Below are 288,358 nucleotides of genomic sequence, written 5' to 3'. Positions count from 1 at the left end.
ACTTTTTTCTTTTTTCCCCAGGATGCAGTGATAACCATTATTTTGACATGTGCTGTTTTTCAAGTGTGGCTATTTCACACATTTTTTACAATCACCAAAATTTTTTCACAAAGAGTGAATTTTATTCTGTGTCATATTTCAATGTGTTACTTCTGATAGAGTTGTGATAGTGAGAGGCACTGTATAAATCAATCATGCATTTTGTATTTGGAGAACACTTTGTGACTATGTTTTTTTTTCCAGACTGTGTTTAATGACATATTGGCTCAAGAGCAGAATCTATCTCTCACAAAAAGCAAAGAGAAATATGATAGGAGGGCTAGGCTGTCACATTGACAACTATTTGTGTGGAATTGGATAGGAAATTTTTTTTTAAATGTAGATCACCTGTAAGTTATTCACAAGCTCTGAGATTCCCTTGATTCAGCTTCTAAAAGCAAGGGCTGCCATTGAAGATCTACTGGAGTATTTTCATTCGTGATTGACTCACATATATATGAGAGGAAGGTATATATATATATATATATGTACACATATGTATGTGTGTGTGTGTATCCCTCTTTTACCTAAAAGAACTTTAGAACTTCATTTTTAAGACTATCATATATATATGAGATATATATATATATGGTATCATATAGATAATGATACATATGATATATATGGTATATAGATAATTATACATATGATTATATATATATATATATAAAACACATAAAGTGAGGGAAAAAAGAAAATTATTTTCATCCATTCCAAAATAATCTATTTTGATATTCAAAATTTCCAAAATTAGTGCAAAGTCTGGATGTAAGGATGATCTGGCTGTTTCATCTGTCACCCCATTAATTGCAGGGTGGATCTGGCTATTTCATCTGTCACCCCATTAATTGCAGGGTGGATCTGGCTAATCTGGCTGGCCTAGGCAGGTGTCCCCCTTCCTCCCTCACTGCTCCATGTGTGTCCCTCTGGAAGCTGAGCACTCTGTTGAAGACGATGACTATCCCTGATAGAGGAGGACCGGTCTTTGGTCAAGGGTATATGAGTAGCTGTTCTCCCTCAAAATCTCCGAACAAATTCTCAAAATTAGTGCAAAGTCTGATGTCAACTCTTCTGGTCTTTCTCGAGTTTTCACAGCCTTCAAACCCAGCTCTTCATTCTGCTTTAATTTATCTAGGATATAAAGTAAATTTTAATCCACAGTTTACATATTTTATTTACTTTGCAACCTTATTTATATAATGCCCTCATAATATAGACTAGGCAGATATTATCAACTCAGTTTTTCAGATGGGAAAATTAAGGTATAGGATATTATAATTTTCCTAGACCAGTATTATGACAGCCCATTGCAAGCTGAGTTTAGAAGGCAGCTTGGTTTCTAGGCTTATATTCTTCTATGTCCCCTAAAGCTCAAGTGTCATAGGGTTTTCATAAACTAGGAAGCTGCCACCCAGAAGTCACACTGTATTTTCAATCCACATTTCTACACTGAAGATTTGTACATTTGATTGTATGAAAATTTTTCTTAAATGTAAGAACTATTAACAAATATTAAACTCTAGTTTATTATATGAAAAAAATCCATGAATTTATAAACTATTGAGCTAAGATAGACTTTGGGGTTTGAGATTTCTGCACTGAACTCAAAGAATATTTCTCCTATGGGCCTATTATGAATTGATGTTACTCAGAAAGAGCACATAACTGTTCTGTCAGACTTCACAGAGCTTAAAAAATATGAAAGATCAATCTCCAAGTGCATGTACAGTATGTACCATTTCTCAAACACTGTTGACTATAGAATGCTTTTTTTATGTTGGTCCTGCTGCAAGTTGAACAACATATTTTAGGAAATAGAGGTCTAGTCTAGCACAAATTTTTCACAAATTAAAAATACTCATACAACCTACAAGGAAATAGAGGTCTAGTCTAGCACAAATTTTTCACAAATTAAAAATACTCACGCAACCTACAATCACTTGAAGAAGTAGATTATTTCTATTTGTTCCCCCATAACTGAAGCTCTTCTTATTCTTCCTTCTATTCCCACCCCACCCTTACACAATGATATCTGCTACCCTAGCTGCTAACAGCATAGATGTTGTGTGTGTGTGGACGTCTGGTTTCATTTGCTCAATAATTTGTAGTTGTAGATTTGTCATTGTCACTGCTGCATGATATTCCATTGGATGAATGTACCACATATTATTCATACGTTCGGTTACGGTAGGCATTTGGGTAGTTCTAGATTTACTTTTGTTTTGTTTTGTTTTTTGCTATTATGAATAGTGCTTTTATAAACATTTTATTTCGTATGTTAATATATTAATAGATACATTTCTGCTGGCATATACCTAGAAGACTATTGCCAGATCATAAGGTACATATACATTTAGCTTTAGGAGTATTACAAAACAGTTTGTATCAGTTGCCTGTTTTTACAATAAGTTTATGTAATGAACAACTATAAAAATCTCAGTATCCCCAAATAAGCATGTATTGCTTAAATGCATTTGTTCAGCAGAGGTTCAGCTAGGTGATTCTACTCTTCCTGGATGAGCTGATTTATGTACGTAGCGTTAGACTGGCTGTTAGCTGATCTAGGATGGCCTTGGCTAGAACAAAGGTAAAGCAAATCTTTCCGTGTAACTTTCACCCTTCAGCAACCTAGTCCAGTCATGTTCTCATTACACAGGCAGAGACACTGGGGCATAAATGGAAATGGCAAATGCTTTCTATAAGATTCTGCTTGTATAACACTCACAAATACTGTCTGAAGCAAGTCAGGTAGATGAACAAATTGCTGAAAGGCAGGGGATCACACTTTGGTTCTCGCTGGCAAAGGACATTAGCACAAGGTGGGGTGCTGAAATGAGGCCAGCAATGCCATTGATCTCCTGTAGTTTTCCAAAGTGGGCATATCAATTTACACTGCCTTCGGTATTGTTTGTGAGTTATAGTTGCTTCAATCCTTACCAACTTGGTAGCTTTTGCTACTTAAAATTTTTCTTTCTTCTCCACTTCCCTTTTCTGTTTCTCTTCTTCCTCTCATTTTTCTTCTCCTCCAGCCCTTCCCCACCACCTTCTTCTATCAACTCTTCTTAAGAATATGCAAAGATTTTGCATTGTAATTTTGTTTAAATTTTCCTGATAATTCATGAGGCTGAGGAAGTTTTCATAGATTTAACTGTAATTTAGATACTGTCTTTTACATAATGCCCATAAAAGTTGGTTTTGGTGTTGTTTATTTGGGGTTCTACCCAGTATTTTTATTGGGTTGTCTTTTTTATTTATTGGGGTTTTGGGGGCTAAATACACATTCACACACACACACACGATCATATGTTGCTTTATGATGGAGATAAATTCTGAGAAATGCATAATTAGGTGATGTCCTCATTGTGTATATGTCACAGAGTGTACTAATGCAACCTGGAAGGTGTGGCTTACTACACACCTAGGCTACATGGTACAGTCTATCGCTTCTAGGCTACAAACCTATACAGCATGTTACTCTACTGAATACTTTGGCAACTGTAATGCAATGGTATTTATTTATCTAAACATAGAAAATGTACAGTAAAAATAATACATAAAAGATACAAAATGGTACACCTGCACAGGACACTTACCATAAATGGAGCTTGCAGGAGTGGAAGTTGCTCTGAGTGATTCAGTGACTGAGTGGTCCATGAATGCAAAGGCCTAGAACATTACCATACGTTACTGTAGACTTTATAAACACTGTACATGTCGGCTGTACTAAATTTATTTTTTAAACGTCTTTCTTCAATAATAAATTAACCTTGGTTTACTGTAACTTTTTAACTTTATAAACTTCTTAATTTTTTTTACTTTTTCAGTCTTTTGTAATAAAACTTAAGACATACATTGTGCAGCTGTACGAAAATATCGTATTGCTTTGTATGCTTGTTCTAGACTTTTTTCTATTTTTATTTAATATTTTTGTAAAAACTAAGACACAACACACACATATTAGCCTAGGTATACACAGGCCTAGTATCATCAATAACACTGTCTCTCACTTCCACATCGTATTCCACTAGAAAGTTTTATGGGGTGATAATACGCATGAAGTGGTCAACTCTTACAACAAGAAAGCCTTCTTCTGGAATTCCTCCTGAAGAACAGGCCTGAGGCTGTTTCATAGCTAAATTTTTTTTTTCCTTAAGTAGAAGTACACCCTAAAATAACAATAAAAAGTATAAGGTTGTAAATACATAAGCCAGTAACATAGTTGTTTATTATTATCAAGAATTATGGATTTTACATAATTATACAAGCTACAATTTTATACAACTGGCAGTGCAGTAGGTTTGTTTATGCCAGGATCATCATGAACACATGAGGAATGCATCATCACACTACAGGCACAGCTATGACATCACTATGTGATAGGAATTTTTCACCACCATTATAATCTTTTTCCTTTTTCTTTTTTTAAGAGACAGGGTCTTGCTCTGTCTCCTAGGCTGGAGTGGAGTGTGCAGTGGCGTGATTATAGTTCATGGCAGCCTCAACCTCCCAGGCTCAAGCGATACACTCACTTTAGCCTCCTTAGTAGCAGGACTATAGGCATGAGCCACCATGCCTGACTAATTTTTTTTTCTTTTTTTGTAGAGATAGGGTCTCACTATGTTTCCTAGGCTTGTCTGGAACTCCTGGGCTCAAGTGATCCTCCTGCCTGGGCCACACTCCCAAAGTGTTGGGAGTACAGATGTGAGACACTGTGCCCTGCCTCCATTATAATCTTATGGGACCACTATTGTATATGCGGATTGTCATTGACCAGAATGTAATTATGCAGCACTACTGAATATATATATATACACACACTATATATAGTGTATATATTACACAGTATATATTATATATACAGTATATATTACACAGTATATATTATATATACAGTATATATTACACAGTATAATATACGGTATATATTACACATACAGTATATATTATATATGCCATATATTATACATACAGTATAGATACCATATATATTATACATACAGTATAGATACCTATATATTATACATACAGTATAGATACCTTTATATTATACATACAGTATGGATACACAGTATATATTATACATACAGTATAGATGCCATATATATTATACATACAGTATAGATACCGTATATATTATACATACAGTATAGATACGCAGTATATATTATACATACAGTATAGATACACAGTATATAGACTTACAGTATAGATACACAGTATATAGACCTACAGTATAGATACAGTATATAGACATACAGTATATATACAGTATATAGACATACAGTATATATATGCAACTATTTCTCTTTCTGTCTCTCTCAGTTGCCTTTTCATTCTTTAATGACACCTTTGATGAGAGGATTATTAAACAAAAACATTCTGCAATGCATTAGGCATTGGCTATTAGTCTGCTCAGCCTTGTGCTAAGACATATTTACTCATAACCTTCGTAAGATAGCATCTTTCTCCACAAAGCATTTGTAGTCTAGAATAAGGATCAAGCAGAACACTCCTAAGGGGAACGAATATGAAACCAAATATAAATTTGAGCTACTGGGTAAGAGTGAGAGCATTAAAAGGCCTAATTAGAATCCTGGCTTTAGATGGATTCACCGTATGATTTTGTATAATTGATTCTTCCTTCCTGAGTTTCAAATTCCTTGAAAAAACTTTCAGGTCATTTCTCAGACCTAGCACAGTTTCAAGCAAAAGGGATCATAATTCTACTTAAGTCCTGTCCCAATTTTGGGGAAAAACTTCTCATCTGAAAAGCAAACAAAAACTCAAACAACAACAAAACAAACTGCTGGTGTGCAAGAGCAATATTTTCTATAATATCCTTTAATAGTTCAGAAAGAAATACATATAAATCTGTTTGGAGCCTAAACTACATGTTTTCACTTATTATTACAATTTCCCAAGAAATGACATTTAATATGTTAAAATTTACTGAGTTTTTGATGAATTTATGTTTATATGTATGTGTGTGTGTGTGTGTATATATATATATATATATATATGAATTTTATATACCTTCTTGTTCTGTACTGCAGAGCAAGGAGAAAAAAAATTTTTTTTACATGATGGCAATCTATCAGAAAAGACCAGTCCATATTAAGGGGAGTGGAATCTGTGAAGAATTGTTGCAAGTCAGTTTACCAGTTAAGGTGCTGTGCACGGAGGAGAGATTTGTAAACCATGAGCTCCTAGAAAGAGGAAAGTTCTAAATATATTCACATCCATCTAACCCTCAGGGTTTAGGCTTTGCTCCAGAGCCAGTTTCACAGTCTTATTTTGAATGAAAGTTGTATTCAATTTGTAATGCATTGAGACTGCAGCAGGTGGATCTCATAGAGAGAAATGTCTTCCTGCGATAAAATAGGATTCATTCATTAATGCCTCTGAGCTTTTTAAAGGAAATTCCTCTTGGGATTATAGTATTAATTTATTAATTTAAAACCACTCCATTTGTTTGGTCAATGTGTGTTTAAGTAATATAAAATTTATAATAAATATATATCTGTGGCTGTGAATGATAGCTCATGCCTATAATCCCAGTACTTTGGGAGGCCAAGGCGGGAAGATTACTTGAAGCTAGGTGTTCAAAACCAGCCTAGGTGACAAAGTGAGACCCCATCTCTACAAAAAATTTTTTAAAATTAGCCAGGTTTGGTGACTCAAGCCTGCTGTCCCAGCTACTCACAAGGCAGAGGTGGGAGGATCACTTGAGCCCAGGAGTTTGAGGCTGGTCTGGAGTGAGCTGATTGTGCCACTGTACTTTAACCTGGGTGACAGAGTGACACTCTATCTTAGATAGATAGATAGATAGATAAATGATAGATAGATAGATAGATGGATAGATAGATAGATAGATGATAGCTAGATAACAGTTTAATATTGTTGAATTTGAGACTTTAGAGAAATTTGCTTCTTTATATAGATGGTAAGCTGAATAAGCCCCCTAAGGATATCTATGTCTGAATTGCCAGAAGCTGTGACTGTGCTACCATACGTGGTAAAAAGGTCTTTGCTGATATATTTAAGAGTCTTCAAATGGTGGGATTTTCCTGGATTATCCAAGTGGGCCCGGTGTAATCACAAATGTCCTTTTAAGAGGAAGGCAGTAGCTTAGAGAGAGAAGAAAGCATGTGACAGTGCCAAGAGGTTGAAACAGCTCAACAGATTTGGAGATTTTTCACAATTACTGAGAAATCAAGCTACCAGATGTTGAAGATGAGCTATCCCACAGTTGTTCTATCAATAACATTTATAATTTTTGATTGCAAACTATCTTTCCCGGTTAGTAGCAGAATTGAGGTATAAAGTTTGCTCAGTTCTGAAGACAATGGCCTTTCCCCTGCCCCAACTTACCTCCCAAGTTCATCCTAAGGAAATCTACATTTTCTTTCTTCCAGGAATGTCATAATAGGTTCTGGACACCCTTAGGAACTTTGAATATAAGGGTCTCATTAATGCCTCTACTTTTCTTAAACTTGAGAGTGTTCCCATTGACCTTTGCCATTAAGAAAGAGCAATAGAGAGATATGGTACAGTACAGGAAAAGTTCCATGAAGGAAATAGGCTTTATCCTGTTTGTAAAAATGCATTTGTTACCTTTGAGTAATTATGAAGGAAATTGATGTTTAGTTTAGACAATAAAGCAACTGCATAATAAAAACACATAGAAGAAAGTAAAAATCATTATAACCTCATCACACAAACATGAACACCTTCTGATATAAATATTTTTGGCTCTGCATTTATGCATATAAAATAATAAGTAATGATACATAATGACATATAATACTACATAAATTCTCCAGCTAGCTATGTTTTTCAGAGAAAAAAGCAGCGTAACTTAAATTTTTAATATTTAATATTATAGCAATTACTTTGAATTCCATTGAAAATGATGTACCATAATTTATATACATATACATAGGTGAGTGTGTGTGTCTTTTTGGGGGGAAAATCCTAAACAATGGTGCTATTACTAATATCATACAATGATAATAAATGTTGGTATATAAGATATCTTAACATTGGTAAAAATTGGTATTTAATATATTTTCTTGTGCATATATTTTACATATTAAGCTATTTAATATTTATTTTTCCTCATTGACAGAAGCTTTTCATGTATTTAGTATAATAATTCTTTCTCATGTATAAATCCAATCTTTTTATCTGATTTTTTTATCTTTTGTGTTGTTAAAAGGTAGTCCTTCTATCTGTTTATGTATTTATTTTAGGGGTAAAGGGAAATAGAACCATTCTTTCCAAAATCAATATTTGCAACATGAAAATTCAAAGCTCACCTGCCCAAATCTACTATCTTACTACAGAATGAATTTCCACAGAATGGAGTTGGTGTTTGATTGTTTTTACCCTTCAATCAGGCTTACTTGTTCCACATTGTAAAGTTCTCTCTGTCCAACATTTAAAGAGGTTGATGTTCTTGCATGCCAAGCAGTATATCTACAGGAAAACTATCTATAACATCTCTTTCAAGGTGTTTAGTGAGATAGGCTTTGGAGAAATAGAAAATTTGACCTATATTGATTTTATGTCCTTTGAGAAATAGGCAGCTTGAGCTTGATTAATGAGCATTTCCCACCTCATTTATGTCCAAAATCTCTGCAATTGACATCTGAAAATTCTCATACATTGTTTCAAAGTAAATTATGTGGAGTGTCTTCTCTGGTTGTGATGTCTCTCTGCCTCCTAGGGCCAAGTGCTGCCTTCTTGGCTGTGCAGACAATAGCCAGTTTGAGGAAGAAGTAAAAGGTATAAACCCAAACAAAATAAAGCAAAGCAAACAAACAAACAAACAAAAAAAACTAAAATATGATCAATATGATCTGAATCTTAGACCACAGCTATCTTTAAATTATTTAAGTTTTTTTCTTGAATCCCTGGCCTTCTGAATAATGTTCTTCATATTTTAAATATAGTAAAGGTATAAGAATGACCATACTTACAGGAGAAGAGGAATATTGACTCATTACTCTAAGATTAAAGTTGCATGTGCTATTTTGTGATGTTATACTCCAATATAAACACTGATAACTAGAATTAAAGAATCTCAGAAATGTTAAGGATACTATAATATGTTAATGGAGTGGTTTCTACCCAGGCTATGCATTAGAATTATCTGGAAATACTATTTTATTCCAAAATATACTTATAAGGCTTATACCGTAGAAAGGGATTGATAAACTTTCTCTGCAAAGGGTCAGATATTTAATCTTTTAGGCTTTGTAGGCCATGAAGTCTCTATAGCAGTCACTCATCTCTGCTGTTCTAGCCCCAAAACATCCATTGATAATGCCTACACAAACAGCTGTGGCTGTGTTCCAATAAAACTTTGTTTACAAAAATAGATGATGGTTCAGATTTGGCTCAGGGTTATAGCTTACTAACCCCTGTTCTACATGAGGAGATTGATGTGCTAATATTTTAATTGGCTGATAGAAAAGCAAAATTGTTATTCTTTAGAGAGAGACTACAGAAGCCACACTCTCATTAATATATTACCCACAATGCCTTGAAAAAATTGAAAAGCCACCATACATGAAAACAAAATAGAAAATATTACCCAGAGTGAAGTAAAATTTTACTCTAAAGTAAAACATTTACAAATTACCCAGATGTTAAAAATTAGGAGACTTTAAGAAAACTTTAATAAGTAAACTCATAGTACATGGGAAATGATGAATCTATAGGAAAGAGATTAAGAGTTTCAGGAGAGAGAGAAAAAATAAGCAAATTTAATTAAGTAATACATAAAATAAACAATCAATGTAATGACCAAATAATAGGACACATAGAGTAACAAGTATATGGAGGAAAAAATAAAAAAATAAATCGAGCATCAGTGACCTGTGGGGCAATATTGAACATGTTTACATTCATTAAATTGAAACCCAAGAAAGACAGAAGGAAGACAACGGGGCAAAAACTAACTGAGCAAATGTTGGTCGACTTTTTTTTTTCCTCAAAATTTCATCAAGAACAGAGATCCAGAAAGATCTCTGAGATCCAGAAAGTTCAGTGGAACCCAAGCAGAATAAACAAACAAAAAAATCTGTTAACATATATCATAGTCAACTGCTGAACACTAAAGATGTAGAAAAATTCTTAAAGACAGAAAGAGAATGAAACACGTATTACATAGAAAATAATAAAAATAAGAACTCCAGCAACTTCCTCATCAGAAGCTGAGGGCCAACAGACAACAAATGGTATATTGAAAGTGCTAAAATGGCAGAAAAACACCCCGTGATTCAGAATTTTATACATTGAGTGCTTTATATGGCTAACTCTACCTGAAAAGATGTGAGGGCATGTATGAAAGATGATGTTTAAGTTAAAACTTCAAAGGAGAGAAAGAGCTTACCCAGTGGATCTTAGGGGAAAAGAAAGAGAGCATTCTTAGCAGAGGAAAGAGCTTAAGCAAAGCCATGGCGGCATTAAGTACAAATATATGTGAAACAAATTGCATAGACATGGAATACTGATATGTTTTGGCTGTGTCCCCACCCAGATCTCACCTTGAATTATAGCTCCCACAGTTTCCACGCGTTGTGGGAGGGACCCAGTGGAAGGTAATTGAATTACCTGTTGAGTGGGTCTTTCTCATGCTGTTCTCATGATAGTGAATAAGTCTCACAAGATCTGATGGTTTTAGTAAAGGGGAGTTCCCCTGCACAAGCTGTCTCTTGCCTGCCACCATGGAAGAGGTCCCTTACTCTTCTGCTATAATTATGGGGCCTCTCCCACCATGTGGAAATGTGAGTCAATTACACCTCTTTCCTTCACAAATTACCCAGTCTCATGTATGTCTTTCTTAGCAGCGTTGGAACAGACTAATACAAATGCCGTGTCCGATATTGTGCAAGGATTCAATGACAGAGTTTGTTTTCAAGTTTGGTGTTCTTTCCACGTCTTCCTCCCAACTTGTAAGAATCCAGGCTCTGCTTAACATTGCTGCAAGCATCTTGAATGCAATGCTGCCTGATCAATTGCCCTCCAAATGGGTACTCAGAGAACTTTGTCATCTTAATTTTATATTTACAGCCACACTTTCATTCTAAGGAAAGCTATCTATTCACACTAGCAAATTAAAACAGTTATGATCATGGTAATAACAGCACTTGAATAGAAAATGCACCAATTTAGGCTGGACTTGAGCTACCGCAATGTGCATTTCTGTTTAATGCTGTTTATGTTTCCCTGGTTACTATAATGGATTGGGTTGTGCAATTTAGTTTTATTGACAACCACCAACTCCATCCCTATCTTCGAAACGGAGGGAGAAGAAACGATATAAACTGCTTATAAATAAACTATGCTAGGGCTCAGGCAATGAAGGATGAATAATTATAATTGCATTCAAACTATTGTCACTGGCATAGCTACATTGAACTAGTCTAAGTAGAAGTAAAATAATCTTTAAAAATGAATTAGCAAAGCAAATATGTCTTTTTGTACATGTCCTGTCCTTTTTAAACTTCCTGTGATCTTTTGCATACTATAGTCTATTGCAAAGTGTGTATGGTTTCATTCTGGCTGCTCTATGAACTCTCATATTAGTTGGATATAGTGTCTGCTAAAATATTAAGGAGTTTTTTTGTACAACAAAGGGGCAATGTGCCTGGAAGCTGGGACTTTAAGACTTGTATTGAAGCTGCATTTGCACATCAGACATTGCTTTAATCTACATTGTATAATTAATTGAGGTAGTTTGGGACTGGAGAGGTGAGTGTGGCTTGTTGTAGTTACAGGTTTCCCAGGTCACCCCTTAGATGTTACCAGTTTTGGAGACCAGGTTACTCTTCTTTCAGCAGTAATTAAGATGAATCTGTAAACATACTCCTAATGATCAAACTAGGGATGACAGTTGTTTCTGTGACAGTTTACACCAACAAACAAGGACTGAATAACTCTTTTCCAGGCTTCCTTGTCTTGTATAGAAAAAATAAATAAAGTCCTTCTACATTTATTTTCCACTCATGACCTACTAGACATTTCAAAATAAGTGTCCCACAGCAACTAATTTTCTGTCCAACCATTTTACACAGAAGAAATACAGCTTGAGTATATTAGATTAACCTTTGCAAACTGAAGTTGTCTATTGAATTTATTTATAAACAATTGCTGAAAGTGTTGAGATGCTCTTAGCTAAAACAATTTATGGCTCGTAGACTCCTGAACAAGAGGTGCCCTGATGTGATCTGGCCACTGATGTGGGTGAACAGGAAGGACTGCTTTAGATTCCCATTGTGTAGTTTATGATATAAATAATGGAGTTAATCAGGTATACATTTTCCACAAATGTGTCCCCACATGTTCTATTCTCATCAACATTGGGCAGGTATTTTTCCTATCTGTTGGTTAACAGGAATGAAATAAGAATTGAGGCTTAAACATTAGGCATTTCATCTTTCTAGAAAATCCTGTGGAATAAAGTAATTGTTATGCCTGGGTTAATTGATAAACCGTTAAATTAACCCCCAAGTTCATAGTCAAGAGGGACAAAAGTGAAAAATAATTATTTTCAGTGTATGTTATTATGTACCTGGCACCAAGGTGAGCATCTAACTTACACACTTTTACGTAATTTTCACAATGCCCCTATTAGATGGTTATTATTATTCCCATTTTATAAAAAGATTAAAGCTTAGATTTGCTATTGAAAAAAATCAGTTGCCCAAGAAAGTAATGGAGACAGGGGCACCAAAATCAAAATCCATATTCTAAACAAGAGATGTGCAAACTACAGGCTGAGGGCCAAAATGACCCACTACCTATTTTTGGATGGCCTGAGAGCTACTTTTAAATGGTTGAAAAAAATAAAAAGAATATTTTCTAACCACACAAACTGATATTAAATAAAAATATCAATATCCGTACAAAATTTCGTTGCAACATAGCAATGCTGATTATGTAATGTCCATGTCTGTTTTCCTGCTATGATGGCAGAGTTGAGTAGTTGCAACAGAGACCGTATACGGTGCTCACATCACTTTGCACTGTTGCTTGGTGCACTACCACTTGGCAGGGATGCAGTTATAATTTAACTGTGTTTGGAGTGTGCTATATATGGCTATATCAAGATATATGTTTTTTATTAGTACTGCATACTTATGATGTCAAAACCACAACAAGAACAAAATTGACTTCTAATGTATTTTAAGGCACAGGAGAGTGTGAATTATTTTGTTATTGAATTGAATGTCAGAGCATTGTGTTTATGATGCAGTGGTATGTTAGCTATTCTAAACGAATAAAGCAGACATTAACATGATCAAAGTAAGCACTCAGCTTACCAAAATACTCCCACTCACTAGAAAGTGATGGTGAGAAAAATTAGAAAATTTAAAACAGAACATCTTTTCAGCAGAATTTCTTTACAAAAATAAAAATGAAACTGCAACTAATGAAAGTGTTTCTGTGACTCATTTGTTAGCCAAGCCAAAAATAAAATAAAAAATAATAAACCTCTTTATCAATGATGAGTTAATTAAGTCATGTTTGATTACAACAGCTGAAGAAATGTCTTGAGAAATAAAACTTGTTTGAAACCATAGTCTTTCTGTGAGAAAATTTAATTGAAGAACTGTGGACATTAGAAGCTATCTCAATAGCCAATTAAAAGTTAGCTGGGTGATTCTGAGATGTTTTTCTTGAATCTTGATGAGTGGACAGCTTTTGCCTTTTCAAGGAGTCACTATTAAGGTTGAAATGACTGAGGGATTGGCCTCTATATATACCCTATGTGGAGCAACTGCAGGCAAGATTTTTTTTTCTTTTTTTCTTTTTTTAATTTTTGAGCATTCATAGTAGGTACACATATTTAGTTCAGAAAACACAAATTCATTAAAACCTGAAGTGGAATCTGCCAAGATGTATCATAACTAATGGTGGTAAAAGTATGGGTGGAGCAGAAAAGATCTTATTTGAACAGATTTTAAAACCTTGTGAAAATGTAAGTTGCTTAAAACTTTACGTTTATTTATAATAATATCCATCAGCATGCACTATGTAGAAAGTATTTGAATCTTTAGTGTGGTATTGAACCAGCAGTATCAATGGTGAAGTTAATTTGCTCTAGTGGACTTAAACATTGCTGTTCCATGAATTTTTACTAGAAATAAAAGCTAAATATACTAATATTTATTCTTTACCACTTAGCAGGTCTATGATTTACTAGGCAGAAATTGTATTACTGTTTTTGAGCTCAGAGTCAAGATTGAAATTTTTCTAAATGAAAAGAACTGTCCTCAACCACTATCATTAAACACTGACTGGCTTTAGAAATTAGCTTCTATTCCAGTAGAATAGATAATAGTTCTTGGTGATTTCAACATAAAATTTCAAGACAAAACAAAGCTGATTCGTGAAACCTATGCTAGTTTAAAGCTGTTTCCAAAAACACTAATGATTGAAGCAAAAATAAAATAAACCACCTTATAAATGATCCATGCTAACAAGTTAAGACAAGAAGCAAGATCATCATTCTCACACAAATTTGTAGTCTAAATGTTCAGATTTTCAAGGTCAACCTACAGTTCCAACAGTGTGTTTCAGATTTCAATGCAAGTTCAGAAATAATATTCATATTTCAAAATCTATTTAACCATGTAATTGAATAGCTTCAATCTAACCTTGAATTGGAAGTGATTTTAGTCTGCAGTATTGTGCATACTAAGAGGTGAATATCAAGAAAAAATCCAATAGAATTGTATCAATGCCTCTGAACAATAAATGTGCTCAATTAAAATCATATGCTTATGGATTGGTATCAGTATTATGCAGTACCTAACTGTGTAATAAGACATTTTCAAAAATGAAATACAGAAGATCTCATTGCAGATCAGCATTAATAGATGAACATTTCCAATTAATTTTGATAGCAGAGAAAACTACTTCTGAACCCAAATTAAGTGAAACATTACCCCCCACCACATCCTTGAAAATGTCATTCTTCTGAAAAAAGAAACTTTTATTTCTAAATGTACTAAATTATTCTTATTATATTTTGACTGTCATCAAAAATGTGTAGAAATGTATTTTCTCTCTAGTTCTATAATACTTTCATAACATCCTCAATTTTGTCTCTTGACCCACAAAGCCTAAAATATTTACTATCTGGCCTTTTACTCAAAAAATTTTTGCCGACCCTTAATCTAGTGCCCAGGACCAAGAAATAGAATTATTACTGGCTTTTCTCCTTTGGTCTAATGCTAATGTTAGGATGGTGGGTTCCCGTTTACTTTTACTCTTCTAATGTTCATTCATGCTCAAAATTATTCACCCTAAGGGGTACTGTGTTGTGTGCAAGGCTCTGAAACTTTATGCAAGAAGCACATTTCGTGTCTGAGTCCTTAGAGTGCACGTTTCGAAACTAGTCTTTGTGTTTCTGAACAATGAGACAAAATATAACTCTATATTGTCAGATCCTGAATGAAATAAAATTAGATGCATTAATGATTGGTCAGCAGAACAGAATTACTAAGCCCACAGGGTTTAACATCACCCTTCTAGTCCAGAATTCCAGCAACACCACTAATTAGCTGCATAAACCAGGTAGCTACAAGAATGATACTAAGGACCACAGTCCCAGTCTGGTATTCAGGAAAAATTCAAGGTGAACTAAGAGTTAGCTGGGTGTAGAGTGGACACTGTCAATACAGGCAGAGAGAACAATGTGTGCAAGGGCAATGAGCAGATAAAAATAATGTGGCTAATTCAAGAGACAGAATGGAGATCATGGTGATTCAACATGGAACAGAAATGGATCAGATTGAGGCTGGAGTGATGGAATGGGAAAGGCAGACGTTGGGTGGCTTTGCAAGCCATAGTTAGCTTCTTTTCCTTTAAAATGTAATTGTTTACAAACAATTAAATATTATTCAGCCTTAAAAAGAAAAAAAGTCTGAAATATACTACAAAATGAATGAACCTTGAAGACATTATACTAAGTGAAATAACCCAGTCACAAAAGGCTGAGAAAGAAAGTGGGGGTGTGGGGAAGACAGAAAGAGAGGGCAGGAGACAAGGGCAGAGACAGAGATACACAGAGAAATAATGCAATCTTTCCACCTTAAGCCAATAGCATAGTTTTTTCATGGACTCAATAGATGAATGGGCCATTATCTAGAGTGTTTTAATGACAGTGAGAGCTCATTATTTCATACTATGGTCTGTTTCATACTGTGTAAGATTATGTGATATTCTAATATGTGATAAAGCATTGTTAATAAGAATCTTATCACATTTGTGCATTTAACTCTTACTGCATGGTTTACAAAATGAATGTTTGGACTACCACTTATTTATTATTGCTCTCTGCACTAAGGTTATTCTAATTAAGACTCTGAACATATTATTCTTAATTAAACTCTTCTTAAACTCAATTAACTGTCTCCTGAGAAAGAGTTTAGATTTCTCTAAATTCACTATACTAATGAATGCAAAAGAAACTTGTCCTTTTTCCCAGTTGAAACCCAACACAGCCTTTATTGTCCATTTTTCTGACAAAACCTCTTCCAACACCATCCTGCTTTCTCTGAACTGTAACTTCCTTATGGAAAGAAATACTGTCACCATTCATCCCTAAATCTTAAGATTTGTTATGTTCTTCTCCCTAGTTTGAATCTCTGTCCTCCAGCTGGCCTTAGCAATGCACCAAACACAGATCTTCTCTGAAGCTTTCTTTTTATTGCAGTCTTCATAACTGTTATATCAAGAAATAAATTTGAGGCTGGGCACGGTGGCTCATGCCTGTAATCCCAGCACTTCAGGAGGCTGAAGCAGATGGATCACCTGAGGTCAGGAGTTTGAGACCAGCCCGGCCAACATGGTGAAACCTAGTCTCTACTAAAAATACAAAAACTAGCCATGTATGGTGGCAGGCACCTGTAATCTCAGCTACTTGGGAGGCTGAGTCAGGAGAATTGCTTGAACCTGGGAAGTAGAGGTTGCAGTGAGCCAAGATCATGCCACTGCACTCCAGCCTGGGCGACACAGCGAGATGAAAGAAAGAAAGAGAGAAAGGGAGAAAGGAAGGGAAGGAAGAAGGAAGGGAAGGAAGGGAAGGGAGGGAGGGAGGGAGGAAGGAAGGAAGGAAGGAAGGAAGGAAGAGAAAAGAAAGAGAAAGAAAGAAAATTTGAAAGGGTTAGAATAGAAATTACTTTGTGGGAATGTGCTGTGATTGGGGGGCTATACCTCTGGACTCCTTCTAGATACCTCTGGAATAAACGAAGGCACAGAAATTAAATAACTCTCTGAAGTATGTACAGCAAGGAAGAAAGGAGGCAGAAATTCTGTCCAAGATTTGCAGAATCTGGAAGTTAAACTCTTAACTTCTAAAGAATCTATCCTTGATACTAAAGTGTGGAGGGCATGTTTTTAATCCTCTAATTGTCTCCATCAGAAGGAATTATGATTCCCAATAACTAACAGATCTTCAATTAAATTAGTACCTAATTCCACTTTTTCAGTTTTTATTGAGAGAAAGCAAAACTTCTCAATTTCAGCAATTTTAATAAAGAACAAATTTTATGTGCAAGGTCAAGAATATGAATTACATAGCTACTCTTGGATTACATAGCTACTTATTTCCAGCTGGGTTGTTTTCAAAACAATATATTTGAAAATAGCTTTTTATAATTTTACAAAAATCTTTCTTACCTTGGACTGCAAGTCTTTAGGAATTTTTTTGAAAATTTTATTTGTAGGAAAGGATGTGGCTCAACACTTCACACCTTCCTCTCTCTAAGAGAAATGCCTGAGACAAGTGTGGTAACCACTATCTCTTTATGTCAAGGGGATCAGTTATGGGAATGGCAGCAAGAGTTATTATTGCTTGCAGGAAAGACAAGTAAGTACAGTGGTCTCAGGATGGAGAGGCTCGCTGTGTGGGTAAGGCTGCTGGAGATACTGCAGGACTGATAACGCGCACCTCTTAGTGGAGGGTATTGTTTCTTCATTGGGGACCAAATATGTAGGAGACTGTGGGAAAAAGAAAAGAAGCAGGAAAATGAGAAGCCAGGAATAACATGTAGATATCATAGCTCACAATGTCGAGAGTACTGAGTAATAATTCCAGTAATACCAGGCTACATAAGTATGCTAGCCTCCTACTCGGGACTAATTAAAAATATTGACCAAATATCAAATAACACTACTCCCAAAAGATGATAATATTCTGGAAATAGTAATAAGCACCAGAAACTTTCACAGAAGTGGAGAGATGATCTAAGCCTTAAAAAATAAATGCATCTCCCAATCTCATGTTTTTAACATGGAAGCTACCGGAAGAGAAATTAGATGAGAGAAAAATTAGCTTACTGGCTCAAAGAGTTTTCCATTTCACAGATACAAGCAAGAAAGGAGACCTAGATCTGTCAAAATTCTGGGGAAATAATATGCAAATTTTCTATCTTATTAAGAATCTTTTATTAGAAAAAAGTCAGATAAAAATGTAATTGAGTTTGCTGAGCCAGTGTAGGGATTCTGAACTTGCAAATGCATCAATTGCCAAGAAGAAACCATGTGTGAAAGAAAAGTCTATATATTGCTATTTAATAAGTCAAGTGAGAGAATTTTGTGTATGTAATATCATTAAGTTTATCCCACACACACTCTAGATACTGAATCATTCCATTTTATTCAAAACATTTTCCTGTTTTGATTTCTCTGTAGGCAGTGATCACAAATCCATTAGCAAAATACAATTTAGAACATGTTTCAGCCTGACGTATTATGATAATTCTAGCAAACAGTCGATGTCACATAAAAACAAGAATAATTAACGTAAAACACTTTGTTATCAGCTCCTAACTTGTTTAAGGTTGAATTTCTTCCCTTTCAATATTCAAAGAAAATGTTTTCTTTTTGATAGCACAAATTATGATAACAATTATTGTCATCTGACTTTTTATCAACATAGCTTGATTAAATGAAATAAAGATGTAATTATAAGAATTGTGAAATTATCAAATTGATGGTAGAGGTTTTTGCTGAACTTCTGTGCATGAAATAGTGAAGGGAAGGATATATCATTTGGATAAAGAGAAAAATGGAATGTGGAAGTGGAATAGTTTTGAATTTCCCTCCCTAGCTTTGGTTGTATTGTGGAACATTTCAAACAAATGAGTGCTCATTTAATGCAATTTTAGAATAGCCATCTTAATTCCCATTGCATCTTGCATTTGCATAAGGTTTTTAAATTTTTAGAAATGTTCACACCTATTATTATTGTTATTATTTGAACTTCATGCTCACCTTATAGGAATACAGAGCAGATATTTATAAAAAAGTCAATTAAGGCAAAGAGAAATTAGGAAACTTGCAAAGGTCACACTATAAGTTAATGGTAAGGACTGCCACTGAATTTATCATTTATTCATTAATTCTTTTGAATAAACATTTTATAAGTTGGTAGTTCACCATTAATAAATTCAAGTCAGTTCAGCCTGTAATTTGCAGATATAAAAGTTAAGGATTACAGAAAAGATAACAGATCTTGAGCTGCAAGACAGTACTAGATCAAATATGAAAAGTCTAGATTTATTATATCACATTGTTCTTGAGAATGGACTCCTTAACTTTATAAATGATACTGAAATGAAATCCACAGTCAGTGTCTCTTACCACATCTACGCTTGTTTCCACAGGTGGACTTGCTGCAGAATAGCTTTCAATGCACAGACCTGGCTTAACTTTTCCTCTCTAGACTGGAATCAAAGAGTCAAGCTTCTTGTCTCAATGCATGTGAAGGCAGTAAGTTAATGAAGCATGACAGTGATTTTATGCTCATTTTTTGGCTATGGGATATTCTACACCCACTTTAGTCCCAAACCAGTGTTATATCAGAAATCAGAATATCCAACACAACTTATTAATCAAAACTCAATTTTATTTAGCATTGAAGTGGGAGCTAAACAACGAGAACATATGCACACATAGAAGGGAAAAACACTTAGCAGGGCCTTTCAGAAGGTGGGGAGTGGGAGGAGGGAGAGGATCAGGAAAACTAACTAATGGATACTAGGCTTAATACCTGGGTGATGAAATAATCTGTACCACAAACCCCCATGACACACATTTACCTATTCTTGTAACCCTGAACTTAAAATAAAATTTAAAAAGAAAAACACCTCTCTTTTCTCTCCGTGAGAACTTGCTTTAGAATGGAAGCCTGCAGTAGGGAAGGGGGCATGATCAGCTTCTTCTTAAATTTTTATCTGTGTTTTTCTACCCTAACCTCACCCTGCTGGGCACATTCTGACCCCTACAGAGCTGGGGCAGGCAGAGTATACAACAGTAAAGAAAAGCGAAACCTATTATTTGAATGGTATGGTAATAAGCTGTTTTTATAATCTCTGGGCCTCAGAGATGTTTTAAGCTGATTCTTTTTCTTTTTTTTTTTTATTCTTTGGTGTGGTATTGTCAGAGACTTGTTATGGCTTTCTTAACAGGACTCTCCCACTTTAGTTCACATGCCTTGGACAAGAAGATGAATCATTTTGTGGATGATATTTTTCCTTAAATTATGCAATGGCTAGAAATGCAAAGCCCCTTTAGTTTTTGCTACTGGGATTTGTGCATCTCTTGTGGTGACCTGATTTGGAAAAGATCCAATATGAACTCATATTGGTTCTCATTTTTGGTGATTCTCATCTCTTTGTAAGATACACCTACATATCCCTTGTCCTGACTAACTATTGGAGGTAGGCTGATTTTGCCCTGTCTTAGTCCATTTCTGCTGCTATAAAAAAGTATCACAGAGTAGAAAGTTTTTAAATAATAGAAATTTATTTCTCACTGTTCTGGAGGCTGGAAAGTCCAAGATCAAGGCACTGGCAGACTTGGTGTCTGGTGAGAGCTCTCTCTCTCTGCTTCCAAGATAGTGCCTTGTTGCTACCTCCCCTGGAGGAGATCAATGTTGTGTTCTCACCTGGTGAAAGGGATGGAAGGTGAAAAAAAAAAAAGAAGAACAAATGCTGTGTGAATCACCTTCTGCAGGTTCACTTCTTAATGCTCTTGCATTGTGAATTATATTTCAACATAAATTTTGAAGGAATGCGAACATTCAAACCATAGCAAGTCCTCATTTTGATGTCTCACGAAGTAGCACTGTTTGGATTGTTATTCCGTCTTTGGTAGGAGTCATGCCCACCACAGAGGATGCATTTATTCTGAGTAGACCCAGGATGACCTCTCTCACTGGGGATGAGGTGAAACAATTAGAACAGCAAGGTGGTGGGAGAATCAGAACACAACAGTCTTTTTAGGGAAAAACACTTCTCAAATATTTCTTTAAAAATACTCTTTTCTTTTCACTTACTAATTACTTATTGTTTTATTTAGTTGAGAGATACAAAAGTTGTAGAGTTTACTTACAAGATTGCTTTTTATCATTGACCTGTGATGATTTGAAACCTCACTATGAAAAACCTAATTTGTATATTGAATTGATGCCTGTTCGAAATTTTACTTTTAATACCTTTCAGTATGTGATTTATACTCAAGGATATGGCTATATGGATCTTAGGGAAGCAGTTCTTGTAGCAAAGTAGATATTGATAATAATCAATAATAATTTGTTATTTGTTTCAGTATTTAGAGCTCCTTTTAGCAGTTCTTGTAGTGCTGGCTTGGTAGTGGCAAATTCTTTCAGCATTTTTCTGAAAAATACTGTGTCTTTCCTTCATTTGTGAAGCTTAGTTTTGCTGGATACAAAATTCTTGGCTGATGATTGTTTTGTTTGAGGAGGCTGAAGATAGGGCCCCAATCTCTTCTAGCTTATAGTGTTTCTGCTGAGAAATCTGCTGTTAATCTTATAGGTTTTCCTTTATAGGTTACCTGGTGCTTTTGCCTCACAGCTCTTAAGATTCTTTCCTTTGTCTTAACTTTAGACAGCCTAATGACAATGTGCCTAGGCAATGATCTTTTTGCAATGAATTTCCCAGGTGCTCTTTGTGCTTCTTGTATTTGGATGTCTAGGTCGCTAGCAAGGCCACAGAAGTTTTCCTCAATTATTCCCCCAAATATATTTTCCAAATTTTTAGATTTCTCTTCTACCTCAGGAATGCTGATTATTCTTAGGTTTGGTCATTTAACATAATCCCAGACTTCTTGGAGGCTTTGTTCATATTTTCTTATTCTTTGTTCTTTGCCTTTGTTGGATTGGGTTAATTCGAAGACCTTGTCTTTGAGCTCTAAATTCCTTTCTTCTGCTTGTTGGATTCTACTACTGAGACTTTCTAGAGCATTTTGCATTTCTATACATGTATCCATTGTTTCCTAAAGTTTTTATTGTTTTTTATTTATGCTATTTCATTGAATAGTTCTCCCTTCACTTCTTGTATTATTTTTTTATTTCCTTAAGCTGAGTTTTGCCCTTCTCTGCTGCCTCCCTGATTAGCTTAATAACCAACCTTCTGAATTCTTTTTCAGGTAAATCAGGGATTTCTTCCTGGTTTGGATCCATTGCTGGTGAGCTAGATGATTTTTTGGGGGTGTTAAAAAACCTCATTTTGTCATATTACCAGAGTTGATTTTCTGCTTCCTTCTCATTTGTGTAGGCTCTGTCAGAGGGAAGGTCTAGGGCTCAAAGCTGTAGTTCAGATTCTTTTGTCCCACAGGGTGTTCCCTTGATGTAGTACCCTCCTGCTTTTCCTAGGGATGTGGCTTCCTGAGAGCCAAGCTGTAGTGATTGTTATGTTTCTTCTGGATCTAGCCAGCCAGCAAGACTGGACCCCTGTGAGGCAAGGCAGAAATGGCTTGCTAGTGGACCTAGTGAGCTCACAGGGCTTTTCCTGCTGCTTCCTCTACCCTGTATTACACTTGGCTCTCTACATGGACTCAGTTCCAGGTAAAGTAAGAATCTTCTCCCATAATCTAGACCTTTAGGTTCCCTAGTGTGGGTGTGTGTTCCTGGGCAGACAATCTCCCTTTCCCACTTCCACAGCTTGGGCTCTCACAGTATTTGGGTTGTCTTCCAGGTCCTGCAAGAGCAATCGGCTTCCTTCAGAGGGTCTGTGGGTTCTCTCAGCTTTCCTAATGTATTTCTGCAGTCATTCTGAAGCAAAAGTTCATGATGCGAGCCTCCATACTCTGCTGTGTCTGAGTGGGAGCTGCAGTCTAGTCCTGCCTCCTATCCACCATGATCCTGCACAATTATAATTTTTAATCAGGTGATACTCTCTACACTAAATTAAAAATTTAGGCATAAATGGTTGTTCTTTACATTAAAAAATGTTTAAAGAATATGTCCTTTATTTAAGTTAGAAACTCTTCATATTAATATGTATTTGCCCCATTATTTGCCAATTAGAAAAAAGGTAGTTTTTTAAAGCCTTTTTAAACCATCATTATTAATGAAAACTGAAAACACAGTTTACAGATCATTTCACTTGTAATCTTCCCTTCCACATCATTATTTCTTTTCCTCCATTAAGCTCTTCCAGAATCAAGTGAAGAAATATAGTGACAGTGATGGGCAAGGATATTTAGTGCTTTGTCAATTCAAATAACCCCCAAGCTAGTAAATGACAAGCTGTTTTATTAGCAAGGAGAAACATCCAGTGATATCTACAAAAAGGACCAGTGTATACATAATCACAAGTAGTGCTTTAGTACCTTAAAGAATACTCCTAAAAAAATCCTCTATTTGGCATGGTTTGAGCACATTGAGTGTCCTTTTTCTCCCCAGTTTTCTATGATTTTTTTTCTTAACTGATCTGAAATACAAGACACTTTTTCTCTTTGATACCCATTAGGAACCAATTATTTTGTTAATTTTAATAATAACATTGTTCTTATTAGAAGACATGTTATGTAATTAAGTGCAAGATGAAGCCAAATTACCCATCAAGTATAAAAAGTCTATACGAAGAGGAAGGAAAACAAAATGATAATGATGCTACCTAGTGCCCACACCATAGGGTTACAAGAACAGTGACCATGTTATTTATTTGATTATTGTCTTTTCAACACAAGGGCAAATTGATATGGCACTTTTCTTTTTCCTTTGAACACTTTGTACAACCAGATCTGTTTGTACGGAGTAACTAAATATGACACAAAATACTTATCAAAGGAATTAGAAATAATAACCAACCAATAGTTGTTATCTGATAATAATAGTTATATATGCATTGTGAGAAAGACTTCCAGGGTTCAAACGCTGCCTTCTTCACTAAGCAACTATGTGACCAGGGCAATTACTTAAATTAATAGTACATAAGTGCTATTATATGACTAATAATATTTTATAGTATTACTTAAACCATAATAATTTTTGGATTTTTATAAAAATGAATGAGATAATACATGTAGAATATGTAGCAAATTCCTGGTACATAGTGAACATGTGATAAATATTGTGTAGTAATGTTTAGATAGAACTGTTATAGAGCTATCACTTAGCCAGCCATTATTTAGTGACCACCACAGGGAGCCAGACACTGAGAGGGAATTTAAGATCAAGCAGTCCTGGTCTCTCTTCTCAAAAGATTTCCATCTGGATGGAAGACAAACAAAACACAGAGTCAAATAAAATAATTGCATATTTTAATAAAATCTATAAATAAGTAATAAGGTATTTACATAGAAAATAGTGATTTATATTATCTAGTTTGTTAGAAATGGTATCAATAAGAAGGGGACACTTACTATACATCTCTATACTATGTCTCTCATCTGTTATACTATGAGACTATACTATGTATCTCATCTGTTAAGTATGAGAGACTATACTATGTCTCTCATCTGTTAAGTGATCAGCTTAACAGATGAGAGACAGCTGTGTGAAGGATGTGGGTAAAAGCATCCAAGTAGGTGAACCATATGTGCAAACGTAATGAGAAGAGAAAAATGCTGGGCACGTTGAAGGAACTGATAGACCAGGGAGCCTAAGGTACACTGTGAGAGGAGGAAATATCATGTAAATGTCTTTGAAGATGTAATCAGGGTTCAGTCCATTCAATATCCCATAGACCATTGTAAGGTTCTTGGATTTCATTGTGTGGAATAGGAATTTATTGAAAGGTCTTCAGCAAAGCTGTAGCATGACACATTTTATGTTTAAAACATCTCTTTTGCTGCTTTATGGACACATATCTCTAAATGATTTTCTCCTAATAAGTTAGTGGAAGAGGAAAGCTTTGAACCTATGTAGTGTTTCTGACAATATGTGCTTAACCACTGTGCAATACTGCTTCTACAACTAATAACATAATTATTGGGGCGTTATGTCCAGACTCTCTGATATGCACTTTGAGTTATTTTAAATTGTGTTTTATAAACAAATCTGATTGCACAAAGTATCTAAAGGAAAAAATTACCATTTTAATTTGCTATTGTGTTGAAACAACAACGATCAAATAAGTAACATGGTCACTATTCATGTAATACCATACTACAGTGTGGGTACTAGGTACCCATAACTTTCCTTTTGTTTTTCTCTCCTTCTGATAATTCAGTCTATTCTTATTGAGTAAATTTAGCTTCATCTTGCACTAAATCATATATCCCATAATTAAGACAGTGTTTCTTCAGTAATTAACAAAATTATTGGTTTTTAATGGGTACTGGTGTGAGACAGTGTATTGTTTTTCAGATGAGTTTCAGATGAAACCAATGACAAAAACATTGGGGAGAGTAAAGACACTGAATGTGCTCAAACCATGTCAAAGAAATAATGGATTGTTTTAAAAGACTAATATTTAAAATATCATCAGCTCAGCTTGTGATTGTGTAGCATTTGTCTTTACTAGATGTTAATTCTTGCTAACAAAATACATTGTTATTTACTAGAGAGGAGTTTATTTGAATTGACAAACCACAAAATAATCTTGCACATCATTGTCACTATAGCTTTTTACTTGACTCTGGAAGAGCTCACTGGAGCATAAAGAATAATGATGGGGAAAGAAAGATTAAAAGTATAGTAACCCATAGGTTATATTTTCAGTTTCACATGAAAATGATGATATGAAAAGAATGGCTTCAGGAGAAAAAAGCACTTTTTAACCAATTGCTAAATAATATAGCAAATATATGTTTATATGCAGACATTCCAAGTTTAAAAATGTTGTAATTTTTATTTTGAAAATTGTAAAAAACAATTATATATGACGAAAACTTCAATTTGCTTTAGTTGGGACTATCTTATTAGAAGTAAGAAAAAACCATGACTGAGAAATCCTTATATAAAATTTGGGAGACATGTTTTCTCCCCAGATTATCTCCAATTAAAATGCTTCACTGAAATAGTAGATCTTCCATTTTTGCTTTAAACTATATATGAACTGTTAAAGAACCAAATTACAACAAATTGAGTTTAAATATCTAATTGGCTTTATTTGTGATGTGTGAATTGGGCAGTATCTCATCTATAAATTAGGCATTGTACTGGACATCGCAGAACATTTGGTTTTTGTAAGGTAGCTTGAACAGGAACAAGAAAACAGCTTAATACAAAGAAGTAGATTGGTTAACATCAGGTTATTTCAGGTTACCTTCCTTAGAAGGGTTAAAGCAGAGGGGACATCCTTATCATGCCTGCTCAGCTTGATTGGGCCCATTTTTGTTTGGTCTGTTGGGCCTAGTATGGAAGCTTGGTCCAAAACAATGGCTTCCAACAAATTTTACTCAAGAGTATTGAAGTCATTAAGTGAAATCATTAGGTAACAGAACATTAATAAGAGTAAATTTCTATTTTGTTTAGGGAAAAGTACGTATACATAACATTTCTGTTATTTTAATGCTGTGTCCATTGTCCTGTGGTGCTGCTGAGTTAATGAAACCCATGCTGGAGACGGTGTGGTAGAAAAGGAACTGGAGAGGAGTAATGGTGGAGGCAGGGGGTGCAGTGATAGGCAGCCCTGTGGTTGTCCAGATAGAAATAAATGACAGCGTCAACTAGAGTGCTGGCAATTCTGGTGGTAAAAAGGGAATGATTTTAAGAGAGAGGGAGAGAGACAGAGAGAGATATGTATATAAATGTTTATATAATATATATAAAATCTTTATATATAAAATATGTTTATATAAACATTTATATCAAATATTTATATATGATATATATTTTTAGTTTATATATAAACTTTATTAATTTATATATAAATGTTTATATATAAAATATATAAACAAATTTATGTATATATAAATTTATGTATTTTCCTCATGGAAATAAAAATAAGATATATAATATATAATCTCATTTATAATTGACAGATTTATTACAGAAATTACATGACTATGCTCACTTCCGGACTTATAACATCAATGGTTCTTCCACTTAATGCCTGTTCATTGAAGTTTATTGAGGGCACTTAGTAAACCAATGGATCAAAAACACATTTAATTAGACTAGCTCACTTTCTTCATGTTTGGCAATGGGATTGGTTTGGAGATTTTGTGATATTTTCACTTCTGCTCATTGACAGAGGTCAGTGGGTGGTAGAAACGCATAAAATTAAATGTAATGATGTAAAAAAATGAAGCCAATTTAATCGACATCCATGAACATTTCCCTCACATGTATAACTAGCATAAGGCATCAAAAATCTTTAGCTGTCAGTAAATTGACATTTAATTGATCTTAAAAACCCCATTTAAGAAATAATTGGGGAAAGTGTGTTTGGGAAATTAGGAGGTCTCATCTTTATGGAGAGACAAAAATTCATCTATGTTTTCACCAAGTTGTGCAGGAAATGTTTTATTTTGGAAAAACATTTCTAGCTTATGCAAGGTCAATAATAGCTTAGGATTAGATAATTAAGTGTTCATTCAAAATCAGCTTTGTTTCTCTGCTTTCAAATTCACTGTTTTTTTGTTTGTTTTTCATCGTGTCATTTTCAGCCATATATTTTGACAGATATCTCTTTAAATTTTGACTTTTTAATATATTTTCCTATCCTAGAGGAATTCCCACTCATTTATTCAGACCGTGAAAGGAGGTTAGCAGAACATGAAGAAAAAACCTTAAGCAAATAGTGCTGCAAATCTCTGAAACCCATTCAAAGAGGAAAGGGGAATGGCAGTCCTGGGCTTCCACAAAGAACTGTCATTAATTGTGATAGAGGGATGGGGAAAGATTTTCTGGTTCCACTTTCTTATTTAGAGACCACAGCTAGTCAGGTGGTAACAGTTTTATACTAGTGTGTAGGCCTAGGTTCCAAGAATAAGCCATTAGTCAAGGGTAACAAAGATGCTCACACACATCTCAGGCTCCTCTGATGACAGACATAACACTTTCTCATCCTTCCTTTCACCCAATATCAAAAGCTGAGAAGCCTCCTCTTCTTCCATTCACATTAGTTTTGGGTAAGAGAATTGTTGAAAAACACTACTTTGTGAAGGTGGGCGTAACGCAAAGTATATCAGTTTTTTATTAGTGTTACACTTCAGCTCCAAATTTAATGATTTAGAACAATAATTAATTTTGCTCAGGAATTTGCAATTTTGGCGGAACCTGACAGCAACAGCTCTGCTCTGTTTCACATGGCAACAATTGGGGCAGCTTTTCTAGGAACTGAGAATACGCATTTGGGATGGCTCAGTCACAGGACCGGCTAGTTGACACTGGCTGTCAGCTGGGAGCTCAGCCAGGGCCTAGGTTGTGTGGGCTTCAGTTCCTCTTCCTTGTGACAAGGTGACTGAATTCCAAAGTAAGTGTTCAAAGAAAATCAGATAGAACTTGTATTGTCTTAGGTCAGCCAACCTCGGGAGTTGCATAATGTCATAGCCTCAGCCTGCCCAGAACAACAACAACAAAAAGGAACATAGACCCAACCTGTCTATGGAAAGTATCAAAGTCATGCGATAGGTACAGCACTTAGAATGAATAAAATTGTTGCAGCCATTTTCAAAAAATACAATCTGTCATAACTAATTTTTTTAGACACCACCTGAAATTTGTCATTTTCAATAAGAAGCAATTACTTGATCTTCACGGTGCCACCGTTAAAGAAACAGGGATTAAATTTTCAGTGAGGTTACCGTGTAAGTACTAAGAAAAGACAAAGTTACGGAATATTAGAAATTGGAAGTGTTATTTTATTGTAATTGTTATTTGTATTTTTGGCATGATTCTTTCATTGATTAAATGGAGATATATTATGATTCTGAGAACTGAAAAGGAATTAGAAGTTTGCCACAGAAGCGCGCCCCCAGCACTCCCCCACACCCTGCCCCCAACCCGCCCCCGACACATAGAGGCACCCCCACCCCCACAGAGGTAGAAACCCTGGCTTGCATCTCTGGGGTGTTCTTCGGTTAGGACGCTCCAGATGGGACACTCAGACCATGCCCTAGGTCAGATCAAGGTGTCCATTTACAAAGACAAAAAGAAAAGAAGACGCCCCTCCTCCTTTACACTCCCTCCCCCACCCAACCTCCCCCGCCCGCCCCCCACCGCGACACACACCTATAACATTTTGAAAGTTCCTGGAGCCCTGGAAACAAGCCCTTGACAGAGAAAATGTGGGGTTGGGTGCGGGACCAGGTGGCGCTGGTAATTGGCAAACCTGGCGGGCGGGTCAGTGGGGACAGTGGCGCAGGCGATCCGCGCGCAGCCGGGGTCCCCACAGCGACTGGAAGGCCTGATGAGACTCCAGGAGTCCCCGCAGCTCCCTCAACTCCTGTGCTGCCCAGGCAGCCAGCCCGCAGCCCCCTCCGCCTGCGACTTGCTCCCATCTCCAAGCCCCGGTGGCTGTGGCTCCTGCTCTGTCAGCGGCCGCCGCCCACCCTAGAACTGTCTTCGCTGACCTCCCCCTTCATCTTGAAGTCAGTGTCCTGAGCTCCTTCCCTTACAATTGCCCAACTGAGATCCCCGGGGACCTCTCTTGGCTCCAATCGTGGGAAAAGCTGGGAAAGGCTGGCAGACAGCGGCGTCACCTCTCCAGCCAGGCGTGCGCGCGGTAAGCCGCCCACCTGCGCCGGGCTCCTGCGTTCCTTTGCACAGCGGGAGGGAGGTGTCTTGGTGGCCTCCTCCTCACCACCGCTCAGAAATGCTCACGGTCGGATTCCAGGAGGGAGGAATTTCAACCTGGATCCGCGGAGCCGGGCTCCTGCCACGCCCCTACTGCGCCCAGCGCGCCCTCTGTTGAGAGCAAGTGGAGAGGAAGAAGGGAGCAGGAGTCTGCGGAATGCCCTGGACGGAAGGAATAAGACACAGACAAAACTGCCCGCCTCCTAACGGAGTAGCTGAAGCGGACCATCTGCAGGGCTGCACCAACGGGAGGCTCAGCCCAGAAACGAGCCATGGTCTAATGGTCTGTTTAAAAACAAAATTAAATTAAAAAGGGAGAGCAATTAGAGGAAAGGTATTGGGGCTGTGTGCAAACAGATGAAAGGTGGAAAGGGTTCAAGCCCGCGGAGAATTAGAGGGAAGATGGGGCTGGATGGGAGCTTCTGGATTTAAGAGCTGCTGTGAATGAAATCCTTCACCTATTCCTTGGACTTAATATTAGCTGAGGATGAAACTATCTCCATTTCATTCAAAAGCCGTGTTCAGGAAACCTCCAAGGCGCAGACAAATTTAATCTCAGTCTACCCCCTCAAAACTGCGCAGATCATCCAGTCTGATATCTTCCCCTGTGATTTTAGTTGTAATGCAATTGCCAGAAACCTTTACAGAAAAAGTGCTACTTGAGTTAGTTGGACTCGTCTTTAGCTTTTTATTAAGAGTTGAATACGTTTCAAAATAACAGTCAGCTCATTTATTTCCTTGATACATAGATGTATATTGTATTAAGGAAAACCTTGATAATAGCATTTAGAATGAGATGATTTGCAGGAGTTGCCCTGCAATTCAGCCTTCATGTCAGAGGTTATGATTTTATATCTTTCCCGGCAGTAGTTTAATCAAATAATTGAATCAGAAATTCTTCCCATTCAGGTTTGAGAGACTTTTGTCTTCACTTCCTAACTCAATCACCATCTCTTTCCTATCATAACCCTGAAAATTAATCCTCCAATTTGAACTTGAATCTTCTTATATTAATTTAATAACTTTCCTACAGCTTTAGGCAATTAATTGAAGTTCTGCATTTAAGCAGAAAATTTATATTTGTGGAACAGGTAATACTTCAGAGCCAGGAATGAAAGAACTTTGGACTTGAATTAATTTTTCTTTTTAATGCTATCTAAGTTGGGAAATACCCTTGCTCCTTTGGCTTCTGTGTTTGTTCGTATCTTGAAAGAAAGATATTGGAAAGAATGAGGAGAAGAGAGCACATCTTTGGCAAATCCATAGCTCCAGTTAAGAAATGGCAGGAAAGACTGCCAGGCTTTTACCTAAAGTGCTCTAAATCTTCTAAATCACAGTGTTTGTTTGTTTGTTTGTTTGTTTGTTTGTTTTCTTGGCGGGAGTGGGGGGGAGGGAGTGGGGTCAGAACATCTGAAGAGAATGATAGGATGAGATTTCTGAGACAAAGAATAAATGGTAGCGGGACAGTATTTGTTAAACATTTGAGGAACCAAAGCATGTTTAACAGTGAAATCTCTTTTCTCTGAAACCACTCCAAACATATGAAGAGGTGGCTTTTTCAGGGTGTACATAGTTGTTGAGAAGTAAGAATTTATTTTCTTCCTCTAAATTAATATGCAAAATACTGTTTTTCCTTTTTGTGTTAGCTTAATTACTATATTATTTCTCTAGCTGAAAAATGAAGACAATGATTCTGTCTTTCCTGAAAAGGAGATACTGGCCAAATATCTCCAGCAACAACCAAAAGTAATAGAAAACCAGGGATGTGGTTCACGTGAACATAAGCCACACAAATACAAGATTAATGGTTTTCTTGGAGAAGCATGTGCTTCTCTTTACTTTGGGTGGGAAATGTATTCAAAATGTTTACATGAAGCAAAAGTGGAACCTACTATGTGATGTTTAATATGAAAGAATAGAATTTATTCCAAGGTCTAGGTAAAAAAAAAATAATATGGGAGTGTTCTGTAGGCCAACATTTTTATGTTTTATTAATTTTTTATTTTGAAATAACTTTAGTTTTACAGAAGAGTTGCAAAGATGGTGAGGAGAGTTTCTATATCCAATGACCCAGATTTCCCAAATGTTAATAACTTATAAAACCATAGTACATTTATCAAAAAGAAGAGGGTAACATTGGTACTGTCAAACTAAATAACAGACAGACTCTCTAAAACAAAGTGATATTTGCTTGGGGGTAACATGGCAGTTGGAATATGCAATATTATCATAGTAGACAATGTGTATATTCAAGGAGGTTGAGGCAAGGAGGAATATTTCCGGTAAAATGAGGAGGATTACATAAGTTATTTTGAGGTAATTATTCTGAGGTACAAAAATCAATAACAAGAGTGGCACCAGTGTGAGATTAGCTCGGCAGTTGTTGGGCAGACATCCTTGCAGAATTATTTTCTGTGTTAGGTTGGCTTTGTGCAAAGTCGTGGTTTTTGCAGCTTTTAGTGATAGCTCCTGTTTTCAGGCGTACATGCATGAGAATTCTCCATTTATGCCCTTCCTCAGCTCCATTTGTCAAGGTTTTCACACACGTGACTTCTTGTTGATTCTGGCAACTTTCATCGTGAAATAGTAGTAACTAGGCTACAAACCTTATTTTTTGTAGCTTTTTTCATTAATGTCTTCTTTCTATTCTAGGATTCGATCCAAGATCTCATGCTGCATTTAGATGTTATGACTCCCCAATCTCCTTCAATCTGTAACAGTTTTTTAATCTTGTTTTTCATGATACTGACACTTTTTGAAGAACATTGGTCCACTCTTTTGTAGAATGTCCCTCAACTGGTGTTTGATGTTTTCCCAGGAGTAAAGTGGGGTTATGATTTTTTAAAAATAATGTTTATTTTAGAGTAATTTTAGATTTGTAGAAAAATTGGGAAGATTTAGAGCTGGGGTTCCTATATATCCTACACTCAGCTGCTCCTATTATTAACATTTTACATTAGGATGTTGTACTTGTCACAATTAATGAAATGATGTTAAGTTACTATTAACTAAAGTTTGTACTTTATTCAGATTTCCTCAGTATTTACCCAATGCATCTTCTGTTCCGGGATTCCATCCAGGATATGATGCTGCATTTAGTTGGCGTGTCTTCTTTTACATTCCTTTTGGCTGTGACAGTTTTCTCTGGTTTTCATTACTTTTGAGGTCATTGGAATTTTGGAGTACTGATTAGGTATTTTATAAAATGTCCCTGAATTAGGAGTTATCTGATTTTTTTCCCATGATTATTTAGGTGTGTTGAGGAGAAGGCCACAAAGTATTATTTTCATCACCTGATATGGGTATGTACTATTTACATGAATCATTGCTGTCAATATTAATCTTGAGCACCTAGCTAAGGTAGTGTGTTAGGTTTCTCTACTGGAAATTTACTCTTTCCCCCTTTCCAAATTGTATTGTTTGTAAAGAAATCACTGTGCACAACCCACACCAAAGTACCAGGGAGTGGTGCTTTCCTTTTTTGAGAGATGTCACTGAATCTACTTTTGCACACAGCGTGTATTCTAACCTTTCATTCTTGCTTATTTGTAACTTCTTTCTTCCAACAGTGAAAAACTGGCTCCTGTTATATACTATGTATTTACTTATTGTTTCCTAAAATATACATGAATTAGTTTTAGCACTGCTAACCCACACCCCTAGGATAAACAAAATTGCCAACTAGGGTGTAGTGTTTTCATACAGGTAGTTTTGTATTTAGACTTAGAGTATCCAATCCAAAACAGTGTTTCCCAGAGTTACTTAGATCAGCTGTTTCTCCTCAACTCTCTGCAGTGAGATTATAACATACATTTGTAATATAATTAAATTGATTTATTAAAGACAAAGAACAACATGAGTTCCAGCTTAGAATCTACCACCCAGAAGGGCTTTCTGAGTCTCTGTTCCTTTATCTGTCCAGGGATATTGCAGGAATCTATGAAGATGCTGTGCATACAACATCCCACATGTGGTAAAGTCTATGCCATGTTGACCATGACCATAACTGCAACTGAGTTCATTCATCACGTTTTGAGCACAGCCAGCATGCCAAGCACTGTGTTGGTAGTGGTAGTGGAAACAAATAAGATTCCTGGTCTGATACAAGTATTTTATGGGAACAGTGTCTGAAAGAGGAGACACTTGTATGGTGACATAGGTGAGGAGACACAAGTGCGGTAGGAACACAACACACAGTGTAACAACTGTCTTCATTGTTCATGTTGGCTTAGCCATTAGATAGAGATGGGTGAGGCAAATATACAGATGTCAATCCTTAGATTAAGTGTGGTGTAGTGGAAAGAGCATGAGCTTTGGGCCAAAGAGAATAATTAGAATCTCATTATTCATATGGCGATTAAATTAGTCGATAGTCCTGGGCAAGTCAGTTCGCTTCTCTGAGCCATAGGGCATTGCAATTATTAATCAATGTAAGAGAGGTACTCGACCCATTCACTCATTCTTTTATTCAACAAATAATAACATTGTTTAATATAAGAGGTTAGTTAGACTGACAGGAGATAAACATAAAATACATGAAACGGATCATTTTTTATGATGCTAAATCATATAAAGATAATAAAATAGGATGATGTCATAAAGTGACAGAAAGGGATACGTTAGGTTGATTGGCTAAGAAACTACTTTCTAAAGAGAATTTTTTTTTTAGCTGAAATGTGAATTATGAAAGGGAGTGGCTATGCTCAGTGGACCGTTATGTGAATCTAACAAATGATTATTACAGAACCCATGTTTTTGCCTTGAAAAATACATATCAAATAACAGTTTGGGAAAGGACCCTAGAGATAATCATAAGCTGTGATTATGTTACACAGCTGTGATTATGTTAGAATGTGTCACAGTAATCTAAGGAGCTAGAAAGAACTGATGCTTATTTTATTTGCATACTTCATTATCGCATCCCATCATTCCTTCTTCTAAGTAGCTTAACAGATTCTTGAGATACTGTTTCAGTTGTCTTTTCCTGGGCTGGCTCTCCCTCTCTTCCTCTCAGCACCTGGGTTATGGAATTCTATCTACAAATCTTTAGTGATGATAGCATAAAAAAATTTGAAGCTGAATTTCAAAAAAGACAAGTGGAAGTCTGAAGCTAGGGTTTTTTTCCTGGATCATAAGAGGGACTGTCCCTAAGGAAATGTTCCCTGAGACACCTTCTCTATGTTTTCCTTCCTTTTGTTACCTCCATATAACTGTGGGAGATTATGTTAACAGCAATATTTAGAGAAGCCTCAAAAAAGTAAAATGTCAAATGTATCCAGTGTTAAGGTTTGATGTGCTTTTTATTATATTTACACAATTTTCTTCAAAAAGATATTATTATCATATATAAATTATTACAAGGTAGTATAATAGGCACTAATTCACTCAAGAAAACATCTTTATTAAAACTTGACATTTTGATATATTTTAGTTTTTTTCTTTGCTTATTCAAAAATATACACCCACAGTTAAGTTGGTTGGATTTCATCAGTTGATGAAATCAAACTGTTCTTATTGTTTCTAAACTTGTGTTTTTTATTCATTAATCAGTCATGTATTGTTTTTAAGTTAGTATGTAGAGGATAGTGTTGTTTGTCAACCTGTGATGTGCATTATATTCATTTGAGGATCTTTGAAAACAAGGCACACGTCCACACCCACACCTGTAGAGATTCTGATTCAATTAGGCTGGGGTTCAATTAGGTTGAAAGTACCCAGAGGGATCTGCAGGGCAGCTGGGCTTGGCGCTATCGATGTGGATGCCTCTTTTTTTTTAAAAAAAAAATTACTTCTGGATGTACCATAATTTACTCTACAACCTGTTTCTATTTTCACAAATGGATATTTAGGTTAGGTTAAGTTTAACCTAGTTTAGTTATCTTTTCTCATGTGTAGAATTTGCCTTGGATAGAAGCTGGCTCGTATTTAGAAGCCACAGTAAATGATACAAGCTTAGATTTTACCCCAGAAAAGGCAGATAACAACAACCCTGAGCAGGTGTTGCAGCTCAGGGCTAATCTGCAGGTTAATTTTTGGCATTCTGGTACTTTCTGATGATTCTTGCTCCTTTAATCTAATTAGCAAGCCACCTGGCACCCAAAAGACCCCATTAGTGAAACTGGCCATCTGACATGAGCGAGTGATAACTAGCTTTTCTGCTTCATGATTTCGATGTTTGGTTGCCTGCTTTTCTGCTGAAACATCTCATAGAAGGTCCTGAGGAAACTAAATAGAGGACAAATAAATCTTAAATCTTTCACTGGGCTGAGGCATACAAGGTAAGAGAAATTACTGAGTTAAACCATTCAGATTTGCAAAACTTGACATTGCATGCAGTGGTGACCGGATGTGCCCTTATTGTTCAAAATCTGTGCCTGTGCTTAAAAAATATTCTGAAAGAAATATGAGGAAGGGAACTTTAAGGGAATTATATTTAAACTTGGATTTTGGCTTCTATGAGAGGCTAGTCCTTGTAGACAAGAATTTGTTTGAAAAGAAACGTATTGCTATTGCATAAAGATAGTGCTGGCATGGTGTTTTTTGTTTTGAAGCTTTTGTTTGTTTGTTTTTCTTTTTGAGTGTTTCTCCCCTCCTGAGCCTTGGATCTCCCTTCTGCTGAGACTGGTTTAAAATTCCATCCTGTGATTTTTAAGAAAATTCAATACCGACAGATGCAATGGTTGTAATTGCTGGCAAAAATGTATTTGAGGCTAAATTTACCCTTCTCAGTCCATAGGAAAGACTGATTCTGCTAACTGTATTCATTTTTCAGCTTGTATTCATTGAGTGCCTGTTATGTGTCAGGCACTGTTCCAGGGCAGAAAGTCAGTGAACAAAGCACATACATGGTCTTCTCTTTCATGGAGCTAGCAGTCTGGTAGACAAACACATGAAAACATAACAGTTGGAATATAATTCAGGGAAAATCCCTCTTTTCTCTGTTTTTACTCTTCTGCTTTCTACCTCCTTTTCTGTCTTCCCTTAATTCCCTCCTCCTTTTCTCTGGCCTCGCAATGAGGAAGCCCATCTGAGGACCCCACTGCTGAACTCTGTGAACCTGTGGAAAAATCACACGCTGCATCCTCTTATGCAGCTGGGTGATAAGGTCTTACAGCCTGCAAGGAGGACACAATGAAATTGTCCCTAGTGAGAGACCAACAGCTGGGTCATGGGGAGGATCGGGGGAGGGTGGCCTAAACTAACACCCCAGGCTAGAAAGTGGATGCACCAAGTCAGCGGTGCTAGATTTAGATCTGTGAAATCATAAGCCATCTATATGGCTAAATGAAAGGCATAGTTATAGAGCTATGATTCTTTATTGAAGAAATAAAATGCAAGTGGTACAAACCATCCCTTAGATATAGTGAGTGCTTGGCTCAATTCATGAGTTGAACTGAAGAAACTTGATGACAAATGAGTCACTCCAGACAGGATGTGTGGGGTCATCATGGATTTTAAAATTGATGTAACGGAGCCAGTTATTCTGCCTCAAACCACCCCTTGAGCCATTATCAGAGGTGGACCTCTGGTTTAAAGGTTTTATAATGACCCTGAAGTGGGTGGCTGGGTGCACAGCAGCAATCAATACACTTTTTCTGTAAGAGGTCAGTTAGTAAATATTCCAGGTTATGTGAACCATGAAATGGTCTCTATAGTAATTACTTACTCAACTCGGCTGTTGTAGCTCTGAAGCAGCTGTAGACTGGCTGTGTTCCAATAAAATGTTACAAATGGAGGCTGTGGGCCAGATTTGGCCCAGGGCAGTAGTTTGCCTAACCCTGCTCTGATGAAAGAGCATAGATCAGAGAGGCAAGAGATCTAGGTGAGAATCCCAGCTTTCGCACTATCTCTTGGAGGAGCGACTTTGGGCAAGTGATATTGTATATTTCTGAGAACTATCTTTTTGAAGGAAAATTATGAAAGCTATTTTATTTCTCTGGGTTGTGGTGAGAATTATGTAACATCACACCTTTGGAAATTATTTGGGGAGAAATTTGTATTTTTTTTTTTTTTTGAGACAGAGTCTCTCTCTGTCACCCAGGCTGGAGTGTAATGGTGCGATCTCAGCTCACTGCAACCTCCGCCTCCTGGGTTCAAGCAATTCTATTGCCTCAGCCTCCCAAGTAGCTGAGATTACAGGTGCCTGCCACCACACCCAGCTATTTTTTTGTATTTTTAATAGAGACGGGGTTTCGCCATTTTGGCCAGGCTGGTCTCGAACTCCTGATCTCAGGTGATCCACCTGCCTCAGCCTCCCATAGTGCTGAGATTACAGGCATGGGCCACCACGCCTGGCCTGGGGAGAAATTTTTAAAACTGCATACAATCCTAAGGAGGTCATATCTTATCATCAGACTGGAATTAAAGCATACAGCTTTGCGTTTAATGGGAACAACTGCTCATCATCTTTAAATCTGAAGCACATTTTCCTTCTTCTGTTTCATTTGTTCCTACTGTTCCCTTCCTCACTTTTCTTCTTGTCCCTGATATTCCCGGTTTAGCTGTGGATGCAACATCAACTTACAGTAAGTGTATAAACTTTCCTGTAGCTCACTTTTGAGAATTGACTTTTAAGTCCCCTGAAGCACCCACTACTGACTTCTCCCTTCAAACTACAACACAGTTTTTTCTTGGTATTCACAAGGAATTTGTTCCAGAACCCCCATGAATAGCAAAATTCAAAGATGTTGAAGTCCCTGATATAAAATGGTGTAGTGCTTGTATATAACCTAGGCACATGCTCCCCTGTACTTTACGCCATGTCTAGGCTACTTATAGTACCGAGAATACAACATAAATGCAATGTAAATAGCTGTTATACTGTATTTTTATTTGTATTATCTTTTACTCTTCTTTTTTTTTGGTTTCTTTTTCCTGAATGTTTTTCTGTTTGAGACTTATTGAATCTGAGGATGCGGAACTTGTGAGTGCAGAGGCCCGACTGTATTTCCCGTTGACAGGAGCAAGCATTTTACACGATTTGATTGCAGCTGTTAGCGCAGAGTGGTTAAACTGCATTTAGAAATAAATGTTAAAATAACAGTTGACAGGGAAGCTTCTTAAAAATCACGTTTTCTTCATGTTTCATGTTTTTCCAGCTGTTAGGGAGCAGCCAGGGGTTTATTATGCATTGGAGGGCAGGCCTGGAAGCAACTTCTGCTCCCCTAATGCACATTTTCATTTTAAGTAAAGAGTCCTTCGGTCCTGGAGAGGCACGTGGCTGCCTTTGAAAGGGTCAATTCCTCCACGACCTTCTGCTCCATCAGTGTGATCTTCAGAGGTGGGGAGAAAGTGATTATATTGGTAGGAGAGTGGGAAGAGGCTGCTGTTTACTAGCTTCTGGCCTTAGGCAAGCCGTTTACACCTCCAAGTCTCTCTTTCAGAAGAAGTTTGAAACTGTAAGAAATTGAAACTGGAAGCAACTGAAATTGAAAGCAGTTGACACTGGAAGCAACTGAAATTGCTTCCAACTCTTCATTTTTCTTTGATTCTTATTCTGGCTACAGTGAGGAAACAACTAAGATTCCATCTCTGCTTCCTGCCAGAGATTGACCCTATTTCAAGCCTGGTGTGCAGATGGAGAGAAAGGGAAAGTTGATGTTTCCACTCATAAGTACAAGGGAGCCTGATGTCTTGGTGTCCCCAGGTTCTGACTGGGTGGTCCTATTCACTGGACCCTCCTGGCTGGAAGACTGAGTGGACAGCAGGACATCAAGGGCAACAGGGCCCTTGCTGTGTTCTTGGGGAACCATGAGAGAGCCTGAGCCAGGCCAGGAAAATCAAGCATCCAGGCCAGCACCCGCCCCTCACTGCGTGTTAGATAAACATTTGCCTATTTAAAAATATTTGCCTATTTATCTCTTGTCACCACAGCTGGGGGAGACCACACAGCAGAGATTCAAGCAAACTCTCCAGGGGGCTGTTTGCTGCTCCTTGGCCTCTTGGTCAGAGACTGCATGGTGGTCTCTGGTCTGAAGGAGTCAATACTTGGAAGATATTTATAATCAGCTACATTTCATTCATGTATTTTTTTCTTTTATTCCTTCATTTGGTAGTTATTGCTTTAATGTTGATGATTCAGTACTATACAAGGCAGTTGACCCTCATGGAATTTACATTGTTGCTGTATGGCTCAGCCTATCTGGACTCTCCAAACTGCATGACCTCCATAAAGCCTTTCCCGGACAGCTCAGATTTGTGCTGTGAGAGATTGCTATTGTTTTTGTTGTTGTGGAATAACACAGCAAGTGGCATTTTCCCATTTTAATGTGGGTCGGATGACGTGTGCTCCACATAACCCACCAGATGAATGTGAGATAAAATTCCATGCAATACATTCTAAATCACAAAATGGCATGCAAATTTAAAACTCACAAATCATCTCTTTTATCTGTATTTAATGTATTTTTGCTTTGTGCTTCAAATGAATGTTCCTCCACAGTTTCCACTCGTGATTTTAAAATGTCTTAAAGGGGCTCACCCTGTTGGGGTGCCTGGCACTATTTCCCCTCAGATAATATGCTTTCCTGGTTCTTTCCTGGTTATTTTTCACTGAGTTCCATACACTTTTATTTTATTTCCAGAACCTTGCTCACTTTGTTTCTTGCTCATTTTTTTTTTTTCTTTTCTTGTTTGAGATGGAGTCTTGCTCTGTTGCCAGTCTGGAGTGCAGTGGCGCAATCTCGGCTCACTGCAACCTCTGCCTCCCAGGTTCAAGTGATTCTCCTGCCTCAGCCTCCTGAGTAGCTGGGGCTACAGGCACGTGCCACCATGCCCAGCTAATTTTTGTATTTTTAGTAGAGATGGGGTTTCACCATGTTGGCCAGGATGGCCTCGATCTCTTGACCTCATGATCTACCTGCCTCAGCCTCCCAAAGTGCTGGGATTACAAACATGAGCCACTGTTTCTTGCTCTTGATTTCTAGTTCTAGCTGTGTTTCCTGCTTCTCTTGTTACACATGCTGCTGCATAAATCTTATGAATTTTAGCCAACAGAACACCTTGCCCACATTGAATACAGTGACAATTCCCACAGCTAAATTAAACAGGTTCAACTTGTAAAAGTCCATGAGATCATGAGCCACTACCTTTGTGATTGTGCCTATTTAATCAATCAATGAAGTTTAAATAGAAAATGTCATTATGCTGTAATGCTGATTGTAGCTTTCTTGTAACCCCCACTTGTCAAATATCATAGTCATTTTATGGTTCAAAAAATCATTTTATTTTAAAAATATTTGACATCAAAACTAATTTTGTACTCTTGGGTGTGCAGGTTGTATTATTTACTATTTTAAGTAAAGTCATAATGAGAAATTTTAGTGTTATATCATTGTCTCTTGCCTAATTTTCTTAGGATAAAATACTGAAATTTTGAGTCACTGAATTATATGGTATGCATATTTTTACAGTACTTTATTTTGGGTACATATTGCTAAATTGTCATTTCAAATATTTTTTTGTTTTGAATCTTGATTATTTTCCCCCTAACATGATGATCACTTAATTTGGTTTTAAGATTGCAACTCAAAAAATAAATAAATAAAAATAACACAAAAAGAAAAAAAACATAAAATTGCACCTCAATGTAATAAAAAGCTTTTTCTGTTAATTTTCTGACATGATAATATTAAATGTTGTATCAGCCAAGGTCAAGTAAAAAAAAAATCTTGAAGCAAACCTTAGAAATAGCTTTCAAGGTTGCCATATTTATGAGTTTTAATCAATTTTGAATCCATCCAATATATTCTTTGTCCCTGATGTTTGTCCAAAGCAAACATTATATTTTCTTTGAATCTAATCAGACTCACCAATTAGAATGAAATCCTTTCTCCCATTTTGAAAATCATAACAGCACCAGTATTGTTTTCAAAATGGGGTGTGTGTGTGTATGTACAGTGTGTTTCTTCCTGCAATTTCCTTCTCCCCATGCAGATATACAGTCTTGGGTATACTAGTCCATTCTCACACCGCTATAAATAACTACCTGAGACTGGATAATTTATGGACAAAAGAGGTTTAACTGACTCACAGTTCTGCCAGCTAACAGGAATCATGACTGAGAAGCCTGAGAAAAATTACAATTATGATGGAAGTTGAAGGGGAAGCAAGCTTGTCTTACCATGGCAGAGCAGGAGAGAGAGAGAGAAAGCAAAAGGGAAGGTACTACACACTTTTAAACAAGCAGATCTTGTGAGAACTCCCTATTAAGAGAACAGCAAGGGGGAAGTCCGCCCCAATGATTCAATCACCTCTCACCAGGCCCCTCCTCCAACACGTGGGGATTACAATTCAAGATGAGATTTGTATGGGGACACAGAGCCAAATTATATCAGATGGCAAGGATAATTGAGCATAATAATTTTTGTAAAAATCCATTCCATGGTGACTTCTAGTAATGGCCAATTTTCCCCTTCCTTTTCTTTCCCTGGTTCCCTACCTGTTTCTTTCCCATACTTCTTTTTCTTAATCCACCTTTTTTTTCTTTCCTTCCTTCCTTTCTTCTTAGAAAGTCATATACCTCAATTTAGTACTACACGGTAGACTTTAGTATGACTTTGGAACACTCTGAGCCCGTGATTTTATAATTAGAGGACAATTAAAATTGGCCTTGGAAAACTCATAAACCATTGCTACTGAATTTTTATTTGATTAAATATTGGAGTCAAAGTCATATGGCATGAGATAGAGCTAGGAGGGATTATAAAATATTTGATCTAACTTTGGGCTTTTAATTAATAATGGAGGCTCAGGGAGGCAAATCTTGGACTAACTGCCAGTTCATTTGGGGCTTTAAAAATTTTTCCTTCTGTTCTCATTTTTTTGTGGGTTGAATGAAATAACTACTCATTAACTTCTGTGTCTTTCTAGGCTGAATTTTTCCCCTTTATTTTATTTCCTCTCTCCCTCTGTGTCATCTCTAGAAATGCAGAAACATTGAAAGACATAAAGGTCTTGGTTTCTGGGTCACATTATCAGCGCTTTTGTTTCTTCCTGCCTTTCTAGGTGAAGCCATGTCCAAATAAATATACAACAACTTCAGCCTTGGCAAACACTCATGTAAAATGAAAGTCTGCTTTTATTTTCTTGATTATATAGAAAGCATTGTCTTTATTTACATTCATTCCTATTTTAAAATGATAGCATTTTTATCTCAGACAATATGTCATAAGTGGCCATCTCTTTTTCATTGTAAATCAGGGAGTTAAATGATGATAGAAGATTGAGGCAACTCCCAGAGTGGTGTTTGATTTATATTCTGGTAGGATATTGGTCCACTGATACCTCAGTGTGATGTCCAGATAGTTGATTCCGACTTGCCATCTAGCAGGTATTTCCTGAGTGCCATCTCTCTGCCAGGCATTGGGAACAGCTTGGGAGAATCAGTTTATCTCTCTTTAAATAAATTAAGAAATACAGGCATGAGACAAAAATCAGGAACTGGATTTGGTTATGTCACACTGGCAAGGCTAGGAACTACATTTCCCAAAATGGAGAACGTTCATTAGATTTGGAAGGCAGGTAAGAAGCAGCCATCATAACTATCCATAGACTTCAGTGGTAAGGCAGGTACCCAGCAGTGTCTAGTGGGCTCTAGGTTGTAGCTTATCTTTGTGTTGGCTTCTGTGATCAACACTGGTTCCTAGGCCAACCAAGTACATGACTGTAGGTTGTTTCAGAGAATCCCTTATTTGCATTTCTATGTCAGTGTAAGGCATACACAAGTTCTAATATTTTTCTGCAAACACCAACCTGTGCATTTATACCAGGCTTCAGGCCATTGTGAGCAAAGACATTCTCTGATACTCTGTTTTATCTTCCATATCTTCACTTATCCAGCTCTCCCCAGGTATGTGCAAGGTCTAATTTCTTTAGTAAGCCCCTAGTTCTCATAATGTTTGTACTGGCTCTGCTTTTCTGACTAATCTTCACTGGTACAGTAAGCAAGGGCAGTACTATATACAGAAACAGAAAGTGAAGAAAAACCAATGTCACCAGCAAGGTATTAACATATACAGAGGCTGGGCACAGTGGCTCACACCTGTAATCCCAGCACATTGGGAGGCCGAGGCATGCGGATCACTTGAGGTTGGGAATTCAACACCAGCCTGACCAACATGGAGAAGCCTCATCTCTACTAAAAATACAAAATTAGCCGGGTGTGGTGGCAGGCACCTGTAATCCCAGCCACTCAAGAGACTGAGGCAGGAGAATCGCTTGATCCTGGGAGGCGGAGGTTGCGGTGAGCAGAGATCTCACCACTGCCCTCCAGCCTGGCCAACAAGAGCAAAACTCCAACTAAAAAAAAAAAAAAAAAAAAAAAAAAACCCAGAAAGAAAGAAAGAAATGTAGAAGATGGAAAAATTCCCTAGTACAACCCCACGCTGATAATCTGATTTTCTAGGTCCTCAGGTAGGACACAGATCTTCTTAGTAGATGGTATGATTTAATCTAGTTACTATGCATAATGGTGATATTTTGAGGAAAGAAGACAAATTGGAAGCTTGAAAGGTGAAAGAGTAGGTGGGCATGGTGGCTCGTGCCTATAATCCCAGCACTTTGGGAGGCCGAGGTGTGCAGATCACAAGGTCAGGAGATCGAGACCATCCTGGCTAACATGGTGAAATCTCTTCTCTACTAAAAATACAAAAAATTAGCTGGGTGTGGTGGCACGCATCTGTAGTCCCAGCTACTTGCGAGGCTGAGGCAGGAGAATTGCTTGAACCTGGGAGGTGGAGGTTGCAGTGAGCTGAGATCATACCACTGCACCCCAGCCTGGGCGACAGATTGTGACTGTGTCTTTAAAAAAAAAAAAAAAAAAAAACAAGAAAAACAGGTGAAAGGGTGAAAGACAGAGAAGACAAGAGAAACTTGGTCACCTTGGCAGTTTTGAGCCTCATTTCTTTATACTTTACAGTTGGGAAACAGAGAAAGTTTTATTTATTGTCAGTAGGCATTGTCCTTATATGGCCCATTTGCCAGTAGTAGCTTACCCAGCCCTGGATAACAAAAGAGAGAGAGGACAGTGCAACATCTAGTGCCGTGGGAACCTGGTCCCTTCTGAATCATCCAAAAAGAGCATGGTGGTGCCCCCCAGAGATAGCCAGACAAGCTGTAGGCAGTTGGGAGTCTGTCACTTTCTTCTTTCTATCATTTGTTCTTCATTAACAGGAATTTATTGAACATCTATTTTGTATGAGAAGTAATTGAACTAAACACCATGATACTTTGATGCCAGAAATCTTTATATGTATCTTTTCATTGTTTATTGTTTTGCTTTGTCTACCTGGTGGAGGATACGGTGTGTGTCTGGGGGCACCATGTTTTAAGAATGTACTTGTTGATATGGTGAAGTCAGTGTGGCCACATGAAAAAAGGAGAGTGAGGCTTGAAAGAAAGAAGTTTATTATGCTCACAGGTCCAAGAGAGGCAGTCACTGTGTGCCCTAACCAGGATGGTCAGGAGGCAGATGACAGGAGGCAGAGGAGAAGTTAGGCAAGAGCTTTTATTGGGGTTTCTTTGAGAAAGGCAGGGTAGGGCAAGGTAACCAGTTTAGGACTGGCTAGTTTGAATAATTTTAGGGAACTCTAAGGCATAGAGGTATTCTGTGGGACAATTTAGGTGACATCATAGGGCAGGGGAAATATTGGCTTGGTGTGTGAGACTTAGATATAGAGGTAGCTAGGGGTATAAATTCAGTATTGGTTTGTACATGAAAGGTACACTGATAGGCAAGTTTTTATTTATTATCTGTAGGGATATCTGGGGATTTGGTAGCTCTGAGAGGGGCAGTCTTCCCCAAGACAGAAAGGCTTTTAAAGATGTCAAAACAACATAAAAAGCTGACAATTTTAAAAATATATATTAGCAATACAAACTGTGAGATTTAGAGGAAGTTTGTGCTGCCCTTCCCAAGCAGGACATCGGTGTTCAAAGGCAACTCCCTGATCCTGGAAAGTGTTCAAGGGAATGGACCACTGAGAGTTAGGCAGCAAAAATAGCAGACAGAACATTGACATTGTTTGCTAAAAGGAATTTATAACATCAGAACTGGAAAAGACTTGGGAGGGCTTCCAGCTCAAACCATATATATATTTTGGAGACAGATTTTTGCTCTTGTCACCCGGGCTGGAGTGCAATGGTGCAATCTTGGCTCACTGCAACCTCCACCTCCTGGGTTCAAGCAATTCTCCTGCCTCAGCCTCCTGAGTAGCCGGGATTATAGGCACACACCATCAAGCCGTGCTAATTTTTGTGTTATTAGTAGAGACAGGGTTTTGCCATGTTGGCCAGGCTGATCTCCAACTCCTGACCTCAGGTGATCCACCCGCCACGGCCTCCCAAAGTGCTGGGATTACAGGTGTGAGCCGCAGTGCCTGGCCTCAAGACGTATTTTAAAGATGCAAAAATAGGCTCAAAAAGTAAAGGTGGCCTGCCTAAGTCAGGAGTCAGCATGGGAATTAGAACTTGGGTCTCTTGATCTCTAGTATAGTGATCTCTCCTTAGTGCTAGACTTCACAGGAAACATTATAACACAGATAGTTGCTGAACACTTATATTGTGCTGGGCAAGATCTATAACTAGATCTTGTCTCTTCCTTTCAAGAACTCCGTGATGTACTACTGTTATTTCTATTTTACAGATGAGACTCTGAGAGAAAGGAGTTTACTAGAGTTCACATAGTTAATAAATAAACAACTAAGAGTGCACTTTGGGTCTCTGGATATAGGGGTGAAATTCTGTTGAATTATCTCTTTTAATTGTCACAAGAAACAATCTCCAGACTTGGTGCCATTATCTTCTATGTTTTAGGGATGAGAAAACTGAGACAGAGATTCATTCAGTACATAAGTGTTATAGCTAGTAAATAACCAGATCAAGTTTTGAAGCCAACATGGCTGACCCCAGAGTCTCCCAGAATAATGAGTTTAAGAATAGCATAGTTGGCTGTGGGCTGGCAGGCTGGTTTGTTGTTTGTGTGAACCTGGTGCTCTGTCTTCTTTCAGTCTAGGCAGAGAATCCTCCCTAGGGACTGGGGGAGCCTTTGAAAGGAAAAAATAAATTTTCTCACAATCCACCAACATCACACATTGAAGGCAGGACCAGAATGTTCTGGGCATTGGTCAAGAACAAGAGCCAGGGAAGTAACATTCTCCTCTTAATCAAAGTTTCTTATCTAGAGAGGATAGACAAGGGCCTGGCCGACCTTTCTCTCCCCTCTCAAATTGAAGCCTAATGCTGCTCATTCTCTGCTAGACCTTAGGAGTTATCTCGAGGGTGTTTATTCTGACATTGAGAACACCAGTGAGAAGAGCCGTGGCTGATGGGCGTGAAGTAAGAGCAAGAAGTAAGTATTTTAAGCCACCCGGGTTTGAGAGTTGTTTGTTATTGCAGCATAACCTAGCCTGTCGGTCTGTTTTTCTTGACAACTACAGATACTTCTGTGAGGAGTGAGAGAGGGAGAGAGAGAGAGAGAGAGAGAGTGAGTGAGAGCGAGAGTGAGAGAGGGTGACAGGGGAAGCAGAGGGAGGAAGTGAGAGAAGAAGAGGTAGAACTTATGTTTTTGGTCTTTTGTTTTTAACTGAAAGAGGAATAGCCAATTTTAAATGGGTATTGAAAGGTATAAGCGAAGCTTTGAAGGCATCATCTCATTTAATTCTTACAAAAAAGCCCCAATTTATCATGTCTTATTTGTACTCTCATTTTTACAAAAAAAGAAACTGAGACATGGCATGGTTAGATTCCTAAACCAAGATGTCACTGTAAGTGCTTAAGCAAGAACTCAGACCTAAGCCTGAGAGTAAGGTTTGAATTTTAAATACTCAAGTATGTTACTTTCTGTGGTTAAAAGTTATTTAGATGATGACTAATCACCAGTGTATTGACTGCTAAGTTATTGCCTTTAAAAATTCTAATTGAGCCAGAATAGATACATTAGTTCTATGTGTCCAGTTCTACTCTAGACGAGGGGGAGGCTAAGGAGATAAACAATTACCAAGGCATTTGCAAAGAGGGTATGGTCTGTTAGAAATAAGATGTGCATCAGTAACTCCACAGTGAGGTAAATTGTAAATTCCATAAGAGAAAAAATACAAAAGCCTGTGAAAATTCAGAACAGTGAGTGATTTCTTCTAGAGTATATGAAATCCAGACAACAGGTATGGGAATTGATAATAAGCATGTGGGATAATAGCGGAAGAAACGTAAAGTTAGGTCTGGCTGAATTTATTGATATGGGCCCACTAAGCATAGATTTTGTATTTAATGTTGTAGCTTGGGGAGTTAAAAAAGATTCTGATGGTTTATTTGCTTGGCTAGGTGAAACATGGATCAAAAGATGGCCCACTGTGAGTGAGCCAGAATGCCGGATCTCCTGTGGTTTAATGTAGAGGAAGGGATTCAAAGGCTAGGAGATTGGAATGCTAGAATGGATTTGTCACTTTAGACGTACTCATCCCAGCTGAGAGGGTCCAGAAGACACAGACTTCTCCAATACCTTGCAAAGTAGATTTGTGAGGAGAGAGCCTGCAACCATGAAGAGCTTTGTGATTGGTCTTCTCTGTATGCCTAATCTTACAGTGGAAACTGCAGTTACTCAATTGGAAAACTTAAATGCAATGGGAATAATTGGATCCTGGGGTGGCAGGAGCCAAGTGGTGACACTCAATGGTCAAAGGCAAGGTGGGCTTAGTTACCATAATGGCCAGCAGAGGCAAAGCAGTAAAATCAGAATAGTCTGACATGTGTAGAGCTCTGGCATTGGCCAATTAATCATGGTGTTCCTCTAAGTGAAGTAGGTAAGAATCCTACTACATTCTTACTTAATGTGTACAAGCAGAAAACTTCCTGGTAAAGTAGATAAAAGACTACTTTGAATTATAAAAACAGAGAATCATGGCCCCTCAATCAATTTTCAGACTTGAGCCAGTTTACGGACCCAGAACCCCTTGAATGAAGGGAAGGCTGCATCCCCTTGAGGAAGGACCCCACTATACTACCAATAATTTATACTATTAATCTTTCTTTCATCCTTCCTTCAAGGAGACCTCTGGCCTTTTACCAGGGTAACTGCTCACTGGGGAAAGGGGAATGATTAACCTTTCAGGGACTATTGGACACTGGTTCTAAGTTGACATTGATCCCAGGAGACCCAAAATGTCATTGTGGCCCCCTAGTTACAAGTAAGGGCTTAAGGAGGTCAGGTAATTAATGAAGTTTTAGCTCAGGTCGAACTTACAGTGGTCCAGTGGTTCCCCAGACTCATTTTGTGGTCATTTCCCCAGTGCCAGAATGCATAATTGGAATAGTCATATTTTAGAAGCCGGCAGAATCCCCATATTGGCTCCCTGACTGGTAGAGTGAGAGCTATTATAGTGGGAAAAGCCAAATGGAAGCCATTAGAGCTGGCTTACCTAGAAAAATAGCCAATAAAAACCAACATCACATTCCTAAAGAGATTGCAGAGATTAGTGCCACCATTAAGGACTTGAAAAACTCAGGGATGATAATTCCTACCACATCCTTGTTCAACTCTCCTATTTGGCCTGTGCAGAAGATAGATGGATCTTAGAGAATGACAGTGGATTATGGTAAGCTTAACTAAGCGGCAACTCTAATTGCAGCTGCTGTACCAGATGTGGTTTCATTGCTTGAGCAAATTGACACATTTCCTGGTACCTGGTATGCAACCATTGATATGACAAATGCCTTTTTAAAAATTCCTGTCCATAAGGCACACACAAGTAATTTGCCTTCGTTGACAAAGCCAGCAATATACATTCACTGTTCTACTTCAGGGATAGATCAACTCTCCAGCTTTGTGTCATATTCTTGTTCACAGAGACCGTGATCACTTTTTCCTTCCACAAGATATCACACTGGTCCATTACACTGATGACATACTGATTGAACCCAGTGAGTGAGAAGTAGCAACCACACTGAACTTACTAGTGAAACATTTACTTGCCAGGGGATGGAAAATAAATCCGACTAAAATTCAGGACCTTATACCTCAGTAAAATTTTTAGGGGTCCAGTAGTGTGAGATATTCCTTCTAAGATGAAGAATAATTTGTTGCATTTGGCCCTGCCTACAACCAAGAAAGAAGCACAATGCCTAGTGGGCTATTTGGATTTTGTAGAGAAAACATTTCTCATTTGGGTGTGTTACTTCAGCCTATTTATCAAGTGACTTGAAAGGCTGCAAGTTTTGAGTGGGGTCCAAAACAGGAGAAGGTTCTGCAACAGGTCCAGGCTGCTGTGCAAGCTGCTCTACCACGTGGGCCATATGACCCAGCAGATCCAATGATACTTGAGGTGTCAGTGGCAGATAGGGATGCTGTTTGGAGTCTTTGGCAGGCCCCCATAGGTGAATCACAGCAGAGGCCTCTAGGATTCTGGAACAGGGCCCTACCATCTTCTGCAGACAACTACTCCCCTTTTGAGAGACAGCTCTTGGCCTGTTACTGGGCCTCGGTAGAAACTGAGTGGTTGACTATGGTTCACCAAGTTACCATGAGATCTGAACTGCCTATATGACCCATCTAGCCATAAAGTTGGGCGTGCACAGCAGCATTCCATCCTTAAATGGAAGTGGTATATACATGATTGGGCTTGAGCAGGTTCTAAGGGCACAAGGAACTTACATGAGGAAGTGGCTCATATGCCCATGGTTCCCACTCCTGCCACCCTGCCTTCCCTCCTGGAGCCTGCACTGATGGCCTCCTGGGGAGTTCCCTATTATCAGTTGACAAAGGAAGAGAAGACTAGGGCCTGGTGTACAGATGGTTGTGCAAAATATGCAGGCACCACCAGAAAGTGGACAGCTGCCAACTATAACCCCTTTCTGGGACATCGCTGAAAGACAGTGGCACTGTTGTGGCACCATTCCTCAGGGTGATCAGCCAGCTTCTTGGTTACAGGTTGATTACATTGGACCTGTTCCATCATGGAAAAGGCAGCAGTTTGTCCTCACTTGTGTAGATACTTACTCCAGATACGGGTTTGCCTATCCTGCACACAATGCTTCTGCCAAGGCTACCATCCATGGTCTCACAGAATGCCTTATCTGCCATCATGGTATTCCTCACAACATTGCCTCTAACCAAGGCTCTCATTTCACAACTAGAGAAGTACGCCAGTGGTCTTATGCTCATGGAATTGACTGATCTTACCGTGTTCCCCATCATCCTGAAGCAGTTGGCTTGATAGAACGGTGGAATGGCCTTTTGAAGTCACAATTACAATGCCAACTAGGTGACAATACTTTGCAGAGCTGATGCAAAGTTCTCCAGAAGGTCCTGTACACTCTGAACCAGTATCCAATATATGGTACTGTTTCTCCTATAGCCAAGATTCATAGGTCCAAGAATCAAGGGGTGGAAGTGAAAGTGGCACCATTCACCAGCACCCCTAATGACCCACTAGCAAAATTTTTGCTTCCTGTTCCCACAATATTAAGTTCTGCTGGTCTAGAGGTCTTAATTCCAGAAGGAGTAATGCTGCCACCAGGAGACACAACAAAGATTCCATTAAACTGGAAGTTAAGATTGCCACTTGGCCACATTGGGCTCCTCCTACCTCTAAGGCAACAGGCTAAGAGGAAATCAGTCTACCACTCCACAATAGAGGTAAAGAAGAGTATGTGTGGAATACAGGAGATCCATTAGGGTGTCTTGTAGTATTAACATGCCCTGTGATTAAGGTCAATGGGAAATTATAACAGCCCAATCTAGACAGGGCTACAAATGACTCAGTCCCTTAAGTAATGAGCTTGGGTCACTCCACCAGGAAAAAAATCACGATCTGCTGAGGTGCTTGCTGAAGGCAAAGGGAATACAGAATGGGTAGTAGAAGTAGGTAGTCATCAATAACAGCTACAACCACTGACCAGTTGTAGAAATGAAGATTGTAATTGCCATGAGTATTTCCTCCTTATTTTGTTAAGAATATGTTTGTGCATGTATACACCTGCCCTAAGAAAATACCTTCATTTTATTGCTTTTATTTTTCCTTTATCATGTAACATAGGATTTATTGACTTCATATCAGCATTTAAATGTCATTAACTTTATGTACTAACATTTAGGTTAAGGATTAGTGTGCTTCTGGTTATATGAAGGACAGCTGCCTTATGATAGATGTAATTATGACCATATTGTTGTCTTTATTTGGAGACTGATTTCAGGAGATGTGTATGGGTGCCAAGTTGACAGGGGGTGGATGTGTGATATTTAATATTAGGTGTCAACTTGATTGGAATGAAGAATGCTTAGATAGCTGGTAAAGTATTGTTTCTGGGTGTGTCTGTGAGGGTGCTGCCAGAGGAGCTTGACATTTGAGTCAGTGGACTGGGAGAGGAAGACCCACCCTCAGTGTGGGTGGGTATCATCCAATCACCTGCCAGTGCGGCTAGAACAAAGCAGGCCAAAGGAGGTGGGATAAGCTGGCTTGCTGAGTCTTCTGGCTTTCATCTTTATCCCATGCTGGATGCTTCCTCCCCTTTCTCTTACCCTTGGATATCAGACTTCAAGTTCTTTGGCCTTGGGACTTTTGGACTTACCTCAGTGGTTTGCGAGGGTTCTTGGGCCTTTGGCCGCAGATTGAAGGCTGAACTGTCAGCTTTCCTGCTTTTGAGGCTTTTGGACTCGGACTGAGCCACTACTGGCTTTTTTCTTCCTCAGCTTGCAGATGGCCCATGGTGGGACTTTACCTCGTGATCATGTGAGCCAACTCTCCCTAATAAACTCCCTTTCATATATACATATATCCTATTGGTTTTGTACCTCGAGAACCCTGACAGTACCATGATGAGGAACACAACCATGGAAGATAAAGGAGAGAAAAGCATTTATGATGAATCACTTGGAATTAGAAGTCTCTGCAGGAACCAGACATGTGGGTATATATTTATAAGGTCCAAGCCCTAAAATTCCTATCTAGCCTATTTGCTATAATGAATGCAGTAAAACGCTGCTAGGTCCTGGAACATAGACATTTTGACAGCTAAAGAAAGTGGATTTATATTAGCAGGAAGAAAAATTTAAGTCATAATAAAGAGTTGTGGCCTCTGAGTCTGTATCACATTGGAAGTGTATGGGGAATAACTAAAACTGTGTCCCGCAGAGAGACATTGCCTTGTGCAAGGGATTCTGCACGAGGGTTGTGTTGAAAGATTCTGGAGTGATCTTATGGTATGCATAAAATCTGATCTTACTGTCTCCTGAGCCAGCCAATGATAGTGGTGAGAAATTTCCTTTGGAAAATGGAGTTAGTCTATTCAAGTGAGAACTTATTTTGTGTTGTCCATCAGCCTGGAAGCCACAGATGTTGGAAATAATATTAATGAGCCTTAGGAACGCATGAGAGCCCATCCATGGTTTTTAAATTCAAACTTACCTACGAATTGACAACTCTAGTATAGTGAATAGTGAGAATCGAGGAAGGTGAAAATGGTATGTGGAGGTAGGAAAGGTTGTAATTTTAAAACTTGTCTATTTCCATGACTTTTTGCTTTATTTTCTTGAAAACCATTTTCAGAATAGGTATTTGAAGAAAGAGAAATGCCACATGAAGCCATTCACTGAAATTAACAAGTGAGTTGACTGTCCCCAGTTTTTGTCATGCCTCTATCAGCAAATAGTGATTATTTTCTGTCAAACAGTATTTAATTGTACCACATGATAATTCTAGTTTCCAGTAACTTTGTACTCAGCTTTGCCTTTGCCTGGTTAAACTCATGCTTCTGTCAGATCTTTGTTAAATAAGAGTTATGATTGTTTACTCATTCTAGGTTTGTACTTTGCCTGCTCAGAGAGAAAGAAAATAAAATATCTCAAACACTTTTGATAGACATCACTGTGAACTGTTAATTGGGGTATCAATAACATTAGATGATCTTTCCTCAAAAAATACCAAATTCCCAAGCAAAAATATGTGTACAGTCTGAGATAACAATGAAAAGAGAAATGTACTCTAGAATGAGTTCCATGGATGTCACATAAAACAACAGATTATTTAAATAAATTATAAATAAAATAAATGCATTTGAGAAGCACTGTTTTAAGAATTGTTATTGTTTTAATAGATTTACTGCAAGATTACCAGAGCGTTTAATATAATAATGTGAATTAAAAATCACTACATTTATTTATTTTTCTGGGCCATCTTGCAGGCTGATTGTTCTATAAAATCCACTGAAAATAGCTTGTTTAGGTATCTTTTTTCTTGTTTTATATTCAAATTATAAGTTAGATGAGGAACCAGTCATCAACGTTTGAGGATGACATCAACTTTCATCTCCGTGGATCAGAGATAGTTTTCAAATAAATCAAGGATAGTCAACTACCGCATAGTCATTCCTTGCTTCTTTCCACAACTTCTTTGCTAACAGACTTGCATTTTCTAAGGAATGTGGTTATAATTCTGTTACCTTTTGCCAATATTTAATTTCCCAGCTTCTTTTGCAAAGTTGGGGTTCTCCAAGTGACCCAATTCTGGACAAAGAGAAATGAGATATCTGTTAGGTGGATTCTGGGAAACATTGTGATTACTGTTAGAAGTCATGTGTGAAAGGAGAGTTCTTACATGCCATCTCTTTCCCCTTCTTGCTTTGAATATCTTTGACACTGGGAGAAGTGACATTTAAAGATGGTAGGAAAAAGCCAAATAGAATGGTAAAAGATTATGGGCTCTGATTATATTGTTGAGGTACTAACCGAATTTGGTACCACTTTCCCCCCCGATGACCTACTGCATAAATGGTCAATGTCCTTAGGTTTAAGCAGTTGTCCATCAGCTTTCCTTTTACCTGCAGCTGAAAACACCTTGACTGATATCTACTTTAATTTTTTATTATTAATTGTTGCTGCTTCTCTCTTATTTGTATCTGTAATTTCTGCTCCTCAGATTGAAAGTATTCCAAAGAAACAAAGACCTTTCTTTGAATATTTTCAAAAGTGTTGAGTTTGGTTTGCTTTGGCTTTTTTCCCTTTTCATAGATTGGTCAAACAGGAGGTTTTCTAAGAGTTTCCTCCACATTCCTCAAGGTGCTTGATGTAGGTCTTTGTTCTACCTTCTAAAAAGAAATGGTCAAAAAATGTGATTACAAATTACACATGTACAGCTAGTTACAAATTACACATGTACAGCTAATTAAAGACAATATTCACTTTCCAATTGTAGTTACTGCCGGGTCAGATTGTAGGTATCCCTTATGCATTCTGATGCAAATAGTAAGCTTGCCCAGAGACGTTGAGGGTCATATCCACTGAATTGATTGAGGCTTGCCCTTTTTTCTTTGCTGATATACTCACTTCCCCAACAGCTGGGCAACTTGCTGGCAAGAAGGCTTTCAGGAACTGGGTTGTAGTTTCCCCAGGTTTTAAAGAAATAACTACATAATTACATATATCTCGGGAGTAAGAAAGTACAAAACTGAGACATGCTGATAAGCAACTGCAGACTACTTAGATTTTCTTAACTTATGGACGTTTTGTGTATGGTGGCTTAAAGCATCCCTTATCATCTTGTATTAAAATTAGCTAACACTCGTATACCATATCCTCAACGTGGCACAAGATAGCATTTTTCATTCAGTATACATTGACTTGGAATGACCATGCATGCTCTCAGGGTTTGAGAAGCTGGAAGAATAGAAGTAGGACCATGGGTGAATTTCATCTTGTCCTCTAACTACTTAATTCAGTGATGCATCTAAGGTTTTTGACAACAGAGTGGATCAGTTTTTTTTAACAGCCCCTGCTTTTATGTGAAAACATTATTTTAATAAGTGCAATGAGCAATAAGAATAATGACCAAAAATAAATGCAGAGAGTGATTTTTTAAAAATTGACCTTCACATATGAAATCATGGCAGTAAAAAAAGTAAAATATAAAATATTGGTTTATTGATTTTTTTAAAAAAGAAAAAATCTACATATGGAATGTGTTAATATTGAATAATTACATTACAGTTTATTTTAATATTCTTGTTTAAAAGTCTATAATCCAATTTGGCATTTGGATACCTTTGCTTATATTTAATGAGAGAAACTTTGTTTTAACTTTAAAAAGTTCCACATGAAACAACAGAAAATTTTTAAAGGTAAGGATAAGTTTGTCACAGATGAATAACAATCTCAAATCACCAACAAATTTAGAATTTGAATTATTTACTTTTTAGGCTATTCTAGTGGCTTTCAAATGTCTTGGCAGTTAAAATCTTTCTAATAAAATATCCTTACCAGAAAAATCATCATACATTTATTTTTGGTTATTTATAAATTTTTCATTTCTAAAAAATCATAGAAAATGGCTAAACAATAGCAGACATCAACATTTGATTCATTTATTTAGAATAAATGTCCAGTTCTGGGTGTAGGGAGTCAAAGTACTCAAATATTGTCAATTTGATTTCTTCAGGCGGTGTAAACAATTACTTACTTCTAAGCACCCTTTAAATCACTGCCAAAGTAAAGCCTGGCCATTGCTTTCCTTCATCTGCATGTCTGGAATCCTGAACTGTTACTTCTAAAGGCTAATTTTTTTTCAACATTCTCAGTCTATAATTTTGGTTTCACAGTGTCACAAGGAGAAATACACATGGCAATGGTGGTGAGGGGAGGGTGTATGTGGAGTAAGAAGAAAGACTGCAGGTCAGATAAAAAGCTGAATGCCTTTGAGCACAATCAACTTATCAGATTGTTACTGTTACTAACTTCCAATGATGACCTTACTTAAACGACCAAATATTGCATGAACTTCTACAAATTTGGGTTCTTTCTGCTAAGGGTTGCTTTGGTTATTTGACGTCTTTTGTGGTTCCATACAAATTTTGTAATTTTTTTTCAATTTTTGTGAAGAATCACATTAGTACTTTGATAAAGATCACACTGAATCTATAGATCGCTTTGGGTGATACAGACACTTTAACAAAATTAATCTTCCAATCCATGAGCATGAGATATCTTTCTATTTGTGTGTGTGTGTGTGTGTGTTTATGTCCTCTTCAATTTCTTTCATGAATGTTTTATAGTTTTCCTTGTAGAGATCTTTTACTTCTTTGGTTAAATATATTCCTAATTTTTTTATTTATAATCTTATTAATCTTTTTTGCTTCATTTTCTTCCCAACTCTTATAAAGAGATTTGACTTAATAAAAAATATGGGCACCTGCCATTGATTCACCCTGCCTCCTTACACACACACACACACACACACACACACACACACACAGGAATCGTTCCAAGTTAGCAGCCAAAGTAATGTTGTAGAGTAATTTCAGTTCATGTTTTAATGGCTGGATTTGCTTGCACAATAATACTTAGAAGCATTTGCCACATGTTACAAAGTTATGGCATACAGAGAAAAGGGAAAGAAGAATCCTTATTATTTCTCAGAGAGGGAGAAAATTATTTTGATATTATATTGATAAATTTAATGTGGATCAGGGAAGCAGAATGTATCAGGGCTGAATAGTCCAGGAAAAGGTTAATGGGGTCAACAAGTCTGTATTTATTAAGACACAAAGTTAATAAGTCTGTGTTTGTCAGGACATTCTAGATGGAAGTAAAGCAGCATGATATATTAAAAAGAGTAAAAGATAAAGGAAAATACTCTTTAGTTTTGATTCCATCATTGATAAGCTCTGTTACCAGAGATAAATAATTTTATATCACTGCAAACTGGTTTCCTCAAAATTATATGAGAGGTCTGGACTGCACCACCTCCAGGGGCTTTGCCAACTTAACTTTATTTATTTATTTATTTGAGTCAAAGTCTTGCTCTGTCACCCAGGCTGGAGTGCAGTGGTAGGATCTCGGCTCACTGCATCCTCCACCTCCTGGGTTCAAGCTATTCTCCTGCCTCAGTCTCCTGAGTAACTGGAATTACAGGTGCATGCCACCATGCCCTGCTAATTTTTGTATTTTTAGTGGAGATGGGGTTTTGTCATGTTGGCCAGGCTGGTCTTGAATTCTTGACCTCAAATGATCCACCCGCCTCAGCCTCCCAAAGTGCTGGTATTACAAGCATGAGCCACTGTGCCTGACCCATCTTTCTTCTTTGAAAATTCTCCAAAGTAAGACAACTGCACACCTTCCTGAATAAAGCATTCCTCAAATTTTTGGGGATCAAAAAGCATCCTGTTATACCCCAGTATCTTAGGGTATGATGTAACATGGAGGTACATCATAAGAGAAAACTTGACCTATACTTCTTCAGTCGCTCTATTATCTTGTCAATGGTGGATGGAGAATGGGTGGTGTATCTGTTAAGCACGTGGGCCTCTAGAGTCATGTGATTTGAACTGGAATTCAGGCTTTGCTACTTACATATCACTGGACCTTAATTGTATTTAACTTCTTGGACTTTGTTTTTCTCGTCAATGAAATTGATCTGATGGATATTTCTGTCCATTAGGTAGTTAAGGGTATCAATTAAGAAAATCATAAAAATAATGTTTTCCTTTTGCTTTTTCAAGGATATTTTTTTCCCAAGGTATATCTCTTTGGTGATAACTATGCTGATGTTACTGAGCTCCCTTTTGACTCTCTTGTTGACTTTAGTTGAGAGTTTCTTTGAGTGGCCCATTCAGTTCTGACAGGTTGTTAAACAGTACATAATGCATTTGTTTATTCCGGAAATGTTTATTCAGCATCTTACTATGTTTCCTACAGATAAATACAGTAATGAAACTGAGGAGTGTTTTTAAACCTGGCTTTCTTCTTCCTTAATCAAGAGTCTATCTATTCACCTGATTTTATGTTCATGGGTGACAGAGTCCAAATTATGAGTCCCACAGAGAGGTCCCCAAGTATGAGAGTTTGAGGAGAGAACAGGGCTAGGTTGATACCAGGCAGGCTGCCCCTCTCTATCTGAGCTTCTAGCATATTTACTGGGAAAAAAAGGTGTCTGCTGAGGAGGCAAATGGGGCTGGATTTTGAAGGTGTGAGGGGCCTTTAGCTTATGCAAAGGTGTTTTTTAGGATTAAAAAAGACACCTGTCTCCCAAGGTTAAATACCTGCAGCTTTATCTTTTTTCTTCCCGATTATTGCAGCCTTTCTGTATTAGTCTGTTCTCACACTGCTAATAAAGAACTGCCTGACTGGGTAATTTATAAAGGAAAGAGGTTTAATTGACTCACAGTTCATCATGGCTGGGGAGGCCTCAGGAAACTTAAATTATGACAGAAGGGGAAGCAAACACATCCTTCTTCACATGGCAATGTTAAGAAGTGCAGAGTGAAGTGGGTGAAAAAGGCCCTTATAGAACCATCAGATCTCGTGAGAACTCACTCACTATCATGAGAACGCCAACATGCGGTTAACCACCCCCATGATTCAATTATCTCCCACTGGATCTCTACCACAACAGGGGGATTATGGGAACTACAATTCAAGATGAGGTTTGGGTAGAAACACAGCAAAACCATATCACTGTGTCTCTCCTATCCTTCGATTCTCATTCTTCAAGGCTATCAATTCTGATGCATTTATTTTCCTTCCTATTTTCATTGCTATGTAAAGGACATCTCAAAACATGCATTTAAATTTTTATGTAGTACTTGTTTTATTACACTAATCCTCTTTTTGTTTGCCAAAGGCCCACAGTGGCTATGGAGAGTTTATATGTAAATTAAGAAATCAATTTTTCTTCTTAGTTATACTGAGGTATACATAACAGCAAACAAGTGCTGGTCAAAAGAGAGGTGGGCTGAGGAAGAAGTTTCTCCTCAGTGGTTTCTGTTGGTTAATCTTGGGCTATTATCTCACAGGCTCCAGTCTGATAGGGCACTTACTTCCTCATCAGGAAAGTGATGGGGGGAGATGTTTTCTACATAGATAAGTTATTTAAATACTCTTTCTTTCCCCACTGTGATATAAGCAAAGTCAGATATAATCAAAGCACATTGAAGCTTTCTATGAAGAGTTTCAGCATTTTCACCAGTATACTAATTCCCAAGCCTGGCTTTATATTATAATCAACAGGAGGGCTTTTCAAAGTTACTGATGTCTGGGCCTCATCTCAGAAAAGATGCAATAATTAAATTTTTATAAGAAAAATTTTATATAAAAATCACAAGATAACTGCTCAGTAAATCCAGTTTCATGTTGATTGACAGAAGATCCTTATAACTCACACCTTTGAGCACACAGCTCTCTATACAGTCCAATATAAAGGAAAGGATTAAAAGATAATTCCACATGTCAATGTGACCAAATGCCTTTCCATCCAGTTTTATTTTTATCCAGACCCATATTCAGAGAAAATGGCAAATGAACAGACACCTCCTCCCAAAATCCAGATCTTCTCAACACCCAACAGATGAGAAGGCAGTAGTGTCTAAGATCTATTAAAATGACATCAGCCTGAGTGCTATGGAGAGCAGTTATACATATCTCAGATATTAACTCCCTCACTGTATTCTAGAGAATGCACACTTGGTTCTAAGTTTATTTGAGGCATGCATATTACTGTTTAATTTCCAGAGCTGGGTACTTAATATCTAAGTTAAATCACTCGCTTTTACACCTGGCCAAGTTCCCATACAACTCATTGTCACAGTGAAGTTGACCCTGAACCAAGAATTTGGTTTGTCGTGGGGTACCCTTGAATGGGGTACTTAATTGTCTTTTAAACCTGTTTTTTCTTCTGTAAAGTAAGAATAATCAGAATGTCAATTCCAATCTCATTGTAAAATGGGGGTAAGAAATCTACCAATTTAATTGAGTTGTTCACATCATTAAATGAGATTAAAATCAACCCTGTAAAGCTCTCTATAGGTGAAGGTATAATAAAATGAGATTGACAGTAGGAATGCACTTGATAAATGTATGATGTCATTGAAATATTATTTTTTAATTATCATTTTAAGACTCCTTTGCTGTGCTATTCAAATGTCTGTCAGCACCCCATCCCAGGTCAGAGAGTGGGAAATTTTCAGTAAAGTTGCCTTTCTCATTAAAATGTTGAGTGGTTTCCTGCCTTGAGGCTACCGTTACCATCTTGCTTTCCTCAGTACCCATCTCAGGTGAGAGATCACAGAGGCTGCACTGAGCTGGGCCAAGTCATATCCAGAGAGAGGCAGCAAATAATTTTCAATAACATTTCAATACCCTGCACAGAACAAAAAGCTAAAAATTTCTAAGATCAGTTTTTGAGTATATGTGCATCTATTCATGTCAGTTTATGGCTTGGTATCTAGTGCCTCTATGTCTTGGGGGAGTTAATATCTGAGATATGTATAACTGCTATGTTGTTAATGTATTTATTTTCTGTGCGTATGCTAGAGAATACCTTGGAATAGGACTGTGTTTCTGAAGTTATTTCTGGGACTATATACATAGGTGTCCAAGCATGTTTGCATGACTGTGTCAGTGAAACTAGCTTTGGACCATGTATATGTGCCTGAGAGTTTCTGTGTAACAAAGGCAGAGATTAAGAAACTTCTACCTAGTCCAGATGCTCCTAAATTACTCTGTGCTACTATTACAAAGACCCTTCAGAAAACAAGGTCAGTTTTTCAGGTCTCAGCTATAAAATAGAATCACGTACTTTTAAAACAGTAACATCCTATTTGTAAAAAATATTTTTACAAAATATTATATATATATAATAGAGTATATATAATAATTATATATAATTATATTATTTATATATAATTATGTAAATAATTATATATAATTATATTATTTATAAATAATTATATATAATATATATTTTATATATAAAAATATGTATATGTATATGTATATGTAAAATTATATGTAATATATATAAATATATATTATATATATTACATATAATTATATATGGCAGTAGTGTCTAAGATCTATTACATATATATTATATATATAAAACATATATATGTAATATGTCCCGAATATAACATATATATAATTAATGTTGTGATTTTTCCCTGAGATAGGATCTGTGATAGATACTGAGAGTCTCTTTATTCAAATGGCATAAGTTTTTATTTAGGAGACAAGTAGTGATTAGAAATAATGGGATAACTAAACAAAGATAAATCAAAGGGAACAGACTGAAGACCAAAGAGATGAAGAATGTAAATACATTTTTTTCTGGCCTATTATTGCTTTAAAAACTAGTAGAAGTACTTTTTTCATATACAAATCAAGTTTTTAGATAAAAATACAGATTCCTAAGGATATTTATATTTATAGAATTTCAGATGGTTTGCAACTCAGGGCCCATATTCCACACTTTGTATACTTTTTATTGTTGTAATTCAGCTCCATTTCACCCATTTGGGTTACCTTCTTGGCACTGGCAGTCTATTGGTTTACAGCCTTTGATTAAGCAATAATTCAGTACAAATACAATGGCTGATGGTTTAGCTATCTAGGAAGGAGAAAGTCAGCAAGGGCAGGAGCAGTCAGGGAAGTTCCCACAATGGAACCAGAAAGAAATCAGGTTTTAGATAAGGGCAGTAGCAGATGCAAGTACTTGAGAGTGGAGCTCCTGAAAAGAGGCGGAAAAAGGCAAATAAAAATTAAATTCCAGATGAATTGAAGTTCTATGAGTATAAACCATAATGTAACACTTCAAATAGGTGGTATAATAGACTCTGTTTATGATATTAGGATGGAGAAAGACTTTTTTATACCAGACAGAAAAATTACAAACCATAAAATATAATGTTTAATCTTTTTAAAGATTAAAAAAAAGGTTTGTACAAATACAAATCACAGACATAGGGTAATTATAATGAATAAAACTGGCAAAGAATTATAAAAAGAATTCACAAATCATATGAAAAAGATAAGTTAACAAAGGGGGATGACATATGAAAATGCCACTTAGAAAGGAGGACACACAAATGGTCAATGAAGATATGAAAAACTGCTCACCTCTGCAACTCCCAGGGTTATGTAAATTAAAATATCAGTGAAGTATCATTCTGTACTTAGAGTATTTGCAAAATTCTGAGCAGCTGGCAAAGATGTTGAAAATTAGAATGCTTATAGACTGATAGGAGGAGTGTGAATTGGTAAAATCATTTAGATTGCAAGTTGGAAATATTTTGTAAAGTTGAATAGAAATAATTATATTTCTTTGAAAAAGCAATTATATATATTTATGTAAATATATATGTATGTGTGTAAAATTGGCCCTCTGTGTATTTTGCGTTCATAGATTCAACCAACTATGGATAAAAATATTTTTAAAAGTACAATAAAAATAATATAAAAATACAGTGTAAAACTATTTACATAACATTACATTGTGTCAGATATTATAAGTAATCTAGAGGTGGTTTAAAGTATACAGCATATAGGTTTACACAAATACTATGCCATTTTACATCAGGGACTTGAGCATCCCTGAATTTTGGTATTCACGTGGAGTACTGGAACCAATCCCTTGTGGAAGGATGAGTCTGTATATATATTTGTTTTCGTGTATGGATATACCCTACATGTATAATTTATGTATAAAATAGATATGATTTCTCTAGGATATACACATACACAGACACACACATACAGTATCAAGTGTGTACCCCGTAGAAGACAAGGAGGGTTGCACATCTGAGATATATGCAACTGTAACTGTATATACATATATATCCTAGATTATATTTGCACAGGAATTATTTGGAAAAATGTCCAAAGTAAAATTGCATGTAAAACCCAAAATAATTACAATTATCTTAAATGTTCCTCAGCAAGATGATAGCTAAATAATTGGTAGTGTATACACTCAAGGGAAAAACCATATAGTGATGAAAATTAATGAACTAGTGTTAAATATTTCAACTTAAGTTAAAAGCTAAGGTTAAGAGAAAAATAACAAGTCCCAAGTACTACATATAATGTGATCCCACCTTTATCAAATATGGACGTATGTAAAACAAAAAACCAATAAAAGGCTAAATGGTCATAGTTCATTCTGGACTAGAATATTCTGGAGTATAAATAAGTCTGGTGGCAGGAGATGAAATTGGCCTGCTCTGGCTCAGACTCAGGATCCCTGGAGTGGGGCCGCCTGCAAGATCCAGGCTCTGCCCTAGAACTTTCAGATTCACTCTGCTTTCATTATCTGATGGAGCAGCCATTGCTACTGTCTTCTTTTCAAAGCTGCTACCTGGGGGGAAGATGGCTGTTACAGATTCATGTGTAAGACACTATTCATGTGTGGTTACAAATCAGTATCTGGCAAAAGTTGAAAGTCTGGGAGAACAGCCTGTTCAGAGAGATAAAGGAAAGGAAGAGTCACAAACCATTTGTCATTCTTTTGCTGTGAAGTATCATCTGTAGAGAAGTCTCAGAGACTCAGATCGTTCACTCAATCAAATAAACATTACCTAGTGCTTGGATGTGCTACTAAACTGCTCTTCCTGCCCCCTGTGCCTGGCTACCGTCTGCCTCCTTCATACCAGATGAATTCCCTAGCAACACACAGCTCTGACAATTTATGTCCAGTTCTGACTTATCTGAATAAAGTCCAGACTCTGCACCTACTGACATCTGCTTCCAGCTTCTCTTGCTAGTCTCATTCCACAGATGTTTGTCGAGAGCTTGAGTTGTGCAGCCTTCTTTGTAAGCACTGCGGATTTGGAGAGAGCAAGATGGACGAGGGTATTTTCCTCAGAGTACTCTCATTCCATGGGGGATACGGATAGCAAAAGTACAAATGAGATCACCACATATGGCTTCAGGGCTATGCATTCAATAAAACAAGTGTGCACGTGCAGCAGTGAGTAACTGCGGACATTAGATATGATAATCAGGGAAGACTCGGCTGGGGAGGTAACACCTGAACTGAAATCAAAGAGTTGAGAAGATGTAAACACACAAACATCAATACTGGGATCTTCTGTCTTTTAGGCAGGACTCTGATGATAACATGCCACAGAAGCTTAGTTGGATGAGGGTAAGCCCACAGTGAGGAAATGTATTGGTTTCGGTAAACAAACAGAATGAGCAGGGGTGACTGGATGTTGGAATCTGTCCAAACAGGAGGTGCCTCGCAGGTTGCCTTCTGTCTATTTGTGGTTTCCAAAAGCATCACCCCAGAAATGCTTCTTTGCTGCAGCAGCAGCTGAATCCAGTTTGTACTTTTCCCAGCACTTAACATAATCAATTTCTTTATAATTTCCACACCATCCTCTCACATTGCACTCCACATACTCCCAGACGGACACCAGCACCAGTTGCCCAGCAACCCATCTTTAGAAGTCTGGGTCCCAGGTTCTGTGATCCTCTGAATTCAGTGACACCAGCACTGGCCAGCAAGCGGCCTCTCCTCTGAAGTTTGGGTCCTTGTCCCATAATGTTTCCTGTCTCTAGAGGGCTGAGTTTTACCTCTTTTTTATATTTCAAAATTTTAATAATTCCAAATTAAACTCAGTTTCCTTTTTTTTTCTTTTATCTCTAAAAGCGAAAGTGTTTCCTTATTCACTAACTTTATTATACCGGAGTGTCTTTTTTCTTTTAAAATGTTTGGTTACCTGTTTGTAACTTTATACCTAGTTAACTAATCTGTATGTTAAATTCTGTCTGTTGAAATAACCGATGTGGTAGCTGAAGGAACATTACCACAAATTCTCAAAGCTAGATAATATCATATAGAAACACACCACTGAGTCTTCAAAATTTCCAACGAATTCCTAATACTGTTTTCTATATTATAATATACAATAATAAAATGAATAGTGAACTAAAGTTCCTCATCCTAATAACATGTCTGGGATGGGGTGGTCTCTGAAGGTATCTGAAAAAGAACATATTTTAATCAGTCCAAATGTCCTTTGCTTTGGAAGTAAGAAACCTTGCCTTTTTTGACAGGGACCACTCTTCATCCTCTCTTTCTTCTTTTAATTGGTTCAAATATTTAACCTTACATCTTTCACTCCATCTTAAAACAACAGAGCTGCTTTAACACTGTCCCAACACATGGCATTTTGTTTTAGAACTTTTAAGGAATATATTAGTGCTAAAATTTCTTACAGCTGTAACAAGGATAAAATATATAATTTCATAAATGTTTGCAATTGAATCTCTTCCCCGCTGACTTTTCAGGAGGAGTCACTGTTGATTTCCATGTTAACTCTTGGGTCTTTCTTTAGGGCATAGAATCTTAGTAAAGATGCTTAGAAAATTTTAAAGTAGCAACAAGCTTAAGTTGATGTGAATGAAAATAACCAAGGCGGAAGTGGTGGTGGGTTGGGGGTGGTCGTGGGATGCAAAATAACATAAAAGCTTGTTTGAGCTTAAGAGTGATTTAGAAAAAGTTTTTTTTTTTTTTTGTATTTTTAAGGAGATTTAAGAAGAGAGGAAAGGAGAGAAAGATTTTGAAGCCTCATTGCCATGCGTGAGTGAGAGAGATTAAGTGAGAGAGAATTTAAGATTTGCTGAGCGTTGTAAATGGGATCACCATTTAGTACACATAAATAGACTTCAAAGAGAATAAATATTTCAATTATGTATGTTTGCCATCCTGAGATTTCTTAAAATGTGACTTCATGCCAGAATTGTACCAAAGCCTGCCTGGTTTGGCACATTTTCTGTTGTTTGGTATTTTTCTAGTTGACCCTCACTCCCAATACCATGGATGTTTCTGGGAAGCAGATGCTTGTCATTTCTCACAGTGCCTATGCCCATGTCTTGAAAATAGAACTTGCTTCTAATCATTGAGAAGTGTTTGATTGTATTATTATCTAACATGTATGAATTATTGCCAGTCAAGCTCTATGCCAAGATTTGTACACACCTGGCCTCAAGCAGCACAATAAATAGGCATGATTATCATTTCTACTTTTCAAGAGAAAACAGAAGTTTCTAATCACTAGGCCCAAACTCATGAACCTTAAAAAATATTTTAAGCAAAAATTGTCAACCAGGAAATTTGTAGTATTCTGGCCTTTTCATTTATCAGAACTTCATTACAGAGTACAGCTCCCTAAAGGACATTTTCCTAGCCTGCTCTTTCCTGCTATTCAAATGGGAGATGTCAGGGGCTGCCAGAATGATGTAGTTAATAGCAAGTGAGCCTGAGGTCACTTTCCCGGCCATTTAAGCCCTGTGGTAAGAGGAATTAGATCTCCCTATATTCTTTTCATTTCTTCATAGGTCCTCATCCAGTCACTTGGCCCCACATTTCCCCAAGTGCTGGCAGATGGACCATAGAAAATTCACGTGTCTGTCTTACTCTTTTCAAGAAGGAGAGAATGAAGTTTCTAGGAGGAATGCCTGACACAGTGATTAAAGACTTGCTTATATTGCTGTCTATTTACTGTCAGGGAGAGGAGCACTTTATCCTGTCATTGGCTTATTTTATTTCTAGCCATCAAGACCTTACTTTTCTGAAGTATGGGAAAGGGAATTCTGGGAACCTGGGTGGAGAAGCTTTTCATGATGGAGGCTGTCACATTGTGACACTCTTGCCCTCCCAGGGCAAAATAAAAGAGACCTAAGAAGATGCCTTTCTTGGGATAGAATGGCATAATTTGTTGACTGGGAGAGTCATAGAGGTGCTGGAGGGGGAGGGGGAGGGGCAGGATACTTGAAGTATATGCTCCAATTATTAGGGCACAGCATTTGATCTTCTTACTAGCGTCCCCTGCCTGTTTTCTGCTGAAAGCTTCTGCTTCATATATTGTTTGGCAAAGGAAGTGCCATTTAGAAATATTTGGCTCTCAAAATCTGCAGCAGAGCAGACTCTCTTTTTTAACTCTTATTTAAATTCAGGGGTACGTATGCAGGTTTGTTACACAGATAAACTTGCATCTTGGAAAATCGTTGTACAGATTATTTCATCACCCAGGTATTAAGCCTAGTTCCAATTAGTTATTTTTCCTGAGTCCCTCCTCCCATCCTCCACCCTCTGATAAGCCCCAGTATCTGTTGTTCACCTTTATGTGTCCATGTAATCTCATCATTTAGCTCCCACTTGTAAGAAAGTACAAGCAGTATTTGGTTTTCTGTTCCTGTGTTAGTTTGCAAAGGATATTGGCCTCCAGACCCATTCATGTTCCTTCAAAGGATATTATCTCATTCTTTTTTATGGCTGTGTAGTATTTCACAGTTTCCACAGTGGTGCAGACTCTAGATACATGTTAATGGAGTCAACAAATATAATAACCCAGGAATAAATTGCACAGATAAGTGAATAGTTAGACCAGATGGATGAATATCAAAAACATTACCACCACCACAACTTATTAAAACATACGATGTTTTGGGTCCCAAGATAAGTGTGCTTCCATTTCCTCATTAAGTCATGACAGTAACCACTAATAAAGGTGACATTGTTCTATTTACCTTACTAATAATGATATGGAGATTTAAGGATATTAAATTTGCTAACGTTTGATAGGTGGTAAGTAGTAGGTGTGAGGATTAAACTGAGGTGTGTCTGCTTCCACTAAACTGCAAGACTTTGTAGAAATCCAGTGAAGATCTTATTGTTATTAGTTCTATTACACACATGAGCAAAATGAGGTTGAGAGAGATTGATTCCAGTCTCTTATCAGAAACATAAGCATTGGAGTCAGTCTGACTCAGGTTTAATGCCCAAATCTGACTTGTAAGAGTTGCATGATCTTGGGCATTTATTTAACCATTTGGGGCCTCACTCATTTTACTGTCTATAAATAGGGATGAAAATAATACCTTACTCATAGGGTTGTGGAGATAATTAAAATGAGATAATCATACAACCTCCTTAACACAGGGACTATTGGAAAACTCAATGAATGTTTCACTTTCTATTTCACAGTATAGTCACACATTCAAAGGTGTACACACTCACAAGTAGTGAAAAGGAGGTTGTTAAAGGTGACAGTGGCTCTAGAAACGTAAATTAGGTGAAGTACTGAGGAGAGGCAGCTCTTGCACTGGCCATATAATTTCCAAAACTTCCTTGAAAGTGGACACTATATTTATCTTACCATCAATCAAGCATAATCCTAAATATGTAGCAGGAGCTCCGTACATTCATGTTAAATTAAGTGGATGAAAAAGTAATAAATCCAGAGAGACCTTACAACCAGAAACCTTTACTTCCAGGAAACGTTGTAGATTCTTCTACAGAGGTCACCTGGAGGGACGTGGTCACACTTTTGTCTAGGGTGATATACAAAGGAAGAAGGATCAAATTAAAGGTTTCTAGAAACTGTTTCTAACTCTTAATTGCTTATACTCCACAAAAGAGGGGTCAAGTAACTGCAATCTGCACCATGTGTCATGTCTTCTGTATTAAATAGCACTGTATCATTAAACTCCTTTTCTTGCATAACAAACCTCCCCATCATGGGTGCTTAAAATAATAGCAATCATGTATTTTGCTCATAAGTATGAGGGTTAATGAGGCTCAACTGGGTGCAGGATTTCTCTTTAGATTATAGTCAGGCAATGACCCCAGGGTTGCATTAAAGCCTTCTTCAGTCATTTTGATACAACTGCGTTAGGAAGACTCAGACAGATGGGTGCTGTTCTCCTCTCCCCCTCCTCCTTCCCTTACCTCTCACTTGTCTTTGCACATGGCAGCCTCAGGATAGACTGAATTTTTACATGATAGTTGAACATTCTAGAGTGAATACCAGCAGAGGCAACTTGGTTTTTCTAACCTAGCCTCAGAGTCATGCGACATCACCTTTGCCACATTCTATTCATCTAACCATTCCCAAAAGCTATTCAAGTTAAAGGGAATCCACCTTCTGATGGGAAGAGTGTCACAGTTTACTGATGTTTAAAAACCACCAAAGACTATCCCCTTGCCAAAATTATTTACATTCCTCCCAAACGCATTACGTTCCTCCCAAACGCAAAATGTATTCACTATTTTTTAAGATACCAAAAAATGTCATCTATTACAGCATCAGACTGAAGGTGTAGTATCTATCATCATAAACATCTAATCATAAACCAGATGGAGGTGTAGAGGGAGCTTCTCAAAGCTCGTGCATTGGGTAGCATTTTGAGTGCTGTTCTTCTCAGCCTCAAGTCTTGGGAACTAAAGACAAGCTACTGTCCCCCCAGCCATGCTCAATAATACAATGTGGAACTGGCATGAGATAACCACTACAGACACACTTCAGAAATTTTGAAAAAGGAAGAAATACAGCGATCACTGTTCCTTCATAATTCTGAAATTAGACCAATCAAGTCCTTGATTAGGAATTAGCTCCATAACTTGGGAATAATTTTCCATTGCCCCCGAGTCAGCTCTCTGGACTCCTCATCCTGTCCTCTGCATTATTCCTCGTTTTCAATAAGAAGTATCTAGAGTTTGTAGCTATGGACTTTTGTCGACCTGTTTCATGCTAATTTGGGTGTCTAAAGTCTTCTTTTAATTTCTTAATGTGTATGTTTCTTTAAGAACAGTGCTGTTTTTGTCAGAATAGTTCTCAAGAAATGTGTGTGTTTTCTATGAATATTATTGAAATCCACTTTATCAGAAGAAAAGCACGCTCACAGATCTTGTTGATATAATCACTTGTCTACCTTGGGCTTTCTCTAAGGCTTCAGTGGGACAAAGCCCTGAGATTTGAAATTTTCTTGTTTATATGAGAAGATCAAAGAGGATGCCCTGATGATTGAATGTCTTTTGTACTTTGACAAGGTCAATTTGGCAGTGCTTAGATATTTCCGAATTCTTAATTACAGAATTTACTCCTACCTGAATTTGATCTTCGACTTGGGACCCTCTTTTACTTTGAGAATCGTCTATCTACAAGACTGAAAACAATAAATGGTTTTTTTTATTATTTATTCGTTATTTTAGACAGGGTCTGTGTCACCTAGGACGAAGTGCAGTGGTACAATCACAGCTCACGGTAGCTTCGATCTCCCAGGCCCAAGTGATCCTCCCACTTTAGCCTTCCAAGTAGCTGGGTCCCCACGTGTGTATCACACTACCCAGCTAATTTTTAAATGTTTTAGTAGAGATGGGACCACACTATGTTGCCCGGGCTGGTCTCAAACTCCTGGCCTCAAGTAGTCCTCTCACCTTGGCCTCTCAACATGCTGGGATTATAGGCATGAGCCACTGTGCTCCACTGTCTTTAGACCTAGAGCTACCTCAATCCTTTATGTTCCCTGCACATTTTAATTTTCTAATTAAGAGTTCCTTATTTAATCCATCTCTTGATTTTTATCTTAGGTAGTTAAAAGAAAGTAACTAATTGTTACTTTTGATGTTTTGCTTTGAGATCTTGTTAGCCAAATCCACTGGTTCATTATATATATTTTATATTTCTTTTACATCAAAGCAGGCAGCAGTATTGATTATTTTACTGTTGGTACATACAAAGCTATCCTTACATCCAGCTCCCAATAACTTTATCCTTACTTTACTTTAATCCCTCATAGCTGACAAGCCACCTCTATGATTTGGACCCAATGGGCTTTCACTAACAGTCTTTTCAGGTCTCTTTCGAACTCTGCCCACCATCCAATGTCACAGCTACTATGACATATGTTAGGTTTTTTAACAGTACCTCATTAATCTGTTCTGGCTGTCTATTATTAAGCGGGGGAAAAAAAACACACCACAACATAGTAGATTCATGAATTTGGAGACTGACTGGACTCCTATAGGCAGTTCTCACTTGGGGTCAGTTTTGCGGTTTCATGCAAATGATGTAGAGACTAGGTTCATCCCAAGGACTTCTTCACCCACATCTCCGGCACCAGGCTGGTACTCAAAGAGCTAGTGGTAGAATCTCTGGAGATCCTTGGGTCTCTTTCCCTTTCTATCACCCTCTGTCTCCCTCTCCCCCACCTCCCTCTTTCCCTGCCCCTCACCCCTCTTTGTTGTCTCTGTATGATATTTCCATGTGGCAGCCTTAATATAGGTTGACTTCTTATTTGGTGGAGGAAGACTTCTTAACCATCACTGGGAGGAGCTTCTGGGTCTTTGCTCACATATCCTTAAAAGTTATTATAATCACTCCCCCCCCCCCACTAAAATTTCATTAATCAAGGCAGTCACAAAGGGCCACCTATTTTAAGGAAAGGATACATAGTCTCCACCAATTCATGGGAGGAGTATCAAATAATTTTTGGAAATGGGAAACCATCATAATCTTCAAAGAGTAGCTTTAACTCACATCTTACCCAAGGAAATGGAAGCTGTTTAAGTTGACTACCTATGCTATGTAACAGTGAAACATAAGAAACAATGTAATTATTTTAAAATATGAAAATAGTTAAATATATGATGCTACACGTATATAATGGATCATTGTACAACCATTAGAAATTGTGGTTTTGAAGAATCTTAATTATATGTGAAGATATCTGATATGTAATATCATTCAGAATAAATTAGAATACCAGGTTATGTATAAAGAATCATGCCATGGGGGAATAGTCATGTATATATTCACAGGATAAGAACTAGGAGGAAATATAACAGTCATCTTTATGTTGTGAGCTTATAGACTATTTAACATTTATTTCTATTTTCTGTAGTTACAAATTCCCTACAAAAGGCTTTGTATTACTATTAGAAAGTAAGGGAAAATAAATTAGAGGCCCACAGATACTAAGTAAACTTTCACATGGTTCAAATCACTGAGTTTTTCTGTTGAGATTTAAGTTTGGTGTCTCTTATTTCCTTTGTTTCTTCTCAATGGTGTACTTTTTTTCTATAAAACTGGAATAAAACCTGCCTTCGTTAATAGCACTTACACTATCCATGCCCTCTGTCTGGCTTTAAATATTCAAGCCACCCACACTCTGTCCACCCACACCTTCTCAGCAGTACATAGGGAAAGCAGTACATACTGGGGAGTAATGTGTCTGTACCTTATAATGAATATCAGTATTAATATTCCACATTCTTTGGCTTTGAGAGGACACAGGACTCATTTTCCTTAAGATGTTACCTGTTGGGATGTAATGTGTACACTTGACTCATATATGGTCACAGGCCTCCCCAGATGCAGTTTTTTTGTTTGTTTCTGGCCTGCAGTGGCTGACAGCCTCCTGCCAGCATCACTTTCCCAGTTGCAATATTTTCTTGTGTATCTGGTCTTGCTTGACCCATAGCAGCCTCACACATTCATCTCAAAATGGAACCAGCCTTCCTCTTTTCCTATGCATTATCCTAGAGGTCTGTATCCAACTCTTCTCCTTTTCAGACAGTTTTAAACAGCTCAGGCTTACAAGGTCAAGATTCAGTTGAAAGGCTAATCAGCATTCAACCTAAAAATGAAGTGTGAGCAGGTTAGTTTCCTTCAAGGAGAATAATCAACTGTCAAGCCTCTGTTCATAACTTTATTGTCAGGTGCTAATAGGTTGGCAAGGGGGGCAGTTTCCCATTAATTTAATTGAGTAAAAATGAAGATTAAAATTTCTCAATTGTTTAGACTACCTCAGTCTATCATTGCAGGTCCCTTTATGTCTTTGAAAAATCAAAGGGGCTCAAATAAACTTATTAAGAAAACAGAACAGGCAAGAGTCTCAGGATATTTTCAAAGTCTCTCTCCCTGGGGCAATTTCTTTTCCTCATTTCTGTTTGAATTTCCCCTTTCCTTCATCCTCCTCTTCTTTCTCTTCAGGAAAATGTTAATTGTCCATGTCCTTCACCGTTCCAGCCTCACCCTTTTTACAGCCACGAGAGGTTCCTAGAAATGAGATACAAGAGAGAAGGGGCTAATTTGCTAAGGAGAATATGTTTCCCTAAGTCATAACTGATGCAAAAAAAAAAAAATCACACGACATGACCCCGTTGTACATTATTCTGCATAGCACATTGCATTTGCCTTCATGTGTAATTAGACCTTCTCTTATTTTTTATCCGTACATCATGAGATGTGTTGTGCATTATCTCAGTGCATCTTACGACAAATATGTGAGGTAGACACTATCGTGATCATCATTAAACAAATATATTCATTCATTCATTGTACAAACATTTGTGACATGTCTCTGCATGTGCCAAACTGTACCAGATAGTGGAAATATAGCAGTCAACCAAATGGACAATAGCCCATGTGTACTTTTTAATAAAACTTTTGTCGCTTTAAAAAAATGTTTTATCTGAGGATTATTTATTTAACTTTTATTTTGAGTTCATGGGTACACATGCAGGTTTGTTATATAGGTAAACTCATGTCATGGGGGTTTGTTGTACAGACTATTTTGTCACCCAGGTATTAAGCATAATACCAATTAGTTATTATTTCTGATCCTCTCCCTCTTCCTACCTTCCACCCTCTGATAGGTCCTGGCATCTGTCATTCCCCTGGAGGTGTCCATGTTGTTCTTGTCATTTAGCTTCCACTTCAAAGTGAGAGCATGTGGTATTTGGTTTTCTGTTCCTGTGTAAGTTTGCTAAGGATATTGGCCCTCAGCTACATGTATGTTCCTGCAAAGGACATGATGTCGTGCTTTTTCATGGCTGCATAATATTTCGTGGTGTATATGTGCCACATTTTCTTTATCCAGTCTACCACTGATGGGCATTTAGGTTGATTCCATGTCTTTGCTACTTTGAATAGTGCTGCTATGAACATCCATGTGCATATGTTTCTATGATAGAATGATTTCTTTTCCTTTTGGTATATACCCAGTAATGGGATTGCTGGGTTGAAAGGTATTTCTGCTTCTAGGTCTTTGAGGAATCACCACACTTTCTTCCACAATGGTTGAACTCATTTACACTCCCACCAACGTGTAAAAATATTCCTTTTTCTCCACAATGTCACCTGGATCTGTTATTTTTGACTTTTTAATAATCACCATTCTGACTGGTGTGAGATGGTATTTCATTGTGGTTTTGATTTGCATTTCTCTAATGATTAGTGATGTTGAGCTTTTTGTTATATGCTTGTTGGCCACCATGTATGTCTTCTTTTGAGAAGTGTCTGTTCATGTCCTTTGCACACATTTTAATGGGGTTGTTTTTCTCTTGTAAATTTCAGTTCCTTATAGATGCTGAATATTAGGTCTTTAATGCATAATTTGCAAAATTTTATCCCGTTCTGGAGTATGTCTGTTTATTGATAGTTTCTTTTGCTGTGAAGAAGTTCTTTTAATCTTTTAAAATAATGATCTCCTCTAGCATATATAAAATATAGTTTCTCAAAAATGTAGGGGTAAAACTTTTTCAATTAGTATAAAATGTGAGATTGACTTGTAAACCATAGACTTCTTCCCAGGACCAGATGAATTGGAAGCCTTTATCCTAGGGCAAACTACTTTAACTCCCTATAGAGGTGCTAGTTTGAGAGGCTGACATTTGCTTGGGATGAGTAAAGCAATCAAAAGACAAAAAATAAAACTGAAGCTTATAACATACCACATTACCTCTGCAAGTGCCTCCGGGAAATGGGTAACTTGCTAATGTTCACACCAATTATTTTCTTCTTTTCCCAGCCTCATCTGACTTCCTCCTGGATCTCACATGCAGTTTTCAATCTCTGAAGGTGACATACTAGACCGAAGTTGGGCATTTCTTGTCTTGATCAATTTTGATCAAATGCCACAAATGTAAAATTATTCTGGATTATGATAGAATGATTTGTATTCCTTTAGGTATATACCCAGTAATGGGATTGCTGAGTTCAATTGTATTTCTGCCTCTACTCACCTTGACTGAGTACTTACTATGTGCCAAGCACACTTGTATGCATTCAAATCATGTAGGTAGACTGGAAAGGTGGGTGTAGCATCATCCTTTTACGACTGGGGGTTCTGGCATTGGACCCCAGTAGTAATTCTGGTTCTGCCACATTACATGATAACCTTATTTGATATTCAAAATAAACAAATTAATAGGTAACATTATCTTTATTTCCCAGCTGAAGAAATCAAGGCTTAGAAAAATTACATAATTGGTGAAATTCACACAGCCTTGAAGTGTAAGTTGTGAAATTGAACCTATATCTATCTCAGTCTAAAGCCCTGCGTCTTAGACATGGTACTGTAGAAATCATGACTGATGCTCTATCCTTTGTCTCCATCATCTGTATACAGTTGTCTCCACTAAAATTATAATTCCACCCATCTAAACACTTCCTAGTTGATGCAATTGAGAATTACAAAGACTCCCCCAAAGGAATTTAATATACTATTAAGTACTGAGTTTTAATAATTATAATTTCTTGAAGCTAATTTAAAAAGAAAACTCAATTCTTCCAATTATTAGTATCATAAACAAAATCATTTGTTTTGATTTTTCTAAAATCAGCTAACATCCAATCATTTAAACTTAGCATAAATAACACAATTGTTGTCATTACTTTTGTTGTTTGATTATCTTCAGTATCTTCTTTTCCTCTTTTCACAAGTCTACACTATTCTTCCAATATTCTACCTCCTTGCTTTACCAAGTTGGGTGTACTCAGAGATGGATATTTCTTACATACTATGTCTTTGTTTCTTCAGTAAGCCAATTTTCTTAACAATGTGTATGGTTAAGATTGATCTTACCTCAATAAGAATTTGGTTATGCTTCCAATTGTTATACTAATACAAAAGTTCAATTCATTTTAAAATATTTGAATGCTGCCATTTGCTCTTTCAAATTAGACACTAGTTAATATATTTTTAAACTTGTTGACTTATTTGAAACTTGTTTTTTTCATGTCAGGGCCTACAAAGATGTGCACATTTCATTAATGATTCCATAACAAAGCAGTTGTGTTGAAAATGATAGGAGTTCAGGACCTTTATTTGGAAAAGATACAATGCTTAAAGATAGTATTAATTTGACAGTAATTTTAAACTGCTACGAGCCTCCTTCAGATAAAGATGAACTGTGATTTTAATACATTTCTGAATAAAGGTAAATAAATTATTTAAATGTTATTTCTAACTTAGTGATTTAATAAAATCATGATTAGAGAAACAAGAAAATTGATATGTATTTTATATGTGTGTTGGATAGCATTTAAAAAGCTGGAATGTATCAGGAAAAAAATCATTGAAAACCTTTTATATACCAACCACAGATTTTATTTCGTTTTTAAACTAATCACTCCCAGTTGGTGGCATTTAAGTCCAATTTTATAGATGATGACATTTGGAGTATTTAAGTAACCATCCAGAGTGAATTAAGGGGTGTCTTCATCCCTTGTGGCTGCTATAACAGGATGCCATAGATGGTGGCTTGTAAACAACAGATACTTGCTTCTCACAGTTCTAGAAGCTAGGAAATCTAAGACTGAGACACCAGCAGTTTTATTTTCTGGTTAGGGTTCACTTCCTGGTTCACAGATGGTGCATTCTGTGTTCCTAATATGGCAGAAGAGTCAAGGTAGTCATCTGGAGCCTCTTTTATAAGGGCATTGATCCCATTTATGAGACAGTCTTCATGATCTAATCACCTCCCAATACTATCACATTGGTGATTATGTTGCAACATTTGACTTTTGGGGGGAAACAACATTCAGACCAGGGCAAGGGAGAACTGTAGGCAGAGAGGCCTGCATACAAAGATCTTAACGTCAAAGGAGATGGCTTAAAGTTGGAAAGATGAGAAGCGTGGTCTGATTGGAAGACTGGCAAATGGAGGGTTGACAGGCAAGGCTGATTAACAGGCAAGGCCGGCACATGGAGAGTTTGCCAATAAACGTTGAGAATTAGGACTTTAGGTATTACATGCTAGAAAGATCACTTTTGCTACAACGTAATGAATAGATTGGCAGGTGGGAGAGTTAGAGTCCAGTTGGAATCGTTTGCAGTTGCCAAAGCAATGTGATGATGACATAGACTTGGGAATTGATAGTGGAAATGGAGAATGCATGGTTTTAAGGAGGATTTTGGAGATAAATTGTTAGACTAATTTATTGTTGGATTGACATGGTGGAGAAAGTTGGTGAAAAATGTGTTGAACATGACTCCCAGATGACAAGCTTGTAATACCTGTGGGAGTTGTAACCGTTTGTTTTGATGTGTAACACTGGAAAAAGACAATTTTCAGAGAAAGATTATCTGTTTGTTTTAGGATATAACATGTGCTTTTAAAACAATCAGAAAAGGAGTTACAGAGTTGGGATTTAGAGGGCTTGTTTGGATGATTTAAGTGAGAGAGGAAAAGTAAAGAACATGTTATATACTACAGAGATTCTCAACAAAAATCTTGTACAATCTCAACCTTCTTCATTGCTATCCTTTACTCAATGTATTTTAGACAAAGTGTTTCAGGATTACCTAGATAACGGGTGCTAGGAAAGATGCAGGCTTTGGAGTCACACTACCTGGGTTTAAGTCCCATCTCTGCCATCTGCCAGTATAACTTTATCATTTAATTTAATATTTTGGTCCCTCAATTTTCCCATTCATAAAATTTGGTTAATTATAGCTAACTTGTAATGTTTCTGTGCAGAACAAATAAGGTAATTCATATGACACTTCTAGAAAGTACTTACATCTTCTATGCTCAATAAAAATTAGTTAATATAAGCATCTGGGAAATTTGTTAAAATGAATATTTCTGGAGACAGAGTAGGATTTATATGATCACTACGTTTGACTGTATTTGTGTTCAAAGATAAGTATCCATGCAAGACATAGTCTATGCCCCCACTTATAGGTAGATGAAGGATTTGAATTAAGTGGCCTGGTTAGGTTGTGTCAGGGTGATCTCATTTGTAGACCCTACCACAGACTTCCTAAATGTTGATTCATGAGTCAAGAGCTACAGGAATATGCATTTTAAAATAAACTCCCTAGACACTTACAGTGATGATGACACAGAGTCTCATTTGTAAACAATTTTCTGATGTTTAGATGTCCTACTGAGATCCCCTTTCTGTCTTAGGTGTATAGATGGCTAACAAAATGTGTATTCCTTTCAGAGTAGAGAGATTTTGCAAAAAATGGGCTGTCTAGGTACCAATCACATTGCCCAGCCCACTTGCTTCTAAGGATGGCTATGTGATTACTTCTTGCCATTGAAATGTGAGTGGAAATAATGCTTGTAGCTTCTGCGGCAAAGCTTTGAAGAAGTGACTGTGCACATTCAACATTATCTTTCCTATATAGTTTGCTGACCACAGAGGACAAAGAGGCCCTGTGGGAATGTGGGAGCCAAGGATGAAAGGAACTTAGATCTTTAAATATCCATGTGCAGAAAGAATAAATCATCAACCTAGAATAACACATAGGGCTGTTATAAGAATAAAAATTAAGCTTCTATTTTGTTAAATTATAAAAATATTGGAGCATATTTGTCCCAGAAGCTTTCCACCCTCAATAGTTTTCAACATGAGGCATTTTTTCCCCCTTCAAAGTCTGCGATGATTAATTTTGTGTGTGTGTCAAATTGGCTAGACTATTGTGCTCAGTTATTTGGTCAAATACTAGCTATTAGTTTTAAATTTTGTGTTGATGTAATTCAATCTATCTTAGTTGACTATAGTAAAGGGGAAATTATCTTTGATAACATGGATAAGCCTCATCAAATCAGCAGAATACCTTAAGGGCAAAAGTGAGGTTACCCAGAGAATAAATTCTGCCTCAAGGCTCTAAAACAGAAATCCTGCCAGAGTTTCCAGGCTGCCGGCCAGACCTATGGATTTCAGAATTGCCAGCTCCCATGGTCACTACAAACACATCGTATTGGTTGTGTTTCTCTGGACAACCCTGGCTGATACAAAGTCTATATCCTTTAAAAGAAGCATGATGAAATGTGTGTTTCCATCATCATAAATGTACTCTTAAATTTATATACTATATGTTGTAGAGTGTGCTAGATCCTGACGAGGGAAATAATAAGATCTTTGGCGTGATGCTTAGAATATAACTCAATTCTGAATAAATATCAGCATTTCAATTATTATTGGTTTTATATTTTATATTACTCAATTATGTAATAATTTTTAAAATGTGCATTTTCACAATCATTTTATATTCTAAATTACATTTCAATTCTGGTACCTTTATGTTCAGCATCACCCCCTTTTTATGTTTTTAGCTTAGAAAGGTTTTAGTGGTTACAATTTTCTTTAAACGGGAGATGGATCTCTGTTCTGTAGCTCCACATGCAGCCAATTACTGGGTTTTATAAAATGAAATAACGTGCTTCTGCGCCATAATTTAAAACACAATTTTTAAAAGCCTTTATAGACAAACATTATAATATATTCATAAATTATTCTTTTAAATACATTGGCTAAATTTACATAGAGATGAAAGTTGAAATTCATGAAATGCTATTTTATGTTCATGCTGATGGCATAATGCCAGCAATATTTTATGGTTGAGATGCCTGAACACACTGGGCTACATTTCTCCATCTGACTGAGAACACGTGATTCCAATCCCCAGTCAGACTGCACAAGGTAATCTTACACACTAGCTTCAAGATGGTTGGGAGAGATAGGTTTGAGAGGGACTGGAGCCTGGAAATTAGAATTATGTGAAGCTAATTTATTTGACTTGAGAAACTTATAATCAACCTGTATTCTGTTAGAAGCAAGGTTATAAATGGAAACTTTAATTATTGAGGCTGCATGTCTGGTACCAGCCTTTGATCAGCATCATCTCAGCTGTTCTGTTAGGAAAAGATAGTAATCTCTTTGCCGGGAGATTTATCGCATATGCATGTAGATATAGACAAATGTGTGCGCGCACACACACCCCTTTGGTAGGGTTTTTTAAGTAAATGAATCCAGCCTCTTAGGTTCACATTTTAGTTGCTTTCATTTGTGATTTAGTAACAAATACTACCATTTTCTTTTCAAAGCCACACTATTTAGCACTGCCAGCTATTGGCCAACTTTGACCCCTCAGGGAATAATGATTTCTTAACATCTATAATGGCCCCCTCAAACTGAGACTTGACAAATGTCCAGTTTGCAATAATCTTCCTTCCTCATTTTGCTCTGTCTTTTCTATCCCATTTGTGTGTCCTTGTCTTAATTAGTTGAGCTCTCTGAACATCAAATTCTTCAACTAGTAAAGAGAGGAGTTGTAATACGAATGTTTATAAATATTCTGTGGTGGTTAATTGAAATCTCCCTTTATTTCTGCCATGTCTGCTTTTCTTTCCATTGCTATTACTGAATGGCTGAGGGTGTAGGGGGCAGTTATAGGTCTCTCTATTCTTGTACAGTGACCTTTACAGGTGGGGCCAATTTAGCCACATGCAATAGACTAAGCAAGTTAATTTAAGGAGAATGGTGGGGGGGGGGGGGGGGGTGGTAGTGTCATGGGATCAATAGATTAAAATCAACAAGTAATGTGAAAGGTATTAACCTACCAGTCAGAGAACACTGTTAGTACTTCTCAAAATGGAACTCTAGTTCATCAGATGCACATCAGGTGTTTGTTAAACGCTGAGAATTCTGGTTGTCATTCAAGGTCCCTGAATGAAAACTTTGGGGACTAGGCTTGGGGCACCTATATTTTTTACAAGCTCCCAGGCGATCTTGGAACACAGACATTTGAGAATGACTGGCCTGGAATGTGCCTATCATTTTGGAAGTTTTGAGGTTGATGCAAATGTGCAGTGATCCAGCTGCTAGTTGTTATACATTTTTACATTCAAAATAGTAATCTGATGATCTGTGCCTCCATCTCATCCCTCACTAACCCTAGACCATCAGGTGCACTTTCATGGGATGAATAGGACCAGCTTCAGGTTTTCTAAAAGACGTAGGATCATGTAAAACACCGCCTTGGTAGAAAAGCAAGTGTGCTGTAAACTGCTTTAAATATTTTTGGCAAGCAGGCCATTGCTTATAAACTTATAAATTAGAGAAACAGCCAAGGTGCTCTAGAAGCCTAAGACCTCCAACTATCAGATCCACCAGCCTCAGGAAGCTTAGTGGCTTCCAAATGTCATCAGCTCTGCAAAGTAAGTGAAAAATAAAATGTCTACCTATGAATAATACAATATTTTTACTACCAGATAGTTGCAAAGCACCATAATAACTATTCTCACTTTTATATGTATTTTTAATACCTGCAGAATGTGTTTCTTTTACACTACTTTAGCCACTTTGATCAGTGCTGCATTACTGATTTTTGTTTTTGCGTTGGACAAAAATTATAAAACATGTATGTCCATAAATTCAAGCCCAAACTTCTCAGAACCAAGAGTAAAATACTTCTGTGAAATCAAAAGTAGATAATCGCTCATTTTCTGATACAATTGCACAGAGACTTCAGGAAAAGCAGAGGAAAAAGCATCATTTTCACATTTACTCTAGAAAAAAAAAAGTTAATTTTTTCTTTCTCTTTCTCTTTATTTCTCCCTTCCTTTCCTGCCTCTCTTTCTTTCATTTTCTGTCTTTCCTCCCTCCCTTTCTCCCATCTTCTCTTCTCTTCTCTTCTCTTCCTTCTGTAAGTAAACCCAAAGATATATGAGATGTTTTATGACAGTTGGACAGAGAGATTTACAGCAACAGAGGTGTTGTCTTTTTCTTTTTGTATTGTAATTTTCTTTTTATTTTATTTTATTATTATACTTTAAGTTTTAGGGTACATGTGCACAATGTGCAGGTTAGTTACATATGTATACATGTGCCATGCTGGTGTGCTGCACCCATTAACTCATCATTTAGTGTTAGGTATATCTCCTAAAGCTATCCCTCGCCCCTCCCCCAACCCCACAACAGTCCCCAGAGTGTGATGTTCCCCTTCCTGTGACCATGTGTTCTCACTGTTCAATTCCCACCTATGAGTGAGAATATGTGGTGTTTGGTTTTTTGTCCTTGTGATAGTTTACTGGGAATGATGATTTCCAATTTCATCCATGTCCCTACAAAGGACATGAACTCATCATTTTTTATGGCCGTACAGTATTCCATGGTGTATATGTGCCACATTTTCTTAATCCAGTCTATCATTGTTGGACATTTGGGTGGGTTCCAAGTCTTTGCTATTGTGAATAGTGCCGTGATAAACATACGTGTGCTTGTGTCTTTATAGCAGCATGATTTATAGTCCTTTGGGTATATACCCAGTAATGGGATGGCTGGGCCAAATGGTATTTCTAGTTCTAGATCCCTGAGGAATCGCCACACTGACTTCCATTACGCTACCTGACTTCAAACTATACTACAAGGCTACAGTAACCAAAACAGCATGGTACTGGTACCAAAACAGAAATATAGATCAATGGAACAGAACAGAGCCCTCAGAAATAACGCCACATATCTACAACTGTCCGATCTTTGACAAACCTGAGAAAAACAAGCAATGGGGAAAGGATTCCCTATTTAGTAAATGGTGCTGGGAAAACTGTCTAGCCATATGTAGAAAGCTGAAACTGGATCCCTTCCTTACACCTTATACAGAAATTAATTCGAGATGGATTAAAGACTTAAACGTTAGACCTAAAACCATAAAAACCCTAGAAGAAAACCTAGGCATTACCATTCAGGACAAAGGCATGGGCAAGGACTTCACGTCTAAAACACCAAAAGCAATGGCAACAAAAGCCAAAATTGACAAATGGGGTCTCATTAAACTAAAGAGCTTCTGCACAGCAAAAGAAATTACCATCAGAGTGAACAGGCAACCTACAAAATAGGAGAAAATTTTCGCAACCTACTCATCTGACAAAGGGCTAATATCCAGAATCTACAATGAACTCAAACAAATTTACAAGAAAAAAACAAACAACCCCATCAAAAAGCAGGCGAAGGACATGAACAGACACTTCTCAAAAGAAGACATTTATGCAGCCAAAAAACACATGAAAAAATGCTCACCATCACTGGCCATCAGAGAAATGCAAATCAAAACCACAATGAGATACCATCTCACACCAGTTAGAATGGCAATCATGAAAAAGTCAGGAAACAACAGGTGCTGGAGAGGATGTGGAGAAATAGGAACACTTTTACACTGTTGGTGGGACTGTAAACTAGTTCAACCATTGTGGAAGACAGTGTGGCGATTCCTCAGGGATCTAGAACTAGAAACACCATTTGACCCAGCCATCCCATTATTGAGTATATACCCAAAGGACTATAAATCATGCTGCTATAAAGACACATGCACATGTATGTTTATTGTGGCACTATTCACAATAGCAAAGACTTGGAACCAATCCAAATGTCCAACAACGATAGACTGGATTAAGGAAATGTGGCACATATACACCATGGAATGCTATACGGCCATAAAAATGATGAGTTCGTGTCCTTTGTAGGGACATGGATGAAATTGGAAATCATCATTTTCAGTAAACTATCACAAGGACAAAAAACCAAACACTGCATGTTCTCTTAGGTGGGAATTGAACAATGAGAACACATGGTCACAGGAAGGGGAACATCACACTCTGGGGACTGTTGTGGGGTGGGGGGAGGGGGGAGGGGTAGCATTAGGAGACATACCTAATGCTAAATGACGAGTTAATGGGTGCAGCACACCAGCATGGCACATGTATACATATGTAACTAACCTGCACAATGTGCACATGTACCCTAAAACTTAAAGTATAATAATAATAATAAAAAAATACAATTTTCCCATTAAAATGTTAGAGGAATGGTTAATTATAGGACATGGTCAGGAAATGTACAGGATAAGCCTTGAGTATTACGTGGTACCAGAAATTAAGAAAATTGTTAAACAAAAATACAGTGATGGGAGTGTGTCAAAGGGGCACAGGAGCCTAATGAAAGAGCTTCCAAGGGCCAAAGTGGACCAATGTGAAAAATAAAATAAAGTAGTATTGAAATATAATCCAAAGTATAAAATGAATATCCATTAATCTATAGTGATGTAAACTAATGAATGAATGAATAAAATTTTATAATTATTATTATAAATAATATTTCATAATAAAAATAACTTATTATGGCAAAGACTTCCAAATAGTTTATGTGAGTACTATACTCTCAAGAGATAAAACATACCATCCCACTCCATGTGGACTGCACGTGGTAGCTTATTTCTAAAGAGTACAGTATGGAAATGTGAAAACAAAGTATAAATTTACAGTGAAAAATCCTGACCAATACTACCTTGATCAAGGGATCAATGTCAGCATTAACAGTAAGAAGTCATGTCAATAGTATAATATTATATATAATTATGTGATGAATATAGTACTTCCGTGGCAGCCTGAAATTTGTAACTTCAGTCTAATAATAAGAAATAGATGAGAGAAATTTCAATAGAAGGACATTTGACAAAACACCTGATAAGTACTCTTCAGAATTTTCCAGGCCAACAAAAACAAGGCAAATCTGAAAAACTGTCATAGCCAAGAGAAACCTAAGGAGACATGACAACTAAATGTAATGTATTATCTTTATTGGAAACCTGGAACAATAAAAAAGACATCAGGTGAGCAGCAAGAAAATCTCAATAAAATATAGACTTTAGTTATTAGTATATCAATATTAGTTAATTCATTGTGACACATGTATTATACCAATGTGAGATGTTAACAAAAGGTATAATTGGCCTTGTGATACATGGGAACTTTGTAATATCATTGCAATATTCTTGTAAATCTAAACAGTTGTATAAAAGTTTAACAATAAACTTCTAAAAATTAAAAAGGGGGCATAATATTTAAATAGCCACTTCATCTACGAAAATATAAAAATGGCAAATAAGCACGTGAAAAGATGCCGAACATCAATAGTCATTAGGGAAATGCAAATTAAACCACCGTGAGACCACTCTAAACCACTCATCAGAATTGCTAAAATTTAAAAAGACAGGGGAATCCAAATGTTGACAAGGATGTAAAGCAACTGAAACTCTCGTACATCACTAGTGGCATGGCAAAGTAAAGGAGTCTGCAGTTTAGTTAATGGTATTGTATCAATTTTAATTTTCCATTTTTGATATTGTATCATAGTTACATAAGATGTTACCTTTGAGGAAATATGGGAAGGACGGTATGTACTAGTCTGGTAAATTCCTATGCCTATATTTAAAAACATAAAGTTAAAAAGAAATGCATTAAGACATTAGTTTATGCTTATTAAGATTTTATAATATAAAATTCTACAACTACTATGCAACTGGTTTAATTTTTACATCTTTTCCAGACAATACATGTTTTACATTGTTATATTTGATTATATAATTGTTTGATGTCTTTTATCTTCTAACTATGTTAGATATGTAAACATTTCTTCATAGAGCAGAATTTTAGGATTGTTTTTTCTATTTCTAATTTAAAAATGTGACTATGATCTTGATACAGATTAAATAGAATCCAGTGGCTCACGTCTGTAATACCAGCACTTTGGGAGGCCGAGGCGGGTGGATCACAGGGTCAGGAGTTCGAGACCAGCCTGGCCAACATGGTGAAACTCCGTCTCTACTAAAAATACAAAAATGAGCCAGGTGTGGTGGCGGTCACCTGCAATCCCAGCTACTCAGGGGGCTGAGGCGGGAGAATCGCTTGAAACCAGAAGGCGGAGGTTGTGGTGAGCTGAGATTGTGCCACTGCACTCCAGCCTGGGTGAAAGAGGAAAACTCCATCTCAAAAAAAAAAAAAAAAAAAGAATCCAAAGATAGTATAGGTCTTTGATTTTAATGACCATAATTTGAGAAAAGTACATAGTTTTTCCATGTTTAAAATGATAGAATGAGAAAATTTAAGTAATTTACAAAGAGATGAGGGCATTTGAGTAGCAGAGCCAAGTCTGGCACAAATATTTTCTTATAATGAGATTTTCGTGCTAACCTAATAAACGTATATAGATATTTTGTTTTTATGTGTTTTATTTTGCTTAAATGTAATTATTGATAACTTTCCAGTTTTTATAGGATTTTAAAATTTGATTAGAAAATTGATTTCTAAATTTAACAAATTTTAAGAAAGGATGTCAAAAGAGGAGAAAAAATTGTTTTGATTATTATAATTTTATAAGAAAATTAAAAATTAAGATGATTAATATTTTATGGCAAGTATTTCTGCTTAAATGTTTTACATGCTTAAAAGGCACAAGGGAAAAAGAAAGGCACAAGGGTTATATGAATTATTTTAATTCTCATATAAGTCTTTGAATATTTTACTGCAGTAATTTTCAACTTTCAAATGAATAACGGAGTATTAGAAATGTCAGCAGCTAGCAAGATCAAGATTATACAGTAATTTTGAGATTTATAATTCATAGCAGATTGACTTTATTCTTAGTTATCATATTTTACTATCTTGCTATTCATACAAAGTAGATAAGATGGTTAGAAGATACCCTGGGAGTATCAGTAACAGACTGTGAGTGGTAGGTTTTGAATTTTTTTTATTTTCTCAAACTAGATGAATAACTTGGATAAAGCCTTGCAACTAACATTTTCTTGGATTTCTTCATTTATTTTGTGGCTCTGTAGTATGGGCTGATAGTTAAAAATTCATGTTTTTATTGAAGAGGATAGTGTCCTGTAGGAGTGAATGTCTTGCCCAAGGTCAGCAAGTAATGCACCAGCTGAGAATCTCAGCTTGTGTCTCAAATATGTATAATGATGGATGCTCAGCCTATCTCAGCTATGGATCAGCATGTGACCCCACTTTGATTACAAGGAGTTATTATTTTCTTCATACAAATTCTTTTCCTTCTTTCTTTAATGAGAATGGTTTTGTTAATATTGTTCTGACTTGTCATCTATTATAGTGCCAATTATTCAGGGAGAGGTTTAAAAAATATTTTGTTCCAGATGGTTTCATAATTGGTTTATTATTTTCGCAGATGTTGGAAAGGAAACTTCAGGGTGCAAACCAACAACATCATGGCTTTTTTATTATTCATTTTGTGAAAACAATTGTGTCAAGTGTCAATGGAAGATTCTGTGGACTATGAGTCAAGCATGTTGTGATTTTATAAGCTGCATCAATTATTTGGGATATAAATTGAAATTGTTGCTTTTTGGGAGATAGCTCTTTGAATATGAATTTAGTAGTAGTCCCAAGTTAAATGTCCCTTCAACTCAATTTTCAGAAAAGTCATGTGATTACTTTCTTTTGCATTTTTGTACTATTTGATGGCTTTGAAAGTACTTAACCATGATCTTTGGAAGAAAGCCAGGCAGATACTATTATCCTCAGAACCACGTTGAGGAAACTGAAGTTCAGAGAAGTAATTTATTAAAATGTCATTCAGCTCTCCAATAAGTAGTGAATTCAGCCTCCTGATTCCTAATCTAGTCCTCTATACATTATTCTAATACTACAGCATCTCCTGGATATAAGATTTCTAATATAGATACGGGTTAAATATGTCCTACACTCTCTGAGGGCCACTCACGTCTGCAGAAATACAGAAGATTGGTCTTCTATGGATCATCTTCTAGTTAGTTCTCAAATACTTTGGTTTTATGAAAGGAGGCATGAGAAGCTTTTCACTGAAAAGTTCTTAATTTTAGAATTTTAGATGGGTCATAGGGGTCATGAAATTCAACAACGCATCCCACCTAAAAATCTCTACTATACCCTTGCTGACATATATTTCCTGCCTTTGATGGAAAGTTTTTAAGGATGGGGTGATATATATCTACTTTTTTTTAAATTTCTGGGTTTGAAACAATTTCTTCTTAGAGGAAGTCAGTGTTTGTTTTACTCTAATTATTGTCTCAGGTTTGCCAAGTGCATGGAGCAGATCTATTTGCTGTGTGGCACAATGGTTGAATTAATTGATTTAATATTTCATTTTGACTCAAATGATCTTCCTGTAAATCTTCAGCTATTGATACTATTGCTTTGTCTTTGCCAGATCTTTTTTTCTAAAAATACCTTGACTCTCTAGTGAAATACCATATCAAAAGATTTCTAGGTTTCTCATCTGGCTGGTCATTTTCAGTTTTCACTAAACTTAAAATTCTTCAAGATGTGTGAAGCCATAACACCTCCCCAAAGTTCTGCTAATAGCTGAGGAGTAGTTGAAGTAGTTGTGATGCTTATGATGTGAAAGGATGGAACTTATTTTGGGTAATAATGCAAAGATGGCTGCCAAGAGAATCATATTTCAGCAAGTTCTTAGTTGCTTTGCTGTTTTATACATCAGAAAGAGAAGGTAAAATCAGTACAGAGATGTGGAATGAATGTAGAGAGAATGACTGATAACTCTGTTCTTCCTTAAAGAAAATAATTAAATTGAAGATTCTGGTCAGTAAGAGAATTCGTACTGAGGAGTGACAAATCCCTTGGTTAATTAATAAAAAAATAAATTGAGGTATTATATTTAAGAACAGTTATATAGCTCATTAAACACTTCTCGGGAAACAGACAAAATAATACTGGAGAATAATTGCATTCTTAGGGGCGCAAAACCCAGTGGAAGTCCGACCATGTATATTTGAGGAACAAACTGATATTGAACTGTAAGTGCCTCCACTCTTCTCTAAGAGACCTCTTGTTCCTGATGATGATATTATAATTACAAAAAAATAAGAATTGTGACAAACCATAATTAGAAGCGCTATGACCTGAAATTCAGTTAGCTTAACTTTCAGTTTAAGTCTGGGATAGAGAGTGGGCATGTTTAATGCAGTAAAGATGAAATCACAAAGGGAAATTTTTGGGTTGTACTGAGCACAGAGGCTAGGGATCTTTTGGGGTATTGAAGACCTATGGAAATCCTCACTGACTGTGGTATATAAATTATGCTTCAGGAATTGCTCTTGCTCAATATTTCAACCTGATGCCATTGCCACATGGAAGGAGATCTGTGAGGGAGCAGCCATTTTTATCTTAGGATCTGTGACTAGAAAAGTTGCCAAGATAAGCAACTTATTTTAGTGTGATTCTGTTTTAGAAAAATATGTCTTGAATTTGAATACTGATATAAAGCAATTAGCTAAGTGGTAATTAATTTCAAAATCGATTTAAGATACCAGTAATTATTCACATTCAGGAAAATAGAATTTGGTATATGTTCTTATTATTTTTACTGAATATAATCAGGATCAATGATTTAAAGTAAAAATATGGAAAATGCAGAAAAAAGATCATAAATATGTGATATATATATATATCTCATATACATATATGAAGGAAATCCTCAATAATCATTTTTCCTCTGTAGACTCTTCATTTTTGTTCTAGGAATATCCCTAGGTGCTTTATCTAGAGCTAGATTTTATAAAATTGGTATTCTACAATGTCCACTATTTGTAAGTTGTTTTCTCACTTAATATTGCACAAATATTTTTGTTATTAAATATTATTCTAAATCTTGATTTTTATTTATTTTTATTTTTTGAGACGGAGCCTCGCTTTGTCGCCCAGACTGAAGTGAAGTGACACGATCTCAGCTCACTGCAACCTCCGCCTCCTGAATTCAAGTGATTTTCCTGCCTCAGCCTCCTGAGTAGCTGGGATTATAGGTGTGTGCCATCACGCCCATCTGATTTTTGTATTTTTAGTAGAGATGGGGTTTCACCATGTTGGCCAGGCTGGTCTTGAACTCCTGACCTCTGGCGATTCACCCACCTCAGCCTCCCAAAGTGCTGGGATTACAGGCGTGAGTCACCGCACCCGACCTAGATCTTAATTTTTAAGGATTGTGTATCATATCTCCATTTTAAAATATTGTAACCCATGATGCCCTGTGGGTCTTGGAGTTTTTGCTCTTCTAAGCAGTCTATGTTCATAAATATTTATTGTATTTGTAATATATATGCAAATAAATTCCGATTTATACAAATACATTTATCATAATAAATGGTATGAGTTTTTCTTAGGCTTTCAATATATTATAAACGGTCTATGTCTATGCTCCATAATCAATAATATGTATTAACATTAAAAATAAAGTTTGGAAATTTATAACATAGTATGTCATTTGATGCTATAATAATCTGTGCCTCTACTACAGCAAGTAGATGTCACTGATATAAAGATTTCTCTGATGTTTGATGCTGGCAGCTAATGTCCTGGATCAGGAAGTTGAACGTTGAGTTCATCCAAGAGTCTCTGACATTGGCTTGCTGCACAATCTTGGACAAGTTTCTTCATTCCTGTTCCTTAGTTTTCTCATCTGTAAAACGGAGGTAAGAATAATCCCAACCATTTGTACCTCATCATCAAGAGATGCTATGAAAATAAGTGAGATCACCATTCAAATCCTTTTCAGACTTGAACTGCCTGCCGAAGGTCTGTGTATAGTTTAATACCCTTGTAGTGTTGCTTGTGACAAAATAAGAAATGTTTATGTTTATGTATTTAAAAAATCTATCACGTTACTAAAATCCTAACAAAATCTAAGACTGGAAGTAGTTTGTGGTTTACATGCCACATCCTCTGCTAAGGTTTTCACATGCAAGTAACTACAAAATATATATTCTGACTTTCATGCATCATTTAGACAAACATACAGAGCCTATGAGAGAATAAATAAAAGTATTTGATTAAATCAATGGATTAAAATTTATAATTTCATACAAATACATGATAAAACCAGATGCAAATGGTTTTTAATATGTCACTTTTAAGAATATTTTTACTTGTTGAGTTGAAGTTTAAAGCTTAGAAGAGTCTTAGACATCTTTCTTATTCTCTTATTTTCTTTCATCCATACTGAGACAGAAAAGAGGAAGTGAAAGAAATGAAAACTAGCTCTAGACTTTAGGTTTCCTGATTCACAGTACAGTGCTTTTCAAGCAACAGATTTTGCACTTTGTGCAAAAACTGATTAATCTCTTTTCCAGAGGAATAACTAAATGTATGATGGCATATATAAAGGGATATTCCACTTATTATACTTCACAATTCCAGAAAACTGAGAAGAACCTAAAATTTCCTGAGTAGGAGCTTTGTAAAGGAAAGCTGAGTTAAGAAAATCAATGCAAGATTATATAGCCATTAAAACTAAAGATATATAAGTTCATGTAGTAACTTCAAAGTATGTCCATAATATATTATTAATTGAAAAGGACCAGACCACCAAACAGCAGGTGCAGTTGCGGTGTTCTCTGTGTATAAAATTGCAGATGTACATTTTATAGGTACATACAGTTTCCGAATAATGTCTGAAAGAATGTTCAAAATGTCCACAGTGGTTATGGTCAGGTTGTGAAACTCGGGGTGACTTTTTAAAAATTTAAGTGCTTATTAAGCAGAAATGTCACTATACTTGGTTTCTTGCTTACTGTTCGTAGTTGGTTTATTTACTTTATTACTGAAGAACCTTGTTGAGTAATACCATCTACTGCCTTATGAACATAAGAATAAGCAGTTCTAAAATAATATTTCTAGGAACTGAGTTTTTCTTAATACTTTACTACCAATGATTTCTGTATTTACATATGTATAGCATTATTAAACTATCAAAATGTAATAAAATATGATATATAAAATTCATTTAGGGAATATTTTTTCATATTATTTAAAAAATGTTTCTTCAAATTGTCATTAATTGGATTCATGAGGTGTGGTTTTCTTTTCTACACAATTTCCGCCAGTCTTAGTGAATCTATTTTATGTTTGATTTCACAACATTCCAGCTGAAGCTCTGCAGAATATCATTTTGGAATTTGCATCCCTGCTATATTCCAAAACTCATGTATGGCTTCATTGAGCTTCTTATCTTTATTTTTTTTCTAGCCTGTGAGAGAATACACAGAGCATCATGTCTCAGAGTTTCCCCATGTCAGCATTCGAATCCTTCACTCCATTATCACAAGCATAGATGGAAACATTGTCCTTTGGCTTGATGAAAGTAGCATTCTCTTTCTTAGAATGGGGTTATTCACAGAGTGCGGGGGGTTAAGGCTGATTATAGTACATGAGCCTGCTAGATTCCTGCAGCCTTTGTCTTTTCCACCATCAGTTGAGCACAAAGCAGCCCATTGCACAGAGCTTCAGTCAAACTGGGTTTCATCTGCTCCCCACTCCCTTGATGGTAGACCTCTCCTCTAGGTTGACCTCATGGAGTTTTCTCACATCTTGCTCACCTCTGAGGTCTGGCTTCAGGCCTGTGCTTGAAACTTGTCACTGCTTCTCTTTCAGGATCTTTCTCCACATGTATTTTGGGATTGTCTTGCTATTGCATTTGGAGTAAAAAGGAGAGACTCCACATAGCATCGTGTAGGTAATTACCCTGACAGTCCATCTACCACAGTCCTGGTTGTAAGTGTATCATGTTAGCAAGGTAGATATGATGCCAAACTCTTCTGAGGAATTCTCGCATCTCCTGAGGTGCTGCCTAATAAAGGGTAAACTGGCGTATTGGTCATGTCGCTTTGGTGAGTTTTGACAAATTCAGTTATAAATGTCACTGGGGCATCCATAAGATTATCCTTCTAGGGCAGATTGTCAGGCATAAGCTCCCTATATGTGATCTCTAACATATGACAGTGCTGTGGAGTCAGAGCTATCTGCTTTGGTACTTGGCTGACTTGCTGCTCTGTAAAATGCTGGTGCTCGGCCATGCTGTGAAAGAGCTAGCTCCCTTCCATCATTTCCATCACCATTGAGTAAAACCCTGGGTCTGGACTCATGAGGAAGCTATGCTGTTAGCTAACACTTGAATAATATGAACTATATTGGGGCACGTGGCACATACTGTGTTTACACATACATCATTTCTAGCTTTGAGGTGATTAAAAGGAATTTTCAGTGTACAAAAATTCTCAGCCAGATTTTTTCCACACAAATTCTCAGCCAGTTTTTTTTCCCCACAATCCTGACTCAAACTGGATTATTAATCCCTGATCTTAGCTTGAGTCCAGGAAATACTGTATTTCTTGAAATGAATGTTTCCTTGATGACATCATCATACTTTCTTTTGACATGCTCCATGAGGACCCCACCCTTGGAGATAGAGATCTTTAACACTTTTTATATTGTTTGAATTATTTATAATAAATTCCATCTGGCCTTTTTTCTGGCTGGGATATCTTCTATTTCATTTATTAATTCTGTAATTTGTAATGTTGCATAGGTAAGTGATACTGTTTCTATTTCCTTTCTTTCTTTCTCTCTTCATTCCTCCCTCCATCTTTTCACTTTCTTTCCTTCCCCTCTCTCCTTCCTTCCCTCTCCCCTCCCTGCTCTTTCTTTATTTCTTGCATTTATAAGCATAGGGCTTATGGGACATTTTCTAAAGTTGTAGCACACTTGTAAAATTAAGAGTATGAGAGCTCAAAAACCGCTTCTTATAAATAAATGTTATATTAATATCCTTGACAGATAATGTTCTCTGATTTAATGGAATGGATCATATTTTTAATGTAGGAATGGCACAAGAGTAATCATGCTTTTCAGGAAACAAGAATTGCCTAACAAGTGAAATGAAGAGTAACTATTTATACTAATTTTGAAAATAATTTTTGTGTATTTTTTGTTAAATAAAAGTGCCATATTGAGAGAAATATTTTATTTTCCAATGAAAAGGATAATAACATCTTTGTTTTAAAGGATGTATAAGAATTACTGTGTATGGGGATGATCCAACTCTTAGTTAATGAATACTAGAGATTTGGTTTGCTTTTCTGGTTGTATTCTTGGCCCACTTGAGGAATTACTTACATATCTTTAACATATCTTCTCTCCCCATCCCATACCAAGAGTTAGATGAGAATAACAATAACTGATCATTATTGATCATATTGCACCAGGTGGTATGCTAATTGATTCAAATATATTAGCATTTTTTAATGGAAGAAAAATATATAAAGTGAGCTGTACAGAAAGGAATTGTACAGTTCAATGAGCTTTGACAAATGTATGTACGTGTAATCTCTACTCAGTCAAGATATAGAACATTTGTATCACCCTAGGAAGTTCCCTTAAATCCCTTTGTAGCTACCACACCAAGGGCAATCCCGTGCCATAGAAAACTACTGTTCTGATTTCCTATCACTTTATATTAGTTCTTTCTAATTAATGTAAATGCAGTTACATAGTTTATATCTTTTTTCAAAAATAATGTTTTTTGAGTTCACCTTTGTTGTAGATTTGTCACTTGTTTGATTTTTTTAGCTGCTGCATAAAATTTCATAAATATACTACAATATATTTAACAATTTTCTGGTTGATTTACGTTTGTTACAAGTTTTGGATACCATAAATAAAGCTTCCATAAGTATTATTTTACAATTTTTTGTGAAAATACTGTTTTACTTCTTGTAGGTAAGTGTTTAAGAGTGCAAATGAAAGGTCTTAGGGCAAATGTATATTTTACCTTATAAATACTGCCTTACTTTAAAAACAGAGTTGTTCCACATCCTCAACTGTATTTGGTATTGTCTTATTGTCTTTTTAATTTTTGCCACACTAGTAGTGGGTGTAAGATTTTATTTCATTGTGATCAGCATTTTCCTAATAAATAATTATCTTGGGCCTGCTATTTAGTAGTCTGAACCTGATTTCCTTCACCTGTATGATTTTTTTAATATGTCATGTCTCACAATGTTGTAAAATTAAATGAGATTATTTACATATATACATATATATGCACATATACATATACATACACACACACACACACACACACACACACAGTGCCTGATACGTAGCAAGAGCTTACTGAATTATAGGTTAAACACTATCTTTTCAGCCTTGGCTGCCACTCTGTCACTTTTGCTTGTCTTCTTTTCTCTTGTGTTTATGTTTATCTTCCAGGCTCAGCCTTTCCAGAAAGGAGTTGGTTATTTATGTGCCATTTGTAGCTTCAAATCATATATAATGCCTTTTGAGCTAAGCATGGGTTTACACTGTGCCAGGGATGCCTCTCTGCTTTCTTGTTTACTTTATTTTTTAAGATAATTTCAAGTTTTATTTTAAGTTCAGAGGGTACATGTTCTGGTTTGTTACATGAATATATTGCGTGATGCTGAAGTTTAGAGTATGAATGATCCTAACACCCGGGTTTGGAGCACAGTACCCAATAGTTATTTTTTCAGCATTTGCTCCCTCCCTATCTCCCCACTGGTACTCCTCAGTGACCACTGTTGCCAACTTTATGTCCATGTGAACCTAATGCCTAGCTCCCATCTGTAAGTGAGAGCATGCAGTACTTGGTTTTCTGTTCTTGTGTTAATTCACTTAGGATAATGGCCCGCAGCTGCATTCTTGTTGCTGCAAAAGAACATAATTTCATTCTTCTTTATGGCTGTGTAGTATTCCATGGTGTATATGTACCACATTTTCCTTATCTAATCTACCATTTATGGTCACCTAGGTTGATTCCATATCTTTGCTATTGTGGATAGTACTGCAGTGAACATAACGAGTGCATATGTCTTTTAGTAGAATTATATATTTTCCTTTGAATATATACACAGTAATGGGATTGCTAGGTTGAATGTTAGTTCTGTTTTAAGTTCTTTGAGAAATTGCCAAACTGCTTTTCAAAGTGGTTGAGCTAATCTACATTGCCACCAACAATTTATAAATATTCCCTTTTGTCTGCAGCCTCACCAGCAACTGTTAATTTTTGACTTTTTAATAATAGCCATCCTGACTTGTGTAATAGGCTATCACATTATGGTCTTGATTTGCATTTTTCTGATGATTAGTGATGTTGAGTATTTCTTCATGTGTTTTTTGGCCATTTGTATGTCTTCTTTTGAGAAGTGTCCTTTTTTAATGAGGTTATTTGCTTTTTGCTTGTATATTGGTTTAAATTCCTTATAGATTCTGTATAAGACTTTTGTCAGATGCATAATTTGTAAATATTTTCTCCCACTTGGCAAGTTGTGTGTTTTCTCTGTTTACAGTTCCTTCAGATAATCTGAATAAGTGTGGTAAAAGCTTTTAGGAAAATCCAACAACACTTCATGATTAAAAACCCTCAACAAATGAGACATAAGTGGAACATACCTCAAGGTAATAGGAGACACCTGTGACAAACCTACAACTAACATCATACTGAATGGGAAAACCTGAAAACATTCCCCTTAAGAACAGGGACAAGACAAGTGTGCCCATTCTTACCACTCCTATTCAACATAATACTGGACATCCTAGCCAGAGCAATCAAGCAGGAAAAAGAAATAAAAGAAACCTGAATAGGAAAAAAATAAGTCTATTATCTCTCTTTCCTGCTGATGTGATTCTATATCTAAAAAACCCTAAAGACTCCATCAAAAGGCTCCTAGAACTGATAAATGACTTCAGTAATGTTCCAGGATATCAAATTAACATTAAAAACTAGTAGCATTTCTATGCACCAACAACGTTCAAGCTGAGAGCCAAAAAAAATGCAATTCTATTTACAATAGCCACAAAAAGATAACATGTCTAGGAATATATCTAACCAAGGAGATGAAAGATCTCTACAAGAAGAACTACAGAACACTGCTGAAAGAAGTGTTTTCTGTCATAGAACACAAACAAATGAAAATACAGTCCATGCTCATGGGTTGGAAGAATTAATATTGTTAAAATGGCCATACTGCTCAAAGCAAACTTCAGGGTCAACACCAGTCCTATCAGATTACTAATGTCATTTTTCACAGAATTAGAAAAAAAGAATTATAATCATTTTGAACCAAAAATATCCCAAATAGCCAAAGCAATCCTAAGCAAAAAGGACAAATTCAGAGTGATCACATTACCTGGCTTCAAACCATACTATAAGGCTACAGTAACCAAAACAGTGTGGTACTAGTACTAAAACAGACACATAGATAAGTGGAACAGATTAGAGAACCCAGAAGTAAAGCTGCATACCTATAGCCATCTAACCTTCAATAAAGTTGACAAAAATAAGCTATGGAGGAAGCACTCCCTATTTAATAAATGGTGCTGGGATAGCTGGCTAGCCATATGCAGAAGAATAAAACTGGACCCCTTCATTTCACCATATACAAAAATTAACTCAAGATGCATTAAAGATGTAAATGTAAGACGTCAAAATATAAGAATCTTCAGTGAAAACCCAGGAAATACCATTCTGGACATTGGCCTTCGTAAAGAATTTTTGACGAAGTCCTCAAAAACAATTGCAACAAAAACAAAGATTGACAAATGGGACCTAATTCATTTGATATTTACTTTTTAAAACTTCATAGAATTGAGACAGCTAACTTTGGCAGCATTCTCAACTTTTGTGTGATGAAGTTTTTTTTTTTTCTTCATCAAGAAAGTTTTATTAAAATATTTCTGGAGATGAGTAGCACAATGCTCCCTGTGGTTCAATGCACTCTAGTCATCTATTCTGTGATTCTGCATCCAGAAATCTGATTTAGGCTCCATCTTCCACTACACTTATAGTTCATGCAACCGTGTATCTGTGATCACTGCTTTAAGCACAGTGACACTATAGTTTCTTGAAACTTTTTTTCCCCGTATTTGAGGACATTGTGTATTATGAATTCAGAAATCAGTATCTCTCTCCTTAAATGGAAATAAAGATGTCTGTGAATCTTTCATTAGAAGTAGGTTTTCTCTCCAAGCATTGCTATAGCTAAAACATGTCAGCTGATGAGGAAGAAAATGGTTAGGAGAGAGAAGAGGCAAAATGATAAAGCCAAATAGTTGACTTCTGCATAAAGAGACCAAGTATTGATGGCTTGGGAAGGATGACAGAGGAAGAATGAGAGAATAGAAGTGAAAGAGCTTTCTGATCATCTGAAGGATATGCAATTGAAATGGCAGGGAATAATTATTTGGTGAGAATATGCAGAAGAGTGTTGAAAATTTTGTAGTGTTATCTTGGAATCTTCTTGTTATGATGCCATATTGTTTGGAGCAGAATTCAGGCCAACACAGGTTCATCATGCATCAAAAGGGAATGGAGAGGGAGACAATGGTAAGAGCACAGTATATGGAGCACAGTATAGAATTGTAGTTATAAGTCTATCCTTAGAGTCACTAGTGCTGCTATTTTCTTGCTATGTGACCTTAGTCAAGTTATCTCTGAGAGATTTCCTCACTGAATATTGAGAATAGTAAGAGTTTATATCCCACAGGGTTGTTACACTGAAAAGAGGACATCATGCATGTAAATCACTCAGCATATGGCTTGGAACTTAGTAATCATGTGATATATATTAAGCACTGTAATTAATATGTTTGAGGGTCTAGCTTGCCCAAAATTCTATGCCGGCAGTCATAGTAGCTCCAATTATCCAGTTTTGAGAATTAAATTTAAAAAATGTACTCTCAGTTTTCAGATGAAGAAACTGAAGGTTTAGGGAAATTAAGCACTTGGTCTAACTGTAAAGTTTGGTGTGTATGTTTTCTCACCATATTTAAGTTGCATCAAATATAAACTGAGTCCCTGATATAACTTTAAAACTATAGTTCTGTTTATTTTATGGATAACATCATCTCATCAATTTAGGTGAGAAATATTAAGAAAAGATAAAGAACGATGCGGGAGGATGCTGTGAGTGTTAGATTGATTGATTGATCATTCTACCTACCTACCTACCTACCTACCTACCTACCTACCTACCTACCTACGTATTTTAATAGGACAGTCTCCATGTGTTATAAAATACCAAACTAACTACAAGATAAAGCCCTACAAACCTTTTCTTGGTGAAGTGTTTGACATTCAGTTCTTATTAAATTGTCATTACCCTGAATACAAGAAGAAATAAAAAAAACTAAGGATTTGATCTATTTCACTTTGCATTTAGACAGATACCCATCTAAGGCATTAAAAAAGTTGATTTTCTATATATGTGAACTTCTGTAATAATGAAAACATCACTTAGAATTATAATTGTTGTTTCTGGTCCCTTTAAGAGGTACAAAGTCACAAGAGACTTAACAATGAAAACATATTAGATAAACTCCAAAAACATAAAAAATTCAAAAAAACTGTCAGACCAGGATGCAGAAAAAAACTACATGAAAGAAATTCTAAAACAAGGTGAACCCTTTCTGGAGAGAGAATGGTTACTTTTCTCCTTGGGAGCATGGCAGGAAGTACCATGAAATCAATAAATTTGTTAGGGAGATTCAAACACTCTTGTTCAATCTCTGAACAAGAGACTGAAAATGTGTGCAGTTAGGTGGTGTCCCTGCAGTTGTCAAATTGGTAGTTTCCCTGCAAACAATCTTTTCTCTCCTTTATAAACAAGGAATGTTCTTAATCTTCGTCTCGAAGTTTGTCATATGAGGTAAATAATATAGAAAGAAACCATAATACCTTGGCATCTCTCTCTCTGTTTAATCGGACTAGACAACTTTACTGTAAAGTTGGACTATAATTAAGTCCATTGTCTCTTCCCCATAGTGACTTTCTTTTAGACTTTTCTCTGCATTGACATTTGCTGAATCTGCAAATGGATGTGGGTTAGTGTCTTTCCTTTATATGGCAATAATTTTGATGAGGTATCTTGCCTCAAATGGCTTTCTAATACTTAATCTAAGTATGGATTTTCTAAGACTCTACTACACTTTCTGCTACTAATAGGATATGGAATAGAAAAATAAGATGATCATAATGATCATAGAAGTCCATGATGAATAGTTTTTGAGAAAATAATGAAGTTATTTTTAGTTAATATTAAGCTTCTGCATCAGTGTTATCAGTGATTTATTTCATTTAAAGCCACAGATTTGGGAGTGGAGTCTTCAAAATACAGGTCCCATTTTATAACAAAATTTCATTGCTAGCAAATGAGAGTTAATGGATAATTGATGTAGCCAGTGTTTAATGGTTAGTCACAAATTATTTTTTTCATAAGCTTTGCTATTTGCCTGTTCTAGGGTCCAGTCCAATGAAAGGCTGATATTGGACATCATCTGCTTTTTCGCCCAGCGTAGGACCTGGGTAAATTGAACTCTGCTTATCGCTGCAGTTGCTAGAGGGTATTGATATCCCTGCCTTTGTGAAGACTCTCTTTTCACAGGCTGCTTTTTTTTTTTTTTTTTTTTTTTTTTTTTGTGCCTTCTGAGACTATAAATCCTTTCCAGTGTGAAATGGCCTGGGTTTGCAAGTAAGAAGATAATAGTGGTATCCGATTGTACCATCACCTGTTAATGCCTGTTATGCTTGGCTAAGCTTCCAATTATGTGATTCTATTGAATATTGTGATGAGGGACCTGAAATGACATGGTGTTAGTGATCTCACCTACTTCAAGCAAGAAGTTCTAATCTTTGAATAAATGACAAAAGGAATCTTTTGATTACATTTAGGCACTGAAGTCTCTGATTTTTGAAGGAGAAGATAGTGGACTTTTGAAAAACTCCAAACCTTGATTATATGCACTGAATCGTTAAGAACTTAACTTTCATGTATAAAAGTGAGATTTTTAATCTTCCAAGCTTTCATGAAATTGAGGCCAAGAATTGGATTCTGATTCATGAAATGAAATTTCAAACACTCTTTCAATAAATGCAATAAAGTGGTATAATGAAATGGTTTAATGGCTTGACGTTTTTTCCCTTCTTTACACAGCATCTCTTAGCTGGAGACTGGCTGCTCTATTTTCCAGGCAGCATGTATTTGAGAAGCCATGTGAAGTAGAGGTAGATTCTGGGGCCAGGTATCCTGGACTCAAATTTTGTTTCTGCTGCTACATAGCTGTGTAACTTTAAATCAACTCTTTCTCTCTAAGTACATGTGTCTTTATCTGCAAAAGAGGAATAAAGAAAGTTTTTGTGAGGGTCAAATGAGTTAATATCGGTAAGTCTTAAGACAGAACCTGCTGCAAAGTGCATTATTCATGTGGATATTATTAAGTAGTCACTAGTAATAGTTTCGTGCTATAACTATGTGTAATGAACATCTGATACTTAGTTTGTACAGCATCCTTTCCTCCAGCTATTGCTAACAAGTTTTTAAAATTTCCTTTGAAGTACAACTCTCTTCTACTCTAAGTCTTGGTAAGACTGTCAGTAGAGGCTCCCTGTACTCCCCAAGCCAAATCTGAAATCTCCTGATTCTTTCCCAGGAATTTGAATCTTGGGTAGGTAGGGTGACACAGAAATAGTCAGAGTTGATATGTATCAAGGGTAGTGCTCCAAAGTGACTATTTTGTTTTTCCTGCTATTTATATTCCCCCAATTATCCTGTCTCCTTCCTATTCTTCTTTTCAGACTACTCATTTTTCCCTCCTCCTCCAAATAAACTCCCATAGGGGCAGTTTAAGGAATATCTTTTGTTACTGGAGTGTGTCTCCTGGAAGTCTCAAGTCTTATCTTATTTACCTGAGTGGTTGTTCCAGCCACACAAAATGTTTTTTTCTTGTTATATTTCAAAAGACACTTAGTACTTTATGCATATTTTAGAGCTCTTTATATAATATATAGGCACAATAGAAAACTGTCTGGCTTGTTTCTAGAATACAAACCTAAACCCTAACATACTTACATTCATTAAAGTCTCATTTTCCCCCCTCCTTTGACTTAAATCATTTCACTTTTCAATCTTTCACTCAATATTTTTCTAGCTTGAGTTCAACGGGCATTAGGATACAAATATTGTTATCTAAATAACTGTAAGCAGAAGGGAATGAAGACAGTTATGAGTGAACATTTTTACTACATTTTATTATGTATGACAATCTTACTGAAGAGAGAAATCGGTCTTTGACAGCTTTACATATATGTGTATGTGTGTGATTTATTTAATATTTAGAATGTAATGCACTTGGCTAAGTTTTTTGAGTAGTTTTTGGGTGCTAAGCACTGTGTTAGGTTGAATGATACAAATGTGAAAGACACAATCCCTGGTAGGAAAAAGCTTTTAATCTTCTATGAGAGGTATGTATCTTGTATGTTGTCAGATACACTAGCCTTTAGGTTAAAAAAAATGCCAATTTAACTTTTTTATTGTTTTTGAGGTAACGGTAGTGATAGATGCAGGAGTCAGATGAGGGAGGGTCCCCAGAGAATCTCCGACTCACCCCACAAGTGTTTACATCAGATGCTTTTGTGTAGATGAGGGAACCTGCCCAGGGTCTTGTCTGCACATGCCTGCAATGGATGAGGGGCCCACCTGCACACTGGGAGAATGGGGAGGAGCCTGGCCTCTTCAGTTCTTGTGTGGTGGCCTGGCATTCAGGCTGTGAGGTGAAAGCCTATTAGCAGTACTCCTTCTTTTTTCGCTGAGAGCAGCCAGTCTCCAGATAAGAGATGCTGTGTGAAGGAGAAGAGAAAACACATAAAACCATTTTACGAAGGAGCCTATTAGCAGTACTCCTTTTTTTCGGCTTTCCTCACCCTTCAATGTGTCCACGTGCCTAATCTTTCCTGGTTGTCTGACAAGAACCCATTTTTAGCTGAACTAAGGAGCAAAAATTCCTCATCACTAACACATAGTAAATTTATATATTTATAGGGTACAGTATGATTTTTTGATACATTTGATGTTGGATTCACAATGGCTATCAGGCCTTATTAGTCTAATGCTAGACATCAATTTCTCTTCCTTTCCTTAAAAATTTCCTATTTTTTTTTGTAGATGCATTCAGTTTGGTTCATCATATATGCTATTCATACATTTCCAATATCTGTTCTCCCTGATCTTTAACATTAATTCATGCAGGATTTGATTTATCCAAGTTGTTTATCATCAGATTATCATAGCTATCTTCTATGAGAGGTATGTATCTGCTATGTTGCCAGATACAGATAAGTCCTGCCTGTGGAAGATGTTGTCTAAAATATTCCTAAAGGAAGACTCAGCAACGTCTGTGCCTTTATCCAGAGCTTTCTTCTCACCTCTCTGTACCTTGCTTCTTCCTGTGCCTACTGTACCGCTGTGGTTAGCAGGGACCCATCGCCTCGGCAGATGGTAGTGCTCACTTGAGTCGTGAGAAAATGGCAATGTGAAATCAAAAGGTGCCTGTAGAACCAAGAGGCTCTTGCTGGTAGGCTGCAGAAGAAACCGTCAAATGATAAAAAATAATAATAACTACAAAAGATGCCTTAGCTATAGCTGGCCTTTATGAAGAAATAGTGAGAGACATCTTGTTGGGCTTTTATATTTTTCTACAGTATTTCTAGGCTTGATATCTCTGTGATATAATTACTAATGAAGAAAGCTGGGAAATTTTGATTTAATTTATAATAGCGAATCCTAGCACTAACTGATATCATATTTTGAAGCAATGGTTTCACACATTGAAACATAACAAATATTAGCGCAATCTCTCAAGCAAAGTTAGTTTTCTCCATGTTTTCCACATCTGAAAACCAGAGGAGAGATGCAGGTGACTGTGGTTCCAAGGTATCCTCAGTGCTATCTGAAAGAGCTCAAACAACACACTATCTAGCTTCCAGAATCTCCTCTTTGTTTTCTTCATTTCCTTAGAATAATGCTTGTCTCAGGGAGTTGAGTTCCACTCAAAAATAGATGTACAACTTCAGCTACTCATTTATCTCCTAGAAACTGTGAACCAATTCTGCTCTTTGCCCCACATACCAAAAGACTGCTATTTTCATCTTTAGAGGAAGATGAATGTGTTGGCAGACTACTCATTACTGCCATTAGAAAATAGGTATTCAAGCTAAAAATAATGAGGAAGGTGAAATGTGTGCAAATTTCAAATGAGATTGGACAAAGCCCTCCAGACAGTGCTAAAAGGAACAATACGGTATTGTCATTAGGGCTGGATCAGGTGACCTCTCTGTAATGGGTACTTTCTTCCCCTGCACTCACTTTTGAAATCCTATTATGATGAAAATGGGCTGAGCAAATGAGCTCCAAATACATCCAGATTTTAAAAGTATTCCATAACCGCTTTTAATCTGGCAATTTAAAAGTATAACCTCCAGATAAGTTTCACCATCAATCTCCATTACAGATCTTATAATTACTTAAAAAAGAAAGGGAGTCTTTTCAGCATATTTTTCTTTGTCTCATAATTTCATAACATTATGCCTATCTTGGCAGTCTACACTGTAGTTTGCATGTTTTCCTAATTAAAAATATATTGCCTTTTTTTCTGTTCCTGCTGAGAAAAAAAAAGAACTCTTGTCAAAAAATAGTTGTTTACCTGTGGATGGACCTGATACCCATTATCCTAAGCAAATTAACAGAGGAACAGACAAATACCACATGTTCTCACTTAAAAATGAGAGTTAAAGATGACAAGAGTAGACACTGGGGACTACCAGAGGGGGTAGCTAGGGAGGGGGGTAAGCGTTGAAAAACTATTGGGTACTATGCTCAGTACCCGGGTGACAGGATGATTCGTATTCCGAACTTCAGCATCATGCAATATACCCAGCTAACAAACTTGCACATGGACCCTGAATCTAAAAGAAAATTTGAAAAACAAAACAACGAAATTTATGCACAAGATCAAAGCCTCACGCTCTTATAGTTACACTTTCTCTTTACTTGGAAAATAACACTGTCAATTCAAGTAACTAAAAAGTAAGTTTAGAATCTCTGAAGGATTTGGAGATTTTGTTTGTTTATCATTGTTACTAATTTCCTAGTTAGTGGAATCATTTGACTGCTTCTCTCAAATATCAACAACCCTTTCGTCTAACTCTCTTAGATGAAATAAGAAAGTGTTATTCAGGTATTAGTCATACTCACTCATGTATAACCCTTGTTATTGTCAAGAGACCCAAACTCGTGACTTTAAAAATCAGGTAGGATTTGGCCTAAGAAGTAACCAAATTGGATATCGAATTTAAATTAAATAATTAACAAAATGATAGGTAGAAGTACATCACAGATAAGTGTTTGGCTCTGGGAAAATCATTGAATCTCTCAGAAGTAAAATTCCCTTAAAAGGGGAATTGTAAAAACATCACTGCTGAAATAAACGAAGTATCATATGAACAACAAAAAATAAGTTGTTTATGGCTTGAGATGAAATGTGCAAATAATTTCCTTAGGAAATATTAAAATAGTTTAACAAGAGAGCAATAAACTTCCATATATGTGTGTGTGTGTATGTATATATATATGTGTGTATATATATGTAAACACACACACACATACAGACACACGGGTTTGAACCATACAGGTTCACATATATGAATATTTTTTTCCACCTCTGACACCTCTGAGATGGCAAGACCAACCCCTCTTCTTCCCGCTTTTCTTCAATCTATTCAATGTGATCTCTTATGGTGACCCACATCCATTTAATGAATAGATTTTAATAACATTCTCTTTTTCTAGCTTCCTTTATTATAAAAATGCAGTATATATTTGTATACAAAATATGGTTAATTGACTATGTAGTCAGTAAAGCTTCAACAGTAGGCTATTAAGAAAGTTTTGGGGAGTCAAAAGTTACACACTGATTTTCTAATGAATGGTAGTAGGCACCCTTAAACTCCGAGTGGTTAAAGAATCCAATGTATATATGAAACTTTGATAGCAGCCAGTTGATATACTTACCGTAAATAGAAGACATTCCTATTAAAAAATTCTAAAATCTAATTCTATTGGCAAATTTCATGAAAGGGATAGAAAAGAACACAGCTATGAAGCAGAGGCACTGGACCGCTTCAGTTAGACATTGGTGACTTGTCTTTAGAAGGCCCTCTGGATGGTTAAGCTTCTCATTCCCCCTTCCCCTAACTTTAGTAGACTAATCTACTTGCTTTCCATATGCATTTGTCTTTTTTGAACATTTCATATACATGGAATTATAAAATATCTAGTCATTTATAACTGCTGTTTTTACAGGTATTCTAGGCAAAACTGTTTTGAATATGTCAGTACCTGATTTCCTTTTATTGCTAAATAATGTGTTCTATTATATAGATAAGGCACATTTTGTTTATCCATCCACTGCGTGGTGGACATTGGATGGTTAAACCTTTTTTGCTATTACAAGTAATGCTGCTATGAATATTTGTGCACAGGTGTTTTTGTGAAAATACATTTTTTCCTCTTGGGTATATATTCCTAAGCATAAAATTACTGTGTTATGTGGAAACTCCATATATAATATTTTGAGACACAGTTAAACTGTTTTCTTAAGGATTGTATCATTTTAAAATTCCACTAGCAGTATATGAGGTTTTAATTTGTTTACATCCTTGCCAACACTTACTATTATTGTTCTTCTTAAAATTTAGCCACACTAATGGGTATGAAAAAGTATTTTATTATGGTTTTGATTTATATTTCCCTAATGATGAATGAGGCTTAGCATTTTTCATGTGTTTATTGACCGTCTGTGTATCTTCTTTGGAAAAATCACTATTCAAATATTTTACCCATTATTTTATTTTTTTATTTTTTATTTTTTATTTTTTATTTTTTTTGAGACAGAGTCTCACTCTGTCCCCCAGGCTGGAGTGCAGTGGCGCAATCTAGGCTCGCTGCAAGCTCTGCCTCATTGGTTCATGCCATTCTCCTGCCTCAGCCTCCCTAGTAGCTGGGACTACAGGTGCCCTCCACCATGCAGGGCTAATTTTTTTGTATTTTTAGTAGAGACAGGGTTTCACCGTGTTAGCCAGGATGGTCTCGATCTCCTGACCTCGTGATCCACCCAGCTCAGCCTCCCAAAGTGCTGGGATTACAGGCATGAGCCACCACGCCCGGCTATTTTACCCATTATTAATTTGATTATTTGTCTTTTTAATTTTGAATTATAGGACTTAAAAATATATATTCTGAATGTAAGTCCCTTATTAGATATATTATTATAAATATTTTTTCCCATTCCATGAGCTGATTTTTCACTTTCTTTATTGTGCCCTTTAAATACAGAATTTTTAAGTTTGCTAAAGTCCAATTGATCTATTGTTTTTATCACTTATACTCTAAACGGCATTACCTAGCTCAGGTCACTAAATTTACATTTTCTTCCACGTGTTTTATGGTTTTAGCTTTTATGTATAGGTCTATGATTCACTTTGTGTTGATATTAATGTATGATATGAGAACAGGGTCTAATTTTTTTTTTTTGCCTGTACCCCTCCTTTGGTCCTACCAGTTTTTTTTTGTTGTTGTTGAAAAGATTATTCCCCACCATTAAATTATCTTGTACCTTGTCAAATAACAGTTTATAATAAATGTATAGGCTCTTGAACTTTTCAGTTACCATCCATTGATCAATATGTCCATCCTTATAGTAGTACTACAGTATCTTGATTAATGTCATTTGCTAGTTTGTAGTAAGTTCTGAAATAAGAAAGCGTGAACCCACTGACTTTATTCTTTCTTTTTATTAAAGGTGTTTTGAGTTGTCTGAATTACTTGCAATTTTATATAAATTTCAAGGTCAGCTTATCAATTTATGCTAGAAAAAAGCTATGATTTTATTAATGCTTGCATTGACGCTGTAGATTATTTTGGGAGTATTGTCATCTTAACAATATTAAGTACTTCAATTTATAAATGTGGAATGTGTTGCCATTTTAGTAGATTTTAATTTCTTTCAACAATACGCTATAGTTTTCAGTGTCTAAGGCTTACACTTCTCTTGTTAAATTTATTCCTATGTATTTTTTTATTTATAATTCTACTGAAACACAAATGTGTTCTCATTGCATTTTTATAATTTTCACTAACAATTTATAGAGATACAATTAACTTTCATTTATGAAAATGTTATTGTACAACCTTGTTGAATGTGTATAATACTTCTCATAGTAATTTTTTGGTGTTCTTAGATTTTTCTACATTGAATGTCATGCCATTCTGTGAAATGAGACAATTTAATTGTTCCTTTCTGATCTGACTTACCTTGTTCTTTGTTATCGTAACCTAATGATCTAGCTAGAACCTCCAATACAATGTTGAATATAACTGGCAAGAGTGGGCATCTTGTCTTTATCCTCACTTTAGGGGGCAAATACATAATATTTCACCATTGTTAAGTATGATGTTATCTGTGCATTTTTCTTAAATATCCTTAAACAGGTTGAGGAGTTTTCCTTTTATTCCTAATGTGTTGAGTGTTTTCACATGAAAAATGTGTTGGCTTTTTCTGAATGATTTTTCTATGTGTATTGATAAGATTCTGTAGTTCTAAGTATCTTAAGACTTTTATTCTATAGAGTGTACTGGTTAATTTTAAGATGGTGAAACATTCTTGAGAAAAACTTCATTTGGCCATGGTGTATAATCTATTTTATATGTTAATCTATTGCTAGCATTTTGTTGAGAATTTTTATGTCTATATTCACAAGGAATGTTGGTGTGGAGTTTTTTTCCATGCCTTTTTCTGGTTTTGCTATTGGAATAATAATTACCTCTTAGAATGAGTTTAGAATTTCCCTTTTTTGGAATAGTTAAGGTATGCTATTGTGTGTTCTTTAAATGTTGAATAGAATTCACCAGTAAAACCATCTGGCCTGGCCGTAATTTGTGCAAAGTATTTTTTAATTACAAAATTATTTTGTATTTATTATAAGCTTATTCAGCTTTAGAATGTCTTCATCATTTAGTTTCAATAGTTTATTGTGGAATTGTCCATTTCATTTTGGGTTGAAAATTATTTTTATTATTATTTTGAGATGGAGTTTTGTACTGTCACCCAGGCTGAAGTGCAATGGCATGATCTCTGCTCACTGCAACCTCCACCTCAAGGTTTCAAGTGATTCTCCTGCTTAGGCCTCCCGAGTAGCTGGGATTACAGGCACCCACCACCACACCTGGCTAATATTTTGTATTTTTAATAGAGATGGGGTTTCTCTTTGGGCAGGCTGGTCTTGAACTCCTGACCTCATGATCCGCCCACCTCGGCCTCCCAAAGTGTTGGGATTACAGGCGTGAGCCACTGTGCATGGCCTGAAGTTTTTTTTTTTCAAGCAAGTGTTTATAGTATTATCTTACAATCTAATGCAATTTTATAAGATCAGCATTCATGTTCTGCCTTTCATAATTTCAATAGTATGAGGTTTTCTCTTTATTTCTTAGACAATCTATTACAAAATAGCTTCTTGGTACTATTTCTCTAGTGCTTTTATTCTTTCTTTCATTTATTTTTCATTGTACTCTTTTGTTAACTTCAATTTTAAGTTGAGGGATATATGTGCAGGATGTACAGGTTTGTACATAGTAAACATAAGTCATGGGGGTTGGTTCTACAGATTATTTCATCACCCAGGTATTAAGTCTAGTATCCATTAGTTGTTTTTCCTGATCCTCTCCCTCCTCCCACCCTCCACCCTCTGAAAGGCCCCAGTGTGTGTTGTTCCCCTCTATGTGTCCATGTGTCTTTATCACTTAGTTCCCACATATAAGTGAGAACATTTGGTATTTGCTTTTTCTGTTCTTGTGTTAGTTTGCAAAAGATAATGGCCTGCAGCTCCATCCATGTCCCTGGAAAGGACATGATCTCATTCTTTTTATGGCTGCATACTATTCCATGGCATATATGTACCACATATTCTTTATCCAGTCTATCACCAATGGGCATTTGGGTTGATGCTATGTCTTTGCTATTGTGAATAGTGCTGCAGTGAACATACGCATGCATGTGTCTTCACAATGGAACGATTTATATTCCTTTGGTTATATTCCCAGTAGTGGAATTACTGGGTTGAGTGGAAGTGCTGTTTTTGGGTCTTTGAGGAATTACCACACTGTCTTCCACAATGGTTGAACTGACTGATTAAAGAAATGCAAATCAAAACCACTGTGAGATATTTTCTCACACCAGTCAGAATGGCTATTATTAAAAAGTCAAAAAATAACATGCTGGTGAGGTTGTGAAGAAAATGCAACACTTTTACATCATACTCTTTATTATTTTTTTTCTTCTGCTTGCTTTGGCTGAGTTGCTTTTATTTTTCTAGTTTCTTTAGGTGGAAAATTTGGTGGATGGGTTGAGACCTTTCTGATTTTATAATATAGGTTTTGAGAGTCATAAATATCCTCTAAGCACTGCTTTTACTACATCACATAAATTTTACTATATGATTTTATTCATATAAAATTATTTAGTAATTTACCTATGTTTTATTAGTTGACCTGTTGATTACTTAGAATGCTGCTGTTTACTTTCCACCTATATATAATATCCCAAATATCTTTATATTATTTATTTACATATTTATTGTGGTTGAATAACACACTTTATATAATAATTTTAATCTTTTCCTATAATCGATTTGTCCATAATGTAACATATTTTATAGCCCGGAGAATGTTTCACATGTACATAAGAAGAGTGTGTATTCTGTTGTTGGGTGGATTGCTGTATAGATGTTTTAGATCTAGTTATCACATTTGTTTTCTAATGTTGCTGTACAAAATTACCACAAACTCAGTGGCTTAAAACAACACAAATATATAACAATTGTTCAAGGGCAGAGTTTGAGTAAAATCAATGTGTTGACAGGGATTCACTCCCTTCTGGAGTGTCTAGGGAATACCCTGTTTCCTTGTCATTTTTTTAACTTCTACAGGCTACCTGTACTTCTTGCTCATGATGTTTTTCTTTGCCATCTTCAAATCCAGCAATGGCAGGTGGAATTTTCACATTATATCCTTCTGACCTGTTGTTGTACTACCCTTACCCAATTTTAAGAGCCCTTATGATTATATGATACGGTTTGTTTCTGTGTCCCCACTCAAATCTCGTGTCAAATTGTAATGCTCATTGTTGGAGGTCGAGCCTGGTGGGAGGTGCTTGGATCATGGGAGCAGGATTTCCCTTCAGTACTGTTCTTGTGATTGAGAGTTGTTGTGAGATTTGGTTGTTTAAAAAGTATGTAAAACCTGCTGCCACCCCTCAACCCACTCCTGCAATCTAAGACATGCCTGCTTTCCCTTTACCTTCCACCATAATTGTAAGTGCCCCAAGGCCTCCCCAGCCATGCTTCCTGTACAGCCTGTGGAACTGTGAGCCAACTAAATCTCTTTTCTTTATAAATTACCAAGTTTCAGTCTCAGATATTTTAATAGCAATGTGGGAACTGAGTAATACAGAAAACTGGTACCAGAAGTAGGGCATTGCTATAAAGATAGCTGAAAATGTGAAAGTGGCCTTAGAACTGGGTAACGAGAAGAGGCTGAAACAGTTTGAAGGGCTCAGAAGAAGGCAGGAAGATGAGGAAAAATTTGGAGCTTTATAGAGACTTGCTGAATGATTGTGACCAAAACGCTGATAGTGAGATGGACAGTGAAGTCCACTCTGAGGAGGACTCAGATGAAAATGAGGAACTTACTGGGAACTGGAGTAAATATCATGCTTTCTGTGCTTTAGCAAAGAGACTGGTAGCATTGTTCCCCTGTTCTAGGGATCTGTGGAACTTTGAACTTGAGAGAAATGATTTAGGGTAACTGAGGAAAGAAATTTCTAAGCAGCAAAGAACTCACTAAATGGCCTGACAGCTTCTAGAGCTTATGCTCATATGCATCAGCAAACTGAGTGACCTGAAACTGGAATTTATATTAAAAGGGAAACAGAGTGTAAATGTTTAGAAAATTTGCAGCCTGGCTATGTGGTAGAAAAAAAAAAAACTCATTTTCTGGGGAGAAATTAAAGCCAGCTGCAAAAATATGCATAGCCAGAAACCAAGTACTAAAAGCCAAGACAATGGAAACCAGGCCCTGAAGGTATTTCAGAGACCTTCACAGCAGCCCCTCTCATCAGAGGCCAACAGGCCTAGGAAGGGAAAATGGTTTCAGGGGCCAGGCTCAGGGCCCCACTGCCCTGCGCAGCCTCAGGACACTGCTGCCTGCATCCCATCTGTTTCAGCTCCTGCCATGGCTCAAAGGGCCCAGGTACTGGGGCTGCTGCTTTAGAGGGTGAAAGTTGTAAGTCTCACTGGCTTCCATTTGGTGTTAAGCCTGCAGGTATGCAGGGTGTAAGAGTTGTGTTAAGCCTGCAGGTATGCAGGGTGTAAGAGTTGAGGCTTGGGAGCCTCCACCTAGATTTTAGAAGATGTATGGAATAGCCTGGATGTCCAGGAAGAAGCCTACTGCAGGGGTGGAGCCCTCATGGAGCACCTCTTCTTAGGGCAGTGTGGAGGGGAAATGTGGGTTTGGAGCCCCCACAAAGAGTTCTCTCTGGAGTACTGCTTAGTGGAGCTGTGAGAATAGGGCCACCATCCTCCAGACCCCAAAATGGTAGATACACCAACAGCTTGTATCTTGCACCTGGAAAAGCCACAGACACTTAATACAAGCCTTTGAGAACAGCTCGGGGACTGAGCTCTGCTGCACCACAGAAGTGGAGCTGCCTAAGGCCTTGGGAGCCCATAGCTTTCAGCAATGTGCAGTGCATGTGAGACATACAATCAAAATAGATAGTTTTGGAGATTTAAAATTTAATGACTACCCTGCGGGGTTTTGGACTTGCGTGGGGTCTGTAGCCTCTTTCTTTTGGTTAATTTATCTCTTTTGGAAAGGGAGTATTTACCCAATGCCTATACCTTCACTTTAACTTGGAAGTAATGAACTTTTTAAATATATTTTACATGCTCATAGGTAAAAGGGATTAGCTTTGTCTCAGATGGCACTTGGGACTTTTGAGTTAATGCAGGAATGAGTTAAGGCTTTGGGGAACTCCTGGGAAGGCATGATTATATTTTGCAATGTAAGTAGAACATGAGATTTGGTAGGGGTCAGTGTAGAATAATATGGTTTGGGTCTGTGTCCTCACCCAAATCTCATGTCAAATTGTAATCCCCAGTGTCAGAGGTGGGGCCTGGTAGGAGGTGATAGGATCATGGGAGTGGATTTCCCCTTTGGGGCTGTCCTCCTGATAGTGTTAGTATGAGATATGGTTGTTTAAAAAGTGTGTAGTACCTACCCTCTCTCTCTTTCTCCTGCTTTGCCCATGTAAGATGTGCCTGCTTCCCCTTCACTGTCTGTCGGGATTGTAAATTTCCCAAATCCTCCCCAGCCATAATTCTTATACAGCCTGTGGAACCATGAGTCAATTAAAACCTTTTTCCTTATAAATTACCCAGTCTGAGATATTTCTTTATAGCAATGTGAGAACTAACTAATACATTATATTTGGCCTATGTGTATAATCCAGGATAGCATATCATACATCTTAAAGTAAACTGATTAGCAATCTTAATTTTATCTTCAACCGTAATTCCCCTGTCATGTAACATAATAAAAACAGTGATTCTGGAGTTTAGCATGTGTACATCTTCAAGAATTAATTATTCTACCTACCAGACATACATTATTGTTTATGTGTTCTATTTCCTTATTGATAATATGCTTCCTTTTTCTATCGATTGTTAAAAGTAGGGTATGGAAATCTCTAATTATTATTTGTGAATTGTTTCTCTCCAATCCTGACTATTGTTGATTGATATGTTTTATTGGCTCTGTTGTTGGATGCATGTATGTTTATAATGTTTATGTCTTCTGAATTTATTGACATTTTCATTATTATAAAATGTCTCTTTTTCTTTAACAATATTTTTTGCTTAAACACTATTTTGTCTAATACTAGCATAGCCTCTTCAGCTCTCTTTTGACTATATTTTGCATGATACATCTTTTTTAATCTTTTATTTTCACCCTATTTATGTTTTAAAAGTGTGTTTGTTGTACATAAAATGTAGTTGAATTATGTTTTTTCAATTTATTTTGACATTCTCTTGAATGGAGTGTTTAGCCCATTTTTATTTAATGTAATCATTAATAAAGTGGGTTTTACATCTGTCATTTTGCTTTTTATTTTCCATATGACTCATGCAATTTTAAAATTTCCCCATTACTGTTCTCTAGTATATTAATTTCTTGTATGTATACTACTTTTTTTTTAGTTATTTTCTTTGTGCTTTCTCAGAGAATTATAATACACATCTTATCTTCAAATTATCTAGTGTGGATTAACATCAACTTAATTTCTATATTGTTTGAAATTTTGCCAAAATATAATATTTCCCTATCCCTTCTCATGCCATTATCATACAAATTACTTCTTTATAATTATAAGACCATCAACAAGGTTTTATAATTATTGCTTATGCAGATGTCTTTAAAAATAGGAAAATAGAGCTACAAATAAAAATGCATTTATAATGTTATTTGTGTTTGCCAAAGTAGTTACCTTTACAGAAGCTCTTTATGTTTCTGTATGGATATGGGTTGCTCCCACTGTTTCTTTTTCTTTTATTTCAGCCTGAAATGCTTGTTTTAAAAGTTCTTATGAGAGTTTGTTAAAATGCTCTTAATATTTATCTAGACACATCTTAATTTCTTCTGCATGTTTTTAAGGATAGTTTTTCTAGATACAGAATTTTTAATATAGTGTTTATTTTCCCAGCAGTTTGAATACATCAACCCGTTGCCCCTGGGCTCAGTGATTTCTGATGAGAAGCTAGCTGTTCATCTTATTGGAGATCCCTTGTATATGATGAGTTACCTCTCTTTTGCTGATTTCAAAATTTTCCCTTTGTCTTTGACTTTTGATAGTTTTATTATAATTTGTCTAAGGTGGATCTCTTTGGTTTATCCTACTCATAGTGTGTTAAAGTTCTTTTGAAGGCAGAGACTAATGTTTTCTATCAAATTGTAAAATTTGTGGCCATTATTTCTTCAAATATTTTTTCTATCTGATTATGCCTCTTTTTTTCTAGAATTCCCAAATCCTGAATTATATTTGCTTCTTTTAAAAATAATTTTTCTTTTTTGAACTTTTCTATTTCATGGAATTTTATTCTCATATATCCTCTAATTATTTGGACAACAGTCCTTTTATTTCTTTAAACATATTTATAATAGCTGATTTATAGCCTTTTTAAAATTTAAAGCCTAACATCTTGGCTTCCATATTCACCTTTTCTATCACGTTATTTTTCCTGTGTGAAAAAACTGTGTAAGCAACACTTTCTGTTTCATTACATGTCTTACAATTTTATGTTGAAACTAGACATTTAAAATAATACAATATAAAATAGATAATATTTTAATGTTAAAGTATTAAATTTTAATATTAAATGTATTATATTTAAATAATATAGCATGACAATGTTGTAAATCAGAACTCTCTCCCACACACACATACTTCAGAGTTTCATGTTGTTGCTGTTTGCTGATGTTTCTTGCTGTTGTCAATCCTTTGTTTAGTGATCTTTCTGGTCTAATCATGTAAAGTATGTATTTCCTGTCATATGTGGCTGCTTAAGCCTCCACTTGATATCCTCAATACTCATTTAATAGACAGAAAATTCCTTAATTGATGTAACCTTAGAGTCTCCCAGCCTTTGTCGAGTGGTTCTTGTTGTGTTGAGACATATCTTCAATTCTCCAGCAGTTCACAACTTTTTTTTAGCCTTCACTTCTTTCCTATGCAGAACCTCAAGTCAGACATATGCAAAAGATTGTGTTTTTTTTTAAGTTTTTTCAAAGCATATGCATATACTAGCACATATGTGTGGCCCACAAGATTCAAAGGAATATGTTGGAGCTTTTTAAAAACTTCCCATAGACATCTGACTTCCAAGGTATTTAATTTTTTTGACAAACCTATTATTTTTCCCAACCCAGGCATGTATGATGTTAAATAATTTCCTTTTTTTTTTTTTTTTTTTTTTTGCTGTTTTCAAATTCCTGGGTATTAAACTTTTTACACTGAGTAAATTCTTAGGAAGGGCCAAATAATGATAAATCCTGTGAATGCATCTTTTACAGGTTGCTGCCAATAACAGTCACATAGTGAAAATACTTTGGGGATGGGGCTTTTTTGAAAGTTCCAATTTTAATATACTCCCCTCAGTGGCTGATAGGCATGTTGTTCATAACTTCCCTGGTTGTAAGGATGCTGCTTTTATGGCTTCTGCAGAGCTGGAGAGAAGGGGATGGGTTTAAGGCAAGTTAGAGCACAACAAGTGTAAAGCTTATAATTTAATTCAGAATTATTTCTTGAATAAATATTACTTATTCTTGCAAGCATTTATTCATTTTTGAAATCCTGTAAAAGTTGATTTTGACAATATTCATCAGTGTTTTCAGGTTTTTAATAAGACAGATTTTTCAGGGCTTCATATCCCACTATTTTAGAAATCATAACTGGACAGTGGAACTCTTAATTTTAGAATTCCAGTGTCATTTTGACAGGGTCACCATGTCAAAACAAAAGGACTCAGAGATTTGTCAGTATACTTATGAGTTATCTGGGATTCTTTGAACAATTGACCCATCTCTAGTTCTTTTTTAGTTAAAAAGTAAAGCCTGCAAAACAGCCCTAGATCTTATTATAGTTATTCTGAATCCTCCTATCTTTGAGGGGCTCAGGGAAATATTACCACCTACAGCCCCCTGAGAAGAGAGCACAGTATCACTGGGGACAATATTGGATGAGAACACTATAATAACTTATGGGAAAATTGCAAATTCTGACATTTCTCTCTGGAAAGTATAGGCTAACTATTCCCCTCCCATTTTTTCCTTTGGTAAATTTTGTTGCACTGGATAATGTGATGGCTAATGAGCTTTTGGGATGAATAATTCTAAATTATAAAAGCATTCTACTCTTCACTAAAAAATCACAAAGCTCCATGCTCCTGCCTTGGTAACGATATCCTAATACGCACTATTATGGTAACTGTCCCTTCCTTATCCTTGCTTATGAGTCCATGAATATCTGTTGATAACCAGGGGTTGACTTCCAGTTAATTGTTGGAGTCTTATATTAACACAATACATTACGTCCCAAGGTGTCACTTATTGTGGTTAAATCTTAAGGTCCACCACTTTTCACAAATCTCTTCACCTGTGAGTGAGATGCAGCCTGGATTGCAGAATGCTATATCTTTATTTTAATCACCAGAGCTTGGTTTTAATAATCACATGCTGCACTAACAAAATAAGAGAAGCAATAAAATTATTATTGAGAAAACACACGTGTCTCTGATACAGGTTATTTTTGTAATGCTTCTTAAAGATCTTTACAACTTTAGTAAACAGAAGAACAAGACAATAAAACATAGTATTAAAGAGAGCATTAAAAATGAAAGTGGGTTTCTTATGTATTTAATTTGTAATAACTTATTTAGAACTTGCTAACAGTTGGTTTGTAAATGTCATTTAGTTGCTTAACATATGTGTCCAAATTCCACAAACAGATTGCAAAATTTATGAGAAGCCTTCTCTATGTTGTTTGGATTTCTTCAAGAGGAATCAGAGTGTGATACAGGTTGAGCATTTCTAATTCAATAATCCAAGATGCTTCAAAATATAAAATATTTTGTGTGCCATGTGGCACTCAAAAGAAAATGCTCACTGGAGCATTCCATATTTGCATTGTTTTGGATTAGGGATGCTCAACCAGTAGGTATAATACAAATATTCCATAATCTTAAAAAATCTGATTTCCAAAACAAGCATTTCAGATAAGGGATACTCAAGCCCCCATACAGGTGCAAAACTAGTTTCGCCACAAACTAAAATGTTAAGAAAAAAATTAGATAAAAATATAAATTGTTTGCACAGGTGAGATTAATATATGTAATGAAGAATTATATAATGTTATTCTCTTCTATAGCCTAGACTTGAATCATCTTTAAAATATGCTAAAATGTATTATCTGGCAAAACTTTGTGGTTTAATCACTGTTGGGCTACAAAGTACCATTATGCCTGGGAATTGCTATCAATTTAAACAAGATACTTTTTATACTCTTAGGGGAACAACAACCAAACACAAAACAGATAAGCCTCATCTGAACCAGGAGAACTATTATCTTGCCTAATTTCTTCATAGTAATAGCATTCATTGCCCTAAAATAGCCCATAGTTAGCATATCCACACTCACCCAATGAGTAATAAAATAAAATTAAATGAAGTTTCTGGTACATGAATTGGCTTGATAATATTGGACCCTATGAACTTGCCTCCTTAGTTAAAATAATAAACACAGCCCAATATAAATTAAAAAAGGGCCTTCAATATTGAAACTCATTATGCAAGACCTATTTAGAGAAATAGTGATTATGGCTACTGTTGTGACAATTATAAGCCAAATTTGCTCCTTTCTAAAACTTGAAAAGGATAAATAGCACCTCACAATTTATTGCTGCAATCTTAATGCTGTAGTCCCGCTGATTAAGGCCCCTACACCCAATATTACTGAGGTAAAAATCAAAGAGATTCCTTGCCATCAGAAGCTAGTAAATATTTAGCAGTCATGTTCTGTTCACTGTCTATTTCATCAGCCTCTCAGCTGCAATTTGCCTTTACCTTCAAAGGGACACAATATGCCTTTAATCAGCTACCCTGAGGCAGATAATTAAATTAATATAGTGAAATCTAAAAACATAAAATGTCCACGAAGTGAATAAAATACTTAGATCCAATTCCAGGCAACACCGCTTTGGTAGGAAACATCTAGTAATTTTTCCCCTTTTTACACATCTTTAAAGGACTTCACTTCTGAGGGCCAGCAAGACTCATCATCTGGTTTCAGTCATGGGCCTTATAAGTAACTGCGTAAAATGGTAAGGTGAGAGGTAGAAAAGGCTGTTGTGATTGGGGAGTAGAAGAAAGAATTACCCAACTTTATCAGAACCTTTCAAATATCTACAAGGGCTCAAATAAATCTTCTTGTAAAAGCATCATTTAGTTTCCACTGCCAGAATAGTTGGCAACAATAACTGTCTCTGAGTCCTACTTGGTGATCAATTTCTACTTACTGACCCACTAGCCAATTTTCAAACATGATAAAAACAAAGTAAGAACAGATTCAATTTGACAATTGCTCTCAGAGAGATATACACTCAGTGCAGTAAAAGAACAGAAACAGGAAAAAAAATCGTGTTTTCATAGTATGATATTTGTGAAAGGATTCATAAAGAAGATAGTCAAACTACATTTTGAAACATGAGTAAAAAATCATCTGGTTTAGAAAAGACAAAATTTGGAGAGATGGGGTGTGAAAGAAGCACAGCTAATTGGAAAACAACAAGAAATTTGATGTGTCTGGGCATTCTTCCCTGACACCAGAGGCCAGTGAGCAATGAGCCATTAGAAAAAATATAGAGAGCAGTTCAAAGTTTAGAAGGGAGACAGAGGGACGTAGTTAAACTTGAGCTTGATTAGGGTCATGACCAGGGTAAAAGAAGAAATCCAGTATTAATGGTGCTTCTAGGATGAATGTTGTCTTTAATGCTAGATAGCTCAATCACAGCTGGTTTGTCTAACCCTCTGTGGGAAAATCTCTAGTTTTTAAAGGCTGTCACTGGTGAAGCCAGTAATGTATTAAGTCCCTTTGGTGAGTAATCTTTCTAACCACCTAAAAGACTTCACTATGGTTGTCTACATGGAAAGCCCTACCTACCACATCAATGTGGGATTTAGCCATTTGTCTAAGCACCCTTTTAGCCAGACAATGGATAGAGTTCCAGGTCCACTAAATGGTGCTTCCTTCTCCACAGCCTTATGGAGTACTGTAGTATGGATATTTGCCCCTCCAAACCTCATGTTGAAATTTGATGCCCAGTATTAGAGGTGAGACTTAGTGGGACATGTTTGGGTCATGGGAGTGGATCTTTCATGAATAGATTAATGCTCTACATTGGAAAAGGGGTGAGTAAGTCTTCACTCTGTTAGTTTTTACAAGAACTGGTTAGATAAAACCTGGCACCTGCCTCCTCTCTCTTTCCCTTCCTCTCTCACCATGTGATCTCTCCATGCGGGCTCCCCTTTGCCTTCTACTACGAGGGGAAGCAGCTTGGGTCCCTCATCAAAAGTAGATGTTGGCTCATCATTCTTCTTGTGCAGCCTGAAAAATCATGAGCCAAGTAAACCTCGTTATGAATTACCCAGCCTCTGTTATTCTTGTATAGCAACACAAGTAGATGAAGACATGCAATAAAAGACACAAAAAGATTGTTTTAGTTTGTGTCTTGCTGCTATAACAGAATACCAAATCAAGACGCTGCCATCTGGGGAAGGCTTTCCTATGGCATCTTTACATGACAGAAGGCAGAGGGCAAGAGAAAACCAACTCCCACAGGTCTTTTTTATAGTGGATTTCTTAATCCACTCATGAGGGCTCTGCCTAACTCCTAAATACCTCTCAAAAGGCCCTACTTCCCACATTGCCGCATTGGGGGATTAAATTTACAACACGTAGATTTTGGCAGAGACATTCAGACCACAGTAAAGAGTAAGATGCTTTTGAGGACCTTAAAATACTATCAGCTGAGTAGATTCTTATACAAATCAAAATGAATCTAGGCAATGAGTAAAGAAGAAGGGAGTAATAAGATTTGAGTATGAAATTATTCAGCCTCAAGATTACAATTGTGATTTAGAATTAACATGAGGAATCATTTTTAAACCCACTGGATTTCTTGTTTCTGGCTTTATCATTTATACATGGTGTAATAATAGGACAATTAATATCTTTAAAACTTTTTTCGCTACATTAAGGATAATAACTGCATGAAATTATTATCCGTCTTTGATATGAAATATGCAAAATTTCTATCTCAGTGTTTAAGCCAGAAGAAGCAACAAAATTGGTGATTTATATAACTTGGCTTACCAGGTGATTTATTCTAAAAACAATAGGGAACTTTAAAAATATTTATCGCAATAGGGTGACTCAAACACACAAAATATCAAAATTCTTCTTGTTAATTACTATTTTGTTTCAGGCCCATCTGATGGCTCTGTGGGCAAAAACATGACCTGAATCTGCCTGTCTTGGAGTTTATGGCCATTTCACCCAAGTATATGATTTTGTTTCCTCCCCTTTTAACATGATGCTTAAAATTTCAAGAGAATTCCGTTAATACTATTTGGCTTTAACCCTATTTTGTTTATTTTCATAATCTCTTGTTTACTTCTTAAATATAAAAATAATTATGAAAGCTCTTATAATGGAAGGCATTTAATTACCTGTGCTTTATGCTGCCATCATCATTGTGGTCAGGGGAAATAGTGAAAATATGTGGTAGAAGGCAGGCATATTTCACTTAAAGTAGTGTAAAGCATAGGATAACAAAACATTCTGCTTTTTCATAAACATTTTGTCCTTGCTCACAAAGAGATGTCAAAAGCCAAGGTGGAGTCCATGAAGAAAATTATATTTCCTAAATAAAACTTTGTTTTTAAAATGCTGACCACTGTCATGTTTTGTGAAGTGACTGCTAATTATATTTTTGCTTTAGTCTAACAACAAGGCATTAATTTTTGCAGGATTTTAGTAAATTTTGTACATTGCTAAATCAAGAATTTATTAAAGAAAACTGCATTTTTCTTTAGTTTTCTCAGTATGATAATGTGTGTTGCTTAAGTTTGAAATAAAGCCCATAAGCTTGAATTTCTTAATATACAAAAATAATTTGATCAAAAATGAGATGAGCTTTTGCTTCGCATTTAGACTTATAGGTAAATAAATTCTTTTTGTAGAAATGGATCCCTCATTTGGGAAGAAAATGTTGTATTGACTTAAATGAGAAAGTAAAAAATGGGGGAATCACTTGATTCCCCACATTTTTCGATTGGTGTATTTGAGGGTTGATTCTGATTTTATAGACTGTGGTTCCTAAGGGACAAGTAGTGTCAACATTATTTATCATGGTGAAGACTTTTTCTTCATTGTTTCCTATGGCTTATTTGGACAGCTCAGTCATTACTGTTGATGAACAGTGAGCTGCAGAATTTGATTTAGTGAATTAATTTGGACCATGATATTAATAGGGTTATAAAGATGTCCTTTTCTTAACTTGAAACCCCTACTATCAGGATTTATTATACAAATTATACACATAATTCAGGACACAGGAGAGTTCTCATGGCAGAAGAATCAGTTCTACTCAGTTAAGCATTTTCTTCTGTGCTATCTTGGAGTGGCTCCTTGTACATACACAGGTAAAACTTTGTCTTCCAAACTGAACTGAAAATTGCTACAGTCCAGAGACAATGATGCCACCAGATGCCTTAATTTAGCTTCTGTTAATATTTTTTAAAGAATGACACCCTTGGACGTGTCTGGGGAATAAATACCCTCTATTAGTCGGTGTTCTTCAGAGAAAATAAAACAGGATCCAAATCTATATGCCCCCACCCAGACACACACACAATATAGATTATAAAAGGAGATTTATTATGGGAATTGGCTCATGTGATTATGGAGGCTAAGATGTCCCATGATATGCCATCTCTGAGCTGGAAAACTAGGAAATCTGGTGGCATAATTTTGTCCAAGTTTAAAGGCCTAAGAACCGGGATAGCTGATGTTGTAACTTTTCGCCCAAGGCTAAAGGCCTGAGAACCCAAAGCGGAGGTGGAGAGATTGTGTGTTCAAAGACAGGATAAGAAGGATGTCCCATCTCGAGAGGGGAGAGAGAGATAGAGAGTCACCCTTCCTCCACCTTTTGGTTCTATGTGGGCCATGAATGGGTTGGACTGGATGATGCCAGCCTGCATTAGGAAGGCAGATGGCCCTGACTCAGGTTTACCAATTCAAATACTAGTATTTTCTGGAAATACCATCATAGACACACATAGAAATAATGTTTTCATGAGCTATTTGACATCCCTTAACATAGTGAATTTGACACATAAAATTAACCATAACACTGTCTTTTATACTGCTAAATCAAACAAAATATTTTACGTTTGGCCTGAAGATTTCTCTGTACATTGTGAGCTATAACCTAAGGGAGTTGTAAACGGACTGTAGCCTACTCTTGTACCAGTCAGTGACTTTTGGCCAATGAAAGGTGGCCAGTTGTTGAAACTGTGTTCAAATAAGTCAGAGTCAAGCTGTAACCAATTCGGCTGTTTCTGTACCTCACTTCTGTCTTCTATCTGTCACTATTCTTTCTCTGTCCATAAATCCCTTTCCACCATGTTGCTCCGCTGGAGTCTCTGAGGCTACTATGGCTCTGGAAGCTGCCTGATTCACAAATTATTCTTTGCTCAATTAAACTCTGTTAGATTCAGTTCAGCTAGGATTTTCCTTTTAAAAATACTCTGCCTTTTGACTAAAAGGGCACTCTAGATTATGGTATCTGAATTAGGCATGTGGCCTACATATAATTGCTCTGTGCATGTCCCATGTGAATTAATTTAACTGAGTAACTTGAAATTTGAGACTTGGAGTGAAATAACAGCAAAGAAGGTATTTTAGCTACTTCATTACGTAGTGGGGTAGTGGAGTATGCTGAAAGGGAGAGACACAGCTTATCTTTCTTCCTTTTTACTTATCCTCTTCCTTCCTTTTTTAAAAAAGAGAAGCTTTTAATATTTCCTAAATGTAGTATATAATTCTGTGCTAGAAACTGAAGATACAGTAATGATAAATTGTCTGCCACAAGATAAGTTAGGAAAAGATAGACATGAAGTCACTTATATGCAACAAAGGCATAGAGAATAACTCTAAGGCATCTGACTTCGTGACTTAGGTGATGGTATCATCAACTGAAGTTGAGAACAAAAGGGTTTGGAAGTTAAATTGTTTTGTGACACGTCAGATATTTAGCCAGAAAGTTGTGGTTTGGCTTGCTCCAATTCTTTATGTCTGGTTGCCATTCAGAGTCAACTGGCATCTGTTCTGATTAGTTAAAACATACGATGCTCTGGCTATGAAATGTTTTGAATGCTAACCCTGACCTAGTACTATAAATTGGATTTGAAATGGGTAAAATGTGAGATGTCCACTGAATATAGAAGTCTAGAAGTCCAGGGATAACTTGTAGAAGAAGCCAAAACATGCCACTCCAAAATGTAGTTCTGTGGCATATTTTGATATGGCTCTTGGAAGGGGCTGCAGACACAGGAACAGCTCTGAAAAACTGTCACTATGTGGAAGAAATATGCATCTGTAAACAGAATCTACATTAGTGAGGTAAACAGCAGATGCAGAGGCTTTCTAGATCTTTCTTTCTAGAGAAGATTGATTCACCGGAAAAGGAGATAAAAAGTCTGACGCTTTTGAAGTTCTGGCAGAGGAACTATTAGCACAGGCTTCTTTCCATTCCTCCTGAGAGCTGCTATCTCAGAGATTTCATCTGCATAAAAAGATAGCCTTTGTGTGCCAAGCCTTTTCTCCTGCCTCCCTGTCATAACCTGTCACCATGCTCTAAGCTTCTATTTCTTTCTGTATTATATGAAGACTTAAATCATCTGACCCTTATTTAAGTCTCATATTAACTGGACTCCCATGTCCATATGCATGCTGATAAATTTGTGTGCCTTTTCTCCTGTTAATTTATCTATTGTCATTTCATTTCAGCAGACTTAGACTCCTACCTTAAGATGGAAAGTTTGAACTTCCCTACCCCTGAAGATAATATTCTGGAGGTTGAAATGTAACTCAGGACTTACCTGACCTGAGAAGTTTAGGTTTTATAGTCATTAATAGGTTTTGTTTGGTGCCATTGTTGTGGATACAGGAGATATGTCACATGTTTTTGAGAAGAGGAGATCTCCTCATATTTTACCACCTCCACTTCCTAATTTTCATTGGGTCTGCTCTTTGAGGTACCTTGACCTTCAACCCCACTAGCTTCCCCAGCCTTCATTAAATTCATTTGTTCCAACCTGAACACTGCGGGTTGCCATTTCAGTTATGTGATTAGATTTCCCTCGGAATCAGTTTCCCTGGCTACATCCTAAACTTTGCCTTTACCTCTCCATCTTATTCTTAATTAACAACACTCTTCTTTGCTACAAGAGTGACTGTAGGCTCTTCTCCTAAATCCCTGGCTCAACAGATCCTAGAATTCCTATTAATCTATTAATTTGATCCCCCAAGAGCTTTATATTCCATCTCCTCAGTTCTTTTGCCCATGCTTTATATACCTTAGTGTGGCTCCTTACCAAAGCCCATGTGGATTACTGACACTCTCTCTAGATGACTACTTTGCCATCAGTCTCATACCATTTTCCAGTCACCATGTAGCTACATAGTGGTCTTTCTAAAATACTAATGGAATCCTGTTTTCCACTTGATTAAAATCCTTTGAAAAATTCCCATCTCCTTCATAAGGTCTTATTTATTTGTATGTCAAATCCTGCATGCCTATCCAGCCTCATCTCTTAAAACATACGTGTTGACATACTATGCCCCGGCTATGCCAAGCTACATGAAAATGCCATAACTTAACAAGGTTTACTCAGGCATTCACCCCTGTGTGCCTGTACTCATGTAGTGCCCTTTGCAGGAAATCCCTACTCTCTACCGCCTGAGAATACTGCTATTGTACCATTTAGTCTATGTATTATCATTGCAGATTTACTTTTCTAGTAGGTACTCTAAATCCCTATTCATTTTCTTAACACCATTTTGTATATATTTATGGGGTACAATGTGATGTTTTGATATGTGTATACATTGTGGGATGATTAAATCAAGCTAACTAACATATTTTGGTATATGAGTCATCCCAAATTTATTTTTGTGTGCAGTGTAAGATATAAATCAAGGTTTTTATTTTTTTAATGAATATTCAGTTATTTCAGCATCATATGTAAAAATGCTTTTTTTCACAACTCAATATATTACCTTGATAAATATTTTGATGTCAGGTAGTATAATTCCTAGAAATCTAGTCTTCTGTTTTCCAGTTTGCTTTTTAAAATGCTCCTGGAATTGCTTGTGTATTTCCATAGATAGTTTAGAAACAATTTGTCAGTTTCTACAAAAATTCCTGCTGACACTATAATTAGATTTATGTTAAATCTATGTAATTATATAATTATTTTTTGAAAAGTGCATTGACCTCCCAAACACAAAGTCTTTTTAGTTTGAATTTTGCTTACCTTTCCTGCACTGGGTTCTTGTAAATGTTGATCAATTACATTATTTTGTACTTCCACATCTCTGATTTTTATTTTCATTCATGTCTTTCATTCTTTGCCTTTCCTTTTTGTCTATGACAACTTGGGGTTCCCTCCTATAACTGAATTTCCAAATTAACAAGGAGTTTGAGATTGAAAATGACCAACTTTCTGTCTGGTTTGTGTTACCATAACAGAATATCTGAGACTGACAATTTATAAAGAAAAAAGGCTTATTTAGCTCACAGTTTTGCAGTCTGGAACATTCAAGAACATGGCACTGGCATCTTCTCAGATTCTGGTGAGGGCTTTCATGCTGTGTCACAACATGGCAGATCAAAGGAAAAGGAGATATGTGTGAAGAGGCTAAACCCAAGGCGTGTGTGGCTTTATGATAACCCACTCTCTCAGAAACTAGTCCATTCCTGTGAGAGTCAATGCAGTTTCACCAGAGCAGAAACTCACTACTGTAGGAATAGCATCAAGCCACCCAAGAGGTCAGAGCCCTTATGACCCAAACACCTCTCATTAGGTCGCACTTTCTTTTTTTTTTTTTTTTGAGATGGAGTCTCGCTCTGTTACCCAGGCTGGAGTGCAGTGGCACAATCTCGGCTCACTGCAAGCTCCGTCTCCCAGGTTCATGCCATTCTCCTGCCTCAGCCTCCTGAGTAGCTGGGGCTACAGGTGCCCACCACCATGCCTGGCTAATTTTTTTTTTTTTTTTTTTTTAAGTAGAGACGGGGTTTCACCATGTTAGCCAGGATGGTCTTGATCTCCTGACCTTGTGATCCACCCACCTCGGCTTCCCAATGTGCTGGGATTATAGGCGTGAGCCACCGCACCCGGTCCAGTCGCACTTCTTAAAGTTTCCACCTCTCAACGTTGCTGCCCTGGGAATTAAGCTTTCAAAATGAGTTTTGATGGGGGAAAAAAATCACATTTAAACCTTAGCATTATTCCCCGTGCCCTCAAAACACATGTGCTTCTCACATACAAAATATAATAATTCCATACCAATAGTTCCAAAGTCTTAACTCAAAAGACAAAACCAACTCAAAAGACAAAACCAACTCAAAACACAAAAGTCAAAAAGTCAAAATCTCATCTTATACTCAAGGCAACTTCCTTTCAGTTAAAGTCAAAACAAATGATGTATTTCTAAGATATAATTGTGGAACAGAATTTGGTAAACACTTTCTTCCCAAAAGGGAGAAATAAGACAAAAGAAAGGAAAGCCATACTCCACATAAGTCAAAAACGCAGCAGGGCTGACGTTAAATCTTAAAGCTCCAAAATAATCTCCTTTGACTTCATGTCATGCGTCTGGGCACCCTGTTACTGGGGGTGGTGTCCCAAGGCCTCAGGAATCCCTGCCCCATGGCTTTGTTGGATGCAACCCATGTGACTATTCTCACAAGTTGGAGTTGGTTGCCTGTGGCTTTTTCAGGCTGTTCTTGGGTCTCAGTAGTGACCTTGCCACTGCAGCTTAACTAGGTATTGCCCTTGAGATGACTCTCTCCGTTGGCACAACTCCTGAACAAGTCTCTGCCAGGGTTTCAGGCTTTTCCATACATCCTTTAAAATCTTGGTGGAGAAAGTCATGCCTACCTAGCTTTTGCATTCTCAGGCCTTCGGGCTTAATGCCATGTGGCAGCCACCAAGGCTTACCACTGGCAGTCTCTGGATTACCAACGTGAGTTGCAAATGGGGGTCATTTGAACCGTGGCTGCTCTAGAAGCAACTGCCAGATAAGGGAGCAGCTGTGTCCTAGGCCTCTTTCTTAAAACCATTCTGTAGTCCGGCTGGGCATGGTGGCTCACACCTGTAATCCCAGCACTTTGGGAGGCCGAGGCGGGTGGATCATGAGGTCAGGAGATCGAGACCATCCTGGCTAACACGGTGAAACCCCGTCTCTACTAAAAATAGAAAAAAGTAGCCGGGCATGGTGGTGGGCACCTGTAGTCCCAGGTACTCGGGAGGCTGAGGCAGGAGAATGGGGTGAATCAAGGAGGCGGAGCTTGCAGTGAGCCAAGATCCTGCCACTGCACTCCAGCCTGGGCAACAGAGTGAGACTCTGTCTCAAAAAAATAAGCAAAACAAAACAAAAAAACATTCTCTAGTCCTAGGCCTCAGGGTTTGTGGTAGGAAGGGTGGCCTTGAAAATCTTTGAAACACCTTAGGAGCCTTTTCCCCATTGTTCTGACCATTAGCACTTGCCTCTGTCTTAGCTATGCTAATCATTTTAGCAAAGAGTCTCTCAGCTATACTCTTGAATTCCTCTCCCGAAAAATCGTTTCTCATTCTCTATCACATGGCCAGGCTACGAATTCTCCAAATTTTATGCTTCACTTTTCTTTTAATTACAAATTCTGCCTTTAGCAATTCATTTGCTCCGATAACTGGGCATGACCTATTAAAAGTAACCACATTGCTTTTTGAGCACTTTGCTGCTTAGAAATTTCTTCTGCCAGATATACTAGTTCACGCATATGTTTTGACTTCCATAAAGCCCTGGAGCGTAGATACAGTTCCACCAAGCTTTGAACTACTTTATAAAAAGGGTGGCCTTCATTCCAGGTCCCAATATCTTGCTTCCCATTCTCCTCTGAGACCTCTTCAGAATGACCTTTACTGTTGATATTTCAGTCAGAATTTTGGTCGTGAACACTCAACAAATCTCTTAGAAGTTCCAATCTTTTTCTCATCTTTTGGAAACCAACCCAGTTTCCCTATAGAACTGATGTTTATGGTTGTGTTTGAATAAGTACAGAAATTGACCTTCCCAGTTTTAAAACTTGAAACTTACATTGGACTTACCTGATTTCCTTTCTCAGGAAACTGAACCTCAGGCCTCACAGTATCAAGAAACTGAAACTTACCAGATTACCACATCTAGAAAATGAAACACCAGATCCCTCATTTGTTATGATTGCTTCCTTACTCCTCTCTAATTCCTGTTTTCCCACACATAGTCGTATTTCTCCCCCACTACATTAACCCACAGTTTTAGCTGGTTGGGGAGATAGATTTGAAATTTATGTCCTGTCTCCCCAGCCGACATTACTCATCCCCTTTCTTCCCTGGCCATACTGATTGTCTCAGTGATCAGCTTTCTGTGCATCTAGCAACAAAACCTAGACTGAACATCTGGCATTTCAGTAACATTTTTGTCTTATTCTGAGTCTTCATCAGAATCACATTTAATGCTTCCTTCATTGCAGTACAAGTTTTTTCTACCCTGGTCTTCCAAACTCTTCTAACTTCTGCCCATTGCTCAGTTCCAAAGCCACTTCCACATTTTCAGGTATCTGCAAAGAAACACCCAACTTCTTGGTACCATTTTTCTGTCTTAGTCTGTTTTGTATTGCTATAAAAGAATGCCTGAGGCTGGGTAATTTTTTAAAAAATAGCTTTATTTACCCCACAGTTTCTCAGGCTGGAAAGTTCAAGAAGAATGCCACCAGCATTTTCTTGGCTTCCACTAAAGTCTTTTGTGCTACATCACAACATGTCAGAAGGTCAAAGGAAAAGCAGACATGTATGAAGAGGCTAAAGCAAAGAGGCATCCTTGGCTTTTTAATGAACCATTCTCCTGGAAACTAATCCATTCCTATGAGAACTGATACAGTGTCACCAGAGCAGGAACTCACTCACTATTACAAAAAAGGTCCCCAAGCCACCCATGAGATCAGAGCCCTTATGGCCCAAATATTTCCCATTAGGCCTCTGTGATGGTTAATATTAAGTGTCAACTTGATTGGATTGAGAGATGCCTAGATGATAGATGAAGCATTGTTCTGGGTGTGTCTGTGAGGGTGTTACCAGAGGAGACTCACATTTCAATTGGTAGACTAGAGAGGAATACCCACCCTCAAGGTGGATGGGCACCATCCAATTGGCTGCCAGCACAGCTAGAACAAAGCAGGTGGAAGAAGGTGGGATAACCTTGCCTGCTGAGTCTTCTGGCTTCTTTCCTTTTTCCATGCTGAATGTTTCCTCCCTCTCTTCCTGCCTTTGGACATCAGACTCCAAATTCTTCGGCCTTTGGAGTCTTGGACTTGTACCAGTGCCTTGCTGAGGGTTCTCAGGCCTTTGGCCACACACTGAAGGCTGCACTGTCAGCTTCCCTGGTTTTGAGCCTTTCAGGGTCAAACTGAGCCAGTACCAGCTTCTCTCTTCCCTGACTTGCAGACGTACTATCGTGGGACTTCATCTTATAATTGTGTGAGCCAGTTGTCCCTAATAAACTCCCTTTCACATATACATATATCCTATTGGTTTTGTCCCTCTGGAGAACCCTGAATAATCTAGCCTCACTTCTTAAAGGTTGTATCTTCTAGAATTGCTGCACTAAAAATTAAAGTTGCCACATGAGTTATGGTAAAGACAAACCATATTCAAATCATAGTACTGTCTGGGTGTAGTGGCTCATGTAATCCCAATACTTTGGGAAGCAAAGGCAGGAAGATCACTTGAGGCCAGGAATTCGATACCAGCCTGGACAACAAACCAAGACTGTCTCTACAAATATAAATATATATATTTAAACAAAGAAAAAAGTTGTAGCACTTGTTAACACTTCAAATTTAAATTTTTGAGCCCTATATCCCATCAATTGCAGATTTTGATATATCTTACCTCATCATTTTCTTTCAGATTTATATCTGCAGTTTTATCCCCACTTAACTCTCTATAGATACATGATCACCACACTTCTCACCTTCTTACTTCTTATTTTAACTTTGTCCTTGCTGCCAGATCAATTTCTATAGGGAACTCTCTCACCATGTCACCCCTTTGAGTACCATCCTTTGATGACTCCCATTACTTGCCTATAGAAAATACAAATTCTGAGTTTCAAGTAGCAACAAAACTACACTTGTATAATCTTATTTAATCTTCATGGGAATTGTATCACTATTTTAAATTTACAAATATGGAGATTAAGATTTGTAAATGTTAAGTAGTTTTCCAATGTTACAGTCAGTGACAGATATTCTTATCCATTCTAATAATGACATCACTATACTCTGTTTTAAGGCCGGAATCATAAAATGGCTGATGCCCACAGTAGAAAAAATACATAAATATATTATCTGGAAGTTCTGTAATATACTGTGAAATATGATAATTAGTAGGTGAAGAAAGACTTTTTTTTTCTTTTTTAGACAATGAAAAATACCTTGAAATTTAAATTCATTATCTTTCAATAGCCTCCTTGATTTCAACAAAGACAAAAAGGGTTCAAACTAACAGTGCAAGAGTAGGGAGAGTAAGCAACATAAATGTATACATAGCTCATGAATAATCAATAAATTCATTGTTCTTTTTACTGATCTTATAGGTTTTTTCCAATTCAGTGTATTAAAGAAGATTTATAAAAGTATCAAGCAGTGCCTTTTCTCAGAAATATATATTTTGTAGTCCAAGTACAAAGATTTAAACTTTTATGCTGTGTTCCTTAGTTCATTCTAAATGTGATTAGCCAGAACTGAAAGAAGAAGCAGGAGTCCGTTAAGATATTGTAGGCTGATATGCTTAGATGAGCCTATGCTATCTAAATATAACATTCATAGAGTTGAGCTCCAAAAATGCAAAATGAATTGCTCTTTCAGAATAAGCCACTTCAAGCAAGAGTCAGAAGTTTCTTTTCTTATAAATAACAAGAGAAATGAAAAGAAATAAAATTAGCTAAAAGGTTAAACATTGAAACAGAGCAACATCACAGTTTTTGAAAAAGGATCTATCCTTTGTGAGCAGGAAGAATCCAAAGTTCAAGTAGGAAAAGGACTCAAGAATAGAAATAAGACCTTGTTTGTAAGAAAGGAACACGGAGATTTGTGCTCTCTCAGACTATGATACTTTCTTTCTCTAAAAGAGACAGGTCAGTCTTGAAACTTGAAATGTAGAGACAATTGTGCAATGCATAATTTGTCAGAATTTGTAAGCGATGAAAAATGGAAAATAACCAGGTGGCAATGAATAGGATAGGCGATTGTACTTAATTCTGAGCACAGGTTATTCGGTGGGTGGATTCAAAGTGCCTTAGAAATAAGAAACTTCATTCAGAAAAACAGAATGAGTTTCCAGTATCATTTACAAATGGCTTTGAGTGGCCCACAGAGGAGGTGTTATGTAAGAGTATCGTAGTACTGGACTCACCATAACAATTGTGAAGTTTGAAAGCATTGAGGGGGGAAATGATTTTTCTAAAGAGTAGTTTATAATACATAGGAAAAATTGTACTTTCTCCCAGGGCTTTCCTCAGATCAGTAATTTATAACTTCCTAGGAGAAATATTTTTTCCCTCCTATAGTCATGCATCAAGAGAGATTTCTGTCATTACCACAAATGGCTGATACAACTTCTCAGAGGGTCTGTAGAAAAAGGCCAAGGCTAGTTGTGGCATATAAAAGTTGAAGATTGATGTTCTGGTAGAGTTTTCTGTCGTGTTCTCTCTGAAGTCCTGTTGGATATTGTTACCTTCCCCGCTAGACAGCTTTGGAAATGGTAGTAATAGTAGTAGCATTTTGTTGACCTTAAATCCCTCTAAAATGTCCATTATAATTTAATGCTTAGCTTGTGCTTGAATGACTTCGATATGGAAAACTCAATCCCCCTGGAGTAGGATGCTTATCTTTCATCTGGACAATTTTGGTTACTGAACAAATGGCTTATATCAAACCAAAAGCAATCTCCTATGACTCCTTATGACTCCTTAGTCTTAGCTCCTTTTGACTCCCACTATTAGCTCCACCTAGTAGAAGGGGTCAAAAAAGATACATTGAAGTATTTTGACAGATTGATTTATAGAGACCTGCTACATCTTCTCCCTAATTTTTCACTAATCTTTCAATATGTAGTCTAAAAATATCTACTTTCTTTAATAACATCTTTAATGGTATGTGTGGTATTGTAGAGTATACATTTGGTCTTCCTTCCTGGTTTCATTTCCTGGCATACAACTCCTAAAATCCTTGGAATCCAAAATGTTGTCTTTTTTTCTGCTAATGTTGACTGATAGTTTTAGGGGAGACTGGTCACCAGAAAAACAAATGCAAGATTACAGAGTTGGACTTTCAGCTCCATGTCCCAACTGCCAGAGAGTGGAGAGGGGCTGAAGGTCAAGTGGATCTCTGATAGCCAATGGTTTAATCAATCATGCCTACATAATGAAGCTTTAATAAAAACCCAAGAGGACGGGGTTCAGAGAGATTTTGAACAACTGAACACATGGAGATCCCTACAGGGTGGAGCAGCTAGGGAAGGCATGGAAGTTTCATGCCCCTTTCCCTTACCTTGCTCTATGCATCTCCTCATCTGTATCCTTTATAATAAACTGGTAAATGTAAGTAAGTGATTCCTTGAGTTCTGTGAGCTGCTCCAGCAGATTAATCAAACCCAAAGCAGGTAGCATGGAAACCCCGATTTGATGTCAGTCAGGCAGAAGTTCCAGAGTTCCATACTTGTTAATAGTATCTGATGTTGGGGGAGGTAGTCATGGGGACTGAGCCCTCAACCTGTGGGGTCTGACACTGACCCCAGCTAGACAACAACAGAATTGGATTGGGGTATACCCAGATGGTTTCCACTACAGAATTGATTGCTTGCTAAGGGAAAAAAATACCACATATTTTTGGGTCACAGAAGTCTTCTGTGTTGCTTGTTTTTGGGTCAGTGTAAGAGCAGTGGAAAAATACAGCTTGAACAGTTTTTTTTCCTAAACAGAATGTCATTAAATTTCTTTACCATTTTTTTTGTCATAATCTAAACCCCCTGAGATGTCATTTCTTCTTGCGATACAGCAGTATAACTCATAGTTTATGATATTTTGTTTCTTGACTTCCCTGAAGTTTCTTAAAACTATTCTAATTTGTAATAGAAATTCTTTCTTTGAACATCAGAAAGTCTAGTGTAAACCTATATAAGTCTAGTGTAAACCTATATAAGTTTTGTGATATCTAGATATTAAGAGTAATTAATGCCAACTGTCATAAAATACAAAAAAAAAATTTCAGTACCTTTACACACTAGGAGTTAAATGTTCACTCATTCAAAATCCTATGTAGAAGTTACTGATAGGGGCTGGGCGTGGTGGCTTGTGTCCCAGCACTTTGGGAGGCCGAGGCAGGCGGATTACCTGAGGTAAGGAGTTCAAGACCAGCCTGGCAAACATGGTGAAACCCCGCCTCTACTAAAAAAAAAAATACAAAAATTAGCCAGGCATGGTGGTGCATGCCCTTAGCCCCAGCTACTTGGGAAGCTGAGGCAGAAAAATTACTTGAACCTGGTAGGTGGAGTTTGCAGGTATCCGAGATCGCATCAGTGCACTCCACCTGGGTGACAGAGTGAGACGCCACCTTAAAAAAAAAAAGTTACTTACTGGGTACTTCTTCTGGGAATCACGTCTCCATTAAGTGACTAAGGGATTCAGGCTCCTTCTAGCCTGTGTCCCTGCCCTTCCTCATCACAGAGCTTCTATTGCTATGATAATAGACAGAAAACAGGACATGGGAGGATTTTTTTCATGTTTTAAATTAGCTCATAATAGTTGTACATATGTTGGGGATCATGTTATGTTTTATATATGCATGCAATGTGTAATGATCCAATCAGGGTAATCAGAATATCCATTACCTCAAACACTCTTCTTTATGTTAGGAATATTCAAATTCTTAGTTATTTTGAAATATACAATAAATTATTAACTATAGTCTCCCTACTGAACTATCAAATACTAGACCTCATTTCTTGTATCTGAGTATTTTTGTACTCATTAATCAATTTCTATTTATCTTTCCCTTTCCTCTATCCTTCTCAGCCTCTGGTAACCAACAATCTACTCTTTATCTCCATGAGATCTGTGTTTCTTTGCTCCCATATATAAGAGAGACCATAAGTTACTTGTCTGTTTGGCCTTGCATATTTCATTTAACATAATGACCTCTGTTTCCATACATGTTTCTGCAAATGACAGGATTTCATTCTTTTTGTGGCTGAATGGTATTTCATTGTGTATATGTGCCAAATTTTCTTTAGTCATCCATTCACAGACAAGTTGATTCCATCTTTGGCTACTCTGAATATTACTGCTCTAAACATGGGAGTACAAATCCCATTTCTTTCTCTTTTAGAGAAAGAAAATAAAGATGTGGAATTTTTACAAGCCACGTTTGAAAATTGTTTTCCCCACATTCCACTAATCAAAATTAGTCATTTTTCCCTACATAGCGACAAAAGGCTGGAATGTCATTTTCATGTGTCTCCTGGAGGTAAATTAGAAGATTTGGGGAACACTTAGCATTATCTCTGCCACGCATAGCCCTTTCTCTTCAAACACATATGATTCAATTTGGGGAGGCAAGTGAAACACAGGAAATCTAAATGAACAATGAAGAGTTCTAACATTTGAGAAAGTTTCCTAATAAGTAGAATTTGAAGTGAACATTGAAGAACAAGAAAGATTTTCATAGATAGTGGGAAATGATGAGAGCCTTCCTGGTGAGTGTCTCACATAGGCAAATGTGCAGAGAAATGAAAGCATAGGATATACACTTTCTTGTTGGATAGTTAGAGTTTCTGGAGATGCTCCCACGTAACACAAATAGATCTAATACTAAGCACAGCATATGCTCACCCTTACTAGCTAGAAATGAACAGTCATTGCTACTTTTCCAGAGGTCCCTTTGAAATTTGCATTAAAGTATATTGATGATGGGATCTGGGATAACATTTGCTATAACTACTTGACATTTTAATACACACCTTTCATGAAAATGTAGGCATCTTCATATGCATAGACTTTAGATGAGATCACTTTATTTACCTGGCTTGGTAGAATTTTGATAGGCAACCTCTCCAAATATCTTTTATATTTAAGCCTCTAATGTCTTTTTGCACCCTTTTCTGATTCCTGATTTTTTTCTCAGATTAATCTTATATTCTCATATATATTTTACACTCTTCAAAAAATATCTGGATATCCCAATGTCCTCAGCATAGTGCAGGAAGTTTAATAATTGTTAGAATGACTTAATAGTCATTCAAACAATATTTTCTGGCTCTGATTCTTTGGGTATTTGCACAACAATAAAACCCTGAATTTTTGTCTATAAATCTTCACACTTTTTAAATTTTACTATTATACAGTAAAAGAGCAAAAAGCTGAGTTGAAATGATTAGCACCATAGTTCAGCTCTGGAGCCTGTAATCTATCTTCTGGGATGTGGTGCAGGACTGAACATTAGGAAATGGTTCATACATCCCACCCCAGCTTTTTCATACACCTTGGCAACATGCAAGCTAAATATTTTATACTCTAATAGTTTATTCATGCATTTCCCTGCCACATTTGATATTCTTGGTTGGTTTCAAATACTGTTACCATCTCTTTTTCAAGGCACAATCGCTGGGGGAGGTGCAATTGCTAACATGGGATCTTGTCTGCCAAGTGTGCGGCTTCAATAAGCAAAAGTAAAGCAAAGGGGTATCTCCTCAAAGTCAATTTATGTCCATCTGGCTGCTTCTTAGAAGCATATTTTAATAAGGAATTTTAAATCTATGTTAAATCGCAGCTTAAGTAAGGACAGAGATAAATGGCACAATCTAAATTAGAAAATAGTGGAATTAAATTGATTTTTACTCCATAACATAAAATGTGCTCTCTTTGATATTTGGAATATTTCAGCTTGTTTCTCCTTCATCTTCACAGAGTTGCATCATTAAGTATCTTGAGGAAATGGACAAAGTCCCAACGGGCTCTCTTTCCTAGGTTGGGTCACTGAAGTATCCCACAAGAGACACCATCTTGACCTCAGGTATCAGACTGTGAGAAGTTGTGTGGAGCTGGGGGTCTATTTTCCCCTGGCCCAATCTAATGAAGCGCAAGGACAGGAGTCTAAAGAAGGACATAGAGGAAGTGGTCAAAATGTCAGCCTTGCCAGTTCAAAGAACAACTACTTTTCTAGGCTGGTGGCAATCATGAGGAGCCTGTAAATATAGGAGTCTTTGTGGGAATAAATAGTCCTTTAAAAAGTGAAGCTGTCCACAGAAAACAAGGTTTTGCTTGCTGTTAGAAGAGTTTAGGGAAGGACAGAACTTGAAACACTCCCAAAGCCTTTATCTGCTGTTCCTATTCAACCCCACACAGAACAGAACACGTGAAATCACATCTTGAAGTCTCAGCAAAATGAAGTTCTTTCCTCTCTTGTCTGAGCTCAGCAGCTGTGTTCTTTAGCCATTTAGGTGAAGCTTTTCAAAAATGTCTGACCATCACAGCAGTGTTTCAGCCATGAGTCCTAGGCACTGCTGCTTATTGGCAGATACTCCTGGAAGCTAATAATATACTCATCAATCTTAGACTGTAGATAATAGAGAATATCTGTTATTTTAAGAGTTAAACTTGGCCAGGCATGGTGGTTCACTCCTGTAATCCCAGCACTTTGGGAGGCTGAGGCAGGTGGATCACCTGAGGTCAGGAGTTCGAGACCAGCCTGGCCAACATGGTGAAACCCGTCTCTACTAAAAGTAGAAAAATCAGCTGGGCGTGGTGGCAGGTGCCTGTAATCCCAGCTACTTGGGAGGCTGAGGCAGGAGAATCGCTTGAACCCGGGAGGTGGGAGTTGTAGTGAGCTGAGATCAAGTCACTGCATTCCAGCCTGGGGCATAAGAGCGAGATTTCATCCCCCCCACCCCCCCAAAAAAAGACTTAAACTCTACCATATTCATATTTGGCTGAATAATGACTGTCCCCAACATCAAGGCCAGGAAAAGCAAAAAGCATGATAAAATAGGAGAACTGGGGAAAACGAGGAAAAGAAAAAGACATTTCCTTACATGATAAACCTGGTGAAGAAGTAGAATATTATAAGAACTAAAGAAACTCTAACAGTCTGAAATTTTGGTGTAAGAATCTTTAGGAATTAAAGGCTTATCAAGATAACTAATTCAAAAAACATACTAACAAAGTCAATGCTAATGATAGTAATAATAACAGTCAATATTGATAGAATGGTTAACCCACGGAAGGCCCAGGTTTATGTATGTTTACATACATGAACTGATTTAATCCCCACAATACATTTGTAAGTAGGGTACTATTAACATACCTATTTTACATACAAGGGTACCTTCTTAGGAAGATGCCATGACTCGGTCAAGATTACCCAAGTAACAAACAAATACGGAGCTGAAGTTTGAATTCACAGTAGGTTAATTAAAAACCTTACAGTCATATGTAGATCAGTGCAATTCTGCAAACAATATGGGGAGTCATAGAAGTGAAAAAGCTAAAAACTAATGCAGCCGGTAAGAAAGAAATGAAGCATAGTAGGAGCAGTATATCCCCTGGCCAGGTGCCATTCCCTGCTCCAGCTTCATTTTCTGTCCTCATCTAAGAGGCTGAAATTAGCATACAACTCATGGAAGAGAAACTCAAGATTTTAAACACCGATCTTTCATGGTAGTAACAGCTCATATTTTGTTATCTATAGATGGTACTGTCATGCAGATATTTCTCTTATCCATTTCTTTCCTCTAACTTTCCTTATTTTATTCATATATGAAAACTCAAGTGTTCGACAGATTATTCGATCTCTATTTTAACCTCTTTAATTCACTGAGTTTCATCTTTTTGCTTATATCTGTCAACTCATTTTAGCTGTGAAATTATGCTTATTTCTTAGTAAAATCTTCCAATTTTCCTTCATTTCTCTGATTAATGCTTTCACATCAGATTATATTGCTTTTAGTTAAAGCATATTATGACACATACATAACAGGATACAATATGTTTCAAAAATGGGATATTTAAAAATATATTTAATAACATTAAAATATTAAAAGATGAAATATTTTTAAATATGTAAATATGCAAATATTCACCAAAAATCTCAAAGATGAATTATAAAACAAAGCATCATATATGAATTTAAATGTAGTACCTAAAATAAATTTAGCACATATTAAGTAATTATTTCAAAGAAAGGAGTTACAAATTTATATTCACTTTTCTGTGTAAAGTAATATATAACTCACCTTTCCAGACCCAATTGTGCATGAGTGCCATTTTGAAACATTACACAAAATATCTGGCATAGATTCAAACACAAAGACAGGAAAAATATGTGTGGTAAAGTCTTTAGTTCAGAAAGTCCACAATTCACATGAACTGGGCTTTCAGAGTTAGATGGAGTGCTGTGTTTAGTTAACAGAATTGACAAGCCAGGAGAATTATGAGTCAGTAGTTAAGTTACAGGAGGCAGAATGTTTCTTCTAACAGGCCATAGTCATAGTTTTCTAAGGAGTCATTTGAAGGAAACCTATATCAAAATCACCTGTATGCTTTTAAAAATCAGAATTCGGAGCCCCTTCCCAGACCAATTTACTCTTTTTTGGTAAAATGGATCAAAGATAAAAAGAAAATGTAAGTCTGTTCCCTCCATAGCTCAAATAAAAATCCCAGCCATTAGAAATCACTGCAATGGGCAGTGGGAGCCCTAGATCTCTTTTAGATAGACCAACACTTAGTCATATTTTGTGATACAGAGGAATGGCTGGTGATAGTATGGAGGACATGCCTGATAAAGGGAGAAGAGAGACTGGAAATTAGTGGCTATTTCAAGAAACAGGTGAGAGATAAAAGAAGCCAGAGCAAACAAGTGAAGTGTGGAGAAAGGGCAGTTGGCAGAGTCAAGACACATTTCAGAAGTAACAATGGCACCATTCTGTGGCTGTGATTGATTGACTGATTGGATTGAGGAGTCACAGAAGAGGGCATCTAGATTTGGCAAAGTGTGGATTTAACTTCAGGAACAGGTTTGGTGGCTCAGGTGATCTCATCAGCTTTGTTTCTTGCATCTCTTAGCTCCACATTCCAAACGGTTTTCTTAGACTAATGATTCTGGAATAATTTCTTACGTCCTAAACAAATCATTTGGTAAAATTTTTATGTCCATTAAGTCTAGTCCACAAAATGACTCTAATGTCATTGTTAACAACACTGTGTTGAGGAAGGGGTTAGGTATAGTGTGCTCTTCATCAGCCTGCTGATATCACATGCTCACATTTATGGCAAGGTATCTGAGGATGCATGATTCACACACACACCCAAATTACCAAGAACAGAGTTGGGTAACTTCACTAAAGAGATCATTGACTTTTACAATAATAGTTGTGTTTATCTATGTTAGAACGGAGAGATAGAGTGCATGTACTAGGAGAGTTGGTCTTTGAATCAGGAAAATACCAGAAAAAGAATGAAGATATAATCAAAGCTTCTTAATAAAATATGGAAGCCAAAAAGGGGTGCTGAAATTGAGCATCTTGGTAGTCCTAGAAATATATATTTATGTAAGATATCTGAGAAGCTTGTCAAGGAAGACACTTATAGAAAATATTTAATAATAGGGGAGGAATTATTTTAAAATATTTTAAACTATAGGCTATAAAAGTAAGTCATTTTATCAGGAAATCTAGATTGAAGTGCTCTCAAGAATGGATTATATAAAGGCCTTAAAGTAAACCAGGAAAGATATTATGATATCATTAGTAATATCTCATAATTACCCACATTGTTGTTTTCATTTTTTATTGAGTTCATTTTCTGACAAACAGTCTCTGAATATCTGATACTACTTAAAAATTGAGTGCTAACTAACATTGGTCAGATTTTCACACAAAGCCACTGCGGGTCTGGTTCCTTCATGTCCAATCCATGTGTGAAGTCTTTTTGTTCATGCTCCTGTCCCTGGTCCAATGGTTGATGGCTAGAGTAGCAGAATTAGCTTCCTTTTTGGAAACATCCAGCATATGTACCACATTTGTGTGAACATTCACCTGTTAAACACCTGGAATATTTTCTTCAAGTGTTTTGGATAAAGCTTGTTTTAAAAACTCACTCTGGCTGTTGAGTGGAGAATAAGTTGCATTGAGTAAGAATGAAAGCAGAGAGACCAGGAGGGAGGCCATGACAGTTGGCGCTATGGTAATGCCCAAGCACCACAGTGAGAGATTCTTTAGTCTGTATCTGGTGAGCACAGGCGACCAACCAGGGTACATGGGATGGATAATTACTCCCAGCCTGCAGTACTTGACTATTCATTTTTGTAATTTCCTTCAAAATTATTTCTTTTGTGGAAAACAGAAACAGAGGCCTGTAATGTTTCTGCTTTCATGCAGACAGGGAACAAAAAAATCAAAACATCTTATATATAATGGCCAAAATTAATGTGAAAGATAATAACAAAATTTTTAGCAATACAAATAATTTCCCAAATTCAAAGGCATGAAAATCCCAGCTGGCGCTCATCACTGTATTTTGGGTCATGTATATCATGCTGAAAAATGGAGTTAGATGAGACATTTCCCAGGAGAAGCTGGGGTGATTGTAAGTCAGAATTATTTTCTCTCTCCAGGCAGCCATCACAGCAAACTGTGCTCTATTCTTTCCCAGATTACATGTGAGAAGTGTTAGGTCAGTGTCTCAGAGAAACAAATTGTAGGACAGGCCATATCCCCTGCCTGATATACATCTTTTGTTAGCAATATTATGCTAGAATAATTTAATAGCACTTACTATGGAGATAATTCTGTACCTCCTTTCTGGTTGCTAGAAAATTGGTACGTGACAGTTGTGGAAAATAATTTTCTGATATAATTTGTTCTTCATTCCTGCCATAGAAATTTTAAACTATTGTCTTTAAAAAGTGTATTTGTAGCTATACTCATTCTGGGATATGAAAACATCTACATTTTAGACTATCATTCCCCCCCCACGAGTTTTTGATCATTCTTTATATAATCCTTTGAGTTTAATTTTATATATGAAATAAATTCTGGAAACTTAAACAGTTTCTAAGGTTCCATTTGATGTTTTGATAGAGAAAATGCCTTTCCCATCTTATCTTCTTACATGACACCCCAAGGTCAAGACAAGTTAAGCATGAATATTAATTAATTAATTAAACGTTGAGAATCTATGAACCAGGCATGGTGTTGTTTTTCAGACAGAAGTGAACAAAATTGACTTCTTTTCAGTATCTATACCTTTATTTCTCTATTTTTTTAATCTCAGAGGAAGCTTTCTCTATTCTTACTATGTCCAACATTTTTATATGAGTGAGTGTTGAATTTCACCAAATAACTTTCCTGTATTTGTTGTGATGTTTAAATATTTTATCCTTAATTTTGTTGGTATATTTGCTTAAACTGATTGACTTTTCAAATGAGAAAACCATCTTGAATACACAAAGTAAATACTTACTTGAGGATGTTGCGGTATAATTTGCTATTGATTAATATTATTTCATTTAGCATTTTTGTGTATGCATTTATGAGGTACTAATTTATTAATTTCTACTCATAACATCAGATTTTGAAAGCAATAGTATATTGGCTTCACAAGATCAGTTGCAAAATATTCTATTCTGCTTTCTTCTAGAATAAATAGGTTGTATATATATTTTTAAATATTTGTAAAATTTTTCCTATGAATTCACCTTGGCTCAGAGAGTTTGGTTTTGTTGTCATTGCTGTTAGGGTTTTCATTATAAATTAAATTTCTTCAAGGGACACAAAGTTGTTTCATTATAAAAAAAATTTACTTGTCAAATTTGACAAGTTTCTTTCCTCAAGAAATGGATCAATTTATATAGAGTGCTGAGTTTACTGGCATAAAGCTATTCATAACATCTTTTTTGTATCCTTTTAATGCCAGTAAAATGTATACTCATATGGCCTTTTCATTCACGTGTTTCATATGCTGCTTACACTATATGATTTTTATTCATTATTTTTCCTTATGTTTCAATTTCAAATTTCCACTGACCCAGCTTCAAATTTTCTAATCTAGTCTTCTGTTTATTGGCCTATCAAATCTAGGTAATGAGTTTTATTTTCCCAGTATTATTTTTTTCAGTTCTAAAATGTTTGTTCAATTTTTCCTTGTGGACACTGATTTCTTTGTTGACATTTTCTATCTTTTTCCCATTTAATGTAATCATCCTCTATTTTCTTAGTCATAGTTATTATATAAATTCCTTGTATGCTAACTCCAATATCTCAGTCACGAGAGAGTCTACTTCTGCAGTATGTTTTTTTCTTCATCTTTATAATGTTACATTTTTTTCCGTCTTTTTGCCCATCAAGTGGTTTTTTTTTAATTTTAAGCCATATGTTGTATATAATAGATGTGTGGAGCCTGTAAACGATATCTCCTTCCAGAGAGAGCCCTGTTGTCATCTGTTATATAATACATGAGCCTGCTCTCCCCAATACATGTGGAATGTATTGCAATTACAGTAAGATTTAGCACAACTTTGGTTTGTCAGTACTCCATATGCACCTCTCCTGTCCTTTTGTTTGATAACCTGGCAAATACTGGTCTTCTCATCGCTACAAGAATAAAAGACTTTTAATTATGCTCTTCTAATATTTTGTCTTTAAGTCTTATTTTCCCATCTTCTGCAGCTTCACCTCTGGTAACAATCCCAATGGCAATGTCAGACACATGTTTGAAGCAGACACCCTTCTCATAGAAGAACTTGCCTATAAAAGTTGGCAAGATTACAAGAGATCTTATAGAACTTTTAGCATGACCCTGCAGCATTCTACACACAGCCTTAGGAGAGAACAATAGAAAAACTTGTGCTTATTCATGTGACTCAGGGTTCTAGACTGTCACCTCAGGTGTACGTGACAACCACATGTTGGTTTCTCATTTCTCCAATATACTATGTTTGTTTGGGCCAGGCCTGATTCTCAGTTCATGCACACAATCAGCAAATGCCTTCAGGGAAAGAATTAGAACACTCAGTTGTCTTTGAAAATAATCCCTCTGGAAATATGAGTCATATAGTCCATGTTTCCTGCATCATTCTCTAATATTTTAAAACTATAATTTGTATAAGTTACCCACTTTATGTTTAATGAATGCTCAATGAGTTCAATGACTTGTTATATCTTACTGCTATAGTTTCAATATTTGTCCCCACCAAACTGTATGTTAAAATTTGATCCCCAGTGTTGGAGATGGGACCTAATGGGAGGTGTTTGGCTCATGGGGGCAAATCCCTCATGAATAGATTATTCTTCCTGAGAGTGGAAAGTGAGTGAGTTGTTGCTTTATGAGTTCCCATGATAGCTGGTTGTTAAAAAGAGCCTAGCACCTTTTCCTCTCTCTTCCTTCTGCTCTTGCCATCTCTGTACCTGTGACCTCTATCATGAGTGGAAGCAGCCTGAGGCCTTCAACAGAAGCCAGGCAGTTGTTGGTACCTTGCTTCTTGTACAGCCTGCAGATCTGTGAGCTAAAGAAACCTCTTCTCTTTATAAATTAACACTTTTCAAGTATTCTTTTACAGTGACACAAAATGGACTAAGACAGTTAATGAGAAGGAAAATTATCCACCTGCACCTTAAGGAGTGTTATTTCTCAGGGCTTAAATGAAGGATCTATTCATATTCACAATTTTTTTCTGCCATTTCATCTCCTCGAGAGTCTTCAATTTCTATTTCTAACCAAGGTACCTCTTTCTAAGCTATAGCTTATTATATAAAACTATTTTGGCCCTCAACTTGGATGTCATAAATGTGCTTCAAATTTTGTAGTCCAGAACTGACCTCATGAGAATTGCCCCTCAAACAGGTCATCTTCTATATCTTGGTGTATGATACCAACATTCAATTGTGCGAATAAGAATCATAGGAGACATTTAAAGCAGTGCATAGAGGGAAATTTATAGCATTAAATGCCCACAAGAGAAAGCAGGAAAGATCTAAAATTGACACTCTAACGTCACAATTAAAAGAACTAGAGAAGCAAGAGCAAACACATTCAAAACCTAGCAGAAGGCAAGAAATAACTAAGATCAGAGCAGAACTGAAGGAGATAGAGATAAAAAAAAAAACCCTTCAAAAAATCAATGAATCCAGGAGCTGCTTTTTAAAAAGATCAACAAAATTGATAGACCGCTAGCAAGACTAACAAAGAAGAAAAGAGAGAAGAATCAAATAGGCCCAATAAAAAATGATAAAGGGGATATCACCACTGATCTCACAGAAATACAAACAACCATCAGAGAATACTATAAACACCTCTGCACAAATAAACTAGAAAATCTAGAAGAAATGGATAAATTCCTGGACACATACACCCTCCCAAGACTAAACCAGGAAGAACTTGCATCCCTGAATAGACCAATAACCAGGAAGAACTTGCATCCCTGAATAGACCAATAACAGGCTCTGAAATTGAGGCAATAAATAGCTTACCAACCAAAAAAAGTCCAGGACCAGATGGATTCACAGCCGAATTCTACCAGAGATACAAGGAGGAGTTGGTACCATTCCTTCTGAAAATATTCCAATCAATAGAAAAAGAGGGAATCCTCCCTAACTCATTTTATGAGGCCAGCATCATCCTGATACCAAAGCTGGGCAGAGACACAACAAAAAAAGACAATTTTAGACCAATATCTGTGATGAACACCGATGTAAAAATCCTCAATAAAATACTAGCAAACCGAATCCAGCAGCACATCAAAAAGCTTATCCATCATGATCAAGTGGGCTTCATCCCCGGCATGGAAGGCTGGTTCAACATATGCAAATCAATAAATGTAATCCAGCATATAAACAGATCCAAAGACAGAAACCACGTGATTATCTCAATAGATGCAGAAAAGGCCTTTGACAAAATTCAACAGCCCTTCATGCTAAAAACTCTCAATAAATTAGGTATTGATGGGACGTATCTCAAAATAATAAAAGCTATTTATGACAACCCACAGCCAATATCATACTGAAGGGGCAAAAACTGGAAGCATTCCCTTTGAAAACTGGCACAAGACAAGGATGCCCTCTCTCACCACTCCTATTCAACATAGTGTTGGAAGTTCTGGCCAGGACAATCAGGCAGGAGAAAGAAAGGGTATTCAGTTAGGAAAAGAGGAAGTCAAATTGTCCCTGTTTGCAGATGAGACGATTGTATATTTAGAAAACCCCATCGTCTCAGCCCAAAATCTCCTTAAGCTGATAAGCAACTTCAGCAAAGTCTCAGGATACAAAATTAATGTGCAAAAATCACAAGCGTTCTTATACACCAATAACAGACAAACAGCCAAATCATGAGTGAAGTCCCATTCACGATTGCTTCAAAGAGGATAAAATACCTAGGAATCCAACTTGCAAGGGATGGGAAGGACCTCTTCAAGGAGAACTACAAACCACTGCTCAAAAAAATGAAAGAGGTTACAAACAAATGGAAGGACATTCCATGCTCATGGATAGAAGAATCAATATCGTGAAAATGGCCATACTGCCCAAGGTAATTTATAGATTCAATGCCATGCCCATCAAGTTACCAGTGACTTTCTTGACAGAATTGGAAAAAACTACTTTAAAGTTCATATGAAACCAAAAAAGAGTCCACATTTCCAAGATGATCCTAAGCCAAAAGAACAAAGCTGGATGCATCACACAACCTGACTTCAAACAATACTACAAGGCTACAGTAACCAAAACAGCATGGTACTGGTACCAAAACAGAGATATAGACCAATGGAACAGAACAGAGCCCTCAGATGTAATACCACACAGTACAACCATCTGATCTTTGACAAACCTGACAAAAACAAGAAATGGGGAAAGGATTCCCTATTTAATAAATGATGCCGGGAAAACTGGCTAGCCATATGTAGGAAGCTGAAACTGGATCCCTTCCTTACACCTTATACAAAAATTAATTCAAGAAGGATTAAAGACTTAAATGTTAGACCTAAAACCATAAAAACCCTGGAAGAAAACCTAGGCAATACCATTCAGGACATAGGCATGGGCAAGGACTTCATGTCTAAAACACCAAAAGCAATGGCAGCAAAAGCCAAAATTGACAAATGGGATCTAATTAAACTAAAGAGCTTCTGCACAGCAAAAGAAACTACCATCAGAGTGAACAGGCAACCTACAGAATGGGAGAAAATTTTTGCAATCTACTCATCTGACAAAGGGCTAATATCCAGAATCTACAATGAACTCAAACAAATTTACAAGAAAAAAAACCCCATCAACAAGTGGGCGAAGGATATGAACAGACATTTCTCAAAAGAAGACATTTATGCAGCCAACAGACACATGAAAAAATGCTCACCATCACTGGCCATCAGAGAAATGCAAATCAAAACCAGAATGAGATACCATCTCTTACCAGTTAGAATGGCGACCATTAAAAAGTCAGGAAACAACAGGTGCTGGAGAGGATGTGGAGAAATAGGAACACTTTTACACTGTTTGTGGGACTGTAAACTAGTTTACCCATTGTGGAAGACAGTGTGGCGATTCCTCAAGGATCTAGAACTAGAAATACCATTTGACCCAGCCATCCCATTACTGGGTATATACCGAAAGGATTATAAATCATGCTGCTATAAAGGCACATGCACACGTATGTTTATTACGGCACTATTCACAATAGCAAAGACTTGGAACCACCCTAAATGCCCATCAGTGATAGACTGGATTAAGAAAATGTGGCAGATATACACCATGGAATATCATGCAGCCATAAAAAAGGATGAGTTAACGTCCTTTGTAGGGACATGGATGAAGCTGGAAACCATCATTCTCAGCAAACTACCACAAGAACTAAAAACCAAACGCCTCATGTTCTCACTCATAGGTGTCATAGGTGGGAATTGAATAATGAGAACACTTGGACACAGGAAGGGGAACATTACGTACCGGGGACTGTTGTGGGGTGAGGGAAGCGGGGAGGGAAAGCATTAGGAGATATATCTAATGTAAATGACGAGTTAATGGGTGCAGCACACCAACATGGCACATGTATACATATGTAACAAACCTGCACATTGTGCACATGTACCCTAGAACTTAAAGTATAATAAAAAAATATCATAGGAATTACCCTTGTCATCTCTTTCTACACAATCCTGTGTATCTAGTGAACTGCCAGTTACTGGTGATGTTATTATCTAAGCATCTCTTGAACCTATTCAGTTTACTATGCATGTATTCCCGTCATTATTTCCTAACCTGAAGTGTTGCAGTATCCTCTCCATTCTTGCCCTCCTATAATTCATTGCTACGTAAGAGACAATGTTCTTTCCCAAAACTAAATTTAATTTTGTTGCTTTCTTGCTTAAATCTTTTTGATGACTTCTCATTAATTGTAAGAGTGTTCTCAAAATACTTAGCAAGGTTTCTAAGATACCAACAATTCATCCACACTGTTCTTGCAGTTTTCTCTCTTTCATACTTTATTTTCCATCTACAGTGTAACTAAGCCTCTTAGCTTCAAAATAAATTATCATAATAAACCTACATATATTCAACATCAAACATCAGTGATTGACAACTTGTCAATCTTATTTCACTCATACTCATCTGCAATAATAAACTTGAGACTATTTTGAAGCAAATCCCAGACATCATATTATTCCATCAATAAACATGGCAGTATATATTTCTAATGTATGTCTTTTTAGAAAATAAAGTCATTTTCAAATCTAAAATTAATAATATTCAATATTGTATTAGTAGTGTTAACCATGTAGATAGTTTCTCTGTTTCTTATTTGATGATCAATATGATAAGAGTTCAAGCATTACAATTGCTTAATATATCTTTGAAGAGTCTTAATTATTTCCTATATTATTTCATTTTAAAAATTAATTTCTTAAATCTAGTGCGTTTGCCCTGTAAATTCTCTTGCAGTCTGAATTTTGCTGAATGTATCCCTATGGTGTTATTTAACATATTTCCCTCTTCTCATATATTATCTTTGAACTGATGATTAGTTTCAGAGCCTTTCTCAGATTTGTGCCAATTGAGGGGCAATAAGCATATTATAGTAATAGCTGGTCTTGTGTACTTCCATTGAGAAATACATAATTTTCAGTTGTCTCTATGTTTGGAAGCACAATTTTTATTTATTATACACACCATTATTAATGCTAGTTTCACCCATTAGATTAAAATTCAACATGTGCATAAAATAGTCCTGTGTTATTTACCATAGCAGCCCTTGTGACTAGCATAGTATCAGGCATAGAAAATATTTTAATACATGTTTAATTAAGTGAGTAAGTGAGTATGTATCTTATAGCTTGCATGTTATGTATTTAGAACTCCAAATTGATACCGGTGTGTTACCATAGCTGGACTAAAAATTATTTCACAATTTATATTGGTAATGTTTAATATGGTTTTAACTTTGTATAATTGATAGCATTATTTCACTTGTCGTAGCAACCTATGAGCCAATGAAGTAAGTACGTTAAGCTTGTAAACTTCTGCAATTTCATCTTCCTGAGGCTGATTTTGGGTGGTATACTTGGTATACCTCTTAGCTACAGAATTTTCTTCCTATTCAAACTGTACCAAAGATCTTTAATGCTGCTTAATGCTCAGCTAACTAAATAAAAGTAGACAGGAGACTGCTGAGAAAGTTTATGATATGAGGAATCACATTTTGGTTTAGCGTTAAGTAAGTTTAGTTAATACTAATGGTATTTTTTTTTCTTTTGTTCAGCAAACATGAGTCATTTCATGAGTCCAGATTTAAGTAAAGTTTTGTGTCTTTATTGCTTTTGCTCTATTTTCTGTTATTTGAGTCATACGCTGTCAACTTACACAAAACTAATTCTTAACCTCCAATTGGAAATAACTTCTACTTTTGCCTTCATTTTGCAGCCTGCAATAAAAGCTTCAAATGTTAAATATGTCTAGTGCTATGAAATCGTAGGACAATTCCGCATTAGGTTGATAAATCATTCAGGCAGAACTCATTTATCAAAAATACTATTTATTTAAAGTTGTTTTGTGTGCAAGGGTACTAGATTGTTTATCCAGCACTTACTAAATAATTTATCAAACTCAGGTTTATTTTTTTGAAATATACCAAAAATTAGCCTATAGTAAAATGAGATAAAAGTCCCAATTTATGGGAATAGCACATTGGAGGAAAACGTGATTAAAAGTCATTGTCACATCATAAATGCTGAATTCAATAGCCAAATATTTTCTGTGTATTTCAAAATAGATATAACAAACAGAGTTTAATACATATTTTGTTATAACTCTTGTTTTAAAAATGGTATTGTCTATTCGTGCTCACATCTCCTCCCCTAGGTATTTCTGCTGATGTTACATAGAGAATAATAACCTTATATGATGAAGACAGAGCCTTTGGTTTTAACCTGTATTCCTGACTGAACTCCAGTACCACAGGCAACTTTGATTTTTCCCTCTCTTCAAAATGCTCCAGTATTCAAAGGAAAGCTCATTTCCTATGATTCATGAATCACGCACAGGGTCTCTGTTAATACTCAAAAGCCAAGACCTGCTCTGATATGAAATAATGATTAGCAACAGGGACAAATCTGCATTCAGAGCTGTGAGATGGTTCTTTGTTCTGTCCTCAGCAGATGGTGTTCCAACAAGTAGAGGTGGGCATTTATCAGGTACAGTGTTTCGGCAAGTGGGCTCCGGAGTAGGGATGTTCTACCTTATATACTGACTGGCTCACTTCCTAGCAAGGTCAACTTGGACTAGTAAGTAAACTTTCTATGTCTCCTTTTTTTTCTCATCTTAAAGATTACACATACTTTCTTATATAACCTAATAATTACAAAACATTTATGAAGTAGGTGTTAGGCAAGCTTGACTGATGTTGTTCTACCAGCTTAAGTCACCAAATTAGGAGAAATGCTAAGTCAGCCTATAGCACTGTAAGAATGTCCTTGCAGTCTTCTAAACATAGAGTATCATCAAGCAAGGGCCCTGGTTGTTCTATGAAATCCATTCCCCTGTTTATGCTAACACCACACTTCTCAGGACTTCTGGCCAATGATAGAGCACAGCAGGTATACTAAGGCAGGCCCATTCCTTTTAGACACAGGGCTCCCCTGACTGCTAAACTTTGGCTCAAGAACTCACAGATGACCTTGCTGACTTTTCCTGGGACTACCTAGGTGACTTCCATCTAACCTTCATTCTCTCCTTTATTCAACTGCTATGTAACAATGTGGTTTGGCAGTCTCCCCACCCCCACCTTTCCTAGCTCCCTTCCCATGTCTCTGTTTCTTTACTTGTTTGACCTCTAAAAACCCTTGCATGGTTTTTCTGTTATTAGTCTTTGCTTTCTGGAGACATAATATGTAGTTTCTACTCTATTATCCCCTCTAAATTAGAAGTACTGGGACTTCCTGTCTTTAGGTCACACCCTGCCTACTTCCTGAGACATTCCTGTCCAGGACAGGAAATACACCAGTGGTTTTCCAGCACACCAAATCATGAGGTCTGGGATAACTCTTGATGCCATGGACCTAGCATCTGCTGTGCCACTTGTATGGTTTAGACCCTGGACTGCCAATCAAATTAATCTCAGCTTCCTGCCCTATTGGATTCAATATGACTAGTCCTCTCCCTTGTGGCTTATTCATCCTAGACCTTGAGTGAGTCAGAAAACAAATCTGTCTCTGAATCCTGGTATACTTGCCCGATCTTAGGCATGCTACCTAGACTTTTTCATCATCCCCTCCTGCAAAGGTGAATCTTTTCCTGAATCATCAACCGCAAGCTAATGTCTTATTTTAAATAAACTCATGATCAGATCAATGACCCTTCTTCATCTTTATACATGAGCTCCTTCTGTCATTTCTGGATTAATTCTCTTTGAATATCAGAACCAAATTAAAGCTTGGCAGAGTTGACCATACAAAGTAAGTCAAAATGCTAGCTATGACCAGAGGTCAGACTTTTAGACTGTCAGTTTCTCTTAGCTAGTCGGGGCTTCCTCTTTCTTGCAATAGGCAAATTTTGTTGAACCTCTGGAATACACTGGAGTTGATGTCACATGTAGTGATTATTTAATACCAAATGCCGAATTCTCTTCTTTTTATCAACAGGGGGTGGAACAGAGGGAAAGACTGGGGAAGCTGACATCCATAAAACTCAGCTTTGGGACTAAAGCTAACAGATAAAAATGTGCCAGTTACTTTGACTTTTTCTGTGTTTATATCTGTTCTCTAGAATCTCCCTAGCAACAGGAATTGAAATGTCATAGTTTCGTATTACTATCAAGCTGTCAGCACTCCAACAGGAATATAGGTTTGTTTTTCTTTTATTTTCCTCTTATTTTCAAATAAATTGTATATATTTGATAGCAAATTATTTGTCATAACAAGCTCAGTTACATTTTATTATATCAACACAACCATAGAAACAATTTCTTCTGTTGTCCAAGTAATTCTAGAGAAGGGAATGTTTCAGAATTCACTTGCTGCAAAACTGGTCTCTATCATTTCCCTTCCATATAAATACTCTGTTTTTATTAGAGACTAAAGGCATTCTCCTGGTTATTCTTTTAGAGGCATCATCTAGAACCAGGAATTCATGGTGACAATTAAAAGAGATCAGATGGATTTTACAGGAAGCCTGAGGCAAAGGAGAGTTTTATAAGCTGACATCAGGACCAATGTAACTTCTAAGTAGCGTCGTACTGTACATTCTCAAAAAAGCCAAGGGTCACTAGGCTAATATAAATTTAAAGAGAGAAAGCAAAAATGCTTTCAAATAATAATAATCATTTTTGACCTGAGGGATGTGCTAACAAACCTTCTTATGAACACGGTTATTATATTTGCTGTAGAGACGTTGATGAGCATGTTATCATTATGAAAACCTGTGGGAGAATTTTCTCTTAGCTTCCACTAAGAGACTAGCTGCAATTTCTCTTTATCAATTGTTTGTTTTATTATTTTGTAAGCCCTGTAATTTGTGTATCAAATTGTATTTTGGTATTTGCTTTGGCTTTTAAGCAGCTCTTAGACGAATTTGCAGCTTACCTTCAACACACAAATTTTGAATATCTGACAATGTTACTTTGGGCTATGACTTTTTTTCAATTTTATGGCCTTTGTCAATTAATTCGTATTTTACTTATGATTCTCAGAAATATGTTCTATATAAGACTTCTTGTCTTATTTAATTGGATGCAATCATTGTCTCTTTTTTTCTAACAGTATTGATTTATTGATTTTAATATCTTTGATCATTTGTTATCTTTGGTCTCTTTGGGAATCATTTTATTTTCTGTTTATTAAATTCTTTTTTTCATTCATGACACTCACTGTCTTCAGCAGTTGATGGTTCTTGATCACTAGATTACTTCCAGAGCAGTCTTCTTTTGCAGAGATTCTTTTCCTATTTTTTCTGTTGTCTATTTTACAAATCCTTATTTTTTGGTCTAAAAATATGTTTTTTCAACGTTTTTAGTGTTTTATGTTTCTGAAATACCATCTGATTTTAGGAGAGATGAGGAAGAGACATATAAGCTTAGTCTCTCATCTTGACTCACTTTCTTTTACTCACTGATTTTCTGACTCATGCAAAAGGAAGAACAGAGAATGTGAGAGAGTCAGTAAATCAGCTCTGACCCAGTCTGAAGGCTGTGAAAAAGCAAAAGCTGAAGAGCCCAACAAGCCCACCAAAAGCAATAGGCCTGTCTCTGGTTGTGCAAAACTATAAATAAGAAAACCAGGGAGAAACAACAAATGCAGTAGGGATAATTGGCAGTCAGCATGAGATCACTACCTAGACGTAGGTGGGTTTTGAAGTGGCTACGTTGTCTGGGGTATATACCTGGGGTTTGTTGTCTCATGCCAGGAAAATTTAGGATACAGACACATATGAGGAGTTTAGAAACAGTGGTTTAGGCAGAAGAAAGAGAAAGGAAAGCAGCCTTCTCTCTAGTGAGAAAGAGGGGACTTCCAAGAGGAAAGACTGGCTGGCGGCGGATGCGCTAGATTTTATAGTACGGCTTGAGGAAGCAATGTCTGATTTTCATAGGGCTCACAGATGAGTTCCATCAGGTATGAAATTTACATAGCGCGTGGAGAAGGCTGGTTGCTCCACCCTAACCTTATTATGCAAATTAATTCTTCCCTTGGCCAGTGCCATCTTGTCTGCTTCTTACTGTACACATGGCTGGCAGAGAAGCGAAGATGGAGCCACCATCTTGAACATGTCTAGTCTGTAGTTCCTGCCAACATTCACCCATGCAAGCTCCCAGCTTGCTTGTCTATGTCTGCAGCTCGACTTTACAGGCTACTCTTTGTTAGAAAATGATTTGGAGCTGCTTTTTATTAAAAAGAAAAGCCCAACTGAGGGCTACCCTACCCTCACTATCTGCCTAAGTGATTTCTTCTTAACTCCTGTAGCTTTCCCTCCTCAGGAGTGGTAACCATAACTGCTGTTAGGGGGTTTTGGATGACGACTCTTTCTGGCTACTTCCTGCTGAAAAGGGGCATTGTGTGGAGAACAGCAGCTAGGGCTCCTCCTGCGGGTGATCTAAGGGTCCTTGGAAGAAAGGTGTGCCCATGCATCATTCGGTCTGCAGCACCATTTGAAGTTGGATTGCTTCTAGGTGAGAGGGAACAATTTGAGTTACAGTATTCAGTAGCCAAGGTCCAAACATTAGTATAAAACATTTGAGCAAGAAGGGGTTTAATAATGGAGCTGACCAGTTCCACAACGAAGACTGGAATTCATTAAAGAGGTATTGTAGTAATTCAGGGCTGGAGCTTGCATTTTCTCTTAACTGGTCAGTGATTTTTAACTTGATCTTAAAGCATCTGTAGGTTTTCTTCTACTTGACTAGAGATCCAGAAGCAGCATGTTTCACTTAAGACTTCATTGAGTTGCCCACACTTCTGGATTGATATCAGCTTCTACCAGGAGGAGACAAAGAGATTGTCCTGGGGCCATAAGGAGGCTGGTCCCCATGTGAGCTAAAATGCCTCTACCTAATAAAGGAGTGAGACTTTCTAGCACGATTAAAAAGGCATGTGCAAATAGTAGATTTCTCCATCTGCAACTAAGGGGTTGAGAAAAGTATCAAATTAGAGTTTTTCCTGAGATGCCACTCACAGTTGTGCTATGGGAAGAAGGAAGGCCTGGATTAGAGAGGAGAAGAGAGAGCCTGGCTCCAGTGTCTAGAAGGAGATCTATCTTCCTTCCTTCAATTTCCTCTGGGGCTCCTGTGCTGTAATGAAGTTTGAGCCACTGGATCTGGGGGTTCCAACCCCGGGAGCCATCAGTCCTGTTGGTCCATCCGTGAGACTGGTTCTGAACCCAGTAACCTTCATCTCTGGGGGCAGTCCAATATCCAGTGGTCCCCACCACATGCTGGACAGGGTTGTGGTGGTTTCTTCTTGCTGCCTGGGTGCATTTTCTTAATGTGCCCTGACTTGCCACACTGATAGCAACTGGTGGATGCACCTCAGGGATCCTAGGCTTTGCAAGCCTATAAGGCAGCTACTAGAGCCTCTGACCCTCTCTTTTGCTTCCTCTCTTTCTCCTGGTCTACTGCTGGTCCCCGTCCTGGTCCCTGTTATAAAAGACTGAGGTAGTCACCTTCAGGATGTTCTCTAAAGTGCTATCTGGTCCTACAGCCTACTTCTATAGTTTCCTTCTAGTATCAAGAGCTGCCTGTGTAATAAACTTGTCCTTTAGGATTAGCTGTCCCTCCACTGACTCAGAGGATAGGGAGGTGTGCTTTATTAGAGCCTCTCTCAGTCCTTCTATAAAGGCTGCAGGATTCTTCTATAAAGGCTTTGATCTATCACAGACAGAGTGATTAAGAGGATTGATTGTAGTTCTTCATAGGCCCTCCAATATGCACATTAAAAAATGTTTCCTTTTCCATTCATCTGTAGCATCATAGGGGTTCCAATTAGCATTGTCTAGAGGAACTACTTCCTTTTCCATTTGAGAATGGCGTTTCCATTATCTCTTTGCCTTCCCTATTTTCTCCTTTCCTCTTAGGCCGACTATAGGAGACATTTTGCTCCTCTCTGAATTTCTCTACTGCCTGCAGAGCTGCCTGCTTCTCAGTTGTGGTTAGAGTTTGGCTTAGGAGCAGCATAACATACCACCATGAGAGGTCAAATATGTGAGTTACATTTTGGAAGGCCTCTATATACCTGTCAGGGTCAGAAGATCAGCCTAAGTCTCCCTTTACTTGCCTAAAGTCATACAATGAGAAGGGAACTTGAATCCTAGTGACATCACCTCCATTGGGCACTTCCTGTCTGGGTCAGAGTGAGGGTGGGGGAGTGGAGAATTTTGGAAATGGCAGAGGTGGAAGAGCTGGTGGCATTGTTGGAGGTGGTCTTAGATAAGGGGGACTGGAAGGGCTGGGGCACTCAGTAGCTGCCTCAGGTGGTTTCCCCAGAAGTTCTTTTCTAGCCTTGGGGAATCATTCCATTTGGGGCTGCCTAATACTATTGCTAAAAGGGCTGGGTTGATTGTGCAACACTTGCAAAAGTCTGGGTTGTCTCACAGGGCAAAGAAAGCCTGGATATAAGGTACCTTGGACCATTTTCCCTCCCATCTGCAGAAAAGACCTAACTGTTGGATATTAAAATTAAGGCTCCCTTCCGCAGGCCAGGCTGGTTCGAGAGGGTAAGAAGGTAAAGCCCTTGTGCAAAACAAAATGAGGAGCCACTTTTTTTTTTCAAAGTCATAGGGTCAAAGGAATCCCATTGCTTCAGAATGCACTCCAGAGGGGTATAGGCTGAAGATAATCTGTTACCCATCTAGAAAGAGAAGTGAGAAAAAGGCATCCCTTTAGTCTCCTTCCTTTTGTTGTGACCCAGGGTGGAGAGGAAGACAATGGGCACGGCCCCCCTGCTGTTTTCCTTCCTTGGTTCCTGGGTCCCCGCACCTTGTTAGATGCAATGCCCATTGTTCCAGGTGTGACCCCCAGCCATGGAACCAGAGGAACTAAGAAATTGGGATTAGTCACACTCACCCATGCAGATCTAGTCCTCTGCCTGTGATTTCCCTTTGACTTCTTAGACTTGTGTGACCCTCCTGGCTCCCCAAAAGAATGGATCTTGGGAGAGACTATGTGACAATTACATTTGGGCAACTTCTGCTCTTTCTTCTTTAATGGTGGAAGTATACTGGTTTGAGGTCTGTATCCTGCTATTATAGCCAGATAATTTAGTATGCTAAATTTAAATATGATTTAGTATAGCATACTAAAGCATTTACCCTTAGAGAATGGTTCTGGTTAACTTCCAAACTTAAAATCCCCTTACTAATTAAGTACCATTCTAATTCGAGGAGGAATAGGTGCCTTAAAAGAATGTAGGGACCAAATGGCCATTTTCCTGCTATGGAACAGTATCAAGACTAAAATTTGGCTTTGGAGAATATTTTACTCCTAGTTGTTGAAGGCAGGATTTTCTGGTTTATAGAAGCAGCATGAAACCTAATTTCTAGTAGAAAGGAGCAAAAGGGGAAGATAATTGGGAAGACAGAATATTTAGGTAAAGGACTGACAATGTGCCTCATGGACAGGATCCCTCTTCCACTAGGTGGTGCTGTTGACCTTGAAATGCCATGTACTCTCCAGACCAATGGGAGAGAGACCTTGACATGCCATGTGCTCTCCAGACCAAAGGCAAAGAGATACCTAGAAATGCCATGTGCTCTCCAGGCCAACTGCAGAGAGAGACCTGGAAGTGTGATGCACTCTCCAGATCGAGGGCAGAGAGAACCTGAAAATGACTTGTGCTCTCTAGACCAAGGGCAAAGAGTGATGCTCACTGTGGTGGAGGGGACCCTCTGTAGAAAATCAGAAAGATGTCTTCCCTTCCCCAGTTACTATGCATTCCCTGATCTTGCTTAACAAGATTACTTCCCTGAACCGTAAAACTTCCCACACATTGCATACACAGAGAGGATAGGCGATATGGTGGTTGTGGAAAGGAAAGGAGGAAATTATGATCGAAAAGTTGGAGATCCTGTTGCTGACACCCCATAAGGCAGTTGGAGGCTGGTGTCAGTCCAGATGTCTTTGGATAACACCGGCGGGTAGCCAGAAATCCTCAGTTGCCCCAGAACCTCTTCCAGCCTCAAGTGATGGCTGTCTTCCATGAAAGGAAGCTGATACAAATATGGCCAACATGCTCAGCAACACACGGGTACTGGGGCATTCTCTATGTTCTCCCCAGCAAGCCTGTCCCCTAAGTCTTATAAGGCTAGCATCCATGCTACTCATTTTTAAATGGCTAAAGGGGGCCCAGTATTTGGTTTGATTTGGTTTTAAAATGAAGTCCAAGAGCCCCAAAATGAAAAGACAGAGTTGGAGTTCACTCCTCTACTCACCATTTTGATGACTGTTGTACCTTGGTATCCTGGATGAGGTCACCAATATGAAACAGCTACGTTGTCTGTGTTATGTACCTGGGGTTCGTCATCTCATGCTAGGAAAATTTAGAACACTGACACACACAAGGAGTTTAGGAGTAGAGGTTTAATAGGCAGAAGAAAGAGAAAGGAAAACAGCATTCTCTCTCTAGTAAGGGAGAGGGGACTTCCAAGAGGGAAGATCGGCTGGTGGCAGAGGCACTGGATTTTATATTCTGGCTTGAGAGGAAGCAATGTCTGATTTACACAGGACTCACAGATAGGTTCAATCAGGTATGATGTTTACATAGTGCATACAGAAGGCTGGTTGCCCCATCATAATCTTATTACACAAATGAATTATTCCCTTGGCCAGTGCTATCTTGTCTGCTTCTTACTGTACACGTGGCTGGCAGAGAAGCAAAGATGGAGCTTCCATCTTGAACATGTCTAGTCCCTAGTTCCTGCTAGCATTCACCCATGCAAGTTCCCAGCTTGTTTGTCTACAGTTGCAGCTCGACTTTACAGGCTACTCTTTGTTAGAAAATGATTTGGGGCTGCTTTTCATTAAAAAGTAAAGTTACTGAAGTCTCCCATACCCTTACTATCTGCCTAAGTGATTTCTTCTTAACTCCTAGAAGTCAGTGCAATGTCATGCATAGTTTCTCCAAATGCTCCTGTAAGTGAGTAATAGCAGACAATAGCCACAGTAACCTTCCAGTCACCCTATAAGAATTCAGGAAAAGTGTCCGATTGCCCTCACCCTATCTTATCTTTCAGGATCTGTAGTAGTTGGTATCATCATATGTGCTTCATGTGGCTGATCTGAAGTGTGGAGGCTTTCAGAGAATAATCAGGCATCTATAGACTGGTTCTACTATGCAGAACGCTGATGATATTTGTCTTTTCTATACTGGAGAGGAAATGAAGAAGTTCTCTTTTTCTTAGAAATTAGTTCAGGTTTGGCCTCTTAGAAGGTTTTTTAGTGTGTCTAGTAAAGACATTTTGAAGAGGTCAAAGATTGTTATGGTTATCAAAAATGAGGATTTTATTATGGAAAAAATGATAATTTACTAAATAGAAAATGAATATGAAAACTAATAAACTATGTGAGGCCCAAAGTTGAGTTCATGGTGAGTTCTCAACCATTTTTCCCATTTTTATTTTAAACATATGTTTTACCAGCTGGTTAAAGTATTCAAGTCATTTCCTGTCTCTTCTCCACAGTAGTTGGCATTTTCTGGGGCAGGTATTTGAACTCAAATATATCTCTGTGGTTAAGTGGCTGTGATTTTGTATAAGACAAAGTAACAGCATCACACTTCTCTTTTAAAATGTTAAGGTTGAGATAACATTATTCCTTTAAAATGACTCCCTGGCTTTAATCCCAGTAAGAAGTAGTTAAGTAGAGTGAATTGAAAACCATATCCTTAATCATTGAAATAATTAATTCAATCTTGATATAGCCCTTTGCAACTATAAGAATTTCAATACATGTGAGAAATAAATTATTTCCTAGGACATAAAAATTAAAGAGCTCAAGAAAATCTCCCTGCAGAAAGGAAATCAGGATTACCACTCTTTAGGTTTCCTGAGAGATATGAATTTTGTCAATTTGCTGGCACAATTAACACAGTATATTATTTGTTTTTTTTCTAGGCCTGGCAGATCATCATTTCTTTTCACCTTTAAAAATAAATCTTCACATACATTCATCCTCTCTCCTCACTTATATTGACAAAGATCATGGCACTAAGAAAAAAAAAGTCTTAAAAACTGCATTAGTGAAGGGCATTGATATAAATGTTCCTAAATACTGATATGTACTTTTCAATGGTTATTCTTTTTCACTGTCTATTCTAGTAGACTTAAAGAATATTTGAAAGAATAAAGAGAGCCTTCTCTCTTAAAAGGATAGTTTGAACTAATTTTTTGATACTGCCTTCATCTTTATTATTTCTTATTTGAAAGGAGCGATCTTTATTAAGAGAGGGTGTGGCTATAGAGTAACTTTCAGATGCTTTCCAGTTGTGGGGAAGAAGTTCCCCACCGTGAGCTCCCAAGAACATTTCCTATTTACTTCTCTCTCCTCTTGTCTTCCCTCCTGTCTAGCCTGGCTGAGAGCCTCACAGCATCCTCTGACTTGAATTTCAGAGTCTCCCTGAGACATCCTCCTAGCATATAAGAGAAACATTGTTCTAAAATGGTAGTCCAAGGACATAATGATTCATATTGAATTCAGTTTTTGAAATTATATTTAATTAAATGCAGTTATGTTTATTTTTTGAATAGATAATGCATTTTTATTGTTCAAAATTCAGTAGGTACAAAAGTTACAAAGTAGAAATTCTGCCACGTGCCACTTATCTCAAATTCCAGCTGTCAGCCTTTCTTCCCTAGAGGAAACCAATGTTATTAGTTTATTTGTATTCTTCAGCAGATGTCATTTTTTTCTCACTTTCAGAAACACACATATTGATTGTATGTTTTTCATTTAACAATATATCCCAGTGGTAAATCCATAATAATATATGGAACTTTTTTATTTTTTAAAAAAGTGCATGGTACTTCATTATGGAATAGATGTTTAATAATTTATCTAGCCCTACAGATTAGCATATATTTCATAACTCAGGTTGTTATTTTGAATGATAGGAAGGAAAGAATAACATGGAAAAGAAGCATAGGGGCAAATTATAAAGAAATTTGGTAAAAGACTTTGGAATTAGTGGGAAAAAAGTTAACCATATTTGTGTATGTGAGTGAAGTAAGAATTAAAATTGCGCGATATAAAAATCAGTTCAATGACAAATTGAGGGTACTGAAAATAAGTAATGTATTTATCTTGCCTAATTGCCCTGGCCAGAACATCCAATACTATGTTGACTAGGAGTGATGAGAGAGGGCATCCTTGTTGTGTGCCAGTTTTCAGGAGTAATGCTTCCACCTTTTGCCCGCTCAATATGATATTGGCTGTGGGTCTCTTATATATGCCTCTTATTGTTTTGAGGTATGTTCCTTCAATACTTAATTTATTGAGTGTTTTTAACATAAAGGGATGTTGAATTTTATTGAAGACCTTTCTGCATCTATTGAGATAATCGTGGTTTTTTGTCTTTAGTTATTTTATGTGATAAATCACATTCATTAATTTCTGTATGTTGAACCAAACTTGTATCCCAGGAATGAAGCCTACTTGATTGTACCGGATAAGCTTTCTGATGTGCTTTGGGACTCAGTTTGCCAGGATTTATTTGAGGATTTTTGCACTGCTGTTCATCAAGGATATTGGCTTGAAGATTTTTTTATTGTTGTTATATATCTGCCAGGATTGGGTATCAGAATGATGCTGACCCCATAGAATAAGTTAGGGAGGAGTCTCTCCTTTTCAATTTTTTGGAATAGTTTCAGTGTAAGTGGTACCAGCTCTTCTTTGTGCCACTAGAATTCAGCTCTGATCTGGTCCTGGGCATTCAAATAGGAGGAGATGAAGTCTTTGTTTGTAGATGACATTTTACTATATCTAAAAAACCCCATCGTCTCAGTTCAAAAGCTTCTTCAGCTGATAAGCAACTTCAACAAAGACTAAGTATACAAAATATTGTGCAATAATTGCTAGCATTTCTAAACACCAACAACAGGCAAGCTTAGAGCCAAATAATGAATAAACTCCCATTCACAATTGCCACAAAAAAGAATGAAAGACCTAGCAATACAGCTAACAAGGAAAGTAAAGGACCTCTTCAAGGAGAACTCAAGCCACAGTTCAAAGAAACCAGAGATGACATAAAAGGAGAAAAATTCCATGCTCATGGATAGGAAGACTCAGTATGGTGAAAATAGCCACACTGTCCCAAACAATTTATAGATTCAATGCTATTCCCATTAAATTACCATTGACATTCTTCACAGAATTAGAAAAAGAACTATTTTAAAATTCATGTGGAACCAAAACAGAGCCCAAATACCCAAGACAGTCCTAAGCAAGAAGAACAAAGCTGGAGCATCATGCTTCCAAATTTCAAATTATACCACAAGTCCACAGTACTCAAAACAGCATGGTACTAGTACAAGAACAGACACATAGATCAATGGATCAGACCATCTGCTCTTCAACAAACCTGACAAAAACAAGCAATGGGGAAAAGATTCCGTGTTTAATAAATGGTGCTAGGAGAACTGGCTGGCCATATGCAGAAAACTGAAACTGGACCCCTTACTTACACCATATACAAAAATCAACTCAAGGTGGATTAAAGACTTAAATGTAAAACCCAAAACTATAAAAACTGGAGAAGAAAATCTAGGCAATACCATTCAGGACATAGACATAGGCAAAGATTTCATGACGAAGATGCCAAAAGCAATTGCAACAGAAGCAAAATTTGACAAATGGGATCTAATTAAACAGCTTCTACACAGCAAGAGAAACTATCATCAGAGTGAACAGATAACCCATAGAATGGGAGAAAGTTTTTGCAATTTATCCATTAGACAAAGGTCTAATATCCAACATCTACATGGAACTTAAGCAAATTTACAAAAATAAAACCCGACCCCATTAAGATGTGGGCAAAGGACATGAACAGACACTTCTCAAAATAAGATATACATGCAGCCAGGAAACATGAAGAAAAGCTCAACATCATTGATTATTAGACAAATGCGAATGAGATCCCATCTCACACCAGTCAGAATGACTATTATTAAAGAGTCGGTAAACAACAGATGCTGGAGAAGTTGTGGAGAAAAAGGAATGCTTTCACATTGTTGGTGAAAGTGTAAATTCATTCAACAATTGTGGAAGACAGTGTGATTATTCCTCAAAGACTGAGAGGCAGAAATACCATTCAACCTAGCAATCCCATTACTGGGTATATACCCAAAGGAATATAAATTATTACATTATAAAGATACATGTGGCTGGGCACAGTGGCTCACGCCTGTAACTTCAGCACTTTGGGAGGTCAAGGTGGGCAGATCACTTGAGGTCAGGAGTTCGAGACCAGCTTGGCCAATGTGGTGAAGCCCATCTCCATTAAAAAAAATATATATATACTCATATATATATACACACACACATATATATACATATATACATATATATGCACATATACATATATATACATATATACATATATATGCACATATACATATATACATATATACATATATATGCATATATACACATATATACATATATATATGTGTGTGTATATATATATATATAAATTAGCTGGTCATGGTGGTACCTGCTTGTAATCCCAGCTACATGGGAGGGTGAAGTGGGAGAATAGCTTGAACCCAGGAGGTGGAGGTTGCAGTGAGTCAAGATCATGCCACTGCACTGCAGCCTGGGCAACAGAGTGATATTCTGTTTAAAAAAAAAAAAAAGATACCTGCACGTGTATGTTCATTGCAGCACTACAGTGAAGATATGGATTCAACTTAAATGCCCATCAATGATAGACTGATTAAAGACAATGTGGTACATATAGACCGTGGTATACTATGCAGCCATAAAAAGAAAAGAGATTATGTCCTTTGCAGGGACATGGATGGAGCCGGAACCATTATCCTCAGCAAACTAATGTAGGAACAGAAAAACCAAATCCACGTGTTCTCACTTATAAATGAGAGCTGAATGATGAGAACACATGGATACATGGGGGTAGGGAACAACACACACTGGGGCCTGTCAGGGGGCAGTAGAGGGAGGGAGAGCATCAGGAAGACTAGCTAATAGATGCTGGGCTTAATACCTAGGTAATGGGATGATCTGTGGAGTAAACCACCACGGCACATGTTTACCTATGTAACAAACCTACACATCCTGCACATACATATACCCCTGAACTTAAAAGTTGGAATTTTTTAAAAAAAGTAAATAATGTAACTGCAACAGGGTTTGCTGAGGAATCTGTCATTATTTCCAGACTGATACAACGATGACATTTTTGTACCTTAAAGAGGGCTTCTAGGCCTTGACTGTGTGTGTGTGTGTGTGTGTGTGTGTGTGTGTGTGTGTGTGTGTGTGTGTGTGTGTGTGTGTGTATAAGAGAGAGAGAAAGAGAGAGAGAGAGAGAGAATGTGTTTGCTGGGGGAAGTGTTGCCAGTGAAACTGATTCCCTTCTTTAGTACCTTATAGATATATAGAAATAGGACTCAGCCACTCTTGTGGTATTAAAAATGCCAGCAAGCAGCTAGTAATTTTGTTATATTTTTCAGCTGTATGATTTTAAATGTCATATAGCTAAGCAGCATTATGCCAAAGACCATGAGATTTGTTGACATTGTTAGAAAATGTTGTAATAATGAGGTGCTTGAAATGATCCCCCTTGGCCAGGCACAGTGGCTCAGGCCTATAATCCCAGCACTTTGGGAGGCTAAGGCAGGCAGATCATGACGTCGGGAGTTTGAGACCAGTCTGGCCAACACAGTGAAACCCTGTCTATACTAAATATATATATATATATATATATATTAGCTAGGTGTGTTGGTGTGTACCTGTAATCCCAGCTACTCAGGAGGCTGAGGCAGGAGGATCGTATGAACCCAGGAGGTGGAGGTTGCAGTGAGTCGTGATGGCACCACTGGACTCCAGCTTGGGCAACAGTGTGAGAATCCATCTCAAAAAAAAAAAAAAAAAGAAAGAAAGAAAGAAAAAGAAATGATCCCCTTCCCTCAGTACTGGAACACACTTGGGTATTGGATTGAAAGAGAAGTACAAAAGAGATTCTTCCCTAACCTTTTCTTTCTGGAAAACTCAGGAAAACATTGAGCTACTAATGCATTAAAAATCTATAACAAACATTTAATTTTAAAAACTATGAATAAATGATCTAAATCTATTCTAAGCAGTTTTGTTTACCTTGGTATATTAATTGTGGTGGCCAGAAGGAGAGAGTGGAGGGCTGCCTGGAATGCTTTTGACATCCTATTCAGCACCTGTACACCTTCACCCTCTGCTCCCACAAGCTGAAATGTATAATTGTCATGCCTTAATCATGAATTATGCATGAATCATGATTGCGGTTGGATATTTTGACCTGTAAATTCACAGATGATGTTTTCATTTAGCAACTGGGAATTCAAATTTATTTATTTTCATTTTTCGCAGATGTAATACCCTTCCTGGGAGAATAGAGTATTCCAGGGCCCTTTGAATTATAGATGACATCTGGGCTGTCATTCAAAAATGAATCTAGGGCTCTCACTTCTACTGCAGCCATTGAATGAGAAAGGAACAATTCACATATTGCCAAGTTGTCTAGAGCTCATAATTTTATATATTGCAATATAGAGATACCACCTCATGTCAATCAGAATGGCAGTTATTAAAAAGTCAAGAAACTACAAATATTGGTGAGGCTGTGAGAAATAGGAATGCTTTTTACACTGTTGGTGGGAATGTAAATTAGTTCAACCATTGTGGAAGACAGTGTGGCAATTCCTCAAAGATATAGAACCAGAAATACCATTTGACCCAGCAATTCCATTACTGGGTATATACCCAAAGAAATATAAATCATTCTGTTGTAAGGATACATGCATGCAAATGTTCATTGCAGCACTGTTCACAATAGCGAAGGCATGGAATCAACCTAAATTCCCATCAATGATAGACTGGATAAAGGAAATGTGGTACATATGTACCATGAAATACTATGCCATAAAAGGGAATGGGATCATGTCCTTTGCCATAAAAGGGAATGGGATCATGTCCTTTGCAGAGCCATGGATGGATCTAGAAGCCATTACCCTCAGCAAACTAACACTAAAACAGAAAACCAAACAACGCATATTCTCACTTATAAGTGGGACCTGAACAATGAGAACACCTGGACACAGGGAGGGGAACAACACACACTGGGGCCTGTTGGAGAGGGCAGGGGCAGGGAGAGCATCGGGATAAAACGCTAATGCGTGTGGGGCTTAATATGTAGATTATCAACTGATAGGTGCAACAAACCACCAGGGCACATATTTACCTATGTAATAAATCTGCACATCCTGCCCACGTATCCCGGAACTTAAAATAAAATTAAAAATAAGTAAAAAAAGAAAAAAATCAACCCAATAAGGCAGGTTAGTAAGATGAGCAACACTTGAATGAAAGCGTTAATATATGGTGCATTTCCAGTTTTTATATCTTTTAACCTAAAGGTGGGTCATGATTCATGTGAGAGGATCAGCTAAAGCTTCAATACAATTCCTGAAATTTCTCTGGCCTGAAGAACCAGGGGAAGAATTTGGAACAACCTTAGCTTACAACCACTAGAAAATGAGGGGAGAATCCCAGGGACAAGACAACCAGAGAAAGAACAAAAACTATTGCCTAAGTCTCCATTTCTGAAACATGCAAATGTGTAGCAAACTGCAAGTAGCCAAGCTACGGATAAAAAACTTAGCTGAGATTTTAGCTACCCCAAAGACATTTTGAGGTTTAGTCTAACTGACTTATTGTGTGTTATACACACACACATTCCATTTAAAGGCACTTAAAATAATAAACGTATAACATTCACAATGTGTATAATGTGATAAAATTACTCTACATGTGAAGAAAGAGAAAAATGTGCCCCATTCTCAAAACGAAAGATTATCAGCATATAGTGACCTTAAGATGACAGAGATGTTGGAATTAGCCAGCAAGGATTTTATAAAATGTTATTATAAGTATATTCAGTGAAATTAAAGACAGTATTATTTTAATAGATGAAAAGTAAGGAAAATCAGCAAACAGAAAGTGCGTAAAAGAGGCCAATAACATTTAGAATTGAAAAATTTAGCAATATGAAATTAAGGCTTAAAGACTTGTTTAATTTCATAAAGGACATGAAAAAGTCAAAAATCAAGATCATGAAACAATAGAAATTATCCAATGACACAAATATGAAAAGAAATAAAAATAACCCATAAAAGTCAAAGACTTACAATCATATAAGAAAATATCAAATTATTTAACATATATGTGATTTGAATCCCTGAGGAAGAGTGAGAAAAATAAGTAAAATGTATCCAAAGAAATATCTGAAAACATCACAAATTGCAGAAACATAAATTTATAGATTCACCAAAACATCATGGTAGATCTGCTGAAAAACAAGCAAAATCTTGAAAACAGCCAGATAAAAATGATACACAGTGATAAACAATGATTTGAAAAATGTTTTAAAACCTCTCATTAGAAACTATAGAGTCCAGGTAATGATGCCACAGTCACTTGAAAGTAGTGTGTGTGTGTGTGTTTGTGTGTGCTCACATGTGCATGCATGCACGTGTTTGTAGGGAGACAGTAGATACTGTCAGGTTGGTATATCTGGCAAAAATAAGAGTGAAATACATGTATTTCTTTGGTAATTTTTATCCAGCTGTTACATTGTGAAATATATATTTGGTCTCTGATCCTGTTTCCTGGCATACAATTTCTTAAATCCTTAGACGCCCCAAAGTAATGTCTTTTGTTCTCTGATGAGTTTAATGATGTCTGGCAGCCCCTAGGTAGCTTCAGAATGGGGGTTGGTCACTAGAAAGAAGGGACGATTAGAGAGCTTAGACTTTCTGCCCCACTCCTGAACCTCCAGGGAGGGAAGAGGGGATGAAGATTAAGTTGATTATCAATAGATAATGGTTTAATCAATCATACTTAATGACACCGTCATAAAAAAACCATAAGGACAGGGTTCGAAGAGCCTCCAGGACAGCTGAACACATGAAGGATCCTTAAGGATGGCATAGCCAGAGAGAGCAAGGAAGCACCACACTCCTTCTTCCACACCTTGCACTGTGCATTTCTCATATGTATCCTTTGTAATGTCCTTTAAAATAAACTTGTAAATTTAAGTATATCCTTGAGTACTTTGAGCCACTCTAGTAACTTAATTGAACCTAATTACATGAGGCAGGGGGTGTGTTTTTGTGAAGAGGTCATGGAACTCCCAGTTTGTAGCCAGCCGGTCAGAGAAAGACAGATAAAACAACCTGGAGCTTGTGACTGGCATCTGAAGGGGCTGGTGGGCAGTCTTGGGGGCTAAGCCCTCAACCTGTAGGATCTGATACTACCTTTGGGTAGATAGTGTCAGAATTGAACTGTATTAGAGGACATCAAGCTGGTGCCCCGTGCAGAATTGATTGCTTGCTTGATGTGTGACCACACATCTGGTCACAGAAGTCTTCTGTGTTGGTTGTAGTGGTATGAGAGAATAAAACACTTTGGGTTTGTTTTTTATACTCTCAGACCATCATATCTGCCGTACAGAAAAGCATAGTTTAGTTAAGGAGCAAGAGTCACAAAACCAGAGGATGACTCAGTTCTTTAGAAAATAAATGAAGACAATTTGGTATGGTAAATACAACAGAATATATTTACTTCTCTTACTACTGTAGAATATATAGAACGTTAAAACATGTTATGACATTGACTTGGATGTTTATCACATCTGTAAGATGAGAAAGATTGGAGAGTTAAAGGATCTCTGGGGTTGCACAGTTTCCACATTTTACATGAGGTGGTACAATATTGACTCAGAAATCTGTGAAGACTTAAAAATACTTTTTGTATGTCCCAGAGAAACTTATCTTTAAAAAGAGTACAAATGGACATGAATAAAAATCATCAGACAAATTAAAATGAAATTCTAACACTTCTTCAAGTAATACAAAAGAGGTAAGAAAGGAATAATAAGGAAAGATAAGAAACAATAAAGGTGACAGTAAGAAAACAGTAAATTGAGCAATATTCATACATACTGCATTAAGTGGAATAGCATATGCAATCCATAAATATCACAGAGATTAGTAGAATGATGGAAAAGAACCAACTCTGTCTTGTCTATTAGGGATATATTTAAATATTCAGACACAAATAGGCTGAAAATAGAATATTATACCATATAAATGATAATCAAAATACATCTGAAGAACCTATATTAATAGCAAATAAAACAGGCTTCAAAACAAAGAAATACTAGCAGAGCTATTTCATAATGTCAAAGTATGAATTAGGAATAAAATCATAAATGTACATGTGCTTAATAGCAAAATTATATGAGGCAAAAGCTGACAGATTTAAAGGAAAAATAAACATTTACAATCTCAAATGGAATTTTTATCTGACTTTCAGTTATATACATAATAACTAGACCAAAAAGAAAAAAAAACAGACATAGATAATCTGAGCAATACTGTCAACTACTTTTAACTAATTAATGTTTATAGAACACTGCACTCAAATGCCAGACAAAATAAATATATCATCTCAGATATCTCGGTATTTAGTCATTGGTTTCTCTATTTTAATAGCTTCCTTTTATCTCCTGAGTTTTCACATATGATTACACATAATGATCTTATTTTCCTTTAACTATTTTAACATACTAGTGATAGCTATTTTAAACTTCTTATCTGCTAATTCCAATGTCTAGATCATCTTTGAGCATTTTTATCCTTATTGTCATTTCTCTTGGTTTATGTGTCACACTTTATTGCTTTATCATTTTTTAATTTATGTTGGAAATTGTGGATGTTGCATTGCTGAGAGTCTGCTTGCTGTCTTCTATTAAGAAGTGTTTTTTCTTGCAGTTATTTAAATTTTGACAGATCAGCTTGCTCTATCTAAGCTTGGTCTTAGGCTTTATAATGTTGGAGCTAAATAGTCCTTACCTAGAGCTAGAGTAGCCCTGCTCTTTAAGGTCTGGCTTATTGGATTTTTAACATATTTATTGGGATGGGAAGTAAGATTGATCTACTCTGAATGCCAATATCTCTCAACAGTGTACTGTCTCTCAGTCCAAAGTAGCTTTTTTATTCTGCCAGGCTTCCTTGGTTCTCACTTGCACATATGCAGCTAATTACTAGGTCAAAGTCTCAAGGGAACTCTTATTTAAGTTTCTCAAGGTCTTTGGCAATTAAGGTTCCTTGTCTATGTAACCTTGCCCACAAAATGCAAATAGCCACAGCAGCTCCATACATCATTTCTGTTTCTTCCATTCACTGAGACCAGAATGAATGAAGGGAAGCTCTATGTTTGGCATTCACTTCTCTGTATGGAAAGTGTCTTAAGTCATGGAGAATATAGAGCTCACCTCATTTCTTTCCTTTGCTCATGGATCAGAGTCCTATGCTTTATCTTACTCAACATCTAAAAGCAGTTTCTTCATAGTTAGTCTGGCTTTGTAGTTATTTAAAGAAAGAGGTTAGATCTGCCCTCTGTTGCTCTGTCATGGCTGTCACTGGAATCCAGATGAGCAATTTAAAAGGAAGTAGAAATAAGTAAGATTTAAAATAAAACAAAATAAAATTTGTATTAAATATGTATCAACTTTTCCTTGGTTGAAGAAGAAAAAAATATGATGTTAGAATGATATATTACAAGTAGGTACAAATAATCATATCTTTTCTTACCCTTGTCATGTTTATGCCTATTGTCTTTTTATAGCCATTGTTCTAGTAATGTGTAGTAATGATCTGGAACTAATGATTAAGCTAGTGAGAACTGACAAACCTGCATATCTAAAATAATAACTAAATGAAAAACTCTCTATGATACGTAGAACATTTTATTTTTTCATTTTTTTATGGTGTAATATATCATGGAATGTCATTGGGTATGAGTGCTTTGTTTTATGGGTAAGGTTGAGGAAATCTGTCAGAAAAGGACGTTCAATCAAATAGCCCATCATTGAAGAACATAAGGCAATGGAGGACAGTGAAGGAAAATTTCTAAATTGACTATGTTATTGTGACAAAATTTCTGTCCCCTGGGGATTATACTTCTTGGTTTAGCTTCCTGAAATTCACACAGCATATCAGCCTGTGTATTCAAGGTCAAAAATAAAGAAGAAAAGTCAAAAGAAATACCTTATTAAATGATATTATGGGCCAACTTCGTGGTAGTATTTTGATAGAAAGTTTTGAATTTCATCAGAAGGCAAAAACTGTGGGACCAGATCCTGGTTCTTTCAAGTCAGGGTATACAGAAATCAGATTTATTCTTGAGCATCATTAGGGCTTTAAAAAAGAGAGTGCTCAACAACGACTGAAATATGTGAAAGATTGAAGAGAATTGAAGGTAAAGATAGGATGGGTGGTACCAGAAAACAAGGCTAATGTTTGTAGACTAGGACCCTAGAATAATCATTTTATATCAGAAACTAAATGCATAAAATTGATATGGGGGTGGGTCATATTTTGGTCCACAATATCACTGAGTCTCAGAATTTAGCTCTGAAAGGGATTTGAGGAGTTGTGAAATCTAACCCTCGTGTTTTACATAGAGCATGCGCTTGTATAGAAGACTCATGGAAATGTCAACTCTGTTAGTAAATGACCTTATTTTATCTCCCTAAGCTTCATTTTCTCACCCATAAAAGTGGGTGATGGTATCTACCCAATAGAAGTTGTTAATACAAATCAAAATTCATTAGTGTCAAGGAAACATCTTTCCTGGATTAGTACACTCTAATGCAAAGGTTGGTACACATTTCATGCACTACATATGTTAGCCTTAAGTCATTCATTTAGTGCCTGATATCATCAGGGGAACTTGTCATATCAGTGACTATACTTTATTGGATGTATATTTCAAAAGAAAAAATACTTATTCACATAGGGACAATATCTATACTCACAGAGTCATCACTCATTGATTTAAGCCTTCATTTAAGGTGACTAGTCCTAGAAAAAAAAAAAAGGTACACTTCCACAAAACTCATAGAAGTGTCACCCTCTCCCTTTAAGACAACTAAGCTAAACAAATAATAAAGGTTGTCCAGCAGTTTTCTTATCAAAATCATTCAAATTACAATTTATAAAAACTATTGAGCATTTGCTGAAATTTTTTTTCTATTTTTCAGAGGAGTAAATGATTGGTCTAGCTGGGAATTGGTCCCAGCAAGTCTGATTCCAGAGTTCTTGTTCTTAAATACTTTATTTCCCTATTGCTTCTAGGGAGGGTCAGTTGTATTGGAAAGGATTACAAACCAAATGATTTGTTCTCACCTCCTGAGCCAGTTTTGGTTCTACAGACACAGAGTGATGAGGAAGCTTTCACTGGGCCGTGTGTTGGAGCTCCTGGATTAACTTTGCTGGACTCCTGCTCCTGGTATGCATGGAAGCAAGACCCTTCTCATGCCTACCCTTAGTTAAGCCCAATAAATTGTGTTGGGAAAAATACTGGAAACTTTGATGAGATACATTCAAATTATTCTTTGCCTCATTGATGCTGATTGCAGCAGAAGGTGGGAGAGGATATTTCATTTGTTATATGTGAAAGTAGGGATGAGGAGGGAAACTGAGCCAATTTGAGTTTGTGCTTTTCAAATTTTTAGGAGTCATTTTGGGTTGTCATTCTCAGATGAAGAAATAGCTTTACCCTTAATGAGAACCAGAGGAAGAAAAGAACCCATACGAATTCTGGATTCAATTCCTATTTTCCACCATGTCTCCCTACCCAAACTGTCTGAAAGCTACATAAATGCCAATTGTTTGCAATAAACCTGTATTCCAGCACAAGAGCAGCATCTTTGAATCCTCACAGGACAGGTCTCAGAGTTTTCCTGAGGGCTCAGATTAAGTAGAAACACCAACAGTAGCAAATTATGCTTGAGTATTTCAATATGTATAGTCAGAGATATTGAGTTTTCTCACAATATAGTCTGGAGACCAAAGAATACTTGGGAAATGAGTTGGAAATGCAGTTTCCTATAAACTTTTCACCATCAAATTCTGATTTAATTTAAGTAACTCTGAGTGGAGCCTGGGAATCTGATTTTTAAAATAAGTTTACTAGGTGTTTTTTTACTCAGGTATTGCATTAGTCCATTTTCACACTGCTATAAAGATACTACCTGAGACTGGGTAATTTATAAAGGAAAGAGGTTTAATTAACTGATAGTTCTGCTGGACTGGGGAGGCCTCAGGAAACATAATCATGGTAGAAGGGGAAGCAGACACCTTCTTTACAGGGTGGCAGGAGAGAAGTGAGCGAGGGCACAGGAAAAACTACCATTTATAAAACCATCAGATCTCATGAGAGTTCACTCAGTATCATGAGGACAGCATGGGGGAAACCGCCCCCATAATCCAGTCACTTCCTCCCAACAGGTCCCTCCCTCAACACCTGGGGGTTACAATTCAAGATGAGATTTGGGTGGGGACACAAAGCCTAACCATATCAGGTATGTTATGCCAAATTTGAAAAAAAAAACCCATATGTATATATAATTTGTTCTCTGGTGTGTGTTAGTGTGTTTGTGTTTGCATTAAAAACATTACACAGACCAGTAATACGAAAAGGCATACATTATCAAAATAAATGGTATGTAATTTCTACTTAATATCTTATATTGTAAATACTTTCTCTTAAAGTTGTGGCAATGTTTCAGATCATTTTATCCTCTTGAGGCAATTTTACATCTGATTTTCACCATTTCATGTGATCTAAATGAGAACATAGGTACCATGCTGATTTAAAGTTGGAGAAATTGAGGACCAGCAATGTTAGAATTGCTTGTCTAAGCCAGTGGGGGATGGTATTGCTAATCATGGCTCTGAGACCAGGACTATAGTTCATCTCAGTCTCCTTGGGGGATGGGCCTGTCAGTCACAGGGTGTCTGAAGAGCCTGCAGCCCCAACACACGCACACAGACTTGAAATGCTACATCCTATTCTTTGATGTCTGTAGCCAAATCTAAGCCAGTTTAGCTTTGGGGCAGGCTTTTGTGAGCCTCCCCATTGTTCTTTTTGGAGTTAATCACTCTTCTAAAGAAAACTGGAATTATTCTTTCAATGTAATTCTTTCAATCTGCCTAGATTTCAGGTTTGATTTCTACTCCTCTGTTGAACACCTACCACACTAACCCCTTAGGTCACAGGATGAGGGCCTTATTACTTTAAGAAACACAGAAGTTACCTAATCTAAACAACTCATTTCCTCACAGAAGAACCCAGTGGCAGAGAATGTACAGACTAAAAGGCTATGCCATTGGCCATTTAGAAACAGAGCCAAGGCCAAGGTGTACATCTCTTATGCCACCACAGTAGGATAGAAGGAACCCAGACATGAAAAGCATAGCTGTCTTCGAGTTCAGCATCTTCAATATACAGACCCTGTAGTCTCAGCAACTCACCTAACCCCTCAGAGTCTCAGTTTTGTGGACTGTGAAATGAGAATAATGACAAATATCTTCTGAGGCATTTGGCTGAATTTAAGATAACATTTGTCAACAATGGGTACTCTGAATGCTGGTTCCCTTCCCTTTGTGTAGACCAACTTTGGATTGAGTCTTTACTCATCTAGTTCAACAGCAGTGACCCTGCTTTTTACCAAATGGCATACTATCTTTTTTAAGGTACTCTGGCATTTTTAAAGCAATGCATTACTGCCTGTGAATCTCATTCAGGTATTTCAAAAAACTGAGACATTATGCCCAATGAACCCAACTGACCAGCCGCTACCTCAGTGGCCTGATGACACTCTGAGACCGAGTGTCTGGAAGGAGGTGCTGCTTCACCTCCTGCCAATGGAGATGGAGTTTAGCTAGCATCAAGTCCACCTGGGCCATAATTCTTACTACTTCCTCCAAGGAGGCACCCATTACCCTCTTGAGATCATTTTGGCCCCATCAAAGGAATACATGAAGGAGATAAAGATAGATAGTGAACATGTGCATAACGGTGGTGATTCCAGTAGGACTCAAGACCCATTTCCCCTGCTGTTCATTTATAGAAAATGCGAGGTGTCTTTCTTAACAAAAGACAAAATGAGTCTCTAAATTTTTTTCTGAGTCTGTTCCAAAGGCTTCTTATCTACATGGTAAGTGACAATCACATGAAAATAGTATGATTTGAAAATATCAAATATTCCACTCCATCTCTCTTAAGTTTCTGGAAATGAGCTATTTGCCTACATTTTGAAGATCATCATACATGGCAGTGATTGCTTATTTTTATTTGTTTGCTTATTTGTTTGTTTGGGTCTGAGTGGTATATTAGTAGAACACTTGACTGCAGTTAAATGGCTTACTCACCATCCCTCAAAGCTTAGGGCTGGAGGAAGCCGTAAAAAATCACATCATCTCTCCCAGAATTTATACAAAAGTGAAAACATTTTAGGGGCTGCTGAAGCCAGAGTGAGTTTTTGCTGTAGAAAGAAAATAGAAAAGGGAGTTATCCTCTGCTGTACAGCTCAGATTTCATTTCCTGAGTTGGACATTCAGTTCAGAAAGAGAAAATGCACAGCCATACACTTACCAGTGACACCCATCATAGGGCAGAAATCCCAAGCAAAGGGCTCGTGCTGCTGCATATTCATGGATGCAAATCAGGCCCCAAGGCTATAGCACTAGGCTCTGAGATTTCAAATCTGGGTATTAACAGGGATTCCTTCAAGGTTCTATGAATATTAACCAGGAGGGGTATGTCAAACATGCAGTGAGTGCATGTAGAAACTTTTCTTCCAGTCTATTTGAAAAATTAAGCTCTGGTTAGAAAAATGCTCCACCTTCCCATTTAGCCCCTTTGTGATGTAGGGTGGTTCAGGGCTTTGGTTTTGAAAGGGAACTGGGGAGCACTGGGCCATGGACTTTCAGAGTCACCAAGCAAACCCCATACTGTAAGCCCCAAAGGGCAGGGTAGGAACCTGGATTGTTACTGTCATATTCCCAGCTGTCAGCACAGAGTCTACACTAATACTTAATACCTACACTAATACTAATACCTAATACAGTGGCTCCCTGTATTAGGTATTTATTTCTGCATAACAAATTGCTCCAAAATTTAGAGACTTAAAATTACATTTATTATCTCACAATTTCTGTACATTAGATACGCTTATCACAAACATAAAATATAGGTACTATTCACGAACAGCCCTTGGCATAGAATTGAATATGCACCACCCCATTAAAACCCTGATGTCGGTCCTATGAGGTGGTCACTATTATTTGCCCTCCTTATAGGGAAGGAACCTGGGGCTTGGAGAAACTGAGTGTCTCCGCAAGTCACAGTGCTAATCCGAGTTCAACCTGGTATTCAAACTCTGGCAATGTGACTCTAAAGTGCATACATTTAGCCACAGCCTCACCATTACGTTCCTAAAATAAAATCTTTGGAGTCTCTCAGTCTGGAGGAATGTATGCAGGTATTTGGGCTCTGTAGGCATGGCCTAGCTGGGTCCTCCAGCTCTGGATCTTTCATAAAGTCACTGTAAATTCAAGGCTTGACTAGGGGGAAACTACTTCCTTACTGACTCGCATAGCTGTTGGTAGGATTCAGTTTCTCAGGAGCTGTTGGCAAGAAGACTTGTGGATCTCTCCATAGAGCACTTTGCAACATGGCAACTTGCTTCATCAGAGAGAGAGCAAGAGGTCAAGGGAGAGCATGCTAGCAAGATGAAAAGACCAGTCACATGGCTGGTATACAATTAAGCATCTTGTCTACAGTTGTACAAACTCATCAAATTGAAGACTCAGGACCAGTTTTTTAAAAGGCTGACATGAGACCTCTCTGTAATATCTTTGCACATTTTCCGTAAATCAAAAACTGTTCTAAAATAGTTTATTAAAACCTTATTTAAAAGTTTCAGTGGAGATTTCAAAACTAACAGTAAATATTCTAGAAATGCAGCAGGGATGTTTTTCAATCTTATTTAATCTCCATGTAAAACTAGCCAGAAAATCTAGGTAGAAGAACTCAAAACCTATGGATCACATTTACAACCAAACTAGGTGATAAGATTATTCACAAAGCCCAAAATAGAGGTACTAATCAAAAACACAAAGTACAGGTACTAATCATGAACAGCCTTTGACATAGAATTGAATATGCAACATCCCATTGGAACCTTCACCTCAGCCCTGTGAGGTGGGTACTAGTATTTGTCCTCCTCATAAAGAAGGAATCCATGGTTTAGAGGGCTGAGTGTCTTCACAAGTCACATGCTAATCAGAGTTCAACCTGGTATTCAAACTCAGGCCATGTGACTACATATTACGTAAGTTTAGCCATGATCTCTTCTTTTGTGTTCCTAAAATCTCTTAAGTCTTACGGTCTGGAGGAATGTGTGCAGGTGTTTGAAAACAGAAACATACATGGGTTGTTTACAAAGCCTCGGTGAACTCAGATTACTTTGATGCTAGGACCTAAAAGCCAGAGAATTGCTCTCAAGACTGGATGTTATTTTCTTCTTCCCATTTCTTTCTTTGTTTTCCATTTTTTTCCCCCATCAAGAAGGATATCTGACTTTGGGAGCCTGAGGGAGGAAAATTGTTTGAGCCTAGGAATTTGAAACCAGCCTGGGCAACATATGGAGACACATCTCTACAAAAATAAATTTTTAAAAAAATTAGTTGAGCTTGGTGGTGCACACCTGTGGTCCCAGCTACTGGGGAGGCTGAGATGGGAGGCTGAGGTAGGAGAATCACTTGCACCCAGGAAGTTGAGACTGCAGTTAGTGGTGATCACACCACTGCACTCCAGCCTGGGTGACAGAGCAGGACCCTGTCTGGAAAAAACAAAACAAAACAAAACAAAAACAAAAAACGTCTGGAACATTTGTGTTTTTTCTGTTGAGTTTGGAATTTGAGTTATCATACGGCTTCTGGTGCCCAGTATTCTAATATCAGTCCAGTGGACTGTTTTTATTTCAGCCCAAGTTTGAGAGAATAAGATAATGGTAATGTAAAGATGGCTGACTTTATTTCTTCTTAAAGAATATTATACTTTTGACAATTTGTGGAATTTTGCAAATTTAGCAAAATTTGTGCTTGGAAGTCCTACCACTTCTTAATATACTGAGTCTTCTTCATCATCAGCTGGGGTTCCATGTTCCCCAGAAATCTCCTCTCATCTCTAGTATCCTGATTCACATGGAGATATTACTAACTTACTGTTTTACCATTTAATATGTACCAAGTACCAGGAACTACATTAATATCTTCTCATATTATCTTTTATTCTTTACTTCACTCTTACATAGTAGAAATTTTTAGTCCACTTGAATAATAAACTATGGGTCAGAGAAAGTTATACTGTGTCCCATAGGATTAAAAATCATGTCTGTTTAGTTCTTAGGACTCCAGATGATCACTTCTTTTTACCTGGTGGAGGACATGTATAGTTCTTGGCTGTAGGCACACAAGACTGATCCTGATGGAGGATTAGCAGGCATCTCCCCTCACTACCCTCCGATATGAGTTGAGTGTTTTTCAGTATTGGATGTGCCATTCACTCTTATTGAGAGAACAGCTTTCTATCAGAGATTCAGAGACTCTTCAGGACTACTTTTTTGGGAAGGATTAGCCACCTGCCTTCTACTAGACTTACTGGGAATCCCTAAGATAGAATCAAGATGCCCTATCTGAGGAAGGGAAGGTCATTTTATTGAGAACTTAATGTACTTTAGGCTATTTGCTAACCTTTTTCAGACCTGTCTCACAAGAATCTTCTTCCTATTTGCCTTTATTGTTCTTAAACCTTTATAGAAGTTGGGATAAAGTGTATGGGTAGAACAAATAAAAACAACATAATGTAGTAGTGGAATATTAAACATTCTTGGCTTTTTCATGACTTTATCAATACAAAATTGAAGCTTTTTCTGAATTTGATAACTGTGAAACTTCTTAACATCTGCCAAACCTGGAAGTAAAAGCATTTTTTCTGACTTGTCTTTTAGATGATACTTTTAAACTAATTTTCAGTGTTTACTTAAGGCACTCTTTTTATCTGTCTTGTCCCCTTGCTTTGAAGATAAGAATTACATGGTTCTGAGTTCTTTTATTTCCACCTTTCCTGAAAGGTATAGAAAGAACGCAGAGGGACTAAGCACTTGTCACAGTATCCTGGGGTTTGAGTTACTCAGCAATTTTATAAGGTAGATCTCTCAAAGAAGATCAGGGATTGCAAATAACGCCTCCCTCTTATTTCTAATTTGGAATGCATTAATTATTTCTCACCTCCATGTAGAATACTATTTGAGGAAGTCTGTCACTTTTTAAGAATTTCTACAACTCAGGGCTTCAGATGGTTACCATCTGTAGCATTGCGTCAGATTGAATGAATTGCTCTCAGACAGATTTCAAGTCCATTAAGTTCTGGGGAAAGATCATTCGAAGGGCCTTAAGATTAACTGATTTTCTTGTCTTCGAAGGAAACAAGTGAACATTTAAACAGAAGGATGTCAGCCAGTTATAATCCATAAATCTGTCAGCAAAATGTATCTAGCATGTTCATAAAATTAGACAAGACTTTTTCCCCATTTAGTGTCATTTTCAGTTACGTACTCTGCATTATACAGAGATCAACTGTTTCTTGGTGGGTAGCCTATCTTTTGGAAGTCTGGGGCATGTTTTCTTCCCTTGTCAATTTGTTTCTGATTTGGTGCTTAGGGTGACATTTGGTCAGACATCGGGTTAAAAAATTAATCCGAAATAGGTAAGTGCAAACCAATTTCCATTATAACCAATGAGAAGTAATTCATTCTTTTGACAGCTCACTGATCTGTACTGATTTTCCTAACTAGCCGAAACACTTTGTGATTCCTCTTTTTAAAATTTTTATCCAAGCTTCTCTACCAGTTATGTAACCTTCTCTGAGGGAAAACATTAGTTTCACCTTCCTTAAATGAATCTATGTTGTTTTCCTGATATAAATCACCCACAAAAACATGATGATAACCACCACTTACCTTGTATCTCATATTGAGGGTCACCATACACCATTATTGAAGAGGACAGAACTGAAAAAGTAAATTGGGACTGAAATCCAGTCTACACTCAGCTTGACAAATTGTCCAGCAAGAAAAAAATGCTACATTTTTTCAAACTCATGGCAGAAATTGTACTGGAAGCTGCATGGACACTATTATAGTAGGTCTATTCCAAATCTATGTAAGTTAGATGTCACTATCCCAGTTTCACATATGCAGAAACTGAGTGTCTTAGAAGTAAACTAGTTCTCTCAGGGTAACACAGTCAGTAAGTGGAGGAGTCAGATTTAAACCATGGTCTTCAGGGCTGTCCAGTCCCTGCTTATTTCCCCTGAGCTGTGAGGCTCCTACTGCATTAGCAATAGACCTACCTAAGAAGAGGCACTGTCTTCACTGAGCTGGACTACATTTAAAATGGCTGTCCCATGACCCTTCCAGTGGTTATGATGCTTTTGTTATAGTTTCTCTGGGCCATTCTCATAACATTGGCCAGTATGGATGTGGAAATTTAGGAAAAAAACAAGTTTGTGTTCAGTTGGTTCTTCCAGCTCTTTGCTTGCAGAGTGAACAGGAGGTTTCTCTCCCAGTTAGGTCCGTATTTATGGTAAGAAAGATAAACAAGCTCAAATAAAAGGGGCAGTGGGAGGGATCATTGTACAGCCACAGAGAGTTTGCAGGACACTCTGAAAACAGCTCGACACCAGGCCTTAGGAAGATCAAGAATCAAATATCTAGAAGGGCAGTTATGCTCCATAGTACTCTCTTCATTTCACCTTTCCCTGTCTTCTCTGGGTTAACTGTCTGCACATGTACTTTCTTCTCTGTCTCTCTTCATTCCCTTTTTCCTAGATTCTACTCATTTATAACTGTATGTGCTTCTAGGCTGGAAACAGCAGCCTCAGCTTCAACATTACATGACTTTGAAACCCCAACATCTGAAATTGCCATCTGTGTCTTCCAGTTCATATTCCCAAACTATGAGTCTCTTTGCCATTGCTTTTCTTTCCAAGACAATTTATGGATGGTCCACTCGTAGTTAGATGTCCATCTCTAAGCCAATTAAGGTATTCAGAGTGAACTGACTGAGTTATATGTTAAAAGAATCACTGTGTAGGAGCTGTGAGTGGGAGGAGCCCCCTGTTAGGTGCATAAATAATGGGTATCAAAGTTAATCTCAAATGTGTCACAACTACTCTGGCACCAAATTGTGCTTGTCCTCAAGATAGTCAACTACTTGGTAAGGGGCAATAATAGACCTGAAGTACAGTCAGGGGCCTAATAGTCATAGTCTTTTTCCAAGGAAGAGGTTGTTATGATAAAAATAAATGAGCCCAGCAGTAAGAGGGAGAGGATGAAGTCGTTGTTAGAATTCTAAAAAAAAAAAAAAAATAGTTGGCTCTTTATATTTTATGGTGTCCATTCTACTACCATCACTGATGCTGAATGACTGGAAGAACTATTAGTTTGCTGAGAAAGTAATTGTATTTTTTGCCATAAAAGGAATGACAAAAACCACAAGTGCTTTTGCATCAACCTAGTCTGTAAAAACTCACCTGAGTTACATGCATGCCAGCTAAGAATTAACTCCAAGGTCTAATTTTCACCATTTGCTTTAAATCCCTCCTTTCATCTGTTTTCGTTGGTTGCACACACCTTGGGCTTCAAGAGAAGGTATGCTCTTGACTAGCCCTGTCTAGATTGACAAATTTCAGGTCATCCTCTTGACTCTGGCATAATACTTCCTTAAGATGCTGCTTCCAATACACACCCTGTGCTTCACCTAGGAATTCCCTGCCTTGCCTTTTATCTTATCTTTATTTGTTAGTAATAACTGTGATAGATAACATTTATTGATCATTCACTATGTCTTAGACACTGTCTTATGCCTTTCCACTATCGGACTGTCACAAAAGTGTATATGGTAGCTAATATCATTATCTTTTTTCTATAGAAAAGGAGATAAAATTTCAGAGAGATTGAATATTTTACCAAAGAAAACACAGTGACCAAGATGGAATATAAACCTAGGTGTGATTAATTTTGGGGCATATACTCAAAACAATGAACTATTAACACCTACCACTGATTGAGTTTTCTGTGTGTGCATGATGAAGCTATGTCTAAGACGTGTGTCTTCATTCAAAACATAAGTTTTAATGGGGAGAAACCTTAAAATATACCTCTGGTGTCCTCATAATACAGACCAAATTGCAAATACCAATTAAACTCTCAAATTCTTATTGTTTATCTAGACCATGCTTCAGCTATCAGCACTGTCCAAGTAGAGTTAAAATAACAGCAATTTCTTCTACTTAATTTCAGATTAGCATTCTGAGAATAAGAATATTGAAAGTTGTTATTCTGAATTTTATACCCCAAAGATGGATACTACCTGGCAATCATGAGTCACTATCATTATCTTAAACAGTTCTTTCTGAAGTAATTAGAATTATTAGAGTCAAGGCATGTGATTATATGGTTCATTGGTCTGTTCCTGTGATCAATTTGCTTAATGTAATTCTAAAATTGTCCCTAAAAACATTGCTGCATTCTTTCCTCCCTCCACTTGTTAGTGGATCACTATATGGTAAGAAATGAATTGTTGCATATCCCACACACAAAGCCTGTGCTATGAAACTGCCTTTGCTATAGGCAGGCTTTAAAACAATATTGTCATTATTGGCTAATAAAGACCATAAAGCACCCTTCATCACCTCTGCTGAGCCTCTTCACCTTCCCAACAAGACGATCTGCAAAATATTCAGAGCACTCTGTTCTCTAGTCACTGAAATAGGTAAAAAGGGGATGTAAGAAGGGCTTCAGTCCATGTTCCGCATAAGCAAACTCGGTCTGTTCGTATTCCACATTTAGCCATTACCTACGTCTTAGAAGAGGACTTTAGGATTACCTGACTTTCTCCACCCCCACTTAAGCAAAACAAAACAAAAGACATATTGTTTGTGCATCTAAACAGGCGTGCACGCGCGCGCGCGCACACACACACACACACACACACACACACACACACTCCTTTGATTCTAATTAACAAGATGTGGGTATAAGCAGGAGATAACCCAGACAGAAAGGATCAACACTCCTGTTACTACCCAACAGGTTCTCTTTGCCTACGGCCTAGACCGAGCTGATTTATCAAGACAGGGAAATTGCAATTGAGAAGAAGTTTAGTTCATATAGAGCCAACTGTACCCGAGACTGAGTTTTGTTATTACTCAAATCAGTCTCCCTGAAAATTTGAGGATGGCTTTTTGAAGAGTAATTTGGTGAGTAGGGGTTGAGAAAGGGGGGTGTGCTGACTGGTCAGGTCAAAAATGAAATCATAGGGAGTTAAAACTGTCCTGTTGTGCTGTCAGTCCCTGGGTCGGGGCCACAAGACCAGATGAGCCAGTTTATCCATCTAGGTGGTACATTGGAATGCAGGGTCTGCAAAATATCTTAAGCGCTGATCTCAGGTTTTTCAACAGTGACTCCTAAACCACGATTTCTCATCTTATGACTAAGTTTTCAGTCCTGAAAAGGCAATCTAGTCCCAGGCAAGAAGGGGGTTTGTTTTGGGAAAATGCTGTTGTTGTCTTTGTTTCAAAGTTAAATTATAAATCAAGTTCCTCCCAAAGCTAATATGGCTGATGCCCCAAAATGAACAAGGACAGTTTGGAGGTTAGAAGCAAGATGGAGTAGGTTAGGTCAGATCTCTTTCATTGTCATAATTTCCTAGTTATAATTTTTGCAAAAGCAGTTTCATCCCCAGCTTTTAAATGTCTGAAACATCTGACTTCTGAGGTCTCTTTTTCTCCATTTGCCCCATTGCTACTGCAGAAAGAGCAGTGGGAGCAAAACAAACAAATTCTGGCTCTGTCTCTGTTAATTGCCAGTTCTGTGTCCTTGGGCAAATTCTTGACTTTCTTAGAATCTGTTTCCACATCTGCAGAACAGTAGTGACAATAACTGCCAAAGAAAAATTTTATTGAACAGAATTAAATAGGCAAAGGAAACTTCATTCAAAACTATTGCAACAGGGGAGAGATATTGAAGTCAATTCTGATGAAACAAGGGCAGAAGGGTTTTTAAGTGCTGGGGTGAGCTAGGCGAAGAATACTGAAGGATGTTAGTGGGTAGATTATTCAACAAGATCAGGCCATCTGTATTTTCTAATTGGCACTTATCAAAGTTAACCCCCTACCCTTCCATAGAGATGCGATCTAGGGGAACTATCGTCCTTAATGATTACATTTCAAAAGGATGGCTTTCAGTTCCTTGAGAAAGATATTCCTGGGTTGTAAAACCAGCAAGAGGTGGGAGAAGGTTTCCAACTCAAAGTGGCAGAGAAAGAATTAACAATGCCAAGTTTTCTAAAGTGAATGCTCAAAGCAAATGTAGGTCAGAGGCCTATAGTTAGGAGGAGACCTGTTGAAAGTCTCATCAAGCTGAAGGAAACATTAAGACCTTTTGGTCGTAATCAGCCTGCCTTTTCTACATGGTTGTTGAGAGGAAAAAATAAGCTAATAAAGATCAAATTCCCCTTAAAGTATCAAATGTATATGACAATGGGGAGGAGGAAGAAAAAGAGAAAGAGGAAAATAGCTGTTATTCTTGGTCACTGAAAATATCTGGGACATAGGGGAAAATATATATATATATATATATATATATATACACACATACATATATATACACGTATGTATACATATGCATACCTACCTACACAAATGAATGAATAAGCAAAAAATTAGCCCCTTTTATCAAATAAGACAATTTTTCTGAAGAGAGTTATTTTCAGAAAAACAACAGAACAAATAAACTAGGTTGCTTTGTTTTAGGACCTCATTTATACAGTGAGCATAGACTGTTCCCTGTTCATGTGCTGTTTTCTCTTATATATTTTACTTAGGATCCAACAGATATCTGAGGATAATCCAAAAATTCTTTTTAATTCTGCTGATGATTGCAAGAGTCAGTCCCTACTCTTCTGTGAACTCTCTTCAAACACAAAATAATTTAATTTAAAGAAAATCCAGCAAGGCTAAATCAATGCAATCTTGGGCCTATGGTAAATAGTTGGGAAGATGAATTTAGTTATTTCCAAATCTGTACATGATGGAGAGGACCTTCAATAAAAATACTGGGTCATCTGGAAGATGTACCCCTGTTCTACATTGATGAATGTTGGTAGATTGGTGAACTAGCTACAGGGTGGTGCTTAAGACCACAGAATTTAGAGACATATTGTATTAACTCTGGCAAATTCTATTGCCTGCCATATGGGCAAATTATTTTATCATTTGGAGGCTTGGTTTCCCTATCTAGAAATGTGAAAGTGTAATAATGATCACCTCCTAAGGTTGTAATGAGAAGTGGGATACAGTACCTAACACTGTGCCTAGCCTATAGTAGAACACCAAAATTGGAGTCCTAATGCTTTTGCTGTTATCATTAGCCTACACATTTAGCCCATCAATCATTAGCCTAGTTGATAATAGTATTGATTTGAAATGCTTAGACTTTTCATATATTTAGGACTCCTAGTTAGCCACCATCTTTCAGACAGCTCTGCAGGTCTCTTTTTCTGCTTGTGATTTTTCCAGAGAAATTGGTCTCAAGGGTTTAAAATTTTCCCAGGGGCTTCCTGAAGGTCAGGGTCTACCTTGTGGGAATCTGCTCTCCTCAATGAGTCAAGACTATGCGCAAGAATTTGTGGTTTTTAGTAGATTGGAGCTTGGATCAGCAAGATGGAATTTGGTCATAGAGTAACCCAGAAATCCAGTCCTTATAGAGACATCAACCTAACTGATACCGGGTAAGAGATGCCTATTGTGTGTTCTTTTACACAAGAGATCATTTATAACTAATGAAGTTCAAAAACATCCCCATTACTCATTACCCTAATTTAATAAAATACCTTGTCAGTTAAAATAGTGATGCATGAAACAGCTTTTGTTCCTAATATTTATCATGTGCCAAAGTAGATTTGGGAGGACACTGACAATATGAAATGAGTGCCCAAGCATTTTACTTCCTGGTTTATCCAAAACCTGTGGCCTCAGTCAAAGAAGTCAGCACTGACATATAAAGCACTAGCAAGTGCAGAAACTCTCCCAGGGAAATGTCTGCAAAGGAAGAAAGAAGCAGCTTCTATGTTCTGCCCTTGTTTGATGGAATATACCTGTTCTCACCCTTTTTAGACTTACTGTGTGTGACAAGGCATGAAAAGGGAGGGCAGAGTTTATCTACCTGCTGCTTTAACCTTATTTGAGTGACCACATGACAAAGTTGGGGAGAAGAAAATGCTATTGCTTCAGTGGGCATTCAGTCAAGAAATTTAGCTTAAAGATGGGCCAAGTGACCAGAATTTTCTGGCTGCAAAGATCAGATGTCAACAACATCTGAAGGTTTCTTTAGCATGGGTGGTGAAGTCCTCCACAATTTTACTATAGCTTTATCTTTCCTTGTGGTCCACCTGAGCCCTTTGCTCTGACCATACCATGTTCACCTTTGACTCCATTCTGACTTTCCTTACTCATCAACTCCTTTCTCCATCTGACCCTGCCCACCCTTGGAGACACTACTTCTGCTTTGACCCTGTCTTTAGTTGCCTCAATGCATTAAAGATCATTGACCTTCACTTCCTTTAAATACTCTATTTAATACTTTAAATAGAGTATTCTTGTAGTTAAATCTTGCAGTAATTAAACATGTAGGCTCAGGAGCCAGCTAGCCTGGGACACAAGCCTGGCTGTTTCATTTACCAGTAGAGAGGTCTTGAGAAAGTTTCTTAAACTTGGTGTGCATTTTCTCATATATGAAGTAGGGATACTAATAGTACAATAATAGCATCATTGTGAGGATTGAAGAGCTCATATTGTTTTCAAAGCAGTGTCTGGCAAAAAGTGATTTTATCTTTATATGGGTATTCTTTTTGGTAAGTGGACTGTACTTCATTTGAAGACAGGGATTATCATGTATCTCTGTTTATATCTTCAAAAACCCTTGCAGTTGGCCGACACTAAAATGAGTATGAATTGATTTAATTAATTATTACATATGGGCTGTTAGTGATTATGATGAGTTGTGAATTAGCTTTACTTTCTTTTTTTCCTTCACTAACAACCAATATATTTGAATACATAGCATACTTTAGGATCTGGAAATATACAAAGGGTCATAGTTCTGCCCTCAGGTAAATGGATATATATCTCCAGGAATAAATGATTGAAATGTGGAGAAAACAATACTTTGACATGGTTAAACACAGGAGCCATGGGAGCACAGACAGGGACAGATGACCCAAAGGGATCCCATGGAAGTTTTATGTATAACCAACGCTCACAACTGTAGTGGCATTTCTGACAAAGACATTCTCCTTTCAGTACCGAGGAATATATGGGTGGTGAAACTAGCTAACCGGAGAGGTGCCCTAAGCTTTCAGGGAAAAAAAATTTTTTGGAGAAGACTGAGTCAGAATTGGCAGTATTTCTTGACACACAAGAAGAGTTCAAGTTAACCCAATTTACTTTGGCATTGTGTTTCTTTGTAAATATTCATTTAAAAAGGCAAGGGGGAGGAGAATAACCCTTAAGTGTAGAGCTGGGATTCCTTTGGACCTCCATTGCCCTACAAAAGTTTGAGGGTATATTCAGAACTACTTTAGCTGAGTCAAATCGTTTTCTTTGTTGCCAGGTTCAGGCAAGAACCAGGCAGCAAGCCACTCATGACTTAATTACTAGGCCATATTAAACCATGGCAATTTAATTGCAATTAGTGCAGTAATAATTTATTTATAAAATGCCAGTATATGCACTTGCATTTGACAATCCATTTACTTTCAGCCTGGTACTATGTGTGCCCCATTAAATTATAAAGTGCAAGGTCATTAACCTGCAATTCCACTTGTGATCATGTTATTAAATTGCATCCTGTCCCTTCTCTGGTTGAGACAAAATTGTTAGATCATTTATCTGTGACTATTTAATTTCCCTCTGATCTTCTGAAAGCTTTTATTATTGCTAACTAAGCAGGTGTGACGTGTGGAAATCACTTGGCACTTCTTTAACATCTGAGCAGGATCCAAAATTGGGTCGGGTTGCTTTAGTGCTCTCATTTTCCTCTTATTTGCTTTTGGTCATTAGTGATTTTGGCAGTACGATACATGTTTTCATGTTCAGAATCATTAGAGATTTGGGGACATTAAAGACAACACTTGGCACGTGACCAAGTGTGCCATGGATGTACTATGGAAGCAAAACACTTCTTCTGCTTCTGGAGCCAAGATGGCACTTAGTATTGAGTGTTCAACATTCTTTGGCTCAGTGTTATGGATAATGAGTCTGGCATTTGTACTATAGAACTTCCCAGATAGATTCTTTCTCATGGATAAAACCTATCTTTATCAACACAGAGCACAAGGACTCCTGTTCCAGACCAGCTGTCTTATGTACCTCACTGGGTATGTGCCCTAAAGACTGGACAGTTTAATACAACCTTTACTCATAAGTGAAGAATGAAATAAATAGAAGGGGACTACCATTTGTTTTCCTTTTATTGATGTATTGATTCATACTGAATGTGAAAGATCGTAACTCATGGTCTCTCAAATAAATTTCCTGTTAAAATTCTGTAAGAGAGATATTACTGTAAACCCAATTTACAGGAAACTGGGACCCAGAGAGAAAAATTTACTAGTGTAAGTTTGCACAGTTACTAGGTGGTATGGTTTGGCTGTGTTCTCACTCAAATCTCATCTTGAATTGTAGCTCCCATAATCTCCATGTGTCATGGGAGGGACCCAGTGGGAGGTAATTGAATCATGGGAGTGGGTTTTTCCCATGCTGTTCTCATGATAGTGAATAAGTCTCATGAGATCTGATTGTTTATAAAGGGCAGTTCCCCTCACACACTCTCTTGCTTGCCATCATGCAAAACGTGCCTTTGCTCCACCTTCGCCTTCCACCAGGTTTGTGAGGCCTCTCCAGCCATGTGGAACTGTGAGTCCATTAAACTCTTTTTCTTTGTAAGTCACCCAGTCTTGGGTATTTCTTCATAGCAGTATGAAAATGGACTAATACACTAGGTAGCTGAGCTAGGATTTATAGTCAGGACTGCAGGACTCCGAAATGCTTTGTGACAAATCACAATTTAGTTATCATCTATTATGTGCAGAACTCACTCTGTTTCTCTGAGTTTAAGTATCTTGTCTAAGGATTAAGCATATTTGCCTTCATCTTCCTCCTCTTTTTGCTGACTCTACTGACCACATTATTACTTGCTAAGATGTTTTACACTGAAGGAAAGAAGGAGCAGACATAGAATGTATAAAGCAAATATAGTCAAATTTCAAATACTGGTAACTGCTGATCAATAAAGCATCACATACATATTTAAGACCCAGATATGAAGGAATGAATGTCTGAATGAAGAAGGAAAGGTGTTTTTGATTGACCTCTTCTTCAAATGAATATACTCTCTTTTTTAACACAGCCATATATATTCATCCCCAGAGTAGTGTTTTTGCTGAAGGATGTCCAGCTTTGCCACTGAGATAATAGTTTAGTAGAGGATTGGTAGGATGGTGGCATTGAAGAGCACTTTGTATGAGTTTGGCTGCCAAGAGTGTGAAGAGAGAAGCAAGTGACAGAGTAAACATCTGTTTTCAGAAGACCCTTCTGCAAGAGAAATACCTCATCTGCGGAGTGTCGCAATCTGTTATTGGAGTTCATTATTGGGCATCAATGATACACTAGAGACTGTATCAGGTCCCAGACATACAATGGTGGGAACAGTGTACATGACTCATATTCTCTTACATATATATTCATACATCTCTTATGTATATCCAAGTAAAGTCAATGAATACATTGTAAATTGAGAGAATCCCTTTCAATTCTCTACTATTCAATGCTTCTCTCCACTGTACCTTGTGATTGGCAGAACACACCAAGTTAAGGGGCTGAGTGATGCTTCAGCTGTATCCAAGGTTATCGGATTTATATTTAGAATCTCATTCCCTCAGCACCTCTTTCAATCCATGAGTTGTGGATTCAAATACAATTTCCATTAGTCCATATTCAAAGAGGCTGACTGAATACTTTGACTTAAGTGACAGTAACATTTAAAATAACCTCAGGACCTGAAGTGATTGCCAGAATGCAGGAATCTGTGCTAGGGAGAAACAAATGCAATTAAAGTTGGTCACACTTGTTGCAGATACTCTTTTTCTGGGTCCATCACAGAATTTTGCTGACTTTTTCTTGTAAGTGAGTAAATAATTGACCTCAATGAATATATGCAATCAGATTATATATAGAGGAAAGGGTCAGTTCAATATTTTATCAGATTCTGAATACCTATTGTCGAATGAGATTGGCACCGTGACTTTATTATGCTGTGTTCTACCATTAGCATTCATACATGTTAGGGTATGTCTGATTGACTAGTGAGGTGGTTTGCCAACTAGTTATCTTACTTGAGACCAGGCTGCATCCTGAGAGACAGCTCTTCCTCAGAGAGATGGAGTTTTTCTTACAGTTTCCTGATCAGGGAAAAGAGGGTCAATTCTCAGTATAGCATTAAAGGCTTAGAGCATATCCCCATTGGGGTCCTGATATTTTTTCTCCTTTCATCTGACTAGGTTTAAATGCTTGAAAAATAGAGAATGTGTATCGCCCACATTTTAAATTCCTGATATTTACCATTGTACCTGATCCTTAGTAGGCAATCAATAAATATTTCTGAATCAATAAAAATTGCTGGGTTTGGGTTACGGTTAGTGAAATTCTTGGAATTAGAGTTAGTTCTATGTTCCAGGCACTGTGCTAAGCAGTGTACATATATCATATCCTTCATTAGCTGCAATAACCTTTTGGAGTAGATGGTGACATTATTATCCTTATTTCCAAATGGAGAAATTGAGGCTCAGAAAAGATAAATTAATTAGCTAAGTTCACATGGCTGATGAGAAAGGATTTGACTGAGGATTATGCCCCTCTCAATCTCATGGAACCTCCCAAGTATTCTTGTACCAACTTCAACCTTAATCTCTAGCATAGTATTAAGGGCACACTATGAAAACTGAGAAAATTTTCCAGCATCAACAATAATAAAATATTAATATAAAATATTTGATGATAAATATTATGAATATTAAATACTCCATGTGCTTAGGCTCTCTTAGAATCTGAGGGTGAGACTATACTATAAAGATTAATCAATTGGTATTTTTCCTTCATTGTATTCCAGGATATAGTTAATAATGTTGCTGTTGTTGATGAAGATGTGTATCGTAACTGAATAATGAAGAGTGGGATAAATCCCCCTTGATATTATTTCAGTATTTGAGTTCAGGTGCAACTGAAGATGTACTTCCAGATTCCTTTTACTTCCTAGTTTATTGGAGGGAATTAAATAAATTCCCTTTAGTTTTTTTTTTTTTTTTTTTTTTTTGAGATGGAATCTTGCACTTTTGCCCAGGCTGGAGTGCAGTGGCGCGATCTGGGCTCACTGCAAGCTCCGCCTCCCGGGTTCACGCCATTCTCCTGCCTCAGCCTCCCGAGTAGCTGGGACTACAGGCGCCTGCCACCACCCCCAGCTAATTTTTTGTTTTTTCAGTAGAGACAGGGTTTCACTGTGTTAGCCAGGATGGTCTCGATCTCCTGACCTCATGATCAGCCCGCCTCGGCCTCCCAAAGTGCTGGTATTTGAGGCGTGAGTTGCCACGCCCAGCTGTTTTGTTTCTTTTTTAAGCTGTTTTGGGTTGGATATTTCTGATTGGAAACAGAATGAGTTTTACTAAATATAGCATATATTTCTTCCAGTTCTGGATCTATATTTTCTGCAGACCATTTAGTGGAATGGTGTTATGGCTGGGAATGCATACTCCTTTACATCCCAGTCTGGAATTGACATGAGTCTTTCTGAGTTTGAATTATCTAGATTGGAATTGGACTCTGGAACACTTAAAGTCTTACTTGTCTTTAGCTGAAAGATCTTGGGAAATGTTCCTTGTGTGATGACTACATTGCGTTCATTACTCTAGGGAGACCTAAGTCACCTGTGAATTTTTATAGCTGAATTTTGTTGCACCAGCAATTATACAAAGTTTTAAACTCTGCCTCATGAATCACTTGGACAACTTCTCCTTCACTAATAATAGCTGAGGATTCAGCTTCTGTTTGCCTTTCTTATTGAACATGTTAAGAAAAATGCATTTATGTGTCTGAGAGCTTTCTGACATTTGATATATTTTCATTTATCCGCCCTCCAGGTTTTTTTTTTTTTTTTTGGTAGTTTTTGGTGGAAGTCTGACTACCCTAATGTATTACTTATGTAGTTATATATTTTTAAATGAAGTATAATAAAACTGGTTTTAAATAAAAATATAAAGCTACTTGAAAATAATAAAGATTAAATCAACATTTTAAACACCTCTTTATTAGGCTTTGAAATACTGCTGAGTTCATTTTTTTCTTTATCTCTCTTCAGCAGATTCAGTATGTTTTAATGATTAATTATATAAGCTATGTTTCATGATGCAGTAGAACTGTAATAACATTTTAGATGCACAATCATTTATCACCCAAGCAGAGAGGCACCTATTTTGTTCTCTAGTTTTCACTTCCTCCATTTAGTGTAAATACCTAACCTCATAACCTTTCAAATTCAAATATCTCTGAATAGGAAGCTAAACTTACTTCAGATAAGAAGTTGAACTCAAATTATCTAAACACTCAATATGGGAATCATATTATCTACACTAAAAATTAGAACATTCCATGTGATAAATAATTATTGTTTGTTGATTGGTAAAATCAACATAAGGGTATAAAGCTTTATTACCCTCATGGAAATGAATACATTTGATGTAAAATGACGGCTGTATCACAAATTTGATTGTTTCATTTGTCTTAGCTGTTTTTACCTTTTTCTTGTCTTATTTTTTTCTGCAGGCTTGATGTAAACATATTCAGCCAGTTCTATAGTTAAATACACTTGCTTAATACACATGAAGCAACTAAAGATAACAAAAGATAATTATGTGACACTTAGACATATGTTCTAAATTAAGCACCTAATATGTGACCCAAACACCAATTGCATTGAGTCTTGACCTGAGCACCAGTTGCAGAGTCCTTAACCTAAGTTTATGATAAGCTTCAGTGAAATTATATGCATATCTACAATTATATGTACATATACTTTCATCTAATAAATTCTACTGACATAATGGTTTCTCCACTTGGTAAAACCAAAAACAATAGATTTTATTTCCACTAAATTCCCTTCTACCTCTCAAATTCTGATCATTCATGTTGTGTGTACTGCTCCCTTCCCTTCCTTAGATAATGTAGTCAAATTTCCTACTTTTATAGATGAAAACAAATCTGACGGTTAATGACTCTCTACGTTGGGTTATGGTGATAGAATTGAGAAATGAGGAATAAATTCACTAGGCCAGAAAGAAAAGTTTGACTTTTTAACTAAGTGGAGGACTAGGTGCAACTATAGAGGTCCAGGAAATGGAGTCCAACATTGTAGAGTCGTAGAGATAATCAATAAGTAGTGGGTCAAGGCAGAAAACAGTACAGAGCAATTCTTTTAGGAGTTATTATAGTGTGATGTCCCAGACTCATACAAACAGGCTATGTTAAGGGACATGGAAGAGCCAGCTGTGTTTAGAGAGTATAGCAAAAAGCCCAAATAGATTGCTCTGCTGTTTCCCTTCCATCCTACTTCTTACACTTAGATTTTTTTTCTCTGCAACAACAAATTCAAAAACTTCTTAAGAACTTAAAGCTTCTAGGATGAGAGAGATGAACATAAATCAGGACAATTTTGGGCTTTGGGAGTGAAGTCATGGATTATCACCCCAAATAAAGAGAGAAGACTGAGATTGCAAATTCAAGTCAGAAACACATATGTGGTTCATTGAGCATCAGCTCAAAGCCTAGCCCCTCCGTTTCACATAATGGAAAGGTGACATGTGTCTGAGAAGGGATCTCATGTAGAATTCAAGAGCTGCTTGCTACCTGGATATCTGATATAGTGAGAGATAAGGTCTTTGAATGATGTCTTGGGGACTTTTCAACCACCAGGGTTTAGATGATTGTCTAAGGTCATTAAGTAAACAAAATATGCAGGGGGAAATGGCATGGGATTTTGGAGGCCAAATGACACAAATTAAGTCAACAAAGTAATTTCATCACTAAGCAGCTTCCCCATGTGAAAACAATGCAGATATTCATGGGGTCGGATTCAGGATTTAATTAGATGATACACATGGCAGAACTTTGTAAAGCTCTTTATAAATGTTAGCTTATTTATTTAAAGGATAATATATTTGTCCCTCGGACTGGCAAGGCCCAGAGTCCATTTGGAGGTTAAGCTTGTAGGCAGTAAACAGATCAGTGCTCAAATGGGGCACAGTGGGAACCTCTCCCTCTGCAGTTTGTCCCTGCAGTGCAGCTGGATGCAGCCAAGCATCCTGAACCACTGACAGCACGAGGCCCATCAGAACTCCTGCCAGGGCTGTCCTTTCCTCTGTGGGGAGATTTTCCAGTGAAATGTTCTTGTAGTTTCTCTGGGGAGGAGGGATTGAGACCAGGAGAGAGTTCAAAAAGAGCTAAATCCAGGATGGGTTAACAGCTCCTAAGCGTGGTGGTGGAGCAAACATTTGCCCTTGCACTTTTCTGTGTTGAGTGAAAGATAATTTAGCTTCTTTGAGGGAAAAAAAAAGTATCTAATGTCAGTAATGTCAGAATAAAATGAGGTCCTTCTGTTTATATATCTGAGCAGCATAATGTAGTAGGAAGGGATCTAGACTTAGAGGGGGTCAATCTGGGCCCTTTGCTCACTCACCGTGGAATCATAAGCACTTCATTTGACCTCTTGTTTTCCCATCTGTAAAAATGGGATATAAAAATCTGTCCTATTTTCCTTATGAGCTGCTATAAAATTTATCTGAAAATCGTTTAAAAGCATACAAAATTATACAAAAATATGTTCCTCCCTTTTTTATATTGTTTATATTGTGAGATAAATCCAACTTTGCCTCACTTATAAAACACCAGATTATACCTACTTCTGACTCAAAAATCAGCACTGCAGTAGATTACTACTGTGTTAGTTCTTAAAGTCGTGCCTTAGGGAGGATGTGTAGGAGCTGAAAGAGTGTGCACTTTAGAAGTAGGTAGACCTGGGTTTAAATTCTTGCCAATCATTTACTTAATAATATGGAAAGATGTTCTTAAACTCTACCTCAGACTCAGTTGTCTCTCTTGTAAAATGGTCAAAAGGATGCCTTTATCACAGAAGTGATGCAAGCTACAGGATATATCATAGGCCTCTATACAATATCTGCACCCGAAGAGTAGATTCTCACTAATTATTAACTCCATTCCATCCACCCCCTATAGTATTAAAATGAGACACATGAGTGGTGTAAAAGTGTGAAGGTCTTTATCAGACATTTAACAACTTTTGCTCTTCTTTGGATTTTTCACCTGAAAAAAGCACATGAGAGTAATGTGGTGGACATGTTAAGGAAACATTTAAAAAAGTAAAAGTGCATTAAAGGAAACATCAGTGGGTTCAAGTGAGAAAGGAGTAATTTCCTTGTGAGGATTCAGTTCTCCTTGAATTTAGAAAATTTTTTAAATAAAATGAACATAGTGACAAGCATATCTGTAATAGATGTGAAAGGAATATTAGTATTAGAGACATATTTTTTTCTTTTGTGTAATTTTCTCTTCAACAGGCCATAAGTTTACATTGGGCATCAGTTTTCTTCTTTGTAAAGTGATGCAGTTCAATACAAGGCCTTTTCCAGCACTCAGATTTCCTATACGTATGTTGCTCTGATCGTATTTCTGAGTCTTTGGCTTGGAGGAATTCTTCCCTAAAAGAGGAAGGTTGAGATTGATCACTGGGGGCAGGCAGCAGACAAAGTCCAGGTGTCAACATGAGTGAACGTTCACATTTTCAGCTTCATTTCAGTCTCCCTGAAATCCATCCTTGCGAATGGCCAGTGCTCTGCTTAATGAACATTTGCACTGGCACATTACACGGCAGGTCGACCAATGACCACTCCGCCATGAGCCCATGTCTCCTTCAGGGAGGGGCTTGTTTTATGGTTTCCTTTTGGTTGGAGTTAATACAGTGGAAGCTCATTATAATCCCAGTGCTGATCAAGAGTGAAAAAGACATCTGCATCACCAAGAGCATTAGGGTGAATTTAACCTGATGCATACTAAATTCTGTAGGCACAGCTCTAAAATGGCTGATACTAACAGACACTTTTTTATTTATAAAGGTGTTTGCACTCTGCTGTGGCTGCCCATGTGGAGGCAGAATGTGGATCACTTTTCACTAGGATGTAACAACGAGGGTGTGGGCGACCCATCCAGTTCTCAAGGGAAAACATTGACAGGGTTCTAACAGTTCCCTAGAAAACAGAATGATTTGAGTTACAACACGGGGACTTCAGTCCCTCCATCTTAATCTGGTTCAGTGTTTCTTTCACTTTAGCATGTATAGGTATAACTGTATAGGGCTGTATATTTCCAACTGCACATATTGCACATTATGGATGACTCAGGAGATTTTCCAGGACAACTTTGGCAACATGCAATTCTTTTGTTATATGCTGAATGTGCAATCTGCTTACTCCTCTACCCTTTCATGTTAGAGATGACCACAGATTTCCTGACTATCATAAAATGTAGTCCAAAGGCACAGGAATATTTCACCACTCTCTCCAGGGCAGGGTTGACTTCTCCTTCTAAAGGTTTCAATCACACTTCCATCAGAATCAGAAGGACAAAGCTGACAAATACAACTCCCTTTCCACATCAGCTGTCAAGCACCTGAGCTCACAGGAAGACACCTAGGTCAGCTTTGCTATTTCCCTTTGTTCCACGACTGTGGTGTCAGAATTAACAGCTACAGAGACAGACCTGTTCATGATTAATGGCCTAATCAGAGGAGTATCTCTTAAACTTGCAAACGTTGTTTATTTTCTTACTTTAAGGATCCTAATTGCATGTCTCACCTTTTCGGTCTAGCATTTGGTAATTCTTTATATAGCAATGTGACCTCTTCCTTTGTTGTTGTTATTCTTTTTGGCTGTGTGTTTTGTGTATTATTTGGTAAACAATAGTGCTCACTGAAGGCAAAACTGCAAGGTATCAGGAAACTAGAGGAACAAAGTGGACATGTCTCTGGTCTGGATCTCTTGACCTCATGTCTTGGAGAGATCACCAAAGAGCCTTGGCCCTCCGGACCCCCCAGTTCACCTCTGTAATGGGCCTTATGACCACATGATCTGCTCTGCTAAGGACACTCTTAGTTTATGCCCATATTCACTTGTCCTGGTTTACAAGATTTATTTCATGGTTACACTAGCAGTCGGGAGAGTGACTGTATCTTCTCCACAGGTTTTCTGTGAAGATTAAAGAGACTGCCCCCAAATGGGGTGGAACTTGTATGACAGACACTATGCAGTTGAGGACATGCACTTGTCTTTGGAATACAAATGAAAGAAATTTACTTAAATGATTTTGCCTATACAGGGTAGAAAGTAGGTTGGGATTATTTTAAGGATACAGTGCTATCAAGGATTTCATCAATATGGAATCAAGAAGTTAGAAAACTACGAGGACATAAAAACCATGTCTCCTTTCTGTTTATCTTTGATTTTGCCCCTGTCTCTGATCTTTTCCTACATGTCTTAATTTCTGTCTCTTTTTACCTTGTTCTATTTCTCTGAGTCTCTGAAGTCTCTCATTTCTGCTTTTGATTCTTTCTCATAGGTGGAAATCCACACCTTCTACTTTACTCTTTCTGCTTTCTTTCAAAATTTCATTTCTGCAGAACATTGGATATGTGCCCTCTTATGTCAGATGTCTCTGCCAACTGATTACAGTCTTGTGTCTCTTTTAGTTTTGATCAAATAAGACTAGGAGCCCCTCCTGCAGGGGTTGTGGGGAGGTTAGGGGATAACACACAAAAGTATAATAATACATTTGCCTGTATAATTCCTTGCTGAATATCCTCATGAATATGTAGGTCAGATAGGTCTGAAGCCAGATGTTTAAGGATCTGAGTTGCATCGAAACATAACCTATCACTACTAACATACATAAATTCAGTTATTTCAAACAATTGCGTAAGAGTCTAGTCTATTCCAAAGATACTTCTTACCACAAAAAAATCTGTCTCTAGCATTAGAGGAAAGGCCTAACAATAATTCCTGTATTAAAAAAGAGATTATTATGCCTCTGCCAGGTAACAACTCTTTGTGTTTTTGAGGGGTGGGGATTGTCTTAATTTTTTTTCTAATAGGCTGGATAGTTTTATTTGTGTCACCCATAATTTCTTTCCTGGCCCTCTCTGTGGCTTCTGTAGAGTTGGATGTGATAGAGTAGGGGGACGAATTGTGGAAAAAGCAAATTTGTATGTCACATTCATAACTCTGGCCTTATAATCATTGCCTCCCCAGTACATGAACTAATGGAAACAATGCATACATATGCACAGGCAAGCCATGTCAAGATTTGCCATAGAATGGTCCAATGACTTCACAACTTGAATCTTCTGACCCTGGACATGCCAATGGCTGATGCTAGTTATAAATATTTTCTAAGCAATAGCATGGGACAAATGGGCTCCTTGTGTTTGAAGGTAAATATCCCCATGGTTAGTTTCTTTTGTGTGAAAAAGAGGCAATGCCTCCTTTGGGCTTATGGGTTGGTCAAAGGATCAATATTCATTGATGTTCTTGCCCCTGCTCCCAGGTTTGCTACAAAAGAGCAGCCAGCTGGCCATTCTGAGGCCTGGCATTCCAAGCTGCTGAACTGTCCAATGTCTGATTCTCCATTCTCATATTGCTGAGAAAGGAAAAGCCCATCTACCTTTCATTGCTGCCCTCATTTGGTTCATAGGAGCCATCCAGGAACTACATGACCTTTTCTTCTTACAGTGTTATTAAGCTCTAATGGATATCTTACCTAAGGTTGGAGGCTAGGAGAGGAATTGCTGGGTTCAGCCTTAGCCATTAAGTAAAGGTAAATGACAGTATTGAAGGCTCAGCTTTAAAGAAGGAATACCTAGCTTTTTCTGTCAGTGCAGAGGGGTGAAAAGGAAATGGGTAACATATTTCCCAGGCAAAATCCACACCAAATACATTTATTTCAATTGCTAGTGTTCAGACTTTAGGCAAATTAATTAAACATCTTGAGCTTTAGTTTACCTGTGAATGAATAAAGTATTTTTGAGATTGACAGTCTATTATCTTTTTGGGGTAGAGTTGGGTTTTAGCCACAGGTAGAATGCAGTGGTGATTATAAACCAATAATCTTTAGTACCTGGCTTCAATTTCATTACAGAACCCCTGTACTTCTGGCTATCTCTTCAATTACTGAAACCATTTGCAGTTCTAGCACAAGGTCATGAACTTTCCTATTATCTTTCCAAAAAGCCTATTCACATGAATAAATAGGTACTCAAGAGGAATGAAGAGGGCAAATTATTCATCTTAAGGGCATTAAAGTAAATTGGTGAATATTCTTCTTATTATTATAATTAAACCCCATCTTGGGAAGAATTTTATTATCTAGAACTAATGACCAAAGTATTGTAGTCTAAAATAACTTCAGAAGGAACAATTGTCCCAAATTCATGTTATAATTTATACCTTATCAATACACATTATGAATATTAGTGCATTGAATCCTTAAGGTAATAGTGTTAGTAATCGCAACTTCCAGATGACAAAAAAAAAGTCAGTTCATATAGGTTGTGACTCACCAACCCTCAAGGATGTTGTTTAACTTGTTTTCAACTCCATATTCCTTTAATTGTTGCTATTTCGTGTCCCATTAATAATATTAGCTTTTACTGTGTAATAGTGATTAAAATGATCAAAATGAGATGCCTTACACAGTTTTTTATTTGATGTTCGTATTCTGATTTCTGCAACAGAGCCCTCCCTTTATCCCCAATAATAAATAAAAGTCATGTCTTTGATTTCAGGACCTAGATATTTGCTTACATTTCCCCTCAGATTGTCCCTCTCTACTCCATGAAATATTTTTCAGCACTATTGTTATTGACGTTAAACATTGTTACAAAATGAAAGGTTCAACCATATCAATTCTGCTGTGCTACAAGAATAATACAATAACCATATTTTACTCCTATTATTTAAAGGAATTAATTGAACCAGAACTGCTACTAGCTAAAAATGTGTTATATGCAAATTTTGAATTTAATTTCCTTCATATATAACACTCTGCAGTAGTAATACAGATGAAAGGAAAGAAGGAGAGATTCTGGGATAAAACCTCAAAAGATGATTTGGTTTCAAGTATCTACTCTTTCTAAACAGATGGGAAAAACTACTATTACATTTTTGATGAAATTATGTGTGTACATGCATATCTTTTTTAAATGAAACAAGTTAACAAATGTTTTAACAAGACAAATTTGAGGGGCAGGGCCAAGATGGCAGACGAGAAGCAGCTCATGTGTGCTGCTATCATGGAGAGGAAAGAAAGTGCTAATGAATATTGACCTTGCAGGCCATTCATGTGGGAAAACACATCAAGATCCATCATGGCAGCAGGGGAACACAGCAGAGATGAGCAAAGCTGGGCAGCAGCCTGACTGGGCTTGGCATGGAGTCAGAAGTACCTCTTCAACATGGGAAAGGGTGAGTGAATGAGAGGCCCCTGGGGGAATCACGTTTTCCACAGGGACATGGGCAAGACTGGGAATGGGAGAATATTCCTAGCCCCATGAACATTCCCCAACCCCTAGCCCCACACCATACTTCTAGTCTGAGGCAGAGAGCCATTTTGACATTTTGCAGAGGCAATACTTGAGTCTAAGGGAACCTCTACACACCTTAGTCCCCAGAGCAGAGAAGCACCATCACCACAGCCCCAGCAGAGGCTGCAGTAGCAGGGCCTATGAGTAGTAAGATTGCTCCACCTCCACCTCTTGCCAGGCAGTACACAACACCAGCTTCTACCCCAGCAGTCCTACTTAAGCAGGAACTCAACCAGCCACTCCAGCCATCCCCACCACTAGTAGCCAGAGGGGCAAGGCTTGCTAGAGCTTCCATCCCAGAGGTCTCACTTCAGTGTGAACTCAGCTGGAGGGTGCAGCCTCCTCTTGTCCCAAGAAACATGCAGACAGCAGAGTGCATGACCCTGCCCACCCCTGCCACTGTTGGGAAAGAATCTCAGATATTGAAGCCTGGCTTTCTGAAATAACTCAAACAAAAATAAAGAACAATGAACAAGAGATATGAGATTATGCAAAGAGAACAAATGTATGACTCACTAGTGTCCCTGAAAAAGAGGAGACCAAATAATATAAAAAACATGTTTCAGAATATCATCCATGAAAATTTCACCAACCTCACTAGAAAGACCAACATTTAAATTCAGAAAATGTAGCAACCCCCTGTGAAATACTACAAGACAAATCCTCAAGACACATATTCATTAGATTCGCCAAGGTAGAAATGAAAGAAAAAATGTTAAATGCAGCTAGAGAAGAGGCAGGTCACCTACAAAGGTAACCCCATTAGGGTAACAGAAGACCTGTCAGCAGAAACCCTACAAGCCAGAAGGGATTCGGATTCTATATTCATCATTCTTAAATAATTTTTGGCCTGGGCGTGGTGGCTCATGCCTATAATCCCAGCACTTTGGGAGGCCAAGGCAGGCAGATCACTTGAGGTCAGGAGTTTGAGACCAGCCTGGCCAACATGGTGAAACCCTGTCTTTACTAAAAATACAAAAATTAGCCAGGCATGGTGGCATATGCCTGTAGACCCAGCTACTGTATTCAGGAGGCTGAGGCAGAAGCATTGCTTGAACCCAGGAGCCAGAGGTTGCAGTAAGCCAAGATTGTGCCACTTCACTCTAGCCTGGGCGACAGAGCAAGACTGTGTCTCAAAAAAAAAAAAAAAAAAAAAAAAAGAAAACAACTTTCAGTGAAGAATGTCATACCCAGCCAAACTAAGCTGCATAAGAGAAATATTCTTTTTAGACAAGTAAGTGCTAAGGGAATCTGTTACCAGCATATCTTCCTTACAAGATGTCTTAAAAGGAGAGCTAAGGTTAAAAAGGAAAGGCCATTACTAACTACTACAATATACACTTAGCTGTATAAACCATTGACACTATAAAGCAACAACACAAACAGGTCTGCATAATAAGCAGCTACCAACATGATAACAGGATCAGATCTGCACATATCAATACTAACCTTGAATGTAAACAGGCCACATGCCCCAATTAAAAGGCACAGAGTGACAAATTGGATAAAGAAGCAAAACCCAACATCATGCTGTCATCAAGAGATTCATCTCATAGGCAATGACACGCAAAGGACAAAGTAAAGAGATGGAGAAAATTCTACCAAGCAAACACAAAATGTAAGAAGGCACATGTTATGATGTAGTTTGGATTTGCATCCCCACCCAAGACTTGTGTTGAAATGTAATCCCCAATGTTGGAGGTGGAACGTTGTGGGAGCTGAATGAATCATGAGGACAGATTTCTCATGAATGGTTTAGCACCATCCATTTGGTGCTGTTCTTGTGCTATTGTGTAAATGCTCATGATATCTGGTTGTTTAAAAGTGTGTGGCACCCTCCCTCTCTCTCAGTCTTCCTTTTGCCATGTAAAGTGCCTGCTCTTGCTTTGTCTTCTACCATGAGTTGAAGCTACCTGAGGATTTCCCAGAAGCAAATGCTATTATGCTTCCTGTGCAGCCTTAAGAATCATGAGTCATTTAAAATTCTTTCTTGGAAATTACCCAGTCTCAGGTATTTCTTTATAGCAATGCAGGAATGAACTAATACAGCATATTGGTACCAGAAGTGGGGTATTGCTGTAAAGATCACTGAAAAGGTGAAAGCAACTTTGGAATTGAGTAGTAAGTTGAGATTGGAAGATTCTGAAGGGCTCAGAAGACAGGAAATATAAGGGAAGGTTTTGAACTTCTTAGAAACCAGTTAAATGGTTGTGACCAAAATGCTGATAGTGATATGGACAGTGGACCTGACAGATGCCTACAGAACTCTCCTGCCAAAAACAAAGGGATATATATTATACTCATCTACACATGGCAAATACTCTAAAATCGACCACACAATCCTCAGCAACTTATTAAAAACACCTGAAATCATACCAACCATGCTCTGAGACCACAGTGCAATAAAAATATAAATCAACGCTTAAAAAACACTCAAAATTGTACAATTACATAGAAATTTAACAACCTGCTCCTGAATGACTTCTGAGTAATTAATGAAATTAAGGCAGAAATCAACAAATTCTTTGAAACTAATGAGAACAAAGAAACAAGATACCAGAATTTATGGAACATAGCCAAAGTAGTGTTAAGAGGGAAAAGTCTACAGTACTAAATGCCCTCGTCAAAAAGTTAGCAAGATTTCAAATTACCAACCTAATATTGCAATTAGGGAAACTAGAGAAATAAGAGCAAAACAACCCCAAGGCTAACAGGAGAAAAGAAATAACCCAAATAAGAGCTGAACTGAAGGAAACTGATATGCAAAAGGCCTTGCAAAAAATCAATAAACTCAGGAGCTTGTCCCTTGAAAAAACTAATATGATAGATTGGCCACTACCTAGACTATAAAGAAAAAAAAGAGAGAAAATTCAAATAAATACAATTAGAAATGACAAAGGGGGCCTTGCCACTGACCCCACAGAAATACAAAAACCCTTAGAGATTATTAAGAACACCTCTCTGCACACAACCTAGAAAACCTAGAAGCACTGGGTAAATTCCTAGAAACATATGACCTCCCAAGATTGAAACAGGAAGACATTGAATTCCTGAACAGACCAATACAGATTTCTGAAACTGAATCAGTGATAAAAAGCCTAACAACCAGAAAAAGCCCTGGACCAGGTGGATTCACAGCCAAATTCTATCAGATTTATGAGGAGGAGATAGTAGCACTGCTACTGAAACTATTCCAAAAAAAATTGATGAGGAGGCATTTCTCCCTAACTTGTTCTATGAAGCCAGCATCATCCTGAAACCAAAGTCTAGCAGAGACACAGCAGAAAGAGATATCTTCAGGCCAATATTCTTCCTTGATGAATATTGATGCAAAAAATTCTCAACAAAATACTAATTGTATTAGTCTGTTCTCACACTGCTATGAAAAAATGCCTGAGACTTGGTAATTTATAAAGGAAAAAAGTTTTAATTGACCCACAGTTCCACATTGTTGGAGAGGCCTCAGGAAACTTAAAATCATGGCAGAAGGCAAAGGATAAACAGACACCTTCTTCACAGGGCAGCAGGATGGGGTGAGTGCAAGCAGGGGAAATGCCAGATACTTATGAAACCATCAGATCTTGTGAGACTCACTCACTAGCACAAGAACAACAGGGAGAAAACCACCCCCATGATCCAGTTACCTCCACCTGGTCCCACCCTTGAGCATGGGGATTATGAGGATTACAATTCAAGATGACATTTTGGGTAGGGACATAGCAAAACCATATCGCTAGGAAAGTGAATTCAGAAGCACATCAAAAACTTAATCTCCCATGATCAAGTAGGCTTTATGCCTAGAATGCAAAGTTAGTTCTACATATGCAAATCAATAGACGTGATTCACCACATAAACAGAACTAAAAATAAAAACCACGTGATCATCTCAATAGATCCAGAAGAGGCATTTAATAGAATTTAACATCTCCTCATGTTAAAAACTCTCAGCAAACTAGTCATACCTAAAAATAATAAGAGCAACATATGAAAAACACACAACCAACATATTGAATGGATAAAAGCTGGAAGTATTCCACTTGAAAACCAGAACAAGACAATAATTCCCTCTTTTATCATCCTATTTGATATAAATTGAAGTCCTAGCCACAGAAATCAGGCAAGAGAATGAACTAAAAGGCATCCAAATAGGAAAAGAGGAGTCAAACTATCCCTATTTGCCAACAATATAATTCTATATCTAGAAAACCCCACAGTCTCTTCCCAAAAGCTCCTTGATCTGATAAACAACTTTAGCAATGTTTTGGGATATAAAATTAATGTACAAAAATCAGTAGTATGCCTATATGGCAACAACTTTCAAGTTGAGAGCCAAATCAAGAATACAATCCCATGCATGACAGCCACAAAAATAATAAATACCTGGGAAAACATCTAACCAAAATAGTGGAAGCCTGCTGTAACAAGAATTACAAAGCACTGTTCAAAGAAATCTCAGAGGACAAAAACAAATGGAAAAACATTCCATGCTTATGGATAGCAGAATTAATATTATTATAATGGCTGTATTACCTAAAGCATTTTATAGACTAAATGCTACTTCTATCAAAGTACCAATGTCATTCTTCACAGAATTAGAAAAAACTGTTCTGAAATTCACATGGAACCAAAAAATAGCCCAAGTAGCCAAGGCAATTCTAAGCAAAATAAACAAAGCTGGAGGCATCACATTACTCAATGTCGAACTATACAAGGCTACAGTAGCCAAAACAGCATGTACTAGTACAGAAAAGGACACATAGACCAATGGATCTGAATAGAGATTCCAGAAATAATGCTGCACACCTACAACCATGTGATCTTCAATAAAATTGATAAGCAATGCAGAAAGCACTTCATAGTCAATAAATGGTCCGGCTAGCCATATACAGAAGATTTAAACTGAGCTACTTCCTTATATGCAAAAATCAACCTAAGATTGATTAAAGGCATAAATATAAAATCTAAAACTGTAAAAAGCCTGGATGATAACCTAGGAAATACCATTCTGGACTTAGGACCTGGCACAGATTTCATAATGAAAACAACAAAAACAATTGCAAGAAAAAAAAATTTGACCAATGAGTCCTAATCTAAAGAAGGTCTGCATAGCAAAAGAAACTATCAACAGAGTAAACAGATGACCTACAGAAGGGGAGAAAATATTAGCAAACTATACATATTACAAAGGTCTAATATTCAGAATCTATGAGGAACTTAATTTACAAGCAAAAAGTAACCCTACTAAAAAGTGAGCAAAGGACATAAACAGACACTTTTCAAAGAAGACATATGTGGGATTAACAAAGTTCAACATCATTAATCATCAGAGAAATGCAAATCAAAACCACAATGAGATACCGTCTCACATCAGTCAGAATGGCTACCATTAAAAAGTGAAAAAATAATAGATGCTGGCAAGATTGTGGAGAAAATGGAATGCTTATACACTGCTACTGGGAATGTAAGTTAGTTGAGTCATTGTGGAAAACAGTTTGGCAATTTCTCAAAAAATTTACAGCACAATCACCATTCAACCCACCAATCCCATTATTGGGCATATACCCAAAAGAATATAAATTGTTTTACTATAAAGACACATTCATGGCCGGGCGCGGTGGCTCATGCCTGTAATCCCAGCACTTTGGGAGGCTGAGGCGGGCAGATCACAAGGTCAGGAGATAGAGATCATCCTGGTTAACACGGTGAAACCCGGTCTCTACTAAAAATACAAAAAATTAGCCGGGCGAGGTGGCCGGTGCCTGTAGTCCCAGCTACTTGGGAGGCTGAGGCAGGAGACTGGAGTAAACCCCGGGGGCGGAGCCTGCAGTGAGCAGAGAACATGCCACTGCACTCCAGCCTGGGTGACAGAGAAAGACTCCGTATCAAAAAAAAAAAAAAAAAAAAAAAGACACATTCACATGCACGTTTATTGCTACCCTATTCATAATAACGAAGGCATTGAATTAACCTAAATGCCCGTCAGTGGTAGACTGGATAAAGAAATGTCTGTCTGTGGTAGACTGAATAAATAAAATGTGGTACATTTATGCAATGAAATACTATCCAGTCATTAAAAAAATGAGATCATGTTCTTTGCAGCAACATGAATAAAGCTGAAATCCATTGTCCTAAGCAAACTAACACAACAACAGGAAACCAAATTACACATGTTCTCATTTATAAGTTGGACCTAAACATTGAGTACATATGGACACAAAGGAGGCGAAAATAGCAATCAAGGCCTACTGGAAGGTGGAGTGGAGAATGGGGAGGATGCAAAACTACCTATCAGTTATAATGCTTATCACTTGGGTGACAAAATAGTCTGTACACCAACCCCCCGCAACATGCAATTTACCTATATAACAAACCTGTACTTTTACCCCGGAACTTAAAAGTTAAAAAAAATAAAAATAAAAAAAATTAAAGAGAAATTTCTCACTTCTGTCAAACCCAGCTCAAAACTGCCAAAATTGACTTCCTTCTTTCTACCTGAACCTCAGTGAGTCTCTATGACATGAAACATGTCACTAGGAACTACAGAAAATCAATGAAAGAACTTTGCTTCTGACATTGAATTTTTACTTTATTGGAAAATCATACTAATATTTCTTGTTTGCAACAGTAATACGGTGTAAACTACATACAGTAAAATGAATTATTTGAAGTGTAAGTTTATATGGGTTTTAATAAATTTAAGCAGTTGTGCAACTATTACAAAAATGCTATTTTAGATAGTTTTCATTTATCCCAAAAAGCTCAAATTCTCTTTCAATATAGGAAAAAAATAGTTTAAAAAATTTGTTATTCAGAGCCCATGACTTAAAGTGATTGAAAAATGGACATTTTGTATATGAAAGATGACTTTGGGCAAGTAAGAAATATCTTTAAGTTTCACTTGATTTACATGGGAACATAGTAATTCCTGCTTCACCTCATTCCTAAGATCATGCATGGTTTAAATGAGAATGTGCTTTTATTCATTTGAATAAAGCACATAAATCATACTTTTATTTGGGTCACTTTTACTCTCTTTCCTTTTGAAATATAATTGCCTATTTCTTCAGCATACATTGAGCAACATGTCATATGCTGTTATAATTTTTATTTCAACAAATATTATTTAAGAAATTAATACCAAATAAGATACTGTATTTACCCCTATTTTTCCCTTTTTGATCCTATTTCCTTTGTAAAACTCTATTCCTTCTGTCATTCCCTTTCTGTTTAGAGAACCTATTTTGAACCATTCATTGAGGGATACTTAGGCTAGCAACAATTTTTTAGTTTTCTTTTCCCAAAAAATGTCTTGCTATCCCCTTAATTTATATATTTATAAAGGATGTTTTTTAGCAGATGTACGATAACAGTATTTTCCTTTCAGTAGCTGAAAATGCTACACTTCTTTCTGGCCTCTGCTTTCAGGTAAGAAATCTTCCATCATTCAAATTGGTGTTTCCCTATGTGTATTGCATCACATTTCTCTGACTGCTGTAAAAAATTTTTATGTGTCTTTAGTTTTCAGAATTGTAATTATGATACTTAGGTTTGTTCTATTTGGTGTTCACTAAGCATCTTGAATCTATAGATTTGCATCTTTCATTATGTTTGAGAAATTCAGTAATCATTTCCTCCAACACATTTAGTCACTTTCTCCTCCACTACAACTAAGATATGAATATCATCTTTGTTATTGTACCACAGGTACCTCATACTGTTAATTCTTTTACAGTTTACTATTTCTCTGTTCAGATTTTGTAAAATATATTGCTCTGTCCTCAAGCTGATTTTATGCTGTCATACCACTTTACAACTGAATGTATCCAGTTCTTTTGTATCTTAAATATATCCAAAGTTTTTGTTTGTTGTTTTTTAAATTTCAGTTACTGGCTGCATTTTTAAAATTGTAGGTTCAGGAGATACATGTGCAGGTTTGTTACATGAGTGTATCATGTAATGGTGGGGTTTGGGCTTCTTGTGAATCCATCACTCCGGTAATGAACATAATACCTGTGGCAGACTGCCACTGCTACTGCTTGAGACCATCATTACAGCAGTTACTACTGTTATCACTTGAGACCTTCATTACAACTGAAGAAAGGGATGAATGTAGAAATAATAAAAAGCAAAAGAAACTGTTTTAAGGAAAGGCTAGCATGGGGAAGAAGAGAGAGGAAAAGAAGAAAAGAGCTCCCTGCTTCCAGTGAGCAAAGGCAGCCGCCCTGAGCTTCCACAGCCCTTCTTATTTATTGGGTAACAAGAGCAAGGAGGAGGAGGTAATGATTGGTCAGCTGCTTAATTGATCACAGGTTCATATTATTACTAACAGGCTTCAGCTGTACCTAATCACAAGCAACATTTGTGCGGCCTCCCTTTTTCAAATTAATTGAGCAAGGCAATTGCAGGCTGTGCAGCCCTTAACTGCCAGTTGGTGATCCAGCTTCATTTTTCTTAGCCCTTATTCAAAACAGAGTTGCTCTGGTTTGAATGCTTCTTACATATTTTCCCCTTCCCTTTTACAAGAGGACCCTTAATCCTAAGGGTTGCAGAAGGATGAAGGTCTGTCTTCTGCAACTTCTTCATGCTGAGTAAGGGCAATGATATTCCTGCCTAGTAGGGTCTCTTGTATTCAGGGTAGAGAGGAGCTCAGTCAGAAAGCATTGGTTCGTTAAGCATCGATTGTGCCTCTGAGTTCCAGCAAAAGGTGAAACTCTGGCACTCCAGCAGTTTCTCAGCTTCCTGTGTGGTTTTCTTGATCTGTCCCCGTATTATGGGGGTTGATGTCAGCATGATTTCCATCGGTCCTCGTTCTGTCTTCTCATTCGGATTCGACTGGCTCATGGCTCGTACTAGGGGAACCAGGCCTGTAATTGGAATCCATGGGTCCCACCAGTCTCCCATTCCATGGTTGCACACTTCTTGAGGGCATCCGCATGGCTTGTTCGTCTTCTGTAAAGACACAAGCATACCCTCGTCCCCACGTTAGTAAACCTACTGAAACAGAAGCAAAAAGCTTTTGTGGCTGTAGCCAGAAGGCATGCCGTTGCTGAGCATTTGTTAGCTCAGCTTCTGCTTCTTTGGTTAATTGCCGTGGGGTAAAACTTTCCAGTGACAATGAGAGACAGGCTGTTTCTCATTAACAGAAGACAGAAAGCAAATCGAGGCTTATCCTTTTCATACAACAGTATAGCAAAAAGCAATCCTTAAACTTTCAATTTGCACTGTACAGGTGGGTCCACTAGATGCTATGGGTTGTGAAAGATAAATCTCTCTCCTAGGTGCACTTCCAAATTCCTGACCTCCTTGCTTCTTCTTACGTAGAGAAGGGTACAATTTACAGGGAATAAGCAACAGTTGAGCAACATATTCTCCCGGTTCAAAAACCCAAAGATTTTGTGACATTACCACTACCTGAATTTCTCCTTCACAATCAAAGTCAACAACTCCTGGGCCTGTAAGTTAAGACAGCTTTTACAAAAATCAATCCCATGTATCTTGTTCGCAAATGTCCTCAAATACCAATGGGAATCTTAGTAAGTTTGTTTCTTTCCATTAACATAATTTGTTATCTAGGAGATCTAATCCTGCATTTCCAGGTGTTCCTGGAGAGAGGCAATCCATGTGCCTCCGGAAACCCACCCCTGAATTGGAGTTGTGGCCTGGATGGGAAATGCCCTCATAGTTTGAGGTGCCCGGGTCCAGGCCCCCTTCTTGCTTCCCGACAGGAGAGTGCTGTTTTGATGAAATAGTGAGTGGCATTGATTAGTCCAATGATTTCTTTTATTGCAACGAGGGCAAAGTCCTGGCCTTTTTTTCTATTAAGAGGGGAACTGTGTTACAAGATTCCTTTTGCCTAGAGGTCTGCTGCCATTCTTTTTTGAAACGTCCAATTTTTCTACACTTATAACACTTTCCCACTTTAGGGCTTGACCCTTGGCTTCCTTTAGATCTATCAGCTACCAAATTAGCCACTGCCTGCGTCAATACTGCAGAGCAATGAAGCTCAGCTTCCATATCCTGACAAGCTCTGAGAAAACGTCCTAAGTACTCTGCACATCTCACAGGTGCCAGTGCACGTTTACAATCCACGAAAGCCAAAGCTAAAGTTAGCCTTTCTGTAGCCACAAAAGACAGTACAAGCCAATTTTCATCCTCCCTCTTCTGTTCAGCACTTTCAATAGGTGCTGTAGGTGGGGCAAAAAAATGTTCTAAAACCCTGAAATAAAAGATGGTGTGTACCAAACTCCAAACAAAAAAGAGAAAAGAATAGCCAAATTCTTCCTCCTGTTACCCTAATTCAAAAACTTCCCATTCTTTGTACATCTAGGGCACTGACCAGTACATTTTTAGACCAGTACATGCTGCCAGAAGACTTGTAACAGGGTTGGTCATTCATCTAGTTGGTTTTAGGTTTTTTTTTTCCTTCCTGTTCTAGCAGACCTTCCATGCAAATCTCTGCTAGTCTTTGCTAGTCTACATTTTTTTACTTCTTTAGGGCACTGACCTTATATTGCTAGTTTGATAGTCTTTATCCCTAGCTGACCCTGTCTGTCCCTGTGGTCCGTTAGTTCCTTCAAGTCCCTGTCTTTCCCTACCTACCTCTACCTCCTTACTTCTACATCCCTCCCTCTATCTCCCTCCCTCCCTCCACCTCCCTCCCTCCCTCCACCTCACTCCCTCTCCCTCCCTCCACCTCACTCCCTCTCCCCCCTCCCTCCACCTCCCTCCCTCTCTTCCCTCCCTCCCTCTCTTCCCCCTCTACCTCCCTTTCTCCCTACCTCCCTCTCCCTCCACCAACCTTCCTTCCTCTATCTCTCCACCTCCCTCCCTCCCTCTCTCCACCTCCCTCCCTCACCTCCCTTCCTCCCTCCCCCTACCTCCGTCCACCTACCTCCATCCCTCCCCCCTCCCCCCTCCCCTCCCCTCCACCTCCCTCTCTCCCTCCACCTCCCTCCACCTCCCTCTCTCCCTCCACCTCCCTCTCTCCCTCCACCTCCCTCTCTCCCTCTCCCTCCCTCCCTCCCCCTCCCTCCCTCCCTTCACTTCCCTCCCTCCTTCCACCTCCCTCCCTCCCCCCACCTACCTGCCTCCCTCCCTCCCTCCACCTACCTCCCTCCTTCCACCTACCTCCCTCCCTCCACCTACCTCCCTCCCTCCCTCCACCTACCTGCCTCCCTCCCTCCACCTACCTACCTGCCTCCCTCCCACCCTCCACCTACCTGCCTCCCTCCCTCCACCTACCTGCATTCCTCCCTCCCTCCACCTACCTGCATCCCTCCCTCTACCTATCTGCCCCCCTCCCTCCCTCCCACCTACCTACCTGCCTCCCTCCCTCCACATACCTCCTTCCCTCCCTCCACCTACCTGCCTCCCTCCCTCCACCTACCTACCTCCCTACCTCCACCTCCCTCCCTCCACCTACCTCCCCCTTTCTCTCGACCTCCCTCCCCCTTTCTCTCGACCTCCCTCCCTCCCTCCTTCCCTCAACTTCCCTCCCTCCCTCCCTCCCTCCTTCTCTCGACCTCCTTCCCACCCTCCTTCCCTCGACCTCCCTCCCACCCTTCTTCCCTTGACCTCCCTCCCTCCTTCCCTCCCTCCCTCCCTCTACTTCCCTCCCTCCGTCTACTTCCCTCCCTCCCTCTACTTCCCTCTCTCCCTCTACTTCCCTGCCTCCCTCCCTCCAATTCCATCCCTCCCTCTCCCTCCACTTCCATCCCTCCCTCTCCCTCCACTTCCTTCCCTCTCCCTCCACCTCCTTCCCTCTCCCTCCACTTCCTTCCTTCTCCCTCCACCTCCTTCCCTCTCCCTCCACCTCCTTCCCTCTCCCTCCACCTCCCTCCCTCTCCCTCCACCTCCCTCCCTCTCCCTCCACCTCCTTCCCTCTCCCTCCACCTCCTTCCCTCTCCCTCCCTCTCCCTCCCTCTCCCTCCACCTCCCTCCCTCTCCCTCCACCTCCCTCCCTCTCCCTCCACCTCCTTCCCTCTCCCTCCCTCTCCCTCCACCTCCCTCCCTCCCTCTTCCTCCCTCCCTCCCTCTACCTCCCTCCCTCCCTCCACCTCCCTCCCTCTCCCTCCACCTCCCTCCAACTCTCTCCCTCCCTCTACCTCCCTCCTTCCCTCTACCTACCTACCTCCACCTCCCTCCTTCCCTCTACCTACCTACCTCCACCTACCTACCTACCTCACTCTACTTACTTCCCTCCCTCCTTCCCTCTACCTCCCTCCCTCCTTCCCTCTATCTCCCTCCCTCCTTCCCTGTACCTCCCTCCTTCCTTCCCTCTATCTCCTTCCCTCCTTCCCTCTACCTCCCTCCCTCTCCCTCCTTAGACCTCCCTCCCTCTCTTCCTCCCTCCTTCCATCTATTCCTTCCTCCTTCTGTCTATTCCTCCCTCCTTCCCTCTCTTCCTCCCTCCCTCCCTCCCTCTCTTCCTCCCTCCCTCCCTCTCTTCCTCCCTCCCTTCCTCCCTCCCTCTCTCCCTCTCCCTCCCTCTCCCTCCCCCTCCCTCTCTCTCCCTCCCTCTCTCTCCTTCCCTCTCCCTCCCTCTCCTTCCCTTCCCTCCTGCTCCACCTCCCTCCCTCCACTTCCACCTCCCTCCCTCCACCTCCACCTCCCTCCCTCTACCTATTTATCTCTATTTATCTCTATTTGTCCCTGCAGGACTCTTTAGGTCCCTTCAGGTCTCTGTTTGTCCCTGATAGTTCCTGTTCAGGTTCCACTTGTGGCCGACTGCCACTAATACTACTTGAGTAACAGCAGTTACTGTTACTGCCTGAGACCATCACTACAGCAGTTACTACTGTTACCACTTGAGACCGTCATTACAACCGAACGAAGGGAAGAATGTAGAAATGATAACAAAAAACATAAGTAACTATTTTAAGGAAAGGCTAAGCATGAGGAAGAAGAAGAGAGAAGAAAAGGGCTCCCTGTTTCTAGTGAGCAAAGGCAGCTGCCCTGAGCTTCCACAGCCCTTTTTATTTATTGGGTAACAAGAACGAGGAGGAGGAGATATGATTAGTCAGCTGCTTAATTGACCACAGGTTCATATTATTACTAACAGGCTTCAGATGTACCTAATCACAAGAAACATTTGTGCGACCTCCAACAAATACCCAGTAGGTAATTTTAAAACCCTTGCTCTCCCACTTCTCTCCCTGTTTTTGCAGTCCCCAGTGTCTATTGTTTCTGTCTTTACGTCCATGTGTACCATTGTTTAGCTGGCATGTGTTAAGTAAGAACATGTGGTAGTTTATTTTCTGTTTCCATTTTATTTCACTTAGGATAATGGCCTCCAGCTGCATCCATATTACCACATTTTCTGTATCCAATTCACCACTTATAGGCACCTAGGTAAACTTCATGACTTTGCTGTTTTGAATAGTGCTATAATAAACCTACGAGTGCAGGTTTCTTTAGGATAAAATGATTTTTTTCCCTTCGCGTAGATATCCAGTATTGGGGTGGCTGGCTCAAATGGTAGTTTTATTTTTAGTTCCTTGGGAGATCTCCATATCGTTTTCCATAGGGGTTGAACTAATTTACATTCTCACCAACAGTTTATAAACATTCCCTTTTCAATACACCCTCACCAACATCTGTTATTTTTTTACTTTTTAATAATAGCCACTTGACTGGCTATTAATAATAGCCATTTGATGGAATCTCATTGTGGTTTTGATTTACATCTCTCTGATAATTAGTGATGTTGAACATTGTTTCATATTTTTATTGGCTGCTTGTATGTCTTCTTTTGAAAAATATTTGTTCCTGGTCTTTGCTCACTTTTTAATGAAGTTAATTTATTTTTGCTTATTGATATATTTAAGTTCCTTATAGATTCTGAAAATTAGTCTACTGTCAGAGGCATAGTTTGCAAATGTTTTCCCCCATGCTATAGGTTGTCTGTTTACTCTGTTGTTTCTTTTGTGGTGCAGAAGATCCTTAGTTTTATTAAGTCTCATTTGTCAACTTTTATTTTTGTTGCATTTTCCTTTGAGGTCCTGGTTATAAATTATCTGCCTCAAACAATGTCTTGAAGACTTTTCCTAGGTTTTCTTCTAGAATTTTTACAGTTTCAGGACTTACACTGAAGTCTTTAATCTATCTTGAGATAATTTTTCTATATGGTGATAGGTAGGGGTCCAGTTTCATTCTTCTGCGTATGGCTAGACAGCTTTCCCCGCACCATTTATTGAATAGGGAGTACTTTTCCCATTGCTTATTTTTGTAAACTTTGTTGAAGATTAGTTGGTTGTAGGCATGTGGCTTTATTTCTGGGTGCTCTTTTCTGTTTCATTGATCTATGTGTCCGTTTTTGTAGAAGTACCATGCTGATTTGGTTACTGTAGCCTTATTATATAGTTTGAAGTAAGGTAATATGATGCCCCTAGCTTTGTTCTTTTTGCTTTAGATTGCTTTGGCTTTTTGGGCTATTTTTGGTTCCATATGAAAATTATGATAGTTTTTTTTTGACTGTGAAAAATGACATTGGGAGTTTGATAGGAATTGCATTGAACCTGTAGAATGCTTTGAGAAGTATGATCATTTTAGTGATATTGATTCTTCTAATCCATGAGCATGGAAAGTTTTTCTATTTGCTTGTGTCATCTATAATTTCTTTCAGCAGTGTTTTGTAGTTCTTTGTGTAGAAATCTTTCACCTTTTCAGTTATATTTTATTTCTGTGTGTGTGTATATATGTGTGGCTATTGTAAATGGGATTGAATTCTTGATTTGGTTTTCAGCTTGAACATTATTGGTGTATAGAAATGCTACTGATTTGTGTACATTGACTTTGTATTCTAAAACTTTACTTCTGTTGTTCATCAGGTCTAGCAGTGTCTTTGAGTAATCACTAGGGTGTTTTAGTTATAAGATCTTATCATCAGCCAATGGAGATAGTTAGACTTACTCTTTTCCTTTCTGAATGTACTTATTTCTTTCTCATGACTATTCTGGCTAGGACTTCCAGTACAATATTGAATAGAAGTAGTGAAACTGGACATCCTTGTCTTTTTCCAGTACTTAGGGGGAATCGTTTCAACTTTGTGCATTCTGTATGATGTAGGCGGTGGGTTTGTCATAGATGGATTATATTATTTTTAGGTATGTTCTTTTGATGCCTAGTTTACTGAGGGTTTTTAATCATGAAAGAATGTTAGATTTTATAAAATGCTTTCTCTGTGCCTAGTGAGATGATATATTTTTTTGTTTTTAATTCTGTTCATGTGGTGAATCACATTTATTGATTTGCTTATGTTGAACAATTCTTGCATCCAGGGATAAAACCCGCTTGATCATGATTAGTTATCTTTTGATGTGCTGCTAGATTTGCTTTGCTACTGTTTTCTTGACAATGATTGCATCTGTGTTCACCAGAAATATTGGCCTGCAGTTTTCTTTTGTTGTTGTTGTTGTGTCCTTACCAGATTTTGGTTTCAGGATGATACTAATTTTGCATAATGAATTAGAGAGGAAACACTCCTCCTCATTTTTTTTTTTTTGTAATAGTTTGAGTAAGATTGAAACCAGCTCTTCTAGTAAACTTTGGCTGTGAATCTCTCTGGTCAAGGGCTTTTTTTGGATGGTAGTTTTTTTATAGTTGATTTAATTTTGAAATTTTTCATTGGTCTGTTCAACATTTCAATTTCTCTGTTTTGGTACCAGTACTATGTTGTTTTGGTTACTGTAGTCTTGTAGTATAGTTTGAAGTCATGTAGCGAGATGCCTCCAGCTTTGCTCTTTTGGCTTAGGATTGACTTGGCGATGTGGGCTCTTCTTGGTTCAATATGAACTTTAAAGTAGTTTTTTCCAATTCTGTGAAGAAAGTCAATGGTAGCTTGATGGGGATGGCATTGAATCTATAAATTACCTTGGGCAGTATGGCCATTTTGACGATATTGATTCTTCCTATCCATGAGCATGGAATGTTCGTCCATTTCTTTGTATCCTCTTTTATTTCATTGAGCAGTGGTTTGTAGTTCTCCTTGAAGAGGTCCTTCACATACCTTGTAAGTTGGATTCCTAGGTATTTTATTCTCTTTGAAGCAATTGTGAATGGGAGTTCACTCATGATTTGGCTCTCTGACTGTGTGTTATTGGTATATAAGAATGCTTGTGATTTTTGTACATTGATTTTGTAACCTGAGACTTTGCTGAAGTTGCTTATCAGCTTGAGGAGATTTTGGGCTGAGACAATGGAGTTTTCTAGATACACAATCATGTCATCTGCAAACAGGGACAATTTGACTTCCTGTTTTCCTAATTGAATACCCTTTATTTCCTTCTCTTCCCTGATTGCCCTGGCCAGAACTTCCAACACTATGTTGAATAGGAGTGGTGAGAGAGGGCATCCCTGTCTTGTGCCCGTTTTCAAAGGGAATGCTTCCAGTTTTTGCCCATTCAGTATGATACTGGCTGTGGGTTTGTCATAGATAGCTCTTATTATTTTGAGATATGTCCCATCAATACCTAATTTATTGAGAGTTTTTAGCATGAAGTGTTGTTGAATTTTGTCAAAGGCCTTTTCTGCATCTATTGAGATAATCATGTGGTTTTTGTCTTTGGTTCTGTTTATGTGTTGGATTAATTTATTGATTTGCATATGTTGAACCAGCCTTGCATGCCAGGGATGAAGCCCACTTGATCATGGTGGATAGGCTTTTTGATGTGCTGCTGGATTCGGTTTGCCAGTATTTTATTGAGGATTTTTGCATCGATGTTTATCAAGAATATTGGTCTAAAATTCTCTTTTTTTGTTGTGTCTCTGCCCAGGTTTGGTATCAGGATGATGCTGGCCTCATAAAATGAGTTAGGGAGTGTTCCCTCTTTTTCTATTGATTGGAATAGTTTCAGAAGGAATGGTACCATCTCCTCTTTGTACCTCTGGTAGAATTCGGCTGTGAATCCATCTGGTCCTGGACTTTTTTTGGTTGGTAAGCTATTGATAATTGCCACAATTTCAGATCCTGTTATTGGTCTATTCAGAGATTCACCTTCTTCCTGGTTTAGTCTTGGGAGGATGAATGTGTCGAGGAATTTATCCATTTCTTCTAGATTTTCTAGTTTATTTGCATAGAGGTGTTTACAGTATTCTCTCATGGTAGTTTGTATTTCTGTGGGATCGGTGGTGATATCCCCTTTATCATTTTTTATTATGTCTATTTGATTCTTCTCTCTTTTCTTCTTTGTTAGTCTCACTAGCAGTCTATCAATTTTGTTGATCTTTTCAAAAATCCAGCTCCTGGATTCATTAATTTTTTGAAGGTTTTTTTGTGTCTCTATTTCCTTCAGTTCTGCTCTGATCTTAGTTATTTCTTGCATTCTGCTAGGTTTTGAATGTGTTTGCTCTTGCTTTTCTAGTTCTTTTAATTGTGATGTTAGGGTGTCAATTTTAGATCTTTCCTGCTTTCTCTTGTGGGCATTTAGTGCTATAAATTTCTCTTTACACACTCCTTCGAATGTGTCCCATAGATTCTGTTATGTTGTGTCTTTGTTCTCGTTGGTTTCAAAAAACAGATATAGACTAATGGAACAGAACAGAGCCCTCAGAAATAATGCCACATATCTATAACTATCTGATCTTTGACAAACCTGAGAAAAACCAGCAATGGGGAAAGGATTCCCTATTTAATAAATGGTGCTGGGAAAACTGGCTAGCCATATGTAGAAAGCTGAAATTGGATCCCTTCCTTATACCTTATACAAAAATTAATTCAAGATGGATTAAAGACTTACATGTTAGACCTAAAACCATAAAAACCCTAGAAGAAATCCTAGGCAATACCATTCAGGACATTGGCATGGGCAAGGACTTCATGTTTACAACACCAAAAGCAATGGCAACAAAAGCCAAAATTGACAAATGGGATCTAATTAAACTAAAGAGCTTCTGCACAGCAAAAGAAACTACCATCAGAGTGAACAGGCAGCCTACAGAATGGGAGAAAATTTTTGCCACCTACTCATCTGACAAAGGGCTAATATCCAGAATCTACAATGAACTGAGACAAATTTACAAGGAAAAAACAAACAACCCCATCAAAAAGTGGGCGAAGGACATGAACAGACACTTCTCAAAAGAAGACATTTATGCAGCCAAAAAACACATGAGAAAATGCTCATCATCACTGGCCATCAGAGAAATGCAAATCAAATCCACAATGAGATACCATCTCACACCTGTTAGAATGGCAATCATTAAAAAGTCAGGAAACAACAGGTGCTGGAGAGGATGTGGAGAAATAGGAACACTTTTACACTGTTGGTGGGACTGTAAACTAGTTCAACCATTGTGGAAGTCAGTGTGGCAATTCCTCAGGGATCTAGAACTAGAAATACCATTTGACCCAGCCATCCCATTACTGGGTGTATACCCAAAGGATTATAAATTATGCTGCTACAAAGACACATGTACATGTATGTTTATAGTGGCACTATTCACAATAGCAAAGACTTGGAACCAACCCAAATCTCCAACAATGATAGACTGGATTAAGAAAATGTGGCACATGTACACCATGGAATACTATGCAGCCATAAAAAATGATGAGTTCACGTCCTTTGTAGGGACATGGATGAAACTGGAAACCACCATTCTCAGCAAACTATCACAAGGGCAAAAAACCAAACTCCGCATGTTCTCACTCATAGGTAGGAATTGAACAATGAGAACACATGAACACAGGAAGGGGAACATCACACACCAGGGACTGTTGTGGGGTTGGGGGAGTGGGGAGGGATAGCATTAGGAGATGTATCTAATGCTAAATGACGAGTTAATGGGTGCAGCACACCAACATGGCACATGTACACATATGTAACAAACCTGCACGTTGTGCACATGTACCCTAAAACTTAAAGTATAATAATAATAAAATTTAAAAAAAAGATTTCAGTTTCTTCCTGGTTTAATCTTGGGAGGTTGTGTGTTTCCAGCATTTTTTTCATTTCCTCTAGGTTTTCTAGTTTGTGCATTTAAATATTTTTATAGTAGTCACTGGGGATCTTTTGTATTTCCAAGTGTGTAATGTCACTTTTGTCATTTCTGAAGTTGCTTATTTGAATCTTTCTTTTTTTCCTGGTTAATCTAGCTAGTGATCTGTTAATTTTGTTTATCCTATCAAAGAACCAACTTTTTGTTTTTTGATTATTTCTATCATTTTCCTATTCTCAGTTTCATTTAGTTTTGCTAAAATTTTTGCTATTTATTTTCTTCTTTTAGCATTGGATTTGGTTTCTTTCCTGTTTTTCTAGTTCCTTTAGGAGAAATATTAGGTTGTTAACTCGAGATAGTTCTACCTTTTTGAGGTATGCATTTAGTACTGTAAGCTTTCCTCTTAACACTGCTTTTGCTGCATCCAAGAGGTTTTGGTATGTTTTGTCTCTATTTTCATTTGTTTTAAAAAGTGTTTTTGATTTTTGCCTTAATTGTTTTGTTTACTAAAAAGTTATTAAGGAATAATTTGTTTAGTTGCCATGTACTTGTGTGGGTTTGAGAGTTCCTCTTCATATTGATTTCTAATTTTATTCCACTGTGGTCTAAGAAGATAGTTGATATTATTTCAATTTTTTTGAATTTATTAAGATTTGCTTTATGAGCAGACATGTAGTTTATTATATAAAATATTCCATGTACAGATGGAAAAAATGCATATTCTCTGGTTGTCAAATGGAGTATTCTTTAGATGACTACCAGGTCCAATTTATCCAGTGTCCAATTTACTTCTAGAATTTCTTTTTAGCTTTCTGCCTTGATATACTGCTGTCAGTGGGGTGCTGAAGTAGCCCACGATTATTGTGTGACTGTCTGTCTCCTTTCTTACATCTAGTACTGTTTGTTTTATAAATCTGGGTGCTCTGATGTTGGGTACATACATATTTAGTGTAGTTAAGTCTTCTTGTTGAATTAAGTCGTTTATCTTACATAAAGGCCTTATTTGTCTTTTGTCTTTTTTTATTGTTGATTTAATGTATATTGTATCTGATACAGGAATAGCCATTCTTGCTCATTTTGTTTTCCACTTAGATGATTTCTTCATCTCTTTACTTTGAGCCTGTGGATATTACTAGATGTGACATAGGTCTCTTGAAAGTAACAGAGGTGAAGCCTTTTTTCAAATCCAATTTGTTACTCATGTCTTTTAAGTAGAATACTTAGGCTGTTTACATCCAAGGTCAATATTGATATTTGAGGTTTTGTTCCTGTCATATTGTTGCTAGTTGGATGCTTTGTAAACTCAGTTGTGTAATTGCTTTATAGGATCTGATAGCTTTGAACTTATGTGCTTTTATGGTGTCAAGTATCATTCTTTAATTTCATTCGGAAGCTCTTTGAACATTTCTTGTAGGTTTGGTCTGGTGGTGACCAATTCTTTCAGTGTTTTCTTTCCTGGGAAAGACTTCTCCTAGTTTATGAATCTTAGTTTGACAGGATATGAAATTCTTTGCTGACATTTTTTAAGGAGGCTAAAAATAGGCCACCAATCTTCTTTGGCTCATAAGGTTTCCACTGAAAACTCTGCTGTTAATCTGATGGGATTTCCTTTATAGATAATTTGGCTGTTTCTCTACCTATCTTTAAGATTTATTCTTTTGTGTTGACACTGGATAATCTGATGACTGTATGCCTTTGGAATAGTCATTGATATACTTTGGCTCTGTGTCCCCACCCAAATGTCATGTTATAATCCCCATTATTGGGGGAGGGACCAGCTGGAGGTGATTGAATCATGAGGGCAGATTTCCCCCTCACTGTTTTCATAATAGTGAGTTCTTATGAGATCTAGTTGTTTAAAAGCATGTAGCGTTTCCCCTTTTGCCCTCTCTCCTGCTGGCCATGTGAAGATGTGCTTGCTTTCCCTTCACCTTTCGGCATAATTGAAAGTTTCCTGAGGACTCCCCAGCTATGCTTTCTCCACAGCCTGTGGAACCATGAGCCAATTAAATCTCTTTTCTTTATAAATTCCCCAATCTCAAGTAGCTCTTTATAGCAATGTAAGAACAAACTCATACAGTCATCTAATATATTATCTTCTTCTTTGATATTTCTTTTATCTGGATGTTGACCTCCCTAGCAAGGTTGGGGAATATTTCCTGAGTTATTCTCTCAAAGTTGTTTTCCACCTCTTTTATTTTTTATTATTCTCTCTCAGAGATGCCAATAATTTCTAGGCTTGATCATTTTACATAATTCCATATTTCTATAATTCCAAAGGTTTTGTTAGTTTTAAATTTTTTTTTGTATGACTGGGTTAATTTGAAAGACATCTTCAAGCTCTGTAATTTCTTCTTCTGCTTGATCTAGTTTATTGTTAAAGCTTCCTACTATATTTTGACAATCCTGTCATGAAATTTTCTATTCCAGAAGTTCTATTTTTTTCTTGATATAGCTATCTTGTATGTCATAAATATATTAATTTATGACATTAATATATGTCATAAATTGTATGTCATTAATATATATCTTGTATGTCATTAAATATAATCAGTTTATTGGTTTGTGTTAAATTTCAACTTTCCTTTGGAACTCATTGAGTTTCCTTGGATCCATATTTTGAATTATTTATCTGTTGTTTCAGGCTTGTCAATTTGGTTAGGATCCATTTGCAAAGAGCTAGTGTGATCCTTTGGTGGTATCAAGACACTCTGGCTTTTTGTAGTGCCAGTGTTTTTGTGTTTATCTCTAAGGAGCTGTTGCTTCTTATTTTTGAATTTCCTATCATTTGGTTGGGATATTTTTAAAATTCTTTTTTCCCTTGATGGTATGAGTATGGTGTATGTTGTATATGATCACTTGGCTTTGTTTCTGGACACATTCAGTGGGGCAGTGCTGTGTTTGTGTTGCTTGATTGTGGATAACTTCTGTGCAGTGACTTTCTTGGATGTTGCTTTTATAGGTATGCATTGGACGAATGAGTGGACACACTATTTTCTGTGGGTCTGAGGATGTGGAGGTCAGCAAGCTTGTCTTGTGGGCAAGCACTAAGCCTTTCTGGAAGGAGGTTTGTTATTTGGTGATGCATTTTAGACTGTAGTCCATAAGTGGAGCTTAAGAGTAATAGCTTGCTCATGCCCAGATAGGTTGATAATGGGTGGAAGTACCTGCCCTGACAGGGGGTGTTGGGAAGAGATCATGTGTGGTGTGCTGATGTCTCAAGGGAAGGGGAAGTGTGAGTGCACCAGTTCTTCATCCTGAGCCAGCAGAAACCTGGTTCATTTCCCTGTCACACCTGTGTCTCTGGGCTCATGACCTTCAGTTCATAAAGACTTGACCTGTTGTTTGCCAGCCACAGTGCAGCTGTGGGACACGAATACACTCCATCAAAGTGGGCTTGGGCAGAACCTTTTCCCTGAGTCCAGTATAGACAACTCTGTGATATTTCTTATCTCCATTGGTGAGATACTGCCACTCTGTGTAGGAAAGGGGACTTGGGTCCAGTCCTTCACGTGTGCCCAAGCAGCAAGGGCTCACTCTCAGCAAAAGTCATGCCACTGTGAAAAGTGCTAAAAAAGATTTCTCCAAGTGCACATGTGCAGGCTTCCCAGTGGGAAGAACCACTAATGTGTCCACACCAGTTGACAGGGTATGGGGGGTGGGAGATGACACCCTCCCCACATCTATTCCCAGGTATCAGCGCTGCCATTTTCATCAATTTGTGCCACAGAAATGTGTCCTTTGTCCCAAAGGAGGTTTTGGTGGACTGTACTCCCCCTTTTTTAGGAGTGGTCCATACCGAGGGTTAGATCTCCAGGGGATCCCACAGCTCTCCAGGGACCCATCATTCGCCTGTGCTTGCCAAAAGCAGACCAGGTTGTGAGGTACATTTATGAAGAATCTGGTGGTGCAGTGATTCAAGAGCAGAGAATCCCCAGGTAGAGCAGTGGCCCACCACAGGGGAACAACAACTATGGTTCCCAATGCCTCAGTTCAGGTGTGAAGGGAGTGCAGGCATGGAAACCAGGTTCTTTCCTCAGGAAACCCTAAATCTCCACTGACAGCATTGCCCTGGATCATGAGGACAGAGGGGCTCATTAACAGTTTGGTCACAAGGGTGAGGGAAGGAGAGAAGCACTCCCACCTATGCTTTCCACAGAACTTCAAGTTCCTCTGGGGTTGGTGTGTGCCAGAGTCTTGCTGCTTTTCTCTTGTGAACACCAGCTTCTCCCCATGGACACGATGAGAGGTCCTAGTTTTCTTCACTCAGTTTTCCATTCAGAACTTGTCCGTTAACCTGTAACTTTCATCTTTTTTCTTAGGAAATCTGGCATCCAATGTCCTTAGCCATTTTGAAAAAATACTGCAATTTTTAGTTCTAAATTATCGATTTGGTTCTTTTTCATAACTTTTATTTCTTAGTTGAAATGTTTTATTTATTCATTTGTTTCAAGAGAATTGGTAAATGTACATTAAAAAATTTTTATAATAGCTGGATTTAAAATCTTTATCAGACAATTTCAACATCTAATTCACTTTAATGTTGGCATATCTATCCATGATCTTTTCTTATTCAAGTTTTGATTTTCCTGTTCCATAGTATGATAAGTTCTTTTTAAAACTGAACCCTATACATTTTGGATATTACAATATCCTGAATCTTGTATTCCCCCTATTGATGTGTAGCATGAGGGCAAGGGGACACGTATGTTTGGCTTTCTACTGGATCCCCTCCTCCACCTGCTCCAACTGGAAAAAGTGGAGTGTTGCCCCTTTGCAAATAGATCAGCTAGAAATTCAGCTTCCACATCCCTTTTAAAAGTGGTGTGCCAATATTAGTTCCCTACTGTGCCTTTCTGACACCACGAGGAGGGAAAACACATATCTGAATCACATCACTTTATTGTTTTAAGTTGAGGCCTGCTGCTTAGCTCCACACTGGGCCTCACTGACATTAGGGGAAGAATGGGAATAAACAAAGTGCTAACCAACTTCATTTCCCAGGCCCTTGTTAAATGGGGGTGGGAGTGGAGACTCAGCTTGCCCCTGGAATCCACTAATTCTACCCTGGCAGGATAATCAGAGTATGTTCTAGAGTATCTGGCTTCCACCAGATAAAGGATGATGATCCGCTCCCTACTCTGACCCAGTGACACTACTGGAGCATGAGATTTGGAGCATTCCTTCTCTAAATAAATAAAGAATTGATGGTCAACTCCCTATTCAGTCCTGTAGACATCACTAGGCAGAAGATTTGGAGCATCACTGCCTGCTTCTACAGGATGCTTCTCTAGTGGTAGGGTAGAAGGTCAGCTCCCAGTTGGCCCGAGTGAAACTGTGGGAGTGGTATGCGATTGGGATTTCTGTGGTGTTTGCCTGGAGTAGGTTGTGTATTGGGATTTTTTTTCCTCCTTAGGTCACCCATTTTCTGTTCTTTTGGCTAAAGGAGACAGGCTTTTCTTGGATAATTTTTTTTTCCATGCCTGTTGGCCATTACAGGTTAAAGGCTTATGCAATATCCTGCCCAAGATATATGGGAGAAAGTAAGAAAACTGAGGATATTCATTACCATGTTGTTCAAGTACTGAGTACTTGAGGCAATCCATCTTCAATACTCTTCCAAAGCTTGTTTATTATGTTATGTCCAGAGTTTTTAGTTGGGCTAAATAAAAATGACCACTCCATCTTTGCCAGAATCAGAAATCCTCTGATAATCTGCTTTTAGAAGTCCAACCCAAATGTAAAAACACATTGCCAAGAACAAATCCTAGAAGCAATAATGCAGGCAAGTATATTAAGAAAAATTTACATTACTTAAAAAGATAGGCTTTTTTAAGTCTCTCTGGGAACATTATTTTCATTCTAACAGTAAATATGGTAACGACAAATTTTCAGAATTAGTTCACTAAAGCATTCTCATTATGGAATTATTTTTGGTAGCATTTTATTACACAGATTGTGGTTATTGTGCCTTTTAAATGTATTTCATAATTCTTATTTTTCCAAAATTTAAATGTTTATTACTTTATTTAATAAACTAGTATGTCATTCGTTTTCAAAACCTGAGTTAATGAAGATTAAAATTCATGTTGAAGACTATTCTTTTATTTAAATATGTATTTAAAGCTCATTATATATTTAAATATATATTTAAATCTTACATATAAACATACATGCGTACATATATATGTGTGATATATATACACACAATGTATATTTATACACACATATAATATGTAAAAATACATATACACATATGTAATACATACATACATCATTTAGTGCCTAGAAGATCATTTACATCACATAAAAGTCAGCACTGTCATTTATCTGTTACTCTTTCTATATGGGTACATAATGTGTTTTGTGTAAGTGATGCTGAGCCCCAGCTTAGCAAGATCTTTTTCCAAATATGTATTTATCAAGGATGCACTTGTGCTGTGTTACAAGCGCTAATGTATGGACAAAGCTAATTATTAATTACAAATGCTGCTAATTATTTTAGAAGTTTATAATTATATACAAGATGGAAGGAGCTTGCAATCTGGTATGATGAATTGAATTTACAAAATCCTTAATGATTCCACAAAATCACAGCCAGAATCCTTGAGACACTCTGGAGCCTTAATTGTATAACACTATTGGCCCAATCTGGAGGCAGAAGGCAGGACTTTTATACCCACAAGTCAGCCAATATTTATCTGTGGCCTACTTATCTCTCAGTGATAGAGGATAAATATGCAGGCAAAGCAGCTTCTGTTTGAAAGCAGTTCTCAGAGGTAGGAGGCTCCTGTGGAGTATTAGCTGACAACACTCACAAGAATTATGGGACGAATGCTCCTGTACATGTTTTATGGTTTGAATTGTGTCCCCTGTAAAATTCATATGTCGATGTGCTAACTCTAAGCACCTAAGAGTGTGACCTTCTTTGGAGACAGTATCTTTACAGAGGAAGTCAAGGTGAGGTCATTAAAATGAACCACAAGCCAATATGGCTGGTATACATAAAAAAGGAGAATTCAGATGGAGAGACACACACAGAAAAAAAGACAAAATGAAGAGACCCGGTGAGAAGACAGACCTCTGCAAGCCAAGGAAGAGGCCTGAAACAGATCCTTTACTCACAGCCTTCAAAAGAAACCAACACTGCTTCAGCTCGATCTCTGACTTGTAGCCACCGGTTAACCCATAGTATTATCATTACAGAGAGCCCACATGAGTCTCAGTCTGGGTGCTAAATACCACTTTTGTTTAATGCTTCCCTTTTGTTTCTCAAACATCAAATCCTTCTTTTTATCCACACAAAACATCTTATGATGCTAACCAAGACAATAGATTACTATTGACAAGTTTGTCAGTTCTCAGTTCATGGATGTGGTGTTGCCTCCTTTCCCTATTACCCCTCTACTAACCTACAAAGGCAGATGGGGTATGATATGGTTTGGGTTTTTGTCCTGACCCAAATATCCTGTCATATTGTAATCCCCAAGGTTGGAGGATGGGCCTGTTGGAAGGTGATTAGATTATGGGGGTGGATTCCTCCCTTGCTGTTCTCATGAGAGCGAGTGAGTTCTCATGATATCTGGTGGTTTAAAAGTGTGTGCCACCTCCCCCTATTCTCTATTCCTCCTGCTCTGCCATATAAGATGAGCCCTTTGCCTTCTATTATGATTGTAAGTTTCCTGGGGCCCCCCAGCCATGCTTCCTGTACAGCCTAAAAAACTAGGAGTCAATTAGACATATTTTCATTTTAAATGACCCAATCTCAGGTATCTTTATAGCAATGTGAGAATAAACTAAATTGGTACAGATAGGGGGGCATTGCTATAAAGATACCTGAAAATGTAGAAGCAGCTTTGGAACTGGATAATGGGCAGAGGTTTGAACAGTTTGGAGAGCTCAGAAGAAGAAAGGAAGATGAGAGAAAGTTTGGAATTTCTTAGAGACTTGTAAATTTGTTGTGATTAAAGTGCTGATAGTGATATGCACAATGAAATCCATGCTAAGGTGATTTTAGATGAAGATGAAGAACTTACTGGGAACTGGAGCAGAGGCCACTTTGTTATGCATTAGCAAAGAGGTTGGAGGCATTGCGCTTCCATGCTAGAGATCTGTGGAACTTTGAACTTGAGAGAGATGATTTAGAGTATCTGAAGGAAGAAATTTCTAAGCAGCAATACAATCAAGATGTGGCCTGGGTGCTTCTAGCATTCTATGCTCAAATTTGTGAGTCAAAAAATGATATAAAATTGAAACTTATTTTTAAAAGGGAAGCAGAGCATACAAGTTTGAAAAATGTGCAGCCTGGTCATATGGGAGAAAAGAAAACCCATTTTGTGGGGAGGAATTCTAGAAAGCTGCAGAAATTTGCACAAGTAAAGAGGAGCCAAATGTTGACAACTAAGGTAATGGGAAAAATGCCTTGAAGGCATTTCAGAGACCTTCGTGGCAGGCCCTTCCATCACAGGCCCAGAGACCTAGGAGGGAAGAACAGTTTCATGGGCCAGGCCCAGAACCCACTGCTCTGTGCAGCATCAGGACATGGCACCCTCTATCATGGCTGCTCCAGCTCCAGCAGTGGCTAAAAGGGACCAATGTATAGCTTGAGCCGTTGCTTCAGAGGGTGCAAGCCAAAAGCTTAGGTGGCTTCCACATAGTGTTAGGCCTGTGGGTAGAGAGAAGGCAAGAGTTGTAGCTTGGGATCTGTATTAGTTTGTTTTCATACTGCTGATAAAGACATACCCGAGACTGTGTAATTTATAAAGAAAAAGATATTTAATGGACTCACAGTTCCATGTGGCTGGGGAGGCCTCACAATCATGGCAGAAGGTGAAAGCATGTCTTACATGACAGCAAACAAGAGAGAATGAGAGCCAAGTGAAAGAGGTTTCCCCTTGTAAAACCATCAGATCTCATGAGACTTATTCACTAACATGAGAAGAGTGTGAGGGGAACCACCCCCATGATTCAATTATCTCCCACTGGGTCCCTCCAAAAACACATGGGAATTAAAAGAGCTGCAATTTAAGATGAGATTTGGGTGGAGACATAGCCAAACCATATCATTCTGCCTTTGGCCCCTCCCGAATCTCATGTCCTCATATTTCAAATCCAATCATTCCTTCAGCATTAACTCAAAAGTCCACAGTCCGAGGTCTCATCTGAGACAAGGCAAGTCCCTTCTCCCTATGAGCCTGTAAAATCAAAAGCAAGTTAGTTATTTCCTAGACACAATGGTGGTACAGGCATTGCATAAATATACCCATTCCAAATGGGAGAAATTGGCCAAACCTGGGGCTAAAGGTTACATGCAACTCCAAAATCCAGAGCAGACAAATCTTAAAGCTCCCAAATGATCTCCTTTGACTCCATGTCTTACATCCAGATCACACTGATGCAAGAGATGGGTTCCAATGGACTTGGGCCTTTGGCCCTGTGTCTTTTCAGGGTACAGCCTCCTTCCCAGCTTCTTTCATGGGCTGGCATTGAGTGTCTGTGGCTTTTCCAGGCACACAGTGCAGTCTGTCAGTGGATCTATGATTCTGGGGTTTATAGGATGGTGGCCTTCTTCTCACAGCTCCACTAGGCACTGTCCCAGTGGAGACTCTGTGTGGAGGCTCTGACCCCATATTTTCCTTCCACACTGCCTAGCAGAGGTTCTCCATGAGGGCCCTGCTCCTGCAGCAAACTTCTGCCTGGACATCCAGGCTTTTTCATACATCCTCTGAAGTCTAGGATGGGTTCTCAAACCTCAGTTCTTGACTTCTGTGTACCTGCAGGCTCAACAGCACATGGAAGCTGCCAAGGCTTGAGGCTAGCAACCTCTGAAGCCAAGCCTGAGTTGTACCTTGGCCTCTTTTAGACATGGCTAGAGTGGCTGGAACTCAAGGAACGAAGTCCCTAGGCTGCACACAGCAGGGGGGCCCTGGGCCACGCCCATGAGACCATTTTTCCTCCTAGGCCTCCAGGCCTGTGATAGGAGGACCTATGGCAATGGTCTCTGACATGTGCTGGAGACATCTTCCCCATTTTCTTGGTCATTAACATTTGGCTCCTTGTTACTTATGCAAATTTCTGCAGCTGGCTTGAATTTTTACTCAGGAAATTTTGTTTTCTTTTTTAATTGCATTTTCAGGCTACAAATTTTTTGAAATTTTATACTCTGTTTCCCTTTTATAACTGAATGCTTTTAACAGCACCCAAGTCACGTCTTGAATGCTTTGCTGCTTAGAACGTTCTTTTGCCAAATACCCTAAATCAACTCCCTCTAGTTCAAAGTTCCATAGATCTCTAGGGTGTGGCAAAATACCATCAGTCTCTTTGCATAGCAAGAGTCACCTTTACTTCAGTTCCCAACAAATTCCTCATCACCATCTGAGACCACCTCAACCTGGATTTCATTGTTCATATCATTATCAGCATTTCAGTCAATGCCATTCAACAAGTCTCTATAAAGTTCCAAGCTTTCCCACACGTTCCCGTCTTCTTCTGAGCCCTCCAAACTGTTCCAACCTCTGCCTGTTACACAGATCCAAAGTCACTTCCACATTTTTGGGAATCTTTACAGCAGTGCCCCACTCTACTGGTACCAACTTACTCTATTAGCCCATTTTCACACTGCTGATGAAGACATACCTGAGACTGGGTAATTTATAAAGAAAAAGATTCAAGATGAGACTTAAGTGGGAGACACAGCCAAACCATATGAGGAGCCATTGACTAGATTTCAGTGGATGAATGTAAACAGCTGAATATCCAGGCAGAAGCTGCTGCATGGGTGAAGCTGTCATGTAGAACCTCTACTAGGGCAGTGCAGAGGGGAAATGTGGGTTGGAGCCCCCACACAGAGCTCCCACTATTAGGCTGCCTAGTGGGGCTTTGAGAAGAAGGCCGCTGTCCTCCAGATCCCAGAATGGTAGATACACTGACAACTTGCACCATGCACCTGGAAAAGCCCAGACACTCAATGCCAGCCTGCGAAAGCAGCCTCAGGGGCTGTACCCTGAAGAGCCACAGCAGCAGAGCTGTTCAAAGCCTTGGGAGCCCAACCCTTGTGTCAGTGTGGCCTGTGTGAGACACGGACTTAAAGGAGATTATTTTGGAGCTTTATTTAATGACTGCCCTGCTGGATTTTGGAATTATATGGGCCCTGTAGCCCCTTTGTTTTGGCCAATTTCTCCCTTTTGGAAAGGGAGTATTTACCCCACACCTCTATCCCCATTGTATCTTGGAAGTAATGAAATTGTGTTTTTTTGTTTTTGTTTTTTGTTTTTGAGACAGAGTCTTGCTCTGTCACCAGGCTGGAGTGCAGTGGCACAATCTCAGCTCACTGCAATCTCTGCCTCCCAAGTTCAAGCGATTCTCCTGCCTCAGCCTTCCAAGTAGCTGGGATTACAGGTCCGCGCCACCACACCCAGCTAATTTTTGTGTGTGTGTGTTTTTACTAGAGACGGTGCTTCACCATGTTGGCCAGGATGGTCTCGAACTCCTGACCTAATGATCCATCTGTCTTGGCCTCCCAAAGTGCTGGGATTACAGGCATAAGCCACTGTGCCTGACCCTTGTTTTTTATTTTATATGTTCACAGGGGAAACGGACTAGCTTTGTCTCAGGTGACATTTTGGACTTTTGAGTTAATGCTGGAATGAGTTAAAACTTTGGGGAACCATTGAGAAGGAATGATTATATTTTGACATGTGAAAAAGACATGAGATTTGGAAGGGGCCCAGGACAGAAAGACATGGTTTGGAGTTGTGTCTCCACCCAAATATCATGTAGAATTATAATCCCCAATGTTGGAGCAGTGGCCTGGTGGCGGATGATTAAATCATGGGGACAGATATCCCCCCCTTGCCGTTTTCATGATAGTGAGTGAGTTCTCACAAGATCTGTTTCTTTAAAAGTGTGTAGCATTTCCCCCTGATCTCTCTTCCTCCTACTCTGGCCATGTAAGACATGCCCTTTGCATTCCAACATGATTGTAAATTTCCTGAGGCTTCCTCAGCCATGCTTCATGTATATCCTGCAGAACTGTGAGTCAGTTAAACCTCTTTTCTTTATAAATTACCCAGTCTCAGGTAGTTCTTTATAGCAATGTGAGAACAGACTAATATGGGTGGAAGGTGGTTAAAATTTGTGCTGGGAGGAACAAGTGGCTTGTTGGCATTGGACTAGTATTGCTTACCTGCTGAGAAGAAGCAGGTAAGTTTCCAAGTTATTATTTGTACTACAGTATTAAGTTTGGACATCACATAATGATGTTTTGTATTATGCTTTTATTTTCTAGAAGTAAATAAAGTCATAATGAAAACATAATGCTATCTATGGGAAATATTATGTGTGAACAGGGCTAGTGTAGCTCTAAGACCTACATGTGGATTGTTCTACAACAGATGATGTCTACCTCTAGGCCAGGCAGAGAATTAGGTGGTAACAGATAAGGGAATTGTATCTCTAGCCACAGAGGCTAGAACATTACCTCAAATGGAAGATTTTCACTGAGGTTTGAGAATATGCCAGGTATGTGAAGAGAATATTCAACATAAATAATTGCCCAATTTGTATATATTTTCATGAGGAGAAAAATATAATTTAGAAAGTCAACTTAGGAAACAAATAATTCAATCTATTTAACAGATATATTTAGTAGGCAAAACACTTATTTAGTTAAGGTGGAGAGAATGATTTAAATGCAATGTATTTATCCTATTGACATATTTTTCCAGTTCTATTCTCAAATAATCTGCAAGACAGGGAGGTTGGGCTTGATTTATCTGTTAGGGGTTTTGTACAGACCTGTCATGGACTCTGAGAGCCGGTGACTCAACATCGTGCTTTGTGGACTGTGCAGGAAACACAGGATCCTGAAGGTGGACAGAAAAAAATCTCTAGTTTTTATTTGCAATTAGTATTTATCTACTCCAATAACCAGTCTGCTTTGGAAATATTCCCTGTGCCTTCCTTAAAGATTAACTGCTTTTTAAAAAGCTATGGTAAACAGTTAACATTTTTGTCCTCTATAATGTCATTTACCTGAGACTTCCTTTCAGGTGGTGTCTCAGGGGACCATCGGAAATATTTGAAGTTATCCATGACTAAATTTATGTTGGCGCCATTACTACCTGAAGCACTGAAATGAAAGAAATTTCAGTAAGCATTTTACTCAGAGAATTATTCTGACAACCTTTCAAAACATTTAATGTTGTGTTAACAGGTGATGGATCTGGTTATCCTTGGAAAGAGAAATAAATTCACACAGCATGTTATAGATCAATATTAATGGTCTGGTTAAATGTCTATAGCAGTTGCAGAAATAGGCTCTTTCATGAAGTTTTCAAGACATCTTAAGCCTGTTTGAAGTCTTGGTAATTTTTTATGCTTCATGATATCATTATGTTTATCATCATCATCAAAATAATAAATATGAAAATACGTACTGATACATACCAGACTCTGGCCTAAGGACTTTAACTACATTATTTAATTATCTACAACATGCATTTAGGCATGTACACACACACACACACACACACACACACACAACATGAAATAGCTATTTTTATCGTCACTATTTTACAGGCAAAACATAGAAAGACTAAGTAACTTGTCCCAGGAAACTAATAAGAGCAGAGTCAGGATTTTGTGTCTTTTTGAATCAGTCTCAGGGTTTATCTATGGGCCACATCACATCTTATCTGAAAGACTATCTGAAACCTTTAAAGCAAAGGTCTTGGAACCTGTCCCAACCATCAATTAACTTTTTCCTTTGTCCTTGAGACATACTTGTATTACAGAGCGTAGGACTAAACTTTTCTTTTCTTTTTTTTTTTTTTCGAGACAGAGTCTCACTCTGTCACCCACGCTGGAGTGCAATGATACAATCTCGGCTCACTGAAACCTCTGCCTCCCAGGTTCAAGCAATTCTTCCTGCCTCAGCCTCCCAAGTAGCTGAGATTACAGGTGCCCGCCATCATGCCCAGCTAATTTTTGTATTTTTAGTAGAGACGGGGTTTTGCCATGTTGGCCAGTCTTGTCTCAAACTCCTGACCTCAGGTGATCCGCCCGCCTGGGCCTCCCAAAGTGGTGGGATTATAGGCGTGAGCCACTGTGCCTGGCCAGGATTAACCTTTTAATACCTAAATTCTTAGTGTTTCTTCTTTGCCAAAGAATGTAATTACAAGGGATGTGAAAGTATTTGTTCTATACTTATTATATGCCAGGTTTTGACATCGCTTATTTTATTCTCAAAGCAATCATGAAATGTTATTTTATTAATTTTGGATACGGTGTAACTGAGGCTCAGAAAAGTGAAGTAACTTCCCCAAGGCCATAGTAAAATTGCAAAGATCGGACAGAAACCCAAGAGTCCTGGGCTAACCACTAAGCAATCCTATCTCTAACACAGTTGTTAACAGTCATTCACTTCTTGGTGTCAAGACTTGAGACAAGGCTGAGATACAGAAAAATGAGGGGAAACTGAGAGTATTAAAAGCTTAGCGGGACAGAAGTGGGGCTAAGGCACAAGGGATTTGTGAGGTATATGAAGAAAGGTAGCAGGCACATGGGTTGGTGGGCAGGGAAGTGAAACCAAGAGTGGGGGGTAGGGACTGTGCAGGCGCTGCTGTGTATTTGTCTCAGGCTGGCTCCAGAAATGAAACGAGGAGGGAAAAAATAATCTGTGCAGTGCTGCTTATTCCAGATAAAGACTATTGCTCCTGTTCCTCCCTCTCTATTTAATAGCTTAAGTAAGACCCACCCTTATATGGAAGTCTCCCAGCATACCTCCGCTGTTGCCTAGGGGATTGGCGAGAATGATGATAGGAAGATTCTGTTCTGGTGGGAGAGGGTGAAGTCACAATGCAGTATTTTATTTTTCTCCATGTTTCGGTTGTTATTGTCACAGCTGATAAACCCATAAATACAATTTGCTATTTCAACTATGTACACATTATATACTATAATTAAAAAATAAGAAAACCCTGGATAAATAAAATCACAGACAAATAATGTAGCCAGAAATAATAATAATAATAATAAAAGGTAGCTGTTCAGTAAGAACATCCCATTTCTAAAATGAGTGTGGGAGAGGGACCTTCAGATGAGAAAATTTGGATCAGGACCGGGGTCTCATAGAGCACTGGCCGCTCTGAGATTTGGCTCCTGACAATTGGTTTTAAACACATGGCTGTCGAGCTGGTATTGAACCCTTGAAGAAAAATATAATGCTCAGGATGGTTCCTACCCAATGTATTTCTTTTCAGACTTTGCCCCACTTCAGTGACATAAGTACCATCTTGGAATGGGCGTCAATTTTACATAATGTGGAATAAAATCTAATACGCAAAATAAATTTGCCTTAATCAAAGAGATTCAAAATTAAAAATAGATGGCATTACAATTTATCTGGTCTCTAACCGATTCCAACCAAGTCAACTTAATCAAATCTGAAATTAGTGATTCATTAATCCCATCTACTTCTTGAAAAGTAAACAATGCTGGCTTTCTTAAAATGGGTATTGGTTAATTGCATAAGAAAAGCAGGCTTAATTGCATAAGAAAAGACAAAACTTGAGAATGTTTTGTCAGGCCCATGCTCCATCCAATGCAGTGTGTGTATACATATATTCTGAGGACGAAGTATATGCAGTCATTTCTGTGATAATATTATATTTTAAAAACATGAATTTCTTCTAATAACTGATATACTAGGGATTGATTTGAGCACAACACAAATTTTGTGTTTGCCTATGCATATTGTTGTTCATGTGAAATACTATGTGAACTTAGAAAGCTTCACCAAGCTGAACAGACTCTGTAGAAATATACAAAACAAGCATACCTGCATACACCTCAAACACCTATAAGCTACCTCAGTTCACTGCAGGTGTGTTTTGAGCCACATTCATGCACATCTGGTGTTATAACTTTCTGTCTGATTTCAGACAACACTCCTTCTACTACTTTAGAATTACTCACAAGCTACACCCTTCAAGTGCCTGCTTCCACAAGCAAACTTCAGCTCTCTTAAAGGTAAAGTGTCACATTTATTAGGGATTATGTATTTCTTAACTATTTTATATATGCAAAACTGTGCTACTATCCTTTTTGAATGCTCTTATCTTTCCCACCCCCACCCCCCAACCACTAATGATGTTTTTGAGTGTCAGGCCACTAATCCCATTTTCCCCCATAATTCTTGTTGCTTTTACGACCTTTTTTTTTTTTTTTTTTTTCTTGAGATGGAGTCTCGCTCTGTCACCCAGGCTGGAGTGCAGTGGTGAGTAAGGATATTCAGTCCCACATTATTTAATTTCTGAAACCATTAAAATAGCTTCAGAAGTTCAACAACAGGAAAATGGTTAAGTAAGCCACAGTTTATTCATTAGAAGAAATAACAAGCAGCAATTTAATGGCTAGACAGACCATATAGCAGAGTGAAACATGGTTATACTAGGCCAAGTGAAAAAAGGTAAAAAATTAAATGAACACTGACAGTGACTTTTAAGAACACTTACAGGGACAAGGAAATGTTTGAAAAAAAAAAAACGTGCTGAAAAAAACTAGTTTAAGGCCAGTGAATGCTATTATGAACATGTGTAATACACATTAGAGAGATGGGGAGCATGAGTGGTGTTAGCCAACTGTGGAAAACTGCTGTGTGATGTTCAGATAATGAATGTAATAAACCACTCCAGGAAGACCATCTGTATGTTGTTCACTGTTCTGATTCAAGCCAGACAAATGCTCATATAGAAGGTTCACACCCCTACCACAAATCCTCTCTGACAAATCATAATCATGTTACATAAACAACAAACCCAGAATCATTGGGAAGCAGGCAGAAGATGGAGCAAGCATAGTATTAGAAGTGGACATGGTCTGGAAATAGAGATAAATTGTTTTGAAGGTAATCTTGTACCCATGCTTGAGAAATAAACTCAGTACCTTCACTACCAGTACCACCAAAGGCGTTTTGAAAGAGCTATGTTTAAAAATATGTTAATACATATTTGTTGAGAGAAAGTGGGGCCAGGACCTATATTGCATGTATGCGAGGCTACATTTTCTGCATTTTCTGCTTATTTTCATAATTACCCTGTGAACTAGCTGTATGTCTTTTTGTATAAATGGGAAACATGAGTCTCAGAGAAGTTAAGTGACTTGCCTAAAGACATAGTTAATATGTGATTGGCCAAGATTCAAACTCCATTCTTTCTCCATAATTCTTGTCCTGCCCATGGAACTAAGCTAAAAATGGAAGAATGGAACTAAGGGGACAAGTTATTCACTTATGCACATACATTTCCATGTCCCTGTCAAGGTTTAGTTTCTTGTCTGTCACTCTGTCTTGATCTCTTGTCCTCGTTTTATTTCTATTTCTGCCATCTTGCCATATGTAAATATCTTGCCATTTACTTATCTTTCTGCAAATAGGCAGATTGATATGGACCAATTTGAGAAAACTGTGTTAGACCATTCACGATCATCTGTGCCCTTGAAAAAAATCTTGAAAAAAATTCTTGGGAAAATAAGTTGATTTACCCTCTGAAGGATTTGAAAAATAGTTCTTAAGGTTGGATTTTCTTACACTATCTGTCAACATGGAGCACCATCATATATATGATTAGGAGTAAAAAAGATTAGTTTCCCAGCACTTTGGGAGGCTGAGGCAGGAAGATCACAAGGTCAAGAGATGGAGACCATCCTGGCCAACATGGTGAAACCCCTTCTCTACTAAAAATACAAACATTAATTGGGCACGGTGGTGGGCACCTGTAGTCCCGGCTGTTGGAAAGGTTGAGGCAGGAGAATTGCTTGAACCCAGGAGGCGGAAGTTGCAGTGAGCCAGATCGCGCCACTGCACTCCAGCCTGGGCAACAGAGTGAGATTCTGTCTCAAAAAAAAAAAAAAAAAAAAAAAAAAAAAAGATTAGCTCAGCAGAAGGAAAGCTAGTGATTCGTGATAGTATATCAGATTTGTATCGTGAGGGTATGATACATGTATTAGCCCTGTGAAACAATCTCTTCTCTTGCACTTATTTGGTGCCAGTCAAAACAGTATTGGAAATTGAGCCTCTTTACTGACCAAGGTTGCAGTGAATCACTGCCTTCTACCTTATACTAACAGTAAGCCGAAGCGATTTAGTTTTCTCTTTATCCTTAAAAGAAATGCAATTTAGAAAGATAACTGAGATGGCAATAATATTATTGGAGATAATGAATTCACTTATAAAGTTTCAAAGGAGAACCAGTTAACTATAGTCTTGAATGTTTTGTTTATAACTTTATATGATGCTGAAATGCAACAAATTATGCTTTGGTATATATGTTGTTAGGAAAGTTAAAAATGCTACCTGGATGTTATTTTAGTAAAGATATGAAAGCGGTTCAAGCTGATCTCCACAGATATAATTTCATTTTCATTTTATGGTTGGATGATTTGAATAACATTCAACAAATTTCAATTTAAGGAAAAATACTCAGCTTATCATTAAGCAGGGCTTTCAAAATGTTGCAAATAAATATGAAACCCAGTTAATGTCTACAGAAGAAAAGAACATACAGTAAAGTAATACATTGAGTGAGAGGAGAACATTCAGTATATTATTGTATTAGGAACATGGTTAGACTGTATTGTGAAAGTTAATTTAATTACCTAATATTTTTGATTAACTATAGAAGTAGAAACTAATTGGGTTCCTGCTGTGAAATATATAAAATTAATATACAAGTGAGGACACACAAAGCCCCTTTTAATAATGACCATTTATGACTTTAAGCAGGCTATCTCCCTGATAATAAATGATTTACCTTGTATTTGCTCATTCTTTTTTTCTGTTGCAGACTTTAGTCATTGGCACCTGGCTGTGACAAACATTCTTAATTCATGTGTCATGAGTGTTTTGCTTTAGGATGCTGATGCTGACTTTTCTCTGTGGTGCAAATGTTGCTACGAAGTCCAGTAAATGTTCAATTGCACTTTTAGTACTATTCTCATTTGACTGTCCTTCCAGCTATGGTCAGAGTTGCTATTTTAGGGCCTGTCATTATAGCTTACTTGACATTTGAATTTCTAGTTGGCCCAAAACACTTGTTCAATCTCAGCAGCTCCACCTCTTTTCAAATCCTGCGGAATAGATGGGCCTATTTATCTTGCCCTCACGTCATGTCCAACTAGGCACACTACTACATTCACATGTAAACATCAGAGTAATCTTTAAGGTATTGGTCTGCATTTGTGCAACCCCCTCTGGATGTGATTTAAAAGCTAAACTGTGCCATGAGGTAGGGTGGTTTATGACAGCTTAGAGATGGGAGGTGGTCTGAGATGATGCCTCAAATCATTGAATAGTGATTCACGTGGCATTTAAACAAATCATCTCAAACTCATTATATTCTACCATAAAATTGCTCATCTGAAGTTGATAGATTCAGAGAAAACCAGCTTCTATTAGGTTGGTGCAAAAATAATTGCAGTTTTTGCCAGGTAAAAATAATGACAAAAACTGCAATTACTTTTGCACCAACCTAATAGTAGGGGTCAGTGACTCATTTTGCTTCAGAGGATTGCTGCACTTAATCAAAATTCGTTTCCATGGGCCTTCCTGGCTAGAGTGACAGTTGCGGAAAATTGTGTTTCTTTATTGATTTTTTTTCTCTTTCCTTCACCTTAGTCTCTTCCTCTTCTACTTGGCTGTGCTTATGAAAGGTCTTCATTTCATATGTCACATCATGCATTCCTTCCATGTTCCTGCTTTGAATCCTATGTTTTTGCTATTTTGAATTAAAATGGCTGGTTTTAAAAGGCTATCTCCACGTGGAATTTTTAACTGCTGCAGCTCACTCTCAGCCCAAAATCCTACAGCCTCCTCTGATTCATGGAGCTTTCCAGGGAGCTCCTCAAAACACCTCCTTCTTAGGATTCATCATCTCATTAGTGACATCACCATCTCCTTGGCTATTCAGGCCAGAGACCTTCTGCTATGGCTTGAATGTTTTTGTCATCTCCAAAATTCATGCTCAAACCTAATTCCCAGCTCAATAGTACCATGAGGCATGGCCTTTGAATTCGTGAATGAGATTAGGCAACTTTATAAAAGGGCTAGATGGAGGAAGTTCATCCCTTTTGCCCTTCTGCTTTCTTCCATGTGAGGACACAGAATGGGTCCCCTTTTCCCTTTTTGCCTTCTACTGTGTAAAGACATGGCGTTTCTTTTGTCTGGATGACTCAGCTTTCAAGGTGTCATCTTGGAAGCAGAGTATTCCTCACCAGACAACAGAATCTGATGGTGCCTTGATCTTGGACTTCCCAGCCTCCAGAATTATGAGAAAATAAATTTGTAGGTTTAAAAAAATAAATTTTGGTTCTTTATAAGTGTGTCTTAGACATTTTGTCATAATAGTATAAAATCAACTAAGAAACCCTCTTTTCTCCTCCTTCTTTCTAAATTAGTCACTGACTCCTGTTAATTATACATTTATTTATTTTCACAATGTCACTCTGCCTACACCTCCACCTCCTACGTACATCAGCACACACACATGCATACTCACACATTAAAAGATTTGTCACCTGCTATATTTCTTGCCTGGATACTACAACAGCTTTCAACCTTCTTTCTCTGCCTTCAGCCTTACTGGAGCCAGTGTTACCAGCTGTAAACACAACAGACCACTCCTGATGTAATATGTCTGCTGAGGACTGGGAAGAAAACGCCATAGGCCTCTATCCATGCTCTATGATCCAAGGGCTTTGGCTGGGGAAGGGGTGAGTTGAAAGTCAGGGTTGGGTCTAAGCTGTGAGTTTGCTAAGACCTCCAGACGTATTTTCTGCCTTCGGAAATCAAGATTGTGGCTATACCAGACCATTAACTTCTACAAAGTAGAGGCAAATCCTGGGTTGTCAGAATAGTACTTACTAGTGTCATGTTAATGCTGGGTGAGAATGAAAGCAGAAATTGTATATTCGTTTAGATAGAGAAGAGGCAGAAAAAAGAAAATGCCTGAAAAAGGCAAGTCATTCAACCTGGGGGCATCTGCGGGCTATTAGGAAACTCTTTTAAAATTATTTTCATCACCTACTTATCCTTGGTGACTGAAATTCCACATAAAGATTTATTCTTCTGGCCTAATGTACTGTTTTCTCTCTCTCTCTCTCTCTCTCTCTCTCTCTCTATAGATATATATATATATATATCTATATATATAGATATACATATCTATATATATAGATAGATATATCTCTATCTATCTGTCTATATGCCTTTCTCATATATATACACATACACATATATATATATGCCTTTTTCTTTCTCTCTCTCACTGTCTCTCTCTCTCTGTGTATATATATATATATATATATTCCCTGAGAAAGGTGATATATTTTGTGAAGTTATTCCTTAACTTTTTATCTTTCCTTCCAATCTTCCCACTGGCCTTTTTTTTTTCTCTCTCTCTCTCTCGCTTTTTTTTTTTCTTAAATTCACTAACAGTTGAGCACCCACTCTGTGTTACATAGCCGTGAAGAAGTTAAATAGCAGACCATTCAAGTGGAAACTCGAAGTGGATCACTTTGGGTGTCCGCTTGGCATTAAAGACTGATGTCCAGAGGTGCAAAGGGGCTGATTGAGGATTAGAGGCATATTAGTATCTGATTTCAGGGTTTCTACGTCCAGTTCTGCATTTTGATGTTATTGCTCTTAATTCTCCCACTATAAACCACCTTAGTTTAGCTCACTAAACTAAGTTTATTTTCAATATTTGCCCTATCTTTGTTTCATATATCTATATTTAACAATATATCTGTATACATCTATATATTTCTTATCTGCTACATATAGATAATAACTGTAAAAATAAAAAATATAAATACAATGAAAATAAAATAATGTTATCAAACCTAACTTGACATAATAGCTTCAAACTGAGACTTTGCCTTTATTAAAACAAAATAATTAAAATAATTGTAAAGGACAAACTTTCTTCATTTAGGTGATTCAGTTCACAGCAATGGCTCTTAACCTTTATTACCCATTATCATCACCTGAGGAAGCTTTTAAAAATTAACTTTTGCGTAGGGTTCCAGAAAGTCTTATTAAATTGGGAGAATAATCCTGGCATTAATCATCTAAAAAATTTCTCAATTAATGATAATTTGCACAGTCAGGCTGAGGCACTGCTAGCTCAGGAGCAAAGACCCCAGATTCTAGGATCAGACTGCCTAGGTTCAAATCCTGCTTTATCACTGTGTGACCTTGGTCTTTTACTTTGCTAAGCTTCAACTTTCTTATCTGTAAAATAGAAATGAATATGTATCCATGTCATAAGGCTGTATGAGAATTAGTTGAGTTAATAAACAGAAAACACAGAACAAAGTCTTGTATATGATAAATGTTAAATGAGTGTTTAGTTTAATTGTTATTTTTATCAATGTTTGGGTTCTTGCAGCATTTGAGGTTATCTTGAATGCACAGAAAGACATAATTTCCAGACTTTGCAGCAACAATCCTTTGCTAAAGAATTTTCCCCAAAGTAGTAAAAATACACAGTAAGTACTTTGTGACAGGGTGATGGGAGGCTTACAGGAACCATGCCTGTATGTTCTCCACAACCAGCTATCATGTTAGAGTCCAGTCAGCATAAAGGTACCAGACTCTGGAAGTACAAGAGATAAGTCGTACCAGGTGGATGGGAGATGGGAATAGAAAGAGTAAAAGGTGAGAGTAAAAGAAAAACACGCCTTCAGTTTTCTTCTACTAAAAGCTAAAGCTAAAGAAAATAAAAAAACACAAAACAAAATAAAACATGAAGAAGGTGGTTACTACCACTGTGTGCATGCCACAGCTCCTTTTCTTCCTCCCTCCCTTCATTGTTTCTTTCTTTCTTCTCATTTTCCCTCCCTTCCCTTCTGCTTTTCCCTCCCTTGGCAACCCTCCTCCTCCCTCTCCCTCTCCGTCCCTTGCCTACCCTCTTCCTCCCTTCTCCTCCTCCTCCTTCTCCTCCTCCTCCTCCTTCTCCTCCTCCTCCTTCTCCTCCTCCTCCTCCTTCTCCTTCTCCTCCTCCTCTCTCTGCTTCTCTAAAGAGAGTAAACTTTCTTTATCTGGGTCACACGCCAGGGAATTGATCCTGAGACACAAGAAAAAGTGAGAAGCACAGAATGAGCTCTGTCTGTCACTGAACTTGGCCTTGCAGATCCACAACTCTAATACTCATTGAGGTTCCTCAGGTCCTCATGCTGAGCATGAAAGGTTATCAAGTACTCAGTTCTGACCATTTGGAAGAGGTCAAAGTCAGTATTTGAGAGACATAGTAGTTTGTTGTGACACTTTCTCCAAGGTAGATGCTTAAGACTGTCTCAAGATGTGTTATACAGAGAAAGGAGCATTAGCCATGAAAAAGGATGAGTTCATGTCCTTTGCAGGGATATGGATGAAGCTGGAAACCATCATTCTCAGCAAACTAACACAGGAACAGAAAAACAAACACTGCATGTTCTCACTCATAAGTGGGAGTTGAACAATGAGAATGCATGAACACAGAGAGGGGAACATCACACACAGGGGCCTGTTGGAGGGTGGGGGGGCTAGGCAAGGGATAGCATTAGGAGAAATACCTAATGTAGATGGGTTGATGGGTGCAGCAAACCACCATGGCACATGTATACCTGTGTAACAAACCTGCACATTCTGCACATGTATCCCAGAACTTAAAGTATAATAAAAAATTTAAAAATTAAAGAAAAAATGGAGGCCATAGTTTGGATATACCCCAAGGCCAACTGCTCTAAACCAGGTAACCAAAACATGAGTCATTCTGATTTCACTGAAATGCCAGCTCTAATCATAAATGAAATAAAAAAAGGAAGTTATAAGTTCTTATAAGCATGATTCAGTGAAATTAAGACAGTCAGCTATAGACAGAGCAGCTTAAACAGTCGCCTTATCTAAAAAAGAATGCTTAATGGACTTGGTGCAGTGGCTCATGCCTGTAATCCCAGCACCTCGGGAGGCCAAAATGGGAGGATCACTTGAGCCCAGGAGTTCACAACTAACCTGGGCAACACAGTGAGACTCCATGTCAATCAACAAAATTAGCCAGGCATGGTGATTGGTGCTGTAGTCCTATCTACTCTGGAGCCTGAGGTGAGAGAATTCTTTGAACCTGGGAAGTTGAGATTGCAGTGAGCTATGGTCTTGCTCTTGCATGCTACATGCTAGCCTGGGTGACAGAGTGAGACTCTATCTATAAAAAAAAAAAAAGAATGCTAATATGTAACACACAATGCTAATGTATTTTTTAAAAAGGTCAAAATACATTCTCCCTTATTCACTATGAACTGTAACTGTGTAACTGCTGTGAGCAGGCTTCTTACCACTTTTCAGTTGGTAGTTTTTCAGTTCTCAAATTGTTCTTTTATATGTGCAATAAACTAAACATCTTTAATTTGGTCTGATTTGACTTTTGATAGAAAAAAATTACTTTTCAAATGGATATACTACTTTAATGTATAAGATACCACAGCACGTGTATGTAATATCTCCCATTCTAGGACCCTGTGAATTGGTTCTTATCTAGTTATTATTTTTTAAGGTATTTATTAAGATATAATTCACATACTATAAAATTCATCCCTTTAAAGTGCACAATTCAGTGATTTTAATATATTCACTGAGTTGTGCAACCATCACCAATAATTTTAGAACATTCTCATCACCCAACAGAAAACCCCTGTGCCATTTGCAGTCATGTTCCATCCCCCAGTCTGAAGCAACCAATCAGGCATCCTCTGTCTTTACAAATTTTCCTATTCTGGACATTTCATACAAATAGAATTAAATAATATGTCATCTTTGGTGTCTGGACTTTTTATTTATCATAACATTTTCAAAGTTCACCCATGTCGTAGCATTTATCAGCATTTCATTATTTTCAAATGGCCAAATAATCCTCTGTCATATGAATATACCGTTTTGTTTATCCAATCATCAGTTGATAAACATTTGGGTTGTTTCTACTTTTTGGTTATTATGAATAGTGCTGTTATAAATATTCCTGTACAAGTTTTTGTGTGGACATATGTTTTCATTACTCTTTTTTTAATTTTTATTTTATTATTATTATACTTTAAGTTTTAGGGTACATGTGCACAACACGCAGGTTTGTTACATATGTATACATGTGCCATGTTGGTGTGCTGCACCCATTAACTTGTCATTTAGCATTAGGTATATCTCCTAGTGCTCTTGATTATATACCTAGAAGTGAAATTGCTGGGTCATAGAGGAACTCTATATCTAACATTTTGAGAAACTGCCAAGCTTTTTTCTAAAGTGACCACATCATTTCATAGTCCTACTAGCAATGTATATGAGTTTCAATTTCTTCCCATATTCAGCATCACTTTTTAATTTTGGCTCTTTTTGATTATAGCCATCCTAATGGGTATAAAGTAGAGTCTCCCGTTTGTCAATCATGGCTATGATGCTAAAATTCTCATCTTCCTTTTTTAAAGTAAGTTTTCTAATACAGAGTTCCTCCTAAAGAAAGCCCTGCTCCCCTTGGCATGTTTACAGTGACTCTCACATAAAGGGAAAATTAATACAAACATACTGGACATTTTCCATGGGATGGGACCTACAGTAAGCATATATTATCTCACTAGATCTTCTCAACTGCTGTTTTGGATGGACAGGAACATACGACCATGGTAGTCTATTATTCTAAAAAGTTATTGAACAAAATATACCTACTTAAAACCCCAGTTGTAAAACCTCAGTGTCCCCAACCGTCTTGATTTCCCCAAATAGGTTGTTCCATTTCTCTCATCAGTGCCCTTTAAGTATGTCATATTACAAAGGGAATTATTTTTCCAGTGACCTTGGCACACTGAAAACACCCCTGGCAAGCTCATTTAAGCTCACAGAACACCAGAGGAAGTAGTTAGAGAGAAAGCAGGTGGCTTCAATATACTACTTTGGCTTTCAGCTAATAAGTGCTCTCCACATAACTCCTAATCAATGAGGTTTTCAGCAAAAGGTAGGTTGAGGGGAAGAGTGTTAGTGAGGAATGAGAGAGACTGATAAGTATTTGAGGATTACATCACCCAAAATGAAAGACAAACTCATGAATTGAGTGGACAGAAGATTTGACTCATTTGACTCACTCAATTGCTCTATTGATGTAGCCAGATTATTTTCTTTCCTGAAAGTTGCACATAAGAGAATAATCATCTAAAAGATATTCTTATTGTGTACTTTTATTCTATAAATGTTCAAAAGCCAATATGTGCAAAACCATTTAGCAAAATGCCACCATGGGGTTCATAGTTTGTAATTTTAGAAAAGCAACCAAAGGCTGCTGTACCTCATAAATTATGCAGTAAGGAGGTTTGAGTAAGATTGAAAAGTAGAAGTAAAACCTACACTCCCAGCAGGCGAAATATTGTTTGACATTTTTAATCATAATGAAACATACGACCTAGCGGGGCAAAACTAAAACACATTTGCATGTCAAAGAGTAGGTTCCATTTAATTTGTGTAAGTTTCTTTGTTAGCATTTCTGTTTCTTATGAAATATCTTCAAGGTTATGAAGAATATAATAAGTATCTAAATGGTTGAGAGATATGAACACAGATAAAAACAGCTGATTTTCTGGCCAGGCTTTGGAAAGTGAGAAATTTGTATGTAAGAAGCCATTTCCCCCCTTTGCTTCTTTAGTGCAGTTTTATTGCATTTTCAGAAGGCAAGAAAAGTAACCGAAGTTTCGGCCAACTTACATTTACACAATGTTTTGTCTCCTGACTGTGCATACAATTAAGGACTTACACTCTTTTCACATTTTTCGCCCTTACCTCAGGAAAAATGTCATGACAGCAAACCCTTAAGTTTAGGGGTTTACTTACTCATTTTATCCCTGTCTTAAAGGGAATAGAAAGGAGTTGGGCCTGTGATTTAGAGGAAAATTGAATTTCACAAGTTCAGATTTAGAGTTGAGGCAACTCAAAACCTAAATTTTTCTTATCCTGAAAAGCTTTAAGATTATTGAAGAAAACAAAATGAACAAACAAAAAAACCTCTTTCCACATATATAATCAATTTTTTAAATTTTGTGATAGGTTTTTATTTCTCATTGAATAAGCTGAAAAGTAACTTTAATGGCTAGTGAATTGATATAAAGGAACACACATGTTTTCCATTGATTTTCCTCTTTTTAATTAATGCCATAATTTCTAGTTGAGAGAAGACTGAGAGAAACTGTTTGATGCTTAAAAAGATATTCTAACTTACCAGGAAATCATCCTGAGGACCTGTGGTTAAATGATTCATTTGGCTTAACAATGTGTCGAAGAGAGAGTTTTGCAAGTGTTTACACTTCACAAAGACTTTCCAAGAGTTGGATTTTGTTGAGCTGAACTTTAATGCACAGAAGAGGTGTTAGGATTGGAGATACGTGGGTATGCCTCTGTGTTTGTCTGGGTCTATTCTCTTGACTACTGCTTCTAGTAAGGTTGGATGTTCCTCCAGGTCTGGGACAGAGCATGACACCTTTGGTTCTATAGCCCTAGTGTCTGACATTTACTGGAAAATCAAATATTTGAAAGAGTAAATGTGTAACTGCACAAATGAATGAATGAAGTGAAATTATGGCTAAATCTGGTCTCTTGGAAGGAACAGTGTTTCTTTGCATGTGATGGCGTTTAAAGGGATTTATGCAGTTGAATACTCATGGATAGCCAAGTCTAGGGTATGAGCCACAGGCCATTTACATAATTTGAATGAACTCATAAGTGAGTTTATTTTAAAGGGGGACCTAAATATTATTTGTTTTGCTGCAAAATTAGGTGAAACCACTCTTAATTTCCCAAATCTGTAATTTCTCCTACCAACCTCCTTCTCTCACCAGCCTCTCTTACAGCAATTTTCCCAATTCTAGTGTCCTCAGTTTAGCTGGATCTCCAAACCCAATCCTGTCTCTGTCTTCTTCTTGCTATTTTGTTTTGGGTGAATTACCTAATCTCTCCTAAGATAAGTTGTTCATTTGTAAGAGGAGGTGCAAACACACTTCTCAGTGTTATGAGGTTTTAATGCAATCATAGATGTCTTTTACTGAGTACATAGAATCTTGCACATAGAATTAATCTCTTCACATAGTCCCATATTTCTTGAGGCTTCGTTCATTTCTTTTCATTCTTTTTTCTCTAATTTTGTCGTCCCACTTTATTTCATTAATTTAATCTTCCATCACCGATATCCTTTCTTCCACTTGATCAAATCAGCTATTGAAGCTGGTGTGTGCTTCATGAAGTTCTCGTACTGTGGTTTTCAGCTCCATCGGGCCATTTAAGCTCTTCTCTACACTGGTTATTCTAGTTAGCCATTTATCTAACCTTTTTTCAACATTTTTAGCTTCCTTGAAATAGGTTAGAATATGCTCCTTTAGCTCAGAAAAGTTTGTTATTACTGACCTTCTGAAGCCTACTTCTGTCAACTCGTCAAACTCATTCTCTGTCCAGTTTTGTTCCCTTGCTGGCAAGGAGTTGTGTTCCTTTGGAGGAGAAGAGGTGTTCTGGTTTTTGGAATTTTCAGCTTTTCTGCTCTGGTTTGTCCCCATCTTTGTGGTTTTATCTACCTTTGGTCTTTTATGTTTGTGACCTACAGTTGGAGTTTTGGTGTGGATGCCCTTTTTGTGAATGTTGATGCGATTCCTTTCTGTTTGTTAGTTTTCCTTCTAACAGACAGTCCCCCTCACCTGCAGGTCTGTTGGAGTTTTCTGGAGGTCCTCTCCAGAACCTGTTTGCTTGGGTATCACCAGTGGAGGTTGCAGAACAGCAAATACTGCTGCCTGATCCTTCCTCTGGAAGCTTTGTCCCAGAGGGGCACCCACATGTATGAGGTGTCTATCAGCCCCTACTGAGAGGTGTCTCCTAGTCAGGCTACATGGGGGTCAGGGACCCACTTGAGGAGGCAGTCTGTCCATTATCAGAGCACAAACACTGTGCTGGGAAACCACTGATCTCTTCAGAGCTGTCAGGCAGGGATGTTTAAGTCTGCAGAAGCTGTTTGCTGCCTTTTGTTCAGGTATGCCCTGCCCCTAGAGGTGGAATCTAGAGAGGCAGTAGGCCTTGCTGAGCTGCAGTGGGCTCCACCCAGTTTGAGCTTCCCTGCCACTTTGTTTACTATACTCTATGAGTATAGTACTGCCTACTCAAGCCTCAGCAGTAGTGGACAGCCCTCCCCCTGCAAAGCTCCAGCATCCCAGGTCGAACTCAGACTGCTGTCCTAGCAGCAAGAAAGGCTCTGTGAGCATGGGACCCACCAAGACAGGCACAGGATGGAATCTCTTGGTCTGCTGGTTGTCAAGACCTTGGGAAAAGTGCAGTATTTGGGTAGGAATATACCATTCATGCAGGTACAGCCTCTCATGGCTTCCCTTGGCTAGGAAAGGGAAATCTCCCAACCCCTTGCACCTCCCAGGTGATGCAATGCCCCACCCTGCTTCTGCTTGCCCTCCGTGGGCTGCAATCACTGTCCAACCAGTCCCAGTGAAATGAACTAGGTACCTCAGTTGCAAACGCAGAAGTTACCCATCTTCTGCATCAGTCTTGCTGGGAGCTGTAGACCAGAGCTGTTTCTATACAGCCATCTTGGAAGTGATTCCCTCCTTTAGTTCTTTGAGTATCTTTAAGAGAGCTGTTTTAAAGTCTTTTTTTATTAGGTAGATCTGCTATGAAGTCTTTCTCAGGGATAGTTCCTCTTTTGTGAGTGTGTTTTTTGTTTCCCTGTAAATGGGCCATAATTTCCAATTTAATTGTATGCCCTGTAGTTTTGTTGTTGTTGTTGAAAACTGGACATCTGAACTAATAATGTGGCAGCTCAGAAAATCAGATTCTCCTCTTTCTCCAGGACTTGTTTTCAATTTCTGTAGGCTGTCTCTGTGCTGATAATCAACCTGAGGTGTAAACTTAAATTCTCTTCAGGTGTTTTCTGAGCATGAGCCTTTGCCTGGGTATGCACAGTAATTTTTAAAATGTTCCAAAGTATGCAGTTGCTTTTCAATGTCCTAGTGTAGTTTGGCTCCACAAAGAAGAAAAAGAGAAAAAGGAAAGTGATAAGAAAAAAAAAAGGCAGTGGACATTTCAATCTCCTCAATGTCACTTCAACTGAAGGGAATTGGGTTTGTTTTAATGGGGGGAGGTGAAACGATAATAGCTGCTCACCTCTGGCTTAGGCCTCAGTGATTAGAAACAGCAATCAGAGTTCAGAACACAGATCCCCAATATTTAGAAGACAGGTCTTTATTGCTGTCCCACACCCCAGTTCCTATGATATGCATGGAAGCTGCTTCAGGAGCACATGCACCGGTGCCTGCCATAGGGCTGTGCGTGGGGAAGTAGTAGCTGCTGTTGAGCTAAAAGCTGAAATTGACCAAAGTTAACCACAACTGAGTGTTGAAGCCTTCTCTTGGAAGCTTCAAGGCTTTAATAGACTCCATAGATCCAAAATAGTCATATAAGGCAGATTCTGCAAGCTTCATTGTTATGTAAGGGGGAGATAGATTCCTGGTGCTTCTTACCCAGCCGTCTTCCTAGACTCCTCCTCTTGGCTTTCAGTTCTTAGTCTTCTTATCCATGTAGTTTAATAATGGTTTAACAATTGCTGTGAGAATATGTGCACATATTTATATTTACTTATGCTCTTTATGATACTTCTGAGACCTATGAGCTAGAAATTGACTTATGTAAAGTGGCTTACGTATTTCCTTTGGAGAAAAGAATGTTTTGGCTCATTTCAAAGTGTTGCATGCTCTCTAAGGAAAAATGCAATGTTTCTATACATATTTTAAACGAGTAAGAACCACAAAATTGTCTTACCCGTTCATGGAAATAATTGAGTTACTAGTTATTGGAGTACTCTGTCCCATCAGCTTTTTTTCTTCTGAATTGTGAGAGGGCTTGATTTAATGGGCCTGACTTTAGACATCAGAGAATTCTAATTCTATTTCTCCTCTTACTAGTTTGGCAATTTGGGAGAACTATTAACATCTCCATATCTCAAGTCTGTATTTGCTAAAATGGGAATAATAATAACTAACTCAAAGGCATATTGTATACATGGTCAGCAAACATACAAAATGAGATGAAGTATAAATATGCCTAGTCCCTAACTGGGCTTCAGCAAATGCCAGTTTATTTCCCTCCTTGAAGCTGAACTGGGCAGCTTGCTCTGCAGTACAGAGTTGCCTAAAATAATGCAATGATGAGACTGGAATACCAGGTCAGTAGCCTGCCAAGCTCTTTTTTCTAATCTCTCCTACTGATTCTTAAATATGGCCCAGATCCAAACTTCCCTTCAGGAGCTCGTTTTTCTCCACAGCCCAATCTAGAATGTTTGGGTCCTTGACTTAGTCTAGTTCCTGGAGAGGCTTACCTTGTCTGGCCTTTGTCTTTCTCTTTTAATCAATAGGAGTTATGCTTTTAATAAAGAAAAACACAGCATATTTCAGAACAATGTATTATACGATAATTCCAATCACAAAGAGCAAAGTTGACTCTCTGTTTTATCAGTATGTTACTATTTGAATGTTTGTCCTCTTCAAAACTAATCTTGAAATTTAATTGCCATTGTAACTGTATTAAGAGCAAGAAACTTTAAAAGGTGATTGGGCCGTGAAGGCTCCACCTTCAGGGATGGGATTAATGCAATTATAAGAGGTCAAATTTGCTCCCTTTTGACTTTCTCAGCCCTTCCACCTTCTGCTATGTGAGGATCCAGCCTACCTCCCTCCAGAGGATGCAGAGTACAAGGCACATCCTTCTTGGAGGAGGAGAATGGCCTCACCAGACACCAAAACTGCCAATGCCTTGACCTTAGACTTCCAGCCTCCAGACCGTGAGTCAATAAATTTCTGTTAATTAAAAATTATGCAGTCACAGGTATTCTGTTATAGTAGCACAAATGAATTAAGGCAAGTGATCTCTTTTATAAGACTGTAGACCAATCGTTTACAACCAGATGTAGATTTGTATCTGATGGATATCTGGAGATATTTTTGGTTGTCATACCTGCAGGGGGTGCTGCTGGCATCTAGAGGGTAGTAGAAGCCAAGGATACTGCTAAACATTTTACAATTTGCAGGACAGGCCTCATGACAAACAAAATTATCTGGTCCCCAATGTCAATAATAACAAGATTAAGAAGTCCTGATCTAGACTGAGCTGGGTATCCAGCTAGCCCCCTTAAACTCCCTCCCAATAAGCAGGGAGATATTAATCTCCCTGACAGTAAGAGAAGGATGGGCAGCATTCCATTGCCATGGTCATCATACACTTATTAGGTACATGCCAGGGGTTCATCCCAACATGAACCTCTAAGACAAGATGTAAAGTAACTATAGTATATTAGATAACATGCCACAGCTTGGAGTTAGACAGATTTGTATCTGGTTTTTGCTCTGTCACTTAAAGCTATAGTTCTATGAGAAAGTAACTTGTGTTTCTGGAGCTTCAGCAACACTCAACAAAATGGTAGTGGTGGTATGCAGAAATTATGTTTATAATATCTTTAGAATAATGGTTGGAACATGGGAAACAAACAATAAATTGTAGATGTTACAGTTTTGACATCTTCATTACCATCATTGTCGTCGTCATCGTCATCGTCATCATCATCATGTCTCATTAGCCTGACTTATAGCTATCTCCATGTTACAACTTAAGCTGTATGTGCCCACAATTCTGCATTTAACAAAAACCATCTGTATCAATTAACCTACGCATGACACAGTCAGGGAGTCAATTCGAGGAGGGTGAAAGGAAATCAAGCAGTCAGAGAAAATGACATTTCATCAACTTGGCCCTACTTTCTATTAGCTTTTAGATTGATTTTCATGGAAATATATGATATGGGCTGGCATTAGAGGAAAATGTCAACTTGCAAATGTGCTGGTTGTTGACAAGTACCCTATATTGCAGGATATTTTTATTCTTCTTTTCCTTTTTTTCCTAGATAATTTTTACATTTTTTTCTGGCTCTTTCTGAAACACTCAGGCCTTCTCCAGTTTCATGCATTTGTTCACTCTATCACTTTGATCCTTTAAATTAGAAGAAATTTTACTGGTCTAAATTATAGAAAAGTCCAGAATTTCCTAGCTTTAAAGGGATCAGTCTAAGGCTCAAGTTGTATCCTCAGTACCCAGTGTCTTTCCTTATTATCCCCTAAATCTGATCTCAACTGTTTTAGTCTCAGAGTCCCCCAGGTGTCAAGTCACTTGTCAGTAGCTATGGATTTATGTCTTTTCAGATTGAATCCAATGCCATGGGAGAATGTCTGTTTGTCTAATCCCTTAAGATCTTTAAGGGCAAAAAGCATATCTCAGTAATCTTTGAAACTCTTACAGTCTAGCATAGAATCCTACAAGTGTAGGAGTGTACTCACCAAATACATAGAAAAGACAGGTTGAATTAGATTTTCCAAGAATTCATATTGTTAAATATAGATAAGATACTCAAAAGGAAAAAAGAAAGAAAGAAAGTTGACTCCTAGAGAGAAAACGCACTTAAGTTGTACAACTAGTTAGTAGCAGAACATGGGAAACACTATTGATTGCCTGTAAGACAAGATCATCCAATTTCCATTTCCAATAAATGTTGTGATGTGATTGCCGATGAAATGTTAGGAGATGTCTGCCAGTAGGACTTCAGAGAGATGGTATTTTTGGCTTATTTTTAACCTTCAAAATTGACCCATGAAAAGACACAGCCTCATTATTTCGCATAATGCTGCTTAGCAGTATATGCCAGATGGAACTCCAATAGACATTATTTGGCCATGGAAGGGGTGAACACAGAGAGGCTGGCAGAAAAGAAAGTTAGGAGGAGAAACCTAAGCCATGATGATGTCATTAAGCTGTTTAATGAACCAGGAATATCCTACTTCTACAGTTCTTCTTATTATGCAAGACAATAAATGTATTTACCATTTAGGTCAATTGTGTTAGGATTTCTGTTCCTTGCAGCCAAAAATATCCTCCTGGGTACCCAGAGAATGAGGGCTTTTCCCAAGAGATCAATTCACTTATGCAGAAAGAAGACCTTTGTTTGGAATGAAAGCAGTTTTGTTTGGCCTAAACGTATGAAGAACATTGTCACCTGGTCAATAATTTCACAGATTCAAAGTTTGTAGAAAGTCTACTGGCCCCTTTTGATGCCCTTGCAGTCAGCATAATATTGCAAATATAGCTTCTTCCTTCAAGGAGTTTTGGTCTCCCCAGAGACTTGAGAACTGATCTGCTCAGCCTGATAAGGTATGTCATGCCAGCTTACTCTGTTTTTATCTCAGCGCTACCAGGTATGTTGTAGGCATACTCAACATAAAGGTTAATTAACAGATCCAATGACCTAGGTAATATGTATGTAGGAGATGAACATCTCTAGAAATAGATGAAAGGAAAAAGAAATGTGGGAGGGAAGAAAAAATATAAATGACCTTCATTTATCTTATTAATACATTACTTAAATTCTGCTTTTAATTACTAGTAGGTCTGGTCTCAGGAAATGGCAGTAGAGTTGCACTTAGAATTCTGAGTTTTGGAAAAAATGAATGAGAAATATCTCTTCAATTAAAAAGAAGGAGCTGTTCAATGTGACTTCTTCCAAAATATCATCCCAACATGTTAATTAATTTTTGTGGATCCTGAACAACTAAAAAATAATAATTATGGTAAAATACATGTTACATAAAATTTACTATCTTAATCATGTTAAATGTACAATTCAGTGATGTTAATTATCTGCACCTTGTGCAACAGAGCTCTAGAATTTTTGATATCATAAAACTGAAACTCTACACCCACTGAACACCAACTCTTAATTTCTCTTGATCCTTGGAAACCACAATTCTACTTTCTGTTTCCATGAAGGAAATTATATAGTATTTGTCTTGTGACTGTGACTGAGTTATTTTATTTAGCACAAAGATGTCCAGATTTATCCGTGTTGCTACAAATGGCAAAATATTCTTCTTTATGGCTGAATAATACTCCACTGTGTGTGTGTGTTTGTGTGTGTGTGTGTGTGTGTATATATCATATTTTCTTTATCCATTCTTCCATCCTTTGACATCTGGGTTTCTTCCACATTTTTGCTATTGTGAATGATGCTTCAATGCCCATGGTTGTGAAGATATCTCTTCAAGATCCTGATTTGAATTTCTTTGGATGTAACTCAGAAGCAAGATTGCTAGATGATATGGTAATTCTATTTTTAATTTTTCGAGTCACTACCATACTGTTTTCCATAGTGGTTGCACCATTTTACATTTTCACGAGCAATACACAGGTGACCCAATTTCTCAACATCCTTGCAAATACTTGACAATATGTTTTTTTTCTAATTGTGCCCATCCTAGTGGGTGAAAGTGATATGTCATTGTGGTTACGATTTTAATTTCTCCCATGTTTGGTCATGTTAGGATGTATTTTCATAAGCATTTTTTAAATTGGGTTATTTCATTGTTGAGTTGTAGGAGATATTCATATATTCTGGATATAAGCCCCTTATTAGATTTATGATTAGCAGATGTTTACTTTCATTCTGTAGGTTGCCTTTTCACTCCAGTGATTGTTTACTTTGATGTGCAGAACTTTTGGAGTTTGATGCATTCCCATTTGTCTATGTTTGTTTTTATATTGTCTCCAAAATATTATTGCCAAACCCAATTTCATGAAGGTTTTTTCCCAATGCATTTTTTCCGGTTATGATTTTGGGTCTTATTTTTAGTCCTTTAACTCATTATTAGTTAATTCTTGTATATGGCATAAAGGGTCCAACTTTATTCTTTTGCAAGAAAACATAAAATTTTCACAGCACCGTTATTGTAGAGACTGTTATTTCCCCATTGTGTGGCATTAGTTCCCTGCAGATGTTTTTTTTAAGTCAGAAAGCAGATAACAAAATGGGCAGGAACATATTTTTGATATATAATACTTTAATTTATAGTGAGAGTTTGAGCTTCTAAGAGCTACTATGTGTTGCTTAAACATGACATATAACAAGACATGCCAATCCTTAGCCTTAAATTTCTCATTTTTCATGGTTTATTTTTTATGTACTATAAATGAAACTCAGTAGCAGAATTAATTCTGACCTCTAATGAAGATAGGCCAATTAAACATATTTAATGTTTACAGTTGCTGTACACTCTGTGATTTATTTTCTGGAAATAAAGTTGAAATACTTTATTTTCTGAAGCTGGCATTTTCTATAGTCCTTATGAAACCAGTTAAGACATTTTGAATGGTCTAAATTAATTGTACTGTATCTTTTGGTGTGATTTTTTTGGTAGGCAGGTGGAAATCAACCAATTCATTGTGTATTTCCTGAACTTCTACTTTGTGTTTAGCGATGATGTATTAGATGAAAGAGATATTTTTCCTCTTAAGGACTAGATGTTTTAGTAGGAATACTGCATGCATTTAATTATAATATATGCCAGAAACTAAATATCAACAACTGCATCTAGGTAGAGTATGAGCTAGGAATGGAAGTTTATATCTGACTGAGTGCACTAGAAAAGGCTTCCTGAAGGATGAACTTTAGCTGATATTTGAAGGATGCTAAAAACTCTTTTATAATAGTTGATATTTATTGAAATCTCACTATGTCTTCAGGTATTCTTAGGGGTTTAATATGTCTTCAGATACTGTTCTAAGGGCTTTAATACTTTCCTAACCTTTGTAATAATCTTATGAATTAGCTATTATTATCCCATTTTATGAGTAAGTAAATGAAGTCATACTGGAGTTAAGCCACTTGTCCAAGGGCCTACAGCTGACAAGCAATAGAACAAGGATATAAAGCCCTGTTGTCTGACTGCAAAGCCCAGCTTCTAACCACCCTGCTACAGGGCATTCCAGGACAAATGAAGACATTACCATAAAAGCAGGGTCAGGAATATACGAGGAGTTAATGGGAGTTCTCAGTGAGGTCCATCAGTCAAAGCTGAGAAACTTGTGCTTTATTCTGAGGGCAATGAAGCACAATGAAAGGGGTTAGCATCAGGGATTAGTGTGTTTAAAGCTATGATATATGAAAATTGAATGTACAGTAGGGCATAGAATGCTGTCGACTCACAGTGTATCACCTACGTGGTTTGATTATGCTTGTATTGCTGAAAGGGAAAATGAGACTCAGAGATGCTACAGTAAATAACATCCTAAGGTCTCCTAAATAGTAAGTAAAAATAAGATAGCCCAGCTAGCATCAAGACGCCTCCTTTCTCTCTCTCTCTCTCCTGTAAGAAGTGACTTGCAGGTGGAAATGCAGTCAGGTGACTACAATGCCACGGAGGAAGAGGTAACTAAGGCCTGCATTAGGAAGAAAGGGAATGATTGTCAGGGACTTGAGACATTCAGAATCATTTATTTCCACTGTTAATTAGGACTAGGAAATTGTAAAAAAAAGAAAAACCAAAGAGTATTCTATGGGTTTTGATAGCAAAGTAGATACTGGCACCTTTAACAACAACAACAACAACAACAACAACAAACAATGAAATAAAGCATAAGGAATGCATTTTAGGGTAAAGATAAAGAGTACAATTTTGGATTATCTTCCAGGTCCCATCCAGCATCCAAGTAGATAGGACTAGCAAGCTAGACAGGCATGTCAGAAGAAGCACAGAAAGGAAGATGTGGATCTGGAAACTAATATTCTCAGAGAAGTGATGGCTGTTCTTTTCTTTTGAACTGAATGTAAAAATTTTGTTATATAAAGTTAACATGTTCCAATTTTTAAATATGTTTGCTGTTTCCTCATAAATCTTCTTTCAAGGGGTTCTTAATTTGTTTTTTCTTTTTTCTTTTTTTTTTTTTTGCTTTTTGAAGCTTATATAAGCAAGTATATGCATATATTTACACATATTTGTATTTTGTGCCCATGCATATGGAAAGATAGATAAATGGAGAAATAAATAAATGATAGATATTGTCACATTGTATCATATTAAAACAAAAATTACAGCATTTTCCACCTCTGAAGCTAATGAGATTCTGGAATCTCCGTTTTATTCTGCCTCCACTCATTGGCAGAAGACATTGCAGCAAGGACAAGAAAGGAGAAGAAAAAAAATGGCAGAGGAAAAGAAAATTTATGAAAACAGTCTGTCAAAGCCTAGCATCTGGAGTTTGGAATTTCAGGTGACACCAGAGATCTGTCAGGGAATGAGGACTGTATTAATCCTCTAAGTGGGTTAAGCAGGACAAGTGTCTGGGGACAGGGGACAGAGTAGTCCAAGCAAGACTGCTGGAAATGTCAAGGGAAAGATGCTAGAACCAGATTAAAATTTCAAAAATAAGGTAGCTATCAGGTTTCACAGAAACTGAATTATGTGTATTGACATAAGAAAGTTAGTGGTTCCTGTTTCGGCTCTGAGAACCCCAGTTAATAAAGGATAAAAGAACAGACTTATTAATGCTAATACTTGACTTTTTGAATTGAAGTTTACTAAGTTTCCTATGAGAAATATCAGAGATGGTGTCTTTGTCTCCACCCTTAAATCTAGGACGGCCATATGACTGATTGATGGCAGAACAATATTGTAAGAGTTCTGAGCCTAGGTCTGAAGAAGTGTGGTTTACTTTAGGTCATTTTCTTGGAATACCTCTGCTCTTCCCTTGAGAACAAGTCCAGGCTAACCTGCTGGGGGTTAAGAAAACATGTGGAGTAGAGAGCAGCCAACCCAGCTGAGACTTGTTAGATTAACCAGCAGCTGCCAACAATCACAGGAGTGAGCCGAACTAAGACCAGCAAGTCCTGCACTCAGGAGCAGAAACACACAGATATGTCCAGCACAAACTGCTGACTCTCAAGACCACAAAATCATGAGCAGAAAAAAGGGCATTCGTGGTGGAAAAACATGTAATATTGCAAATTATTAGCATTAGGAGAAGCTGGGTGAAGGGTATTCAGAGTCTTTGTATTAATTTTGCAACTGTTCTGTAGTTTAAAATGATCTCAAATAAGAAAATGCTTTTTCGAAAAGGCCAGTATAGTTTATGCCAAATCTTGTTGAGATGTTTGTTTTTGGAACACATTGATTCTACTATAAAGAAGTCAAACAGCCCCATAGAAAGGATGTATGTAGTTTTTTCAGCCACTCCTTAACCTGAGGTCCCAGAGACATGTCAGACATGAGCAAGTGCATCTTCTGATGATTCCAGCTTCTCACAGTCAAACCACTACAGCTGATGCCAATGGAATAAAGAAGAACTGAACCCACATTGCCACCCACATTGCTGGTCTGTGAGTGAAATAAACATTCTTATTGTCTTAGGTTTCAGGATTTTGCAGTGTTTCATTATGCAGCAATGAAAAATGGAGCAGACACAGAAGGTGTAAGGGGCCATTAAATCTGATGAATTATATTTTATTTTTCTTACCTATGTTTCTATTATTATCTCTGAATTTCTACATGAATTTCTTATGTAGTTAAAATAAAACATTGGAAGTAAAAGCACTTACAGAGGCAGGTTTGTATTATCATTGCCTCTCTTAAGTGTTGCAAATAGTTTGTTAGGCTAAGTCATGAATATGTGTGTGAATTCAAGAAAAAAATGAATTCAGCAATAGATAAGGGTTAAAATACTACTAATAATACACATATACACATATATTTGAAAAAAATGAAAACAAATTCTTGCTGTGTCCCCTATCTCATTGTGAGATGCTTAAAAATATGAGGGGAAATATGTGAAATAATTATAGTTAATTTATTTCAATGACTGTTGGTTATTTGGACTCTTGCCACTAAACCAAATTAGCCAAAAGGTTATATCCCATGATTTAACACACATGAAACATGCATATTTATTTCTTATTTATTTTCTTCTTTCATTTGAAATCACAACCACAGTAATAGATTACTCTTCCACTCATTGCACAAAAGCCTGTAAGTAACCAGCACAGATAAAACTTAATGGTATAATTGAAAGACAAAATGATATTAATGAGACAAGGAGTTCTTATGCTCATTAGGTTTGAGTGTATTGGAAAAAGCAACAACAGTATGTTAAAGATTGGCAAAATTATACTACAGAGCCAATCAATATAGATGTGGCAATTTTGTTAGTGAATAATTAATATAAATAATGCTGTCTTGGTTTTAAATACCCAAATAGTGAAGAAAATGATGAAATCAGTGGTAGGAAGCAGATGGATCATTTAATTTATTTCTCAATTATATCTGACACATTAGTTACAGGAATTTTCATGTCATCTATTTTTATGGTTCATTTTACAGCTGTGTTTATTGTTGTAATAAATAAATACATTATATTTTCTTATTAGAGAAAAAAATTGAAATTTACTGTAGCAAAACACATTCGCACATGACTCAAATACCCCAAATGGAACACCTATAAGGGAAAAGGTTTTCTCAACCCCAGAGTAAGGCCTGTGTGTGGTTGAAGTCAAATATAAGAAAAGATGACAAAAAAAAATGGTGACATTTTATTTTTCAAAGGGTTATTGGTACTTAAGAAGATTTACATTTCACATAGTCTTTCTAATAATACAGACACATTCATAAATCTGTTTGTATATTTCCCAGCAACAAATAAATATTGTAAGCTACCGTCTGGGATGCAGATATATAATAAAGTTATTACCTCCATTCTAGACTTACTTTACAACTCGCAGTGGGAAAAGGCTGAGGGGTAATATCTACACCAACTTGATCTTTTAAACGTTCACACATTGGATTAGAAGAATGGGATCTTTAATTTTTCCAGAGACTCCTTATGAGAGTAGAGTGGGATAGATATTGATTATATCAATCAAGTAGAATATACCTATTGAGCACCTACAATTTCTCTAGTACAGTGTTAGGAACTTGTTTGATTTACTAGTGATATAGTTTGCATCTGTGTCCCCAACCAAATCTCAAGTCAAATTGTAATCCCCAATGTGGGAGGTGGGGCCTCATGGGAGATGATTGGATCATGGGGCTGGATCATGAGGGTGGATCTTTCATGAATGGTTTAGCACTCACTCTGCTGTTCTCATGATAGTGAGTAAGTGAGTTTTCGTGAGATCTGGTTGTTTAAAAGTTTATACCACCACCTCCTCCTCCTCTCTCCTGCCCTACCATGTAAGACACTTACTCCCCATTTACCTTCCACCATGAGTAAAATCTCCCTAAGGCCTCCCTAGAAGTAGATGTTGCCATACTTCCTGTACAGCCTGTAGAACTGTGAGCCAATTAAACCTCTTTTATTTATAAATTACTTAGTCTCAGTTATTTCTTTACAGCAGTGTGAGAACAGACTAATATACTTGTGTCCCATGTTGACAGAGATTTACAGAAATAGAAGTGCAATTTAGGAAATGTCTTCCTTGGTTATTTGACTATACTATTCAAACATATAACTATAACATTCTACTCATTTATTATTTTCCTTGACTATTGTGGCCTTGATTAACTGTCCACATGGATGTCCTTTTGTCTATGATTTTGTCCTTGAGAAATTTTAGGTAACCTGAATTTTAGCAACTACTAAGTACTTGAACTTGGAATCAGATATATATAGAAAAGATGAAATTTGAAAGCAATGAATAATGTGATAAAAGCTCCAAAGAGGAGGCCCTAAGTTTCTATGTATAATAAGATGTATAATAGGCAAATTTAATATTTTTCAGGGTAGAAATATATTAATACAATTTGAAAGAAGACTTAATGTTTGATAGATCAGTGAGGTGGCAATAGTTTAGAATGATCTATTGTATATTTCAATCAAAATACTTAGAATAATCATTACGTTTCTAGAATAAAGAAAAGAATAATATTTCAGGTAATGGATATCCCAAGTACACTGATTTGATCTTTGTAAATTATACGAATGTATTACATTATATGTACCCTGAAAATATGTACATCTATTATGTATTAAAAATAAAATAAAATTGAAATGAAAATAACGTATTAGGTAATGAGCAATGATGACGGAAATGAGGGAGAAGAAACTCCACCCAATCCTAGGAAATAGTATGTGCAAAGATCATATGTAAGTAAGATCATGGCAGCTGGCAGAAATTTAAAGAAAGCCAGTATGTGTAAAGTGGGGAGACTGAGGGATGTAGGAAATAATTTTGGACATGTGAGTGGGATTGCTGAAGCATGAAATGAAATAACCCATATAACAGGTTTAGTAGAGAACTTTCCTAATGGCAAAATCTAACGATTATTGTTTCTGCCATTGACTGAAATGTGTAATGTCTGCTCACAAAAGTCTGGTAAATAACAAATCATTTTCCTTTTATAGAAGAGCATTAAAGAAGGAGAAACCAAGTAATTTCAATCTACAGTGGTGGAGCCAAGGATTCTTCTCAGTGAGATTTTCTGTGATTCTGGACAATTCTTACCCAATATTTTATTAATTATTGAAAACATCAGGTTCCAGAATAAAGTGAGCCTTTCCAGTCATCTCTGTGCAGAAAGTGGCTGGACCAGCCTGTCTTAATATAAAAAAATGAGCTATTTCCAAATATCTATATCCAATGTCCTTGGCTCCTTGAGAAACAAAGTTTGTTAAATTCCAATTTCAATGAACAGAGTCACGATGATAAATATATGTTCGCATGATAAATGATCAGAATTATTTTCAAATAAAGGTCTATTTTACTATTTGTCTTCTGGACATTGCAGACATTGTAAAGCACATATTTATTCATTGCATTCAGTTATCTGGGTGAGTGATTGTCAAGTGCAATGCCTCTGCAAAAAAGAAGATTACTGTGACTTAAAGCAAAATCTAATGAGTCCCGAACATGTTTGCTAGGTGTACAGATTATATGTTTTCTACACACACACAAAAATTCAAATACAATGCCATTAGAATAGAAATTGAAAGACAACTTGAACTCTGTTACTGGAGAAAAGTGAACTGGAGGGATTTAGAAGGATATTGTTTATGAGTCAGGGGTTGGGGAAGAAAGGAGAATGCTTAATTTTTACCAAAACCACCTAAAAGACTCTTACTCAGCTCCTGGTTATGGTACTTGGCTCTGATTCCTACTTTATTCTTATTTTATTTTGTAGTAAATCATTTTAACACTGACAATTCTGTAAAGAGACCTATCTTGAAATGCACATGCAAAAATCTGGATAAATTATTCAGCAAATCCAACATTATTCAGAATGAGTAGGCGCACTTGAAAGAAAAGAAACAGAATTATTGACTTGCACCCTGGGAAATCAACACAATCAAAAATCAGAAACTGCCTTTAGGTGAAAGAGTAGGTGGTGGGGAGGCTCATTGTTGTTAATGTGAAGAATTAGGTTCCAATGGGTGATGGGGTGGAGGGATGTGCAGTGGGAAACAGTACTCTTGGGTCCATTCCAAGTCTTCAGTTCTGCAGCCACCAGCTCTTGTGATCTCCACCTTCTTATCCAAGACATTCTCTGGTCATATTTCTGGTCGCATATTAACCTTTGTCAACTATCATGTTATGAAGAAGGATTTTCTGCCATTTTACACCTGTAGCTGTTTTTGCTTCCTGTCATTGCAAACAAATTGAACCAGCAGTCACCTTTTGAAACTGCTGGATGCACTGCAAATTCACATTGTGCTGCAGTATCTGGAAACTCACAAATACATATCTAGTCTTCAGTTCATATGTTTAAATCTTATCTGTTTTAGTTATATCTCCCCTATGTTGACACCTCTGATGCCTTCAACTCCATTATTCTTATCTTTTTTGTTAGAAAACAAACTAATGACTTATTCTTTAGACACGTAGTATAGTGTCTTATATTAATATCATGTTATAGATGTTGCATTTTCCTGGGTATACGTGGGTCATAAATCTCAATTAAATTCAATGTAAACCTTAGGAATTCCATAAAATCAAAAAGCTGTGTCTTTAAGACAACCAAAAATTACACACTTTGATAGCCACAATTTAATTTGTGTTTTAAAAAATTCTGTGTGGTAGGATTTCTTAATGATTTTACTTTAGAAATGAAGACACTAGAATCCATGATTACACATCCAGCACTTATTCAGAGATTTGGAGTCTTAATTTTTCTACTCTTCTTTAGTGTATTTTATACTTTTATTCCCATCTCGATACCAAGGACAAGGATTGGCTAACACAGCTGCACAGTAAATGTTTGTGACTGAATTACAGAACATGCATGTACATTAAGCTTTATTATAGTTAATTAATCAATTCTGCTTACTGGAGATACAAAGATGAAACAAACTATGACTTTTCTGCCATCTCAGTGTTTGCAGGTTGATGGAGTCGTGTAAATAAACAACCTCTAATGTTAAACTAGAAGGGCAAAAAATGAGCATACAGAATGTTATGTGGATTACAGATAAGTGTAGTGATAATCTCCTTTACTCTAGGAGAATTAGCAAAAGCTTTACCAAGGACTTTACAGTTTGCTGGGATTTGAAGGATTACATGGAATTGAAAATTTCATGATGTCCTATGAGAACAAAGAGAACATTATTGTGTTTTGAGCGCCGTTGCCTGGTGGAGAAGTACTTTATAAGAGGAGACTGGAGAGTTAGGTAGGAGCCATAGGAAAGAAATTATGCCTCAAGTTTAGTAGTTAATTTTATACAATTCCATAATTAATCCTACTCTTCACCAAGGTAGCTATAAAACCTATTAACAAAGAATAGCCATTAATGATTGTCTTTTATGTTTCTAGACCATATGGTAAGTGCTTCATACATTATTTATTTATTTGTTTATTTATTGAGACGGAGTTTTGCTCTTGTTGCTCAGGCTGCAGTGCAATGGTTTGATTTTGGCTCACCGCAACCTCTGCCTCCCAGGTTCAACTGATTCTCCTGCCTCAGCCTCCCAAGTAGCTGGGATTACAGGCATGTGCCACAGTGCCTGGCTAATATTGTATTTTTAGTAGAGATGGGGTTTCTCCATGTTGGTCAGTCTGGTCTCGAACTCCTGACCTCAGGTGATCTGCCCACCTCAGCCTCCCAAAGTGCTGGGATTACAGGCATGAGCCACCGCGCCTGGCTGCTTCATAGATTTTTAAAAATTAAATTCATGTCCCTAAACCATGATGTGAGATAGAACACATTCTAATTTTGAAGATGGCCAATCTGAGTCTAAGAGAAGTTATAAACTTGACTTTTGTCACATTTCTGGTAGGCAGTCATACTTCATTCTCATCCAGGCTTCAATTCAGAAGCTTCTCATGAGTTTGTTGATGATGAAGAGGACAGACACACACAAATGCATGCACATAGTCAAACACAAGGGTACCTAATTGTATAAGCACTTAACACATTACATATTCAAATTATATATTCCAAAACTAATAGAACTGAAATAAAAAGAGCCTAACCCACAATAATAGTTACTGATATTTATACTTTCTAAATACTAGTAAAATTAGAGAGAAAATTATAATACAAAGACTTGAACAATCCTATGAACCAATGTATTAGTCCATTTTCATGCTGCTGATAAAGACATAACCAAGACTTGGCAATTTACAAAAGGAAGAGGCTTAATTGGACTCACAGTTCTACTTGGCTGGGGAGGCCTCACAATCATGGCAGAAGGCAAGGAGGAGCAAGTCACATCTTATGTAGATGATGGCAGGCAAAGAGAGAACTTGCACAGGCAAACTCCCTTTTTTTTAAGGACATCAGATTGCATGACTTATTCACTATCACGAGAACAGCATGGGAAAGACCCACCCCCATAATTCAATCACCTCCCATAGGGTTCCTTCCATGACACATGGCAATTATGGGAGTTACAATTCAAAATGAGATTTGGGTGGGGACACGTCGAAACATATCAACCAACTAGACATAACTGACATTCATCAAGCGTTTCACCCAGAAATAGAAGACTATACACTCCGTTTAAGCTCACCTGGCACATTTACCAGGGTAGACTATTCTGGGCCATAAAAAAAAAATCACCAGATTTAATGAAATTGAAATAATACAAAGTATCTTCTCTTACCACAATCAAATTACATTAAAAATAGAAAACAATGAAAATATCTGAAAAATTTCTAACTACTTGAGAATGAAAGTACTACTATAAGGAAAGAATAAAAAATAATCACAAGATGAGAAAAGAAGTTGAATGAGAAAAAAGACAAAACATTAACGTTTGGGATGCAACTAAAGCAGTGCTTACAGGGAAATCTATCATCTTAGTTGCTTATCCTGGAAAAAAAAAAATGAATGGTCAGAAACAATTATCTAAGCTTCCACTATAAGACATCAGAAAATAAAAAATGAGTTAAATTCAAACTAATCAAATGGAACAAAATTATAAAAACAGAGAAAAAGAAACAAAAACACAGGAAAAAAGCAGCTTCCTTAAAAAGAAATTAATTGGAAAACATTTAACCATATCAATAAAGAAAAAAAAGATTATTGATACCAAGGATGAAAAAGCTGACATCACTGGAGTTTCAATACACACACAAAAATAATGAGAGGTGGGCGGATCACGAGGTCAGGAGATCGCTACCATCCTGGCTAACACGGTGAAACCCTGTCTCTACTAAAAAAATACAAAAAAAGTTAGCTGGGCGTGGTGGTGGGTGCCTGTAGTCCCAGCTACTCGGGAGGCTGAGGCAGGAGAATGGTGTGAACCCAGGAGGCAGAGCTTGCAGTGAGCAGAGATCGAGCCACTGCACTCCAGCCTGGGTGACTGAGCAAGACTCTGTCTCAAAAAATAATAATAATAATAATAAATAAGGATAACTTAAAAAACTTAGATACAATAGAAAAAATTCTTAGAAGGTCCAAACTAATAAAACCTACTGAAGAAAATATAATTTGAATTGTTCTATGTTTATTTAAAATAATTGAATTAGCAGTTAAAATCCTCCTCACAGTAATAACTGTAGGCCTAAATGAACCTGCTGGGTAATTCCATTAAATATTTAAGGAAGAAATGATGCCAGATATTTACAACTCTTCTGCAATGCAGAAGCTGGAGAATAAATATTTCCAAATTCACTTTATGAAGCCAACATTAACTAAATACCAAAAAAGGGAAAGAAATAATAAAATCAAGAAACTATATAACAATGTTCATTATAGGCATAGATGCAAAAGTCCTTCACAAAATCGATTATAGTAATTTGAATTCAGAAACATATAACAATTATGATCAATAGGAATTTAAATCAGAAAGTCAAATATAATATACCAAATTAATATACTGAAAAGGAAATAAAACGTGATCAGTTAAAGTAGTTCTTTCAGTGAATAATAAGCATTTGTCAAAATTCAATCATTTGTGATTTAAATTTAAAAAAAAAAACAACACTCTTAAACCCAATAAAAGATGTTCGTGAAAGCATCCTCCTGCTACCGTTACATTTAATAAAGAAAAATTCTGTTTCCCTAGTACCAAGAATAAGGCAAACATGACTGGTTCTACCACTTTCATTCAACATAGTTAGTGCACCAAAATGGGAAAAGAAGAGGAAAGAGATAGCAATTCATGAGAAAAAGAGAGAGGAAAAAATCTCTATGGGGACATGATTTTCTACATAGAATATGAATCTATAGAAAATTAAAAGCTGAAAGAAAAATTATCAGAATTAATAACTGGCAAAATTACAATTCAAGATCAGTATACAGAAACTAATTGCTGACAATAAACATTTTGAAAATGAAAATTTTAAAAAATAGCATTTATAAATTAGAAATATTTTGAGATAACATTTTACCATGCTCTTTGAAGACTCAGTATTGTTAAGGTATCAATTCTATCCAAATTGATCTATAGATTCATTGCATTCGTTAACAAAATTTCAGCAGCTTTCTTTTTTAATAAAAACTCAGATTTAAGTTTTATGAACTGAAAAGTGATTGTTTCTAGTTCAGATTCGGTGTTCCTCTTCTTGTGGGAGGGGAAATATGTCAGAGGGTTAGGTTGCAGGATGGTAGTGGAGTGGTAGTAAAGGAAGCCTTCAGCTTTAACTTCGTATTTATCAAAGAAGATGATATCTTTTAATTCTATGCATTTACTCTTTAGTATAATTTTTTCCAGGAAGCCAAACCTTTCTCCAGCATTTTGAAAGTCATTATAAGGCTGAACTGACTAGTCCCTAGAGGAAAGAGAAGGATTTTAATGCAGTCATTGTGGAATAAGGAGGAGACTTCAGTTTTCAAGGTTCTTGGCTATTTAATCATAGAGAAAAGGACAGCCCAGCTCCATGCAGGCAGCAGGTGCTCTCTGACAGTTGGTCATAACCAACATCCACTATATTTGCCTCCCAAAGCCAACTCATTTACATAGAAATTCCAAGTGTCAGCCTTGTACATTTGGCTGTAGAGCTTTAAAATCACCTTCACAAAAGAAATAGCGATCATAACTATTATCATTAAGCATTTACTATGTGTCTGGGATAATGCTAATTACTTTTAATAAGTGGCTTCGTGAAATATTTAGAATATTCTTAATACATAGTTTTCGTTATTCCTTCTACTTTGAAAATTAGAAAAGTTAAACCTAAGGAGTTCAAGTAACTTGCTCAAAGTAACACACACAGCATTTGTTAAAACCAGTATTTGAAACCCATATAGGATTATCACAGAACCTAAATGTTATCACATCTCTGAATAGCATCAGGACTGGGACAGAGACACTGAAATAAATTTGTAGTGAGAAGGACTGAGTAGAAACCCAGCTCTTCTGCTTACTCATGTGACCCTGGACAGCATCTCACAGGAGGTACAGTTTTCTTATCTGAAAATTGGAAAAAATAAAATACCTGTAAGAATTAAATAAGCTAATATGTGAGAAGGTGTCTAGTACACTAGCAAAATACAGGTAAATTCCCGTTGGTTCTAAACTGTAGAGCTATACCAGAGGTCACAATTCAGCTATACGTGTACCCTACATGGGGATGTGTTGCAGCAGCAGAGCATATCTGTTTATGCATATCATGCAAGTAAGTAATCTTGTTTATGACATCATTAAAAGTGTTTTATTTCTAGTACATTACATAGATGTCCAGCCTTATACATCTGTAAGAATCACATGATGCAGCAGAAATGTGTTCAAAGGCAGCGTCAACTGGTATTGATAGCACTCAGCTGAGAGGCAAGCATATAATGGTCATCATATACTTTTGTGTGTCTGAAAGAAGTGTATACTAAATTTAAACATTAAAATATTTTTAGGCTGAGTATCATTACATTTCACATTTCTTTAGATTTTCCTCTTCTAGAGATTCCTCCTAGAGGTTTTCTCCTGCATTCTAATTTTCTCTGAATGTTGTGTTTAAAGTTAACGGCTTAGCACCAGGACACTCTGTTTCATTGGAGATTATTTTGTCTTCTGAAACCTAAGCCCCAGAAGTAGGTCTTGTGTCTCACATTCTTTCAATTCCCTCCTGCTGTGAAACATACCACACCACACAGAATACTGAAATGTCCATAAAGTTAAGGAAGCTGTTTGTCTTTCATTCATGAGGCTCCAATGCCAGGGCCAGTGTTTTGTATATAGTAGACTCACTGTAAGTGTGGAGCATCTGGCGTTATGATTTTTCAATCTCATGTAATGAAAGATGAGTTGTCCCTTGCAAGGATTATCATTCCTCAAGTTGTAAGGTAAAGCACTATTTTATTCAAGTTCAGATAAAGAAGAAAATATAATCATGCAAGAGGCTGCAATATAAGAACAGTATTATCAATAGTTTATTGAGTTTTTATTATGCATATGAACTGTTGTTTAAATTATATACCCCTAATATTGCATTTGCTCCTAAGAAACAGGCAATTATTACCCTTTTTTATTTTATTGAAGAGGTAAGTATGGTTCAGAGTGCATCTTGCTGAAGGCATAAAGCCAGCAAGGGGCAGCGAGTTTTTTGTTTGTTGTTTGTTTGACACGGAGTCTTGCTCTGTCGCCCAGGCTGGAGTACCGTGGTGTGATCTCAGCTTACTTCAACCTCCGCCTCCTGGGTTCAAGCAATTCTCCTGCCTCAGCCTCCTGAGTAGCTGGGATTACAGGCGAGTGCCACCACACCCAGCTATTTTTTTGTGTTTTTAGTAGAGACCGGGTTTCAAGACCGGGTTTCACCATGTTGATCAGGCTGGTCTCAAACTCATGACCTTGTGATCCACCTGCCTCGGCCTCCCAAAGTGCTGGGATTACAGTCGTGAGCCACTGCGCCTGGCCAGGGGCATAGAGTTTTTACTTAGGGGCTAGTCATATTCCCATACTGCATCCCAGTCAAAAGATCACAAGTCAGCAGTGTCTGCACGTTTTCTTTCAAAAGGAGACCCTCAACTCTGGAGTAGCAAGTAAAGGCTGGCTTTTCTTTCTCTAGATTTGTTCATGTTTACTATTATATATTTATATAATGCACGTCTTACTCTTCTAGAGGCATGGGGATCAAGGGATATGGAATCAAACAAACTGGAGAGAAAGAGTCTCTGTTTAGCCTTTAACAGTTGTGTTACTTAGTGCAAGTTATGTAGTTTCTCCAAATAAGATTACTGTTTTGTAAAATGGCAAAAAATGTATACATTCTCTAAGATATATGTGCACTATCTGCTTGAGAAAATACCTAAAAAGTGCTTATCACAGAGCTTTGCAAAAAGGAAATCTTCAATTCATGTATTTTCTTGTTATGTTTTTTTTATTAGCTTCATCATCATTGCTATTATTGCTATTATTAGCAGATATTCTTGTTCATAAAGCCCTGGGAAAATTTAGCTGCAGAGGCTGGATAATCTAGAAACAACCAAGTCATCCATATTACTTTTATCATCCTAATAAATAGGTAGCTAAACCAAAATTTTCTGATTATAGTTCCTATATTTTCCAAAATTCAAAGTAAAATAATTGTTCTAACAAAATATTTTTCTGATTGTAAAATTATCTGCATTTGAAAACTTTTCAACCATTAGAAACAAATACTTAGTTGTAATTTTCATTGAGCTACTCTAATTGAAAACAATAAACTTATGTATATTGGGAACTTTCTTGGAAAATCCAGTGTGCACATTGACCATGTCTATAATGCCACTGACTTCAAGAGAAACACCTGTCTTTGTACACAAAGGAGAAGCATATTTCTCTTTCTACCACACTTAAAAACTATCTTCTTTCCTCTACCCTCATATTATGTTGCGTGTTTTGTGCATACTTCATTAACCAACAGCATTGTTCCCTTTATTTTCTATCTAGATTTATGGTTCCAAATTGTTTACATTTTATTGGTTCTTGGTCCTTTTTATGCCCAGGACCGTATTTCCCCAATATCTCGTCCCAACTGTGAATAATATTATGACAGTGTAAAAATCATGATACTTAAAAAAAACAGCTTTGATCAACTGCAAACTGGTTAAAGTTGTTACATTAGTGAGGAATATTTTGAAGATCTAGCAGCTCTTGTGGTCTTATGAAGGAATTAATAGATCTCTATCTGGAGTTACATAGAACTAGGTTCAAACTTTCTTTTAGTCAAGCTTAAGCTCTGTGACCTTGAGGAAGTAATGTAATTTTACTATTTCTCAATGTTTTCATGTGTATTAGTTTTTATTAGGAATATTACAATATCTGCACATGTTGAGCACTCAAATTACCATTAATATCTGTGTACAACTTAATAGAATATATTGCCTTTTTTTGCACTGGTATTGTATTTCATTGCATAGATATAATTTATTTTTGATGCATATCTAGCTTATACTTTTATGAGCAACATTGAAATGAGTATCTTTTTGCATATGATTTTGTACGTTTGTCTAGAATTGCTTTTAGAACTTAAACTTTTGGGTTAATGAAAATCTTTTTTCAATGTCTTACCAACCATTAGTAATGTCTAGCAATAAAGTGTTCTCCGACCTACATCCATTTAAAAATATTTAATATATGCAAGAAAATGACTCTCAGTTCAAATCAACCTCAAAGCAAAAGTGAATTGGCACCGCTGATAGGATATTGGTTCAAGCCTAGCAGCAGTGTTTTCTCTTGCACTAAGAAGTCCTTAAGCTGCCCAGAAAGGGTTCACCATCCAGCACCACTCCTCAGCCAGAGTAGAATGTAGAGAAAATTACAAAGATTGTGTTGCAGCCCTCAGCATAGAGGGACAATCAAGCTGTAATGGATGACAAGCATAGATTTAAATGGGGAAAAAAGGAGAAGAATAAGAATGAACATTACCATTTATTAAATAAAACTTAAAGAATATTGCAGGCTCCTCAGGAAAGAGGCAAGTAATTTAATGCCCTGGATTCTTCTGAGTTAAATGTTGTTGCTACCTTCTCCTTGACATTTTCTTATGTTTTAAAATGAACCACCTGGTTACAACCTTTGTTTCCTCATTGTATTTGTTTTAGACTATTTTGAATTTTTTTATTGATAGGAAAATTCTCTAGGATTTTGGATATTTGTTGTGTCTAATACTGCAGGACAGGGATCAGGAACTTAAAACACCACTGAACCTAACAGTCTGAATCATTGAAAGTTCATGGGCAGAGAGTCACATGGTATTGACAGCTTCAAGTTGAATCAAGAAGGTACATTCTGAGAGGCATTTCTGAGTTCATATCTCCCGATTATACCAGGTTGGTCATTAAGGGGAATGTAGAGCCCTAGAATTAAAATGGGTTGTGGAATAGTGAAATAAGGTTTTCTCTTTCTAATAAATACCGAGTTCATGCTCCCCATTTTGGAGCTAGGCTGAAGACATCCAAGGCCTGCTACAACCCTTCTCCTCTCAGGCATATGTTCACTATCCTCCCAATTGACTTCTGGAATAATAAGGATTAATACACACACACACACACACACACACACACACACACACACACACACACAATACTGTTTAATCTGAAGCATTTTCTGAGTCTGTTGTCTCTCTCTGTCTCTTTTTTTTAAGTTATGGCTAGTTTGTAAACTCTACTTTTGGTTTGTTGACAGAGACCAACTTCCATATAAAAGCTGAAAATGCCAGAGAGTTTTCATGCTTCCTCAGCCTTTTGCGAAGTTAAGATTTCTCTTAGTCTACACAGGTTGCTATAAGAAAATACCATAGATTGGGTAGCTTAAACAACATAAATTTATTTTTTCACAGTTTTGGATCCTGGAAGTCCAATATTAAGATGCCAACAGGATTGATGTCTGGTGACGGCTTGCCTTGTAAGTTGTACATGAAAAGTTGCCTCCTTCCCTGTGTGCTCACGTGGTCTTTCCTTGGTGGATGCTCACAGAGAGAGAGTGATCTCCCTCTCTTTCTCGTCTTAGAAGGCCACCAATCCAATTAGGTCAGGCCTCACCCTTATTATCTCATTTAACCTCAATTGCCCCCTAAAGGCCCTATGTCCAGACATAGTCATGTGGCTTAGAGCTTCAACATATGGATTTTGGAAAGGACATAGTTCAGTTTACAACAGGATAATAAGCATGTAACTTCATCCAGGCCAATGGGACCTGAGAGGAAGACCACACAGGGATTTCTCAGAAAGACAGGCAGAAGGAAATATTTTCTTTCTCACATGTTGACATATTTATGTGAGAACTTGATAGCTAGAGTAATGCAGCCATGGTGTGAGCAGAGTGACTAAGCCTGAGAGCAAAGGCTGATTTGTTGATGATGCTAAATAGAAAGATAAAAGCATTTCAGTTCCTGATGATGCAACCTAGCTGCCAATTTAATCCTGGCCATGTCTATGCCTTGTTATATGAGAAAGGTAATGCACTAATATGCTACTTTATTTGTATACATTTTTAATTAGAGATAAGTGATTCTAGGCAAAATACTGAAGTCCTACATATTCTTTGCATCGTGTTTTCACCCTCTCTATTTGACTTAACTTTTTTTTTTTTAGTTTATGATCAAATCCCATGTGCAATATCAGAGACGCTCAAGATAAAGTTATAGACTCCTTAATTTCTGGGATTGGAGAGAATTGTAAAAATAAAATAAAACCAAAACCAAAAACCAAAAAGAAAAAACAAAATGAAATAAAACCTATACTATATATAAAATGTACTGCTTAAATTGTGAAAGATAAATCAGGATTTTGATTATTCTGCAAACGGTGTAAAAATAACAGTAAAATATAAAAATATAAATGAAGATAGAAGAAAAAGTCTTGAGCCACAGGAGAAAATAGGAAACTCCAGTATCCCAGAATTAGGGAATAAAAGCATATGCTGTAACAAAATAGCATTTAAGGACCAAGGCTAGAAACACTCTTGCTTTATTTCCACCCTGATATGCTACTGTGCCTATGATATGGATTGCCAACCAGAAAAGATATGGATAATTCAGACACAAATAAGCCTAGGAAGAAACATGTTCTCTTCCAGGTAGTCATAAACCAGCACACAAGCATCTAGACAACATAATGAAAGTGACCTTAACCACATATTGAAATAGTGGACCTATTTTGGTTTATATATCTTTTTCTTGATTTCTTATATAATGCAATTGTAGTTCTCAATGATGGTCTGGAATATGACAGGTCTTTTTTCTCTTCAAAGGGTGCTAACCATGACTTTAAGGTTATGCCTTTACACTTTAACAAAATACTTACTGTTATATAATATCTTTATGTAAATAATTTTATGCACAGCCCGAATGCCTATTTGGGAAATATAGTTCTGCATGAATTGCATGCCCATTATATGTTGTTAACGTTAGCAAATTATTTTCTCCAAATTTGCCTCTAAGTTCTATAGTTTTGCTATATCCTTTCTGTGGGCCACCAAAGCACCTATGACCACTGTTTAAAATACTATTTTTGAGATCAATAAGCAGTTTTTAGCTAATAAAATGTATTTTTTTAGAAGTGAACTAATGAGAACACTGGAATATAGTCACTGAATTGTTTTACACAGATGCCACTAAATCCTGTTGTCTGGACTACTGTTTTCAATGGCAACTAATCACCTTTTTCAGTATATTAGACTTTGGTTAAAATAAGCATATTGTTTCAAAAACTCTTCCTACTTAATTTGCAAAGTCAGATTGCTTTAGACATTAATTTTAAAGACATAAACATTGAGTGAATTGCATATCTTTGTACATTTTTTGAAAGAAGACATGAAACTCATGTTTATATTTTTTGCTAATCTGGGTTGTTACAGAACTGATCTCTTTTGCAACAGAGATATTTTCATTCTTGTATTAATTATCAATGAAAAATAAAATCTAGATGCTGAGATTATGTAACTTTTTAAATGTTTTCTACTGGAAGATTTATGAAACAATTATGGATTTAAATATATTACAGAAAATGTGGCATGTTGATAGCAGATATGTTATTGTCTATTTCCCTGTGGAGGATTTGTATGAAAATAGAGTAATGCTTCTCTCCCCTTAAAAAATAATCCTTTTAGAATATCATTTAAATAATATCTTTTAAGAATATTATTTTAAAACAATACTGTAGAAAAAAATATTCTTCTAACTCATGTTCCAGAAATGTCTAAGGTTTTTAAATGTCCAAAACATTCCAGGTGGAAAAGGATCTTAAATTGAATTTTGCCAAGACACTGTGGTTTCATTAACATTGATAAAAAATAAAAATAAAAATAAAAGAAGCAGTTACTTTGGAGAGATTCGGAATCAATCTTGTTTTAGCGGCAATGCTCAGTGTCTTGCAGAAAATAAATTGATCAGGTTTTGGAACAACAGTAAGTACATAGCAGAAAATAAGGTTAAACTTGACTCTCAAGTAAGTCTGCAATGCTGCCTTCCTGGAAAATTAATGAAACACATTCTGCACAGATTTGTTATATTATTAATCTGTTTCCTTTTTATAAAAGTATTAATATTTGTGACAGAAAGCAGGATGTCTGAGTTCTGTTGTGAGAAGCTGGGTTGATGGATGAAATTACCTTTCCTCAGAATATGATGTTTGTTATGTTGCTTGTGGTGCAAATAAGTTTTACTTCTAAGTTTGAATATTTTTAGATCAAATACATAAAAAGCATTTTAGAAATGTAACATCTTCTGTTCTCTTGTAATTCTGAAGTCATCATTCTACTTTTTTTTCTAAGCGAGTCAACATAAGTTGCAGGAGCTACAATTCATTTCATCTGCATAAATTTTCACAACAGAGCTGTATTGCTTTTCGGTGACATCTAAGGCATCGTGCAGGCTAGAAATTGGAGTTACAGAAACAGCCTGTCCATGAGGGGCATCTAACCTAGCCAGGGAAAAGCAGTATGTGTAGAAAAAATAAATAGCAGTTCCAGGCAGTGGGCACTGAGGCCCAAGTTAAGGAGGAGCCTGTGACCTCTGCTCTAGGGAGGTGAAACTTTCCCACAGTGGTGGGGTATGCCCTTTGAGGTTCCAATCAATGGCACTCATTCAAATTCTTATTTGATCAGAGTAACTATCCTGTCTCCTGCATATTTAGTTTGTATAATTCTTCTCAGAATTTTATTTTGGTGTCTTGGGTGTCCTCCCAAGTATCAATATTTACTCCTGAGAGCCTTGGCTTTTCTCTCTGCAGTACACTTGAATGCAAGTTTAGATCGCAGTCCAAATGATATTGGCATATTACTTTGGCTTCTAAATTTGATTGAGAATGAGATTATATTAGAAGCAAGAATAATTATCTTTAAAGGGCAAATTAAACTTTAAAAAATTAAAAGTATGTATAATTATTACCACCATGTATGAGATCCTAGCCATTCTCAAGAACTAGATATTTAAAAGATTAGGGACAAGGAAAATGAACAACCAGAATAAAAAAAAGTCAGCAATTACATTAAATATTAAAATGAGCCAATACAATAGTCAATTCAAAACTTTCTAACTGATTGTGGAAGAGTCCCATGAACTTTCTTGTTTGGAAAGAATTGGATAATTTAAACAGATTCCAGTCCCATGAGCTTCACGTTATCTTCAAGAAATCTTTGTGATTCCATGTGCTTCATGCTAGGAGGATGTTCCTTTCTTTATCAGCTTTTGAGAGTTAGAGTTGATTATTGTGAGGGAGATGGCAGGATTCTTTACACTTGGTTATGTCTTTTACATGAAGGAGTAGTAAAGCACATCAGGAGCCAATTCACAAGAAAACCTGGAGAACAAGCAAATGAAGAATCTCCTTATTGATATTTGCAGAAAATGGAAGGATTTTGTATTGGAAAATTAATTTGTAAATGTTTAAATGAGCACGCGCGCGCGCGCACGCGCACACACACACACACACACACACACACACACACACACACACAACAAGAGACAGTCACCTTGACCCTAGAAGTCTTGAAACACCTTAGGCTTGGGTTAATGCAACTGCTCAGTGATGCCTTTGGAGACAGTTTTTTTTCTCTTTCCTTGTGGCCATCCTTCCAAATAAATTTAAGAAAGGTTTCCTTCCCAAAGTTTTAATTACAAAACTGTATTAATAAACTCAACTCCTCTGAAAAAAATATATTTACTTGTCAAAGCCTCTCCCATTTCTACCTTATAACTTATCCTATATGAAAACATTTTAAATACCTGGGTTCCATCAAAATGACATTTTCTCTCAAGCCTGCTTGTATTTATGATTCCAAGTTAAATTTAGAGGTCAATTCCAGCAATTTGACACACATAAGTAGATTTAATTGTTTGAAATTTTAAGATCTGTTTAACTGATAGGGTATTTTCTCTCTGTTCTATGTCTAATTTTCAGGTGTGTCTTCCTAAGTCCTTGTCTCTTATGTATGCTCACATTGGTCAGAAAACACACATGCCCACGTGTACCCCTTCAGTGAATTAAGGTTGATCAAAGTCTGGATCCCATAAAAAGGGGATTTGCTCCTGCTCATGAGATTGTCTTCCTGTGACAGAAGTTGCAGGTCATTTGTGGTTACTGGTTATGCCTCTCACTGTGAAACAGCATTAGGGATGAATTCAGTCTTTGATTTGACTAGAACACATTCCTGCTGTCCTTGCTACATTTAAATTCCATCCTTTGACCCTTTTACTATGCACCTCTACCACCTTCCAGCTTCTCTTCCTGTGTTCTCTGTTGGGGTTTCTGAGCTTTGATAAGAATGGACTCCTATTGTTGCTGTTCTACTGTCTTAAATGTAAATATTAATAAGCATCCGATGGTTCTGAGACAGTAGGAAGAGTATGTTTTCTCCCACTGGTTAGATCCTTTTGTGTTTCAGATTTCTTTTATGTACAAGATACAGAGGGAAAAGAATTCTGCTATCTTAATACAAGATTGAACGCCATAAAAGACAATATAAAATTGTGAAGGGTCATAGAATATCCTATGTGAACATTTAAATAGCTAAAGGCTGTTAGTATAAAAAGTTTTGATGGAAGAAATTATGATTGTTATTATCATCATTAATATTATTAATCAGCAGAGTCAGAGATTAAGAGCTGGGGCAGGGAGCAATTATTCCTGTGGGTGATATTAAGCTGATTCAGTAAGTCAGGGTACAGGCATCCTTGATTTCCTTTGCTGATTCCTTTTATCCATCTATCAGCTCTGTCACCAACACTCTACTGGCTCCATGACATTGCCTCATGCTGCAGTTCTAAGACATCCTCTTTCTCCAAGACTTCATTTCCCCAGAGGCAGCGTATTAGCAGAGCCTGTTTGTGACTCTGCAGTGGAGTCTACTTATTAACTTACAGCAATCGACCATCTACTGTGCTTGCCTCAGAGAATGTAGAGCCTGGGAATTAGCCTGGAATCTTGTAATTAGCAGAGGTAGAAGGTGGCTACAAGAGAGGAAGCAGGAGATGGTAAAAAAGTAAAAAATTTGGCATTAGAGTTACCAAAATTCTAATCCTGACCGCACCACTTGTTGCCTGAGAACTTGGAGAAGTGCTTAACCTTTGCGAGCCTCAAATTCCCATCTTCAAAATGAGGAATATAATACCTACTGTATAACTTTCTTCATGAGGATTAATTAATGTATATGAAGTAGTGGACTTCACAGTACAAATCTATTTATCTGTGTATCTCTCTAGCTCAACAGCCATCATCCATGTATGTTTGTATGTATATAGGTATGTATGTATGTCTCTCTCTCTCTCGCTCTCTCATCGTCTGTCTCCAGATCATGCCCACAGAGAGCTCCATGTTTAGGAGCATTGCAAAAATACTTGAGCGGAAGGACAAGTGTGATTTTAATTCCTCTGTTTCCTTGTTTTTCAATTTGCCCTGAGGAAAAGTCACCTACTTAATGGCTTCACACTGGAGTCATATCTTTCTCCCTGCTGTGAAATGTGACAGGGAAGAGATTTTCTAAAACCTCATTATTTTTTAATGTTTTTGATTAGTTATTCAGTAAACAACATTTCCATTACTGAATTATGCATCTTATTTTCTTCATCTCATTTTTGCCCATAAAGTCTATTGTTAGATTTGACTATAATTACTTTCTGATTGCTGTGTTATGGCACTAATTGATTTCACATCAAGCAACTAACAGTCTTTTTCTGCATAAAACTCATCAAGTCTCAGTGACCACACATGGCCCATAGAGAGCTGATGGTTGTCTCTCTTCTTTGGCTATTATTATTATGATATATTTTTTCTAACAGATTGGAGAGGACTTTTTAACAACCTAGATACCCTTAACTTATTTTCTGAAGACAATAAACATCTACCTACTACTGTCTTGAGGAGTATACTTTCTTGTCCACAACATTCTGTCTCTCAAAGGACATTTAATGTCCTACTCCCTCTTACTAAACAGACCAGACCAATGGTCAGGAAACTGCTCTCTGTGGCTCATTCTAGCCAGTAGCCTATTTTTGTGTAGCTTTCAAACTAAAAAGGATTTTTCCCCATTTTTAAAGAGTGATAATCAAACAAACAAATATAAAAACAAAACAAATAATATGGGACAGAGGGTATCTGTGGCCTGGAAAGCATACAATTTTTATTATTTGCACCATTCCAGAAAAAAGTTTGCCAACACCTGGCCTAGAATCCAATATTAGCCTTTCCATTCAAAGAAAGCCAGAGAGAAAGTAGAAATTGCAGAGCCATAGTTCTGTTTTTTGCTCTCTTTCAGGACCAGCCTCTTGGTACACACTGTTAATCTCCATGTTTGTCATTCTATTAGATAGTTCTGTTATCTGCATCTGGGTGTCTTTCTCTTTTTTTTTTTCTTGGATTACATTCACATTAAAGCAGCAATGAAACGTAGAAAGAAGATAGGATTGAATTCAAAGAGACTTGGTTTCTCAGTCCATCCTCATTCATCCGGTAACCCCACTGAATCCCACCAATACCTCTGATCCTTAGTTTCAACATCTGTTAAATCAAGAAGTTTGACTGCACGGTGTTAAAATGCCCTTACAGTTCTAACACTCTGGAATTTAATCACATAAAATGCAAGAATATTTAAATTTCCTACAGGCTAAAACAGCTCTGTTGCTCTACTGGATGACATATGAGAATTTTTGGCCTTCCTTGAGCATCTATAGGAACAGAGAACTCAGACTTCTATCCTGCAATTGTAATTGTAGATAATCTCCTTGTTGTTTTTTTTTTTTTGACCCTATAAAACTGAGATCAACCTTTCTGTGACTTCTAACCAACTGGCCCCAGTTGTATTTTTTCAGCACACAAAATATTAGAATAGACCTGCAGAAATATTAGAAACCAGCCTACATGTCCCAACAGATTTTTCTTTTTTTTCTTTTTTTCTTTTCTTTTTTTTTTTTTTTTTGAGATGGAGTCTCGCTCTGTCGCCCAGGCTGGAGTGCAAGCTCTGCCTTCTGGGTTCACGCCATTCTCACCCCTCAGCCTCCTGAGTAGCTGGGACTACAGGCACCCACTACCATGCCTGGCTATTTTTTTTTTTTTTGTATTTTTAGTAGAGACGGAGTTTCACCGTGTTAGCCAGGATGGTCTTGATCTCCTGACCTCATGATCTGCCCGCCTTGGCCTCCCAAAGTGCTGGGATTACAGGTGTGAGCCACCGCACCTGGCCCCCAACAGATTTTTCTTTTACATGTGAAGCAATTTTAATTTCTTTGACCAATTCAACAAATGAGTGATCTAGAGATATTTTTATTCCTCTAAGTACCCTACACCATATCTCAGCCTCGTGAAAGGTGGCTCACAAGTCAGTATTCCATATGAGAGTCATATAGGTCTGGGATATTTAAAACAACATTCAAATATGGAATGGCTAGTAGGAAAAGTATGTCAAGTTTACTTTCCTTAAGGAAATATTCTTCTACCAAGTTTGCTGAAATACTTGGCCTGTTATGGCACCACCAAGCAATCCAGTCCTCCGAGGAGCAACTACTCCTTAGGTTTGCCAAAACATTTAACACATTTTGTAACAAATGAAAATCCTAGAACAGAACACAGGAAACATTGGTAGTCCATTTTTCCAGTTCTAGAAAGGCAGTTATTTAATTTTCTGTAAAGATTTGATGATGTCTCTTACTTTGTCATTAGAAAAATGTTAAGAAATTTAAAATGATGATAGCTTTAAAGATTTTAAAGATGAACATTTAAATTCAAACTAAAATATTTATAATAAAATAGACTGATGCTTTTCACTATTTCAAATTCCCAAATTCAGTTTCCCAGAAAAAAAAGTGGTTTTAATTATTGACATAAATCTATAATACTATATCTTGGTGTTCTTGCTTTACAAATGTATGCCTGTTCATATCCTGTTATGATAGATGGGGGTTTATTAATATTACTGTCACATAATACTGCATCTCCAGTTCCTATTTTTCTCCTATTTTCCCAATAGATTTAATACAAATTATTTAAATAACTAGCCAATAATAATATAATAAACTATGGTCATATTTGTTTGTTGTCACTTGTATAGTTTTTAGCATATCCATTATAAATTATTTCTATCATTACTATTATATGGCTATCAGTATTTTTCCCCAAATGGCTCAAACAATTTTGAAAATGATGAATTTTTATTTTCTCTGAGATCTCTCTTTTAAAGTTTCTATTTTCCATTCAAATATTGAAATCTCTATCAATTTCTATTTGGATCTGTTACATATCTATTACATTTTAGATGTGTGTTCTCTTTCTCTTTTAGTCAGCTAACTTACCCCATTTTCTGTGGGGTTCCTTCCTCAGTGGTAGTTTCTTGAAAAAGATGCGTTGGAAGCAAAAAAACAAAAACAAAACAAAAACCAATCAATAAGAAGACTGCTTTCAACTATAAGCTGAAATTAATTGCCCTGCCTAAAATTTTATAGACATGGTTCTATTGTCTTTAGCATTCGGTGCTGCTTGGGGAAAATGCTGATGGCCTTCTGATTCCCATATTGTTCTAGCTGTCTCAATGCGTGTGGATCTTTACTTCAGCCCTAGCAGTCAGAAATTCCACAAATATGTGCCTTGGTTTGTATCCCTTTTATTCATTTTTATAAATGGTCAGTGGATGCTTTCAATCTGGACTTGAATGTCATTCAGTCCTGAAAAATTTGCTTGTAAATATTCTTTTGAAAGCCATCATTTTCAGTCAGGAGTCGGTGATAAATTTTTAAAAATTTTTCATTATGTTCATTAAAAATCATTTATATTTTCATTCAAGCCATTTTTCCTGGTTTAATGATCTGGAGACACTGCTTGGCATGCTGGCAATGGTCACTGAACACATCACTAACTGCTCACCACCCTGCGCTATACTCAGTGTATCCCGTCTTGTTTCAAGCACTCTCTGTTCTCCCTTTCACCCATCCACATCCTGTTCATCCAACAAAGTCCAGCTTAAGCCCATGTTTCCTAAGAAGGTCTCTGACTATCCCAGTCCTTCTCTCTCCTTTTCCTGAAATCTTGTAGTCTGTTTCTTACACTTGATCATTGCTATACACATGGCAGTGAAAAGCAGGTGCTGTAAGTTTCTTAGTAGCCACCCCTTCGAGCTCTTGATAGCTTGCTCTTTCTAAACAAACTTTTTAAATGCTACAAGTTGTGTGATGAGCCATGTCATGTTTTAATATTTAAATTCCTGGCAGCTGAGGGACTACAAGCTCTTGAACACATAATGTCATTATTTTATTTTGTCAGTATTTAATCTCCAAAACATGTTATAAACTCCTTGTTATTTTGTAGCCCCATAGAATATTTTACATATTCTGAGAACAGTTTACATATTTTGGAAATCCTTGATGTATTTCTCTTGCTCTCATTTCCTTCACCTTGTTTCCAAAAAATGTTAGGTGCTTTAAGAAGCAGAGAAACTACTGACAATAATAATTTAATAAAGATTATCATACTCTGATATTTTAATTTATTAAAAAATATAATATTTCTAAGGAAAGGTTTACTTGAACTGATCCTTGAGCATTTTATTAAAGAATAACTAATCCCTTGATGGGGATGGCATTGAATCTATAAATTACCTTGGGCAGTATGGCCATTTTCATGATATTGATTCTTCTACCTATGAGCATGGAATGTTCTTCCATTTGTTTGTATCCTCTTTTATTTCGTTGAGCAGTGGTTTGTAGTTCTCCTTGAAGAGGTCCTATTCACAATAGCAAAGACTTGGAACCAACCCAAATGTCCAAAAATGACAGACTGGATTAAGAAAATGTGGCACATATACACCATGGAATACTATGCAGCCATAAAAAATGATGAGCTCATGTCCTTTGTAGGGACATGGATGAAGCTGGAAACCATCATTCTCAGCAAACTATTGCAAAGACAAAAAACCAAACACCGCATGTTCTCACTCATAGGTAGGAGCTGAACAATGAGAACACTTGGACACAGGAAGGGGAACATCACACACCGTGGCCTGTTGTGGGGTGGGGGTAGTGGGGAGGGATAGCATTAGGAGATATACCTAATGTAAATGACGAGTTAATGGGTGAAGCACACCAACATGGCACATGTATACACATGTAACAAACCTGCACATTGTGCACGTGTACCCTAAAACTTAAAGTATAATAAAAAAAAAAGAAAACAAAAATAACCAATCCCAACTCCCCCAGAGAAAAGTGCTGCAGCCACTTAAAAAGTCTTTGAAGTTAGAGGACAGGTGAAATGGTGTTAAATACATTAAAAATTGCAAATAACTGTGCTCTTAGTTTCCTTGTGATCTGTAAACAATGTATGCTACAATAAGAAGGGAGGCAGTTAAAACCGTCAGCGTTAACACTGAGCTAAAAGCATTGATATGGTTCCTGTAGCACAATGTAAATGCCATAAAATTTCTACATACACAGAAGACATTTAATTCATTTATTCTTAGGGAAGGGCAAATGAGACTTTGTAAGTCACTCTGTTTTCCAATTTAATGACAATTACTTAACTGCATTGTAAAATTGGCTTGTCAAAGTATAATTTACATACACTAAAATTCACCAGTTTTGTGTACACTTTAATGCCTTCTGGCAATAAATATGATTATGTAACTATTGCCGCAATAAAGAAAAATAATAATCCCACCACTACAAAAAATACCCTTAGCCCTGTCACAGTCAACGTTTCCCTCCGCCCTTAGATGTGAAAAATGTCATAGCTGTTTTCTGTCACTATAGCTTTATCTCTTCTGGAAGTTCATGTAAGTGGAATCATACAGTAGGTAGTCTTTTGCGTCCAGTTTTTCTCACTTAGCATACTGCTTTTGAGGTTTATCCATGTTATTTCATGTAACAATAGTTAGTTTATTTTTATTACTGAGCAGTGTGTCTCTATAAATCCATCATTATTTTTTATTTATTTATCAAGTTGAAGGATACTTGGGTTCTTTGCAGTTTGGGGTCATTACAGATAAAGCTACTATTACCATTCATTTATAAGTCTCTATGTGAACATAGCTTTTTGTTGTTTTTGTTATTGTTATTTGTTTTTCTTATATAATTACCTAGGAGCAGAATTGCTGGGTCATGCAATAAGTTTGTGATCAACTTTATAAACAACTGCAGAACTGTTTTCCAAGGTGATTATTACTATAGTATTTTGATTTCCCATCATTAATGTATGAAAGTTTCATTTACTCTGTTTTTTTTTTTATCAACACTTAATATTGTCAGACTCTTGAACTTTAGCTATTGGACTAGGGGTACAATAACATATCATCACAGTTTTCATGTAATTTCCCTAATGTCTAGTATTATGTATCTTTTTCTTTGCTTATTTTTCATTTGCATATTATTAGTGAAGCATCTGTTCAAATATTTTGCACATTTTAACTTGAAATAGATAATTGAGCTAAATACAAAAACTAAAGTTTTTAAATTTTCAGAAAAAGAGAAACATAGGAGAGAAGACTTGTAACTGAGGTTAGGCCAAGATTTCTTATGTACAACATAGGCAAAAATCATTGAAAAAACATTAAATAAGACTTTATCAACAATTTTAAGATTTTATAAACAATTTTGCTTTTAAAAATGCTCTTAATAAAAAGACACAGGCTAGCAGAAAATATTTGCAAGACATGTACGTGATAAAGTACTCATACCTATAATATATTTAAAAATATTATAACTCATTAATAAGATACACAACTTGATCCAAATACATAAATGCATCACTTTTAAACATAGCCATAAAAGTTGTTCTTACTAAACAAAGAGGCTTAATTTCTAAAGTAAGTAACTGTAAAAAATCCATCTAACTTTTTTTAGGATTTAAAATATTCAATATGTATACTAATTGCACTGAAATTTTACCAAATTTTAGAGAAGTGGTCTATGTAGTGAGACTCAAATTACGTTATTAGAATATTACATGATGTGAAATAATAAGCAATTTCTAAGAGCAGAGAGAGACCTTCGAGTAGTTCGTAATGATGACCTTGGAGACGCATTTCATCACATGCATGTAAGTAGGACACACAGAGGAGAGCGGAGGAAGAGGCATTGTAACAATCTTTTTTGTTTGAGACAGGATCTTGCTCTGTTCAGGTTGGAGTGCAGTGGAACAATCATGGCTCATTGCAGCCTTGACCTCTCAGGCTCAAGCCACTCTCCCACCTCAGCCTTCATAGTAGCTGGGACTACAGGCATGCACAATCACGCCTGGCTCTTTTTTATTTTTTTAATTTTTGGTGTAGATGAGGTCTCACTGTATTGTCAGGGCTGGTCTTGAACTCCTGGGCTCAAGTGATTCTCCCATCTTGACCTCCCAAAGTGCTGGAATTACAAACATGAGCCATCATGCCCAGTCAGTTCACAAGGCATTCTAATTTTCACACAGCACATCTGAAGATAAAAGATCTGAGAGTAAATGCCAACTGCCTAATATTCATACTCTCAGCAAATCCTCACATCCAAATAACTTCATTTTGAAGAACTAAGGGTTGTGCTGCTGACGACAGAAGGAGAGGAATTATTTGCTGGTTGTAAGAGGTGAAAATGAAATACCAGGTTTCTAGATTTCTATTGTAAGGGCAGAGTGGCTGGTTCTCCTAAGGATCATGTGACCCTGGATGAAAGCCATGCTTTCATTAGAAAAAAATCTCTTCACAGTGCAACCCTCCTGTGGAGATCAGACACCTCTGTCTCATGGGCCTGTCCAGGAAAACATCAGAAAAGACAACAGAGAAATGATGTGGAAGAAAGCGTGAGGTAATGACGTTAGGCTAGGCCTAGAGAGGGAAAGGATTGAGACTGAGGTTAAAGATAATACCTAACACTTTTTTTTGCCCTTGCTACGTGCCAAATTCTTTACATATATTAACTTATATATCAAGTAATTTACATATAATAACTTATTTTGCCCACACGGATACCCATAAGGTAGATAGCTCACTAAAATCCCTGTTTCACATACAAAGGTAACTAAGACAGAGAAAAACTAGGTTTTTTATTTCAGCCTACCCAGATGGTAAGGGGCAGAGCCAGGATTTCACACAGGAACTCTTAATTCAGCCTCCTGTGTTTTCATCAGTTATGGAGTGGGCTGCAAGTAATTTGTTACTAATCACAGTTAAAATAATCAGTCTGTCAAGGACTTACATTTTAATGCTGTCTCAGAAATCTCTCCCACTGAATTGCATTTTCAAAAATTAATGTCCATGTATTAAACACATTAAAGAGGAAGTAAGAATTGAACTTAGCAATACTGGTTGTCCATGTCTCCAAACATATGTCAATTAATCTGCAGCGGTGGCTCTCAGACTTCACTGGGCAGGAGAATCACCTGGGATACTCTTTAAAATGTAGGTCACTCAACTCTGGCCACAGAGATTCTGATACATTAAGTCATTTTTTAGAGCCCTAGAATTGATATTTTTAACAAAATCCTAAATGTTTTCTTCCCCCCATAACCCTCTGCTTTTTGACCATTTTTATAAAATTGGCCATTGGAGGATATTGCTAACCACAACTGCACCAAGACAGTATTAATTTCTCCATATATTAGACCCAAAAAACTTTCCTATAAACCCATTCCAATGCTGACAACATAGTATGCAATTCTCTATTTGCTTCTCTATTTCTTTATCTATCTATCAGTTCTGGAAGGCTCTTGAAGCCTATTCTTATATATACGTGACTACTATATATCTAAAATTTTCCACACAATTTACATATAGTTGGAGCCCACAGTGGGGTTGTGGTTTAATGAATGATTATAGAAATGAGCAAATAAAAATAACGTGGTTTGGATCATGCATAACATTATCAGATGGCTGAATTCAGTATGCAAAAATGCTACATTTAGTTAAATATTTGAAGAGAGTACATTTTTAAAAAAGATATTAACACATAAAAAATGTTATGAGCTTCCTAGAAAGCAGTTTAATATATGCAGATATAAGCATATATTAAACATATCATCAGAAATGGTAGATGATGCCTGAGCCTTTGTCTTACTAGCAAGATTGTCAGCAGCATGAGACTAATATTGTGTTTTATGTCCACTTTGCACCATCCTTGCTGATTAATCATAAAAGCAGGCAGATCTATCAAATGAAAGCCACATACCAGTGACTTGTTGACACCTTAATGCTTCTACTTTATATACTTTCCCAAGATTTGGTTGACTTTTAGTTTTATTTATTTATTTAGCTCAGTATTCTCTGCACAGCAATTCGAGCTGGCTTAGATGAGTGGTTTTGAGCTTTCCTTGTTTTCTTCCTGCATCTTTGGTCAGCTGACTAGTCATCTTGAGGTCGGTTGCTCCAGGATGGTCTTACTCACAAGTTTGAAAGTTGGCTGGCGCCTGACTGGGGTTGTTCTTATAATGGAAGTAGGATTTCAAAAGGGTTAAAAGAGTGTTCAGAGTCTGTTGTGTTAGATTATTAAAATGTCCTCAGTTATCTATTTATACATATTTACTAC

General features: G+C 37.3%; 1 long non-coding RNA gene across 1 annotated transcript; it reads right to left on the bottom strand.

Moving 5' to 3' along the window:
- Window positions 1-101,203: 101,203 nt before the first annotated feature.
- On the bottom strand, window positions 101,204-234,912 carry LOC134759183 (uncharacterized). Its single transcript, XR_010135123.1, has 5 exons — window positions 234,873-234,912; window positions 232,913-232,980; window positions 180,332-180,382; window positions 102,795-102,934; window positions 101,204-101,427 (listed from the first exon to the last, which is right to left on the bottom strand). It is a non-coding gene; the product is annotated as an uncharacterized lncRNA (long non-coding RNA).
- Window positions 234,913-288,358: the final 53,446 nt, after the last annotated feature.

This window comes from Gorilla gorilla, chromosome 8 (genome assembly GCF_029281585.2).
Source record: "Gorilla gorilla gorilla isolate KB3781 chromosome 8, NHGRI_mGorGor1-v2.1_pri, whole genome shotgun sequence".
Classification (NCBI taxonomy): domain Eukaryota; kingdom Metazoa; phylum Chordata; class Mammalia; order Primates; family Hominidae; genus Gorilla; species Gorilla gorilla.
Note: the sequence above shows the minus strand (reverse complement) of the source record. Positions and strands in the feature narration are given on the sequence as shown.